The sequence below is a fragment of the Cynocephalus volans genome, chromosome 12 (genome assembly GCF_027409185.1).
Source record: "Cynocephalus volans isolate mCynVol1 chromosome 12, mCynVol1.pri, whole genome shotgun sequence".
Lineage (NCBI taxonomy): Eukaryota > Metazoa > Chordata > Mammalia > Dermoptera > Cynocephalidae > Cynocephalus > Cynocephalus volans.
The window spans coordinates 5978683-6254521 of NC_084471.1; the positions used below are offsets into that span (position 1 = coordinate 5978683).

A 275839-nucleotide genomic window follows, 5' to 3' on the forward strand; every position below is an offset into this window, starting at 1 on the left:
CCAGGGCCACCAGGTGTCATTCCAACAGCATCTGCTGTCACCCCAGGCCCCTCAGGCCCCCTGCTGGTCTCACTTGCCTTGATGTGATAGGGGTTTACAGCTCCTCCAACAGGGGAACCCATGGTAGATTCAGTCTCTGCTGCTGGGCTTTCCAGATCTCTGTGTTCTGCAGCTAAATCACCCTTCAGCTGTGTGCACACCCTAGGAACTGCTCAGAAGTACAATTTCTGCTGGGTTTTTTTTTTTTTTTTCCTGCTGTTTTTTTAAAACAAGTTTTGCATGTGTGAGCTCATGCACATTTACATGTGTGTCTTGGTGGCTAACATTTGCTTTGTTTTTTTGTTCATTTGTTTTATTTTTTGGCAGCTGGCCAGTATGGGGATCTGAACCCTTGACCTTGGTGTTATCAGCACCATGTTCCAACTAAGTGAGCTGACTGGCCAGCCTGTGTGTGTCTTTACTTTGGTAGATCTGGACTAGAAGGAAGGGTCATCTCACCCCCTGCTATGGCTTCACTCTCACCTGTCTACTCTGGAGGCTCCAAATCTGTGCCACCTGCCTCCTGGGCTTCCCAAGGGCATCCCAGATGGCACAGCCACAGCTAGACCCCTCAGCCTCTCGATGAAGCCCTCCCTCACCTTGTTCCACTGTCTTCCCGAAGAGCAGCCACCACACGACCTCCGTCACCCTGAAGCCTGAAGTCCTTCTTATCTCCCTCCTCTCGCTCAACCCCACACCCAGCCACACACGAGTATTGCCTAAATCTCTCTCTTCTCTGTCCCTGCACTGTGGCGGCCCAACTGTCCTCCTCACCCCGAGTCTCAGCTCCTGGAGCTGCAGTGAGCTTGCTAAAGTGTGCATCTCAGAAACAAGCAGAAGTCAGGAGTAGATGACCGACCGCTTGGCCTGCCCGGCTTCCACGCCACTTCTCCTGTGACCGTACAACCTGCGCCTCCCCCGCTCTTGCCCAGCTGTTGCACCGTGGGCCTCTGTCCTACAGAAGGACGAGTGCAGATGAGCAGGGGGAGAGGCCACAGGGAGCTGGTGACAGCTTCTGGGAAACGTGCAGAATACCAAATGCATGGACAGACTCGGTTCCTGGACTGGATCCAGTGGGAAAACTGGTGAAATGCAAATAAAAGAGTTAGTTAAGAAGAGTGTACCAATGTTAATCTTTAGTTCTGACAAATGTACCATGGTTATGGCAACGTTAGGGGAATATGGGAATTCTGTACCACGTTTATGACATTTCTGTAAATCTAAAATTATTCCAAAATAAAATGTTTATTTTAAAAGACAATCCTTTATGATGTGTTCATGCAGTGCAATACTATGAAGCTTAAAAAGGAAGGGGAAAGTGTCTGTTCACAGACATGGAAAATGATGTGCTTACAGACAAAAGCAAGTTGCAAGATAGTATATATGTAATATTATGTATGCGTATATTCTTTCTAAAAACGCTTCTGTGTGTGTGTGTGTGTGTGTGTGTGTGTGTGTGTATACTTATTATTACCATGGTTGTTACTTTAATTCTGAAAGGATCCATCCCCAATGGAAAACAGCAGCTGCCCGTGAGGAGTGCAATTTGGAGAAGTAACCTGCACATTCTACTCTTCGGTATTGCTTTCACAGTTGTCACAAACACGTGTTACTTTTGTAAGTGTCTGTATGTCTTCTCCTGAGTGATTTAGGTATGATTTCTTTCCACGCTGACTGCATACCTGCCTCCCACACACTGCCCTTTGCAGGGGAGACAGGTGAGAGGCTGCAGGTGGGACAAGAAGAAGGATTCCATTCACATGAGGGAGGCTGTCCTGCAGCAGCATGGCCTATGACTTACCCGGAGAACACACCAACGCAGTGGTCAGAGGCAAGACAGGACTTTGATGGGAAGTGGCTATTGGCATGTGGAGCAATGGTCTGGAAAACCTTTGGAGGAGATGGGGTGGCCTTTTGAAAGACCCTCTGACATGCGGTGCAGAGCCTGAAAAGGGGTGGGTGACCATTTTTGCAGGGGGATCCACAGGGTAAAGGATGCTGCCACCACCCGCACCACCTTTGGCTGCTGTACACCAGAGATGGCACTGGCTGGAACGTGTTCTGGCAAGAGCTGAGGCATGACCCCCAACATGGCTCAAAGCTAGGGGCTGGCAGTGGATTATCAGTAGTCCAGAGTCCCCAACTCATCTTCTGTCCAAAGTAAGTGAGAGTCACCCCAAATCAGCCCATCTACCTTCTGTCAGCCTATAAAAGAAATATTCTGCTGACCATGGAGACCCAAAATGACCCAAGGACCCCAGAACAATCCTATTTACACAGGCATGGAACTCCTCGGGACATCTGATCAACCTCACATGCCTAGTAGAAGGCTGGACTGCACCCAGAAGGGGCAAAAGAGGGACCAGGCCCCACATGGTACCATGCCCAGGACTGGGGTGCCCCGGGCAGATGGCTTTGCTGGCATAGTCAGTCCCAGGCACGGGAGGCATCTTAAATGTGGAGGGGGCACTAGGAAGAGCAGGCCCCCTGAGGCAGGGGCTCCATTTGCCAGGTCAACAGATCTAAGGGTGTATGAATTCTGGAGCTCAGTTTCCTCATCTGCCGACTAGGAATAATAATACCCACCACGCTGTGTCATTGTGAGGGTCAGCTAAGATAACAAATGTTGAGAAGCTCACCAATGCTCAGGCCTCATATCAGTGGGAGATATTATTGCTCTGATGATGTTTTGGCTTATACACTAAAGGAGTGTGAATACCAATTTTGGAAAATCACCAGGACAGTGTTGAGTAAAACTCAGCTCTCCCGATGAACATAAACAAGTAGCGGGGGGGGAAAAATCTCTGGGATCCTAAAATGTATCAACTTGGTTTTACTGGAGACTGAACCTGATTTTTCTCGAGGCTCTTTCCTGCAGTTTTAGTTGCAGGATGGGAGTGGATTTGTTCCCTGACGGAGGAAAGTGGTAGAGGATAGAGAGGCCAGCTCTCAGATGCCCGGGGAAGAGCAACCAGGGAGGCCAGGAGGGAGGGCGTGTGCGGGCGGGAGGGATGGAAGCCCTGAGCCTTTATGTGGGAATTTGGGGGAATTATGGGGGGATGTGGGTTGTTGAGGTTCAAGAGGGTAGGTGCAGAGTCTTCTTGAATTTTGCAGAGAAAGGAGCAGGCAGGGAGGAGAGAGAAGCCTGATGGGGTGCAGGCCTCCAGAGGGGTGCGTGGTAGGGCTGGTTGGGGGCTTTTTAGGACCAGGGGCCAGCAAAGCAGCTCCAGTACATTTTCTGCAAGAGGCAGCTGCTCAGCACCTATGTGGACGGTCTGCAGCCACCTAACTGCTTTTGACCGTGATGGAAAGACATCAGAGGAGAGCAGGAACTGCTGAAACTGTGAGGTCGCAGGGACAGCCCAGCCAACATGGACAAGGGCGGCACCTTGTTGTCGAGTCTGCCCCTCACCCACCCAAGATGGGCCCTCTCCCAGGCATGGCCCCTCTCGCAGGACTCTAGTTAGGCCCTCTGGAGCAGGTCACTGGGGTACAGCCAGCGGTTGGGTGCTGGAACTTGCTGGCTTTCTCTGGCCTGGGCTGGCTCACTACCCACCCACTAGTTGAAATGTCATGTGCAGGCTGCATGGGGACCTGGCAGGGTCCCCCTTGGGGGGACAGCCTCTGCCACCCAAGCCCTGCTGAGGACTGTGTCTGGCCAACGGCTATGTTTGCAGAGCAAGGCCCTTTGGGAGGATGCAGGGCAGAGTGGCCCAGGGCCCCATTTCCTCTTTGGGCCCCAGCCCCCAAGTCACTTCTGGCGCTGGGAGGGGCTGGCCAGGCCATTCTTTCTCCTAGGTGGATGTGGGATGGGAAAGGTCACGGAAGTCCCCAAAGCTGTCTGTTCTGTCCCCAGCTGACCTCCTTGTCCTATCTGGGAAAGCGTGGGGCGGGGGACAAGGTGGGCCCGTGGAACTCAAGAGGGAATACCACTCCACCCTCAAGACTGATTCGGGGCGGCCTGGGAAGCTCAGAGCAGGCCCCCTGCAGGCCTCCTGCCTCCACACACCATTGCACCAAGGCCACCCCACGCTGCTTGTCATCGGGGGCAGTCAGGCAGATTCCACACTGGAGTTCCCTGTCCTTGCTGAGAAAGTCGAATCTGCCCTCAGAGGAAGCTTGCAGCACTGGGAACCCTCTCCCCCAGGACCTTCGAGAGCCTCAGGGGCTCGCCCCGCTCACTTGTCCTTCTTGAGCAATGCAGGGAAGGCCGGCCTGCAGGCACTGGTCTGATGGCCTCCATGACTTACTGTCTCACCAGTAACCACCCTTACTTTCGTGCTGTGCCATTTACTAACAGGTGCCCAGATGCCATTGCCTCGTCGACCCTCTACCATGCAGGGTCAGGGGAGCTGGAGGGAAAGGGAGTCGGGAGTTGCCTGAGATCGGATCCACTGCAAACAACATGGACTGTGTCTGGCTGAGAAGAGCAACTGGGCTTGCGTGGAAAGATTCTGAACCTGGCTCAGAAATGGGGGGGAGGGAAGGCCAGGGGTGGGGTGGGGTGCGAGGAAATGGATCTCTCCCAACCCGCCCCTTCCCCGTCCCCTCTCCTGTCTGCCTCCATGGAGCCCCTCCTCCACTGGGTGTTCTCCTCCCGCCCCTCGTCTGAACCAGACCTGTGTCGTGCCCCTGCCTGGAGCACCGCACTCACTCTTTGCTTGGCTCAAAGCCCACCTCCAGTGCCCACGTTCCCACACCCTTGCCCTCTGTTCATGCCCTCATCTGTTATTCATCCATCCACCCAAGGAACACTTCCTGAGCGCTTGCTGCAAGGACCCGTAAGAATCAGCCTGCTCTGTCCTCTACATCCTGTAGGTGGCAGGTGAGACAGGTGTGCCAACAGCAGGTACGGGTGAGGGGGTGAGCGTGGTAAGACAGGTGTGCATGGTTCCGCCGGTGGGTTGTGGAAGGGTGGCCATCACTACTCCAGCCGAGGTGACTTTGAAGCTGGGTTTCAGAGGAGCAACTGGGGTTCATCACAAAATCTTCCCCAGGTATGCAGGTCCACTCGGACCACTCTCTCACCTCAGTGCCAATGACTCGTATCATCTGTTCCACAGTCTAGTGTTGAGAGGAATCGTGAACTGAAAGGACTTCTGTGGGGCCCTGGAAAGTCTTTGTTAAAGTCTCTTCCCTCTCCCAGCCTAGGACTGCCTTTGTGGCCGTGGGACCTGTTGGTTGCACAGGGCCCTTGTGGAGAAGGGCTTGGTTTCATGCTCTGCTGTCACGCCTTGAAATTCCTAATTGCTTTTGCACAAAGGGCTGCATTTTGCATCAAGCACTGCAGAGTATGCAGCCCGTCCTGGCATAGCCTTAACCCCTCACCTCCAGCGAGCACACCAGAAATGCACTTCATAGCTTCTCAGACACTTGACATAATTTTAGATAATATTTCATTGTATTTTCTGGCCTAACCATTTATCCAACGTTATTACTGCCCTTGGGAACAAAGTTTCAAACAACAAAGAATGTCTTTGTAAGCCATTCTCTTTATTAAGAGAGGCAATATTGTCAATGAAGATTTAAACATACGTACCATATGAATTAAGAAGTGATTACTTCCATTAAGCAGAGATTCTCATTTTTAGAAAACAATTCCCTACGGAATTTCTATAAATAGCCAGTTCTCCTAATGCATTTTTAATGAGCTTCAACATATTAAAAATTATTTATCGCAGTCTTCTATGGTCTGTTCATTGAACCAGCATGGCCGAGCTCTCTTTCCGCACCAGCCCTGTGAAAGTTCTGGAAGGATCCATGGCTGGCTGGCACCAGGTCCCTCTTTTGAGGACCCCCCACTAGAGGGGTCGCCTCACTGGGCAGTGAGCAAGAGGGGCAGCGGGATTTCTAGCCCAGGGAAGAATCCAACTGCCCAGGGAGCCTGAGGCCTTTTCCCAAAGCAGGGGAGATGCAGATGGGATCTGAAGGATGCCCCGAGCTGGCCAGGCAGGAAGCAGGAATGGGAATTCCAGGGAGAGGGGAGCTTGTCAAGGAAACAGAGATGCTAAAGTGAATGAGACTTTAGGAAGAGCCCGGCGTCCATGGGGGATGAGGGTTGTGTTGGGAGTGGATGGGGAGCCTGGGGGGCACTGGTCTGAGGAGCGAGGCCATCCCAGGCAGAGGGCAGCAGGGGAAGGTCACTGTCGGAGCTGTGCTCTGGGCAGATAACCTTGGCCACATCAGGAAGGCAGGTCAGAGGCTCACAAGCCTGGAGCTGGCGGACGGCTACAAGGTGGTTGCAGGGACCCCAGAGAGCAGTGTTGGCCCGAGCATGGCAGAGGCGCTGGCATGGGAGAAGGGGACAGGCTCAAGAATCATCCCTGAGGTGGCAGCAGACAGGAGGCAAGGAACTAGGAGGAGAAGGTGGGGAAGTTGAGAATAACTGGCCCGTTTCCAACCTGGGCAAGGAGAAGAGGTGCTTGCTGTGATCCGGGTGTTATATCCCCCCAAATTCACATGTCAGAACCTGAGCCCCAGCCCGATGGTGTTAGGAGATGGGGCCTTTGAGAGGTGATGAGGTCATGGTGGGGGTGCCCTCATGAATGGGATTAGTGTCCTTATAGAAGAGACCCCAGGGAACTGGTTTGCCCTTCCACCATGTGAGGATGCAGTAAGCAGATGGCCGTGAAGGAACAGAAAGGAGCCCTCAGCAGACACTGAATCCATCACTGCCTTGATTGTGGACCTTCAGCCTCCAGAACCTGAGAAGTTGTTTGTAAGCCACCCAGCCTGTGGTGTTTTGTGACAGTAGCTGGATCAGACTGAGACCGCCATCCTTGAGGATAGCAGATGGGCCTGGGTGGGGACGAGAGGGCCCCAGGAGAGGAGGCCCCGTCCCAGAACAGGTTGGGCTTGGCTGGACGATTCTAATGTGGTGGGGGAGAAGCTGTTCAGGAGGCAGACAGAGAGAAGCGTTCACATGGGCCCGGGAGAGCCTGGCCGCAGGAGGGAGGAGGTAGAGGAAGCAGGTGGGATGGGAGGTGGGGCACTGGTTGGAACCCCAAGGACGGTCGAGAGCTAGATGTGAGTGAGGGGTGGGACAAGGATCTCATGTCAGACCCAGGGGAGACCACGAGCAGGGAAGAGTAAGGAGAGAGGTCAAAGGGGGAAACTGAGGTCTGAGTGGACAGCAAGCCAACCACAACTGTGACGATGGGGACAGCTGATGTTTCTTGAGCACTGATGGTGTCCTCAGTGCCACACGGGCACTACACATGCATTAAGTCATTTCACCCCATGGCACCACTCGTATTTAACAGAGTTGCTTGTCCCAGGATGAACACTGCTGTAAGGGGCGCACCAGGGCTTGTGCCAGATCTGGCTGGCCCCGAGCCCAGGGTCTAACCGCTGTGCCCTCTGCCAGCAGAGAAGCCCAGGCTTCCCTGAGCAGGAAGCAATGTGATAAAGACAGCAGAAGAGAAGCCCTCAGCGCGGGCCTGCCCCAGCACTCCCTTGGACAGGTGCACCTTTGACAAGCTCCCGTTGTGACTCTTCTGTGACTGGGGGTTCGAGCTATCAGTCCAAGTGTTGTCTAGGCACCCAGTGGAACCTCTGAGGATGTGTGGCTGGGTGCATCACAGCACATGGCCCCATTGGCCAGGCCCTGGTCAGGTCACACACGTGGGTACCTATTGTTCCATAGCGAGGCCCTGGCTGTGGCTGCAGGAATTTGTCTGAAAATGGGGATGACATAATCTTTGCCTAGTCTACCTCCCAGACGGTTATGAAGACTTGAAGTCAAAATGGAGCATGGGTGGGAAGCGTTCTGTACAGGGCACAGGGCTTTTGCTGTGTGTGGGCATCTCATTACACCGCCTTCTGGGTCTCATGCCTCCTGTCCTCACTTGGCTTCTCTCCCCTAAAGGGGGTGTATTTGTTTCCCAGGGCTGCCGTAACAGATGACCACGATGTGGGTGTCTAAAAACAACAGAAATGTATCCTCTCACAGTCTGGAGTCTAAAGTCTGAAGCCAAGGGGTCAGCAGGTTCGTGCTTCCTCCAAAGGCTCCAGGGGAAGGTGCTTCTTGCATCTTCCAGCTCCTGGCGATGGCTGGCAATCCCTGGCATTCCTTGGCTTGTGGATGCATCACTCCAATCTCTGCCTCTGTCATCACACAGCTGCCTTTCCTCTGTGTGTGTCTGTGTCCAAATTTCTCTCTTCTGATAAGGACACCTGTCATTGGATTAGGGTCCCCCTGAATCCACTATGACCTCAGCTCACCATGATTGCATCTGCAAAGACCCTATTTCCAAATAAGGTTACATTCACACGTTCTGGGTGGATGCAAATTTTGGGGGACACTCACTGCCCTAGTAGAGGGGTTCAGGTGGCCCAGGCAGGGAGCTAGACCTCTCCTGCTGGAGGGCTGCATGCAGAAGGCAGATGACAAAGATCTGGGGCTGACTGCACCCTCGGGGGCCTGAGGGTAGACAGGGTGGGCTGAAGGAAGTGAGGTGCTCCACTCACATCTCAGGAACTGGGCAGGGGGAGATGTGTCAAGGGAGAAAGATCCATGTGGGTCTGGGTCAAAGACGGGTCTCAGGGGAGCAAGTGCATCTTCCTGTCACAAAGAACCTCATCTTAGGGCCCTCAGCCATGAGTTGCTGTGCCCCGGGTCAGGACGGTGCATATTTTATTTCTGGCAGGTGTTGCTGACTCCTCAGGCAAAGTTCTGCGGCCAGAGCCGCTGCAGATGCACAGGCCAGGAGCCTCCAGGTGCCCTGGCTCAGCAGATGCACCCTGGGCCACCAACAGCCTATGGCAGAGTCAGAAGGGCTGGGGCATTGTTACCCTCCTTGGTCCTGGGGGACAGTGTGGGTGGGTGGTATCTTTTTCTTTTCTCTTTTCCACCACGTGTCATGCCAGACTGGCACAGGATGTGCCTCATCTGCCCCCAAGCCCCATTTCTCCAGACAGTGAGTGGGCTGGCGGGGGGCAGCCAGTGGGCTGGGGGAGCCCAGAGGCTTGGTCTGCGGAAGTGGACAGAGGGCCAAAGGGAGAGGTGCTGTAGCTTCCATGGTGGTGGCCAAGACACCTTTCATTTTACAGATGAGGAAACGGAGTCTTGAGAAGGAAAGGGGCATGTCTGAAGTCACCCAGCAAGGTGGGTGCAGGCGCAGGAGTGCACCCATCTTGGGGTCAGTCCTATCTGCCTCGGGCATGTCCAGTGGCAAGAGGTACGTGGGACCTTTAGCCGGCAGAAGTTGGGCGTGGTTCCAAGCTGCACCTCTTACCTGCGAGGACCCTTCGCATAATCCTTTTCACCTCCTTGAGCCTCAGTGTCCTTACAGAGAGCAAAGGTCATTCAGAGGACCCTTCAGTTCTGTCTCTTTTATCAGGTTGACAAGAGGATCAAACCCAGTGGGCAGTCCTTCGTGAATGTTCCAGATTAAAAGCCACGCAGTCCATTCCCCTGGGGCCGGCTCTGTGCACTGGCCCACTGGAGGAACGGCCCGGGGACTGGCTGTTTCCTCTGCTAGAAGCGACTGCACACAAGGGAAGAGGAAGGGCCAGATGCAACAGACTGTTCCCAAGGGAAACGGGCTTCCTAGCAGATTGGAGTGTTCTCTTCTGCTTTCAAACCGTACCAGGTTAAGCAGACCCAGGAGGAGCCACCAACAGACTTTCCGGTGTGACAGGCATCTGTGGCCGACTAGGAAAAAACACCTAAATATTGCCTGAGATCAAGGCTATTGACAGAGGGCCTGGGATGGGGTCAGCGTGTGCCAGATCAGAAACGTTCTTCTAAGCAGCCTCGATCCCTCGATGTGACTGGAGAGGGACTGAACGTGATCAAAAGGTTCTGACTTCCACTTTCTAGAACAAATGCCCCTTTTCCTATGGGCAAGCAGAGAAGCGCTGGGCTTGGAGCCTGGCAAAGGGGGTTCCTGTCCCTGTTGTTGTATATTACTGGGCGGGTTGAGACTCGACTGCCCAGGTGCCAGGTGAGGATCACAGCATCTGCTCAGGTGAGATCCCGTAGGGGGTGGTAGGATGAGGTCCTTACAAATGCCCGTGACACAGAGCCATCTCAGGGCACTGTGGCCTTAAGCTGCCTGGACTCCAGCCCGGGCCCCGATCCCTTCCCCTTCCAGGACACCAGAAGTGAATTCAGTGTCTGCCTGAAATCTTTGGCTGCCACGGGGGCTCGGCAGACCCTTCCTCCCCAGGAGGGAGACTGAGCTAACATTTCAATGAGTGGCTGTTATGTACCAGGCCCATTGCCCATTTAATTTAGTTTTGCAGAAGTGGCCTTTGGGGCTGGCAAGGTTAAGTAACTTGTCCAGGATCACCTGCCTCATCAGGGAGGAGCAGTGTGCGGGCCCAGCTCTATGTGAGTCCAAGGGCAAGGACATGGCTGTAGGACCAAGTAAGACCAGACTAAGGCCCAGCTCCACCATCGGCTCACTTGGAGGAAGTCCCAGTCCCAGGGCCTCTGTGCTCTTGGCTAGAAGAATGGAAATGGCCATTCCAGATGCTCTACCTCACAGCAATATTGAGGGCTTCCAGAAAAAGTGTGGTCACCACTGTCTTAGGGCTTTTTGGCTTCCGAAGCACCGTTTCATTTCAGGCCTCGCTGTGGTCTGCAGGTGGGAAGGGCAGAGATTGCCATCCCCTTCCAGAGGTGAGGGCAGTCAGGGGACAGCCAGCCAGGCAGCTGACCATGTCCAGAGACCTATCCAGCTCATCCCATCCTGAGCATGGGGCCACGAGTGGGGTCCACATTGCCCACAGCACGTCACCCCCCTCGCCTTGCACACAGCTAAGCCCCTAAAGGCGACGCTTCCTCCACGGCCCCGTACTGCCCTTCACACGTTCAGGTCTGACCCCACCACGTATCCCTGCAAGACCTTGGCCGATGACTTCTTTGGGCTTCAGTTTCATCATCTGTAAAGTGGGGATGAGAACTCCGACCTGGCAGAGTGGTCGTAAGAGGAGATGATGAGTACAAAGCCCCCAGCCCAGGGCCTGGCAGACAGTTGCTGCTCAATTAACAGCCTTTTTGAAAGGCAATACTTGACATGGACGCTGAGAGCATCCTGGGCTGCTCCGAGCATGTCTGCTGATTTACCACACCCGGCCTCCCTCCCTGCTTTCACGCATGCATTTGGAATTATATCTCGCCAACTTATAAAAAGGAGCCAAGGCGGCCTTTCACAACACAGATGTAATGTAACTACTAAATCAAGGGGGAGAAAAGTCAGATGTCACTGGCAGAGGGTCGGTGAGTGAGCGACACTGTCTTCCTTTACAAAAGACCACGTGAGGCATCAAAGTGTCCAGAACTTTTCATGCACGGTCTTTGAATGAGGTCCTTGTTGCCCATGTCCCCCCCCATGTAGACACAAGGTTCCCAGGTTCATCTGCTGGAGGGGATGCTCAGGGTGCAGTTCTAGAGCTGTGGACACTTTGCACGATCCTTCACATCATCCCGTCCACCCTCCTATTTCCAAACGGGGAAACTGAGTCCCACAGTTGGGGCACAGCAGGAGTTAATGTAAGAGCTGTGAATAGTCCGAGCCACCAGCTGCTCTGGCTGTATCTGCCTCCGAGGGGCTCACAAAGACACGATGACAGATGAAGCAAGCATTCTTTCCCATGTGACGTTTCGTGGGCAGGGAATCTGCTTCAGTGGGAATTAGTTTCAGTGTCTGGAGAACACGACGTCCAGCAGCGTGTAGTGGTGCTGAGCTGACCGCTCTCAGGGCTGGAATGAATGTCTACTCCACACCCACTTCCTACCATCACCCATTTGGAATAAGACATTGGGCGACTCGCTCCTAACCCAAATCTCAGTCCTGGGCGAGAATCTGTGAAGACTTGGTTCCGCTCTGCGGCTCCCTGATCCTGGAATTCGCTTCTCCCACTCCAGGTTCCTCTGGGAGCTCTTCAGCACTTGCCTCTGCTGGGTAGCTTGTCCACACCTCACCTCGTTTATAAACTCTTCCGCACCAGCTGCTGTGCTTGGATAAGTGTAATGTGGATTGATTTCCACGTTATGGTTCTTCTCTGAATATGTGTTATCACAAATCCTATCATACGCAGAATACTGCTCTGTAGACAGGGCCTTAAATAACTGAAGAGCTACCAAACATCTCTGCTCTCATTTCTTTTAATAAACAAAACTTCCTCCCTCTTTACTAAATATAGCACAGAGAATAAATCCACTCCCGTTCATCTTGAGGAGGGGAAAAAAAAATACCCCAACAACTCTATAATATGATCCTCCTTTTAAAATGTTGTATCTTGTACTTTTGGGCTATTCCTCAAATTTCGGGCACAAATCCCAGAGTTTGGCTCTAATGTCAGGTTTAGCAATAGTTGCCCATATGGTAGGAACCAAGGATCTTAAGACCCCCCTTCTCCTGAAAAAAGCCTGTCCCATCCCCAGTCTGTCATAGAAACCCAGAGAGGAGGTGGGCAGGGTGTGTGCCCTCCAGGTCCTGGCCATACACACGCTAGCTTTTGGTCTTCTGCGGGTTGTTTAACCTGTGTGTCATCATCAGAGATGTCATGCGTGAATCGTTAGTGCAGCACCTGGCACATGACAGGAGTCCAATAAATGGGGTTCCCTTTAGGATACCTGAATTCCACTATAGTACCTGAATTCCATTTTAATATCTGAATTCATCCTTTGGGTATGTACTAGCAGTTTCCTGGGGCTGCTGTTAGTAAAACCACAAACCTGGTAGCTTAAAAGAACAGAAATGTATTCTCTCATTGATCTGGAGGCCAGCAGTCCAAAATCAAGGTACCTGCAGAGTGGCGCTCCCTCCGAAGGGTCTAGGGGAGGATCCTTCCTCCCTCCCTCTTCCAGCTCCTGGTGGTCCAGGCGCTCCTTGGCTTGTGGCTGATTGCTCCAGTCTCTCTACCTCTGTCTTCATGCAGCCTCCTTCCTTCATCTCCTCTCGGTATCTCTTACGGCAACACTTGTTACTGGATTTAGGGCCCACCAGTATAATCCAGGATGCTGTCATCCTGAGATCTTTAACTTAATTACATTTGCAGAGACCCTTTCTCCAAATAAGGCACATCCACAGATTCCAGGAGTTGGGATGTGGTCATACCTTTTGGGGGGCCACCATTCAACCTACTACAGGTACCATGTCCAAATCTCCTTCTACCGACTGTATGTATCAGCCAGTCACCTCCCCCTCCTTGAGCCTCAGTCTCCCAGCTGTAAAATGAGAGGGACGGTCTCCAAGAGCTTTGAGTTTCTGACACGGTGATTTTGAGCAGTCCCAGCTTCATCTCTGGATGACTGGGATCATTGGCCAATGGCTGCTCTTCTGTGCCTCAGTTTCCTCATTTTTGAAATTAAGAAGCTGGATGAGATCCGTGGTTTTCAATTAGAAATTGAGGGTAAGAATCACTTGAGACATCTTCACAGTCTATATGGCCAGGCCCCGGCCTGGGCCTAGTGAATCCATGTCTTACGGGGAGAGGTTGAGACTTCCTGGACCGCAGGTGCTGACGGTCTCTCCAGGATTCACGTTAACCGGGTTTTCCTCACTTTATTGGGGCAGAGGCAACACAACAATCGGCTATTTGCTGGGTAAATTGGTTATTTCTGTACCACCCTTGTCAATCAGTGAAGGTGGAGCTTGGAGGAAATGAGGAGGTTTGAGGGAAAAAGAAATCTTAGGAATGTAGAGGCGTGAGAGATCACTTAGCGCGGTGGCTTTTCACACCACTGGTTCATGTGTGGGTCATGAAATCAATTTAGTGGTGGAGACCAACATATGAAAAATAGAACAGAAACGATTGAAATGCATAGCTATTTTTCCATGAAACTCTGATTTGGTTGCATATATGTATATATACATACGTGGTTCCTGGGTTTCTATGTATAATTGGTTTCTTACTGTGGGTCAAGGTCAACACTAAGAAAGCCGCTTCTCTGGGGGAGAGCCTCGAAGAGAGGTGGTGGGACCCCAGAGCTGGGCTTCTTGCCCATTGGTGGAGGGCCCTCCTGGCAGGTTCTCTCCTGATGTGTGGAGCTGTGCTGAGCCCCGCAGGCTCCCTGGCTGAGGCTGGCATTGCCAACACTCCAGCTCCTGAGGGGCAGCACGTGCTGGTGGGAACAGCAAGACCAGGTCTAGGGAAGGGAGCTCTGATTGATTACTCATGTCTGCCTTGGGAGCATGAGGGTGGGTGGCATGTATGCCTCTTAGTTACTCTCTGGGGAAAAGAGAGAGGGATCGAGGTTAAAATCCTCCTCCCGCCACTAACTCGAGGTGTAATCAGAGCTCTCTGAACCATCCTTTCTTCATCTATGAAATGAGAGAATGGGCAACATGACCTTGACAATCTTTTCCAACTCTGAGAGTTTAATTAAATTGACTGGAGTCAGGGTACGTGTGTGTGTGTGTGTGTGTGTGCGTGTGTGTGTGTGTGTGTGTGTGTGTGTGTGTGTGTGTGTGTGTGTGTGAGCAGGGGGCAGAGGACTGAGAGAGAAGTCCTTGCTGCTCCTGACACACTGGACGGTTTTCTTTGGTTTGATAGTGGGAAGCTTCATCGGGGCAGGGGACACGGAGAACTGGGCATAGGTGACACGCACCTGAAGGCAGCTTCCAGTCTCCCTCCTCCCTGCTTCTCCTCATAAGGCTCTGCACAGTCAACCATGGACCAGCACTTATTGAATGCCTACTGAATACCGATTACATCTCTTAGTATACCCCCAGAAAACTAATTTATGAGATCCATGGAGTGGAGAAAGCCCAGAGTGGGTGTGGGGTGTGGCTGGGGGCCTGAGACCTGGGGCAGATTGTTCCAGTTAAATTTGGCTCATGTTTCTGGGTGGCCAAGTGACATAGTTCAGTTCGGTCACCCTTGGTTACCCCAACGAGGGAAAGCAAACTCTTTATATTCTATTTGCCTCATGTTCTTCTCGGATATATTTTTATCCCTCAGACTCTATTTATAAGAGCCAGGTGCCAGTTCCACGCTCAGCACTGCAAACGTGTCCACACCTAGAAGGCCTCCGCACACCCCTTCTTGACTCAGGTAAGTCCACCAAGATTTGGAAGGTGACCTGCATGCAGAGACTGAGGCAGAGCTCTGTGGGGACACAGATGTAGATAGGAAGCTGTTCTTGACTTCTGTAGTGGGACAGACAGACAGACAGACAGACAGACAGACATGCTGTCAGATGACAGTCCTTTATTTCATCCCATCTCTGTCCCCTTTGGTCCAAGTGGGCTGTGTCTCTGGAAGCATAATCTCATCTCTGTTCCTGACTTGTGCTGAGGTGGCTGATTAACTCAAGGGGTGATCTCTTTATGGAGTAATTGTCCAACCACACCCTCGGTGTTTTCTCCAGAACATGCCTTCTCATTTTTTGCAATATGGATAGACTGAAAATTTTTCAAATCTTCAACTTCTGGTTACTTTTTGCTTAATAATTCCCTCAGTTTTTCTTTCTCCTCTTGCATTTTATTATAAGCAGTAAGGAGATACCAGACCGCACCTTCAACACTTTGCTTAGAAATCTCCTCAGCTAAATATCCAATTTCATCACTCATCCATGTTATACCATCCACAAAACAATAGAACACAATTCAGCCAAGTTCTTTGCCACTTTACAACAAGGATTACCTTTTGTCCAGTTTCCAAATAGCATGTTCCTTGTGTCCATCTAAGACCTCACCAGAATCATCTTTAACATTTATATTTCTACCCACAGTCCCTTCAAGGAAATCTAGGCCTTTTCTACCATGCACCTCAAAACTCTTCCAACTTCAACCCATCATCCAGTTCCAAAGTCACTTCCACATTTTTAGGTATTTGTTACAGCAGGATCCCACTTCTCAGTACCGAGATCTGTATTAGCCAGCTTTGGGCTGCAATAGCTTCAACAACAAACACTTATTTTCTCACAGTTCAGGAGGCTAGAAGTTTAAGATCAAGGTACCAGGAAATTTGGTCTCCAGTGAGGCCTCTCTTCTTGGCTTATAGATAGCCACCTTCTTGCCATGTGCTTGACATGATCTTTTCTCTGTGCATGTGCAGAAATAAAGAGAAAGTGAGCTCTGGTGTCTCTTCCCTTCTTACAAGCACACACTTCACCTGCCTGCCTTTCTCCCTGCAGCCAGGACTGTGCTCAGATGTTATCTCCTAAAGAGGCCTCCCAACCCTGACCTCGACCTCTGCAGCAGAAATGGCCCCTCCTGCTGCTCTCTGCTCTGTTGCCTTCCCCTGCTTTGCCCTTCTCCTGCACAGTGCCATCACACACTTGTTCTGTGTATCTGTTTCATGTTGATTCCTTCTTACCCCAGAAGTAAGCCCTGTGGAGCTGGGGACTAGCTTTCCCTGTACCCCCAGGCCCCACGACAGTGCCTGGCTCATGGTAGACACTGAACATATGTATTCATGGGTCAAAAAAATCAATCATGTGGGTAACATACCTGTCTGTCAGTGTTAGGTGAAATATAGGGGTAGCGACAACTGGCAGCTCCATGGAAGAGGGGGGCTTGAGCCAGGCCATGACCCTGAAAACAGGGACAGAGGGTGTGGAATGGAGAGCAGGGCTGAGCATTCCAGAAGTGGGCAGGGGCGATGGGATTGCAGAGGGCATAGCCCGGGGATGGTGAGGAGGCCCTGCAGCTGGAGTGGAGGGTCTGTGCCAGTGCTCAGTGGCTGGGGGGGTCAACCAGGAAGGGACTCAAAGGAGCATCCTGTGGGAGGCTGGAGGGAGATGATGGCTCTGAACAGGGCCGACGGCCTGGAGGTCAGGGAGGGCCTGGTATTCTGTACAAGCGGAGGTTACGGACGCTAGAGAGACAAGTTGCTTTTTGTGGGATCAGCATTCTTCACTTGTCCATTTTAAAGTTCTGGCCTTAAGACAATCCCCTCCGCAGCCCCAGATCTGAACCTAGGGTACGTATTGCAGAGCTCCCTTTGTTCTCCTGTTTCCTTTTTAAACTCTTCTTTTGAGAGATATGGGGGGAGGCACCGTGTGTTCTCTGAGCACAGGCAACTCATAGGCCCGAGGGCACCAACCCACCTGATGCCCCTGCCCTGCCCTCATGGGACTGGAGGTGACCAGACACATGGGGACAGCAGGGAAAACAAGATCCAGGCCAAGTCCTGACATCATCGACTGGGTGACCTTGGGCAGTTCATGTCCCCGTCTGGAGAATGGGGACAACAGCCCCATCTGGCCCACGAGCTCAGACACCGACCGTGGAAGAGCACACAGGGGCAGCTACGAGCCCCACGGTCAGGGTGCTCAGGTTTGCAAGTGTCCAACCAGCCCCAGGTCACCGAGGCTGACACAAGTCCCCACTGAGATGGCAGTCTCCCTGGGAGGGGAAGACGGATGAGGGATGGTTGCAGATCTGGTTCTTCCTGGCAATGGGAGCAAGTGAGTGCTGAGGTGCAGACATGGCAAGAGGGAGGCGGGTGCTGGCAGGGGTGGCCATGGGATTTCCACTGGCAGGTGGACAGGACTCAGGAGTCTGGCAGACCAGAAGGCCTTTCCACAGCCCCCAGACTGGGGCCCAGGACCCCGGGTGGTGGCAGCAGAGGGTGAGGACCAGAGCAAAGCAGGATGTGGGGAATCTGAGCAGAAGCCCGGCAGGGACGTGGCTCTGGCTCCTCTAGGACCTCCGTTTCCTCATTGGGCTGGCAAGCAGATTGTGGAAGTGGCCACTTTATATCAGTGTCCTGTGGCTGCCCTGACAAATGTCCACAGGCTGGGTGGCTTAAAACAAGACACTTGTGCTCTCACAGTGCTGGAGGCCAGAAGTCCAAAATCAAGGTGTCATCAGGGCTGTGCTCCCTCCCAAGGCCCTAGGCGGTCTGCTCCGTGCTTTCTGGGTTCCAGTGGCTTCCAGCTGTCCTTGGCATCCTTTGGCTCGCAGGTGCAGCACCCCAATCTCTGCCTCTGTCTTCATGTGGCCGTCTTCTTCCTGTGTGTCTCTGTGTCTTCTCCTCTTCTTGTAAAGACACGGCCATTGGATGCAGGGCTAGCCCTACTCCGGTGCAACCTTGTCTTACCTTGATTACATCTGTAAAGACCCTATTTCCAAATACAGTCCATTCTGAGGTTCTGGGCGGGCATGAATTTGGTGGGGAGGAGACACCCACAACACCACCAGCCCCACAGGTGGGGGCTCTGAAGTCCACGCACCGACCACTCACTCTTCCGTGGCTCCAGGTGAGCCCCAGGTCACGTATTACGTATGTAAAGCACACGCTTTCCAGCCGCCTTTCTGCCTGCCAGGTTTTTCCAGGACCCATCAGTTGGAAGCCTCAGCTGGCCAGTGACTTAATTTGGGTGCATTCACTCCTTTTTAAAAATATACTAGTATTTTGTTCACTTGAATTAGATTCTGATTATGAAAGCCTGGGATGACTAAGCTTTCAAACATTATATTAAAAATTCAGCCTTTGTTTTCATCCAGAGATACCCTGATGGAGGCTTAGGACCTTGCTTCATCTCTTAGGTAAGTCGTCTTGACAAAAGGAGGAGGAAGGGGGCCCTGACTCAGTAGCTGCTGGTGTTTCTTCCCGGCTGCGCTATAACCCTGGGCAGGTGGGAGGCAGATCCGCAGGGGACAGTGGCAGCTCCGGGCTCAGGCAGAGGTGTGAGTGGACACTCTCACTGTTCAGGGTCAGGACGGGTGATGCTTCCTACACATGCCTGGGTTTGCTGCTTCATCCTGGGGTCCAGGTGTCTTTTTTTTTTTTTTTTGCATTTTTAGGAGTTCTGATACATCAGGTTGGTCCTGCAGCCCTGAGGACTCGGTGGACCCAGCGGAGGCTGATGAGACGTGAGATCAGGAGCTGCTCAGCCCGGCACATGTTCCACATTGCTTCCTGTCTCTTGTTCTGGTTCCATCCTCAAATCTGTGTGGGGGTGGGGTGGGCAGAGGCCATGACCTTCACAAATAAGAAAGCACCTGTCAGATTTTACAACTTGGATCTTCTGTAGTGCACGATTTCAAACTGGAATTTTATAACAAACCACCAGGTTCCAAGCCATCCTGATTTTTAACAGGTTTACTTGGCACAAGTGGAATCCCTATTTGAGCACAGAGGCAGGCAGATAAACACACACGTGCACGCGCACACACACTACCTGAAGCCTCTGCTGGCCGTACCTTAAGCAGGGTGGGGGCCAAGCCAGCGCTCGGCTGGATGGAAGGCCTCAGCGATGTCACTTAGGATGACACTGCTACCAAAACGAACAATGGGTTGTAAGCACCTGCTCTGCGAGGTGCCATGCAGGGTCCCGGGGGTAAGGCGGCTGAGGGGGTGGACGACGTCCCCGTCAGTTCCTGGGTTTAGCTGTGTTGCAGGTGTGGCATCTAATAGCTGCCGTCTTAGCGTGGACAGAACGATCCTGGGGTCCAGGGTGTCTTGGGTTTTGGGGTTTTCTTTTTTTTGCCGTGTTTAGGAGTTCTGCTACATCAGCAGCTGCCCCAGCAGGACTACCCTTGGGGAACCAGTTGTTTTGAAACTCGTCTCTGACGCTCGCAGGCAGATATTCTGAACTTCCAAATTCACACGCTTTCTCATTCCTTCCTGGTTTACAAACCTTGAAGCGTTTTCTAACCCCCAATAAATCAGTGATTGTTGCAATTAGTACCCCTTCATGGCACCTCTCGTTATTATCATAATGATCTTCATTTTATTATGATAAACGTTATTAATAACTCATAACTCCTTAACTACTGTCCTCTCTAGTGACTGCCATGTGGCAGTTGAAAAATGTTTTACCAACGTGCTCCCCAGAGGATGATAAAACTGGAACTACCAGCCCAGCCTCCAGCCTCCCAGCCCGTAACGTTGTCCACGGGCCCCGGCGGGCGGCCCTCTGAGCCCGGCACTGCTGTGGCTGGCGTAGTGCCCCAGGCTCGGACCTGGGTTACACCCTCGCCAGCTGCGCTTTCTTAGCTAAGTCACACAGGGTACACGGGCCTTGGTTTCCTCACCTGTACCGCTGGGTTAACAACGCCCACCTGAAGGGATTTTTGTGAACGATTAGATGAGACAACATAGAAAGTCCTTAGCTCAGTGGCTGGCATTTAATACGGCCTCATTCAATAAACATTAGCCAGATGATGATGATGATGGTAACTTAAGATGCCTACTATGGTACCTGTCACGTGATGGGTCCCTGATAAACGCCCTTTCATTTGGAATCTGCGTGCCCAGTCGGGAAGCCGGATGCTGGTCTGTTCTGCGGCTTTGGCATTCGACTGACTTAAATGGGCAGAAGATGAAAGGGGTTTTGTCAAAAGTCCTTGCAAGTTTTCAGTGAACTACGGGAAAAAGAGTTGCTGAATGGGTGTGTGAATAATTGAGCGCGACTTTCTGTGCCTGCACACACAGGGCACCGAAGGAACAACTAACAGGAGTTGAGAACCATCGAGAATCAAGGTAGAAGATGGTACCTCCATCGCTGTAACCAGAGGGAGATGGTTAAACCCAACCCGCTGGCGAGTGAGGGAAGGTGTAGTCTAATGAAGCCCGGATCTGTGGCCTGGTTGGGGGTAATACTCATTAGAAGAATCAAGGACAGCCCTAATTGTCCCTCAAGGAAGGAGACTCAGGACTTTGATCACCGAGGCTCGGACGAGGAGCAGGAGGAATTCCACGCGTGAGGCTCAGCTCGGCTGAAGAAGAGCAGAAAGGGAGCGTGTTAGTTTCCTGTGGCTGCCGTCGCAAAGTACCACAAATTGGGTGGCTTTGAATGACAGAAATGTATTGCCTCTCAGTTCTGGAGGCTGGAAGTCAGAAATCGAGGTGTCAGCAGGGCAGCGCTCCCTCTGAAGGCTCTGGGGGCATCTGCTCCTTGCCTGCCGCTCAGCCTCTGGTGTTGCGGGCGGTCCCTGGCGTTCAGCGTCGGTCGCCACGGGACACTCTCCCTGTGTCTCTGTCTCTGTCTCTTCTCTTCCTGTGAGGACACCAACCATTGGATTAGGGCCCACTCTAATCCAGGATAACCCATCTTAACTTGATTACATTTGCAAAGAACCTATCTCCAAATAGGTCACATTCTGAGGTTCCAGAAGGAATATGAATTATAGGGGACACTATCCAACCCAGCACAGAGCAGAAAGTGAAGGGAGAGAGTAGGACAAGAGGGGGGACTGATCACAAAACTTGCTTCTCCCTCTCTGCCTGCCCCTGCACAGGCACAGGGACCTGGCCCTTCATGGTTCACAAAGCATCCCCCAAAACCACCCCAGGGGAGGACAGGGCCTGTAACCACCATTTGGTCACTCGGGCTGGAAACCTGAAGCTGCCCTGGGCCCCCTCCTCTTCATCACCCCCCTATCTAACCTGCCCATTTGTCCATTTCACCCCAGGGGTCCCAACGCTCTGCTCCATTGTGGATCACTGTCCCGGCCTCCAGGTTCGGGCTACCAAACTTTCTGTCCTGTGGCAGCTGAGTGACCCCCAATGGCTGGCAGGTCCCTGTCCCAAACCCTCCAGGGCCTGTCCTCATGGCCTCTGATACCAGCCCTCTGCATGGTGGCTGCTTCCTGGGTTTGCTGTCTGCATGTTGGGATCAGCTGAACCCACCAAAGCAGTTCCAGGGAGGTCAGGGGTAGGGGGCCCAGGGTCTGTCCTGCCCACAGCTCCTCAGGCAATGGTCTATTCCAGCACCCACCGCATGGTCACCAAGAGGGAGGGGCTCCGTTCCGTCAGCCTGTGTTCCCACTGCCAGTGGGCACACTGGGGACTCCACAACTCTGTCCTGGATGGATAACCCTGTGTCATAGGTGGAGAGGTGGAGGAGGCTCAGACAAATAGCTTGCTCTGTGCCATTCTGCCAGTGGGTGACAGAGCCAGGCTTTGAGTCCGCCAATCCCAGCCAGCTGGGCTGCCCAAGCATAGGGCTCTAGAAGGACATCGTGGGAGCCTCATCACAGCCCTGAGAGGCCAAAGTTCAGGGCAGACTCGGGCAGCACAGCAGGATGACTGAGAGTCACTGAGCTCTTCACCTTGAGCTTCAGACCAAACGTGCAGCTCCTGCCGCAGGTCCCACCCAGGGCCAGCCTGGTGCAGCGTCTCCTCCCCCAGCCTCGCCCAGGCCTGCCTCTCAGCCCATCCGCCCTGTTTGTGTTGGGCAATATCACTGTCACTTGGGCTCATGGGGCAGACATGCAGAGGCATTCTGGAGCCCTCTCCTGTCCCAGCGCTCACGTCTGTTGGCCTCAGCTCCAACTCCCAGCCAGCTCCTCGCCTCCGCTGCCTCTCCCACCCATGCCCGCCTTAGGCCTGGGCCGTCCTCCCGGGGCAGTGTCCTAACCCATTGCCCTGCACCCATGTCCCCCCCACCTGGATTCTGCAGACAGAATTCCTGATGTCAAACACGAACACAGTCACAACACCGTAAATGTCGAGGCCTCCCATCGCCAGCCGGCCCGACTCCTGTAGGAAACGTTTGGTTCCTGGAGAATCCAATCCTCTCTTGCCTCCATCCGTGGATACTGTGGTGCCCTGCCCCTCCCCCCACCCGCACCCCCACTTCTGTGCATCCCGAAGCTTCTTCCTGTGAGCACCTGCAACTCCAGCCACGGGAACCGGTGTAGCCTGTGGGTTCTGAATCGCCAGAGAGATAATGTCCCCAGGAGAAGCCCTGGACCAATGATGCATGGGGAGTTTGGGGATAAATTCCCCAGCTCCCTCCCCTTGAGTAGGACGTGGCTGTGAGGTCCACATTGTCTCCCTGAATTCCCTGTGCGATGGCGGCTTGCCCCTTAATTTCCCTTGTTTGGAGCTTCCTTCCCTTTCTTTTTTTTTTTTTTTTTTTTTTTTCAGCTTTGTAACCAACCCAAAGTGTTTATTTATTTATTTATTTTTATTTATTTATTTTTTAAAAAATTTTATTTTGTCGATATACATTGTAGCTGATTATTGCTCCCCATCACCAAAACCTCCCTCCCTTCTCCCTCCCCCCCTCCCCCCCAACAATGTCCTTTCTGTTTGCTTGTTGTATCAACTTCAAATAATTGTGGTTGTTATATCTTCTCCCCCCCCCCCTGGTTTGTGTGTGTGTGTGTGTGTGTGTGTGTGTGTGTGTGTGTGAATTTATGTATTAATTTTTAGCTCCCACCAATCAGTGAGAACATGTGGTATTTCTCTTTCTGTGCCTGACTTGTTTCACTTAATATAATTCTCTCAAGGACCATCCATGTTGTTGCAAATGGCAGTATTTCATTCGTTTTTATAGCTGAGTAGTATTCCATTGTGTAGATGTACCACATTTTCCATATCCACTCATCTGATGATGGGCATTTGGGCTGGTTCCAACTCTTGGCTATTGTAAAGAGTGCTGCGATGAACATTGGGGAACAGGTATACCTTCGACTTGATGATTTCCATTCCTCTGGGTATATTCCCAACAGTGGGATGGCTGGGTCGTATGGTAGATCTATTTGCAATTGTTTAAGGAACCTCCATACCATTTTCCATAGAGGCTGCACCATTTTGCAGTCCCACCAACAATGTATGAGAGTTCCTTTTTCTCCGCAGCCTCGCCAGCATTTATCGTTCATAGTCTTTTGGATTTTAGCCATCCTAACTGGGGATAGATGGTATCTCAATGTGGTTTTGATTTGCATTTCCCGGATGCTGAGTGATGTTGAGCATTTTTTCATATGTCTGTTGGCCATTTGTATATCTTCCTTAGAGAAATGCCTACTTAGCTCTTTTGCCCATTTTTTAATTGGGTTGCTTGTTTTCTTCTTGTATGGTTGTTTGAGTTCCTTATATATTCTGGATATTAATCCTTTGTCAGATGTATATTTTGCAAATATTTTCTCCCACTCTGTTGGTTGTCTTTTAACTCTTTTAATTGTTTCTTTTGCTGTGCAGAAGCTTTTTAGTTTGATATAATCCCATTTGTTTATTTTTCCTTTGGTTGCCCGTGCTTTTGGGGTCGTATTCATGAAGTCTGTGCCCAGTCCTATTTCCTGAAGTGTTTCTCCTATGTTTTCTTTAAGAAGTTTTATTGTCTCAGGGTGTATATTTAAATCCTTAATCCATTTTGAGTTGATTTTAGTATACGGTGAGAGGTATGGATCTAGTTTCATTCTCCTGCATATCGATATCCAGTTATCCCAACACCACTTGCTGAAGAGGCAGTCCCTTCCCCAGTGAATAGGCTTGGTGCCTTTGTCAAAGATCAGATGGCAGTAAGTGTGTGGGTTGATTTCTGGATTCTCTATTCTATTCCATTGGTCAGTGTGTCTGTTTTTATGCCAGTACCATACTGTTTTGGTTATTATAGCTTTGTAGTATAGCTTAAAGTCAGGTAGTGTTATGCCTCCAGCTTTTTTTTTTTTGCTGAGCATTGCTTTGGCTATTCGTGGTCTTTTATTGTTCCATATAAATGTCTGAATAGTTTTTTCCATTTCTGAGAAAAATGTCTTTGGAATTTTGATGGGGATTGCGTTGAATTTGTATATCACTTTGGGTAGTATGGACATTTTCACTATGTTGATTCTTCCAATCCAAGAGCATGGAATATCTTTCCATCTTCTTGTATCCTCTCTAATTTCTCTCAGCAGTGGTTTGTAGTTCTCATTATAGAGATTTTTCACATCCTTGGTTAACTCAATTCCTAAGTATTTTATTTTTTTGGTGGCTATTGTAAATGGGCAGGCTTTCTTGATTTCTCCTTCTGCATGTTCACTATTGGAGAAAAGAAATGCTACTGATTTTTGTGTGTTGATTTTGTATCCTGCTACTGTGCTGAAATCATTTATCAATTCCAAGAGTTTTTTTGTAGAGGTTTTAGGCTGTTCGATATATAGGATCATGTCATCTGCAAACAGGGACAGTTTGACTTCATCTTTTCCAATCTGGATGCCCTTTATTTCCTTCTCTTCTCTGATTGCTCTGGCTAGTACTTCCAACACTATGTTGAATAGGAGTGGTGAGAGTGGGCATCCTTGTCTAGTGCCTGTTCTTAAAGGAAAAGCTTTCAGCTTTTCCCCATTCAGGATGATATTGGCAGTGGGTTTGGCATATATGGCTTTAATTATGTTGAGATACTTTCCCTCTATACCTAACTTATAGAGGGTCTTTGTCATGAATGAGTGCTGAACTTTATCAAATGCTTTTTCAGCATCTATAGAGATGACCATATGGTCCTTGTGTTTGAGTTTATTAATATGGTGTATCACATTTATTGATTTGCGTATGTTGAACCAACCTTGCATCCCTGGGATGAATCCCACTTGATCGTGATGAATAATTTTTCGTATGTGTTGCTGTATTCTGTTTGCTAGTATTTTAGTGAGGATTTTTGCATCTATATTCATCAAGGATATCGGCCTGTAGTTTTCTTTTTTGGTTATATCTTTACCTGGTTTTGGTATCAGGATGATGTTTGCTTCATAGAATGAGTTTGGGAGATTTGCGTCCGTTTCAATCTTTTGGAATAGTTTGTAAAGAATCGGTGTCAATTCCTCTTTGAATGTTTGGTAAAATTCTGCTGTGAATCCATCTGGTCCTGGACTTTTCTTTGTTGGGAGCCTTCTGATAACAGCTTCAATCTCCTTTATTGTTATTGGTCTGTTCAAATTTTCTACGTCTTCACGGTTCAGTTTTGGGAGCTTGTGTGTGTCCAGAAATTTATCCATTTCCTCCAGATTTTCAAATTTGTTGGCGTATAGATGTTTATAGTAGTCTCGAATGATTCCTTGTATTTCAGATGAATCAGTTGTAATATCGCCTTTTTCATTTCTAATTTTTGTTATTTGAGTCTTCTCTCTTCTTTTTTTTGTTAGCCATGCTAATGGTTTGTCAATTTTATTTATCTTTTCAAAAAACCAACTTTTTGATTCGTTGATCTTTTGAATTGTTTTTTGGTTTTCAATTTCATTCAGTTCTGCTCTGATCTTAATGATTTCTTTCCGTCTGCTAACTTTAGGTTTGGATTGTTCTTGTTTTTCTAGTTCTTTAAGGTGAAGTGTTAGGTTGTTCACTTGCCATCTTTCTATTCTTCTGAAGTGAGCATTTAATGCAATAAATTTTCCCCTCAATACTGCTTTTGCAGTATCCCACAGGTTTTGGTATGATGTATCATTGTTTTCATTAGTTTCAATAAACTTTTTGATTTCCTGCTTGATTTCTTCTTGGACCCATATGTCATTAAGTAGAATGCTGTTTAATTTCCATGTGTTTGTATAGTTTCCAGAGTTTTGTTTGTTATTAATTTCTAGTTTTAATCCATTGTGGTCTGAGAAGATACATGGGATAATTCCAATTTTTTTGAATTTATTGAGACTTGATTTGTGACCTAATATGTGATCTATCCTGGAGAATGATCCATGTGCTGATGAGAAGAATGAATATTCTGAGGTTGTTGGGTGGAATGTTCTGTAGATATCTGCCAATTCCAATTGGTCTAGAGTCTTATTTAGATCTTGTGTTTCTCTACTGATTCTTTGCCTAGATGATCTGTCTAATATTGACAGTGGAGTGTTCAGGTCCCCTGCTATTATGGTATTAGTGTCTATTTCCTTCTTTAGGTCTAATAGAGTTTGTTTGATAAATCTGGCTGCTCCAACATTGGGTGCGTACATATTTATGATTGTTATGTCTTCTTGATGGATCAGTCCTTTTATCATTAAGTAGTGTCCCTCATTGTCTCTTTTTATGGTTTTTAGTTTAAAGTCTATTTTGTCAGATATAAGAATAGCTACTCCAGCTCGTTTTTCTTTTCTGTTTGCATGGTAAATCTTTTTCCATCCTTTCACTCTTAGTCTGTGTGAATCTTTATGGGTGAGGTGGGTCTCTTGTAGGCAGCATATAGTTGGGTCCTGCTTTTTGATCCAGTCAGCCAGTCTGTGTCTTTTAATTGGGGAATTTAAGCCTTTAACATTAAGAGTTGTTATTGAAAGGTGTTGATTTATTCCTAGCATTTTATTGGTTGTTTGGTTGTCTTAGGTGTCTTTTGTTCCTTGCTTTCTGATTTACTGTTTGGTTTCTTTGTTTGTTGGTTCCTTAGGTTGTAGATAGTGTTTTTGTTAGCTTGTTTTCTCTTCATGAATGCCATTTTTATTGTACTAGCGGGTTTAGATTTTTCTTGGGTTTTTATGGCAGTGGTAGTTATTTTTCAGGAACCAAACCCAGTACTCCCTTGAGGATTTCTTGTAAGGGTGGTCGTGTGGTAGTGAACTCCCGCAGTTTTTGTTTGTCTGAGAAATATACTATTTGCCCCTCATTTCGGAAGGATAGCCTTGCAGGGTAGAGTATTCTTGGCTGGCAATCTTTGTCTTTTAGTATTTTGAAAATATCATCCCATTCCTTTCTAGCTTTTAGGGTTTGTGATGAAAAGTCTGATGTTAACCTGATTGGGGCTCCCTTATAGGTGATTTGACGCTTCTCTCTTGCAGCTTTTAAGATTCTCTCTTTGTCTCTGAGTTTTGCCAATTTGACTATGACATGTCTTGGAGAAGGCCTTTTTGGGTTGAATACGTTTGGAGATCGTTGAGCTTCCTGGATCTGAAGATCTGTGATTTTTCCTATACCTGGGAAGTTTTCTGCCACTATTTTGTTGAATATCTTTTCAATGGAATCTCCATTTTCCTCCCCTTCTGGAATACCCATGACTCGGATATTTGAGCGCTTGAGGTTGTCTGATATCTCTCTCAGATTTTCTTCCATGTCCTTGATTCTTTTTTCTTTCTTTTTGTCTGCTTGTGTTATTTCAAACAGCCCATCTTCAAGTTCAGAGGTTCTCTCTTCAACTTCGACAAGCCTGCTGGTTAAACTCTCTGTTGTGTTTTTTATTTCGCTGAATAACTTCTTCAGTTCAGCAAGTTCTGCTACATTTTTTTTCAGGACATTGATTTCCTTGTATATTTCCTCTTTCAGATCCTGTATACTTTTCCTCATTTCATCATGATGTCTAGCTGAGTTTTCTTGTATCTCATTCAGTTTCCTTAGAATTATCACTCGAAATTCCTTGTCAGTTATTTCAAGGGCTTCTTGTTCTATAGGATCTAGAGTATGAGATTTATTAACTTTTGGTGGTGTACTTTCTTGATTTTTTGTATTTCTGGTGTCTTTTTTTTGGTGTTTATTCATTGTGGCAGGGGGTTTCACAGTCCACCGGTTTGAGACTAATGACTAACTAGGATGTTGCTGTGGTTGCCAATTTGGTATGGCTCCCGCCGTGACTGCTCAGTTGGCCTCTAGTGTCTTGTGTGTGTGGTTGCCTCGGGTCTTGGGCTTCTCCGGGGATCCACCTTTCTGGTCAGCTTGGACTCTGCTGGGCTGGTGGATCACGTACCACAGGGTGTGTGATCTCTGTTGAGCTTTCACTTCCTGTACAGGACTTCTCCCCGTTCCGTGTGCTCTGGCCCAGGCTGTTAGATCATGGAGTGGCGACCCCACCGGGTGTGTGGTTTCTGTCGAGTCTCCACCTCCCTGGCCGCACGTCTCCCCCCTCTGTGCGCACTGTGCTGGGCTGGGGCGTGTCTTCTGCACCCCTCGTCTATCAGCTGGGCCTTCAAGACCCTGCTCAGCACCGCCTCGCCCAGGAAGTCTACCAGGTTTCTGCTAGGCACAGACGACCCGTCTCTCTGGGTGCCTTTGTAGCACTGTGTAGATCTTTCTCGGGTCTTGTTCACCTTTGTATCCCCCGGGTATAAACCGAGTCTAGTGCCCGCCTGCAGCCTGCTCTCCAGCAGGTTCAAGCGGACCTGGGAACTCTCCTACCACACTATTCCCAACCAGAAATTCGTTAGGCTTTTTTCCAAACTGGTGGTCGCAGAGATGGTATCTGCCTCCCAGTAACAGGAAGTTTACCGGGGCCGGAGTCCAGGGTGTGGTGGAGTGACAGTCGGCCCGCCCGTACTTCCTAGCCCTCCCAACACTGGTCGGGACGCCCCATGCCCCCAGCCCCGCCAGAGAACCGCGGAGGGAGTGGGAGAGGAGGCCGGCCCGCAGGCTCCGGAAAGCCCCGCGCCAGGCCAAGCAAATGGGCTCAGTGATGGCCGAGCAGGGCGGAGCTGCCCGCACCTGGGAAAATGGAGGCAGCACCGGGGCGGTGAGTGGCCTGGTGGTGCAGGCGGGAGCCGCGTGGGCATCCACCCCCCGAACAGAGCTGTGCCAGGGATCACTCACAGTGCTGTGCCAGGTCGGGCGCTCGCTCTGTCTCTGGTTTGTTGCCTTCCGTGTTCTCGGTGCTGCCGCCTCGGGCTGTTCTGTCGCGGCGCGGCTCGGGCGCTCCCAGGAGTCTTCTTTAATGCTGGCCTGAAACCTCGAATCTTGAATAGGGCAGCTGGCCGCCTTCAGCGCGGCCCCAGCCTCAGGGATCCTGGCTGCATCCACAGCAGCCCTGGTGCCGTGTTCCCTGTTTCAAGACTCGCTTTTGCAGCTAAGAAACAGTTCTTTTCCTGCTCCACACTTCAAAGCTGTTGCCTGTAAATGAGGCAGCCTCTCCTGGCGGGGGCAAAGTGGCGTTGAGCCCCCATGACCGGCCAGCAGCTGTAGTCCTCCCTTAAGAGATGGTGAGAGGAAGGTCCACAAGTTTCCCGGCTGCCTGAGGCCCAGTGGCCGCCTTTTACACCTCAGCTACTCCGCGCCAGCCGCTGCAGCCGCCGCCATCTTGAAACTCTTCCTTCCCTTTCTGTCTACTTCCCACACCCCACGGGCACTGCCTGGGTTCACCTCCTAGCTAAACCTCTTCACTCAAATGGAGCTCAGGATCGGGGTCTGGCTTGGATCCAAGCTAAGCCACCACCCGCCTCCTCCCCAGGTGTACCTGTGCCCAACCCACCTGCACACTCATGCCTCCACACCAGGGCTCGTGACGCCCCTTGTCCCACGAGGCCCCAGCCCCCGCATTTGCAACTTGAAAGTGATGGAGCCCGACTCAAGCTCACATCTCCAGGACCCAAGTCCTTGCTGACACCCACCATGTAAGTGACTTGCAAGTAACCTCCAGCCTGCTTCCCAATATGCAGAATGCAGATGACAGCAATATCCCCCACCTCCCACAGGTAGCTGCAGGGCTCAGAGAGATGCTGGTCTCCCCCCTCGGTGCTCCCCAGCCCCTATTCATATCTCTTAACGGCATCCATTCTGGGCTGATTTGTGAGGTGGTGGCTGAAGCCTGTCTGTCCCCATCAGACCAGGAGCTCTTTGAAGGTACCGGCGTCCCCTTGGCCTCCAGCACTGCCTGACAGGCAGCGGCTCCTGTGGATGCGGGTGAAGCAGACGCTGGCACCTCCTCTCTATCCCCAGCAATCCCCTCCCCGGAAGCATTTGGCTGTGTCCATGAAGGGAAGAGCCAGGCATCAGGGCTGGATGGGTGAAAAATAACTTTTACTATGACTCTGCAGCAAGGTCCCAGGGTCACAATCACTGTTTGGCCAGAAGCCTGGAAATAAAAACATCACCAAGTGTGGGAAGAAAAATCAGAGAAACGATTCCACTCTTGCAGCTCCAAGGGGCGTTAAGGCGTAAAGGTGAAAGAGAAATGAGGGCTTATCTCACAGCGTGTTCTGCAGAAAATTGATTTCTCCTTTTAAAGGGCATTCTACATATACAAGAGTACTTCAAAAAGTTCATGGAAAGATTCACATTATCTCTCAATTCTGTTTTTCCACGAACTTTTTGAAGTACCCTCATATTTTCAACACACTGACTCACTCACAAGAATGCACAGCAGATTTGGAATCTATGGTGATGTGGGTGCAGAAGTACTAATCAGGATGGGTCTGCTAGTAACAGAAGCCTTGGGACAGAAATGTCCCCAGGTGGCTCCGAGGACAAGGCTCCTGGTGGGGCGTCGTCTTTGCCGCCTCCACAGAGGGATTCCAGGGCAGCAGGGGCTGCACCTCACACTGGCGGCCCTGTCCTTCCTGGGCCATTTTCTCACTTGATTTCATCAACCCACTTTACCCAGGCGGAGACCAAAACTCCCAGAGGTGAAGCAAGGAGCCGGGGGCACCTGCCAGGCCTGGAGCCCACAGCTTCTGACTCCAAGGGTGGTCAGCTACCTCGGAGAGATGGAGGCTCTCCCAGCCCAGGCTCCTTCTTCCCCCAGGAGAAGATGGAAGGTGGTGCAGGGATGCCTGTCTGAAACTCGACTGGTCCTCCCACCCCCCAGAAGAAAGACCCCAGCTGTATAGACAGCACCAGGCTCTCTCCAGTTCCCTGGGTCTGGCCCTGCCACTCCTCATGCTGAGTTCTGGAGAACCTTCTTTGAGCTCTTCCTCCTTTGTTCATGGACCACTTGGATGATCAGAGCTGGTGTTTTGGGATCCAGCAGAGCTGGGTTCAATGAGAGGGCCCCCAATGTCCAGGCCGGGTGACTTAGGGCTGCATCTCAGTTTTCTCATCTGTTAATGGGGCGTAATGTTAATGTCTCCCAGAGCTGCTATGAGCAGACAGTCAAGTAACATCTGTGATATACCTGGTCAGTGCTGGGCTGTTCACTGAAAGTCCTCTCTGTAAATGCTCGCTCCCTGCCCAGCCACCACCTCTCCAGGTCTGCTCCTCTGTCTCAGCCCATCAACACCTCTGTTTCCTCGTGCTGCCAGCCTTTTAAGAAGAGGAATTTCAGAGTGGGAGGCTCCCTGGCTGGTTGCTCAAAATCGTCTCTTAGACATCCTATCTGTGCTCCTACATCCTATCTGTGCTCCTACAGCAACGTGGAATAGTGGAAGTTAGAATCTCCGTTCTGTCACTGAGCAGCTGAGTGATCTAGGGAAAGGACCTCACTCCCTCTGTGCCTTGGTTCCCTCGTGGGTACAGGGGGGATCTTAACAGCACATTGACATGGGTTATGAGGGGCAAATGAGATGATGCAGGTGGAGCTCCTGGAACAGCCCTGATACAGGGAAGCATGTGATGGCCGGAGTCCTGTCTGCTGTTACAGGACACCTTGTCTACACCTCTCTGCTTGGGTGCTACAAAGAGGAAGAGGCTGGGCCCCAGTTCTGCTACATACAAGGGTGTGCCTGGGACACCACTGAACCCTTCTACACCTCAGTTTGCTCATCTACAGAATGGGGTGATTATAAAGATTAGGTACATTGAGATGCAGACAGCACCCGGAAGAACACCTGGCTCCTAGTACGCAGTATATAAATGTCAGCTGTTATAATTTTTATCTTCACATACATAACTCCATCTGTGACCTCTTCAACTGCAGCTGCAGGTTTAGGAGGCAGGACTTGTGTACCAAAGGAGGACACTGGGTATTTCATGGAGGCACAGAAGGTTCTCTCTAGCCGGCCTAGCTAGATCACCTTCAGTCACAGGGAGCACCTCACCCCACATGGCAGGTGGATCCCAGTTAGCACAGGGCAAACCTCTAGAACATCCTTTCTGATGGAGCCACAGGGTTTTCTTGACTGGTGTGAGTGTGTGTCTGCAAATAGCCACTGGCGCTGATACAGAAAAACCTTTCCCAAACATCCCTGGGATTTGGGGGTAGTTTCCTTAGGTTTTGAGTTCTGCCTTTTAAAATTGTACTGTTGTTTGCAGGGGAGGTGAGAAAATGTATTTGGGAATAGAAAAACAACCCCCCAAGGGCTTTTTGACCCTGAACGTGTAATGACACAAGGATGGATACCCAACAAGAAGTGGGGGTAGCCGAGGGTGGTGAAAAAGTCATGAGCTTTGGAATCAGACTCGAGTTTGAATCCTGACTCTAGCCCACACTGTCTAAGACCTGGGATACATTATCAGCTTCCCTGTGCTTTGTAAAGGTCTCATAGAAGAAGTGAGTAATGACATCTGCCCCTTGAGTGGGCATGGAGGCTCCCTAAGTGCAAGGTGGTGAAGCAGCCCAGCCACTGGGCACATGTGGTGATGGGCACTCCGTTGGCACCAGTGCCTACCGATCCTCTCCCTCTCAAGTGTGCAGGAGCGCCAGCACCTCAGAGCCCCTGCTGTGCCTGCCCCACTGTGCTAAGGGGCACCCCTGCCTGTGGAAATTCACTCGGCCCCAGAGCTTCTAGGAGGACACCAGAGGTCTGGCTGGACAGCAGTTCTTCCCTGACTGGTGACTGACCCCATCCTGAGGCTATCTAGATCCCCCCCCCACCAGGTCACCTCATCAGCGTAATCTCAGGTGTGAGCTAAAGAGGTTCCTTATGAATGACAAGAGATTCTTCTAACACTTGGGAAATGTCAAAGGTTTTAGGAGCTGTGTGTCAGGAACCCGGGACAAAGACCAAATAGACCAAACTTCCTATTACAGCACAGTAACACCAGTGTGTGTGATATGGGGGCATAGAGAGGCAAGGAAGACTCTGGAACAGACGGATGGACGGACGGTGCAGCTGCCTGGGAGACAGGGAGCGCCGGGTGGGGCGTCAAGCTCAGGTGGTGGCATGCTGAGTGGAGATGCTGAGGGACATGCAAGGAGGTATGCAGGAGGCAGCTGGGCTATAGGCCTGAGCCTGTCAGCGTCCGGCAGATGTCTCCCAAGCATACCGTGCAGCCTCTGAGCTGGTAGGTGGGTAGCTGGATGGGCCTGGCCACCCATTTTGCAGGAAGGACAGTGACAGTCTGTGATGCTGTGTTTGGCCCTGTGGCTTGACCTCAGTGGGACCCGAGCCCCTTGCACCGGCATCCCAGGCTCCAGACAGTGCTACTTCTGACCTCGGCACTGACCTGGTAAGACAAAGTGCAGTATGGGAAGACTGGAGTCAGGAAACTGGAGGGCGGATTCTGCCTCCATCCGCTACCGCTGGTGGACCACATAATTCATCCAAGCTGGGACCCCTTTGAGAGTGAAAGGAGGCACTATTAAATATTACCCAGGACAAGAGGCACAAATGGGACTGTCCTAGGCTGCTGACATGTGTGGATACTCCATCTATAGCTGTGCAGCTTGGGAAAGTTACCGAACCACTTTGAGCCTGAGTTTTCTTATCTGTTAAGTGGGAATAATTGCACCCACCTCCATAGGATCAAATGACATTAAGGATGGCTTCTACAGAGAGGGAGGGCACCTACAGCCGTAACACTGAAGTCATGTGTCCCTCAACCGAGCACTTGCTTCTCTGGGTGTGCCACTCACCGTGAGCTCAAGCCCCCTCCGGCTCCCTTCCCCCACTTCCCTGTGCTGGGGCTGTGGTGGTCCCAGGAACCTGCACCTACCTCCTTCTCTCCTCCCCCAGGCCAGGCTCCTCTTTCATGGACCATGGCCCCCACCTCCTGACCAACCCCACCTTCAGTTTCTCCTGTGTCCTTCGCATCACCAGTGGTTATCTCTGAGCAGAGACAGGATCACATCTCAGACACCTATGCAGAAAGCTGGATCAGGTCCCCCTGCCCACATAACACATTGAAACCTCCAGCATGGCACTGTAGGCCCAGGCGATCGGTCCCACCATCTTTTCTATCCTGTTTCTTCCCACCAGTGATCCATTGCAGGTCCCCTGAGGTCCCTGACACAACCCACCTCAGGACCTTGGTTTATGCCATTTCCTCAAGCAGAATGTCCTTCCCTGTGTTTGGAAACCAATCTGTCCTTCAGCCACCTGCTCATCATCACCTGGCCCCAACGCGGACATCTGTCCAGGTCTCCTCTGCCCCAGTCTGTGCGTCCACCCCTGTCAGCAGGGTTTGTAAGCAACCTAGTGCCCTGAACATCAGACCTCCAGCCTGTAAAACAGGGGTACCAGACCCACCTCCTGGAACTCAGTGGGGGTCAGTGGGACAACAGAAATGGACACTTTGTGAATGGCAAAACTCAGAACAAATGGTGTCACTACCTTTTCAAGGCTCTGCTCAAATTTCTCCTCACAGCCTCTCTCAGACCACCCCCGAAGGAAGCCTCCCTCCTCCGCTATTCCCTCCTCTCATGCTGTGCTGTGCTTAAGATGGGCTCCTTGAATCGTAATTCCTTGTGTCTGTCGTGTCTGTCAGGTCCCTCACGACACCGTGGTCTCCAAGGCCTGGGACCCATCTGATCGAACGTGTGTCAAATGCCCCCTGGGGTAGGGCCTTGTACACCATAGGTGCATATTAGATGTGTTGCTTTTGAAGTCCTTTTCTACGTTTGACTTGGCCTTTTACAGGAACCTTTCATGCAGGGGAGACACTGAGGACACATTCTTCACTCTGAGAATATTCACTAGTTATTTATGGTCCTCTCCAGCATGCTGAGGACTTCCGTAGGCGTCATCTCATGAATCTTCACTACAGCCCTATGGTAGGATAGTTCAGCCAGTCCCCATCTCAACCAGGGGATCCTTACAAATCACGAGCCTGAAGTGGGTTTTGAGGTGCAGCCCAGGGCAGCAGGAGTGAGGGAGCAGGAAGGGGGTGGCCATGTCAGGCGGAGGGTGGCCATTCTGTCCTCCCGTCACAGCGGAGAGGGCCACTTGTTCAGTCAAGTGGGATGTTTCACAGGCTGCCCGGTGGAACCACTGGACCTAGAGCACCCCAGCCAGCCAAGGAAGGGAGAGAGACTAATTGGCTGGCTCCTTCCTGAGTTCTGTTCCTGGTTGGCCCAAGTTCACCCCATGAAGTACTAACTCCCCTGGATTTCTGAGCTGTGTTACCCAAGCCCTTGGTCAGCTGCTGGAGGCCAGATCTGAACCCCAGGGTGCAAGACTTCACTCAGAAGCCAGGAGATGGGGAGCAGCTGGTCCCTCCACGGGTCTTTGGGAATGGACCTGGGTGCTGGAGCTGATGTGGCCCCGCACAGCTGAAGGCTGGCCCTCACCTCCAAGCAGGCCAAGCTATCGAAGGACTGCAACTGAGGCTCTCCACTGAGCAAGCAAGTGGCCCAGGTCCATGGGCGGGGTGGAGCTGACTGGGCCTGGGGGTAACAGTAATTGGTTTGACACATTCCCATCTTACATTCAAAGAAACAGGCTAGGAGCTGTTGAGTAACTTGCCCAAGGTCACCAGGCTATTAGGGGTGGACTCAAGCTTCAAAGCCAGACCTTCCAGCTCCGATCCAGTACCCCCCTCCACCAACTCCATCCACTTGACCGCAATGCAGGTGAGGAGAAATGTGGATGCTGGGATTAACTGAAGACATTGCTCTTCTCTATGGCCATTACCAACAGACCCCCTTTCTCAAAATGGAATACCGTACATGTCTTGGCATTCATTCACTCATTCATTCACCCCTTCATTCACTTATTCAATCTTTAAGCACCTACCCTGCTCCAGGCACTCTGTGCCTTCCTTATACATACTGTCTCTGCCCATGGGCCAGACTCAGAGTTGGCTCAGGCAACAGTGGGGAAGAAAACAATGACCTTTATTACGGGACAGAATGCCCCCCACCCCCTGCCAAGCTGTGTGTTGGGCCTCCAGAGGGAGGGATAAAGAATTTACGTGCAGGAATTAGTGGAGGTTTCCAAGAAAAGGCATCTGAAGTGAATCCTGGAGGATGAAGAGGATTTTTGGAAGGTGGGTTCTGAGGGAAAGGGCATCACACATGGAGGGCACGGTGTGGGATGGGAGGGGCCTGGCATGCAGGAGACATTCAGGGAAGTGTGCATGTGCACCCAGAGCACAGAACTCCTGCCTAGTTTGCTTACAAGAACTCCTGCTTCGGTTTTCCTCCACATAATCCTATTGCCCCATCGTCAGAGAGCACCCCAGCCTGTGGCCTTTGTTACTCCCTCGGGAAGTAGGCAACTGTGACAAAAACACGGGGACACATAGATGATCATACTGTAACCCAAATTAATTAACAGGAACTTGCAGACAGGGTTTTAAAGTCTCCATGGTGGGAGCCACTACCCTCCAGCCAGCATCTGCCCGAGTCTGCGCGGGTCACGGACAACCTGAATATCCTCTCTGTTGATTTAATTATCATGCATGGCTGATGAAATTATCTGAATTTTTACCAAAAAGACAGTGACATTTACAGAGATTACAGTAGGAATCCTCTTCACCCACACTCTCTCTGTCTCTCTGAACACTGGTCCCCAGGGCAGTCCTCTTTAGCAGGCTGGTGTCCAGCCCAGCAAAAGCACTAAGTATGGGGGGGACACCATCCGGAGTTGGGCTGCAGCCCGAAGTGGGAGGAGCCAGAGCCTCCTGGGGCGCCCCCAATCGGCCTTTTTATTTTGCATTTGATGAACACTGCTTCTCTCTGCTTGGTTCTTGACGAATGGTCGACCACCGCTTAGAACATGTGCTAGTCCTGCATCCAATAACAAAGTTAACCAGTGAAGGCCTCCTGAGCACTTCCTGACGCCCAGGTGCTGAGTTAAGGGGTGACAGGCCCAGGAGACAAGCACAGAAGTCATTTGTGGCAAATGCCCTAACAGAGACCAGAACAACATTGGGGTCCTCACCTGGAAAAAAAAAAAAAAAAAGAAATTGGCATACGTTCCAAGGTGCTTTGCTAACTGTGGTGTGCCTGGGTATTTTTCGTGCTGGGGAGGAAACATGAAGTGATACCGAATGCTCAGCTTAAACATTGACTTAGAAAGACGATCGCACCTCTTCTCCCCGGCATCTTCCCCAGCGTGCTGCCACCGTGTGCCCACCGACAGGGCACAAGGGGACCCGGCGTTAATGGAGAAGGACAACCCCGCCAGGGTACTACCGACTCGGACACGTGAACCTCCTGCCTGCGGGGCTGGGGGTTTGAAACGTGATCTCCGCCGCTGTAGTTAGGACTGTGATATGTCACATTGACCGGGCATGTTTACGGTTTTTAACAGTCTCAAAAAGTCCAGGAACATCTGTTGCGAGTTTAATTGTGAGTGTAAAAATAAATCATTAAGGGAACAGTCAAGAGATCGATTGTCGTACTCTTTAAACAACACGGTGACTGCCAGGCAGTGGGGGAATTGGGATCGCAGAGAGTCGGGAGGGGATGGGACACAATTTAAATAAAAGGGGAGGGGGAGGTGGAGGGGGGAGGGGAGTGGGGACCGAGGCCGCGGCGGGATCCAGACGAGAGCAAAGGGGCATTTTTCTTCCCCTCAGAAGGCGTCATGAGCCGCCGCATTAGGCTGGGCACCCCCTCCGAGCGCCGGGTCCGAGCGGCTCCGGGAACGCGCCGCCCGGAGCCGCGGGCCGGCGAGTTCGTGCCCCCTCGGCCGCCACTTTTGTTCTCCGCGCGGGGCGCCGGGCCGCGGCGGGGCGGCAGTGCGCAGGCGCGGCGGGGTTGGTGGCCCCGCCCCCGCCGCCCCGGCCCGCTCCATCCGGGCACTGCCGAATTAGCATCGTGCCGAGGCACAACTTTGCCGAGGCCCAGCGAGATCCAGGCGCGCGCTCCGGAGGAAATATAGTCCCTGCCGGCGGGCGGCTCGCGCGGGCGGCGGCGGCGGGGCGGGCGCGCGCGGGGCTGCGCCGGGCTCCCGGCGCCGGCGTGGGGGGAGCCATGCGCCGGGCAGCGCCGGCAGCCCGGGGACCCGGCGCAACTTGCCGGGCAGCCTGAGGAGTTGGGGCGGCTGCGGGTTCGGCCGCCTTTCTTCCCCCTCGCCAGCCCCCCTCTCCCTTTCGGCCGTGGGGAAGGGGCTCGTGTCCCCCTCCCTGGAGGCCCGGCCCGCCCCTGCCCCGGCCCGGTCCCCGCCGAGCCGCACAACTTCCCGGGAACCGGGGCCAAAGTGAGCGCAAAGTGCTGCCCAAGTTGCCGGAATGGAGCTGCAGAGCCGGCCCGAGGCGCTCGCCGTGGAACTCGCGCGCCACCAGGTAGGTGGCCGGGGACCCCGCGTCGGGGGTGGAGGTGGGGTGTGTCGGGGGGGGGGATTCTAGGGACTCCCTAGTCGCAGGGTCTATCCTGGGGGGTTGGGAGGGGACCCCCTCCTGGAGCCAGCCCCGGGCGGGGTGGGGCTGGAGAGTACGCACATGCACGGACCCCCGTCTGGGCTGCCCCACCGCACCGCTGTCGCGCAGTCCTGCACGGTGTGGGGTCGAGGGCGCGTGGGACCCGAGCCCGGCGACTTCTCTCAATGGACGCAGGGTCTGCACCCCTGGGGGTGTCGGGAGGGGGCCCCCCCGTGAGCTTGTCCCGGGGTGGGGGGAGTACGGACAGCCCCCCTCCGACCTCCCGCGTCCCCACGCCCCGTGCGACCCCGAGCTGTTCGCAGAAGGAGTTTGGCGACGGTCACCGGGGCGCGCGGCGGCCGGAGCCCGAGCTGGACCGCGGCGTGCGCGCGTGTGTGCCGGGGAGATTAGGACGCGACTTGCATATTTATGAGCTTTGCCCGACACGGACTCGCCGTGTTTACTGGGCTCTTTGTTCCTCCCCCTCCCCCGGCGCACACTCACACTCACACTCACTCACACTCACACTCACTCGCACACGCTGCCCGGCCTGCGCACTTGCACGGCTCGGGCCGCGCCGCCGGGTGGCCTCGGCCCCCGCCCCGCCCGCGAGCGGCCCCGATGAGGCGGCAGCCACAGGTAAGCGGCCGCCGCGCGTGCGGGACGCGGCCCGGGAAACTTGGGGCGAGCGGCGGCCGGCCTGGCCCGCGGGGTACCGGGCGCACCTGCCACCCCCGGCCGGCCGGCCTGAGCCCGCTGCTCCGTGTTTCCGCAGAACGGCGACCTCAAGAAGCAGCTCCACGACAGGCAGCCGCGGATCGCCGCGCTCGGCGACAAACAAGTAAGCGAGGGGGGGCCCGTCCTCCACCCGGGGAGGGCGCGGGGAGGGGTCTCCGGGCACTTCGGCGGCACCCGGAAAAGTGTCAGCCTGGGCGCCGCGCGCGCAGACTCCCGAGGGGTCCGTCCCCTGTGCTCGAAGTTACCCGCGCCCCCTCTCTGCAGAGAAAGAGCCGGGTCCTCGGAGGTGGGGGGCGAGGAGCGGAGCTGCTGTCACCGGCGGCCGCGGCCCGGCGTCCATTTTGAGTTGGTGGACATGTTTTTGGAACGTGGGACTTGCTCCCGGCTCGGGGTCCCCCGCCTGGCGCGGGCGCGGGGGCGGTCATTGGGGCGTGGACACCAAACTCCTGGGCAGCGATTTCTGGGTCCCCTTGCAGACCTTGTCTGCAGAACCGTTCCTCCGGGCTCCTCCTCCCCCCACTTCTCCAGCTTCACTTTTTATTCTTGGAACCTGACGCCAGCTCCCGGGGAACAAAAGAAAGGCGCCCCCAGGACCCCCAGATTCTGCCCCAACTTCGGTCTCCGGGCGTCGGGTGTAGCTGGGGGCCCCCAAGGAGCTCCCCGCCGTGGGGGGCGCGGCCGCCGACCCCCTCCCGGCTCCCACGGGGAAGGAAAAGTTGTCCATTGTGACTTAGTTGCGCTGAGCGCGGCGCTCGGCGTTTCAGCACCACGAACAGATGCCGCCGCCGGAGCTCGGCCGGCCGCGCGCCCCGCCCCTCCCCCTCCGCTGTCCCCTCCCCCTCCGCCGTCCCCTCCCCGCACAGCCTCTCCCGCCCCTTCCCCGCGCCGCCCGCCCGGAGCCGAGAACTTTGAGCGGCGCAGCCAATGGCGCGCCCGGGGCTCCGAGGCCGGCGGGGGCGGGGGCGCCCCTCCCCCCGCCCTTTCCCCCTCCCCCCGCCCTCTCCCCGTCCCCTCCCCCTCCCCGTCCCCGCCCCGCCGCGCCCCCGGCCATCGATCGCGCTTCCTTCGGAATGCCGCCGCCGGCGGCACCAAACTTGGACAGCTCCCGGCCCTCCACCTCCCCCTCGGCCCCCGCCTGGGTCGCCCGGTCCGTCGCCCCCTCCTCGGAAGAATTTTCGGTGTAGGGGGAGACACAGGGACGAGACGGGCGGGGGTGCCGGCGACCCCGGACGGGGAGAGCTCGGAGGCCGGGTGTTCATTTCGAGTCTTTAAAGTTGAAAAGTGGGGGTCGGGGGCTGCTGAAAGAAAGAAGGCCGCGCCGGCGGGTCCGCGCCTGGCCGGGGGCGCCCCGCGGGACCGGAGGGTTGGCACGAGCGCAGGAGCCCCCCTCGGTCGGTGCCGGCCCCCCAGCCCCCGCTGCGCGCCCCCGGCCGGGGGTGGAAGCTTCCATTCCCGCCGGAGGGGGGCGCGGCGCGCGGCCCCGCCGAGTCGGGGAGTTCGCGGGGGGAGGGGACCCGGGCCCCGCATTACCATTTTGATTGCTTTGATGCCATTTTTGGAGGGGGAGGGGTTGGAAGACCCTTCTCCGCAGAGCACAAAGATGTTTAATCACTGTGCAGAATCAAATAGATACTTTCTTAAAAAAGAATACACCCCCAAATCTGGTACAGTGTGATAGGCGAGGGTCACTAAGCCCTTTTTTCACCAGATTAAATGGCAAGTTGTGGACTGTGATGCTCGGAGTAGAAGATTTAAAAAGAGAAAATCCAATAACCCGGCAGCTTTGATTGCAACAATGTCTCTTTATGTATTGCTCTACGTGGCAATAGTTGTACGGTGTGGAGCGGTTCTTCGGAGCTTAGGTTTGATCATCTCTTCTGCATTGTAGCAACTATTTCAAGGCTGTTTAAATTTTTATGATGATCATAAATGAGTAGCTATTTATTATGTCATGCCGGAATTTAGATAAGACTGAAAGAAACATTTGAAGATCCTGTTTGCGGGTTGTACTGCGGCTTGGGGAAAGAGCTTTGCTATTCCAGGCTGCCTTTGCCTTTAAATTTGGGCTCGGGGAAGGATGGAAGGAACGTTACCTCCATCTTTGCGTGTGTGTGAGTGTGCGTTTAAAAAGAAAGAAAGAAAACAACAAAAACTTTTGTTCTATGGGCTTTTAAAAATGTTTCTCTTTTAAATGACTAAAAATAACATCTGGTGAGCAGCCAGGGCTGGCCTGGGCGTCGGAGCTTGTGTTTGTAGCTGCAAGTGTGTTGTTTCTCCGTCTCCCTTTGTGGCATTTTATATAACAAGGGCTCATAAAAGAGGGAGGGGAGGGGGCTGAGGCCGTGGTTCAGCATGCTAATAAAGCCGCCTTGTCTCTCCCGAGCTCAGCGTTGAAATCTTGCAGAGGTCACCTCAGAAATGAGTTGGGTAGACTTAACATTTGCTCCTCTCTCTCTCCTTGGGAGAGTTCGGTGGTGATTGGCAGCTTGGCTGGGGAAAGGTCAATGAACAAGTGCCTGGAGGTGACTCTGGGCTGAACCAGAGTTTTGAAGAGGCTCTGCTTGGTCACCCCAGGACCTGCCCAGGAGGAGCTGAAATGTGGGAGTGGGGATGAAAATGGGAGTATGACAGAGTTTGTTTGTTTGTTTTATAACTCAACGTAAAAGTAAAGGTGGAATTCCTTCATAGTGTTGTTTGGGGAAAAACTCATACCATGTCCACCTCCGGAGATGGTTTTTGTGCTGCCCTTGCTTGGGATATCGGATATAACAGTCGAGTTTTAATTAGAAGTGCACACATGGATGATGAACTAGATAGTAAAATGAACGGATGATCCCGTTACAGACATCTGTTAGAAATACAACAGCACTGGAGTAATGTCTTCCAGGGCCCAGCCATCAATTTTCCATTCATGCCCTTGGCACTGGAATTGTTTCATTTATTTTAAGAAACATGGACAAGTGTTCAAAGATGTTTAAAGGACTCATAGAAGTAGATAGCTCTTTGGTCAGAAGTAGGTGGGTATAAATTCTGTGTAAATCCCGTTTTTCTCCCACCATTGGGGGACTAGAGGATTAAGGACAAAACTAGCTTCCATAGGATCTTGTTATTTGAAAACAAACTTTGTTTTTTTCCTTTTAAAAAAAAAAAGGCGTGGGGGAGTTGGTCAGAGCTGACATGTGACCCAGCCAAGACAGGCCAAGCTGCACTTGCACGCATGGCTTTACCTCTCTGCTGGGTTATGATCATGATGGAGGACTGACCCCTCTTCTTTAACGAGGTATGATGTGTAAAGACTCCATTAGCTGCTCCAGTGGTTTTGCACCATGAATTTGCCACACATGCAGAGAGGCAGTAACATTTTAATCTAAATTGTCAAGCAACAAGCATTTCCATGTAAATAACAGACCCATCATAAATACTGGAGGTTTATTTCTCCCTTTGTTGGAGTTCTCAGCGCATGTAGATGCCGTGTGTGAGCTTGCGTCTGCAGACCTGAACTTCATGCAAGTTCACCTTTACCTTCTGTTTGAACTGCAGTTCACACTGGTATGGCCTTGCCGGAGAGACCCTGGAGGTGAACTTGGGGCCTGTGCACTGCCCAATCCGTCGATTTGATGGACTCTGGATTCCCAGGGGCTGTCCTCACGCGCAGCAATAAAAATATGTCTTCTTGAAAGGTGTTATGCACGTGGTGCTCACTCAGGCGCTGAATCATTCCTTCACCATGATTCGCTGGCCACAGTGAACGCCAGAGGGACTCCTTCTTAGAAGTCGTCACCAAACGAAGCTGTGGGGTGGATTTATTCCAAAATCCCCCTCTTGTCCCCCTTGGATTGTTTACAGCCCTTTAGTAAAAGGGCACTCTGTTTTCCAAGCTCTCCTCCAGGAAGGTTAATTTTAATCTTCTGACTTAGAGTGCCGGTTCTTTTTCTTGAAACTGCGTTGTTACACGTTAAAGAGAAGATTAATGCTGACTCCAAAAGCTCCGCATTTCCTACTATGTGGGAAGGAGATGGGGTGGGGCATCGGGGCCCCAGTCCTGGCTCACCCACGGTTACCTGGGTGGCCTCACCCCCCTCACACAGCTGATGTCTCCCAGACCCACACTTGCCTAAGCCTGGAATCCTCCTCCCGCCTTCCTCCCCCCTGGGCCCATCAACCATTGTCTTTGACCCAAAAGATTTCAGTAGCCTTGTCATGCATCCACTTTTTACAAAAAACAGCTTTATTGAGATATAATTGTCATGTACTATTCACCCATTTATAGTATGCCATTTAGTGGGGTCTTTTTGTATATTCATAGATTCATGCAATCAGCACCGCCATCCGTTGTGGAACATTTTCACCACCTCAAAAAGAAACCCTTTGGCTATCACTGCCTTCTCCCCGCCAGCCCTAAGCAGCCGCTAATCTGCTTTCTGTCTCTATCTGGACTTTCATGTGAGTGGAGTCATACAATATACGTATTTGTCCCTTGGTGTCTGCAGGGGACTGGTTCCAGGCCCTCCCAAAGATACCGAAATCTTCTGATGCTAAAGATATAAAATGGTATAGAATGGGGTAGTATTTGCACATAATCTATGTACGTCCTCCTGTGTACTTTAAGTCATCTCTGAATTACTTGAACTAATACTGTGTAAGTAGTTATTATATCATATTGTTTAGGGAATAATGACAAGGAAAAAAAGTCTGTACGTGTTCAGTACAGACTCAGTTTTTTTTCCCCAATATTTTTGAGCTGCATTTGGTTGAATCCGTGGATGTGGAACCCACAGCCATGGAGAGCTGACTGTGTATCCTTTTGTTACTGGCGTCGTTCACTTGACGTAATGTTTCAAGGTTCATCCAAGTTACAGCGTGAAGCAGAACTTCACTTCCTCTTACGTATAGCTGATGTCCCCTCGTGAGGATAGACCATGTTTTGTTTAACCGTCCATCCGGTGATGGACACTTGGGTTGTTTCCGCCTTTTGGCTGTTATGAATAATGTGCTGCTGCTACTCCTGCCCCTCCAGTACGCTTGTCACCAGAGTGTCTTAAAACTTGATGGAGATCACAGTGCTCCCTCGCTCATAACCTTCCAGTGGTTTCCCACTGCCCACCTGCCCGGCCTCTGCTCTGGGGACCTCACCTCTCCCCTGCACCTGGCAGCACAGCCTCCTGGGTTGCTCTCCAGAAGCTCCTCCGACACCTGGAGCATTCCCCTGCCTCGGGGGGTGGGGGAGCTCCTGGCATTGTCTGCCTTGATCTTTCTATGCCAGTGGTTAGTTCGTGTTTCTGCCGCCTGGGCCGGATGATAAGCTCCGCAAAGCGTGTCTGCTTTCCTCCCCCTTGCCCAGATTCTCAGAGCAGTGATGGTGTGAGACTCAGCAGTGGCTGTGGTCTTGGGTGAGCCCCCGATCTGTAGGAGGCACACGATACACGGGAGTGTTTTAGAATCATGTGTTTGAGGTGAGTGGCCTCAGAAATGAATGAGACTGGCTCTCTGCCCTTGCAAACTTAACCGTCATGTGAGGTGTGGGTAACAGTGTTCCAGGGACTTCTGGAACAGGGCTGTGAAATCGTGCTGTGGGAACACCTGCATCCTTTCTAGCCTGGAGCCTGAGGACGGCTTCCTGGAGGAGGATGCCTGGAGCTGTGTCCTCAGGGACTCCTGGGATGTGGACAGGCAGAGCTGATGGCCAAGTTCACTGAGGATAATGGCCTGGATAAGACCAGCAAGAGGGAGGTAGGGGTGCAGGTGAGTTTTCTGGCAGTAAAACAATGAGATTAAGGAGGAGAGAGTCAGCGGAGAAGGCGAGCTGGGCCAGAGCTGGACGGTGTCAAATGCGGAAGAAGGGCCTGGGGGTTGTGTGCTGTGTTCTGTGGGCTGTTGCAGTGACCAAGGGCTTTCAGGGCTCTGGTCAGGAAGGGTGTGTGTTGGTTCAGAGGGCAGGTTAGAGGGCAGGAGAGTGGAGGAGGCCTGATCTCCCCTAGTGGGTGAGCTGCCTAGATCTTTGTTCACTCGCTTTGTCACCTGTGCAGGGAGGCTCTTGCAGGGACGATGCCTGTGTATGACACAGGGAGCAGGAGGCCAGGAGGCCACTGGACCAAGAGCCCTGGGTGACCAGTACAAAACCAGGTTGTAAGGTAGGACTCTAGGGTGACCCTCATCCTGCCTGCACTCTGAGAGCAGCTTAGAGCTGGGAAATCAGTGGGGACATGTCTGGAACCCTCCAGAAGCTGATGCAGTGGGTAATTCTGCTCAGTTCATTTAAGAAAAAAGTGTGCATGTATGTGTGAATACATATCAACACATTAATATTTATACATACATTACATTTTTATTTGTATTGATTTTATTTTGTTGACTGTGTAATATGTATAATGATAACTCATGAATACATTTTTATTGATATATACTGATAAACATAATGTATATGAAGTCTGTGGAATATATATAAAATCAGTCAATAATTTGTTCAGCATTATGTTACCAAAATGAGAGGAAGAATTTGTTTTTCAAGTCAGGAAAATAATTACCCTTCTTCTGCTAAAGTAAAGTATTCCTAAGGAAAGCGATGATCAACATTCTGTTATTTCTGTTACATTCAGGAGATAAAGAAAAATTCTACTTTTAAAAGTAAAAATTCTACTTTTATTGTTTTTATTGTAGAGATAACACATGCTTGTTGGGAAAAATCTCAATACAGGTTTGAATATCGTGAGACTCAGTGCCCTTCTCTGTGCCCCAGCTGCCCTGCGGGCGAGAGCGGGCTCATTCTGAAGCATTGTGTGTCATGTGTTCTATAGACACAAACCTCCAGAATAGGGATAAACATACGGTCCCTAAACCCGCTTTTTACACTTGACATGGTGTTATGGACACATCTCTTGGGAACACCTCAGGCTAATTCCACACACGTTTAAGGAACTCGCGCCAGATATTGGGGATATGGAGGTGGATGTGGGTGACGTGATATTAGTAACAGTGGCGGCTCTTTACACTTTCAAAGTGCTTTCACTTGGTCTCTGCTCAGGGAATAGTTTCCTATATAGTTGGGGAGGCAGGTGTATCCACAGTTACCTATCCCTCAAGGACCATGTGGTATTTGCGTGAGACGTCTAGCCACCAAGCTCACCTGGCAGCAGGTGGGATGATGTGCTCTGATGGGGGACATGAGGATAGCTCCAAGGGGATGACATTTGCGCTGGCAGAGAAGCATGGAGGCAGACTGCACGCACACTGCCCAGGCTGTCTGCAGCACTCTGTCTTCCACGAGTCCATTCCATCTTCTCCTGGATGGACATCTTTTTATTTGGTTGTCAGGATAATCCCGTGACTTGGATCCAGCTTGGCAGGCGAGTCTTCTCTGCTGGACAGATCAGAGAAGGGCAGCTTCCCAAGGTCAGACAGCTTGCGACTGCCAAGAATGGAATTGCCGATTCTGCCCCTAGCCTGGGGTGCCCTCTGTTGTAGCTCCTGCTTCATTTCCAGCTGGCCTCCTGCATGGGAGGGTACAACATGATGTAGCTAGAAGAGCAAAGGCCCCAAAGTCAGGACACTGGGGATCATGTTCCAGCCCTCTGCGTCTGGCTGACTAACCACAGGCAAGTCCTCCTGCCTCTTTGAGCTGTTTCCTACCTGTGAAGTGGGAATAGTAACACAACCTTACCTCACGGGTTATTGAGATGAAATCAGATCATGGATGTGAAAGTGCATCTAAACTACAGAGTGAAGGTGCATGTGAGCATTGCTACTACCAGATGAGGGTTGATGTGACTACTGGATATGTCCCCATTTGGGGCGATCTTTTCACATGTGGGTGTCACATTTGTTGCCCCCTGGGAAAGGTTGATGGTGACTGTGCTGCTGGTGTCTTCAGCCAGTCTGATAGTTCACTTTGATATTGTAGCCTCTTAAAACACCTGCCATTGGAACTGTACAATTGATTTCAATTAACAGAATTTTTTTCAGTGAAATGACTCTGACAATAACTCTGTTAATCCCTTGATGCCTTGTTAGAGCTGCTGGTGTGGTGATCAGCCCAGTGATATAGCAAGTTTTTCCTCCAATGCCTTTGTCTCTTCAGGAACCGAATCATGGGCCCACTGCCTTTCTCCTTTAGCTTGTGTGAGCTCAGAGAAACCGCGGCCGCCACCTGTTCCATCCACAGAAGCACTGTTGGTCCTGGGGGAGCGATGTTCCTTCTTTAACAGAGGAGGCTCTTGACCCAGGTCCGCTCTGGTCACACGTGGTAGTGGTGAGATGGGGTTAAGGAGGCCCCCTTGGGGTGTCTGCTGGCCCAGCCTCTGAGGCCCTTGCCCAGATTTCCCTTCCACGGTGCTGTTCGGAAGGCTTTTGACTTTTGTCTTTTAGAGGCATGGCATGAAGAGGTTTACAGCTCTGGCTTTAAACCTAGGCACACTGGCGTTCTCAACTGGGCTCCATCCTTTAATGGCTCTCCCATCTGGGGCAGGTTTCACCACTCTGGAGGCTCGGGTTGCATAATTGTAAAATGGGAATGATAGTGTGTTGCAAATCAGGTAGCAGAGAGCCTGGCGCGTGGACAGTGCTCAAGAAGTAACACCAAAGAGGCAGGAGGAGGATTAAATGAGACGGTGCGGTAAGCTCTGGGCCCACGGTGAGTCCTTGGTGCGCGGGACTTTGCTGTCTGCTGGTAGGACACTGAGTCGCAGCTTCCTGTTTGACACTGACAAGCGCAGGATCTCGAGTGCCTCTGGAGTGACGCCGGCACCCCCGTACCCCCACAGACCCTCCGAGGAGGTGCTGCCGATTTCTGTTTGTTCAGTGCAAGGCTGGAGCCCAGAGAGGTTGAGTGGCTTGTTGTGGCCGCCCCACTGGTGAGTGAAGAAGCTGGGTCCACTTCTGTGCCACTGGGCTCCCGGCTTCGTGTCTGAGCCCCTCTGCTGGTGCTGTGTGGGGAGAAATGACAGCACTTTAACTTCATAAAGTATAAATTTTGTACTTTCACACTTCATATATGTGAAAAGTTAGGTGAAGAATGTTACTCCAAGGCATACGGTGAGATAAAAATAAATGCAGTTTGTGGATTGGAGATGATTGCCAGCAAATTAGTAACTGGTCTGGCAATAATGAATGGGAATTTCACTTTGAAGGAGAAAGCCACAGAACTTTGTGGGTGGTCAGGGTCTGTGTCCCCTGTTGGCATCATCGTGGGAGCCGGCTGTTGGCTTAGCACTGGGTTGGGGAATGTGTGGCAGGCCAGGTGCAGGAAGGAGAGCTCTGGTGGGCGCTGAGCCAACAGGAGTTGGGGAGGTGGACTGACCCCCAGCACATTCTCCTCCCTGGGCTTGTGCAAAGAGCCCCTGGGGCTGCCACCTCCGCCCCCTGCTTCACGTCACTGCTCCCTTGGCCTGGGCCCCTCTCTGGCTTGGCTGCCGCTATTCTTTTTATTATTATTACAGATGTTATTATTTTATACTTTAAGTTGGAGGCATCTTCTCATTTTGAAATGGCCTCTGTTTTTGAAGGAACAAATGTGCTTCCTTAAGATTTTTTTGGCAGTTACTTATTGTTTGGTGGCAGCAGTTTCCAGCGTGTGGGAGAAATTGCTGATGCGGTTTCATTCTGGTTACAGCCTCTGACTGCCAATAGGGGGTGTCCCTTGTGGTCTCAGATGGGCTGGCTTTACGTATTTTTTTGGCTTGGCACATGTATCAGTCTTATTAAAATGCGACAAAAAGGAATCTGTCTGGGGGGATTCTTATTTTTTTTTGCCCAGGGTTGATTTGAACCCTTAGCCTGAAGATGGATGGGAGGGGCAGGCCTGCCTGGTCCTGGGGATAACGCTGCTGCTGAGGCGGGGACGTCCCAGGGACGAACGAGGATGGGTATCCCTTGTGCAGGGCTTGATTTCCAGTGTAGCAGGGCTGGTGAGTAGAGGGAGCTGTTGCCAATATTACTTTATTAACAATAGTACATGGAACGGAAGCTGGTGGGGCAGAGATGTTATTGCTGTGGAAGAGTAGTGGCTTTTTGTCAGGACAGAAACCTCTGAGTTGCTCTTTGTCTCCATCGACCAGTGTGTGCAGAACTGGGGTTGAGCCCTAGACTTGGGATTTGGTGGAAATTGAAGGCACACGGTCTCCAGACTTGGCTGATGTTTTATGGCTGAAAGCATAAGATGTGAGAACCAAGGGGGGCTTTGGAGGGCACCTTGGCTAAGCCACTCATCTCACACGTGGGAAACTAAGGCCCCAGCTGGGGGGTGGGGATAGGGATCGTGCCCAGGAACTAGAACTAGCCCCTGTGACTCCCGTCTTCCAGCTGCCAAACTGCCCATGCGAGAAGCCTGTCCTGTTTGTTTCAACTTGAGTTTTCTTGTGGAAGCTCGTGGCCACGGAGGGCAGCCAGTGTGAGAGGCCCACCAAGGAGGGACCCTAGCAGCATGGCACCCTAGTGGTCTTCAGAATGGTTGCTAGACAACCACAATTATTTGAAGTTGATACGACAAGCAAACAGAAAGGACATTGTTGGGGGGGAGGGGGGGGAGGGAGAAGGGAGGGAGGTTTTGGTGATGGGGAGCAATAATCAGCTACAATGTATATCGACAAAATAAAATTAAAAAAAAAAAAAAAAAAGAATGGTTGCTAGACTCTCCGAGTAGGTAACTTCCGATTTGCAGAAGCAAGAAACGGGCAACTTTGGCACAGCACAGTGTGTTCCAAATTGTCCATTTTATGAAACTTGTTCAGTCAGAATTGATGGGCAATCTCCAGGTGTAGGAATTTTCATGTCCCCGATGAATCACAAAGAGGACCTGCTGTTTGTCATCCGGCCCACATGCATGCCTTCTGCTTTCAGAGTCCACACTTAGGGGTAGAGGCCAGCTGGAGCTTGTGAGGGGAGAGTCCCCCCCAAATAGGAAAAGAGCTGAAAGATGGTAGGGGGGGGATTGTCTTTGGGGGAATAATGACCACTTTTTGATCCCTTGAGTGGAGGCAGCAGAGTTACATGGGGTGGCAGCAGAGGGGTCTGTTGGGGCCTCCAGGGGGACGCCAGCAGCTGTTTGGGAGAAGTTGTGATCTACTTGGGGAGAGGTGTTTTGCCCCAGGGAAGAGAAAAGGGCAGGAATGGGGCAAGGGAGGTGGGGGCAGGGGAGGAGAAAGGGAGAGGGAGGGTTGTTTGTGTTTGATGTCATTCAGACTCGGGAAGCCAGTCTGCACATGTAAATGAACTTGAAAATGTAATTAAGAGTATATACATATTGGAGACTATAATCCCTAGTTTAATGTGAGATGCAGCTTACAAAGTGACAGGTAGCATTTCCTGCAATCAGTGCTATGACTCTTATCTGTGATTAATGCATCTTGGTGGTAATAAATGCACCACAGATAAATGCCAGAATTATTTCTTAAGTACAGTTTGCAGCCCCACCAAACGCACGGTTTTCTTTGCCCACATTGCTGACATTCTTCTCCCAGCTGCCATGTAGGTAGGTCCATCCCTCTAAGAGCCTGTCCTGGTTCGGGAGGAGAGGTTGACCAGAGTTGCGGTGCCATTGTGGACTGGGGCCAGAGGAACCTAGAGGTGGTCAGAACTGCAGGCGCTGGGGGGTGGCAGAAGTGGGCACATCACAGGGCAGTTGCAAGGACCCACCTGTGGCTGTCATCTCAAAGCAGGAGCTGGGACTTGGGTGGCCCAGCATGTTCAATGTAGGGGCCTGGAAGGGAGCTGAGTGTACTCTCTGGAGTGTGCCCAGACGAGGGTGCTCAGACGGTGAGGGCACCAGCAGCCGTGGCTTGTGTGCAAGCTGTGACATCCAGCACACATCTGCTGTGTGCCCACTCTGTGCTAGTGTGTGTTGGGGACACTGTAGTGAACAGAATGGGCCACTGTGTTGCTCCCAGTCTCAGCAGGGAAGACAGGTAAGACGACAGATAAGGGGAAGAATCGATAAGAGCATAATAAATGAAATATAGAGCAGGGTAGGAGGGGGCATGTGCTGTGGCAGAGAGCAGAGCAGGGTGAGGGGTGTGTGTGGCAATTTTAAACAGAGTGGCCTGGAGGAGATCAGAGAATTGAAGGGACAGGGTAGGGGCCTGTCCTCTCCAATGTGACAAACCTCTGCCTTTAAATCACTGACTGGCCACAATGTCTGAGAGGGAGCAGCCCTTTTGTGGAGCAGAGAGTTGACTGTGAGCTGGAAGTTACATGAAGTCTGACTTCAATTCCAAATCTGGAGGTTTTCCCTGATCGTGAGAGCTGAGTGGGGATAGAGCTGGTTGCTTGTGACCTGGTGCCACGCCACCACTTGGTCAGTGCCGGAGGAGCAGCCCCACCCCAGTGGGCCCATCTCCCCCATGCTGAGATTCTGTGGTTCAGAAATCCTGAGACTCAGCAAGGATTCTAATTTTAGTATATGTGCTGCCGAAGCGAGCACCTCAGCAAGGATTCTGTGACTGCCCAGTTATAGTCTGAAGTTCCCTGACTATGGTGGGGACTGCAAACTCCCGTGCTGCGGGGCTGGTGAGCAGTCCTGGCTGGGGGCTGCAGGGCCCAGTACCACCCTTGTCGTGTGACACGGGTCTCGGGCAGCCTCCTCTGGTTTTCCAAGAGAAGCCAGAAATGTGTGTTTATGTAAAGTCTCCTGATGGTTCCATGTGGACAGTGAATTACAGCCTTTCCCAAACACCTCTCGTCAGAAGGGACACTCCTGCAGGCCAGATGTGACTGTCGCCATGGCCGTGCTCTGGGCTCCCTGCCACTTTCTCTTTGTCATGGCCTGGACACCTGGCTCCTTCCTCTCATCGTCCAGGGCCCAGCTGAAGTGGACGATCACCCTGACCTTGAGGACAGGGCCTGGTGTCCTTCCTCTCCATCACCCTGGGTTGTAATCTAGTGATGACCTCCCTCCCTTGCCTCTGTGTTCCCCCTTCAGCATCTGGGGAGGTGTCCACCTACAAAGCGCTAAATGCAGTTACTGAATGAGTCAGACCCTGATGCGCTGAGATTCTACAACCTTAAGATTCCAAGATGCTAAAGTCTGTGACAGTGAGCCCAAGATTCACAGGCTGTAAGACTCTAGGTTCTACAATAGTTTGTTCCAAGATTTAGCGATTCTACTGTCCTCGCGTGAGACCCAAACTCCTATGAGGGGAAGCTGATCAATTGCACGACCAGAGCACCATGAGGTTCAAGGGTGTTTATCTCTCATTTAGATAAGTAAATGGGAATCAAATGTATTTCTGTGCATGAAATGACCCCACAGCCCCTCCCCACCATGCCCCAGCCTCACTCAGTGTCTCGTCGAAGTTATTTTATTAGCGTGTTCTGCTGAGTGGACTGGAATGGGGGACCGAGCCTCTCGTGTTGTGGATCTAATTAGAAACACAAGGGACGGACCAAGTAAGCAGCCTTTGGAGGGAGAAGAGTCTGGCAGCTCTTTTTAAAGTGTCCTTTAATGAACTTCTTTGGTACTTGTATCTTAGCAACACATTTTATTACATCCCGGTGCAGCTGGACTTGCTGTGCGGTAATTTATCCCCCGCACCCGTCCCCCCCAACTTTGGTGACTGGAGGGAGGAATGTCCCCACCCATTTCCCAAGGCTGTGTGTGCATCTCTTCTGCTTTGTTTAGTTGACGAGAAAGGCAAACACTGCACTGGGAGCCGGGGACCTCGCTGGCTGGTAGGAGCTGGCGCGGAAGGGAACATGGCCCAGGCCTGAGAGGTGGGTGCCTGGCTGCTGCAAGTTCAAATGCTGCCCCTGCAGGCTGCAGGCTGCCTGTGGGTGTGCTGAATCCTGCCCCAGTGCTCCCTGCATTTGGGTATTTTTATCTGGACTTCTTTCCCATAATGAGACTAATGTGGATATGGTGGAAGTGGAGACATTTGAGACATTTGCAAATCTTTCTTCGTAGTCAAGAGCCCGTAAGTGAGGATGGGGAAGTGTTGAAGAGAGGCCACTACTAGACCAAGTGGACATGGTGGGAGGGCAGCACAAGGAGAGAAAGATGGCCTGGGGCTCGGGGCCAGATGCCCTCCCAGCCAGCCTGGCTGCTTGTGAGCCCTGGGGTCTCAGCTGGTCATGTTCCTTCTCTGAGCCGGAGCTGTCTCCTCTGCTGTATGAGTCTCCTGAGGCTGCTGTAACAGATTACCAACATCTAGGTGGCTTAAAACAACAGAAATGTGTTCTCTCACAGTTCCGGAGGCCAGAAGTCAGAATCAAGGTGTCTGCAGGGCTGTGCTCCCTCCAGAGGCTCCAGAGAAGGATCCTCTCCTGCCCCCTCCAGCTCCTGGTGGCTCCTGGCAGTCATTGGCTTGTGGCCACATCACTCCAGTCTCTGCCTCTGTCTTCGTAGGATTGCTTTTCTTCTGTGTCTTTTTTCCTCTTATAAGGACACCAGTCATTGGATTTAGGGGCCACCCTAATCCAGAATGACCTCAGCCTAACTAATTGCATCTGCAGTACCCTATTTCCAAATAAGGTTACTTCTGAGGTTTCAGATGGATATGACTTTTGAGGGACACTATTCAACCCAGTTCATCTGCCAGTTGAAGCTGGTCATGCCTTCCTCGAATTAGAGTTGGTAAGATCAAAATTGACAGAGGATGCCTGTGCTACCCCAGCACCGGGGTGCTCCTTAGGCTCAGTACGTGCGTTCCCAGCCCTTGCCCTTTCCTTACGGCCAAGAGCCGAGATGGACAAATTGGAGAACCCTGCTCCGCTGTGAGCAGTGGGATGGCCATATTTTCTGAATCTGTCACCTGGCAGTTGGCTCAAATATTTGAAATCAGGACCATCCCAGCAATTCTGGGGTGCACCATTTATTATAGTCTGTGGCTCTCCAGAGGTGGGAGTTTGACATTAATTTGCGTGTGCCCTAGCGTATGGTTTAGGCCAACTGCTGTCCTGGACAGGGAGCCTCATCCCTGCCCCAGCTCATGCCACCTGAAGACCTCTGCTTAGGACTGTCCTTCGGATTGAGCAGTCCTGCAGGGCTGGAGTGTGTCAGCGGCAGAAGCACAGTCTTCTCTGCTCAGGAGGTGGATCGGGAGAGGCTCTGTCCTTTACGCTGTCATGGGAAGACCTGCAGTGAGGAGGGGGCTTTGTGGATGTGTGGAGTTGCACTGGTCAGCTTTGTAGTGGCAACACAGCCCCAGGCCTCGGGCTGACCACGGTGGTGAGTGAGAAGTGGCTGAGCCAAGGATCCCAGGCTGGAGGAGGCACCCTTGGCTGTGCTGGAGGTGGGTGGAGTACTCGAGGACAGAACTGCAGTGGCTCTTGAAGTTTCTGCTTGGATGTGGCACGTGTCACTCTTGCTTTCATTCCATCAGCCGAAGCAAGTGACAGCAGAGAGCCCCCGAGAGTCACATGACTAGGGTGGTACGTGTCATCTGCCAAGTTGTGTAGCTGCTCAGGTGGCCCCTTTGCACACGTGCATCCCATGATACTGTGAGTCCCTGAGCCCAGGGGAGGGGGCATTGGGAGAAGCACGGCCTCTGGAGGGGACAGACCTGGGTCCGGATCCTGCCTGTGCCTCTACAAGGTCCTGCCTGTTCCCTGTGCCTGGGTCAAAGCAGGTTTTCCCTAGGTCCCCGGATGCCCCGTCCTTTTCCACCTCGGGGGATGTGTGTTCTGCCTGGGGTGCTCTCTCAGCAACCAATCCAGTCAGGGAGGTGCAGTGCCTCTCTGGTGCCCCTGCCCTGGGCCCTCCTGTTCTGTGTCCTCTCTGTGACACCCATTGCTCTTGTGATTCCTGGTTGAGCAGGGGTCATGTGCAGTAGTGCCAGGCCCCCGCTGATGCCTCTCCTGTCCTGCTCTGGGCACGCAGCGAGAACTCGGTGGGCGTGTGTGCAGTGGCTGGCAGGAGACACCAGGCTGCATGTCATTTGTAAAGGGATCGTTTGTTCCTCTGGGGCTGTGAGCATGTGAGCTGCTGTAACTCAAGCACTTCTGTTTGGACCTATGCTAAACATTTGCTGGAAGGCCAGCTGGTCATTCACATGTACTCCTTGAGATCATTAGGCAGTGGCTCCTGTAGACACCCTATAAACAGGCAGCACAGACCTGGCAGGCAAGAGTGCTGTGACAATGGCCGAGACTCGATAGAGTCCCCAGGTGTGGAGGCAGCAGCGGTGGCCGGGATTTACCACTGGTACCATTATCCTCCTCCTCGTCACCCATGAAAGTCTTCCTCACCCCACTACAGGCGCTTGTATGCCCTCCCTCCATCCACTGTCCCAAGTCACGAGCTCCCTGCTGTGTCACAGACATCAGGGAAGTGGCCGTAAATGAGACGCTGAGTGAGGACAAGTGTACAGGACTGGGCAGCCACGCAGCTGTGTCCCAAATTCTCCAGTAGAACCTCTGGCTGCCCCGTGGCAGCTCTGGGGAGCGGGGGAGTGCTCAGTTCTCTCTGAGAAGTGTTAGGGCAGATTCTCCTCATTTTACAGATGAGGAAACCAAGGGGTACAGAGAGGCCTGCTCAAGGCCCACAGCAGGTGAGGGGTAGCAGCAGATTCCAGAAGCATCTACCTGACTCCAGGAGGCATGATTATCCCCACGGTGCAGATAAGGAAATGGAGGCCCCAGAATGAGTTCCCCACATCACCAGCTCCTGGGTGGCAGCACCCAGATCCTCACCCAAAAGCTTACCCTTGCCCTGGGGTGGCGTCAGCTCCCGGGGGTCTGCGTGAGTCCTTGCAGCTCTGTGGGTGGAAGGGACTCAGCCCCTTGGTCTTCAAATCCAGGTTGCTTGCTGTGTTCTTGGGCTGTTGCTGTCCCCTCCGTACTTCTGCCCCACCCCAAATTCACAATGTCCCCCCTTGGTCTGCCCTCTCATGTGACAGCCACTGTTCCAATACCTGCCAGGTGTGTGCTACTTAGGGAAGAAACGAGGAGTTTGACGGTGGGGATTTGGTGTTTGGTATGATCTGGGCAGCTTTGGACATGAAGGGGAGATGAGATCACGTGGAAGCTCCAGACTGTCCCCTGCTGCTCCCGCCCCCAGGAGGAGGCTGGCCGGCCAGCCCGGGATGCATTGACACATCTGTACAGGGCTGTCGATGTGCTGCCTTTGCCCGAGATTGGACACGTCGAGGCTGGAGGCTTTATTAGCTGCAGATTGTGGAGTCTCACGGCCTGTGGGCTGAGCTGGCTGTGGGGTTTTCTCACCCCACATGGCACATGGCAGTCATTAGAATCTCTTCAGTAGGCATGGAGCAGAAATGGCAGCACAGTTTTACTCCACTGTCTCAATTCCTTCCCTCCTTCCTTTTTAGTGTAGTAAAGTTACACAGCATGAACTTTATCATCTGCACTTTCTTGGGGCGCTGGGTTGTGCCATGGTCACTGGCTGCCATCCCTGTCAGCTCCTTCCTGAGTGCTTTGTCTGGCATTCCCAGGCAGCAGGTTCCTGCACTGTGGCTTCAGAGGGGCTTTGTCCAAACCCTTGGAGAACTCTCCCCTGCAAGGGGCATCAGTGGTACTTCCTACGACCTGGGAGGCCGTGGAGGGAAAGGGGGTTAACACAGAACCGAATTTTGGCTTATACTAAAGAACTTCCCAAGCATCCAGGTTTGCACTGAGAACGGTCAGCTGCTGGAGGGGACTAGCTGCCAGTCACTGGAGTTGGTCAGGAGTGAGGGTTGCTGGAGAAGGGCTGTTTGCATGTGGGGTTAGACCTGGCCAAGTGGGCTCCCCTCTGACCTGGGGTCTGGGTTTCTTTAATGCTCCCAAACAGCCCATCTCATGTACTGGCCAATGGCTTCATTAAAAACATTGTTTCTTAGGTTACTTAGTTGGTTCCTTTATTAAGTGTGTTTGGGAGGATACCAAAGAATGAATTCTCTTAGCCCCTCCCCCCTCTAAACCCAGATGACTCCCTAAGCCAGCCTGGAAAAGCCATCCCCGTGTCCGCAGGCGAATTCTGCTACTTGTGTGCCCGATGGAGGCCAGTATAGCTGTCAGGCCTGGTCAGCAGGCCAAGGAGGGAGGCCCAATGGGACACAGAGCGGAACTAGAGACAGTGTGCCATGGCCACAGAGAGCCGCTGGCTGGGGTGCAGGTGGCGCCTGGCCTCCATTTCAGGGTTCCCTGAGCTCCACAAGGAACTGCCCCTCCGTTGGGGTCCTGGCCCCTTGTGTCCCACAGAGAGGACAGCAGCTATGTCCCACCATCTGAGGGAGCCAGGCTTGCCCCATTCTCAGCCTCTTCTTGAGTCTCTCCCGAGGCGGTGGCTGTGGGAGCCCCTTCCACATTGCGGAGGAATGAGTCTTCACACACAGAGGGTTTTCCAGACTGTGGAGACCCTTCCCATTCTGTGCACACAGAGTGCCTGTGACGTGGGACTCATGCCATGCCACGGAGTGGCCTCACTGCCTCCTCCCGCCCGTCTTAGGGAGTGCTCACTAACGTGCGCGTTGGCCTTTTCGTCTCCCCAAGGAGGGTTTCCTCATTCAAACTCGACCCTCTCGGTGCACGAAGACTAAAATTATGAGCGTTAATGACTGAATGATACCCTCACTTGGAATAAAGCCCCAGTTGCATTTCTCTGGATGGTTTATGGAGGCTGTCCCCACCCGTGACAGCCCTGGAAGGGGGCAGGTGGAGCTCTGGGGCCAGACACAGATGCGGGAGGAGTGACGTGGCCGCAGCCCCACCATGGTGGCCGCTGCTTTCCTGCCGAGGTGGTCAGAACTCGCCTGGGACACGCAGCTAGCAGACTTCTGCCTTTTTACGCTTTGGTAACATGTCCTAGCTGTGTTAAATGACATTCATCAGAATTTGTTACTGTGGTAAGATAGGCATAATGTAAGATTTCCCATTCTAACCATTCTTAGGTGTACAGTTCAGTGACATTAAGCACATTCATGTTTTTTGTTGTGCGACTGCTAGCACCCTGCACGTCCAGAACTTTTTCATCTTCCCAAAGTGAAACTATCCATGTTTAACACTAGCCCCTCTTTCCCTTTTCCTGACCCCGGCACCACTGTTCGACTTTCTGTCTCTATGAATTTGCTCCTCTAGATGCCTCATGCGAGTGGAATAACACAGCATTTGTCTTTTTGTGTCTGGCTTATTTCAGTTAGCATAATGTCTTCAGGGTTAATCCATATTTCAGCAGGTGTCAGAATTTCCTTCCTTTTGAAGGCTGAATAATATTCCATTGAATGTGTATACCACATTGTGTTTATCCCTTCATCTGTCAGTGGACACTTGGATTTCTTTTTGCTACTGTGAATAGTGCTGTGGACATGAGGGTGCAAATACCTGTTCAAGTCCCTGCTTTCAGTTCTTTTGGGTGTATATCCAGAAGGGGGATTGCTGGATTGGACTTTTGCTTTTTATCTTGGACAAACCCACATGGAGAAGAGAAACCTGAAGGGTTGCTCGGGTCATCTGCTGGGGATGAAGTACAGGGGTGGCCACCTTCCCTCAGACTGTGTGTGTCCTGTGGTTGAGGGAGCCACAGTTTCGACATCACTGTCTGCTGAGGAATTTGGGTGCCTCTCAGCTGGCTTCCCTGGCCCCTAGCAGGTATCTTCCCTGGAGACACAGGCATGGGTGGAAGCAGACACCAGTGGAAGCGTCCAGGGAGCCTGTAGGCCACTTCAGTGTGCACTTTACAAGGGTTATGCCAGTGCCGTAAAGGATTTCCCCGACTGGAGATTTGCATTGATGTTAAAAAAATGGACATTAATAAATGTAGCTCAGTCGTGGTGGTTTGTCCAGACTTTATATCATGTCATTTATTTTCCTTTTTTCACCCCTTTTTTCATGATGATCAGTCAGTGCAGATGTAGGACCAGTTTCCCCGAGTCTCCTCATTCACTAACAACTAATGTATGTACAGCAGCGTTTAGGTGTATCAGGCACTGCCACATACATTAACCCATTGGAATGTCACGTGTCACAGTAAAAAAGCCAAGGTTTGAGGGCTGGTGGGCCTTTCCCGAGGCTTCCACAAATACAAATCTAGAGATAGCAGGAGACCAAACTGGGACTGGAAGTCACCTCCTAGGGCCATTCTTGCCGCTTCCCATGCCATTGCTGCTTCCAACGTGCTCCTTGAGCCGGAGTTGAGGAATGTCAATATTGTGAGGCTTTCCAGAGGCTCCTCAGTGAGTGGTTCTTTACCTGTGGCTCTTCAGACCATGTTCCTGTGATTATGCTGACATGCCCAGGCCAGGCTGAGGCACACTGCTGTGGACTAAATGTTTGTGTTCCCCCAGAATTCATATGTTGAAACCTAACCTGCAGGGTGTTAGGAGTGGGGCCTTTGGGAGGTGATTAGGTCATGAGGGTGGAGCCTCAGGAATGGCTTAGAGCCCTTATAAAAGAGGCCTGGAGGAGCCTGCCCGCCCCTTCTGCCACGTGATGGCACAGCAACAAGGTGCCATCTCTGAAGCAGAGAGCAACTGTCCCCAGACACTGAATCTGCTGGCACCTGGATCTTGGACTTCCCAGCCACCAGAACCGTAAGGAATAAATTTCTGTCACTTATAAATTACCCAGTCTAAGGGATTTTGTTATAGCAGACCAAAACAACCAAGACTTAAGCCATTGCTAAACTTCAACAATAGTGTTTTCCAGTTTACAGGGAAAAAAGTAGCAATCCACAGACCTTTCTCCATTCAGTTTTCTTTTCTGGCATTAATATTTCTTAAACCTTTGTTTCTTGGGCTATAGCAGAGGATAAAATGACACAATAAGTAGCAGACAAAAATTTACAATTGGTTGTGATTATTTTGAAGACTTTGATGAATGTCTGCTAGTGACCTTTCACAGGCAGTTACATGCAGTTCTATTTTCAACAGTGAAGTTTTTCCTTAGTTGTGTCATGGAATTAACTATGTCAGTAGTTCATGGTGTTTTGCAGGAATGTTGTCCTAGACTCTGCTTCCTAAATAAGTTTAACAAATGCTGGCTGAACTCCAGGATTCCCTCTTTTTTAAAAAAATTTTCTTTTAATTAATTAATTATTTATTTATTTCAGGATTCCCTCTTAGTAGCTCTGACTGGCTTGAGGTCTTTCTGTGGCAGGGAGTTCACTGTCTCCAAAGCAAGTCCACTCCAGGCCTGGACACCTCTGATCTTTAGAGTGGTCCACGTTGTTTGGAGGTCTGTCAGTTTCCACCTTTCCATTCATCCACCCACTGGGGCAGACATTTATGACCTATGGCCTGATAGCCGGAGATGGAGGGTGTGTGCGTGTGTGTGTGTGCGCGCGCGCGTGTGTGTGTGTGATGGAGGGTGTGTGTGAGTGTGTGTGTGTGTGTGTGTGTGTGTGTGTGTGTGTGTTGGGGGCTCCATAGAATTAAGAACAATAAACCTCAATGCCTGCCCTCAAGGAGCTTCTTATCACCATGAAGAGCAGGTATGTGGCAACCTGGGGACGTGGTGGGATGCCCAGAGGTGGTGGCCACCAGTGCTCTGGGCGGTCAGAGGACTGTAAGATTTCTTGCCCTGGACACCTCTTCGTGGCTTCACCTCAGATCCCATCTCTGCCTCTTGTTAGTGTCACGACCTCGAGCACATTCCTGGCATCTGTAAGCCTCCACATGCTCATCTGCAAGGTTGAGGTAGTCACGAGCCTGCACAGAGCCTGGCACACGGCGAGGCTCGAGGTGTGACTTCTGGTCATGGCTCTCAGCACGTGTTACCTTCTACTGCTGGCTTCAGAGACACCTCTCCTTGGGTGTCCTACTGGCCTTCATTCTCTCCTCTCTGTCCCAGCTCCCACCCTTATCTTGACGATTTCACCTGCTAAATATTTCTTATTTTCTCCTCGCATCTGCCACTCCTCCGCACCGCTCAGCAGCTCTCACTTGGACTATTCCAGCAGCCTCCTAACTGGTCTCTTACTTTCAGCATCTTCTTCTACACTGTTACCAGGTTGTTTTTCTAAGGTTTAGCTCTTATGTTACTTGTCGTGATTAGACACTACCTCTGACTCGCCACTGCCTACAGCAGTAGTTTCAGATGTTTTCTCAGCCTCTTGCCCAGGGATGAATCCAATAGAGAAGGAGCTTCTCTGCTTGAAGCTGGGGCTGAGACCTGGAGGCCACCACACACCTGCCTTCCTCTCCCAACTCAGGACACCAGTGAGTGGGAGACACCTGGGGCTGCAGGGAACACAGCTTGGAGGCCAGTGGCTCGAAGAGTTCATTGCAGTGGACAGACGGGGTCTTTCATCATCTGACCTCCTGTCCCTGCTTCAGCCTTTTCTCCCAACACAAAACTGCTGATCATTTCCTGGCCGTACTAAACACCTGGGGTCACTGAGCCTTTGCCCAGGGCAGCTCTCCTGCTTGGGTTACACTCTTCTCTTTTGTTTTAACAAGGTTTGGCCCATCCATCAAGACCTAAGACCTAGACTCCTTACCCTCAAGAAAGGCACCTCTGGATTCATCTGAACTGGATCATAATGGTGGTTATGGTGAAGGTGATGGTGATGTGATTAGATACATCAACAGGAGGCTCTGAGTGAAGCTGAAAACACGGTAGCTGAGAGTACACCTGAGAGTTTAAAAATATATGTTAAGCATGATAACGAGTACGCCTATTTATATTTAAATCTTGCTCCATAATTTATCAATTTGTAGTGTGGTAGGATTGTTTACCCTGTTATTTTTTTCATTGAAAGTGTCATCTGCATTGGTTTTTCTTAGGTAGATTTTAAAACATTTCTTTTAAAAAACTAGAAAAAAATACAATAAGCACAAAAGAGGATCTGACAAGCCTCCATTACGTGCCTTTGGCGTAGTGTTGGGTGGGAGTCCAGGCTCTTGCAGGCGTGTCTGCTCAGGCTGACAGGGCTCCTCCTCCTGGACTTGGCTCTGGTCTCCACTCTGGGCCTTTGCAGCTGGTGGGTGCCACACTGCAGCCTCTGCCCGAGTCATCGAGCTCCTCTGAGACAAGTGGCTGGGGACAGCTGGACCTCCCTGAGAGCCACCAGCGAGGCTAACTTTGCCTCCAGTTAACTCCTGAGAAGTGAAAGGAGCTCCACCCCCTTTTCTCATGTGAGGTTATTAAATAGATTGTCCTCCTGATTTTGCCTCTGCATACATGTTGATCCAAATCAGGTTTCGCTTTGTCTCCTAGAGCTTCATCTCACGATTCTGCTGGCTTTGATCTGGTCGTCATGGTTGAGGTGTCTTCCCTGCTCTGGCTTCTCCTCCTAGCCCCAGATGCCTCCTTCCTGATGGAGCCTGCTGCTCCTGTAACACTCACCCCTAATGAGCTGCTTAAAAAATAAGCATTGATTTTCAGGTAAAAATCACAATTAATTTTAAATGCCCTCTGTAAACCTTGTTACAAATAATTGTCAGAAACATCCATTCTGAAATTAATTAAAATCAGCAGCCTCGTCTGATGCAGATGTCCTTCTGATTCCTGAGCTATGTGGGTGAACTGTGTCGCTATCGCTTGGGCAGGGGAGTGGCCACAAATGCTGGGCGGGGCAGCTTGGTGGAGGACCAGCAGAGCCCCTGGCCCTGTAGAGGAGTGGGAAGGACATGGGCCTGGGGTTGTCCAGACCTGGCTGGCAGCCCTGCACAGTCTTATGGTGGTTGGATGTCCTTCCGAGCCTCAGGTTCCTCATCTGTGAAATGGGTTTAGTAAGCTGCCTCTCAGGGTTGCACGAAGGCAGTGGGAGGCTGCGCCCACTCACAGTTGATGCACAAAGCCTATTCTTGTCTTTTTTCCTCTCTGCTCTCCTAGCCTGGGAAGGCAGTTGTGCTGTGTCACTCACTCACCCACTTCTGCAGCGGGATAAATGGAAGGTGGCAGGAAACAAAGATGGCAGGGATGCTGGAGCTTCTCTCGTCTGGGCAAGAACACTGAGGCTCAGAGTGAGGATGCAGCTTGGTCTAGGACAGTCCTGGCAGAACCGGGAGAGAATCTGAGTTCCCCACCCCTGCCCAGTGCTGGGTGCACCCCACCACACACCTGTTCTCTTGGGGCTTGTAGGGGGAGCAGGAATGGGTGTTTGCCAAGGCAAAGGGAGCCAGCTGAGGGCCTTGGCTGGGAAGTCCTGTGGTCCCCTGGACCCCTAGGGTAACATAAGCCCCATTTTCAGCAGTGGGGTGGAAGTGTAGGGGCAAGTCAGTGCTCCAGCAGGATTGCTATAGTAACTAGATGCATTTATATTAAGTTGCATTCGTGGTCAACCTTTTGTCAGTTTCCATTCCAGAATTCTCAGAATCACTCCAGCACAGCCTTTAGCAGAGCGCCCTGGGTATTGCTGTAGCCCAGCACATTTCTTTGTTGGTTTTTGTGTAGCTATTGTTTGGGGCCACAGAGGAGCCAGTGTTCCCTCCTTCCCATCCTTTCTGAAAGAGCACAGGTTCAGGGCCAGACCTGCCAGGGACTAATTGTTAGGTTCCTTCCTTTACTGATCACAAATGCTAGGCAGTCACTTAGCATTTCTTATCTTGGTTTCCTCGTCTGCAGAATGAGGAGAGTAATGTTTACCTCATCGTTAAGCTGGGTTGTTCCTTGAGCTGGGGGTCCTGAGCACCTGCTATGTGCCCGGGCTTGGCCTGGGTTCTGGGAAACACAGACCAGTGGCCCAGGGTCCCTGCCCTCTACAAGCTCACAGCCGGGTCTGCAGGCAGATCAGCAAACCCCAACTTGGTGAGTATAAGGGGTTGCTCAGAGGTCTGAGGGGGTCCTAAGAAGAAGCCCCCAGCCCAACCAGGGGTTGCTGGAGGCCATGTCCCAAGGATGCTGGAGATGACACAGGTAAGTTGCTCAGTGCACAGTGCTGCTTGGCTCTGACCATTTCTCACCTCCCTCCCAGTCTCCAGCACTCTCTTCCCCTCCCCTGCCTCTTTCTCCAACCTGATGGAAAGCTTTGGACAGTCAAGGCCGGTTCCTCATCAGATTTTTTCTATGCCTTTGGTTCCAGAGACAAGTGGCACCCCCACCCCACCTTGTGTCTCCGTAGACAGCAGCTACAGAGAAGAGAACAAAGCTGGAGAGTTATTTATTTCTTGTTTTGCAGAGATTTTTATTTGGAAGCATGGCAAGGTGGAGTGGTTTGATTTGATTAGCAAGTCTAAATGTATTAGCAGCAAGACAGAAATGATATTACAATTAGTTGTAATTAGCTGTGCTGATGACTGGGCAGCAGTGTGGGGTGACAGATGCTGCTTCCTGGTCCCAGCTTCGACAGAGAGGGCATGGTACCCTTGTGAAGGGGCTCCGTTCCCAGGGGGCCTAGGACCCTGGCCCAGTTGTTGTCAAGTCTGAGTAACAGCTAATTAGTCACTTCGAAGAAACACATGTGCCGCACCCGCTTGTGCTGTGTGTAAAGTGAGTTCGAGTGTCTGGGGAGGCAGTGGGCCTGACGTGTGTGGAGCTACAGCCTTCTAAGCCATCCTGACGTAGCCCTTCGATGACAGTGGCAGTGGCTTTCTTTGCACCTTGCTTATCTCTTTACGGTTCTTTATCCTAGCAAACCCCCTGAGCCCCGTTCACTCACGTTTACTTGTGGGCTCTCTCCCTAAGACAAGGGCCTGCCTAGATCCCAGACCCAGCCCAGGCCCGTACCAAGGACGCCCTTGATTTCATTTGTTGGATGTGTGGTGGAAGCTGGTAACCCTGCATGGACTGCAAACAAGGGTGGAGGTGGATGGAGATGCCCAGGTTGCTGTACGTGTGCCCTAGGAGTTCCAGTCTTTCCATGGGGGCCATCCACACAAGCGTCCTGCAGAAAGAGGCCGAGTGCTCCTTTGGGATGATGGAGATGTTTTGGAACTAGATAGAGGTGACGGTTGCACAACATTGTGTATGGGCTACGTGCCACTGAATTATTCACTTAAAATTTTTTTATGTGAATTTCACCTCAATTAAAAAAAAAAGGCGGCAGCAGCAGCAAAGTGCTTGGAGATGTACTTGAAGCCCAAGCACTGCAAACGGGGTGCCTCTCAGAGGAGTTATTAAGATAACGTTTCTGAACACATGTAGCTGGTAAATGGAGATGTTCTCTGGAAAGAGAGAGCCAGAAGCACAGGAAACTCATGTCTACCAAGGCCCTAGCCACATCCCAGACAAGGGTGAGGAGGAGGTCAAAGGAAAGTGGGTAGAGACGAGAGCACGTTCCCTTTGTGCCTCTGGCTGCCCTCCCACCATGGCACAAGAAGGGGACAGCGTGTGCCATCGATATGGCTGGGAGGGGGCCCACGGCTCCCCCTGTCCTGACTGCCTCTTGCATGACTCCCGGTGCATGTCAGAGACCACGACAGCCTCTGCAGTGTTGGCCGCCCTTTCCTTGGTGTCACCAGTGGACTTGGCCTTGGTGCTGCGCCCGTCAGGCCGTCAACACCAAAGGAGCCTGCTGCTCAGAGAGGCAGCCCCCAAGCAGCAGCTCCTCCCCAACCCCAAACTGCCAGGAGGATCCTCTGGGCTCCAGATCTGTGCCAGGCTTGTACCAGGCTGTGTGGGTGCAGCAGAGAGTGAGCTAGATGTGGTCTGCACATGAGGGGTGGTGGGTCTGGAGCTACCAGAGGCTGCATGGCTGGGGTTCTGGGGTGTGAGAAGGGGACGAAGCTTGAGGAAGTGCTTTCTGAACGCCCAGTATGGTTTCAGTTCAGGAGGTGATGGTTATTGGGAGTGGGGCTGGGAAGATGCATACCTGCATTTTTCCCCTGGGGTGGGTGGGTCTGCCTTGCCCAGGGTCTCCAGACACACAGGCTCCATGCAGGGTCCACAAAGAACACTGGTCTGTCTGGTCCCCCGATAGGCACAGCCTTCGTTCCTCAGAATGGAGCCATGGTATCTGTCCAGAGCCTTCTGATGGGAGCCAGGAGATTGGACGGGGGCTTCCTGGAAGAGGAGAAAAGAATGGCTGGTCAACATGCGAAAAGATCTCCAGACTTACTGTGTCAGGGAAATGCCAGTGAAAACCACAGTGAGATTCTATTTTGCCTCCTCTAGGTTAACACTGATGACTGTGCCTGGGGCTGGTGGAGTAGCGGGGGCTCTCGCACAGTGCTGGTGCGTGGGAAATTGGAGAATTTGGCAAACAATTTGGAGTCACCTGAGAATCAGACATGCCACTTCTAGGTATCTACCTTGGAGAAATTATTACAGATGTACCAAGAGACCTGAATGTTTCTAGCAGCCGGAACAAAGCAAAGCAAACGAACAGTGAGAGCCTTGCTGTCTGCTGCTGGTGTGAGGGATTCAGTGCATGTGAGTGTCCGTGCTGTCCGTGGCAGTGGAAAGGAATGAGCTAGGCTATGACGGCAGCAACAGCACAGCTTGGGAACACATAGTTGAGTCCAAAAAGGGAGCTGCAGAAGAATACTTCATGTGATTCCATTTATATAAAGTTCAAAAACAAGCAAAGCAAAACAATATGTTTTTGGATGAACACATGTGGTAAACTATAAAGAAAAGTCAGGGAATGATAAATACAAAATGGTAGTAGTTACTGTAGTGGGAGGGAGATTTCAAAGCTAATGTTCAGTTTCTTAAGATGGTACTGTGTACACAGGTGTTCGTGGTATTATTCTTTAAATATTATAGGTTTAAAATTTTTTAATCTTCCTTTAGTACTTAATAAAATACATACAGCAGTTCCCCCCAGCTCTGTCTGTGATTTCAGTTACATGCAGTCAACCACAGTCAGAAAATAGGTGAGTACAGTATGATAAGATATTTTGAGAGAGACCTTAGTCACATAAGTTTTATTACAGTATATTGTTGTAATTGTTCTATTCTATTATTATTGTTAATTTCTTACTGTACCTAGTTTATGAATTAAACTTTACATAGGTACGTACACACAGGAAAGAGCACAGTGTGTGTATACACCTATACATATACCTACACCTATACATATATGTATATAGGGTTTGGTACTATCCATGGTTTCAGCATCCACTGAGGGGTCTTCGAACATACCCCCGAAGATAAGGGGGACCACTGTATACATTTTTTAAGTGGGCCTGTGGGTGTGGGGCATCCTGCCTCCAACGTGAGGTTCTGTGCTTTAGGGCAGGCAGACAGGTCAGGACTGTCCTTGGCCATACAACCTCCAGAGACGGGCACCTCCAGCTTTCCAGAGGAAGAAAGTTGTGTAACTTTCAGAAACAAGACAGAACAGTCAAAAGTTCATGAAACTAACTGTGTAAATTGTGAAACATGGGTCATAATTTTGCTTTTTTCCCCCTAAAGTGGCATAAAGGCCACATTTAGGAAGTTGACTTTATCCAAGGTAAATCCTGGAAACGAAACGAAACCGATTAGCGCCCTCTCCTGGCTGAGGCGGGAGTGGAGCCTGGCGTCCCCGGCTGGCAGGACCCGCGGGCGCGCGCCCTGTCGGTTCAGCACCGCGGACAGCGCCCGGCGCAGCTTCTTTCCCTGGCACTGGTGTGGGCGGCTCTGGGTTCACCTCCTGTCATCCTTGTAGGGTGAGATGAGGTAGGGGAAGCTCGTACCACAGTGTCCAGCACGTGCTGAGTGCTCTGTAAGTGGTTATAAAACCCTTTCTACTGTCAGAGGGGAAGGGGCCAGAGAATGAATCAGGTCTATGAGCCAGATCAGTCCTGCCTTTTGGAGTCCTGTGATTCGCGGGGGACGCCCATGAGTAGTGACCAGTGTTGCCAGGCTAGGGGGCACGCCCGGGGTCACATGCTTTCTAGACTGGCTGGAGGCAGGGGAGGGGCAGTCACCCCCTCCTGGGGCTTTGCAAGGCACCCACCCACCTACCACCAGCACTTCCTGCTCAGGACCACGTCAAGGTGGCCATAGGAGGAGGCTGAGGCCTGGCAGGTGCTGGCATCCCTTCGGGTCCATCCCAGCGGTGGGGCAGGTAGAGGGAGCTGAAGTGTCTCAGCCAAGAGCGTTGACCCTCAATCCCTGGTGAAAAGGTGGGCTCAGTGCACAAGGTGTGGGGGGTCTTCTGGAAGGGTCTCTGATCCCCTCTCTTTTCTCAGTGAAATGAGAAGCAAGACCCACAGTGGATGGCGGAGCATGTGGAGGAGGTGTGAGGAGAAAGGAGAGGCGGGGATCGGCCATCCAGGAGAGCCCTCAAGCATGGCCCCGTGCTGGAGGAAAGGCAAAGGCCCACAGGAACACGCTGAGGATTCTCTGGGCTTTAAATTCTAGGGTGTTTGCTTCTCATCACAGCGCTCATTTGTTAATTCCCATTTCATGTTGATTTACTTGTTTAATGATTGGATACTAAGCAGTATTATATGATCAAAACTTTCAGTAACAGAGAACATTATACCATTCATTGAAACAAATTGGTTGGCATCTATATCTCCATATACCACCCTGGTGTTATTAAATCTAAATCATATTCACCCTTGGCAGCTCTGATTTGAATTGTAAACCAAGCAGGGGAGGAAGGATACCTGCTGTTTGAAGGGCTATTTTTTTTTTTTCCCAATTTGTGGTCTGATTAGACTCACACTATAGCATCAGGACACATCTGTGCATTGGTCAGGTGGTGACAAGGGCACAAAAGTGACCAGCCGTGGGCACATTGTATTTGTCTAGTCTGAAAACTCAATGTAAGTTAGATGGATGTAAGACTTTGCATGGCATGGCACCAACACAAGTGGCCATATATAAGTTGTATATGTGAAAATGTAAGCATGTGTACCATTGGGCATGTTTGCACAGACCTTTGTGTCCTTAAGCAAATACATGTACATGTGTACAGCATTGCACCCAAGTGCACCAGGCAAAGAATAGAATTGATATTCCATGACTGTTTGTTGTCATGACTGCTGTGGCCCAGCCCGAAGCTTAGAGTGCTTCTGAGCAAGGAGGGGTGTCAGCCTGGGTCAGGGGTCCAGGGACACAGTCTCCCCTAAGCTCCAGGCTTGGGCGTTTCATCAGTGTCCAGAACATATCACCTAGTCTTGTTTCTGCTGATTCTGCCTGTGTTCTTACCTGCCTCTTTCATGGATTATTCCTGTTAGTCCTTTAATAACTGACTTGGCACCACCTCCTCCAAGAAGTCTTCTCTAACTTCGCAGTGCTGGGCTGTCTTCCTCCACTGGTGGCACAGCTTCTGGGGGCAGAGGCCACACAGTCCCCTCCATGATGTCCCCACCCCACTCTTCATAGTGTTCTGCTGAAGCTCAGAACACAGTAGGTGCTTCATATATGTTAGTTGAATTTCAACATGTCTGCTTTCCCCCATCCCCTGGCCAAGCACGAGGGGATTTTTCTCCAGTCTTCGCTGTGAGAACCTGGGGGGCGGTTCCTGGAGGTAAAACCCACAAAAGCGTGGAACCCCTCCCTTAGATGGGCCCTTAGGAGTTTTAACTCTCAGGCTAGTCCACACTGAGCTCCCAGCAATTCCTTGAAGTTACTGCTTCCATGTTTCTATGAGTTCTTGGCTCCAGTAGCTTCTGGTCGCAGTAAGTTGTGGTTCTCTGTCCCCACCTGTCTGTCTTTCTGGCTTTGGGGCTGGTGATTAGTCCTGTGGCCTCAATTCTCTAAGAAAAGTCTTTGATTTTCAGTTTGCTCAGCTTTTATCTTGTTTTGAGAGTGGGAGGGATGACTGCCGATCTGGAAGTCAGTATGTATAGACTGAACAGTCTTGAATCATCCCTTTGCCTCTTTGGAGGGCCCGGGGAGGGGAGGTGGGGAGGGAGGGGAGAGGCGGGAGACCAGCAGGCCCTGGTCCTCTGGGTGGAGGACCTCAAGGGGGTGTAGTCTAAAGGAGAACTGTTGTGCTAAATGCAGATACACAGATTCCCTAGGGCTGTGATTACTAGAGATGGGGAGTTAGTCATAATATTTGCACTTAGCCCTGAAGACAAGCTGAGGGCCGTCAGAGCCTGCAGTGGGAGTTTGTTAAAGTGATAAGTGACGGTCACCTGGTGTCCTTCTCTCAGCTGGGGACCGCAAGCATGGGGAGGAAAGTGTGCCCCCCTTGCCTCTGAGTGCCCCACCTGCCAACCTTGCTCCTCTCTCCTGCTTCTCTACCCTCCCCCTGCCTCCACCCCCCTTGGCCTCCCAGGTACCAAGCCCGTGCTAGCCAACTGGGTCCCTGTGTGTAGGGGACAGACACTCAGCTCCTGTGCACACAGCTTTAGGGGAGGGAGAAGGTCAGCTCCCCCAGGACGGGCATGCAGGATGTGCTGCATGAGTGTTTGCTGACTAGCTCATTGAGGGCTTTGGAGTGCCCGGTGCTGTGCCTGGTCTATCCAGAGCACCCCTGGGCTGACCCACGCTGAGGAGTTTGGCCACTACCAGCTCCCTCAGTCCACTCAGGAAGTCATCTTAGCCAAGACTACATTTCAGACATCTTTGGCTTTTCAAACTCCTCCCCCTCCACCTCCCCCAAACAAAATGATGGAAATGCACAACAGGCCAAAATGCCCAAATTCATGACTCATTATACATTTTCCTCAAGTAAAAAAGAAAAAAGAGTTCTCCCTAATCACCTTTCATATTTTCATTAACAACATCAAAGTGATGGGGTCTGGGAACCAGTCTGAGTCACCGTCTTCTAGTGAGCAGTTGATGGAGAGTGCAAAGGAATTTGAATTTCAAAGCTGAGCCTTTATCTCTCATTAATGTTTTCTGCCTGTGCGGGCTCCCCCAAGACCCAGCCGAGTCATACTAAGGAAGAGCCAGTGAATCTGAACAGACATTGTCTTGCTCACTTTAAACCATTCGTGGGGGGCAGTGTGGGTAACCCCATCGTGAGCCCATGTGACTGCCCCCCCCCCAGCCTAACACAAGGATCTAAGTTTCTTATCTGTGAGCTTGTTTTTTAAAATTCATTCTTCAGTAGCTGTGCGGCAGCTGCTTTGTGCCTGACTGCACTGGACCTGGTGGGGCGCAAGGTGTGTAAGACAGAACATGTCCCTGAGGAGCTTGGGGCTGAGCTGGGGAGATAGACCCGACACAGTATGGGGAGGGTCAGCACACACTACCATCAGGACACGCAGTGACCCAGTCAAGAGAGTGTCCATTCTACAGGGCACATCCAGGAGGACTGCCTTGAGGTGGGGGCACGGTGGGCCTCGATGGGCTGTGCGAGGGCTAAGTTCTCCAGGAAGCACAGTGTGGAGGGCAGAGCCACCCAAGGCCCAGGCCCAATCTCTTTGTGCAGAGACACTGGAGGTCCTGGAGTCAGTTGGAGTTGGGTGCTGGGGAAATCCAGCTTCTGCAGGTACCTGGGGACACAACGGTGGGCACAATGTAAATTGGCCCCACTTCAACCAAAGTCCACCATGCCCAAGGACAGAAGGTTAAACTCCCTTCTCAGCATCTGCCCCACCTCTGCTGCCAGCCCTGACGGGCCCCTGAAAAAGGCCAAGATCCTGAAACCCGCTACAGTGAGTGGGTAGAGTGGGTCTATTTCCCAGGCACTGGTGCTTTCTTGTGTCATCTGAAAAATGGCAGAAAGAATTCAAGGGAGGACAAGCAGATAAACGCAAGGGTGTCTTTCCAGGTGAGAGGAGGATCTCAGAGTCACCCACGCTCAACAGGCCTCGTGGCTATGTTGGGGTGGATGATCGGGATTTGCAGGGCCCAGCTGCAAGTGAGGAAATGCTGTGAATGGAAGACTTCTAGCAGGTGGGTTAGAAATCCTTCTCTGTCCTGGTCTGGCTCTGGGGGCAGGACCCAGTGCAGAGGCCTCACGGGCCTGAGAATCAGACTGGGAATTGCTGCTGTTGAAGACGAGCAGGTGTGAGTATGGTCACTGGCCTGGTGCCACTACTGAGGTGGTCCAAGGGGGTGTTGGGGAGCCACCGGTGGCCATACAGCAGCACATCTGGAGAGATGGATGTGTGGCTGCCGCCCTGCACACCTGGTTCTGCTGTTCCTGCCCTCACCTAGCACAGTGCTGCTCTTAGTGTTGCAGCTCTGGCTCGCAGCATGTGCACAGTGGCTTTCCTGAAAAAATAGTGTGCAGAAAATGATCTCTCTGCCCTTCTCTGCAGAGCAGGTCACAGGGCCAACCCAACTTCAGGGGTTCAGGATATACCTCTCACCTCAGCACATGGGAGAGTTGACATTTGTATCCATTTGCCATCTCAGGACACTTGATCTTTCTTCCTGGTGGAAGGCATAGTGGGCTGAGAATCAAGGCAGGAATGTCATCAGCTCTCTGACAACCTAGCTGTGGCCTCTGTCTGGTTGCACAGCTTGTCTGGGCTCTGGTGTCCCTGAGTATCAATTGCTAGAGTGGAGCCGTGATCTGGGGACCTTTCTGGAGCTCACCCTTGAGGATGATAGAGCCGTGACCTTGAAGGCTGTTCAGAGCATGTGGAAAAATGAGGCACGGCTCACATTTCAGCCCTTAGTATCTTAGTAGCTGGATGTCTTTGGGCCAGTTACTTAAGCTCTATGTTCCTCTGTTTTCTCATCTGCAGTATGGGGACACTGCAGGCCCTTATAGAGTTGTGGCAAGGGTCCTATGAGAGTGGATATTCAGTACTTACAGCCATACCTGGCACATACCATGCCAGCTGGGTTCTCGGCCTTTCGCACAGCTGATCTGCAATCCTCAGCCAGCTCCATTTTCCAGTGGGTAAAATGAGGCACAGGGATTGAACCACAGGCCCTCCTGACCCCACAGCTCAAGCACCTTCCCTGGCCTCTGACTAGCAGCAGGTGCTGTGGGGGTGCTGGGGGGCCACGAGGGTGTAAGAGGGTGGTGGTTCATGCAGCTAGCTTTGGGGTGTCCTTGGCAATGGAAATGCCCTTTGTTTGGGGATCTCCTGCTAACTGGTGCCAGCGGGGCTGGCCAAGCACCGACCCTGTGGGGATGGGGTCCCTTTTTCCTGCCACATAGGTCTGACGCTGTGTCAGGTAGCTCCACAAAGCCAGGGAACCAGCGGAGACTGTGGCCACAGAAAGTGTCAAGTGTCCTTCAGTGCATCAGGAGCCCAGGGACTGAGCACCTTATAGTGCCAGAAAGTGATAAATAGCACAAAGATGGGGCCATGTCGGAGGACACAGGAGTGCCCCCTTGCGTGCTGTGGGGGAGACTGCAGATTTAATGGAGAGGCTGGGGGTGGGGAGGGGAAGACCACCTAAGCCATGGGGAGACTGGAAGGGGAGGAGTGGGACTGCCCGGCCAGCCAGCATGGCTCTGCAACAGAGGGGAGCCCTAAGGTGGGGGGATGGACTCCACACTGGGTGCCAGAGAAGGAGTCAGGGAGGAGACTCTGCATCTTGGAGGCTAGATGGGAACTCTTCAGGTCAGAAGGTGGAGAAATGATGAGAGCCTGGACCCAGCCGGAGGACAGGGCCATGGAGGAAAAGGCTGGCAGTGGCAGAACCTGTGGGTTGGGAAGAGGGTGGATGGAGCAGGATGGCTGAGGTTCCGGCAGGACAGGTGATGAGCCCTCATTGGTGCAAGTGACAGGGATGGGGGTGGGGGAGATGTGGGAGGGGATGTCCTGTCCAGGGGTGTAGTGCAAGGCCACAGACCAGACCCCAAGTGACCTGCATCTGGGGGTTGGGTGGACAGGGAAGAGGCTGAGGGAGATGTGGGAGGGGATGTCCTGTCCAGGGGTGTAGTGCAAGGCCACAGACCCCAAGTGACCTGCATCTGGGGGTTGGGTGGACAGGGAAGAGGCTGGGGGAGGGGATCTCCAGGGAGGAGGACTGTGGCCATCTGTGTGCAGACAGGTGTGTAGACACGCATGCAGCCCAAGACTGGATTCAGAGGTTGGGAAGCCCTGCCTGGCAGCTGCCCCAGGCGGGTGACCCAGGTACGGATATCCAGCAAAGCCCATCTCCTGACTGGTTAAAGCTGGATGGAATCCAATGCTGAGACTCAGAGTAGCCTCAGTGTCCTCACCACGGGCAGGCAGCCATGCTGGGAGACCCACCACACCACAGGGGAGGGAAAGAACATTAGCGAGCCCCTGTGAGGTCCCTGCCCTGGGCACTTTACGTCACTTTCCCAGCCACCTCGTTTCTGGTGTATGGACAGGAAGCTGAGGTTCAGAGAGGATAAGGCACTTGCCCAGGCTCACACAGCAGAAGGCAGCGAGAGCAGGTTTGGTCCACATCCTCTGCGCTGAGAACCAACCCGAGAGACAGCTTCAAGCAGGGTTTGATGTGAGCCTCTGGGAGGTGGCGGGAGACTCAGGCCCGAACCCAGGGGCGGGAGAAGAGGCTTGAATGAATGAATACGTGAATGAATGAATGGTAAGACCTCCCACTTCTTGTCTTAAGCCACATTCGAACATTTGCTGCAGGCAAAAACTTTCCCCCAAAGATCTCACCCTGGGAGGTATCTCCCTTTAAAATGTAGTTATTAATCACTGTAGCTGAAATTAGCATAATCGGTTCATTTAAATGCTGGGACGCAGTGAGCGAAGCATCTTCTCCCTCCGCGTCGGGGCTATTGTCTCACAGCTGGAATCAGAAGTGCGAAGTGGTCTTCTGCTTCTCCAGTATTGCCAAGTGGTCAGGCTTGAGCGGTCGTGGGAGGAGGCCGAATCCAGGGGTATGGGAGTCGGGAGCGGGTGGACAGGGAGTGGGGGACCTGGAGGTGGGCTCCTGGAGGTCCCTGCCCTCCTGACACACACAGCTGGACAGGGCCAAAGTCGGCATTTGAATGTGGCCATCTGGCTCTGGAGTTGGGGCCCTTTAGAAGAATAACCTTTGAGGGCCTTCTGTGTGCCAGGCTTTTATCCTTTTTTGAGGGAGTCAATGATTTGAGTCAAAAGCAGCTTACGTATGTGTTCAGAAAGTTAAAATTTTAAGAATGCCTCATGCGGCTGGCCTGTTGGGTCCCCCACATGCAGAGAGGAGTGTTGAACAGAGGCTCAGGCGGCCTCTTCCCTGAGCCTGCTGGTGTTTGTCCTTATAAACGTTTCCTAACTCTGCTCTGTGCTGGGCTCGGAGTGCTGGGCTCCTGGGGAGCACAGTCGGGGAAGGGCCTCGGGTTCTCAGAGTTGACACAAGTGTGCAGTGAGCGCCTGAGCGCTGCCCTGCTCTTACAAAGCACCTTCGAATCTGCTCTCTGCTTTCATCCTCAGGCAGCACTTCTTGCTGGGACGATGACGATGACAGTGATGGCTAGGAAAGTCCTGCAGAAGCTGTGGTTTGCCTCGAGGTTTCAGCTGCAGCTCTCTGGCCAGGGCTTTGTAGCAATCACTTTCTTTCCGAGTAAAAGCAAAACAATAATCCATTGACATCGAAACGCTGAGTTGGTATGTTATCAATATCCCGTGTGTCCCAGAACGCTATCCGGTGTAACGTTTCACGCTTGCCTCTGGGCTGCTGCCAGATGGCGTGAGGGCAGTTGCCGAGCCCGGCCTCACCCGCAGTCTCCCTTCTCGTTCACAGAGGAAGGGAGGGCTGAGACCCCACCTCGCTGCTGGCAGGGTGTCCTTGCGGAGGAACCTTGATTCTGTCATGAGGTGGGCCCTGGGTGGAGCACCTGAGCCCCTAGAACTCAGTTTCCTTGTCTGTAGAGTGGAGACAGCAGCATCTGCTTCCGGAGCTGCTGAGGGAACCAGATAGGAACTCGTGAGCCCAAGTATGAGGTTTCACACGGCTGTGCGGGGACATTGTCACCGGATTTGGGAGAAAAACCCTACAGTGTGTAGTTGGCTCATGAGGCCTTTGATGTGTCAGCTGAGTCTCATGGCAATGCATCCCATAGAAAAAAGTATCCTGGAAGTGGGTCTTAGCTCGTGGAGGCCTCCTCATCCAGGGGTTTTGTGGGATGATTGTTTTTTTCAGGTGGGTGTTTATTTAGCATCTACTATGTGCCCCCCACCCCCACTATCCCAGCACCAAGTGTCCCCTGAACAAGATGTTGGGTCGTGTGTGACCTAGCTTGTATTTGCCAGGGTCCTCTGGGGAAACAGAACCAATTGGGTGTGTGTGCACATTTATTTATTATAAGGAATTAGCTCATGTGTTTATGGAGGCTAATAAGTCCCAAGATCTCAGGCAGCAAGGCTGGAGAGCTGATGGTGTCAATAGTCTGGAAGCCAGGAGGCTCCAGATCAAGAAGGGGCCGTATTTCACTCTGAGTCCCGGTGCAGGAAAAGACCGATGACCAGCCCAGTGCAGTTGGGTGGCAGGAGCTCCCTCTCACTCAGCCTTTCTGTTGTATTCAGGCTGCCAGCTCTTTACTCAGTCTACCTGTATATAAATGGTGGTCTCATCCAGAAGAATATTGCGGACACACCCAGAGTAATGCTTCACCAAACGTCTGGGCACCCCGTCGTCCAGTCAGGTTGAGACAAAATTAACCATCACACAACTCTTGGAGAGACCAGACCTTCGAAAGATCCAACAGCTAAAGGCAGCACAGGGCACATTCTGTAATGCAGGGCCCAGAGAAGCAAGGAGTGACTTCCAGCCAGCAGAGGAGAGGTGGGGAAAGATTTGGGAAGGGGCTGGCCTTGCGCCTGGAGGGACAGAATAGAGGCTGTGTCTGCACAGTACTTCAGGACGGAGAGAGAGGGCTGCACGTGTGGAGAAGCTTGTGGTGCCAAAGCACGCAGCACACGTTAGAGGGCGCTCAGCAGAATGCAGGTCAGCCCCTGTGCAGACCCTCCCAGGGGGCTCCCCATGCCTGTTCACCCCGTCCCTTGCACTTGCTCAAGCTCCAGTTAGACCACATGCTCGCATCTCCCTGAACACAGTGGCCTCTTTCACATCTCTGTCGTTACTTTCCTCTCCTGGAACATCTTTCATTCCTGCTCACCTGTTGGTAACCTGCACACCTTTCAATTCTCAGCTTTTCCCTGAAGACTTTCTGGGTCTCCCTTCCCCTTGGGTAGTGCCAGCTTCTTCCCACTGATGTCTCCTCTGTGCCTGGCACAGGCATCTTCAGAACCCATGGGCCACTTTCCTGTGTGTTTTCCCATCTCTGGCTTCCTCTCTGCGGCAGCAGCAGGAACAGACGGGTCTCTGGGTCAGAGCCAGGTGCAGCCAGGTGTTGGTAAAACCTGTGGGAAGAGTGAACACTTTCCTGGGGGCTTGGGAATGCTTGCTGGGGTGGTATCCATCATTCTTCTGGACCACAGCTAGGAGAGAAGAGGGACGGCCCAGGCAAGGGACTATGGCAGGAGCAGAGGCTGGGGTCCAGAGAGGCCCAGAAATTATGCTGATTCCTTGTGAATGCATTAAGCACATGCAGGGGTGCGGGAAGATGGGTCAGGGTGAGATGTCACCACTTTTTAGAGGACGTGGATCACCCAGTGCTGCCACATGCCCACACCTGTGTGTGTGAAGGCTGGGTGTCTTGTCCTGACATGGGAACAGATAGCCGGCGACTGCAGGGCGCTCGAGGGGAGCTTCTCGCAAAGAAGACACCGGAACAGATGAAAACCAGATGCAAGAGGAAGAGGAGACCATTGCAGAAAGCAGAAGAATGCTTCCAAAAATCTTTACTCCTCTGAGAAATTGGACAATATACTGTACCTGTGAAATCAGAACAGGCCCTGAAGAGGGGAGCAGCAACAGAACCAGCAGGAGCTTTGGAAATAAAATACATGATCCTGGAATTAAATAATCAGCAGGAGGGTTGGAAGATAAAGCTGAGAAAATCTCTTTAAAAGTAGAATAAGGTGCTAATTGGATGGGGCTGGATGAGAGAAGTTGAGGGGAAAAAAGCAGGGAAACTGTTATCAAAGAGATGTGAATGCTCTTCACACCTGCGGGCCACAGCGCCCAGGCTAGGAGGCCCTTGGAGCGTTTAGCACAACCCACGGGAGAAGGTCCCCGATGAAGTGCCTCATCATGCAGTTCCAGAACACAGGGTGCGAGGAGATCCTCAACACTTAGGCAGAGGGGAAAATAGTCATAATGAAATCAGAAAGGTGGGAGCCATCTCAGCAGCAGCCCTGGAAGCTAGAAGCCAGGTCACAGTGCCAAGGAGTGATGATTTCCAACCTAGAATCCTGCTTTTGAACATGCAAGGCCAAAACAAGTTTAGAGAATTTGGTCCACATGTTACCTTCCTCAGACAGCTACTGGGCGAGGTGCTCTCCTGCAGCAGAGGAATTGAACCCAGAAAAACTGGGGATCTAAATGCACGAGAGGAGGGGGCCCCGGTAGCCTCAAGAGAAACCCATTTAGGTTGGAGCAGGAGATGGAGGCTTCATGGAAAAATGGAACTAACGCCTGGAGTGTGTAGGGAAGGAGTCTTAGAATTGTATCAGGGGGGCCGACCCCGTGGTGCACTCGGGAGAGTGTGGCGCTGGGAGCGCAGCAGTGCTCCCGCCGCGGGTTCGGATCCTATATAAGGATGGCCGGTGCGCTCACTGGCAGAGTGCAGTACAGCCGGTCACAAAAAGACAAAAAAGAAAAGAATTGTATCAGGGAATTTAGTAAAAATTGGCACGAGGAACATGAAAACTGAGCAAATAGAAACTTGAAGCAGGAAAAACAGTAGTTGTGTAAGAAAGGGGGGTTGACTATTGTTTCTGTGCATGCATTATTTAAATGTAAATAAAAATTAATTTTAAAACTCCCTCTGGAGGCAGCAGGAAGAGTGTGTAGTGGAGAGGCCACGATGCAGACCTGAGGAGCTGGAGCCAGCTCTTCCAGGCGATGCGTCTCTCCTTCGTCACTTAGCCGTGGGAGCTTGCTGTCGAACCTTCGTGAGGTTTCTCTTGCAAAGAATTGGGGGAAGAAAACCAAAGAGCTGATCCTAGTAAAGCACATCGCTGGTGATGGATGGACGCTGTGCAGCCATGTTCTCAGCCTAGCGTTTGGGAACAGTGGTTCCTCCGCAGAGGCTGAGGGGCTGGGCCAGGCGGTGGCTGAGGGCCCCCAGCAGCGTCCCTGGGGGGTGGATGTGTGGGAGACGGGAGTGAGGACGCCAGGGCAGCAGCAGGTGTAGAAGAACATGCAGGGTGGGGCAGCTGTGAGCGCGGGGGTGGAGGGAGGAGGTGTGCTCAGCTACCGCTGGCCGTGGGACCACCGTGCAGGCAGCAGTCACTGGGTACAGCCTCCACCACCAGAAGGCAGGCTGGGACAAGACTGAGTGCAGGACCCCAGCAGAGACGGCAGCCCCTTCTCCTTTCCCCATGGTTGGGAGAGAACCTCCTGTCCCCATTCCCTGCAGCATGGGGTGAGGGAGGTCAGAGTGGGGAGAGGGAACACACCAGTTGGAGGGACCATCCATCCCTTAGTTCTCTCTAAGTTTCCTGTTTCCAAAGTGGATTCCAGAAATGGAAACCACTGCCTTGGGTGGGCCCTGGCAAGAGGTGGCCTCAGCTTCAAGTGCATGTTGTGCCTCAGTCGTCCCTGGGCAGTGTGGGAGGCTCCAGCGAAGTCTTCACCCTCCCCAGCACCTGGGCAGCGGCTGCCTCAAGAAGGAAGCCTGATGGTTCTGCAGTCCCATAATGTGCGATAAATCCCAATAGTTCTGCCATTAAACAATATCGTCACGAGGGCTAAATTGCCACCTGCAATGAGTAAATTAAATATTGACGATTTCATTGACTGTTAGATTTAATTTGGAGCCATCTTGCTGGGGCCGTAATGGGGCTAGAGATGACTTACTGTTCATTCCCGGCTGTCATCCTGTTAAATGGTGAGTAATGAGGAAAAGATGTACTCATCGGGGGAAGAAAGTCCTGACTCCCAGGCCCTGGGTCAGGCCTCCGCCTCATAAATCTGGTGTCCCAGTGGTTGGGGCCTCTCTCCAAACAGCACTCCTGGTTGTCATTCCTGCTCAGCACCCCCCCTGGGGAAAATGCTCCTCTTGGGGCACCTTGCCTTTGTTTCCCAGGAGGAGCCTGGATCACCAACCCATCGAGGCCAGCCTGGAGGGACTCTGCTGGTCAGGACACACATGGGACATCTCGTTCATGCTTCCACTGCTGTGACATCGAACTGGGATGCTCAGTGCCCTTTGTTGCAGGCTGATGGTGTGATGCTGTGGGGGAGGGGGACAGAGCTCTGTTGTCATCCCTGTGCCCAGAACATAACGTGGTGCCTGCCTGGCTTGGGCAGGGGATCTTGTATATTTGTTAAATAAGGGCATGAACTTAGCCTTCCTGAGCATCACTCTCCTCATCTGCAATGTTAACGAATAGTCAGTGAGTGTGGACTGTGGGCCAGGCTCAATTCCAAGCACCCGTGTTAGGGTTCTTTGGAGATTGGCTCTTGTGATTGTGGAGAAGTCCCACAATATTGCTGCCTGCAAGCTGGAGGCCCAGGAGAGCCAATGGTGTAATTCAGACAAAGCCCAAAGACCTGAGAAGCTGGGGTCCGCTGGTGTAAGTCCCAGAGTCTGAAGGGCCGAGAACCAGGAGCTCTGATGTCAGCATGCAGAGAAGGTGGACATCCCAGCCCAAGAAGAGAGACAGAGAATTCACCCTTCCTCTGCCTTCTTTTTCTGTCTGTACCCTCAACAGATTGCATGATGCCCACCCACACTGGTGACGGCAGGTCTTTACTCTGTCCATCAATTCAAATGCTAATCTTGTCCAAAAACACCCTCATAGACGTGCCCACAAATAATGGTTTACCAGCTCTCTGGGCATCCCTTATCTCAGTCAAATTGACACATAAAATTAACCCTCACAGCACCTTTTGTATCAAATCACTTAATGGTCACACAACCCTGTGAGTACAGGTTGTGTTTATCCAGATAAACTGAAGCCCAGAGAGATTAAGGGACCTTCCTGAGGTCACACAGCTGAAGGGTGGTGACCGAGATTCAGAGCCAGGCTGTCTCACTGCAGAGCTGGTGCTCTTAGCAAGGCACTGTGCCAGCTCCTGTCTGCAGGTGGGCTGAGGGTGTCACTCTGGCAGCCCCCCGCAAGGTGGGAGAGCTGTGTGGTGCTGGGCACCTGCTTATTATGAATCAGCCATTCCTACCCTCTGCCCACCCAGGCTTGGCCCAGCTGGACTGTTGGACAGTGGTCCACATTGTGGTCACCCTGGGCTTAGCTGGATCACGGCTACTGGGCTGGAAACTCCATCCTGCTTGCCTGCCACCCATGGTGCTGTTGTCCCCCCTCGTCCCCAACTTCATGCCTTCCTGCTTTCTCTTTCCCTTTCCTTCCCCCTGGAGGGCAGTGCTCTATCCCGTCTGCCCAACTCCAGTGCCCTGCCCACAGCTCGTACTCTAGGAAGCCACTGCTCCCACTACCAGGGGCAGAGTCACTCCCTCCTTAATGTCCTGGACATGCAGTGTGGGAGCAACTTTAACACATCAAACCTGATTTGGGCAAACTCTTTGGTGCTTGGATGGATGTTGATGACTTTGGTTAAACGATGGTTTTGTGACGTGAGTCATTACTTTTCAGTGTATAGACCTGAATTGCTCCAGACAGACCAAATGATGTTGTGCGGAGAAGCAGGTACAATGGGATGAAAGATGGTGAGACTGTGGCAGGACTTTATACAGAAATACGTTCCACGTTGCTCACACTGGCTTGGTTGGTGCCAGCTGGCTCCGAGCCCCAGACGCCCTGCTAGGGAGGAGAGCCACGGGACAGCTGGCACCTGGCGTGTCTTCCTTCGCTGTGGCTGTGCAGCAGGTGCCTTCCTTGGACATGGTGTTGGGCACCAGGACAGGGGACAGGAATTGCAAGATCCCTGCGTGTGCAAGGCTCAGTGTCTGAAGAAGACAAGCCCCACGCATGCAGGACTCAGGCGAAGGGCACCGAGCGTTTCGTGCTCGGGCCCCTGAGAAGGGAGGGAGCGATGCAGCCCGTGACCAGCGATTCTTTCAGGAGGCCGGAAAGTACTGAGCAAGCACCAGACACTTGCAGAAGTGTTTTCCAAGGGGATTTAAAACAAAAACGAAGAAACAGATGGTAACCATTCAATGCGTTAAGAAGAAAAGGACCTTGACAGCACTGTTTTAATTTGTTTTTCTTTTCTTTTCGACCACACTATATTAATTAGCTGCTGCACCAGGTGGGTGGCTTTGGTGCCCTCTAACATGGACCCTTCAGGGGCCGAGGAAACACCGTAGAGGCTCCTCAGGAAGAGCAGGGCGGGGTGGTGGTTAAGAACAGGGACATAAGAAACTTCCAAACTATTTTCCAGAGTGGCTGAACTATTTCACGTTCTTAACAGCAGCGTACGAGGGGTCCAGTTTCTCTATGTCCTTGCCATCATTTAGTTGTCACTGTTTTTTATGTTAGCCATTCTAATAGCTGTGTATCTTCTTGTAGTTTTAATTTGCATTTCCCTAATGGCTAGTAATGTTGAAAATCTTTTCACGTACTCTTGACAATCTGATCTCTCTTTCGGAAATGTCTGTTCATGTCTTTTGCACATGTTCCAGCAGGGTTATTTATTTATTTATTTTGGTTTTTACAGTTGTCTCAGGTGTCCTCAGTATGTTCCAGACACCAGTCCTATGCTGGATATACGGCTTTCAAATGTCACTTTCCGGGCTGTGGCTTGCCTTCTCATCTTCATAACAGGATCTTTCACAAAGTGAAAGTTTCTAAGTTTGATTAAGTCCAATTTATCGATATACTTTTTTGTGGATCAAGCTTTATTGTCGAATCTAAAATCTCTTCATTTAGCCCCAGGTCTTCTAAGAGTTTTGTGGTTTTACATTTAAATCCCTGACACATTTTAAAGTTATTTTTGTGTAAGGTGTGAAGTTTAGGTCACGGTTCACTGTTTTACCTACGGATGTCGAATTGATGCCTTCTGGGGCCCGAGCCTGGCTCCACCTCTCCTGGCAGGGTGGTCTTGGCAAGTTGGTTCACTGCTCTGTGCCTCAGTTTACTCATGTGTAGCCTGGGGATGAGAACAGTATCTTCTTCACAGTTGTTTTGAGGATTAATTAATGCTTAAAATAGTTTTTAGTGCTTAATAAACTCATGGAATGTTAAGTGTTTTCTTACTGGCTACACTCGAATGTAATATCTATTCTCATATGTACATCTGGGGCCTGATAAAGTCCCGCACATCCTTCCAACTTCTCTGCCATCTGCTCTGGGGATGCGTTTCTCTCCCTCCCCCAGTCCCTGCCAGTGGAGTGGGGCTCTAGCACAGTCCCGTGACCCTTTATTGCACTTGATTACTTATGGGCCTGTCTTGAACTTTCGGGTCCTTCATTCCACATCAAGTAAGACAAGAGTCGGAGCTTGGAGGCGGTGCAACCCCAGAGTCAGATCCACACGCCTGGAAGCTGCAGGCCCCAGGGAGGAGGGCTGGAGCCTCCCCTGGGGAGTCCATCTGAGCAGGATGCCCGAGCTCCACTCCCCCACCACGTCGCCCTAGGAGAGAAAACATTCAGAGATGTTCGCTGTGTATAAAGACCCATCTGGGGCTGGGATGATGTTGTAAGCAGACAGACTAATTAATAAATTAGAGCAGGAAAAATAAAATAAAAGGGAATACAGGGAAATGAGAAGTGATCACACCACAAAAGCCCAGCGGAGCCCGTGTCTGGTCGGTTTGCATACTAACTTGGAGAGTGTAGGGAGCCGTACCCACCGGCTCTTCAAAGACAGGAGTTGCTGCAAGTTATAATTTCCAGGTTGATGCTGCAAATTGCTTGCGCTTCTGCTTAAAAGAAAACAGAGTGGGAAATCATACCCCACTAGCTAATGCCTCCTGTCCAGGGCATGGCAGTCACACCCACTAGAGCCTTCTCTGCCCAGCCTGCTTCCTGCACTCCCTGGGCTGCTGTAGAAGAAACCCCAGGGTCTCTGGAATGGGGTGGCGTGAGGTTGGTAGGGTTGAGCACACTTGGCTCAGCTTCCCTGGGGCTGGATAAGGCAGGAGGGCTCTGCCACAGGGGAGTTGCCCTGAGAGGGCTCTTGCCCTGAGAGTTCTCAGTATCAGCGAGAATCCGAGACCCCCACCCCATTCGGGTCACTGAGGGCTGCCAAAGTCTCTGAACCTCGGGTTATGTAGCGGAGGTTCATAATCACAGGCTCGTAAGAAAAGTGATAGAATCTTGGAATCACAGACTCTTATACTCCTCTTTTTTTCTAATTATAAAACTACATATTCATCATAGAATAAAGAAATAGAAACAGAAATGTATAGTTTCATCCATCAGAAGCAATCACCATTAGTACTTTTTTTTTTTACTGTGGTAAAAATATATGTAACATAAGGTTTGCCATTTTAAGCATTTTGAAACATACAACTGTATGGAATTAATTACACTCACAGTGCTGTGTGACCACCACCTCTATTTCCAGAAATTTCTCATCGCCCTAAACGTGAACTCCTTATCCATTAAGCAGTAACTTCTCATTATTTCTTCTTCCTGCTTCTGGTAACCTCTAACCTAATTCTGTCTGAACTTTTTTTCTTTATAATTATTTTTTTCTCCGTTGACCTATGACAATCGTATATATTTATGGATTACAGTGTGATATCTGGGTACCCTTATACACTGTGCGCTGACCACATCGGGGTGTTTAGCATATCCATCACCTCAAACATTTATCATGTCTGTGCTGGGAACATTCAAAATCCTCTCTCCCAGCTGCTCGAAGTTGTACAGTGATTCGTTGTTGGCCGTAGTCTCCCAGTATTGCTATAAAACACTAGTTCTTATTCTTCCTGTCTCTCTACAGTTCTGTATCCATTGACCACCCCGTCTCTCCTCCTCCTCTCCTTACCAGTTCTTAGTAACCACTGTTCTACTCTTTAATTCTGCAAGTTCCATTTTTTTTTAGCTTCCACATATGAGTGAGAACATGCAGTATTTCTCCTTCTGTGCCTGGCTTATTTTACTTCACATAGTTTTCTCCGAGCTCATCCATGTTGTTGTGAATGACAGAACTTCATTCTTTTTTATGGCTGAGTAGTATTCCTTTGTGTGTGTATACCACACTTTCTTTTATCTACTCATCTATTGATGGACTTTTAGGTTGGTGCCAAATCTTGACTACTGTCAGCAGAGCTGCAGTAAACATGGAGTGCAGTGTCCCTTCAACATGATGATTTCCTCTCCTTTGGGTGTAGACCCAGTAGTGGGATTGCTGGGTCGTATGGCAGTTCTATCTATAGTTGTTTGAAAAACTTGCATACTGTTTCCCATAATGGCTGTCCTAATTTACAGTCCCACTGACAATTTATAAGAGTTCCCCTTTCTCTGCATCCTCACCAGCGTTTATTATTATTATTATAATTATTATTATTTTTTTACAATAGCCAATCTAACTGGGGTGAGATGATATCTCACTGCGTTTGTGATTTGCATTTCTCTGGTGATCAGTAATGTTGAGCATTCTTTAATGTACCTATTGACTATTTGTATGTTTTCTTTTGAGAAATGTCTGTTCAGCTCCTTTGCCCATTTTTAAATCAGATTACTTGTTTTTTTAGTATTGTTTGAGTTCTTTGCATATTCTAGATATTAATCCCTTGTTTGATGAATAGTTTGCAAATGTTTTCTTCCATTCTGCAGTTTGTCTCTTTGCTCTGTTGATTGTTTCCTTTGCTGTGGAGAAACCTTTTAGTTAGATATAATCCTGTTTATTTTTGCTTTAGTTGCCTGTGCTTTTGAGGTCTTATTTATAAAATCTTTGCCCAGTCCTATGTCCTTAAGCATTTCCCCTGTGTTTTCTTCTAGAAATTTATAGTTTAAGGTCTTACATTTAAGTCTTTAATCCATTTTGAGTTGATTTTTGTATGTGGTGAGAGGTACAGGTCTAGTTGCACTCTTCTGCATATGGATATCCAGTTTTCCCAGCACCATTTATTGAAGAGACTGTCCTTTCCCCAGTGTATGTTCTAGGCTCCATTGTCTGACCACTAGTACTTTGATATAATTCCCATCAGTCAAAAAGCCTAAAAATTCTATGCGTTGTCAGCCCACCTGGAACCGTACCTTTTGTAATTATCTACCCTGCCTTCCTTTTCCTCTAGAATGGTTGAAAGCATTTCCCCATGCCAAAACTCTTCAGTGACCTTATGCTGTTTTGCTGTGGAAATATGCCACAGTGCCGTTCCTATAACACTGGACACATACTTTGGTTCTGTTTTTTTTTTTAAATTGTATAAATAACACGCAGTGAGCACCATCCCAGAAAAGTTTAACCATAGATCTCAGAGAATCTTTTAACCATAACCACTTATTACTCAGAATCTTTATTTCTCTGTTATTCACTTCCTTTTTCCAGAGGAATTTAAAATACAGGACGAAAGGTGAGGGAAAGTGAGATGGAAGACATGCAAGGCTGCCAGGATGCCCTGAATCTAAACCTGCGCCCGTCCTGTGACCAAGGAGTCCGCTCCTGGGCACAGACCGACAGAAGTGAGTGCTCTGCCCGGTAGTAGATGTTCAAAGCAGCATATTCATAATAGCCCAGAGTGGAAACGTTGTAAATGCCTGTCAGCAGTGCACTGCACAGGTGAAGTGTGGTCTTCTCTTCACTTCTATATAGCAGTGAAAAGGACAAAATCTTGCCTGAATCTCACAGGTGTTAGTGTTGAGCAAATGAATCACGACCTGAAGAGCACAGATGGCATGGTCCCCTTTATGTATGAAAACAGGCAGAATAGCATCATCTCTACAGGGGACAGCAGTGGGGAAGAGGGACCCAGATCCTTGTGTCCTGTCTTGATGTGGTGGCAATTATCTGAGCATGGACATACGAAGAATTCTCCAGCTGTGCTCTTAGTACCTGGGCACTTTGCTGTCTGTGAGTTGACCCTGGATAAGAACGTGAGAAAGAAAAGCAAATACACCCAGCAGAGCTGGAGCATCAACATGGAAACAGATCTGAGCTTTCGAGAACCAGGTCCATGTGCAGGTCATGAGCCCTGTGGTTGGAGACCCTTATTCCGCTTGACCCTTGTCCTCAGGCCTTTTGCGGATAGTGATGGCAACAGCAGATGCAACCGCAGAATCCGTGCAGCTGGCGTGCAGCCCTCGAGGGAAGTGGCAGGTGGAAATGACATGGAAGCACAACTGGTGCCTGAGCTGCTCAGAGGGGCCACGGTGAATGCCCGGTGGCCCAGCCTCTCCAGGGGGAGGACCTAGCCCTGTGTCCAGCTGTTCGTGGGAACCACGTGGCTGAGAGGCGTGGTAGGGTAGGGAGACTGGGCCCTGGAGCTGGCCGAGGTTTGGGGCCCAGACGTGCACTTTCTAGCTTAGCATCCATGGGTGAGTCCCTAACCTGCCTGTGCCTCAATCTCCCTATGTACAAAGTGGGCCAAGCCTTGCCTTACAAGATCATTTTAAATGAGGTGGTGACTATAAACAGAGTGCTTGGTACACAGAAGATGCTCAGGATGGTGGCCATAACAGACAATTGGAGGCAGCCCCTCTGGAAGGGCTCAGGATGGTGGGGTCTCACGGTAGGGCTGGGACAGCTCCAGCCTGCAAGGCCAGGCCTCCCATGGGGAAGGGCAATGGCTCTGCAGCCCCACAGCCTGGGTCCCAGCTATGCCACTTGCCACTGTGTGATCTAGGGCCAGTTGCTTGACCCCTGTGTACCTTGGTTTTCTCGAATCTAAAGGGGGATTAATAAGAGGACCTGCCTCATTAGGCTCAAATGATGTCCTGCAGGTCACCTGCTTAGAGTAACGGGGGAGCACTTGGCCACCACTCACTGAAGCTGAGAGGCCACAGCCCCTTTCCTCAGGGTTCTGCCTTCCCACCCCTCCCCCGTGCATGCCACCGCTCTCAGCCCACCTCACCCATGTCTCCCTCCTGCTGTGGGGGTGGCTGAGCTGCTGGACCCTCTCAGTATCCCCAAAGGTTCTCCCAGCCAGAGGCTCCAGTTGCCATGCTGATGGCCTTGGGGTGGGGGTGGAGAGTCATCTAGTGCACCCCTGTGGCCTGATTCAACCACTGGAATCCTGAGCATCCCTGTGAGCTGGAGCTCGAGGCAGGGAAGAGTTTTCTGCAGAGTGCTTCAAAAAGGAGTTATTTCTAGCCTTGTACCTACTCAACCACCATCCCCGCATCTGTCCATCCATCCATAATAACAGGACCTCCCACGTTTTCTCTTTCCCTCTCTCCCTCCCATTCAGCACAATTTACCGAGCACCCAGGTTGGGCCAGGCCCTCTGAGTTCAGCGGAAAGGAGAGAGAGATTGAGATTGTAGATAGCATAGCAGGTGCTGGCAGAGGGTGGAATTGGGGGATCTTCCTAGCTTGAGGGGTGGGTGGGCGGGGGGGGCTTCCCAGAGAGGAGAAGCCCCTCTAGTCTCTAGCAGCTCCCTAGCCCAGTAGTACTTGGTGCCTGCTGTGCCCTTGGCCTGCAAAGGCAGCCTCCTGTAGCATTCAGGTCTCTGCCAAAGTGCACCTCCTCCAAGAGGCCAGTACGGCATGGTGCCCTCCCAGTGAGGCCATTTGGCCCCTGGGAGGCTGCTCCTGACGTCTCGAGGTCCCAGGAATGAGATGCACATGGAAAGGAAGCTTATTCCCTCCCCAATTCCCCTGGTGGGGCTGCATCTTCAGCTTCTGCACAGGGCTTCTTCCTGTGAGAGTTCTCACAGCCTGATGGTGGAGGGCAGGTGCCGGGCCCAGGTGCACTGCCCTTCACAGTGTCCAAAGCCTCCTCACAGCCTGTAGCCTGCTCATTCTTACCAGTTGGTGGCAGTGTAATTCTCATTTTACAGAGGGGGAAACTGAGTCTGTTGGGCTCAGCATCTTACCGAAGGAGAAACAGCAAGTGAGGGGCCACAGGGGAGCTGGCTGGAAGTGGGTTTTTCATCCCCAGAGCCGGTTTTTCATTCCTCCTCTCAGGGTCAGAGCATACTGTGTTTAGGTGCTGTTGAGTCCAAAGGGCTGAAAACACTTCACTGAGTGCCTACTGTGTGCTACGCACTGGGTTTCATCGCATGGGACCTATTTGGGCCTAGGAGGAGCTGAGATGCTGGCACCGGAATGCTGCAGGTGGCTTTCCTGGGTGCCTGCGACCTGCATGGTCCAGGTGTGCTGCTGGCTGGGAGCTCGCTGCCTCTGCCACCTCTTGTACCAAATCCGGTAGGGACCGAGGCGAGAGCTGAGAGTGAGCCTCGCACTGCCAGGGAGGGCCGTTTGAGGGTCACAGAGGCCAGGGCGGGAGCCAGCTGCCACCATTCCAGGCGGGACTGTGGCACCTCAAGGATCTCAGACCCGACCGCGTCTGGAAGGAGATGGAGATGCAGCCGAGCCTCTGGAGAGCCCTGCGTCCCAGCTCCAGTGGGGTCATTCCCAGAGTTCCACAGGCTTCCCTTTCCTCAGCTTCCCCAACACATCTCTGGGGTCAAGTTCAGACTGGGTCCTGCTCAAAACAAAAACGGGGGCTTGCACTTGTCTGTCTCCCAGAGCCCAGGGCTTGCTCTGTCGTAGAGATTGTCACACTGCTGTAATCAACCCACTGCCCCGTGTCCCTGAGCCCCCAGCTGTGCACTGCTGAGGACAAGCATGGGGACCCTGTCTTGTGCAGCTCTCATCGCCAAGGTTCCAGGCTTCCTCAGGCCCCACCCCTGTCATAGAGATGGGGAAACTGAGGTCCAGCCAGGGCACAGGGTTTGCTGGGCTTGAAGCAGGCCCCTGAGTGTTCTCCTGAGACTTACTGAAGTCCTGGGAAGTGCGGGCGGTCCTGCCCTGGTGCCCTATGTGGGACGGCTGCTCTTAGGATGATCTGGAGCATGCGCTGGCTCTGCGGTCAGACTGCCTGGCTCAGACCCAGCTTCCTCCACCTCCCAGTGTGGGCAGGTCACTAACCTCAGTTTCCCTACACGTTCAGTGAGGATGGTAATAGTGCCTTCTCATAGGGTCCTGGGGATGAAATCAGCTGCTCCTGTCGTGCGCCCGGGTCAGGGTGGCTGGGGTTGCCAGCATCACTGGGATCCCGTGGCTGCTGTCTTGCGCATGGGTTGTGTGTTTTGGGGTGCTGGGCCGAGGGTGTCTCCCAGGCCCCTGCTATGGCTCAGGAAGCCAGCAGAGTGCATCTGCTGCCCTTCACGTGGTGACTGGCACCTGCTGTCCCATAGCCTGGCTCTGTGTTCCAGGCCTCACACTGGGTTTGAAGTGCTCCAGGCCCTGGATTTCTGCCCCTTTCCTGAGTCTGGCTGGGAAAAGGAAGGAGGTCCAGTGCACATCTGAACCTGGCATCTGAGGCTCCCACACCACGCTCCCTAGCCAGGCCTTCACCCAGGCCGTCCCCTTTTCTTTCAGGGTCCTGCTCACTGTCACCTCCTCTGGGAAGCAGCGTCTTCCCTCTGCCCTCCCATAGACAGGGGTGGGACAGGTCTGTGCCCACTGTACTGTGAGCTCCTGACTCAGCCCCACATCCCCTGTGCCTGGGATGGTGAACCGGTGATGGGGTGAGTGCAGCTCCCGCAGTCTGGGTGGGGTCCCTCCTCCTGTCCCCTGCCCCTTGGTGCAGTGCGTCACTGCTCTGGCCTTGGTCTGTCACCATCAGCAGGTCTGTCTCCCTACCGCAACAGAGGCCTACCCTGTAGCCCTGCACCTGGCACATAGTAGGTGCACAGTGACTTGCAAAGGGGGCTGTGAGTCCCGTGTCCAGGTGGAGGCTTGGAGTGGTGGTCGCTCTCGTCCCCTCCCCCTGCGGACGCGGGCAGTAGCGTTGGCTGTGTTCCACATTTACATTCTGTGTCCACCACAGGTCAGAGATTGGGCGTTGTTGCCTCCAGCCGGGAGTCCATAATTCTCAGGTCTTTCTGCCGTACCTCCCTCCGCCCGCTCTTATTACAAGCAGTAGAGAGGTTAAAACTGGAGCAGAAGGGGCCGTAGGATCGGAGGAGACTGAGCTTCCTCTCAAGGTGTGGGAACAAGACGCTGAGTCACAGGGACAGGCTGGTCTGACCCACTCCTGGGCAAATGGCACCAGAAAGGCACAGCTGGCTAAAGTCGCTGCCGAGAGCCCAGGGCTGCACAGCTCACAGGGACATGGGAGGAACCAGGGAGCAGGCAATGCAAGCTGGGACCTCGGGGGTCTGTGGAGTTTCCCGTGGTAACACCAGCTTGTAACTGGGTGGTCTTGAGCAGGTCACTGAACCTCGGACCCTCCGTTTCCCCAGTGTCAAAGGGAACTGTAGTGGAGTGCATGCAGGATTGCCAACAGACTGAATGAAGTCAGCATGTGTGACTGACAGTGGGGATGTGGCAGGCTGGCTGTCATCCACTAATGCCTCTACCCGTTCAACCTTTAAGAATTGGAACAAGTTGGAATGTTTAGAAGTTGGTACATTAACACAAATTAAAATTAAATTCCACAAAATGACAGTAAGTGACCCTCTCGCCTCCCCAGCCCGAGCCTTCTGTGCCTTTGCAGGCCTGTGGTCCCTGCCCTGTGCTTGTCTCGTCCACTCCTGCCCACAGTGGACCAAGAGGCTTCCCTGGCCCCGAGTCTTGTCCCTGTTATCCTGAGGCTGTTCGACTGACTGGGCTGTAGAACATCCCAGCCTTTCATCCAGCCCTTTGCTTTCCAGATGGGGAGACTGAGGCGCTTCAGAGCAGCCCCTCGCAGTGCTTTCTTCCCATCCACCAAACTCTGGGGGTAGCTTTTTTCTATCCTTTCCCACTCCCCCTCCTCACGCACCACCCCCCACCACATTTTCTCAGCAGGCCATTTGGGCAGCATCTCCGCCTCCTCCCTGCAGCCCCCCGGGATTGGGCCTGCCTCCTTCCAGGTGTGTGTCAAACTTGAGACCCACAGATCTGAAATTAAGACACCCCTCCATCCCGTTGGACCCTGCTGCTCTGGCAGCCTCATTATTCTGGCTCATTAACACAGGGACACGGAGCTGGACAAGAGGTGCCTGAGTTGCGGCACACAGCGGGTGCAAGATTAGAAACGCTAATGCTGGTAATTAGAAATGCGGCGGTGATGCACTTGGTGCAGGCTCATCAGCCGAGTTTAAGGGCCAGATTCACGTTTGGAGTGTGGACATAATTAATTTGGCTGGAGGGTTCGGAGCAGGCCTGCCCCGGGGTGGCTGCAGGATCAGGCCCTCTTGCCAAGAAGAGGCGTGAGTCATTTCCTTGTTATCTAAATGCAAGTTACTGTGGCAGAAGTTGACGGTGTTTTAAGCATTTCATTTTACAATGATTGCTCCCTTTTACAGATGGGGAAACTGAGGCTTAGAGCGTAGTGGCTTGCCCAAGATCCCCACCCCCCAACCCCCTGGTTGTGAGTGCTTTGAGGGGTGGGGACCTTACGTTGTTGGTATCCTTGTCCCCACATCTAACTCTGGGCTCTTGCTGGGTTTTTCCTGACTCACGTTGTTGTCCTGCTTAAAGCCTCCCAGAGCCCTGCCGAGTCGTCTGTCCCCCTCCCATGCCTCGCTGTCTCCCTGCAGCCTCCTTCAGCCTCCCTGCCTCCACCGCACAGCCTTTAGTCCGTTGCGTGTCACTGAGCTGTTCCTGCACCTGTGGCCTCAGATCCCCGTCCCTGGGGTGGCATTCGCTGTCCTCTGACCCCCTCTCCAGCCACACCTCCCACCTCACCTCAACCTGTCCTCTGTGGCTGTATCTTCCTCTGGTCTCCTTGCTGATGCCAGGATGGGCTGGGTGTCCCTCAGCATTCCCTTGTCTCTGTAAATCCCACTTACCCTCCGAGACTCTGCTCCAGGATCTCCTTCTTCCCTGGGCCCCACCGTCTCGGCTAAGCCCATTCCCAGTGTCAATATTTTCCACAAATGTGTCAAGCCCCCTGCTGCCCACCCCACATGGAACGCTCCAGGAGGTGGAGGACAGAGAACATGGGTGTGTGCTGGGTGCACGTGCACCCTCCGTCTCATTTAATCTGCACAGCAACCTTGCCAGGGGGCAGCTGAGGACTCGGGTGAGGATGCCAGGTTCTGTGAGGTCACTCATCCCTACGCAGTGGTCCTGGGATGGAGTCCAGGAGTGACTGACCCCACCTGCTCCTCTTCCTCTTGCCTCACCACTCCCCAGGTCCTGGGGTCTCCCCAGCCATGGGTGAAGGGGCTTCGGCTGATTCTGTGGAATGTGCTGCTTCCCTGATACCTGCTGGGCCCTGGCCCATTGCTGCAGCTGCGTGTAGCTCAGCAGGAGCCCCCCGGCCCCAGCCTGTCTGAGCCACAGTTGGGTTTTTCACGGTCAGCTCCCCAGCAGTACACGTGTAGGAGGCCACCTTGCTCGGTGCCTGCTCTGTCAGTTCCCTCACTGCGGGGGCCACGTGCACCAGCCCGGGAGCCTGGCTGAGGTTTTGTGAAGTCCTTGGTCTTAGTCCTCAACGGTGCCTTCTTCTCTGGGGTTTCAGGTGCTTTTGACGGTTATCAGATAAGTGGGAACATTAGTCTCTAAAGCCCTGTTGGTAATCCATGAGGCTGGTGTGCATTTTATTTACACAATGGCCCATGGCGATTCCAGGACTTTACTCAAAAATCCTTATCTAGGGCCGAGCCCGTGGCGCACTCGGGAGAGTGCAGCGCTGGGAGCGCGGCGACACTCCCGCCGCGGGTTCGGATCCTATATAGGAATGGCCGGTGCACTCACTGGCTGAGTGCCGGTCACGAAAAAGACAAGACAAAAAAAAAAAAAAATCCTTATCTAGTCCTGATCTCGGATCCCGGGTGCCCTCCTGGAGACAGCATCTTATTTTTCAGGCCCTAATTGACGTAACGAGGAATGCCAATTCCATTGCAAATGAAACGAGTTAGCTGTGAAGCTGCCAAAAGCAGAGTCTGCTGGCGCTGCCTCCCAGGAGGGTGTGGGTCTGCTCCCAGCGGGACTGTCCCACTGCCCCTTGGTGCTGCCATTCCATGTGGGTTGGAGCAGCAACCCTGGCCTTTTTTAATATATGATTTTTTTCTTTGAGATGTAATTTACATACATTAAAATTCACAGATCCTAACTGTATGGTTTGATGAGATTTGACAGTTGCATACACCCAGGTAACTTATACCCCAGTCAAGATACAGAACATTTCCATCACCTTGGAACAGTCTCCCGTGTGCCTGCTGGATGGATTCGCCTCCCCCAGAGCAGCCACTGCTCTGATTGCCGTCACCTTAGATTAGAGTTGCCAGTTCTCGAGCCTCAGGTCAAGGGAATCATGGTATGTGGCCTTTCGTCTAGCTCCATTCACTCCACGCGGTGCTGCCGAGGTGCCGCCTCGTCGCCGGGTGTGTTCATCCCTGTTAATTGCTGAGTGGAATCCATGGTATGTAGGCACCACATATGTTTGTACATTCACCGCTTGATGGATATTTGGGTTTTTTCCGCTTTGGCAATTATCAGTAAATTTGCTTTTAATTTCCATGCACATGTTATTTTAATGACACATATTTCCATTTCTCTTGTGTAAATACCTAGGAGTGAGATTGCTGGGTCATAGGGCACAGTGTGTGTTTAATTTTCTTACAAACTACCAAACTGTTTTCTAAAGTGGTTACACCATCTCCCGCTCTCCCAGAAGTTTGTGAGAGCCCTGGCTGCCCGTTTACATTTCACAGATTTCTCCTCGGCCCATCAGTGTCTCCATCCTCAGCACCTCTGCACCCGTGCTCAGAGTGTACCTGTACTCAGTGCACACCTGTGCTCAAAGTGAGCCTGTGCTCATTGCATGCCTGTGCTCAGTGTACACCTGTATACCTGTGCTCAGAGCGTGCCTGTGCTCAGAGTGCACTTGTACTCAGTGTACACCTGTGCTCAGAGTGAGCCTGTGCTCATTGCATGCTTGTGCTCAGTGTACACCTGTATACCTGTGCTCAGAGCGTGCCTGTGCTCAGAGTGCACCAGTACTCAGTGTACACCTGTGCTCAGAGTGAGTCTGTGCTCAGAGCGCACCTGTACTCAGAGCACACCTGTGCTCAGTGTACACCTATGCTCAGAGTGAGCCTGTACTCAGTGTACACCTGTACACCTGTGCTCAGAGTGCACCTATACTCAGTGCACACCTGTGCTCAGTGGGCACCTGTGCTCAGAGCATGCCTGTGCTCAGGGAGCACCTGTATTCAGAGTGCACATGTACTCAGAGCACGCCTGTGCTCAGCGAGCACCTGTGCTCAGAGCGCACCTATACTCAGAGCATGCCTGTGCTCCATGAGCACCTGTGCTCGGTGTACACCTATGCTCAGAGTGCACCTGTGCTCGGTGGACACCTGTGACACTCCAAAGAGGTGTTTTCACTCTAGCTGACAAGGATTTTTTTTCCTCTCCTAGTACATTTAATTCAGAATCTAAAGCTTATTTTCAGCACATAATTTGTTTCCAATCAGAGAGGACAGGATGTTGTGTGTCTCACGAGGGCAGCAGCGTTGGTGGTGGGCACGCCATCACCACATGCAGCACAGCCTGGCACTGGGCTCACCCCGGGTCCAGTTCAGAGCGGGCTCCATGTGAGCCTGGGCTTCCTGAGGAGGGTGGAGACCCCTTCTTGAGCTGAACGCTTTACTTTCCTCCTCTCACTATTTCTTCTCCACCCTGTGAAGCTGACATCAGTATCCCCACTTTATAGATGAGGAAGCTGAGGCTCAGGGAGGTTAAATGGGTTAATCAGAGTCACGGCTGCCTAATGCCACGTTGCCCTACCTCTTGTGGTAACTGCCATTTTTCAGGACCTCCAAAGTGCCAGGTGTAGGCCACATGCTTCACCTTTAACTTTCAGAGCAAACCTGTGTGGACATTAATTGTCCCCATTTTATGGATGAGGAAAACCAAGACTCAGGGAGTTTGAGTAACTCGTGTGGGTCTTGCAGCCTGTCGGTGGCAGGGCTGTGATTTGACTCCACATCTCTGGGCCATGTTCCCGCAGCTCTTGGTGAAGCTCAGAGGTAGAGTGTCAGGGACAGGGGTGATAGCTGGACCAATTGCCACAACGCTTCTTTCCTTGACACAGAGTGGATATTTATACCGTGTGCAGGTGTGAGTTTAACCAGGCATGGAGATTTCAAAGACTCCAGGAACCTCCTCTTGAACTGAGAAGGGGCTGTCCTCACCTCCAAATCCTGGAGCCGCGTGTCCTCTTGCCCTGAGCTCCTGGCGGTTGCAGCAAGGGCTGGGACACTTCCCAGGGGTGGCCTAGAGGAGCCTGCTCAGCCTCAGGAGGGTCCAGCCTCCAGCAACCTGACGAGAAAGAGTAAGGATCAGACGGGCGGGGGATGTGGTGATCCCAGGAGATTCCTCAGAAAGGTACTTTGGGGGAATCAGAAGCTTCCTGCTGAAGGGCCCTTAGTTCATCTAGCCCCAGACTCTGGGGGCTCTGGGCTCCCTGCACCTCCTGTTATGGAGCCAGCACTCTCCTCCTGGACTGGGAAACTCCTGGGGCTCTGGTGCCCATGCCTGGAGTCTAACCACGTTAGCCTGAGGGACATGGCCCATTGAGGAGCTGACTCCTGGCCACTCTTAGTCATTCCCGATGCTCTGGCAGTCAAGAATTCTGTTCCTGAACACACCATCCTAGCGCACCTCTGGGCTGCCCCTCTCTGCCTAAGACAGCCCTGTCCCTTCTCGGCCTGAAAAACTTCTGCTCATGGAAGTCCTTTCTACTGAATGTAGGTGTCTTAAGGAGCACTCCCATATAGCTTAATTCACTTTTATTATCACATTGTTCCAACTGTGGTCTGTCTGCATTGTCATGGTGATGAGCGCCTCCTGTCCTGCACGGAGCTTGCTGGGTGCCAGGTGTTCTGCACACTTACGTCTGCAGTGCGTGCAGCCACCCCCTTGCCCTGCGGGACATTCCTGCTGTTCGCCCCTTTGCACGGAGGGGAGGCAGGTGGGCAAGGGTGCAGGTGAGGCTGGAGCACCCTGGAGTGGGAGGAGGTGGCAGATGGGACTCAGAGCCCCACACATAGGCCACCTGCTGGATGGAGGCCACCAGGACCACCCTCAGGGTGGGGAGGACCCAAAAGGGAGGGTGCTGCCACCCCCAAGTCAGAGGGAGGAAACGGAGGCCCAGAAGGCCCTCTGGCTGGTGGTAACACCGTGCCACCTTTCTGTTGTTTTTCACCAGGAAATTCCTCAAACCTTTGGGAAAAGTGTCGACACTGCTTAACATTGCAGGATCTTCTCGGTAAACAGACGGGGGCACTCAAGCAGCCCATCAGCATGTCTCATGGGGACTGCTAAAGCCTTCAACTGTAATTGTATGCATCAACCCTTGCCATCACACTGTAGAGGTCATATTTAGTCCAGTCGTTGTCCAAATTACTGTGGATTCTGAATTTAGGCTGTTGGAATGCATGGAGTCATGTAGTGATCCTTTTTTACTCGAACTTCAGAACATGCATGAGTTCTCAGCAGAAGTCAGGGTGGACCTCTAGTGCCTTCCACCCTGGTCCTCACACCTTGAGAAGGTTTGGGAAGAGACCGCTCCTTAAATGCAAGTGTGACGAGTCTTCAGAGACCGTGGTTGGTGCAGCCTGAACACTGAGGTGTTTGGGGAGTTGCTGGCGGAGGCCAGAGTCCAGGGGCAACTTGGAAGGAGACAGGAAGGGTGATTCAGACAGTGGGGGCAGCGGGGACCTGGCACGGTGGGCAGCGGGGGTAGCAGGACACAAGTCCTAAAGGGGCTGGCCAGGCCAGGTGGCTGAGTACCGGAAGCCAGCACCAGGTCCCCCTCCTGGGTGTTTCTCTGTCCCGGGGATACAGTGCCATCCAGGTGGGATACAGAGCAGGGCAGGGTGCCTACAGAGGGTGAGTGTACTGCCCAGCTACAAACTGAATTCCTGAACTGTCCAGGCTGTGCTCCCCCTGCTTATCATCCAGGTGGTGAATGCCCTGAGGGTGGAGCAGGGAACAGGGTCTGTGCTGCCCCCGTGGTGTCCCAGTCCCGTCACTGAGAAGTGGCTGTGGGAGCCATGGCTGGAGGGGCAGGTGGGAACCAGCACTGATTGGCTGCAACCAGGACAGAGCTGCCACCAGGGCAGGGAGCAGTGGAGCTACTGCCTAGGATGGAGGAGAGATGGGTTCACCAGGGCAGGGAGCAGTGGAGCTACTGCGCAGGATGGAGGGGAGATGGGTTCATGCCCACAGGCCATGGGGACCCTGGGAGGCCCAGCTGTAGAGGGCTTGACAGGTCAGGCTGCAATTTCTAGTTTCCCTTCCAAGGACTGATGGGACAGGAATCCCTCAAGGCATTACCTGCCTGTGTCCTGGGGTCTGGGAGCCACATCAGTCCTCTCGAGGGTTCTCCAGAAGCTGGGGGCAGGGCAGAGGGAACAGGGAAGGTTGGCCAGAGGGTGCTCTCCCCTCTCTTAGGCAAGGCATGTCTGGCTCTCCAGCCCCCAGGCCCCTCCTCAGGGCTTCCACACCCTCCTGCTAGGGCATGGACTGTCGCTGACCACCCAGTGGGCCATCTTGTCCCGCACCCCTCTTCTGACCTGTCCTCAACCCAGGAGGGGAGAGCATCCGAGCACACACACATCCTACCTGTTGCCCACCTGCTCAGAGCTCCCCCTGGTGTCTACAGCCAAAGTTAAGGTTGAGGTCAGGGCTGGTGGATATCCTGCTCCCTCCTGGCCCCAGCCTGGCACCTTGTAGGGCTCAGCAACAGTTTACCACCTGCAGAGAATGGTCCTGAGTCAGCAGCATCGCAGCCCTGTGGGTGGATCTGGTGTTCTTGGGCTCCTGGGTTTTCTCCCCCGCACCATGAATGGACGGTGTGCACTGCAACCAGGCTGTTGGCACACCTGCAGCCCTGTCCTGCTCGTGGGTCATTGTAACAGTTCTCAGTGTCACCTTCAGAAGATACCTTCTAGTGACCTGCTTTACCATCTCCCCTGGACACTGTGGTCCCCCATTGCAGAGGTAGGGAAACTGAGTCAGGAAATGAGGGTGCTAGTGCCAGACTGTTTCCATTTGCCCTAAGGGGCTGCCTTGGCCCTGCGGCCCCCTCCCCTGCCACAGGTTCCACGTGGAGAAGAAAGTGGATCTGTCACCCTCAACAGTCACCTTCCAGTTTCAGTGTGTGGCCACTATGCAGTCACGGTCCCCCTGCCTGGCTCCCAGCAGCACCATGGGCGATTGTGGGGTGAGAAGCAGTGCTCTGGACAAGCCAGTTCACAGATGTGCCTCTGAGAGGGGCTTGCACAGTTATTAAGTGCCTCCTGTGTGCAGGGCTGTGTTGGCAGGGACACGATGTTACGCTGCCCTGCCCTAGCCCCACCCACATCTGAACCGCCCGTGCTGAGCTGCCCTCTGTGTGTCCTTCTCCCTTCCACCCCCTGGCCTGGTCTGGTGCAGCAGGGACAGGGTCAAGGGGAAGGAGAGGGACGGGCGACCCCCCAGGGTGGTGGGAGTGACTGCTTGATGCCCAAGAGCCCTAGGTCCCTCCTGGAGTTCCCCCGTTCTTCTCTCTCCAGCTGCTCGCTTGGGGCAGGTCACTTCTCCCTCTGCTTTCCTTGTCTGCGCATTGGGATCCTGTATCTGCCGGAATTGTGGAGATCAGCTAGACACAAGGGTGCTTTGTGAACATCAGGTGACACCTCCGTGCCACGTGCTGGTCATCCCTTCTGTGTTGGTGAGAGCTGCCTGCCCACTCCATCCCCACTGTGGGCAGAACCTCACATCTGCACACAGGCTGGCACAGGGGAGGTGTGCGATAAACACTTGCTGAAGTTTATTAGTGCCCATCGGTTAAGAAATAGAAGTGACCTAAGCCTGTTTTCCCAATGCAGCAGCTTTGTGAATCAGAGTAGACATCAGAGTAGGCACGAATGCCAAGGGCAGGACCTTGTCCTCCCCACGAGAGCCTTTGAGGGGCTGTAGGAGAATCTGGGTTGCTGGAACGTTCTGTATCTTAGTCTGGGTGGTGGTTACTTGGGTGTAGACGTTTGTCAGAATCTAACAAGCTGTACACTGAGCTCTGTGCCATTCACTGCAAGTAGCTTGCGTCTTAATTTTTTAACCGCAGGCCCTGCCTTTGGAGAGCCAGGAGGCCTGGGGTGGGGAGCATCGGGCTGTGTCCTGCCATCACTGCCCACGCCGAGGTGCTCTCCAGGAGGCCTCTCTGCGGAGAGGAGCACACAGTGGTCTGTCATCAGGCTTCCTGGGACGCCGGTGTAGATGTGTGTCCCCTAAATTAGATTCCGGGGCCTGGAAGTGGCGGGATGATGAGGCTGAGGCCATGGGAGTGTACGTCTGCCGCTCACATGTGCAGATTAGATTTTCTAAATCACTGTTTATTTTACAGAGGTCTGGAGGTCGGTGTGGGGAGAGGCAGTTAGAAGCTCTGCTATCGATTGGATTGCGCTGTTAGAGTGATTTGTTTGGAAGGCGCGTGCTTGGTGGTGGCGGCCTCTCCAGATCCATGGCCCAGGTGGTGGCTCCAGGGCCTGCTGCCAGGAACAGACATAAACTCTCCCCAGCCTCCGAGGGTCTCTGGGGACACAGAGGGATGAGGAAGAGCAGGCACCAACCATTTGAATGGTTTTCCCCCTCACCCCAGGCCTGGGGAGGCAGCCCCCTCCCTTCTGGGATAGGGGAGTCACCCCATCTCCCCTCTCCTGGCAGCCCTGGAGACGAGCCCGCAGATTTTGCTGCTTTGTTGCAGGGAGCACAGAAGAGGGAGAACCAACCCCAGGGTCTTCCCAGAAGAAGTTCAAGGCCTCCAGCCCCTGCCCCAAGCCCTCTGTGTGGTGACTGCACCTCACCCATCCCTCTCCAGGGCTTCGAGGCTGCACCTGCACCTGAGCCCTGCCTTCCTCCCTTAGCGATGCGAGTTACCCCTCCTATGGGATGGGGCTGCCTGCTTCCCTCAGAAGCTGCTGTTCCAGGCAGTCCTCCCTGGAATTTGCACATTCCAGCAGGCTGCTGGGTGTGCCAGTCGAGGTCCGTGGGCAGAGCTTGAGTGCCTCCCCTATGAGGAACAGGGGCACCATGAGGGCTGGTGGGAGGGATGGCACGGGAGGTTCCAGTTCTCTTTCAGAGACAGCTCCGATTTTCCAGTTGAGTGGATGTGGATACGGCAGTTTCAGCTTGTCTTGGGGACACCCTCTGCTGCAGAACTGGTGTGACTTCAGAGGCTGCCGCTTCTGTGTGGAACTTTCCAGAAGGCCTCCCTCACCCACCACTGCTGGGGCCTAGTGGCTGTTTTCTTGCCCATCTTGAAGATCACAGCCCCTAGTCCTTAGTCTGTGATGCCATTTAGAGTGTGTATTTCCTACTAAATAGCATAAAATTACCTCCTTTCAAGTTAATTAAACCACTTTGCAACACTGAGGGCTGCTGAAAGAGTATTTTAAATGTCATTGCACGGTAGCCTCTTGTGTTTTCTGGGGCTTCCTGATTAAGAGCGGCTCCCCCTGTACAGGCCTCTGTGATTGGTTAAGTGGCCCTGAGCAGCTGCCTTGCTGGCCCCAGCTTGGTCAGGGTCACCAGGACCGAGTGGGGGAGCTGTGTGCACCAGCCAGCCGCAGTGGCTGCATACATTACACCTGCGGTGCTCTCAGTAGACGGGTTTGCTTTGAAGAGAGGCGTCAGCAGCGTCCTGGGTTAGGGTTTTAGACAGTGACTCCCCTTGTGGGGCTTGAAGCCAGTTTCAGGAAAGCGTTCTTGTTTTAAAGACCTGGAGTTACAGTCGTCTAAGAATCCCTGGAGGTAGCTCACCTCTCGGGAGCCTCCGTGTGTGGGGAGCTGGCCCTCAGCACCCTGGGAGAGAGCAGGATGCAGGATGGGAAAGGGCCCAACAGAAGAAGACAGGGAGGTCTAGACAGGCCTCTGCACTGCGGTGGCTGCTTCTATGCCCTGCCCCTTCAGGAGCCCGCCAGCAGTCCATCAGGTGGGAAGGGGTGAGGACCCACCCCTTGCCCTCCCCAGAGGGCTCCTCTCTGGCTCCCACTCAGCACTTTACTGCACAGCAGCCACACACCTGCCCCTGCTAAGAGCCTGCATTGGCTCCCCATTGCCCACAGGGGAGTGGCCAAGCTCCTGGGCATGGCGTTCAAGGCCCCTGGTGCCCTGGTCTCTGCCTGCCCCTCTGCTCCTTCACCACTGCCTTTGGCTTAGAGCTTCTTGTCCACCTGCTGCTGGTGCCCCTGCCTCCTCCACCACTGCCTGGCCTGCCTTCTAACCCTGTGCACTTCCTCCGCCGCCCGCCTGGAACATTCTGGTACAATTTTCAAGGTCCAGCTCAGATACCACCTCCTCCAGGGAGCTTTTCCGCGCCCCAGCTCTGTACACAGCTTACTCTCTGCCTCCTTTTGTGCTCATTTTTTAATTATAAAATGTGCAAAGGGTACTGCAATAAACCCCCACGTGCTTTTCACCTAAATGGATAAAGGTGGACATTTTGTCAATTTGCTTCTGATCCTTTTTTTGAAAGGCTCAAATGTCACAGAGGAAACGTGTCATCCATGTTCCCTCCCTCCCTCTCCCCTCTCCAGGGCAACCACAATCATAAACTGGGTGGATGTCCAGGCCAGTGCTTTTACTAAAACATATAGATTCCTGTGGTGCTGACTTTACCTAAATGGTGTCAGGCCACTTGTGTGTTTCACTGGGTGGTGTGTGTCCAAGCTGTCAAGCTGTCCCCAGCTTTTCAGGCGCAGGTCAGTCTCTGGGCTTGTGGCATGAGTTGCTGGGTGTGTGCTGGACAGGGGAGCTGTGGGCCTGGGCTTGCTTGTCTTCACTGCTGCCTACTGCCAGCACGGGAGACTCCTCGCATCTGCCGGCACCCAAGCCTCCATCCCTCCCGCACGCTGGCAGCCACTGTGCTGTTGGTCCTTGGGGCATGTTCGTCCCTCGCCATTGCTGGCGGCTGCTGTTGAAGCCCCTGTGCCAGGCGCCTCCCACCTCCTGCCTCTGCTCTGGTCCCTGTAACAGGGAAGGCGGTTTGGCACCCTGGTTTTGAGATGAGGAGAGTGATGCTTGGCATGACCTTGGCCAGTAGGGGAGTGAAATTCAAACGCAGGTCGGTTGACCTCCCTACCACTGACCTTTGCTCTAGTGTCCTGAGCAGTTGTGGACACGTGGGCTGAGGTGGGGGGGCACAGGGCAGTCTGCTGTCGGACAGGGCAGGCAAGCATTTCCCCGGTTTTCATGTGAACTCTCAATGGCACCTGATGGCTTGTAGACGAGCTTGGGGTCAGTGGAGGCGGAATGCTGAGAGAGTGAGAATAGGGAACTGGGTGTAAAGGCCAGGCCCAGCAGGGTGTGGAGCTGCAGTCGTCCCTCCATGTCCATGGTTCCAGAACCTATGCGGATACCAAAATCCGCGGATGCTCAAGCCCCTGATATAAAATGGTGTAGTATTTGCATGTAGCTTACCCACATCCTCTAGGTTACTTATAGTACCTAATACAGGGTAAACACTATGTAAATAGTTGTTACACTGTATTGTTTAGGGGATAATGACAAGAAAAGAGTCTGTCCATGTTCAGCACAGACACAACCATCCATTTCTTTCCCCCAATATTTTTGATCCGCGTTAGCTGAATCTGCAGACATGGAACGCGGGGACACGGAGGGCCGCCTGTGTCTCCCTCATTCCCAACAGCCATGAGGGCAGCAGGCAGCTGGATTTCATCTGCGAGTAATAAGCTGGCCTCACACGGCCGTGAAGCAGGGCCTGTGTCGTATTAACATCTGTGGGCAGCTATCGATGCTGGAGCTTACCTGTCATCTCTGGTGCATGTCGCCACAGTTCTGAAAGATGCAGGAAATCTGTACCTCGTGTGACAGTTAAGTCACCGAGCTCTGGCAGTGCGCATAGTGGCTCGGCCACATGGAGGGGCGGGGAGCAAGGCCGTCTTCCACCCGCCCCCCGCCCCTGGCTGCCTGGCGGTTGTGGGCAGCCTGGGGCTGCGTCCCCACTTTCCTCACCCAGGCAGGTGGAGGCGGCGCCTCGGGGGGTGCGAGAAGCCCGAGCCCCGCTCTGGGCAGCTCAGTGAACTCCTGCCCGGCTGGTGAGGGGCTGGAGAAGCAGAAACTACGAAGTCCCGTCCCTGCCGTCCTGGAGCCCCACTCTGCAGGTGGACCTGACAGTGAGCGTCCCAGGACCCCAATGCCCTCTGTCCGGCACCACCCTCCCAGCAGAGGTTAGTCACTGTCACCTGGAACGTGGCAGCACACCAGGTGCTTGGGATGGGTTTCCTTTCCTCTTCCTGCAGGGCAGTGGCACTCTAGGGCACGTTCTGCTCTTGTGCTCGTAGAGTGGGCTCAGGCTCGGCCCAAGGGGCCGGCAGGCAGCGGAAGGGCACAGGTCTCAGCGCCAGGCTCTGCCATGCACTCCCCTCCAGGCGGGCACACCGCCACCGCCACCGCCACCGGCCTTCTTTCTCCTTTGGAGTGCAGCGGTAATAACCACGTGTCTAGCCCCAAGAGGCTCAGCAATGTGAGGGACAGGAATGTTCGTCTCTGTGCCTGGCATGGCACCATTCATTGGGACCCACTGCTCGTCTGACGATGTCTGAGCTCCTGGGGGTCAGCCCCCATAACCCAGCCTCATCTTGGTCCTTCAGCCTCTTCACCCCCAGTGCCACCCAGACAACCTCAGCTCCTGCCACTGACCACACCCCAGGCACCCGCCTCCTAGCCGGTGCTCACGCTGGTCCTGCCTCCCCTCCCTGTCCACCCCGCAGAACCCAGCCCTGCGACCAGAGTCCTCTCCTCTGGCTCAGTCTCAGCCCACAACTCACCTCGCACCTCATGGATGTTTGTGGGCATCTGGGCTGGGGGTGATGCTGGGCTGGGACCCATCTGGGATGGAATGTGGAGCAGATCTGCAGGGACATTTGGAGACTGAGGATGTGAGAGCACCAAGGGACCCCCCCTGAGATATCTCGGGTCACCAGGTGGCAGTCAAGGGCTCAGATCCTGGTGGGAGCCAGGCTCTGCCATTGACTGGCTGAGAGGCACTGGGCGAGCCCCTAGCACGCAGCACTCCGTGCGGATGGAGGCATGGCAGAGAGTTCCAGTAAACGTGAGGGGAAGGGACACCACCTGGGCGGCTTCCTTTTCTTTCATGGTTGGCTGTGCAGTGACCGCAAACCCTGGTGAGTTCCTGCCCCGGGCCAGGCATGGCATAACCCTGCTGTCTTAAAAACACAATAAACTGTTCAAAGTCTGGATGATTTGTGTCCCCCAAACAGCTCAGGGTGAAGTCTGTTCCACCTGCTGATTTTAAGCTGTGCTTCCAGGAGCATTTGGGCGGGGGGGTTGAAGGTGGCCAGGTGGGGTGGGCTGTTCTCTGCTCCCCGAGTGAGGGACAGAAACCTCTGTTTTTCTGCTTAGAGTAGCACCATTCCTTGAAGCCCCAGAAGGAACCAGAAGCTGTCTTCTGGGATGGAACCCAGGTGTGAAACAGGAGATTTTCCCATTTCTTCCTCTTGTGTCGAGAGCCCTGTGGGAAAGTCTTTGACAAATGGTGTCCTCAGCTCCTGCAGAGGGCCAAGCAGGCAAAGACTGTGTTCCACCGGCCCCCAGGGTGGTGGGTGAGCGCTCTCAGTTGCCTTGTCCAGTCTTGTTCGGTGAGAGTCTCTGCAGGAAACATGGCCCACCATGACGGAGCAGCCACAGAAACCCAGAACCTTCTGTAGACAGTTGTCCTGGACTCTTCAGAAAGTCCATTTCATGGGAAAAGCGGTGGTGTGGGGCTGTTGTAAATGAGAAGAGGCTTAAGAGATCCATAAGCAATAGCCCTTGTCCTGGGCTGGGTCCTGGCTTCAAAACAACAGGACAATTGGGGCGTTAGACTGTGTGGCCTGGGCGTTTGGGCGGTGGGAGGTTGGTGCTGCCGTGTGAGGCAGGTGGGGCGCAGCTCTGCGGAGAATGTCCTGTGTCACAGGCACATGTTGAAGTGGGGAGCAGCAGGGCTGTATCACAGTGGACGTAATCTACTTTAAAAGGGCTTTACTGTATGTTTTTCTAGGTTTTTATCTGCTTATCTGTATTGGTGTTGACATTGTATTAATACAGGTAAGGAAAAAACGAAGCCCTACGAATGTCCCTTCACAGCCCCAATGGGAGGCTGAGGACCAAGAAGCCCCGGGGTTTGGCCACTGTGAGGATGCTGTGCCCAGGAGGCCATGCTGCTGCCTGGATGGTTTCTGGTGGTGCCACTTACTGGGCAGCAGGTATCACTGGCTGGGTGCAAGGGCTTTCTCACGACCCCCACAGCTGGTGCTGCCCCCGTTCCATGGGGCACTCAGATCCACCTGGAGCTCCATGTGCATCACTAGGGAGTGCTCGGAATCTCTAGGAGAGGGAACTGTATGCTCCTATTTCTCAGATGAGGAAACTGAGCCCCATGTCATGTGCACAGCACTGGGCATGGGGGAAGGGAAGTGGTGAGCTAGCACCCCCTCCCCAGGAGGCCTTCAGGGACCTGGCTAGACAGAGGCTGGTGTCCAGGGCAGTTGGGGACATCCTGCGGGAGTCAGCCTGGCACTACCATCCATGGCCACCTCCCTGCATCTTGTTGGATTGATGATGAGCTTGTGACTTTTAAGTCATTTAAGACTCGGGCAGTCATTTTAACTTCCTGGTGCCTTTCTTCTTGTCGAGAATGTTTCTGCTGACAGCTGGGTAGAGCTCCTGGGAGGGGCCAGTGTGGGCTGTGGCTTCCCGGATGCCCCCATGCCCTGCATCCACAGAGCATCTCCCATTCTCTGGGTCAGGGCAGGGTCCAGAGCATATTCCGTCTTGCCACAGGGTGGTCTTCTCTTAGCCAGCAGAGCTGAGAAGAGACCTGAGCTTTTGGCTTACGCGTGTGGCTTTAGGAAAATGTCTTCCACTTGCTGGAAGTTTTTCCATCTGTGAACCTAGGGCGAGGACTGGACAGTCCCCAAGTTCAGATGGTCTGCAATTCAGTGCTGCCTGTGTCCACTTCGCATCCTCCAGTTTCTCTAAAGGGAACATGGAGCTCCTTTTGCAAGTCAGCTAAGCTGCTATGTCAGAGTTGCTAGCCCCTGGGTTCCGAGATTTTAAAATAGGAAACTTCTCTCTGGACTCCAGTCCCACAGCATCTAAGCTGTGACCTGTGGCTGTGGTCCTTTTCACCCAGTGCCTGGGTCATGATTTATGGATGGGCACTTAGAGGACATATGTGTGTCCCTAGTGACTGCCTGGGCAGGACAGACATTGCTGTTGGATGCTCTTGGAACCGTCAACAAGAGGAGGCAGCTACTAGAGGAAGAGCCACGGGCATGGGTGAGGCCGCTAAGCAAGAGGGCAAGAGGGTGGGAAGGAGCCCTGAGGAGGGTCAGCACCTGAGGGCCAGCAGGGATAGGGCGCCCAGAGCAGGGCCTGCACAGGAGCAGTCGGAGGTGGGAGCGTGCAGGGTGGGCAGTGAGGTCTGGGGCTGCCCAGAGGTCTGGGGAGGCCAGGGCTGAGCAGGCCACTGAAGTTTGGGACAGGAGGACATTTGCCTCTGTAGTGGGACCAGAGGCAGGTCAGGGTGAAAGCGCCTTTGCCCTGCGGGTTCACACTTGCCTCAGCTCAGGGCAAGCACAGGCTGCAGACTGGCTAAAATATCGTTCTGAAGGAGATACAGGTGGGAAGCCCGAGGACATGCCCATGATGTTGCCGCAGGGGCGCTGGCTTTCTTCTCTACTTCCCCACGCTTCTCTGCACTGGTGTCTTTCACTCTGATTATTGAGGGAGAGGCAAGTGCAAATGTCCCCTCTTAGAGATGAAGAAATGGATGTGGGAGGGTGGAGGTGGCTTCCCCAGCTTCCCCAACAAGAAAGGGGCCATGCCAGGTTTTGCACCTGGACAGGCTGACCCGACACTGGGCCGACCGTCCTGCCTCAAGTGCTCCCTGCTCTGGCTCTTGGGTGCACCTTCCTCCCAGGCACGTCTTACCACCCGCCTGTCCCCTTGCCGCATGCCACCCCCCGCCCCCATTTCCAGGCACAGGGAGTCTGACCTTGTCCCTCTGCCCAGGGCTCAGGGAGCCTCTTACCTGCACTAGGTGCTGCGCTGGGGCCTTGGTGCCCACTCCCTTTAGTCCTTGCGTACCCCGTGCCACAGGAGCCCTTCATGTTGCAGATGATGAGCCTGGTATGCCCCGCTATGGCCCGAGTCAAGCCCCACAGCGCTCAGAAACGTTTATTTGGGTCAAATTTTTCCAAAGCCACCTGTGGCATCTGCCCTGGGAAATCATAGGGTCTGCACTGACACCTGTCTCCTGCCACCTGTCTTGACCATGTCTGAGCTTCTCCCAGGTTTCCTGGGCTGCCGGGGGACTCAGCTGATATGGGGAAAATTTGAAGTTATCTTTGGCTTTTATGGTCCTTTTTTTCCCTATTAAAATGCTTAGTGCTGTGAGTGTAGTCATAAGGAGCTCATTTATCTTGACAGAAGTGCGGCTATAAACTGTCTGGTGCTCATGAAATAGCCTCTGAGACAATTGTTTCTGCTGGTATCAATAAATTCTAATGCAGAGCGGGAAGGTCAGCCCTTGCCAGATAAAATGTTGTTTCGGCTTGCTAATTAAAGGTTTATAAGGACAGGGAAGAATGCACCCTGGGGGTGGGCCTCGGAGTGAAAACAGACAGACAGAGACAGGAGAGCGCTCAGAAGCCAGTTTAGCGTCGGCAGAGAATGGACCATCGGAGGAAGGTGACATGAGTGTTCTGGGAGGAAACCCACCCTTCTCAGAAGGGGCGAGGTGGAGGGGCCCTGCCTAGCTGTTTGTAACAAACTCCTCCCCAAAGCATGGGACTTTGGGCTTTGACTCAGAGAATCATCATGTCTTTGGAGCTCGGGGCTGTGGACTGTGGGCTCGGCTTGTGCAGAGCCTGTTCCTCCAAGGACCTGGCTTGGAGGATCCTGTGCTCAGGCACCCCACAGTTGGGCTGGAGTTGGGCAGTATTTGAGTTGATGGAGCCAGCAGGCGAATCAGGAGGTGCGTGGCTGGGTGCTTTGTTCAGGGACCTCCTGCAGTTGCTCGACGTTTCCCCGTGGCTGTGGCTGGTTGTTTCTTGGTAACTGCGTGCTGAGTACAAGGTCAAAGCAGCGCTCTCCCTGCCTTTTTGTCCCTTGGGGGCTTTGTCCTCTCCTCCCTCTCCTGGAAGGCCATTCCTTTCCCTCCCTGAGTATGAATTCCTAAGGTGGGTGGACAGGAGTCGCCAGTGTCCCAAGTCAGGAGGAAGGCTGAGCCCTGACCAGAAATGAAGGCTTAGAACCACGGACACAGAGCCAGAGAAGTTCCCAGGGGAGAAGAATCCATATGGAAACACAGAGACATGTGCACCAAAGTGGATACCCAGAGAAACAAACAGCTGGGACCCAGTAACACCTGGCAGTGGATGCACACCCAGGACAGCAGCCACAGCCACAGAGCAGCCTGACAGAGAAACACGCAAGGACTCCCAGAGACACACACAGACTCAAAAACACATAGACCACACGTGCCCGTCTCGTCTGGAGCTTTGTCTTAGGCATGTTAGCCAGAAGGACAGCCCCAGCAAAAGCACGTTCATGCCTGTTCTCTGGATCCTATGGGACCTTCTGGCCCCATGGCCCCACCCTTGTTCACCCACTGACAGGGAGCCCACTCCAAGAAACCACTGGAGTGAAGTGCCCATGTGGGACTTTACACTGCAGAACAAGTTCCCAGGTTGGTAGAATCACCTGTCGGACCCACCTCCACCGTCTGGGCAGGGGCCCAGGGATCTGATTGTTAACAAGCTGCATGAGTGGCATCAGCTGGCATGCTGGGGAGAAGAGGTCAGAGCTGTCCATATGCATCGCTTTGTGGAATTGAGGGGGACACAGTGGGGTGGAGCCCGAGGTAAGGGGAAAGACATTCCCATGCCCTCCTACATCTTTTAAAACATGTGCATTTGGGAAGGCAGGCATTGGGCAGTGCTTAGGATATTATTTTAGTGCTGCCCACCAATTCATGCCACCAAGGGACATAAAAGAGCACTATGGATTGAGACACTTCCTCATAAACTGACCGAATCTGTTTTTAATGCTCTGTGTTGCATATAAAGCTGTATTCCAACAAATGTCCAAGTGGATTTCCAGTTAAATGTGGTTAATTTGGCTCCATGCAGAGAGGCAGGCAGCTGGCTCGATTGGCGTGAATATCTCGGGCTTTGACCACATGGGGTAAAGAGGAAGCAGGAACCATCCTATCATAATCAGAAGAAGCTGGTCTGTGGGGCCTGAGACTCTCTGCTGTGTCATTTGGGGTTGGATGTTATACACTCTGAGGGTGGGGAGATAGTGGATAAGGGGAGAAATAGGAGGGGGCATTTCTTTTTAGCAGCTTTGTTGGTGAGTAATTGATATACAAGAAACTGCACATATTTAGGGTGTTAAATGTGATAAGTTTGTCATACGTAGACACCTGTGAAACCATCACCACCATCAAAGTAGTGAACACATCCGTCACCCCCAAAAGTGTCCTCCTCTTTTGTAATCTCTTCCTCACACCCCCACCCCATCTCCACAAAACCTCTTATGTGTTTTCCATCACTTTAGATTAGTTTGCATTTTTCAGAACTTTATATAAATGGCATCATACAATATGAACTATTTTGGAGTCTGGCTTCTTTCATTCAGCAACATGATTTTGTGATTCATCCATGTTGTGAATATCAACATGGATGGACTATTACTCCTTCTGTGGCTGAGTAATAGTCCATCCTATGGATATACCACAGTTTGTTCACCTGTGTACCTGTTGGTGAGCATTTGGGATGCTTCCAGTTTAGACTATGACAAATAGAGATAGAGCTGCGAAGAACATTCATTTACAAGCCTCTGTGTGAACATGTGCTTTCATTTCTCTGGAGAATGCCTGGGAATAGAATGGCTGGGTCATATGGTGAATGTCTTAATTCAGGCTGTTATAACAAAAATACCATGGACTGTGTGGCTTAAACAACAGGCATTTATTTCTCACAGTTCTGGAGGCTAGGAAGTCCAAGATCAAGATGTTGGCTGATTCTGTCCCTGGTGAGGGCTCTCTTCCTGGTTTGCAGTTGGCTGCCCTCTTGCTGTGTCCTCACATGGCAGCAAGAGGGTGGAAGCAAGCCTCTCATGTCTCTTCTTATGACAGCACTAAGTGAGGGTTCCACTCTCATGACATAATCGCTTCCCAAAGGTCCCATTTCCAAATACCATCACGTTGGGGACTAGGGTTTTAACATATGAATTTAGAGGGGACATAAACGTTCAGTCCATAGCAGTAAATGTATGTTTAACTTTTTAAGAAGCTGCCAAACTGTCTTCCAAAATGATTGTATCATTTTATGTTCCTAGCAGCAGTGGATGAGAGTTCCAGTTGCTCTGCATCCTCGTCAACAGTTGATTTGGTCAGTTTTTAAAATTTTAGCCTTCTCAATAGGTACGTAATAGTATCTTACTGTGGTTTTAATTTGCCTTTCCCTAATAACTCAAGTTTAGTATCTTTTCATTTGCTTATTTGCCATCAGTATATCTTCTTTAATGAAATATCTGTTCAGATATTTTGTTCATTTTTAAAATTGGGTTGTTTGTTTTCAGATTATTGAGTTTTGAGAGTTCTTTTATATATTCTGGATACAAGTCTTTAGCCAGATAGGGGATTTGCATGTGTTTTTTCCCCAGTGTGTGGCTTGTTTTTATATTCTTCCAACACTATCTTTCTAACTTCAGGAGTTTTTAATTTTGTTGAAATCCAGTTTGTTGGTTTGTTCTTATGTGGATTATGCTTTTAGTGTTATATTTAGTGCTCTTTGCCTAACCCAAAGTCCCAAAGATTTTTCTTACATTTTCTTCTACACGTTTTATAGTTTTAGTCTTTACATTTAGGTCTCTGATACATATTGGGTTGTTTGAGTTTTTGGTATGGATTGAAGTGCTTTTTTTGGTTCTTTTTTAGGTATCTTCTTGTTCAGATACCATGTGTGAAAAGACTATCCTTTCTCCGCTAGATTAATTGCCTTTTCAGCCTTTGCTGAAAATCAGTTGACCATATATGTGTGAATCTATTCTGATCCATTGATGTATTTGTGCATCTTATCATTAATGCCACACTGTTCTGATTACTGTAGCTTTGTAATAGGTCCTGGAGTCAGGTGATGTGACTCCTTCCCCTTGTTTGGTTGTTGCTCCTATTTGTTTCAGAGTTGTTTTGGCTATTCTAGGTCTCTTATACTTCCATATGCATTTTTAAATCATTTTGTCAATTTCTACCAAAGAAAATCCTGCTGAGATTTTTGATTAAGATCATATTGAATCTATAGATCAATTTGGGGAGAACTGATGTCTTAACAATATTGAGACTGATTCATGGTTATGGTAGATTTCTTTCTTTGCTTAGGTCTTCTAAAATTTCTTCTAAAATTTTTGTTTGGAAGTTTTCAATGTACAGTTCTTATACAGCTATTGTCAGATTTATCCCTAGATATTTCTTATTTTTATTTTTTTTATTCTATTGCAAATGCAATTTTTAAAATTTTCTAAATTTCTGAGTGTTGGTGGGTAATGTACAGAAATACAATTCCTTTTTGTATATTTTTCTTGTATCCTGCAACCTTGCTTTAACCCATTTATTAGTTCTAACACTTTTTTTGCATCTTTTGAGATAGGCATATGATTTTTCTTCTTCTGTATATTATTACAGAGAATTACACTGACTGATTTTCAAATGGTGAAGCAGCTTTGCATTCCTGGGATAAATCCAACTTGTTCATGGTGTATTATTCTTTTCATTGTTGTTGGAATTAATTTGCTCACATTCTATTAAGAAATTTTGCATCTGAGTTCAAGAGAGAACCTCGCTGGTCACTGATGGTTTGGCTGGCTATGAGTGAGGGCTGCCTCTCCCTGCATCAGGCAGGCTTGTGAGGTACAATGTGGCTGTGTAGAACTGCACCTTCCTAGGGGCTGTGGTTCCCACAAAAGGAGATTTTAGGCAAGCCAGCACCCCAAAACACATCTCTTATGCTTGTGCAGACCTGGAGTCCCTGGGAGGTTGTCATTCCCCATCTCCCCACCCCAAATGTCCACCTACTGCTGGTGTGGCCATCCCATCACGCATTGGAGAGAGTTCCATGTCAGCATGTCAGGGTGCACCCAGGTCACTCGAGGGGCCCAGTAGGGATATGTATCAAGGGTCTGCAAACTATTGCTATTTTCTGACTTGTTTATCGTTGTTTTCAGACTCTGTGCTACAGAAATATTCTGTAATGGAGAAATGGCTTTATCCACAAAGATGTTTACTGCAGCATTGTTTATTAACTGGAAAAAGATGGGGCTGAAACCCAAATTTATAAGCAGAGGGGGTTGGCTGAGGAAATACTGTTACCTCTGCCAAATGGGAAAATTGGTAGGCATTAAAACAGTGATTTCTGAAGATTGTAGCAACATTGGGAAATCTTGCATGAGTCGTCAAGTAAAAGTAAAAAAACAGCTTACACAACATATAGAGAGCTATATAAAAAACTGACTGAAAAAAGGAAGCTGACGTGCCGCAGAGGATGATTGTTTTCTGGGCAGTGCTTTTCTTTTTCTTATTGTAGTTTCCAGAATTTCTTGAACGAATGTAGATTATGTTTGTGATCAAAAATATTGTAATTAAGAGAGAGCAGGAGTAGAGTTTGCTGACTGCCGGGCGCCTTCCCCCACGTGGCCAGGCCGGGTGGGCTGCGCTGGGCCTCAGCACCCTGTCTCTGTGTCTTCCAGGCTTTGGGAACCATCACTGCAGTGCCTGTCACAGGTCCTCAGGTGAGCTCCTTGCAGAGGTTGGCCGGGCAAGGAGCGGCAGTGCTACCTCAGGTAAGCAGCCCTTGGCGGCCCTGGGTGGTCTGTATGTCTGTCCCCACTAGCTCCGTCCCCAGCCCCTCAGACCAACCCTCTCAGTCCCTCCCTCGGGCAGCACCTTCCCTCTGCTACCTCCTCTGCCCATTCTTCAAAGGACACATTTGAACCAGGTTTTTCACAGTGAGGAATCCGGTTTTTCAAACAGTGAGGAATTATGAAATCGATTTAGTGGGTCATGACCAGAATTTTTTCCAGATGGAATAAACTAGGCTAGACTAAAATAGAATCGAAATATCAAGATGCATCATAAGCATTGTCTCCTGAACAGTTTGCTTCTGTACTGGGTCACAATGTAACATGTATTTTTGACTATGGGTCATGGTCAAAATAGTTTGAGAGACTGTGGATGAGGGGATTCATTTCAGGAGGCATCACAGACGCAGGGCCAGGTGCCCTGAGTTCTAGTCCAGGCTCCCTGAGTAGGTCCCATGCCTTGGACAAGTCACCAGACCTCTAAGCTTCCGGGCCTGAGGCCACTCACCTGCAGAGGGGCTGATGCAGGTGCCCGCTTCACCCAGCAGCCACTGTGAGGGTTGAATCGGAGCACACAAAGCATTCGTGGCCCTGCCTGGTACAGAGCAAGCACCTGGGAATTGCTAACCAGTACCCTTCTTATCACTAGCTCAGCGCTGTTGAGCACCTGCTGTGTACACCATTCAGGCAAGGGGCTGCCGGCTGTGGAGATGAAGATGGCCCCTGCCTGTCCTGGTGCTGTGGGGCTGGACAGATGCCCCCAGCTTGAGGATGGTGACAGGCAACTGTCCTGGGCCTTCTCATCCATGTGGCAATTTTCCCCAAGTGCCCACCTGTGCTGAATCCAATAGGGCCCTGTCCCCAAGAGGCTCAGAGTCTGGAGGGAGGACAGACAAGGAAACAGACACTGACCCCAGGTGATTGGGCCAGCTCAGAAGTATACATGAGGTGGCGGGATCCCTGAGGAGGCCCATCACATGCCTGGGAGTCAAGGAAGGCTTCCTGGAGGAGGTGGTGCTTGAACCAGGCCTCAGGGTGGGAAGATGTTGCAGGCCGAGGTGGAGGCAGCTCAGGGGGAGGGCACAGGATGAGAAATAGGGGCAGGAGAGGGCGGGGGGCCAGAGTCCCAGCACTGGGGAGGAGGGCGATCAGAGAGGGCAGCAGGGACCATGAGGGCCTTGGAGTCAGGTGTCCCCTGGCAGTGACCTGTTGGCATTGGGGAGCTATGAAAAGCCTATGAGTAAGGAAGGGTTGGGGTTAGGGCTCCAGGAAGAGGCAGCTGATCAGGCCTATGCTGTTCTCCTCGGCGCACTCCCAGCCTTCCTCCTCTTGCCTCATGACCTCCTGGGCTTCTGTCTTCTGTTTGCCCTGCTGTCTCCCTCCCAACAATTTCCTGGATGTTCCTTTTGAACCGCTGGCGTCCAGTCGGTCAGCTCAGGCCGAAGGTGCCCAGTGCACTCCTGGGCCAGCCGCTGGCTGTTGCTACCCCAGGAATCTCGAGGAGCAGAATAAGCCACCTGCGATGGGGGCTGAGCACAGACCCCGAGAAGGGAGAGGGACTGTGGGACAGGGAAGACCCCCGAGGCTCCGTGCGGCTGCATACACCTCCAGGTGGCAGTGGCAAAAGGCCATTCTGTAGGCTGGAGGCCTACGCGTTTGGGCCAAACCCTGAGCCCCTGGCTGGGCTTATTTGCAGTGTCCAGCACCTGCAATTGGGGCCTGCTCACCTCCCCCAGAGTCCAGGTTGCGTAGTGGTAGCCAGCCTGTGTCAACCAGAACATGTGGGCAAACCCCAAATGACAGGGAGGAGCTGACAGCACCTGGAACAGCTGTTGGCACAGTGGGGTCAACACAGCTGACCCCCACTCACATGTTCCACCTGCCCCACACCCAGCCTCTGCACAGGCATGGACAGCAGTTCCCCAGCGGGTGACTACCTGCGGCGAAGGGCTGGCAAGGGCCGAAGGATTCTTTCCAGAGTTTTCCCCATTCAGTATCGGTGTTTTTGTTAACTGTGAACTGGGTGTGTGGGGACCAAAGGCCCTGACCACTGGTGCCAAGGACGGAGTGACAGGCTCACCTGAAGCCAGGCTGGCCCCATCACCTGGCTGTTGTGAGGCCCCTGCTGCAGGGGGGGCAGGCCTAGTTTGCTGAGGGCCCACTGTGGCAGGGAACAGGAAGGCCACCAGAATCCAGGGGCAGCTCCATGCCAGTCACCGGGAGGAGCTCGTGCCGTGATGCCTGCCTGACCAAGGGGCACCTGTGCCTCAGTGACCTGCCCAACGTTGCAGAACCCTGAAGGAGCTGCCTCGGACCCCTCCTTCCCCGTGTGTCACTGGAGACAGTAGGGAGTGGGGGATGGGCAGGGACAGCACAGTTCTCCGTGGCCTTCAGTAGTGCCAGACAGGCTTACAGGGGTCCTGGCTCCAGTTCCACTGCCCTGACGGTCATAATGACTGTGGCATCACTTTGCTCCTCAGCTGTGTCTCTTCCTCTCTGGTCCCCAGCTTGCTGGTCTGTAGAACAGGCCAGTGCACCCGTGACAGCAGTGCAGGTGAGGCGGGGCTCAGGTCAGATGAGAAAGCAAGTCGTGTCCCATCTCCAGCTGCCATCTCCTCTTTGAGGAGACGATGTTAGCATGCTTCCCCAAGGGTTGGTGTGACCTCGTGTGGGAGACAAGGTGTCCTCTGGGGTTCCTGCTGCCACGATGGTTGTAACGGCGGTTTCACAGGAAGTCAGGATGAGGGTGCTGGTGACAGCTGGTATCCAGGGCACAACCAACACTTCCTGTGCATTTTCTCACTTACTCCCAGTCCCAGGTGGGTCCCATCACCCCTGGTGCATGGATAAGGGACCTGGGCCTGAGAAGGATCAGGTGTGTCCCCAAGACCACACAGGTCCTGCAGGAGACCCCAAGATTAGCACTGACAACCTGCCCAGAGCCGTGGTCTGAACCACTTCGCAGCTGCCTGTGGCACACCTTCACTCTCTTGTGCGGGGACTCCTTAGGGCATAACCTACCAGCGACACGTGCACAGCTGATGGTTTCCACGGGAACACAGTGGCAGCCCTTGCCCAGATCAAGGAGCAGAACCAGGCAGGTGCAGGAGCCCCTGCGTCTCCTCCCAGCCCCTGCCCAGGGGGTGCCCTCCAGACTTCGGACGCCAGAGGGAGCTCTGCTGCTTTGAGACTTGGTGTGGCTAGAGTCTCACTGCACAGCCTCTCCCCTGACTCCCAAGTGCCGCCTGCCCGTCGCCTTCCCCTCTGTTCTTTACACTTTGTCTGAGGAGCTGGGAGGGACTCGGGCCCAGAGTGGCTCCTCCTGAGCCTCGTGGCCAGTCAGTGCAAGCCCAGGGCAGGGGAGGCAGTGTGGAGAGCATCAGTAGCTTCAGAGTCAAGGTCTCGTCCACTGTGAAACCCAGGGTGGGTCCCATGACCTTTCTGCTGCCGTCCCCTCACCTCTGACATGGGAAGCCTCTGAGCCAGGCCTTGTCAGTCCTGTGCCTGTCGTCACCTGCCTGTGTCTGTCTGTCTGACCATGCACCTGTCCCTTCCTCCCAGGTTAGGCCAAAGACTCTGATTCCAGACAGCCTCCCCATCACCCCAGGCCGGGACCGGCCACCCAAGCAGCCCCCAACATTCCAGAAGGCCACCGTGGTCAGCATAAAGAACCCCAGCCCTGCCCTCCCCACTGCCAACAACACCGTCAGCCATGTGCCAACGCCCGGTAGCCAGCCCCAGGCCCTCGCCGAGCCCGCTGCCCTCACCTCTCCCCTGAGCAGCGCCGGGGTGGCCTATGCCATCATCTCCACGTCCCCCAGCAATGCCGCCGCCATCGCCCCCAGCACCGCCGTGTCCGTGGTCAGTGACAGCATCAAAGTCCAGCCCCTCCTCATCAGTGCCGACAACAAGGTGAGTGCCCGTGGCAGGCTCCGGAGGGGACACACCCCCACCGTGGGAGGACTTGGAGGCCGCTATCCAAGAAGTGCAGAAGGAGGCTCTGGCAGGGTGAATGAATGGGGTGTGAAGGAGTGATGGAGGGGACAAACCGTGCATGAATGAACGGGGTACGAATGAATGAACATGTGATCAAGGAACATGTGGCTGAAGAAATTAATACCAATGGAAAAAGAGTGATCGGTCAGTGAATGAATTACTTAATTCATTGGAATAATTAACTAATAAAATGTGTACCTGAGTGAGTGGCTGGAAGAGAGTCCAGTATTGATTATCTGTCTCTTCTGGGGAAGTCAAGGACTATTTTTACACTACAGGTTCCTGAACGGAAAATCTGTAATTTCTTGCCAAGATTTAAAACTAAAACTAAGGACCTCTCCCTGGTCTCCTCTGAGCACCTCGGTTGGTTGTGCAGTTTGAGGCCTTTGGGGCTACAGAGGAGCTGTCATTTCCTCTCTCTGGACTCTTTTCCTCTGTTCCCAATTCGGGGTCTGCCAGGCGGCCCTTCTTGAGCTTATGGTTGGTGTGTCTTCCATGTCCCCAGCCTGAATGCTGATGCTCGACTCTCTGTGACCTTATGATATTGCCCTGATGGTATCTTGAAGGATTCTCACAGTCTGAAGAGCTCCATGGGCCATGGTCACATGGTAGGTGCCCCCAGGACAGCACCTGGGGGGTGCCGCTTAGCAGGTGTGTGTTGAGTGAGCACCCATTTCACTGCAACCCCACCAGGGTTCGGTGTCAGCCTTTTAAATCCTCTGCTCATCTAATAGGTGAAAACAGATGCCCTGTTGTTGAAGGTTGAATTCCTTTCATTATTATCAAGCTTGAATGTTTTCCCTGTACTTTTTAAGAATTCTGTCTTCTTTTTTATTTTCTTTTTTAAAGATGACCGGTAAGGGGATCTCAACCCTTGACTTGGTGTTGTCAGCACCACACTCTCCCAAGTGAGCCATGGGCCGGCCCTAAGAATTCTATCTTCTTATGTGTGTCTCATTTGAGGATATATTTTGCCCTGTTTTCTGTTGGAGATCTTCTTCCCATGAACATAAAAAGGAGCACATTTTTCCATATGGAGAATTTGGGGGTTTAAAAATGTAATACAAAGATGAACAAAGAGCTTCCCTTAAGCCAACAGAAAGGTGGAACACATTTTCTCTTTGTGCTTAGGAACCTCAAATTCACGAGGCAGTCACCACATTTTCTAGGAAGAAAAAAAAGTTCAAGTAATCCCTGGCTTGGGCCAGACCCTGGCTGACTGCTCCTGGTGAATTCCTGTTTCCTGTGTCCATGAAAAATAACAATTCTTTTCCAATTCCCTGTCCAAAAAAAATAGAGTCGCAGATGGAGAGGAGTCCATCTGGGGAGAGGCTAGGCTGGATGCATGGATTTCAAACCTACTTTTTAGTGTCAGACTCTTTGATCAAACCAGATTATACCCTCAGCCCCAAGGGAGGCTGCCTAAAACGGGGCTGCTCCGGGCAATGCCAGGCTGGGTAGGGTCTCGTGCTCACCTTTCCCTTCCTCACCCACCCCCCATGGCTTGGCAGGGCCCCTCAAGGCATTATTTCCACCTGCTAATCCAAGGTTGTTTGAGTGGCCAAGACACAGTGTGTCGGGGGGCACCTGGTGGGTAGCACTGCAGTCAGACCAACCCAGGAAGAGTCCCAGCCCCTCTGCCTCAGGCAAGGAGCAGTCTGAGCCCTCTTAGCCTCAGTTTGCCTGCATTTGGGCTGGGGATTAAGAGACCAACCTCTCTGGAGTCCTTGCTGCCTGAATCTTCATAGCCTCCCTGGAAGGAGGTATTGCCAAGGTTTTATTGGCTCAGAGAAGCAAAGTGGCCTCCCCAAGTCTGTGCATCTGGAAGACGGTAGGGCAGGATTTGAACCCTTGCTGGTTCCTAAATCAGGCCACTTTCCGGGCAGATCATCCTCACGGAGGCGCAGGCTCTGGGCACAGGGGGGCGCGAGCCGCCTTATTCCTCTGTGATCAGCCCTTCCAGGATGCAGCTGGCGCCAGGCTCCGTGGGCCCTGCCCCCTGCCTTCTCCCCCCTCGCCCCTCACCACTCACGGCCTCTTCCAGGTCATCATCATTCAGCCTCAAGTGCAGACGCAGCCCGAGAGTCCGGCGGAGTCACGGCCGCCCACGGAGGAGCCATCTCAGGGAGCTCAGGCCACCAAAAAGAAGAAGGAAGACCGGCCCCCAACCCAGGAGAACCCCGAGGTAGGTGGGCCTCGCTGGAGGGCCCAGGCCCTGCCCAGGCTGTGTGGACGGTCTGGGGCAGCTGTAGGCACAGCACAGTGCAGGTGAGGACTGCCTCCCTATGGGATGGTCCCACAGGCTGTGGTCACAGCCACCCGTGCAGTGGGCACTCCTGGGGCGGTGGTCAGCCAGCTCCTAGGACTGTTCCGCCTGATTGCAATCCCAGCACTGCCAGTTTGCAGCAGTGTGCCTGTGGGCCAGTCCCTTCTGTTTTCTTATCTGTGACATGGGAATGGCAAGGCCTCCATCCTTACAAGCTGCTGTGAGGATTTCACGAGTTAATGCCTGCCGGGCCCTTGGAACAGGAGCCGTCCCGGGAGCTCCGGCTGTGGGCCCCTCCGTCCAGGAGGGGATGGTGCTCCTCTGGGCAGCACATGACCCTACAGCGGGCCCTGCCTCTTCTCTGTGTCCGCGGCCAATCCAAATGCATGAAGGTGGGCAGAGCAGGACCGGAGTGCTTTAGAAGCCAGCTGCCGCCTCGGACTGGTGTGGGAGCTGTACACGTCCCCCTCCCCATCTGGAGCAGGAGGGATAGACATGCTCCCGTGGACCCATCCTAATGCATGGCTTATGTGCAGCCACCTGCATTACAGAGGTGTATGCGGCAGCAGCTGACTCAAGGCCCTCCTTGGTTGAACATTCGGTGACAGCAAGTGATGGTCCTCGCATCGCAGCTTGCATCCTCGGCCGTCCTAGGCCAAAATCAACACTGCTTCTTGCCCTGGGCCTTTTTCCACGTGACTCTCCTACCCAGCTCCCTTTTCTCTACCTCCTGGACCCTTGTTCATCCTACAAGATTTGGTTCAGAACGGTCCTCCCCACATGCCCTTCCCTGACCGCCCACCCCGTCCCACAGGCCGAAAGGCCCCTCAGGGCTCTAGCAGCTCCTGAGATTCTCTGTCAATGTGCCGTCATCAAAGGGAGGCCGTCATCTATCCACTCCTTTCTCTGTATACGCATCTTCGAGTTTGCTCCCTGCCAGGCTCTGTGCCAAGGGCTGGGGACGCTGAGATGGGGGCAGATGTGGTCCTCACCCTAAGGAAGCTCACATCTACAGACAGAGACAGGCATGGCTGCAGAGACTCCAACGTGGGTTAAAAATGCCCAGTGTCATCAGAAAGTTATAAATTGAGAACTATAGGAGGTGAGGGGAGAAGGAGAGAGACTGTTTCCTCTTGGAGGGACCGAGGAAGGCTTGGCAGAAGAGGCCGTGATCAGCAGAGCAGAGGGACAGGCAGGATCTCAAGGAGAGGGCAAGAGGCGGGAGGGATGGCAGGTCAGGAGGAGGGTACTGTGCGGGCAATAGCATGGAAGCAGGAGAGGCTCAGCACACCCAGAAAAGGCACCTGGTGTGTTGGACTGCACGTAACACAGGTGCCTGTGAATGTCTTGAAATGAGGTTAAGACAGATGTTCGGGCTGGCTGGTTCTAAGCTGGTTACAGTGCAGCGTTATAACACCAAGGTCAGGGGTTGTTATAACACCAAGGTCAGGGATTCAGGTTCCCCTGTTGGCTAGCTGCCAAAAAAACACAAACAGACGAAAGACAGATGTTGGAACCTGATCCTGGGAGACCTGAGCGCTGGCTGCCGAGTTGGATCTTTGCTCTTTAGTAGTCGGGAGCCATGGAATGTCTTTGAGCACGAAAGTAGCTTGATTGTTGTCCTTTGGCTTATCCCAAAAGCCAATAAAATTGACTGCTAAATGAGGCTACGATGTGAAACAAGTCTCCTCTGTAGTCCCAAGCCCAGTCGTGTCAAGAAAGACAGCCAGTTCCATTCTGTAGCAATGTCTAAGCACCGACTGTGTGTGTGGTGGGGCCCTGGGCTGGCTTTCACCCCAGGGCTCCCTCGGGCACCCTCTGTCTTCACGCCCTTGGGGTTTTGCTGCACACTTGACATTTGGGAAGGTTTTCTGGGTAGATTCTCTTTGTTCTCTCAAAGTATATCTTAGTCAATTATTGTGCATTTATACAATTAGTATAATTACATCTAACCACATAATTAGCGTAAATATGTGTAATGATTTAAGTAGAACTTGCAGTAACAACGTGTCTTGGTGTAAAAATCCTGATGAAAGTTTCATTTGAGAGACGGCCGAGGAGAGCTGAGCGGCGTGGCCCTGCACGGAGCACCTGACACCGGAGCAGCGGTTGTCCCAGAGACTTCATCAGACCAGCCACCCGGAAGCCCAGCGTTGCTGGGTGGGGGCGTGGATTTTTCTAAAAGAACACGAATTGGTGTTTGTAAGGCTCAGCCCCACATGCAGGGCGGGCCAGCCCAGGGGTTGCCAGAGTGGCGCTAACACGGCACAGGAAATGCAGCATTAAGGGGACATCAGTTTGACCCGCACCCCAGACGACTCCTGGACATCTAAGAAGGAATAGTACAGTTGCCCTTGAACCCCAAGAGGCATGTGTAAGGAACAGCAGAACATGCTGTTGACCACCTAGATGAGTATTTGCTGCTGGTAGGGTGCTCAGCACGGGTCAGATTCAGTCCTCACAGTGGGCAGCCTCTGCACCAAGGATTGTTAACCCGTTGTACAGATGGGGACACTGAGTCCCAGAAGTAGTGACTGTTATAGCACCAGCAATCTGGCCCCAGAACCTGTGGTCTGAGCTGTGCTGCGTCGGAACTTGAGAGGTCACCTCCTCCTTTGTTCAGGCTGAGTGGGGTCAAGTTTAGGGCCAGAGATGAACTTCTTGGCACAGTCACAGAAAGGCTGACCACTATCCCAGGACCTCCTCCTTACCTGATTTTCCTACCCACAGCTCCCAGCCTTTCCTCCAAGTAAAGATTATGGGTGTTAAAGATCCCGTTACTGGCCTTCTCAGGGGACCACAAGGCTGGCCTCACCTACACCAGGACCCCTGCCCTTCCAAGAGATTCCAGAGGGTCAGTGGACTGTGGGACTGTTATTGGCCCTGCGTCCTTCTTTGCTCTGGCTGCTAGGGAGCTCACAGCCCAGTCTATGACTCCCCTCAAACAATTGCACAGGGCCTATGAATGGCTTCATTTTATTTTCCTAAATTTACCCTCCGTTTTTCTTACTTCCTCATTTATTTTGTGTTCCAGTGTGTTTTTTATATATATGTACACACTATGAATCCTTTTCCTGGAATCAGAATGGATATCAGTAATTAGTACTCTTGTGTACCAAGGTGAAAACCTCCTTAAAGGACCTGTCCCGTCTTACCTTTGCGTGTGGCTGAGACAGCTCCTCTCGTTTCTGAAGGGACATATCCTCGTTGGCTCCCTGCCAGGCTCTGTGCTGGGGTCTGGGGATGCCGAGACGGGGACAGCTGTGATCTTTGCCAGGAAAGCCAAAGTCTCTCATGACCCTAAGCTCAGGGGTCCCAGGGCCCCAGCACACCCTTACACACCCATTCTATCATCTTAAACCCACGGAGCCACCCGTGGAGATGGGATCATGTCCCGTCTTTTAGGATGTGCAAACCCCAAGCTCAGAGCAGCCAGATGACTCGCTCAGGGTCATGGTAAGAACTTGACCACTTGAGCCCAGCAGGGCCTCTGACTTCAACATCTTTGGCCTTTCTGCTGTCCCAAAGGTGCTTCCTGATTTCAGTGGTGGCAGGGGATGACAACTATAGAAACAAATGGAAAATAAGGACCAAAGAAGACAACTTCAAGTAGGAAGTTGGGGCTGGGGGCAGATTTGGCTGCAGTCAGGCCGAGATTCTTGGGTCGCCTCCTTTGCTGCTATGATTTCGTGCAGTGAGAATCGAATGGCAGATGGACCGTGTTTCACAGTGAGGCTCTTGCTGTCTGTGGGACTCTACAGTGTGTGGCGTGTGCTCACCCGCATGGTGACATCCGGGCTCAGGGACATGAAGTGACAGTGCCCACTGCAGGTGTTGCAGGGCCACGTGACAACATCCCCAAATCTTTGCCAGCTTTGCAGCTGCTTCTCTTCCTTCCCTCCCGCGTCCTCTCAGGGGTTCTGTGAAGTAGGAGGGGCAGGAGTTACAAAGTTCCTTTTACACATGAGGAAACTGAGGCTCAAAGAGATGAACTGTGTGCATGGTCACAGGGCTACATGGTAAGCCCAGACCACACCTGGTCTCCTGGCTCCTGACCCAGGGCACTCTCGCTTCATCCTGTCCCATGGCCCGTGGCTCCTCTAGTACAGTGCTGCAGCCTTTTCTGTGGCCACCCGCTATCCTGGCCTCGGGCAGCATCCAACTGACTGGCTGTTCTCAGGTCAGCAGATGCCCTGCAGAGGGCCAGCTGGACACGGTTCCAGCCCCATATGAGCCCTGACCACAGCCCCAGCTGCCTCACTGGGCAAGACCCATCCACACACCCTCCGTCTGTCCACACCCTCCTTGTTACCACAGCCCTCGTCCCCTCCTCCTCTCTCCCCTGGGCCTTGCAGTGGAATCTGGCCAGTCTCCCTGCCCTTCGATGGGCTTCTCCCTGTCCAGTCACTCTGCATCCAGAATGATCTTTCCAAAACTCATAAACAGCCAAGGCGCTGCCCTCCTGGAAAGCCATCAAAGCACACACCATCGGGGTGGTTCTGAGTTCTCACTTGCTCTAAACCCATAGCAATGACAGGGAAAACGCAGACGGAGTTGGCAGAGACGTAGCTGTGCACCACTGTGTCCCCAAACAGCAGTGAGCGTGACCAACGCCCCAGAGTGTTAGACTCCGGTCAGGATCAGATGAAGGCTACCTGGAGGGAGGGCAGCCCACACGGGGTTGCGGGTCCCAGGAGTTCTCTGGAACCAAGCCCACCCTGGGCCACAGCTGTCCCTGGAGAGCTGGCCAACACTGAGGCAATTGCTAACTTGCTAAAAGGCAAGGGTAAGCAGGATGGAGAGAAAAGGAAGGAAGAAGGATGCCCTGAATGAGTCTAGACAGAATTGTAAAATATGTGGGGCTGGGCGGTTAGTTAGCTGGTTAGAGCATGGTGTTATAACACCAAAGTCCATTTTGTGGAATACTGTAGAACAGCATTCAAATAAGCATGTTTAGGATGTTTTAAGAAATTTTTTAAAAAGAATATCTAAAAATAAATGAGGAATAATGAAGCAAAAAATCAGAGAAGTAAAACAAGATCAGGTGTATATGAAAATTTGAAAATGTGGTAAAGAAAAACATGATTAGAAGCAGTACAGACGTGCACTCGACAGTGTGCACAGAGGTGGTGCGATTAGTGCTTTGGAAGATGGCTCCACTGGTGTGCTACAGAGACGCAAACGTGTAAAAGCAAACATACATAGTGTGTAAGGACAGAAGGAAGGTGGAGCAACGTGCCTTTCATCTCGTGGGAGTCCAGCAGAATAGGATGGAGGGCGGGGACGGAGCTGCACTGGGAGGGTGGGAGCCAACATGGTCCAGCATTGAGGAGGACCGGCCTGAGCTCCTAGGACAGAAGTATACTCCATCTGTCAGGCAGAACTAAAACAAGTAAGTCGAGAAGGCCAGAAATCTATGTCAGTGATAAAGAGAAAAACCATAAGAAACTACCAGGACAGAAACGCAGATTACCCATGAAGGAGTGACAGGCGTACTGTGAGTTTCCAGTGAAAGACAGCATGCTGATGCCCATCCCCAGGCTGCTGATGCCAACTCAGGATTTTGTACCCAGTCAAATAGCTTTTCAAGAGCATGGGCAAAATAAAGACATTTGCAGACATAGAAAGACTAAGAGTTTTATCACCGTCACGGAAAGAACTGCTTCAGTAGAAGGCAAGCGAAGCCAGGGACGGGCATCAGGGTATGAGACAGCTGTGAGGGCAGAAATTAAGCCACAGGTAAATTCATTCAAGTGTAGACTGCCCAAAATACCCAGTTTTGTTTTTTAAAACAGGTAAGAGTAGGTTGGCCTGTTAGCTCCTTTGGTTAGAGTGTGGTGTTATCACACCAAGGTTGAGGGTTCAGATCCCCACACCGGACAGCCACCAAAAATAAACTAATTAATTAATTAAAACAGACAAAAGGAAAATTCCAGGCAGCAGTAACAAGTTGGTGGGAGGTGATGTTTTAGAGGGAGTTAGAACATGCTAAGGCCAGTATAATGTTGGGGAGAAAGACAAATATTAAATAACTTTAGACTTCATTAGGGAAATGTATAGTTAAAATATGCTTAAAACATTTAGGATAATCAGTAAAAAGAATAAAATGCCACCTATAATTTCTAAATCATCAGAGGGGAAAAATGCAAATGTGAAACTTTTTTTTTTTTTTTTGTCGTTTTGTGACCGGTAAGGGGATTGCAACCCTTGGCTTGGTGTCACCCACACCGCGCTCAGCCAGTGAGCACACCGGCCATTCCTATATAGGATCCGAACCCGCGGCGGGAGCGCCACTGCGCTCCCAAGTGCCGCACTCTCCCGAGTGCACCACAGGGCCGGCCCCAAATGTGAAACATTTTTTGAAGAAGAAAGGAAAAAAAGAAAAGGGATGAGAAACTGAAAATACAAAATAAAATGGAGGAAATAAGTTCAAATATGGCAGTAGCCACAATCCATGAAATGACGCAAATTCCTACTCTTAAATAGAGAAATGAAACAGACTTTAACAATATCCCATTATCTATTGCTTGTAAGAGGCACACCTGGATAAAAAGCACACAGAAAGGTCGAAAATAAAGGAATGAAAAAGATATTACATAAATACTGAAGGGACATTTATCAAGACAATTTAACAGAAACAACATATGTTCCCCAGAACAACATAGTTTTAAGATACGTAGACATATAGCAGAATTATAAGGCAAACTTGACAAAACCACAAAACAGTTTTGAACGCACATCTATCAGAAACTAACAGATAAAACCTGGCAAAAAGACTTGGCTGAGCTTCCAGTATGAACAGGGAAACTACTTAGAAATGAAACTCCCCCTGCATCCCCTGCGAACTCATACTGAGCAATGAGAATTTGTTTTTTCATCTTATGCATTTCAAACTAGACCAAAGAAACTACAAACTGGTTGTCAGAGGCAGCGGAGATCAGAGCCATGCAAGAAGCTGGCAGTGCCGGAAGCAGCAGCAAGGAATGGTGTGGGGGACAACCAAGAGGGCTGAAGAGCTGCAGGTGCAGAAATGTTCAGCAGTATGCAACCCTAGAGGACCAGGAGTCCATCTGCAAGGGCAAAAGGGAAGGGAGTATCTGTGAGCTGGACTTAGGTTAGACAGGGCTGGATCAGGCAAAGCTGGGACTGTGCAGGAGAATATGGAGAAAGAATGTGCAGAAAGAGGAAGAGTTTAGTGTTGGCAAGTCTCAGAAAGCACCAGCCAAAAGTTATCTCCCGAAGGCGTTACAGCTGCAATCTGTAAAGTATCTAGGAACAGGAGAGGTGCAGGAACCCTCCTTGACCTTGTTGGAGAGGCAAAGGAGGCATGGTTAAACAGAATCCCTCTGAGGCACTATGTTTGAAGAATGAAGTCAACCTGCTTGGCAAAAGAAGAGGGAGCCTCTGAGTGGCTCCTGGAAGACTGATGTGCTCCCTTCCCCCAACCCCTGCGAATAGCTGGTCCAGGAAAGTTCAACTCATTTAATTATGTTTAGCCAAAAAAAAAAAAAAAAAAAAAAAAAAAAAAAAAAAAAAGATCTGGCATAACATCAATACAAAGATCTTTAAGGAAAAATACAGGGAAGAGAAACAATTTTTATGATGAGATAAAGAATACACACTGGAAAAAAATCTGATATCCTACTATGAATTTTTTAAAAAATACAGTCACCACTAAGAGGGAAACTGCAGAACTGAAATACAAGGTTTTAGGAAAAAGATGGCTCAGTGGCCAAAGTACTGGAGAGAGTGAACCATGAGTGGGAGTTATTCAGGAAAAAAAATAAAACCATCACAGAAATATATACATAACTGGATGAGCACCGGGGGCCATAGACACAGCAGAAGACACAGTAAGGGACAGAAGAGGCAGAAGTGAGAAACATGTACAGAATTTTAAAAATACAGTTTTTAAATATTAGAGAGAAAGTGATATCCACAGATGACAAGCAAAGAAGAGATAGCAGATGTATAATGGGAGGCTTCGAAGAAGGAAACCAGGCAATGGGACACAAGACATAGAGTAATACTTTTACCTAATTTCCTGCAATTGTGTGAGGTTGGCTGTAAGTTGGCTCCTGTTACCTGTTCATTATCTGTCCTCACATGACTGTGCACTAAAGTTATCTCCTGTGAGTAAAGGGGGATGGAGGGAAGGGTGGCCTGGGGAAGCAGGAGGCCAGAGTAGTCTCCAAGTTCCTAGTATTCTTCCAGCCCAGCCTTCCCAAGTCAGGCTGCCAACTGCTGAGGACATCCCAGAATCTCTGCCACTGTCCAGATAGCCACAAGGCCCAGAAGTGATATCTAAACCAGGGAGCACCAAACTGCAGCCTGGACTAGTATGGATTGGCTGAGCCATGGGACCCCAGAACTCCAGTTCAGGCAGCTCTGCAGCCACCTCAGTCATTCCATTACTCTTGCACTAATGTGAGAACACATCTTACAGGGTTCAGTTTTGTGGACCTCACTTTTTGTAGTGTGGTGATACTTCACTTTTTAAAATATAATTCAAGAAAAATTTACTGAAATAAAAAAAGACTTTGCATATTGAAAGGACACATAGTGTACCAAGGAAAATTGATGTGTATTCCGGGGGAAATGTTTAACACTGAGACACACCCAGTAAAGTTATTGACTTTTAATAGGAACAAAAGAATCCTGTAGGCATCCAGGCCAAAAAAAAAAAAAAAAAAAAAATCACTTTAGAGGGAAAGCAATTAGACTGGCTTCTGACTTTTCCACAGCAGCATTCAACTCCAGAATACAGTAGAGGAACATCTGCAAGATGCTAAAGGAAAGAAAGAGCCAAGGATTTTATACCCAGCCAAGCTGTCCTTCAAGTTTAAGGGATACAGATAAAAAGTATTCAAGTCTGCTGAGAACTCAGGAAATGTTGCTCCCATGAGCCATTCACAAGAAACTACTGCAGACTCAACCCCAGTCAACCAAGAGACAACTGGGAAAACTTTGCTACCAGCACTGGGGCAAGCATCGAGTATATTTAACTACAGGGTAAAAGTGAAATAGGATAAGGATGTTGGAATAGAATTTAAATATTATACACTCCAATAATGTATAAAAGATTCATCTAAGTAAACTTGAGGGAGTGAGGGAAGGTGGAATAAGCTCTCAGATTAACTCCTCTATATCATCTGGCACTTCCAGTGAATCCAAGAATATCATTTAAAGCTGACAAATTAAGGAGAACTATTTCTAACAGCATAGAAGTAAAAATTGGAAAGGAGTAAACAGTATTTGGGATGATGTAGAAAACCCAAGAAAATTGAAGGGGAAAAAAAAAAAAACTATGGACAATAAGAATTCAGCATGGCGACGGGGTGTAAAATCAATGTGCAGAAATCACCGATCTTCATAGAAACACACAGCAGCCTGTTAAAAGCTTTATAGACAACCCCATTTATGATAGCAACAAAGTGATTAGGAATAAACATGATAAATATTTAACACCTATTTGAGGAAAAGTTTAAAACCCCCAAAGACAAAAAAGTAGTAAACAGATGCACACCATAATTTTGGATAGGAAAATCTAATTAAAAAGTTGTCATTATGCCCTAAGCTAATTTATAACATCCCAGTGAGTACACCAACTGATTTCCTCATTCTTAGAACAACCTAAGATGGTTTCTAAATTTCACACATGAAAAAAATAAGCAGGAAGAGCCAAAGACTCTCTGAACAGGAAAAGCAGTGAAGGGATTCTAGCCCTACTAGGTATTAAAATATACTAGAGTGTGGCAGTACTCATAGATAGGCAGATTTAAGGAACAAAATAGAAGGCCCAGAAATAGATCCAAATATACATATGATAACTTAGCATATGATTAAAGTGGCTCCTTAAATCAGTGAAAAGTGGAAAGATGAAATCTTCAATAAATGGTTTGGAACAAGTAGGTAGCCGTATGGAAAAAATGAATCCATACTTCACACTATATTTACCAAGATAAATTCCAAATGGATCAAAATTTAAATGCAGAAAGTGAAACTATAAGTACTAAAGTAAAACAAATAAATTGCTTTGTAACTTCAGAGTCTCTACCCAAGATTCAGAAATCCAAACACTGCAAAAGAAAATATCGATAAATTCTACTACCTATGAATATTTTTTAAATCTTCATGGAAAAAAACAAAACAAAAACCCAGCTTCAGTGGAGCATATTCCCAATCCTTAAGTGTGAGCTGTGCTTAGTGACTTTCTCCCAAAGAGTACAGGACGGAGTGGGGTGAAAGAGTAACTTCAGGGTGGGAAGTGGAGAACACACCTCAGCCAGGTGAGCAGGGTCTGCACCAACAGCGGCGAGGGACGCACCCTGATGCCATGTGGTGAGGAGGACATTGCACCTCTGGGGTCTCTTCCCCCAAACCCATGACCCCAGTCCAGACATGAGAAAAGCATCAGAAGAATCCCACTAGAGGAACAGTCTAGAAAACATCTGACCCGTACTCTTCAAAACTGTCCAGATCATCAAAAATGAGGAAAGTTTGAGGCACTGTCACAGCTCAGAAGAGCCTAAGGAGACGTGACTCCTAAATGTCCTCTAGGATCCTGGATGGGAACTTGGGATAGAAAAAAGACATTAGATAAAAATTAAGGAAATTCAAATAAGGTGTGGGCTTTAATTAATAATACGTATCACTGTTGGTTCTTAGGTGGTGATGAACGTACCACAGTTAACTGTAGAACTGGGTGTGGGGTACCCGGCAGCACTCTGTGATCAGTCTGGGAACATCCCTGTACTCTAAACCTGTTCTAAAATGAATAAGTGGCCCCGTAAGTAAAGTCAAAAGATAAAAATATAAACTGGGGAAATATATTTGCAAGTCATATCACAGACAAGAGATGTGAACTCATTAATTCAGCAAATACGTACTGAGCCCCCGCTCTGTGCCAGGCGCTGTACTAGGCGTGGAGCAGTGGCGCCGCACAGCTCATGGCGGTTCTCTCTCAAGGCCAGCAAGAGACTGTCACTCCAGTCAGCTGCAAGCGCCTTAAATAACATAATGGGTCACAGGAGTGGTCACCTCTGCCATGTAATGAAACCTAATGCCATTGTCCTGCCCACACCCAATGGAAGGAGATTATACAGGGTGGTCACCCCAAGAGGTGGGGTCTCGGGGGGCATCTTAGAATTCTGCCTACCAGCAAAGAAGAGTGTAGAATAAAAAAAAAAAAAAAAAAAAAACACATAGTGAGCTCTGTATACAGTATGATGTGCTTTGTAAAGGTCAAAACCAGGTGAAACTAAGTACAATCTTGCTTAGACATATGTATGTAAGTGACCAAACTATATGTGTGGATATAAAAAATCAAGCAAAGCGTATTTGCCCAGCGTTTTCAGAGAGCCCTGAGCTGCTCCGAGGAGCCCCTTTAGGTTGAGCTGTGGATGAGTCCTTTGACTGGGAATCCGATTTCCCAGGGTTTCTTATACACCAATTTGGCATCTGGAGTTGTGGGGCGCCCCAAGACCCACCCCTGCCCTGCCACAGCGAGTGTCTGTCGAGCGCGAGTGAACACTGAAGGACACGCTCACGCTTCTCTGTTTCCTTCCCTCAGAAAATTGCCTTCATGGTGGCGCTCGGCCTGGTGACGACAGAACACTTGGAAGGTAAGGTCCGGCCTGTGGCAGGCTGGGCTGGGATGGCTGAAAGATGGGTGGGGCCGGGCGTGGTAGCAGAAGATGCAGGTGTTGGCAGCTCGCCGCGACCTGCCGGGTGGGCTGTGCCATCAGACGGTAGCAGTGGGCCTCAGATGTCCCAGGCCAGGTCAGATGGTGGCGTCCACCTCTGGGAGGTCTGCCCCAAGGAAAAACAAGACACAGAAACCCTCTGCGCTCTCCTCGGCTCCAAGACTATGCACAGAGCCCCTTGTGGCACTTTCTTGTTTGGGTGGAGGGACCATGTGTGTTCCCTGCCCCTGAACTGAAGGTGACATGGTGAAGTGATAAGAAGTGGACTGCCCAGTTCCACCACTTACTGTTCCAGCGTGGGCAAGTTAGTCAACTGCTGCGTGGCTCCATTTCTTCATTTGTAAAATGGCAAATAACCAGACCTTCCATGTAGGATTGTTGTGGCACTGGGGGCAGTGCCCAGCACCCGGAACTGGGACTTTAGTTTATTGGAGTGGACAGGTCAGTGTGACTCTGTGAAGGTGCTGTTTGACTTTACAGACGAGAGCAGGACCTGTGGCCTGGAAAGCATCGAAACCAACCCTCTCACTGCACACGTAGGGCCAGAGAAGTTGATTCACTTGCCCAAGGTCACACAGCCATTCTACCTGTCAGGCCCAGGCTGGAACCCAGGACTCCTGACTCCAGCCCACAGCATTTTCCACCACACCCCTCACCTGCTAAAGGCGTTTTATAAAGTGGAAACATCCACCCACATAGATCTGGATGCAGGAAGGAAGGCTAATTTTTATTTCCTTCTTAAAAGCAAGGAAAGGGAGGGAGTGAACTGAATGCTGCAGTGCCCGAGGCACTAGCAGTCTTTAATCTAAGTGGAGGTTCTCTCCACTGCAGCAGGTGAGTAACTGAAGCCCAGGGAAGGGACAGGACCTGGTCAAGGTCACACAGCTTGTCAGGGCCACGCAGGGATCAGAGTGAGCGTTCCCGAGCTCAGCTGAGCCCAGCGTGCTGGGAGGGGGTGCAGGCCTTTCCACACAGCCTCCAGGGGCAGACCCTTTTGCGTTCCCTGTGTCTTGCTTGCTCCCTGGCAGCAGCTGGGGCATAGACGTGGGTGACAAGGGACAGGGAAGAGGCCCAGCCTTCCAGACCCCGAGCTCCTACTGACTCCACTGCCTGTGGAGAAGCCCCATCTGAGCAGCCATGCTCGTGGCCTTCCACACCTCTGCATGTGGGGCTGGAAGGCGTCCTCTGCGCTTTCCACCTAACCCTTTGAACTTGAGCTTAAGGAACCAGCTGTCCTTGGCTTGCGCTTGAGAACTGTTTAAGCTCCAACTCGGGAGCCATGGAGGCAGCGTGGGGTGGTGCGGACAGAAGTCCTGTGTTCAAGTCCCGGTTGTGCTACTTACCAGCTGGGTGACCTTGGGCAAGCTCCCTCTCTGCACTGAATCTCTTTCCCCCTCTACAACATAAGGAAATTGCATCTTAAACTTCGCAGGGTTGTTGTGGGGACTGAAAGAAAAGTGCTTTCCTAATGGATGCGATTGATGTTGTTCTTATAAATCATGCTCATTTTGAAAACCTCTGCCTACCCCCATGATACCCTGAATACTTATTTATTCATTTGGACCCTATCTTCTTCCATAGAGGGTCTGAGGTCCTTATGGGAAACACACCAAGTAATATTGAAAAGGTGTTAAATGAAACATGAGGTTTAAGAGACAGAGGTTAGAAAGTACACCCAAACAGCTACACACAGAGAGGCAGTGGCAGGCCTCACCTGGCAGTCACAGCAAGAGAGAGAGGAGGAGGAGAAGATGCGGTGGCACGCGTGGCGCATGTGCTTGCTTGCACGAGGCAGAGCATGCCAGGCTTCCTCGGAAAGGGTTCTTGGAGGCTGCTCATAGGGCAGTGGCTCCTCAGCAACAGGCTGGTACCTGGTGTCCCCAGGAGCCTTGCTCCACAGCTCAGCCTGGCAGTGTCTGACCGCTGGGCATCCATTGTCCCAAGGGTCCCAAGAGACGGCCCTGAGCCCAGTAAGGACACACAGGGAGACCCTGTGCTGAGAGTAGATGCCCGGATCTTGGGTACCTGCCACCTTCCCACCAGTCTGTTCTTCATCCTGAGGCCACCAGGGCTGCCACAGAGTGAGTGATTCTTGAGGCCCCCACTCACCCTGAGCCCTCTGGGGCTTGGATGCTGGACAGGCAGTGAGGCCATGGAGCGGGAGGGATGGTGGTGCCCAGGGCTTGGTGAGGAGGCATGCAGGGTTGCTGGGGCAGGAAGGACCCCATAACTGCTGTGTCTGCCTTTCCAGAAATCCAGAGCAAGCGACAGGAGCGCAAGAGAAGAAGCACGGCCAACCCTGCCTACAGTGGCCTCCTGGAGACTGAGGTGGGTGTCCGCCACCCCACGGCACAGGGGTGGGGTGGGGTGGTTCCTGAGTGCACAGGGCCTCCCCAGCTCTCCACCCTGATCACCTCACTCGCCTGTGCCCCTGGGAGTGGGTTTCAGGGGATGACTGTAGATACCATCTCTTTCCTCACCTGCTGAGCTCAGAATCGCTGATAGGAAGATGCAGAAGAGGAAAGTGTCGGTTGTGGTCCTCACGGAAGCTGCTCAGGGGAGCGCAGCTTAGACGTGCTGCGTGGGCTTCCTGACTCCTGCCAGGTCGTCAGGCACATCGCCCGGTCCCAGGTGGGGCTGGACACCGGGCCTGTCGGGACCACCCCGAGCCTTGTCTAGGGAGCCCGTCCAGTCAGCTCATGACTGGCAGAGGCTGGGAATGTGGCTGGCCCCAAAGAGAAAGGCCCAGAAGGGGCTGGCCAGCCGTGGCCAGTTCCTTCTCCCACACTCCCGTTTGAAGTGTCCATCTTCCTGCCTGGGAGGAGTGGAGCGTGGGGAGGAGGGAGAGCCGACCATGACTAGCTGAAGTCCCTCTGGGTGGAAATGTGAGGCCAGGGAAGCCGAGACTGCTGACACGCCCAGCTTTCTGTCCTCCTGACCCGCTGCGGGTGGCCCTGAGCCTGTGTGCAGCTGCGTGGTCCTCCCCACCAGGGGTGAAATGCGGCCATGAGTCAGGAAGGACAACGTGCCGTCTCCTTCAGGGTGACACTCGGCTCCAGACAGTGCTTTTTCATGTGTCCCCCTGGGGCTTCTGGTGGTCAGCATGCAGTCCCACTCGCCCACCCCTGCCATGGCTCTGAAGCAGGTAGTATAGGACATTCAAAGTGAACTTCCAAGGCAAGAAACTCCCTCCTGGTCCAGTGTGCCCCTGACGTGCGTGGAGGCCGGCCAAGGTGGTGCCCAGAGACTAAGCCGTAGCCAGAGACGGTCCAGCAATGTGGTGTTGGGACTTAAAGCTGCTGGGCGGGGGCACCTTGCCCCCTCCCATTAGCACATTCCTGGGGAGAAATGGAATCTGGAATGAAATCCTCCTGCCCTTGTAAATTAAAGTCCAAAATTCTTGCCCCTCACCATCCCTGTGTCCTTCTGCCCTGTATTTGTCCCTGTTTCTGCCTCTGGCAGGGGGTGTCCAGCCAGAGTCTGGAGCCCTGAGCAGGGAGCCCGTCCCTGGGTGGGTCCTGGGCCGGGGCGGCACAGCCAAGGAGAGACTCCAGATGATGGGGTTGTTTTGTTTTGATTTCTGTCCCCTGCAGAGGAAACGGCTGGCCTCCAACTATCTCAGCAACCCCCTGTTCCTCACAGCGAGAGGTAAGCACCAGCCGGGGCTCCGGGCTTCTGCCAGAGTTGCTCCTGGGCCTGGGCAGGGACCGGGCTCACCTACAGTGTCCCTCCTGCTGGTGGCAGCAGGCCTGAGCACCCGGGCCTGCCTGTCCACAGCAGTGATCACAGTTGCTTCCTGGTGGGCTGCGCATTACAGCTCACAAGGCCCCTCCGCAGCCCGGCCTCTGTCCTCACGGCTCCTTTGAGGACGAATAGGGCCAGTGGTGTGTGCTTCCGCCTGACAAGTGCAGAAACTGAGGCTCAGAGCAGGAGGGCTGGCCAGGGTCACACAGAGGGCCCAGCACCCAGGGCTCCAGGCTGTCCTCTGCCCTATTCCTGGGGCAGTCCTGAGCACAGAACCAGGCCATGTGATGCCAAAGGCCACTGCGGCTGGACCCGCCCAGCACAGGGCTGCCCTGGTAGGGGTGAGGATGCTGTGCTGGGGAGGAGCCTCCCACCTCCTGCTCCTCCTTGAACCTCCCTCTGCAGCAGCCTGTGCTACCACAGGTCCTGGATGTGGCCTGGGTGACCTCTGCCCATGGCACCCAGCCTGGGTGCTACTTGCTTCCAGACAGCACTGGAGAGAGCCTCTCTTCTTCCCTACACATGGGTGGTCTCAGACATCTCCTGGGCTGAGCTGGTGGCTCTCAGCCCACACCTTACCCACCCTCCTGTGCCTTCCCTGGGCATGGAGAGAGCACAGGTTAGATGTGAGGGTCCTGGGTTCTTGGCCAGCTCTGCCTCTGACTTGCTGCACAGCCGGGGTTAGACCTTCCCCTCTGGGCCTCGGGCTCCTTCTGCACAAGATGTTGGGCCAAGTCTCTGGCAAAGGCTCCCGGCTCCAGCGGGCTGGGATCTGGCCAGGCCTCCATCTGAGTTTACATGGGCCCCACCCTCCTCTGCCAGCCTTGCTCCTTTGCGAGACCTCAGGGGAGCCTCACCCATGAATACAGCCAGCAACAGGGGGTCACTTGTTATCTTCAGTTAGACAAATGTAAATAGTCCGAAGGGCAGAGAATGACTGTCGTCTTCTTGGGATTCTGTGTAGCTTTCAACACATCACAACCCTCCCTGGGCCTTGGTTGACTGATCTATAAAGTGGGCCTGTAGTTGCCTGCTTCTCAGAGCTGACATAGTGATGCAGGGTGAGCGGGATGCCACCCCGACAGCTGTTGAGTCGGTGCAGACACAGGACCTGCTCTTCCGCTGGACGGCATTGTTTGCTAGAATGCGAGTGGGTTGCAGCCGAAAAGCGTTGAAGATAAGCCACTTTGAGGGGTCCCAGGATCAATGGTTCCCTCCACTGGGCAGCTCACTACCACCATGGTCCCCAGGGAGCCCAGGGGCTGCAACGAGTCTGTTCCCATGGTGGTTCCTGCTGTGCCACGGCAGAGACCTTTCCTCCTGTCATGCCCTGAGGCGAGAATTCAGGTGCCACTGGGGCCTTGTGATACTTCCATCACGCCCTGGAGCGAGAACCCCTGCCACAGTAGGCCTCATGGACTCCAGTCCTGATCTGTGCTCCTCCGATGCCCACTAACATGTTCTCCCCGCTTCTTCCCTGTGCTAGCCACTGAGGACCCCTGCTGGAAGGTACGTGTCCCCTCCTCTTCACACCTGGGGGGTGGGGCATGTTTTCAATCCAGGCCAGGTAGGGTGCCTTCTGGGAAGAGGGCGGGGCACCTGAGTAGAGCAGAGGGCCTTCGGGCTCCACCCTCGGTGCCCAGAGCTCTGCACAACACCCAGTCCACTTCCAGCCTGCCAGGCAGCATCAGGCACCCCACAGGGCTCAGCGCAGTGCCGAGGATGCAGGGACCCTGGGAGCCACGAAGGCCCCGCTGGAAGCAGCCAATACTACGTGCTCCCTGGTCTCTACTGTGCCTCTGCCAGCCCTGCTGTGTGACCCGGGGCAGAGCTGGCCCTCTCTGGTCCTCTGCTGCCCACACTGAGAGGGGCTGGACTTGGTCATCCCCAGGGTCTTGCCCCACACGCCCACATTTCTGTGATCCTGTGAGAACACCGCCCCCATACACATACCACATCCCTGTTTCCCAGGACGTTGGCTGCTCAGTCATGGGCATGGCCTCAGAATTTACTCAGCATTTTTCTTTACTAAATTTCTGACCTAATTCTAAAAGAATGTTCTGGTCCCTACATACTTGTAATGGTCAAGCCTCTAAGAAGCAATTGGTGATTGGTTTCAGTCAACTCCAGTTAGGCCGTGTTGTTCTCCACAGTGACCCTGCCATGGCACAGATTGGTGCTGGTGGGCCTGGCAGTTTTTGTCTACAGACACTCCATGCCCAGCCAGGGTGGGCAAGGAGACAGGAGACCCCTGGAGCCTGAGTCCTGACCCCCAGAGCCCACAGTGGAGGGGACTTGGCTTCCAGGCAGGAGACCAGATGCTGCTCCAGCTTGCTGTGTGACCTGGGCCAGCTACCTCACCCTCCCTGGACTCTGAACTGAAATGAGGGATGTGGACAGGGGTCTCTGTGGCCTTGTCTGAGGGTGCCTCCCCCTCCTGCAGGGACATCTCTAGTATTCAGTGTCCTTGTGGCATGAGCCATCCCATGAGCGTCCTCTGGTCTCTTCCAGCTCTGAGGTTGGAAGAAGCTGTTGGCACACGGATTGAAAATAGCTGTGACTTGCAAGAAGGGCTTCTGGTGGGTGATGGGAAATTGCTCAGGTTTTGCAGGAGCTGGGAAGTGTGGAGTTGTGAAAACCCCTTCCTCACTCATAGTGCTGTCCACAGTGCAGTGCTGGCAGTAAAGGTAGTGAGCTCCCTGTCCCTGGAGGTGTGTAAGTAGAGGCTGAACAATCAAGTGATGATGACTCTGTAGAAGGGACATTTGAAGTTCCTACATCCCAAGGAAAGTGGGAAGCCCTTTACTGTGCTCCCGCACAGACCTGGCACGAACAAGCACTTTCTGTCCTCTATCTTGTTGAGTCCTCCCAACAACCCATAGAGCAGGTGTCCCATGTTACCGATAAGGAAACAGGAGTGCGGTCACTCACCCAGGATCTGGGGAATCCCAGGTTAGATTCACATGCTGTTAAGAGGATTTGAGGTGCTGCTGCCAGAGAACCGAGGAACACAGGCGTCTTGTCCCAGGCCACAGCCTCCTTCCCCACGGCGTGTAGACATGAGGAACGTGGTGAAGGGTAGTGCGTGAACATTGGTTGGGCCTCTCTCCCAAAATATGGGCCTCGGGGACAATGCAGACCCCGAGGGGGACTGTTTCTTAGGCCACTGCAGGACACCCTTCCCTGTCACCCACACCTGGAGGCCAGGTCTTAGCAGGGAACAATCAGCATACCAGAGCCATGCCATGCCCAACTCCAATGTGCAGTGATCCCAGCCCCTAGTAAATGTGGCCCGGTCCGTGCCCTGGAATCCTGTGCATCAGAGGCAGCTCCTCCTCCTCTTGGGGTCCAGGCTTGTCCCCACACTGTCGCCCTCTGGGGGTTTATCCCTCTCTCTCCTTAGAGCTGCTGAGAAGCGTTGGCAGAAGAGCTGGGTCGTAAGCAGGTTGAAACGGCAGCTGCCTGGGCCCGGGCCCCAGCTGAGCCGCCTCCCGCCTCCTTCTCTTTCAGAATGAGGTCACCCACGACGAGCACTGTGCCGCCTGCAAGAGAGGGGCCGGCCTACAGCCCTGCGGCACCTGCCCGGGGGCCTACCACCTTGGCTGCCTGGACCCGCCCCTCAAGACGGCGCCCAAGGGCATGTGGCTGTGCCCCAAGTGCCAGCAGAAGGTATGCACCTGGCACAGCATTTGAGGCAGCTTCCTGGGGTCCCCACCATTGGCAGAGATGGGGGGCAGAAGGGGCTGAAAAGAGGCTTGGGTATAAAACAGGCTTTCTCAGCCTTGGCACAATTGACATTTTGGGCTGGGTGATCCTTCCTGTGGGTCGCTGTCCCGCGTGTTGTGGGCTCTGTAGCAGCATCTCTGCCTTCTACCATGAGAAGCTAATAGTGGCTTCTTCTGATAATGGTCTTTTTAAAACCTGAATCTTGCTTTGAGAAATCTAGTCTAAGGAATTAATCCAGATATGGATAAAGATTTATGCACAAAGAAGCCCCATACCTTTTATTTACAAAAGGGAAGAGACGGACGTTGTCTAACGTCCCAACAACAAGATGGCAAAATAACTCCAGCACCGCACTCAGTGGGGTATTATGGATTCATTGAAAATGACTTCTTACACACTTTGCATTTCTTTGGAACTTGTTCACTCTATGGAATTAAGTTATAAAAATAAAAAACAGGCTTTACAGCTGCTGTATAGTTTAGTAATCCTCCATCTGAGCAAAACTGTGTGCACAATTAAAAACCTGGGAGAAAATGCTGTGGTGTTGCTACCGCGTGTGGCTGGCAGCAGCAAGGCTTCGTTCAAGAGTGTGCTTCCCACGGCAGTATTAGTCCTGAAATCAGGGGTTACCTTTATTTCAAACAGCATTAACTGTCATGAGTTCCTATCATCTTGGGTTTTGTGGGGACCAGGGGAGGTGGATATGGTGGGCTGGGTGCCACTGTAGGGGCCAGCGGCTCCGCATTGTCACAGCTATTTGAGGAGATGCAGAAAGGAAACAAGATTGTATCCCCACTTCAGCACGATGATTGGGCTTTTTTGTCCCTGGCTTGCCTGGGGCTGGCTGCTCTCAGGTCCCCTGGACATGGGAAGAAAAGTGATCATCCATTCATTTGAAAACTGTTTGAGGCTGCTCCATTCCTGGCTCTGTCCAAGGCCCTGGTGATGAGCAGGGAGAGAGACCCAGAAGGTTCCTGCCCTTGTGGAGCTGATCTTACTGAGCAGCTTCTGTGAACCAGGCCATGGGCAGGTGTGACCACCATCCCTTGGTCACAATGGAGGAACTTGTGGCCCCAAAAGGGCCTGCCTCCCCCAGGATTACAGAGCCAGGCGCAGCCAGTCCCGCAGGTGGCAGGGCCTGTCCACTTTCTCATTTCTCCATCTGCCCCCTCCTGCCAGGCCTTAAAGAAAGACGAAGGTGTGCCCTGGACCGGAATGCTGGCCATTGTGCACTCCTACGTCACCCACAAGACAGGTAAGGCATCCTTGGGGGTGGTGGTGGCAAAGGGCACCTCCTCCCCCCTCCATCCTCCCCGTGCAGGCCTCTGGCTTCACTTTGGACCTGTGGGAGGCTGGGTGGGTCTAGGCTCTTCCAAGCCCGAACTCGGAAAAGAGGGGCCCTGGGACTGCTCCTGTGTATAGGGCAGTTGCTGCTGGGGGGAAGCATCTCCAGGCCCCGTGCATCTAGCCAGGTCCACTGGCTCCTACAGGAGGATGGCATGGGCCTCAGTTCCAGCTCTCCCTATGGCCCAGCCACTACTTAGTGGCCCTTCCCAGTGGGACCTGTCCTTCCTTTCCTAGTCAAAGAAGAAGAGAAGCAGAAGCTGCTGCAACGAGGCAGTGAGCTGCAGAACGAGCATCAGCAGCTGGAGGAGCAGGACCGGCGGCTGGCCTTGGCAGTGAAGGTGCGCACCGGGGGTAGGCAGGATTCTGCCCTTAGAACCACCAGATGTAGGTCCAGACCTTTATCGTCTGGTTACTGAGGCCCAGGAAGAAAACAGGCTGACCAGGCATCACTCAGCCAGTCAGTAAGTGGAGAACATAGCTCTGTGACTCACTCAACAAATATTTCTCAAGCAATTTAGAACATCCTGGCTCTGCCTCTTCTCAGCTCTGTAACCTTGGCAAGCCACTGACCTCTGAATCTCAGTTTTCTCTTGTGTAAAGTGAACATAATTCCTCCTCTGTAGGGTAATGATAGACAAGATGATGAAGATGGTGATGGTGATGATGATTGTGGTGATGGTGATGATGGTGGTGGTGATGGTGATGATGGCGATGGTGGTGGTGGGATGGTGATGTTGATGGTGGTGATGATGGTGATGTTGATGATGGTGATGTTGATGGTGATGATGGTGAGGATGGTGATGGTGGTGGTGGTGGTGGTGGTGATGGTGTTGATGGTGATGGTGATGGTGATGTTGATGGTGATGATGGTGATGGTGGTGGTGGGATGGTGGTGATGATGATGGTGATGTTGATGGTGGTGATGGTGGTGGTGGTGGTGGTGATGGTGTTGATGGTGATGGTGATGGTGATGGTGATAATGGTGATGGTGGTGGTGGGATGGTGGTGATGATGATGATGGTGATGTTGATGGTGGTGATGGTGGTGATGGTGATGGTATGATGATGATGATGGTGGTGATGGTGATGCTGATGGTGGTGGTGATGTTGATAGTGGTGATGCTGATGGTGGTGATGTTGATGGTGGTGATGGTGGTGGTAGTGATGGTGGTGATGGTGGTGGTGGTGGTGGTGATGGTGGTGGTGGTGATGGTGATGGTGGTGATGTTGATGGTGGTGATGATGGTGGTGATGATGGTGATGGTGATGATAGTGATGGTGGTGATGATGATGGTGATGGTGGTGATGGTGATGGTGATGGTTATGGTGGTGGTGATGGTGATGATGGTGATGGTGATGGTGATGATGGTGATGATGTTGGTGATGATGATGATCATGGTGATGGTGATGATGATGATTGTGGTGATTGTTGTGATGATGATGGCGATGATGATGGTGATGGTTATGGTGGTGGTGATGGTGATGATAACAGCAGTGCTGGGCTCTGGGAAAGCTCTGTAAATGCAGTATCTCATTTAGTCCCCTTGAGAACTCTATGAAGGGGCTCTGTGATTATTCCTATTTTAGTTTTGGAAACAGTCTCAGGGAGGTTGTTATTTGCCTGAGCAGCATTTGAAGTAGAGCAGACTGACATGATGTGTATGGGCATCAGTCTTTACTTCTTTTCCATATTGCTGGAAAAGGACAGGAAAGGCTGGAAAAGGACAGGCCACACAGAAGGCAGGAGAAAGGGCAGTTGACTGGCCGGTGGCCAGAGGTCTTCCATAGCTGCTGCATTCCACCATCAGGAGGAGGGAGTCATGGTCAGACAGAAAGCCTCACAGCCAAAAGGGGAACATCCCCACGCTGCTGCACAAGCACACATTTTGTAGCCCTGGGTCTGGCTGCTATTTAATTCCATGTTTTGCTGCTGTCTCATCTCTTTAAGGTCGCTGCAGTGGAGGGGAGGAGAGGCTTTGGGAGAGAGGGCCAAGGGGATTGCTGCCTCAGGATGCCTGCAGAGCTGAATTCTGAGACCCTTTTCTCTGACCCCTTCTGCCCCCAACAGAAATGCCTGGAGCTTAAGACGAGCCTGCTGGCCCGCCAGAAGGGCACCCAGTCATCCCTGGACCGCCTCCGGAGCCTTCTGAGACTGATACAGGGCGAGCAGATGCTCCAGGTCACCATGAGGACCAGCAGCCCTGCCCCACTGCTGGCTGGGCCCTGGACCAAGCCCCCAGCAGCAGCCATGCACTCCGCCTTCCAGCACCCCCCGGGCCACAACTGACCCCACGGGACCTGCCTTCACACCCATGGACAGTTACAGGGACCCTGCTTATGCGACCTGGGGGTTCTGTCGGCCTTAATTCACAAACATTGAATTTTAGACAAAAATAAAACCAGACAGAGACAGAGGAGAGAAGGAAGAAGGATCTGGGCAGGAGTCCCAGGGCTGGGACCAGGTGAAGTTAGAGACCTGCACCCTTCACATTCAGAGGGGATGCCCAGAAGCCAGGTGGGGGTGTGATGGGCCCAGGGAACGTAGGCAGCCCCCACTCATGGCTGCCCGGACCTCCAGCTTCCAGACCCAGCCCTCTCCATGGCCTCGTGCTGCCCCCGTGGGAGAAGGAGGCTGAGGCGTGGAGGGGAAGCCAGTACCCTGCACAGTGTCCGTGGAAGGGAAGGGAGCAGCAGGGCACGGAAACAGAGCTGAGTAGCAGGGGTAGCGGGCTGAGTGCCAGGCCGGGAGTGGGTAGAAGCCTAGGTAGTTCGCCACCTGCTCTTGGGGCACAGGGGCGCTCCAGGCCTGGGGCATCCCCACCGTCCAGAGCCGTGGGCCCCTTTCCCTCAGTGTTACCAGGGCTGAAAGGAGCTCTGCACGGCGCGTCCCCAGGTGCCTGCGCTGGGGCCTTCCACGGTCACCTCCTTCCTGTTGCTAGCCTTTGGGACTCATTTTGCTCTCGAAGTATTCTTCTGATGGAAATTCTGGGCAAGATGGAGCCACAGCCATGCAGGGGAGGCTTTGGCAGTTTTTCTGTTTGGAGCTGAATCCTTCAACTTACGACTGAAGCCTTTTATTTTCTCCTTTCGAAGAGCCCATAAGTATTCCACTCCTCCTCTCTTGCCAGTACAGACACTATGCCAAAAAATAACTTTACATTTTTGTACGGCGTTTTTATTGTATGTATTTAATGTGAAGGGGACACCCGCTCACTTCTTTTTCTGCTTTTAGTCGTCTCTGCTTCAAGGTACGAATGGGAAAATCTCCCCTTGGGGAGGCTGGCCAAACTGGGGAGATCCAGGGGTTCTTTAAAGAACTGGGGTGGAGGGTGGGGGAGGGAGAGTGGACGGTGGCCTCAGGAGGGTTTGGCCTTCAGAGACTTGAGTGTCCCCTTTTCTTGCTGTCTCCTTGCGTTAGCAGAGAGCCATGGGTTTCATGCCTCTAGCCAGGGCTGCTGCATCCCCGGGGGCCGTGCTGGCTCCTCATGCCCACCAGCTTCTCCAGTCCCGAGGGACTTAGCACAACAGGATAAGCGCCCAGGAGCCCAGGGCTCCCGCCCTGAGCATATCACACGGTGCCGAATTGCATTGAACACGTGTGTGCGTGTGTGCACATGGCCGTGCCCACAGCTAGCACGCACGCACACGCAGGTGCAGAGCAAGGAGGCGGGCCGAACCCGCCACGGACTGCCACGGCCCTCCTGTCATTTTCACGACTCCGGGAGAAACTGTGCTGTACGATACAGATCTATTTTAATACACTTAACACTGGGTTAAACAAGATTTTTATATTCTTTTATTGAGCAAAGTGAACTGTGCAAGGCACACGTGCTATATATTGGTTACTCTCTATGCCAGTTATGCATTACCGCGTGGCTTGCGATGTACGTCTTCAGGTTCCTTTTATGTTGGTTTGTTTTTCTTCTCGGATGGATCGAGTTAAATTTTTAAAAACTGTAATGGGAGGATATGAAAGGTTGGACCCGGGAGGGGTAGCTGCCGATGTGTCTTGAGACTGTTAGTTTTTTTGGACCAAGGAGGACCGTCCAGTGGATAGTGAGGATAGAGAAAAAGTGTTTGTCTTAAATATGCCAATGTAGTTTTCCTTCTGTATGATGCATTAAACTCGATTGATGATTTCAAAGCCCCGTGGTTTTGGAGTCCTTTCCTTCAGCGGAGAGGCCCCTGGAAGTGCCCGGGGCAGCCAGGTGATCATTGGAGAGGTGAGAAATCAGGGTCCTGTTCCTGCCCGGGGAGGGAGGGAGGCAGGTGAGAGCTCACGGTGCCCTCCACACGTGGGTCCCCCCTGCAGCCCCCAGAGGTAGCAGGTGTGCCTGTTAGGGCCAGGATTGATGGCAGAAAGACAGAAACCCACCAGGCCAGTCACTGTGCAGAACCCAGAGGCACGCCCGCCTGCTCCCTTGTTCGGTCCTGCTTCTCTGTGTGTCGACGTCACTGCTCTTTCTCCTTCCCAGGCAGGGAGGCACACGAGCTCCCACAGCCACCCTGGGCTTAATCCTCAGCCTTTCAAGAGAGCAGCCAAACGGGGGAGTCAGACCCTGAGTCCTAGCTCCTGACACTGTGCAGAGGGCCTCTGATTGGCCCAGAGGGTCAGGGCACACCCCCAGACAAGCAGCTGTGGCCAGAGGGTGGTGTCAAATGCTGAAGTGACTGCACACTGGAGTCCAGGGGACAGAGAGGCGGGAGAGTGGGCAGGCCTGGACAGCCTACCCAGCAAGGTCTGCCACAGTGCCATCCACATTCACAGCTTACCCAGCGGCATGCATCTGGGAGGCCCGGATCTCAAGTGGGCTCTGCCTGCCCCGCTGCACACACTCCCTCCCTCTGCCCACCTGAGCAGTCTTCACGGCCTCATCCCAGGTGCCCAGAGCGGTGCTGGTTCCCCTGAGTGTCACTCAGAAGATCTGCTCGTACTCAGCACCCCCCAGTTTACTCCTGTTCTCTTGGATCCTTTTCAATCACCTCCACACACTCCATTACTCCTCCAGAACTGCCCAGCTCAGGGTCAGTAGTGACCACCCGTGACCAAATCCAGTGGGTGCTCTTGGTCATCCCCTGGACCTCTCAGGGCCACGTGACACATCGACCACACCTCCTATTGCAGGAGGTTCCCAGGACCCCCACCCCTGTCTTGTGGCTCCCTTCTCTCTGTCCCAGGTTTTCCTCTCTCCTGCCTGATCACTTTGTGCTTGCAGGAGGCCCCAGGTCTATGCTCCCAGCTCTGCTCTCTCTTTCTGAATTCCTTGGCTGACCTTATCTCTCCTCCTGGCTTTTTGTCTCTGTGCTGGTGGTTGTCTACAGCTGTCTCCGCTGGCTGGCAGCAGGTGTCTCAAACTCCACATGGTCTCCACCAGGCCAGCCCCTCCAGCACCTTCCCCAGCTCAGACTTCCTGATATGAGGGTCAGCACCCCAGAGTCACCCTTGGCACCTCCCTGTCACTCTCCACACCAGGGTGTTGGCAAATCCAGCAGCTACAGCATCACTTTGGTCTCAGCTCCAGCGTCTCACCTGGATTACTGCAGCCTCTTCTCAACCCAGCAGCTGGTGTGGTGGTGACTGTTAATCCTGCTGCCGCTCCCCCTCTGTTTGGCAAAAGCTAAAGTCCTTACTTTGCTTACCTTCCTGGTGGTCTCCAGGGCCACATAGCCCTGCGTGCTCTGGCCTCTTTGGTTCATTTCCTGTTCCTCTCCACTGTTCTGGCCTCCTTGCTCCCCCTTGAACCCACTAGGCCTGCTCCTACCGCAGGGCCTTTGCACGTGCTGTGCCCTACCCAGCCTGCTTCTCTCCAGCTGTCTCCCTGACTGGCCCCCCACCTTGCTGCAGGACTGGACCTTGACCACAGTCTGCACTCAGTGCAGCGTTCCCAGTCACCTCGCCAGGACTTCAGCATTGCCATCCCTCTTCCCTGAGACTGTTTACAACCTATTATAATGCGCCATTTATGCTTTCTTCCGTGTGTCTCGGGAAGGCAGGCGGTTGCTCAGTTCTGCTCACCAAATCCCAGTGTCTGGAACACACCTGCACACGGTGCTCAGTATAAATATTTGTGGAGTAAATGCAGGAGCCTTTTGAGGGTCAGAGCTGCGGGCCCCCCGGCTGCCTTGTCCTAGTTCAGGGCCCTCCCCGGGGGATCCCTTCCCCCACCCCAGCTTCCGGGTCCAGCTGCCAGGTGAGGCTGGCCGGGTGGCTGAGCAAGCTGAGGCCTGAAAGCGACGGAGCTTGCTGAGATCCCACAGTGTCTGACTGGGTGCACCTGGACCCCACCTGGTCCTTGTCCTCAAATCTACCACCAAGAGACAGGGCCTGGGGGCAGTGCATGTGGATTAGCCCCTTGACTGTGTCAGGCATTCCCTCCAAAGCACCCCTCATGGCTCTGCTACTCCACCCCAGTGTCAGGAGCTCTCTCCCTCCTTCCCAGGGAAGCCCCCTCCAGGGGACATCTTGAAAGGGGTCATTAGAAAGGGGGTCCCAAAGCGTGCAGATGCCTGCCACTTGAAGCTTCTTGCACCCTACCCCTCAGCACCCAGGTGACCCTGCACCAGGACAGCCCTCAGGTTGGGACAGTGGTCACTCCAGCTCCATCTGACCCAGCCCCTGGGGAGCAGGGGCCCCAGGGTCAGGAGACCCCAGGGCAGGCCATTGGGATGGCTACCCAGAGGCTTCCTGCTCATGCAGCTGCAGTGAAGGGGACTCACTCCTTGTCAGAGGGCTCTGACCACTGAGACACTGGCTTAATTTCCTGGGACTGCTGTAACGAAGAACCAAAGACTGGGTGGCTTAAACAACAGAAATGTATCATCTCAGTTCTGGAGGTGGAAGTCCAGGGTCAAGGTGTCAGCAGGGTTGGTTCCTTCTGAGGCTGTGAAGAAAAATCTGTTCCGCGGCTCTCTCCCAGCTGCTGGTGATTTGCTGGCGACATTTACTGTTCCTTGACATGAAGCATCCCCCAATCTCTGCCTCTGTCTTCACATGGCCTTCTCCCTGTGTGCGTGTCTGTGTCCAAATGTCCCCTTTTTATAAGGACACTGTCATATTAGATTAGGGCCCACCCTAATGATCTCATCTCAACTTGATTATCTTGGGGTTAGTACTTCATCCTTTGTGGGGACACAATTCAGTCCTGCTATGGTTTGAGTGTGTCTTCTCCAAAATGCCAGTGTTGCCCACGTGACAGTGTTAAGAGGCAAGGCCTTTAAGAGGTGATTAGGCTGTGAGGGCTTCTCCTTCGTGAATGGGATTAGGTGTCTTGTAAAGGGGATTGACGGAGAGACGCAGCAATCCCCACATCCAGAAGAACCATCTTGGAGGCAGAGAACAGCCCTCACCAGACACCAAACCTGCTGGTGCCTTGATCTTGGACTTCCCAGCCTCCAGAACTGTGAAAAAAGTAATTTCTGCTCTTTTACCAGGCTGTGGTGTTTTGTTAGAGGAGCACAAATGGACTTGGGCAAACCCATAACAAACACATTTCCTTGGGCTGCCTGAAATCTGCTTCTCTGTGGCTTGTGCTCTCTGGAACCCTCAGAGCTGCCCCATCTGCCCCTCTGCCCCGCATGGCCTGCAGGGTGGGTTGGCTATAATGAAATACCTTAAACTAGGTATTTTATAAACAACAAATTTATTTCGCACCGTTGAGCCTGGGAAGTACAAGGTCAACGCGTGGGCAGATTCTGAGTCTGGTGAGGGCTTGCTCCTCATAGATGGCACCATGTTGCTGCATCCTCGCATGGCAGAAAGGCAAAAGGGACAAACAGGCTCCCATTGATAAGGGCACTAATCCCATTCATGAAGGTGGGGCCCTTATGACCTAATCACCTCCTAAAGGCCCACCTCTTAATACTGTTGCACTGGGGATTAAGTTTCGATGTAAATTTTGGAGGGGCACGTTCAGACCACTGCACTGGCACAGGCATTTCTGCACTCCTGGTGGTCAGAGCTGCCCTGGGAAGCAGTGCTCTGCTCCCATTTCACAGAGGAGTCAATGAGGCTCGGCAAGGTAGACCAGCTGGGATTCAAGTCCATACTCACCTGATCCCGATCTCCCTTCCTCCACCACACCAGATTGGATTATGCCCTCCCACGATCATGAGGGCAGGTCTTCTTCATTCGGTCTACAAATTTAAATTCTAATCTCTCTACAAACACCCTCACAGACACACCCAGAAATAATGCTTTACCTGCATCCCCTAACTGAGCAAGTTGACACATAGAATTAACCATCACAGTAAGTATCTACCCATAAACTGTAGGGTCTGGCATGTGACCTATGACAAAACAATACAAGCACCCCGATCCCCGAGCCAAGTTGATTTGATAAAGAATGGGCCACTTGACTCAAGCCAGGCCAGCAAGACGCCTCTCCAAGAATTGCACCGGGACCCTTAGGAGAGAGGCATCCAGCACTAAAGAAAGGCCCATAAGAGCCTGGAGCATCTGGGGACCATCTCTGTTATTTTTTAAAAAAGCCTTATCAATTATTTAAAGCCCCCGTTCCCTCTGCATACCCACTCCCCAGCCTCAGCCTATCTGCAGCCCCAGGGGTGTTTCCTGCTTGCCAGTGACTGTGGACCAGCTCTGCCCAGGCAACTCTGCAAACCCAGCCATTCAGAGGGCGGCAGCCACGCTTTCTCCAAAGAGGTCTGAGTCCCAGACTCGAGAGGGGGTTCCTCTTCCAAATTCTTCCTTCCTTGGGTATTCTCATGCAGCCCTAGGTATTCCTTAGAGATTACTTTCTACCCTCATAGTTATTACCCTGTTAGCTACTAATTGTTTATACTAGACTTTTTCTTTTCAAATTATTGCGTGGTTCCTGTTTCCTGATTGAAACCTAGCTGACATACCTTATATCCTGAAAACTTACTAAATCTTCTTATTTGTTCTGGTAGCTGTTTTTTTAGATCCTTTAGGGTTTACCACATAAACAATTATATCATCTGCAAGTAGAGTCAGTTTTACTTCTCTCTCCCTAATTTTTATGCCTATTATTTTTCTTGCCTTATTGCAATAGCCAGGACCTCTACTACAATTTTGAATGAAAGTGGTGAGACTGAGCATCCTTGTCTTGATTCTGATTTTAGGGGGAAAGTTTCAATAATTTGACCATTAAATATGTTATTTAGTAGATTGAAGTTCCCTTCCATTCTTAGTTTGCTTAGATCTTTAAAAAATCAAAAATCATTTTTAAATGTGTTCTTTTTTCTTTTCTTTTGGTAGATGGCTGGTACAGGGATCAGTTCCTGGACCTTGTTTTTTATCAGCACCATGTTCTAACCAACTGAGCTAACCGGCCAGCCCCTTGTTTTTAAATTTTGTCAAATGCTTATACTACATCTATTTTTTAAACAATAGGGGCATCTCTTTTATTCTGTAAATATGGTGTTTTATATTTATCTTCAAATGTTAAACCAACCTTGACATTCCTGGAATAAATTCTACTTGGTCAAGGTATAGTAAAAATTGCCTTATTTGATTTGCTAATATAAGTATTTTTATATTTTTATTTATGAGGAATATTGACCTATAGACTGCTTTTCTTTGCAATGTCTTTGTCAGATTATGGTATTAAACAAATTAGAAATGTCCTATTTTCTGAAAGAGGATCTTTATATGTGTTAGAATTTACCAGTGAAGCTGTCTGGGTCAGGAGTTTTACTTACGGGAAAGTTTTTTTTTTTTAATTTTGAAAATTTCAAAATTTTCAATGTGTTTAACATACAGGGCTATTCAAATATTCTATTTCATTCCTTTGGGTATATACCCAGAAGTGGGATAGCTGGGTTGTATGGTAGATCTATCTGTAGTTGTTTGAGACACTTCATACTGTTTTCCATAGTCACTGTACTAATTTACAGTCCTACCAACTGTAAATTAGAAGAGTTCCCCTTTCTCTGCATCCTCGCCAGCATTTGTTGTTCTGTCTTTTTGATTATGGCCAGTCTAACTGGGGTGAGATGGTATCTTAATGTGGTTTGATTTGCATTTCCCTGATGACTAGTGATGTTGAGCGTTTTTCAAGTACATGTTGGCCATTTGTGTGTCTTCCTTCAAAAAACGTTTGTTCAGCTCTTCTGCCCATTTTTTAATTGGGTTATTTGGGGGTTTTTTTGCTCTGTAGTTGTATGAGTTCCTTGTATATTCTGGATATTAGTCCCTTGCAGATGTATGGTTTGGAAATCATCATGTTGAAAGGATACATACACTCCCCAGGTTCCTCACAGCTCTATTTATAATAGGCAAGATATGGAACCAACCTAAACGTTCATCAGTGGATAACTGGATAAGGAAGATGTGGTATATATGCACAATGGAATACTACTCAGCCATCAAAAAGAATGAAACTCTGCCATTTGCAGCAGCATGGATGAGCTTGAAGAATATCGTGTCAAATGAAATAAGCCAGGCACAGAAAGAGAAATACCACATATCCTCACTCATAAGTGAGAGCTAAGAGAGAAAGAAGGAAGGAAAGATCACAGTGGTGTGTTGAACTTGCAGAGGGAGAGAACAGATCTAGGGTTGCCAGGGCAGGGGTGGATGGTGGGGAGAGGGGCACTGGGAAGAGGTTGGGTGGGGAACACACGGAATAAATGCATTTGAGGTGGTGATAGCATTGATTTGCTCACCACATTGTGGGCATGGCTCCTGATGGTCAGCTCTCGACCCATGAATATGTATAATCAATAAAAATTTTTATAAATATATATTCTATTTCATTTTGTTTCAGTTTTAGTAAGTTGAATTAGTCAAGGAATTTGTCATCTCATCTACATTGAATTTTGGTGTAAACTTGTTCATAATACTTTTTATTATTATTTTACTATCTGTAGACTCTAAAGTGATAATTGCTTTTTCATTCTTAATTTGTGTTTTTTTTTCCTGAGGCACTAAATTTTAATTTTATTAATTATAATTTAACATTAAAGAGTCACAATAATGGTAATATCATGTTAAAGAAATAAAATTACATAGCAGCATGTGGGTAATAGCTACCATAATGGTACAGAGTCTATATTAAGCACATCCTACCTGAATCTTTCCCTAGGCAGGGTCTGCCTCCCTTCCACGAACCCTCAGGTTGACTCAAGATGTGGGCCACTCTCCACAGCACATTTCTGACCCTGAACTGCACACATGGCCCTGAGCTATTTCAAATCTTGCTTGTGCCCATGTTTTCTGTTACTCTGAAAGAGCAGGTCTTCTTGGGTCCCCATAGGACTTGGTAGAGCTAGGTGATCATAGGAGCCAAGACCACCCTTGTCCATGGACCTCTGGAGGACCCTCTCCCTAGTGCAGGACACTGACACTTTATCTTGATCTGTCTATCTAGAGGTTCATAAATTTTATTTATCTTTTTGGATAACTAACTTTTGGCTTTGTTCTTTTTCTCTATTGGGTTTTATTTGTTGTCATTGTTGATCCATGTTCTTTATTTTCCTCCCTTTTTCTTTTTTGAGTTTACTTATATATTTCATTTTCTTAAGGTACAACACTAGTCATTGATTTAAAACTTTTCTTTCTTTCTTTTCTAATAGAAGCATTTAGATTTCCTTCCAGATACTGCATTAACTCTATTTCACAAATGTTGATATGTTGCATTAGCATATATTCAGATTATTTTGAATTTGAATTCAAATTATTTTTTCACTTCCATTATGATTTTGTCTTTGACATGTGGATTATTTAGAAGTATGGTTCCTTTGTCTTTTTCTTTTGAAATTTTCATGTATTTTGGTTTTTCCTAGATATCACTTTTATTCCCAATTTTATTTCATTGTGATATTCACATGATTTTAATTCCTTTAAATTTACTGGGATTTCTTATATGTCCCAGAATTTTGTCTACATTAGTAATTGTGTCATGTGCACTTGAAAATAATGCATATTCTTCTGTTGTTGGGTGTAACATTCCATAAATAGGGATTAGCAGGTCAAAGTGGTTGATAGTTTCATTCAGATTATATGACTTTACTTTTTGTCTAGTTGATCCTTGAATTGCTGAGAGAAGGGTACAAAAATAAAATCTCCAACTATGATTTAGAAATGTCTGTTTATACTTTTAATTCAGTTGTATTTTCTTTATTTCCTTCCTGTATTTGAAGTTCTATTATTAGGTTCATTCACATTTACCATAGTTGTGTCTTCTAAATAAATTGCCCATTTGATCATTGTCAAAAGATCCTCTATATCTGGTAATACTTTTTTGTCTTAAAGCCTATTTTATCTAATGCTTATACAGGCACCCTGGGCTTTTCATGCTTACTGTGTGCTTGATATTTCTTTTTGTGCACATTTACCTTAAGCCTATCTTTATATTTAAAGTGCATGTGGTTAAGTCTTGCCTTTATATTCATTTTGACAAAATCTTGCCTCTTGATTGTACAGTATAGCTCATTAACATTAGAGATAATTATTGATGTGGTTGGTAACTTTATTATGTTTTCTATTTGTCTCCTCTGGTTTTTCATTTCCCTGTTTATCCATTCTTGCCTTCTCTTGGACTAAAAAAAATTTTTTTTATAATTCAGTTTCAATTTTTTCAGCTATACCTTTTACTTATTATTTTATTTACTGATTGATTGATTGGTAGCTGGCCAGTATGGGGATCTGAATCCTTGACCTTGGTGTTATGACACCCTGCTCTAACCAACTGAGCTAACCAGCCAGCCCTAGCTATACCTTTTGGCATTTTGTTTTTTTAGTAGTTGTTTTAGGGATTATAATATACATCCTTACCTTTTCAATTTACTTAGGGTTTATATCATACCACTTCATGCAAAAGATAAAAACCTTGAAAGTAGATAAGTTCCTTCTGCTATTACTAAATGCTATAATTATCATGTGTATTATATCTATGTATTTTATCAGTCCCACAGGACTAATTATAGTTTTTGTTTTAAACAGCACTGTTTACTATTCTAAAATTAAGAGGGAAAAGTAATCCTTTATGTAACTCAGGTATTTACCATTTCCAGTATTCTTCATTACTTCCTAAATATCTAGGTTTTAATCTTTTGTCACTTCCCATTAGCTTGAGAAATTCCTTTGGCATTTTTTTGTAGTCCAGATCTGCTGGTAAAGAAATCTCTTAGTTTTCTTTTACCCCCCAAAATGTTTTTATTTAACCATCATTACTAAAAAATATTTTTGTTAAATATTGAATTTTTTTGACACTTTCCCCCTCTTTTGGGCACTTTATTGTTCCTTTACTGTATTGGAACAAGATATTGTCCCACTGTCTTTTGCCTTCATAGTTTCTGCTGGTAAGTTAGCTGATTTGGATTGTTGGTCTTCTGTAGGTAATGTTTCGTTTTTCTGGGTTCTTTTAAAATTATATCTTTATCTTTCATTTTCAGCAGTTTCATTATGATGTGCTAGGTGTAATTTTCTTTGTATTTTAGCCAGCTGGAGCTTTGCCGGTTATCAAATCTGAAAATTTCTCTTTCACCAAATTGAAGATATTTGGATCCACTAATTTTCAGATATTTTATGTGCCCTTTTCTCTCCTTTCTCTTCCTCTGGAGATCCAATGACATGTGTGTCAGTGTTGGGCTGCATCACAGACCCTCTGCCCCATCCTGTGCAGGTCCTGAGTCAGGTAAGTGAAAGAAAAACCAAGCAGCTGCCAGCAAAGTGGGCATGCTTTATTCTTCAGATGTGAGCTCTGCTGACCAGCGGTTCAGAGCTGCTGCCTTCCATACTGAAGTACACAATAGCGGCAACAGGCCAAGGGGTACACGGGGTCACATGCACACTAATTCTACTCTTACATCGTTTGTTTACAACAGATGTGCTGAATCATGCCCAGCCGGATATGAGGTGAGAGGGCCTGACCAAACCAACTCCATTTTCCTCACACTCCACCCGTTCAGGGTCTCTTGCTGTACAGTCTATGCATTTGGAATCTTCTGTGATGTTCCCTTAGTGAGGATAAATGACCCTTGCATTCACATAACCTCTGTACCTATTGTACATTCTACACACCTTGAAGATTGTCCCCATAGCTCTATCCTTTCAACTGCTAGCCACGAAAACCCCACTCATACACATGTCTGGTTAGTAGTTGTCATTGGGGTGATTTTCCACAGGAATCCTGCAGCCACACTGGTAGGAAACTTGGTACATATTCAGCAAGCTGACACATTGGCCACATGAATGTATCTATGTGTCCAGTCAGCTCTGGTGCCTGCAGCCACAGTACATGGGCAAAAAGATTAAAAAGTTATTGGTACCAATAGAGGGAGTTCTCATCCCTCTGGCAGAATACATGCCAACTTACCATCCTGGAAAGAACGGTTGCAGGAACAGGTGCTGTGGCCCTATGCAACAGAGCCTCCACTGGAGAGGGCCTGCCCTCCTGTCGGCCATAACCACCCTGCCCACCCCTTCAGGGATGGGGGTTGGGAGGATAGCCTTAGTCCCTTTTTCAGAAGACCATTGTACTGTTCAGTCATTCCCACTGCCAGGGGATGATACAGCACATGTAACTTCCACTGAATGGACAACTGAGAAGCCCACTTCTATACTTCATGTCCAGTAAAGTGGGTTCCATTATCAATTTCTATGACTAGGGGCTGACCGTACATGGCCGTAAGGCTGTTTGATGCTTTAATAGTGCTTGCCTGGTCTGGGGCCTTACTAGACCATACAAACAGAAGACTAGTAGTCACATCAATGGCTGTGAAGATATACCTGTAGTTAGTTCTCCGACTTTGGCAGTGATCCCACAAGACCCACCTGCCACCATGTCAGGAGTATCCTCCTCTCAGGTTTTCTGCCTATCTGCATGTGGCACCTGGTGAGCTATCAAGGGTGTATCTGCCCATCAGGGGCATTCTTTCTTAGGTTTATGCAGCACCTGGTGGGCCATCAACCACATGGTCTTGCAGCCAACATGCTGCATTCTCCAAAGTAGCCACCCAGCTACAGCAGTGCCTGGAGCTCTCTCCAGCCATTGTACCTTAGCCAGTGTATCAACATCATCATTGCCTGGACTGGCTAAGAGGAAATGTCCTGTGACATGGAAAAGACTTATTTCCTTCTCATGTCCTAATTCCCATAACTCCTGCTACATGGCTTGTCCCCACAGAGGTTAGTGACCTGCCAGCCACTGCTGATATTTCCGAGTACATATCCAAAGGGTAAGACCCTTATATACGGCCCACTCATATTGTTCCAAATGACCTAGCAGCATTGGAGCCGCCTTGGTTAAATCTGCAAGAGAATCAGAGGTTAGTAAGACATTGTGTATGTATTGAAACGTAACCATGCTGGGCCTAGTCTACCTGGTTAGGTCTCCAGCAACTAAACCATGACAGATGGTTGGGCTATTCAGATAGCCTTGGAGCAACATTTGAAAAGTCCAGTGCCTTCCTTCCCAAGATGAAGGCAAACTGACCTTGGCTATCAGCCGAGATTGGAATAGAGTAAAAGGATTTGCAAGGTCCAGTACATAATGATAAGTTCCTGGCTGAGTCATCAGCTGATCCATCAAGTTGTGAATGGAAGGCACAGCCACATGCAAAGGAGGCACTGCTTTGTTCAGATCTTGATAGTCCACAGTCATCCTCCAGGTCCCATCAGGTTTTTTCACTGGCCATACCAGGGCATTAAAGGGACTGTGTGCAGGATGAATAATGCCAACCTTTTCTAACTCCAATATAGTGGCACCTATCTCTGCACATCCTCCCAGCAAGTGATACTATGTGACATTCACCACATGCCTTGGCTTGGGTAATACCTGTGGGTCATGTTTAGCAAGTCCCGACAACACAGGCTTTACTGTCCGTATCTGCAGCTGGAATTCTCCAACCAGCTGTTTGCAGAAGCAAACCATAGAGTACATCTATACCCAAAATGTATTCAGCTACTGGGAATACATACACAGTACGTACACAAGGGAGAAATCACCGTATGCTCAGCAGCAAAGACATGGCTTTGACTATAATAGTCTGTCCTCTATCATCGTCAACATTCACTATGGCCCCTGGAAACTTATCTAGGTTGCCATGTATCAGGTGTCCACCAACACCAGTACACACTGCACATTTATCCCTGACCAATGTATTGCCAGTTCAACGTGAGGCCTCTGGTCCTTGTCTGCTCCCAATATATGAGCACCTCAGCCTGGTTCCTAGCCAAAAGAGTACAGTCCATCCACCTCCACACAAGTAATCAAAAAATCCTTCAAATACACTGGGTGTACCTTGTCACCTGTTTCTGGATGTTTAGCAAAACGCTTTTCTGGGTGCAATTGTTGGACTGCATTTGGTTGCCGGTCGATTTTTTTCCCCATCAACTTCTGCTGTAAGCAAGTCAAACCATGTCTGCATATGGCTGGTCTTGCTTGGTCCCTTCAGGGTAAAATCCTGAGTATTTCTTGGGTGTTCAGTCTTCACCACCTTTTGGACCCCCTTTGCTTGTCTCTCACCTCTGCTTCACCCAGACTGGCCACCATGGTTGTCACTTCATGCATAGGATGACCAACGTATGGGGCCAGTATGGCCATTAGTGACCCAAAGGATGTCGATGGAGCATTTTGCAGCACTACGTCTCTCATGCTGCCTGTACAATGTTCATCATCTGGGCCACGGGTGTTCACATTAAACATGGACTGTCACATCCCCAGCTCCCAAATCACTTGGACCAGCTTGGCATACGTTTACCATTTACTCATGGTTTTGGGAAGCTCTCCGATGATTGTCCACACGGTCTGGATGGCTGCATTCACCCAGTCCATCAAGGAGTGCTTATCCTGTCCCGGTGCATATCTGCGGCTGTTCTGTAGCCGCTGCCGCAGGGATGGGTGTGTGGTGATGGAAGCCAGCGCTTCCATCTCCTCACCAGAACACATCATGCCATCCACCTGTCGGTCCCACAGCTGCAAACGCCAAGCAGCTAGGGGTTCATCCTGTTCCTGGCAAAACCGTTTCCTAAGTCCACCAACTCAGCTCGAGTGTAGGGGACATTAGTATATTGGGTCACTTGTGGATTGCCTACTGGTTGCCCGCCTTGTCCTATGGGCTATTCATGCTTCAATTTCTAATGCACAACAGGTCGTGCCAGGGGGAGCACAGTCTCCCCCAACTCACCATCAGTTTCGTCATTGTCCCCAGCATCGAAACAGGAGTGACCTTTTGCTGTAGTTCAGCCTCCAGAACAAGTACCCATGCTTCCAGCAAGTCTGCTTTTTGCTGCAAATCTTGAAGCCGCGCCACTTCATGGAGTGCCTGGTCCATGTTGACACGTAGTACAGTGAGCAACGGCCAGACCCTGGCCAACAGGAAAGCGGCTGCCGGGTACCACAGACTCGAGGGCAGCCACCTTTCCTCCCCCTCCCGAGGAGCTAGTGGCTCCCTTACCTGCTCGGAATCCTGATGACTGTGCCAATTGTTGGGCTGGATCACAGACCCCTCTGCCCCATCCTGTGCAGGTCCTGAGCCAGGTGGTCGAAAGAAAAACCGAGCAGCCGCTGGCAAAGTGCACATGCTTTATTCTTCAGACACGAGCTCCGCCGACCAGAGGTTCAGAGCCGCTGCCTTCCATATGGAAAGTACACGATGGCGGCAACGAGCCAGGGGTACACGGCACGCATGCGCACTAACTCCGCTCCGATGGAACTTGTTTACAAAAGATGTGCTGAGTCATACCCAGCCGGATATGAGGCGACAGGGCCCGACCAAAGCAATCCACTTGCCTGCAGTGAGGCATTTGGATAATGTCTTATAGGTCTCGGAGGCTCTTCATATTTTCTTAATCCTCTTTCCCTTTGTTTTTCAGATTGGGTAATTTCCATTGATCCGGCTTCAAGATCATTGACTTTTTCTTCTGTCATCTCCATTCTCCTATTAAACCCAGCCAGTGTCTTTTTAAAAAAATTTCAGATATAGTATTTTGCTTTCCTAAAATTTCCCTTGTTTTTTATGATTTGTAGTTTTAGTTTTAACTGAGATTGTCCATGTTTTCATTTATTGTAAGCATATTTTTCTTTATATACTTGAGGGCATTGCTAAATCTTTGACTTATTTCCAACATCTGCATCATTTTAAGGTTGGTTTCTGTTGATCGTTTTAGAGTAGGTGATGTTTTCCTGATTCCTTGTATGATGAATAATTCTTAATTGTATCCCGAACATTGTGAATATTTTGGGGGGTGGGTGGGGAAGCTAGCTGGAACGGGGATCCGAACCCTTGACCTTGGCTTTATAACACCACGCTCTAACCAGCTGAGCTACGGACGTTGCAAACATTATGTTGTAGAGACCTTCAGTTCTATTATATTCCTCCAAAGAGTATTGGCTTTTGTTTGCTTTTGTGAGCGTTTAACTTGGTTGGGTTCAACTTGCAAACTCTGTCTATTGGGAGCTCAAACCTCAGTTCAGTTCTTCTATCTTTAGCCGGTGTCTGTCCCACACGTGTGGCACAGAGATCAGGCAGAACACTGAACAGACTTTATACACAGAATTTGTGCTCTCCCCGTCTGGCTTTCTCCTGTCTTGGATTCCCTACTCACTTTCCAGTGTCTGTGGTTGTCCCAAACTCTGCCCTCTGTTTTTCAAGCCTAAAAGACTGTGCTTTTCTAGTGGAGATAGAGCCACTCTCCTAGAGGTGCTAACTTTGGCCTGGCTCAGGTTAAAAGCCACGTAATGGAAGCTCAGCCTGTGCCATTCACGTTTTCCAAGTGCGGACTTTCCTCCATAACCTGTATGTTCTCATTTGTTCTCCAAGGCCCTCAAGTCATTGTTGATTTTTTGATTTTGATGTTTGGTATTTGTCCAGAGTTCATAAATGTTACCTGTGGAAAGGTCAAGTCTTGCAGGAGCTATGCAGCCATAGTGCAAGTGAAATACTTAGATATATTTATTACATATATAAAAATTACAGAAGTAGTTAAAGACTTGTTTGTTCTTTTCCTCTATGAAGAATTTGATGTGTCTCCTTCCTATGCATTTTTAAAAATTCTCTTTGTATATATATTGTTCAACATGTACAATATTGTCCAATCTGTGAGCAATATTTAGGATAGTTTGGGGAGTTAAAAATTTTACACATGTGGTGCCAGCTGTATTAATTGTTCTGCAACTTTTCTCTCTCTCAGTGTATTATTTTGGAATCTATACATGTTGATCCATTACACATCTATTTTATTCATCTTAACTGCAGGACTCCCTTTTTATGGGCACACCCCCAATTTATCTGCCATTTCTTCTACTCGTGGACATTTAGGCCGCCTCTAACTCTTTTCTCTGGCGACAATGCTGTGGTGATGTCCTTATACCCACTTCTTTGGCTACTTACCTAGACATGCAGTGCTTTAACTTCACCAGCTTGCTAAATTGCTCTCCAAAGTGATCGTACCGATTCCTACCAGCAGTATATGAAAGTGCCCATTCCTCAAAATATTAACAATGTTATTTGTGGGTGGTGACATTTCAAGTGATTTTTATTGTCTTTTTTATACTTTCTGTTGTTGAATTTTTTCCCTTGAGCAGTTATTATTCTTATAACAAAAAAGAGAAGCTTTTTGCTAAAAGCAACAGCAGAGGTGCTCTTCCTCTCATGCCCTCTTCATCCCGGGGAAGAATTCCACCCTCTGCTACCCGTGTCTCCAGCCTAGGGGTGTCCGTGACTCTCTCCTTTCTCTTCCACCTTGCACCTCCCTATGCTCTGCATGTACTGCTTTAGTTTCTTTCTTTCTTTCTTTTTTTGGCAGCTGGCCACTATGGGATCCGAAGCCTTGACCTGGCATTACAAGGCCATGTTCTAACTAACTGAGCTAACCATCCAGCCTGACTGCTTTTGTTCCTAAGTATGCTCATTTATGCATTTATTTTCTTGTATTCTCTCCAACTATTCAGCCAGCCCCTTGAGGGCAGGACACGTAACTTACTCCTCTCTATAACTGTGAGATTCTCATTGAAGCACACAGGAATTGCAGAGTGGATACTGCCTTTCCCTCCCCACAAATGAGAAAGACCTCAAAGAACTTAGCCAGGTCACATACCCACGGTGTGGGACAGAAACCCAAACAGATCCTTCTGACTTTGAGCTTCCCCTGCTGGGCTAAACAACTTGCCGAGGGTCACACAGCTGCAAATCTGAGCTGGTACCAGAAGTGGGGTGCCTACTTTTGCTCCTCCAGTGATAGCAACCTGGCTGTCTTCAGGAGACACCGATTCCTTGGTGTGCTACAGACATTTATGTCTGGACAGGATTCAATAATTCATTGTGGATGTCAACTCCAAGTTCTGGGAAGCCTGCCGAATCTCTGGAGTCACTTAAAATCTCTGTTGTTTCTGCAGAAGTGAATGTTTGGACAATTTATTCTCTGCGTCCTGTCAATAGAGACACCCTGGGGTCCTCATTTCAGCATTGTGTCTTGTTGTTTTAAGCTGAAATGCAACAACATGCTTCCAACACATTATCACTGTAATCGTTTTCTTTTGCTGTAGAAATGATTGGGAAATTGTGCTTTGATACAAGGGAAGGGTGACAGGGCCACACAGTGCTAAGCTAGGATTCCACAGTTATTGTCTGTAAAAGGGAAACTGTTATCAAAGAAGCTGCAGGAGAACACCTTGGGGCCACCTCTAGGAGTCAGAAAATTTGAAACATATATTTCACGGATGTGCATTTCACGGTAAACCTCTCTGCATAATGCATGAGATTTGATTTAATGTCATTGTTAATTCTAGTGCTCATAATGGTGTGCTCTTAAGGGAGCCATCATTTTTATTTAGTTTTCTTTTTTTCTTCCCCTGGCAACAGAACTCTGAGGCCGTCTTAGGGTTGTTCTGAATTGTGTGAGCACAAGGCACCTTCCTGGGGAGGCGGTGCAGGTGCTTGGCGCGGCTTCTCTAGAGGCTGTGGCCCGTGTGCTAGGCGACGTTTGTCTCATGCTCTTGGGGAGCCCACTCAGGCCTGGTCTACACTCCCCGTGCCTGGCTGTGGTTGGTCAGAGATGGAGGGTTGTGTTTAAAAAAGAAATAAGAAAGAAAGAAAAGAAAAGAAAAAGCCTGTGTAGCAGAATAGAAAAGAAATGAAACAATAATTGGTTTTCAAGATGAGCAAGAGAATCTTTCCGGCCCAGGTAGGCTGGGCGTGACAGAGAACTAGAAAGAACAGAAAAGACAGGTAATGTAGGAGGAAGGGGCGGGAAGTAAAAACACGAAGCGAAGGGAGAGGGGAGATGGAGACAGATGCTGGACGAGAGACCAGGAGGAGGAAGGAACTGGTGGAGAAAGGGGAAGAGAAGCATCCAGAAGACATGGCCAAGGTTGACAGGCCCTGCTGACTCCCCCGAATGCCCAGGGCTCAGGCCCAGGTCCCCCAAAGCCCGGCCCCCTGGAGCCCTGGGACAGTGAGGGCACTGGCCATGGCCCCCTAGCTCAGTGAGGGCTGGTGCAGGGTGAGCAGAGGGCTGGGGCCTCTCAAAGGACATCCCATGCAAAAGGCTGCCCAGGGCCCCAGCCATCCGTGCACTCCCAGGGGCATCTGCAAACTGACGCCCTCTGGTCAGGGCAACCTGCAGCTGCAGAAGAGGTGTGCTGGGGAGCCTCACAGTGTCGAAGAGCGTGGATGGCCAGCTGGGAGCACCAAAACCTACTTTAAATGCCAAGATCTAGATGGTTCCAGCACAACCGGCACGTCCAGGATCTTGTATGGCAACAGATAAATTTTCCATGTCCACCCTGGGTTGTTCAGGTCTCACTGTCAGCCCCCTGTACAGACACATGGAGGTACGTGGAGGCTGAACCTGCTCAGGGTCACCGTGTCTGACTGTAGTTGGGGCCTCTGTTCTCTGGGCTGGCGTTCTCAGAGCTGGAAGAAGCGTGCAGTGTAAATCCCCATCCTACAGATGGCAAGACCGAGGCCCAGTTGCGTCCCTCTGGCTCCCACAGCTCCATGAAGGTGGAAGAGCACAGGGTTGCACGAGTTTGCTTCCCAGCTCTGCCACTCACTAGCTGTGAGAATTCGGGCACATTCTCTTACTTCTCTGGGCCTCTGGGTCCTCATTTGCAGACTAGGAATGAGACTATCAGAGGACACACAGGCCCGCTCCATGTCCCCATGGGCAGAAACTTCAGGTAGGATTAATTAAGAGGAGGAAATACTCTGCCTGGTGCGTCTGCGAGAGGGAGCCAAGCAGGGCCAGCTGAGCCTGTCCCCAGGAGCCAGCCGCCAGCGAGGTCAGCGACTGGCAGTGAGTCTCTCTGAATCAGGGCGACCAGTTAGCCAGATGAAGGCAGGTCTCCAGTTGGCTTTAGGGAGACATTTGACTTCCATCTGTGGGACTCTTGAGCTATATCTCTCTCAGTTGGTTCTGAGCTTGGACAGGGAAGAGGAGCAGGAATGTTATTTATCGCAGCTCTTTAAGCCCCAACAAAGAAGACCTCCGAGCTGGGGTGCCCTGCACCTTACGAGGTGGTGCGAAGACGGCCTTCTGCACTATTCCTGGCACACAGCAGGGACTCCACGGACGGTGGTGGCGGTTGTCTACTCACCAGCCTGTGGCCCAGCTCAGTCCCGACAGCATCTGTCCACCCTGACAAGGCCGAGCCATCGTCTCTCCCAGAGGAAGATGGATCCAGTGAGCAGCTCCCATCAGAGCTGGGCAAACACTCACGGTGTCCTCGTGACTCAGCCCCAGCCCCTCGGCTCCAGAAACAGCTTCACGAACTTTTAATAGGATCAGTGTCTGCGTTAGTCCGTTTCTGTTGCTTATAACAAAGCACATGGAACTGGGCAATTTATAAGAAAATGAAATTTACTGCTTACAGTTTGAGAGGCTGGGAAGTCCAAGTCCAGGGAACACAGCTGGTGAGGGCTTTCTTTGCTGGTGGCTTCAGTGACACAGGGTCTCACATTGCAAAACGGTAGAGCAGAGAGAGCAAGAGACAAACTCGACTCTCTTCTTTTAAAGCCCTCAGAACCACGCCCCTGACCACCATTTTTAATCCATTCACTACTGCACGGTCCTACCATCCAGTCACCTCTTCAAGGCTCCACCTTTTACCATAATAGGATTTCCCACCTTGTTAACAGTCACAGCGGGGGCCACGTTTCTAATACATAAAACTTGGGGAAAACAATTCAAGCTTCAGTGAGTTTTGGGGGGACATAATTCAATCCACTACAGTGTCCTTAATGACCAAATGGCCAGGCCTCAGAGCTACTGTGCCACGATGTGGACATGGGATGGAATCAGTATTGGAGGATGGCTCAGGAGAAAGGAGAAAACAGTCTCCTGCTCGCAGATCTGATGTGTCCTCAAGTGTGAGGTGCCACACGGTCCCCCCTTAAAAACAGCGGACACAAGCAGAGTAGAAAACACAACCAGTAGATCGGGAGGGGGATTAATAATGTGAATATGTGAGGGGGGGAGGTGAGGAGGGGCCCCCACCCTCCAAGGTCCAGAGCAGAGCCCTGGGCTTAGCAGTGGGTGACCACAAGTGTCCAAATGGCCACCTGGGGTCACTGCACAGGTGGGGTCAACACCTCATCCTAGGCATGGAGAGGCTGACCAACGGGTGTCCACAGTGGATGTTTGTCCTCAGCTCCCCAGCACCCTTTGCCTTCTCCTGCAGTGTGTGACTTGTGCTGACCCTGTGCAGGGGGCAGCCTGATGCTTGTACCCCCCCCCCCCCCCACTGCCAGGCCTGGGTGAGGCTTCATTCCAGCCCAGGGACGGGGCACGTCTCAGGCCTAGCCAATCAGTGCATTCCCTGACCGCAGTGGTTGGTCCTGTGGGCATGTAACCTAAACGTATCCAATCAGGATGAATCTGGGGACTTCTGGCTGGAAATGTGGAAGCAAGACTTCTCAACCTTCGCCACTGCACCTGATGGAAACACACAGCCCAACTTGCAGACCCGAAGGGTCAGAGCCTGGCTGAGACCCTAACCCGTCCTAGAGCCCTCTGGCAGGCTGACTGCATTATGACCAGTTCTCCCCTGTCCCCATGTCCACCCTTTTACTGGATACCTTTGCAGGGCCCTCCCACTGTGACGCTGGGCTTGGCCAAAGCCAGAGGATGTCCTGTGCCAGCCCTTGTGCATGGACGTCTGCCGTGTCGTGAGAATGTGCCCCATTTAGCCTGCTAGGAGGATATGAGTCTCCCCAGCTGATGGCCAGCCCAGCCTGGACATGTGAGTGGGCCCCCAAGAAGACCCAAAGACCCGCCCAGCTGACGCACTGACTCGTGGGCAATAACAAACAGCTGCCGTGTTCAGGGCTAGGTTTGGGTGGTTTGTCACATGGCGCTGCAGCAGCAGGAGGTGACGGGTCCAAGGCCCTAGCCAATACATTCCCATTTTCAGCTAAGCCTCAATGGGTCATGACTCAAAAGAATCACCCTAACAGATATGTCATTTTATCCCAGTCCACAGCTAAGGAACAACGGTGAGGGGCCCAAGAATCAAAACAATAGAATTTTCACTACAAAGTTCTGAGTTCATTTAATGCCTGGTTATTTTCACAGATGGCAAGTTTATAAAACATACAAGTGCACAGACGCACAGACTTTAGTGGGACGTTTCCAGCACGAGGGTGGTCTCCTGGTCGCTGTCACGTTTCCAGCACGTCTCCGGCACATCTTCTGCCCACAGGGCCACCTGGCTTGTGCTACCCTGGTGCCCCCTGGGGGCCGAAGACCTTCTCATAGTACTCGATCAGCAGTTCGGTGAACAGGTTCAGGGGCACAAGGGCACTCAGGGAGGACGCCCCCTGGGACGGCCAGATCAAATTCAGCCCAAAGACACAGGCCAGGTTGGAGCTGTTCATTTTGTTATAAATGCTCTCCCGGGACACCTGGAAGAGACCACACATGAGACAGGAGAGTGGGCCCGAGGGCAGCAGTGGCTGGAATCCCCTCCAAAACCTGGGGAGGGGTCTGTGCTGTGAGAAGAGCACTGAACTGGGAGACGCCAGCAAGTAACTGTGACCGCCTGCATTCATCTCCCTGCTCGGGGCCTCAGTTTCCCCATCTGTATAGGAGGGAATTGGTGTGGATGCCCTGGGGACCCTCTGGCTCTGACCTTCTCCTCAGCACTGCTGCCATCTCTTCCACTCCAGTGGACGAGGGAGGCCCACTCTGGGAGGGGACCTCTAGCACAGCAGACACAGCCAGACGACCTCTCTGACCTCCATGCTAGTTGAACTGGGCACAATCAAGACCAGCGGCATGTGGGGCTCACAGGGACAGAGTGTAATGGCTTGCCACCCCAAAGGGGCTCCCTGCTTGTCTTGGCCAATGCTTACAGCAACCCCAAGAAGTGGAATTCATTATTCGTCATTTTCCAGAAGAGGAAACTGAGGTACAGGAGACCTGCCCAAGGTCACATGGCCAGTCAGTGGCAGGGGCCATGCAGCCCCATCCGAGGGCTGGGCCTGTCCTCTTCCTCTTGCCTTCCTACAAGATCCATGCCGGGGAGACCTGAGAGAATCAGATACGAGAGAACAGAGAGCTGGAGCGGGGCACAGCACGCAAGGACAACAGACACCCTCAAGCCCTGCTTCAGTGAGACAGTGGGGTGCCCTGCCAGCAGCCCCCCGCCTGCTGGCCCCCCAGTCCCCTCTGGGTGAGTGCAAGCCAAGTGAGCCGTGGACCACCCTCCCTGAGCTGCACAGAGGCCCCGGGCGCTGCTGGGCCAACACAGGCAACCCCAAGTCCCACCAGATGTAATAACGTTTGGGCCCTGGGAGGAGGCCAGAGGAGTCAGTGTGTCCTGCGAATGAAAAAGTAGGAGGAAAGAAGAGGGTTAGGAGAGTAGGTGTTAGTTTGGGGCCTCTGAGAAATTATATCAAGTGATGGAAAGGGAGAATGAACTAGATCGTTTTAAAATCAAGAGGTGACGTTTTATCTGATGGACTCTCGTGCGTGACACCTGCTCTACCTGCACCCTCTCCCCTCCCACTTCTGTCTGGTCATCACACCCTCAGGCCACTTGCCACAGAGCAGGGTTCCCGCAGGAGGCCCTGAAGACCCCAGCCAAGCCTCCAACATGGTGTCACTCCCGCTGCAGGACGGTCAGACAGATGCTCTGGGCTCTGCAAGGCTGGGAGCCCACCCCAGGCACAGCTTTTCATGCCTGTGCCCCGAAGCCCCGGGCAAAGGGCCCGGAGAGATGAGATTGGAAGCGGCTGTACAGCAGAGGATCGTGGGCCTGGGGGTGAGGGGAGGACACGTCTGGGTGTGCTGAGGGCCCCCCGTTGACCTCACAGGCTGCTGCTCCGCATGCACCTCTGCCCCGGGGCCAGGCAGCTGAGGCCAGACCCAGAGCAGCGAAAGGTATTTCCTGGCTGTCCATCTCATGCTGCTGTAGTGGGTTGAATGGCGGCCCTGCGAGAGACAGGTCCACCCAGAATCTACGAATGTGACCTCACTTGGAAGAAGAGACTTTGCTGATGTCACTATATTGAGGATCTCAAGATGAGATCGTCCTAGATTACCGGGTGGGCCCTAAATCCAATGACTCGTGTCCTCATGAGAGAAAAGACAAGGAAGATTTGAGACACAGAGTCACACAGGGGAGGAGGCCATGTGTAGATGCAGCCACCAGGAGCCACCAGGAGCTGGAGAGGCAGAAAGGATCCTCCCCAGAGCCTCTGGAGGGAGTGTGGCCCTGTGACACCTTGATTTCGGACTTCTGGCCTCCAGAACAGTGAGATGATAGATTTCTGTCATTTTAAGACACCCAGTCTGTGGCTGTTTGTTACAGTAGTCACAGGAACCTCATCTACTTGGTGACAGGAATCCTCTGCTCAGTCCACAGTGAGGGTTGACTGTGCATCAGGCTCCATGCCCCGGGCGTGGGACACAGCCCCCACCTCCCATAGAGGACCCCAGTAATGGAGGTCGCTGGCAACAACCAAGGGGTGGCCAGGCACAGTGGTGGGCAGGGGCTCGGCTGACCCTGCCCGGCAGGCAGGGAGGGTTTCTTAGCAAAGCTGTTGCCTGGCTGGGCCTTGGATGAAGTCCTTTTTCAGACAGAGAGTGGTGTTCCAGACCGAGGCAAGCAGGGGGCTGGTCTGGGCGGCATCGGTGTGGGGGGACAGGACGCCAGGGCCAGGCACAGAGCCGGCCTCCCCCTGAGCATGCTCTGCCCGCTCACCATGTGCAGGAAGCCCATGAGGTAGCTGAGGACGGCGTAGTTGAGCTCCGGGAGGCTCTGCAGGATCTGGCGGCAGCGGGTCACCCGCAGGCTGCTCTCCACACCTGCAACAGCACGAGGCTCCTTCCTGAGCTGGCTCCAGAGGAGCCGATAGCAGCACCAAGTCCTTCCCCAGGAGAAGGGACTGTCCCAGGGTTGGGCCTGGAGTCTCCACCTACTTCCCGGCCCCATGGCTGTGCTCAGCAAACCCTCTACCTCTGCGAGCTCCATTTTTTTCTTTACACTGGGCACAGAAACTATCTCCCAGGAAGCCGGTAAACCCGAATCACTTTAGAAATTGGAATGGTCTAGACCAGGGGTCGGCAAACTACCACCCATAGGCCAAATCTGGCCCATGGCCTGTTTTTGTCAATAAAGTTTTATTGGAATACAGCCACAGCCATTCATTCACACACCGTCTATGGCTGCTTTTGTGTTATAACGTAGAGGTGAGTAGCTTTATGGCTCACAAGACTAAAATATTTACTGTCTGGCCCTGTACAGAAAATGCTTGCCAACCCCTGCCCTAGACTAACGTTACCTGTTTATGATTCTCAGCACCACAGATGCCACCCTGGGGAAAGTGGTGTCCCACCCCCCAGCTGTACCTGAGAGACCAGCCGGGGTAACTCCCGACCCCACAGCCCCACTGGTGGATAGTGTGGCCTGGCTGTGGCCAGCAGGGGTCCCCAGCCACCTCCGAGCCTGACCCTGGACTAACAGACGGGGGTGACAGCTGAGGCCCTGGGGCCCCCTGGGGTGGCTACATACTAGTGATCCCGAGAATCTGCTCATAGGCCTCGAAGGTCAGCAGCGGTTGGGGCAGCTCTCGCAGGAAGGTCTTCAGGATCACGGCAGGGACGTGAATGTCCCCATAGCTGTCGAAGTTCACAGGTTTCCCTGCACACAGAGCATGGCACGCTGAGTTCTGGACTCGGCCCGGGGACCGCTGCTGTAAAAGGGGCTCTGACGCAGAACAGCTCGAGAACTCCTGCTGCCTCACGCTGGAGCCACTGGTCCTGGGGACAGCTCTGTCCCCACCTGGAAATGGGGGTGCTCTTGCCCCACCAGCCCCCACCCTCACTGCCTCCTCCAGGGCACCGTGGAGGCTGCAGTGGGCTATTGATTTCTCTGCAGTGTGGCTTTGCCCCCAACTAGGATGCGAGCTCTCTGAGGGCAGGTGCTCTCGTCATCTGTCAGTGCCCAGCATGCGGGACGCTGCCACACATAGGCTGGGACAGGCCAGCTGCTGGGTGTCCGAGCTCAGCACTGTACAGGCAGTGACATCTGATGAATGACCATGGTCCTGGGAATGACGAGTGGACAGAGGGCAAGTCTCGTAAGCAAGACAGCCACTGTATTAGTGTAACTGCGACATGTCCTCGGCTCACAGGCCATTTCTTCCTACCTGCGGGTATACACAGGGCAGTTAAGGAAGTTGTGCTGAGCCGGCTGGCAGGGAGTCGCTTAATGAAGACCCCACCAAACAATTTCCCGACCTTCCAGAGTGTTACCCTGGTGTAAGGAGAGGAACCCTAAAGGCAAAATGGCATCGTGTGGCCACCTTGCCCCAGCAACGCTGGGGGTCTGGGCCAAGGGCCCCGCTCTAGACTACAGGGGACTCCTGGCTGGCTGCCTCCGCCCTGAGCTGCTTCTAGGGGCTGGGGTTGGGAGAGTTGTGCTGCCTCCAATAATGGGGCTCTGAGACCCTGAGGGCTGTGTTCACTGGCCGGGTGGGAGGCTCAGGGTGAGGGTCTCTGGGAAGCAGGCTCACCTTGGTTGTAGAGCCTCCGGATCTCGCGGACGGTCTGGATGCTGGCTGATCTCCGGAACAGACCCTCGGTGCGGAGTCCTGCAGGGAGAAGAGCTCCAGGCATCTCACAAGTCCCTGCACGTGGAGCTTCCAGAACATCCTGTGACCCCTCCTCCTGCCTGTGGCATCACCCTCCTGTGGCTGGTAGGGAAAGTTCTCCAGCCCGGCTCCAGTATTTCCCCTAGCCATCCCTCAGCCCCACCGTTATTTATTCCTCTTAAATCTCTTCCATATTCTCCAACCCCACCTGATCCCCCACCTCCATGGCCCCTGGAAAGGGAGAGCAGAAAGTGACAGACCCTGAAGTCAGACAGACCTGGGCTCTGGTCCAGCTCTGCCTCCTACCAGCTGTGTGACCTTGGAGAAAGCACTCAACCTCTCTGAGCCTCAGTGCCTTGTTCATCTACAGAGTAAGGCCACGGGCCTGGAAGAACCTGGTCCCTTGTAAAACTCGCCTGGTTAAGTCAGGCCCACCAAGGTCATCTCCTATCTTAAGGTCAACTGGCTTGGACCTGACTCGCATCTGTGAATCCTCCTCACTGAAGTTCCTAGGTTAGTGTTAGACTGAACATCTGGTAGAATTCCAGGTGTGAGTCTATGCCAGGAGCCAGGAATCAGGGCTACAAGAGAGTTGAAGCTCAGGGCAGGGATTCCACGTGACAAGTGCAGGGGCCACATGGCAAGGAGAGGGGCAGCCTCTTGTGGCTGAGCCAGACCCCTGGCTGACAGCCAGAAGGGAAGCAGGCACCTCACAGCTACGGCTGCAAAGAACTGCATTTGGCAACCATCTGAACAAGCTTGGAAGGGGATTCCTTTCCAGAGCCTCCAGAAAGGAACTCAGCCAGGCCAACACCTTGAGTTCAGCCTGCAAGACCCTGAGCAGAGGACCCAGGCCCAGTGTGCCCAGAGTTCCAACCTAGAGGAATTATGATGAGATCATCAATTTTGTGTTCCAAGCTGCTAAGTTTGTGGTAATTTGTTATGTGGCCAAGGAAGCCAGTACAGCAGCCTCCCAGTCACATGTCACTCAAGCCTCCCTGGTGTCTGCGACTGGCTTCTCCTGTCCAGGTGAGATGTGTGTGGTCACAGCAGCTTTACAGAGAAAAATGTAGTGAAGAAAAATCTCTCGGTACCGGACTGCGAGCTCCCAGAAGCAGACTGTGTGTGTGTGGTGACGTGGCAACCCCACGCCTGGACCAGGGCTGGATCCACGGGGATCCCAATGAGTAGATGTTTAATTAACATATTTGTTCAACACATATACGAGTTCCACTGTGGGCTATTTTGTTTTGTTTTAATAATAAAGGAATTGACAAGATAAAAGAGAGACTCCCTCTCACGATTTCTGATTTGCAGTCTTTACAAACTATCTGAAATATACAACAGAAGGAGAAACACTACAAATGACATCTGGTCAAAGCAGGGCCAGCTCAAAATGACAATCAGATCCCCAGTTACAGAGGTGTCATCCCGTAGACCTCTTTACAATCAGAACACACCATCCCTCAGGCATGCCGGGTACCAGACTGCCAGGGCCCCCAGCAGCAGTGGTTCTTGCTGCTCCTCCAACGCACACACATCCACTCTGCAGCGTCCTGCCTGGACCCCCCAGCCTTGCCAGCACACCTGCACCTGTCGCCTGCCCCTCCAAGGGAACAATTTTCTTCCCATTAAGGAAGCCTCCACTCACCTGCCCTGGGGATCTGAGTTCTGGCCTCAGGAGTCTTGGAGGGGCCACAAGGCTAACCCCTCTCCAAGTCCCTGACCACACCAACCCCACTGGCAATGACATCTGCGAACCAAAGTTTATTATGTCAAAGGAACTGCCATTGATGGAGGGCTTCCTACAGACCAGCACTGTTTGAAGTGCTTTACACACATCATCTCATTTAGGCCTTCCAACAACCCTGTGAGGCAGGCACATCAACCCCACTGGACAGACAAGGTAACAAAGAACCAGAGAAAGTAAGTAACTGGTCCGAGGTCACACAGCTAGTACACAGGGGAGCCAGGATTCAAACCCAGACCATCTGAGGCCAGAGCCTAAGACTGGAGCCACTGTGCTTAAGCCCCTCCCATCCTGGTCACTTCCCCTGGACAGGTCCAACTCCTCTAATTCCCTGGCCTATGGGGTGCTCAGGATCCGAGACGGACCCCCAAGGGAGGTACACCCAGCAGCCCTCACGTCTGCTGGCTGGAGCTGTCTCTCTCTCACCTTTCTCTTGCAGGTACGTCACTGTGAACCTCAGCACAGGCGGGATGAGTTCGCCTTGATTTTTGTCTTTGAGGCTGAGTGGAGAGACAAGAAAGCAATGGTTTTTACCTGGGCTTGATGGATGATCACGAAAAGTACAAGGCTCTGGTCCTCTACACGCCCCTGTGAAAACACAGGACCGAGGAGCCATCCATGTAGAGAGAGATGCAGCCTCAGCCCCCAGGAATTAGGAAGTCTGGTGGCCAAAGGACAGGCCAAAATAATAAAAATGATAGTACAGCATCTGAGAACACCATCAGAGGGATGTATATAACATGGGAAGACCAGGGGGTTGTGGAGGGCTTCCCTGGGGGGCAACTTCAGAGCTGGGCTTTGAGGGATGAGTAGGAGCCTGCCAGAAGACAAAAGAGAGAAGGGCATTTGAGACAGAGGAATACACAGGAAAAGGCCCAGAGGCATGAGAAGGTTTGGCTATGGGGGCAGAACCAGGAGACCTAGACTGGATGCTGATTCAATTAAAAAACATACTTGATAAAAACCCAGTATGTAATCTCAGACAGGTTAACACCCTCAGTCTCTTTTTGGGCTATTTTGAGAGAGAAATTTTCATAAAACAAAACAAAACAAAAAACCTATAAAAGATAATATAAGAGAATGCCCCCCATCCGCATGCATATCCAGCCACACACATGTGTGCACACACACCCACTGAGGTGGCAGAACCAGGTTGTGAAGCCAGGGCTGTCTGTGTGACTCATTTGACTGCCCCTGCTGGCTCCCACCTAACATGTTTGTTTTTCTCTTTCCACATCTGCTGAGCTTTCCTCTCCCTATGGCAGCATATCTGAGAGACTGCGCCGGATTGAAGGAAAATGGTTATAAAGTTAGACACATCTGGCTTGAATCCTACTCTGCCACTTTCTAGCTGAAATGAATATGTATTTTGCTGTTCTTGGGTAATACATTCTTTAAATGCCTATTAGGTTAATTTGGTTGATTGTGTCATTCAAGTTTTCTATAGACTACTGATTTTCTACTTGGCCTGTCAATTATCTAGAGAAGGGTATTGAAGTCTCCTATTAGAACTGTGTAGTCACCTATATAGTTCTACCAGCTTTTTCTCCATGTATTTTAAGTCTCTGTTACTAGTGCATACATTTTTAGGATAATTATGTCTTCTTTAATATTATTAATGTCCCTCTTTATTCCTGGTCTTATTCCTTGTTCTGAAGTCTACTTCATCTGATATTAACAAACCCACTCCAGCTTTCTTTTAGTTGGTGGCTGCATAATGTATCTTTTCCTATCATTTTTCTTTTATCATACAGTGTCTTTTATATTTTTATATATTAAACAGAAGTAAGAGCTTCTATTTTTATTTTTTTTATTTTTATTTATTTATTTTTTTTTTTGTCTTATTTATGACTGGCACTCAGCCAGGGAGTGCACTGGTCATTCCTATATAGGATCCGAACCCGCGGCGGGAGCGTCGCCGCGCTCCCAGCGCAGCACCCTACCGAGTGCGCCACGGGCTCGGCCCAGAGCTTCTATTTTTAAATCTAATCTGGAAATCTCTGTCTTTTCATGGAATGCTTAAGCCACTTACATTTAATGTAATTATTAATATGACTAGGTTTAAATCTACCATCTTGCTCTTTCTTCTTTGTTTCTTTTCCCTCTTTTTTGACTTTGTTTTGCTGGTTAATTGAGTATATTTTACGATTCCGTTTTATCCCTCTATTGATTAATATATTAGATGTATCTTTTCATTTGCAGCGGCCCTAGTTTTACATAACACTAATTTAATGTAATATAGTCTACTTTTGAATGATATTATATCCTGTACTTACAACATAAAAGACTCATAACTATACTTTCATTCCCCTACCCTCTCCTTTGTGTTCTGAAAATCATATATTATACCCTACTCCAACATATTCTAAGTCTCATGCTATTATTTTTGTTTAGTCAGTTTACTTTCAAGGCATTCTTAAAATGAAAAATAAATTTATTTTCTATTTACTTGTATATTTATCATTCCCAGCACTCTTCATTCCTTTGGGAAGATCCAAATTTCCATTTGGCATCATTTCTCTTCATTCTGCAGAACTTCCCTCAACATTTCTTTTAGTGCAAAATCTTCCAAAAATAAGTTGTCTCAGCTTTTGTGTTATCTGAAAAAGCTTTTACTTTAATTTTTGCTAAGTATATAATATTAGATTGACAATTTTAGATTGAGAAATTTAGATTTTTCTTCTTTTAGTACTTTAAGTTGCTCCACTGTCATCTGGTTTTTACCTTTCCAATGAAAAATCTGCTGTAATTCTTATCTTTGCTCCTCTACATGTGGTGTCTTTTTTTCCTCCTTCTACCTTAAGATTTTCACTGTCACTTGTTTTAAGTCTTTCTACTTGTAACATTTTTCACTTTCTCACTGGTTTTAATTTGATTATGATGTGCCTTGGTGTAGTTTTATTCATATTCCTGATGCTTGTATTTCATTGAGTTTCTTGGATCTGTAAGCTTATAGTTTTTGTCAAACTTAGAAAAAGATTGGCTATTATTTCTCCAAATATTTGTCCTCTTCTTTCTGGGACTCCAATTATACACATGTAACACTGTTTAATATTGGGCCACAGATCAGTCTTTCTTTCTTTCTTTTTCTCTTTGTGTTTCATTTTTGATAATTTCTATAGCTATGTCTTCAAGTTCACTAATCTTTTCTTCTGCAATGCTGAATCTGCTATTAATCCCAAACAATGTATTTTTCATTTTAGAAATCGTATTTCCCATCTCTAGAAGTTCTACTTGGTTTCTTTTTAAAATATCTCTTCATTATGTTTATGTTTTCTTCTAGTTTCTTGAACATACAGACCACATTTGTAATTGCTGTTTTTATGCTCCATCATCTCTGTCATTTCTAGGTCTGTTTCTATTGATTGATTTTTCTCCTGGTTGTGGATCATGTTCTTCTGCTTCTGTGCGTGTTTGTAATTTTCCTCTGAGAATTCTACATTGTTGGTTGCTGGATTTTATTGTATTTCTTTGAAGGGAGATTAACTTTGTTCTGTCTTGCACTAAGTCTTTTGGAAACAGGTAGATCCTTTCAAGGATTGCTTTTAATTTTGTTAGGAGGGGTCTAGAACAGTGTTTAGCACGGGGCTAATTTAGCTCCACTAGTAAAGTGACACTCTTCTGAGGCCTCCACCCAGTGCTTTGAGTATTATGAAGTCTTTCCACCCTAGCTAGGGAGAACACTTATCATTCCCAGCCCTGTGTGAGCGCTGAGTACTTTCTGGTCTACTACTTTCCAGTGATTCTTTTCATTTCCTCTCACTTATAAACACTATACACAGATAAGCGCTTGGCCAAAGACTTGAGGGGTGCCTTCTGCAGATCTCAGAGCTCTCTTTTTGTGCAGTTTCCTCCTCTCTGGGACTCTGCCCCACAAATGTTAGCCACCTTGACCTTCCCATAGTCTGAACTTTATCACCTCAATTCTGCAAGAGTGCGAGTCTGACTTCCCCTGCCCTGCTGTGCAACCTGGAAACTCTGGGCAGTAAGCTAGGACAATTGTAGGGCTCACTCTACTTCCCTGTCTCTCAGGAATCACAGCCCTGCACTAACTGCTGTCCAATGCCTGAATAATCCTTGTTTCATTTTCATAAATTTTGTCTATTTCTCTAGTTTAAGGCAGGATGTGTAAATCTGTTCCCTGTTACTTTATCAGGGCAGGAAGCAGAAGTCACCAATTTACTGCTAAAGAGTTTTTGGAGGCAGAGAGGTGGTCGCATGGCCTGGCCAGGGTCCCTATGCCTTCCAGGCTTCCCTGGGTCTCATTCTGCCATGTCACCCAGTGGGACCCTTAGACATAAGGGGAAGGGTAGGGGCACAACTTCCCCTTCAATTCTCCAACCCACGTGTGAACCTCAGCCTCTTCCCTCGGTTCCCTGAGAACAGTTCAAAGTTCAGCAGTTCCCATCTTTATTGGAAAAGTCAGTCGCCTAACATAAACACACAGCGTTACCCCTCGCTAAACACGTTGTTTTGTTTGATGCCACTGGGCCGGGCGGGCAGACAGATTGTTATTACCTCTTTCATAGATAAGGAAGAGGGGCACAGGGAGAGCGAGGGTTCTGTCCATGCCCTCCACTGGCCTTGGGAGAGGCCGGTTATAAATTCAGGCCTCCTGCCCCCCCATCCAGGGTTCCCTCCATGACTCTTAGAGACCACGTGTCACCATTAACAATGCCAACCATCACCAAAATGAAAATTAAAACGTAGCCTATGACATCCATTCTCTTTATAATAGAACACAAGGCTGGAGGTAAACAGGCAAACACAAACCTTTTCTAGGTTCTAAGGTATTGTATTTATCTTCTGGGCCTTGTTGGAGCTAAACTTGACATGAAAATTTTGACTGAAATAACCCTCTGGTGCTTAATTTCTCCTTTGCCACGAGAGAACCCCTGATTTCTCCTGGGCCTCACTAACCCAGCCCTGAGATTCTATGTAACCCCCACGGTCTGGCTCCTGCCTGCAGGTTACTGGCTCTCCCTTGTCTCTGGCTGACGTGTCATCTGTGTTTACATGTCACACACCACCCAGATCTGGGTCCCAGAAGTGTTAGTGAGTTAGGGTTAGGGACACTTCCCTCGCCACCAGTCCTACCTGCCTTAGAAGGCGAGCCTGGGGGTCCTGAGGGGAAGGCACTGGGCACTGGAGGGGCTTCTTCTGGGAGGTAAGGCAGGGGCTGAAGGGAGCAGCAGTGTCCCCTTCCCACCTGGAGCCTCTGTGTTCCAGGGCAAGAAGGGGTGGCATGGAGGTGTGGCTGGACCCTTGGCTTTAGGCTCCAAGAAGCATGAGCTTTGTGGAGGCTGATTCCACAGTATATATCCAAAATCTTAACAATGGTCTCATTCTTTCACCCTGTAAACCCACGCCTAGGAAAATCATCCCAAGGAAATGATTCAGGATGTGTGTGCACGACACGTGTCTGGTTTCATCTCTTCGAATACAGTGTCCAGCGCAGGGCCTGGGCCACTCTCAACAGTAGATGTTTGGGGGAAGTTGAGAAGCAGATGTGTGCTGTACCCTCGACCAGCACTGATTAGGGCACGCACGGAGTGACCGCAGCATCTGCTGACGCGTGTGCCCTCCCCCTGTCTCACCTCCATTCCCGGATGACGGTCACCCCCTCCCCCACTGACTTTGGGCTGGGCCACGTGACCTGCTTTGGTATGTGGGCAGATGTGACATGCACATGTCCAAGGAGACTGTGCAGCTGGCATGGCCACTCTTGCTCTAATCCCTCACCATGAGAACAGGTGTCCCTGAGAGAGGTTACTCCTTCAGCCTCAGTGCCAAAATGAAAAGGCACAGGAAGCTGGGCTGAGCCACAGCTGGCCGATGTGCCCCCAGTAACCTGCACAAGAAAGAAATACCTGTGGCTGCAGCCCACTGAGATCGAGACTGTTACTCAGAATAACCAGAGAAAGCCGACGATACACCCAGGAAAGAAGAAGCCCTGCTCTCAGGGAGCTCGGGCCCAGGACTGTAGAGGAGGCATTTACCCTGAGCAGGAAGTTGGATTTGGACACATGGAGACAGGAGTTCATGTGGAATGCAGGGAACATGCAGGAAGGCAGGAAAGCAGGGCCTGTCTTGTGAAACTGAGGCAACTTTTCCAAACTGGCTGGTACTCAGATGGGGAAACTAAGGCACGGAGAGGTTAAGTTACGTGCTCATGGAGTGCAGCATGAGGATTTGAACCCAGACAGGCAGGCTCCAGACCCAGGCTCTGCGCCACAGTGCTGCACCGCCTCTCAGTACAGTGTCAACAGTCCTATACGAACGGAAGTCACAGATAACAAAAACAAAACAACACAGTGATCATCTAGCGAGAGCATAAATTTAACCCTGTGGACGAGGGAACTGAGAGATCAGCAGGCAGCAGAACCAAGAGATTACACATGTGAATTCCAGCACCTGACCTCCCGAGGGGGAGTCTCCCTTGGCTGAAGCTGGGGAGACCCTAGACACAAAACACCCTGTACCTCCATTTCCTCTTCTGTCGAATGGGGGTGATGCCAGCACCTGCCTCCTAGCGGGGTCTGAGGATTAATGAGTCAATACGAGTCAAGCCCTTAGAACAGACTGTGGCACTCAGAAAACATTCAGTAAACGTGACTTGTTGTAGAGCAAATGGTAAGTCACGCTCGCCTAAACAATTCTAAAAAGAAAAAATAAATTAAAAATCAACCTGAATTCTTGACCACAGATGCTTAACTCAATTTTACAGTGAATGCACATTAATCCTTGTCATCTGCTGACTCCTTGACCCTGCAGCGGCCTCAGAAGACTCTACCGCACCTGGCAGGCAGGCTTCCCCCTTGCTCTGTAATGAGAGCAACAGATGCAGCTGGGACGCCCCTGAAAGGCAGCCCCCCTCCCCCCATTTACGAAACCTGCAGAGCCAAGCTCCAGGGTGTGGAGCTGGACGGGGATGCATGGCACATCCTCCATCCCCGGTCCCCACCAGCTCGCAGCGATGTCCCTTCATCTGGTGCAAACCCCCTTCCAGCCAACCTGCCCCCAGGCCAGGCTCACCTTGGACACTCCAAGCAAATGGAAACTCGCGTTATCTCCTATTATGGACTGAATTGTGTCCCTCAAAATTGATAGGTTGAAGCCCTCACCCCCCTGTGTGGCTGTGTTTGGAGACAGGGCCTGTAAGGAGGTCACTAAGGTTAAATGAGGCCATAGGGTGCAGCCCTGGTCCCATAGGACTAGTGTCCTGGTAAGAGGAGAGAGGGGAGCAGGCACAGAGGAAGGCAGCTGTCTGCAAGCCAAGGAGCCTCAGGAGAGCCCGCCCCTGCCCACACCTCGCCTGCAGACTTGCAGCCTCCAGGACTGTGGGAGCCGCCCAGCCTGTGGTATTTTGCTATGGCTGCCCTGGTGAACTACGGCAGCTCCTCCCGTCCTGCTCGCGGCACGCCCGGGGCCCATGAGCCCTGCCACCTTCTCAGCACGCCCCTTCCTATCTTTTTGCAGGCCCAGGTCCAAACCCCTCTTCCAGGGCCTTCCTGGTCCGCACAGTGGGAGTGGCTCCCCATCCATCCCACCCCAGCACTGGCTGTGGATCCCTATGACTCCTGTGACATTCTGCTTTAAGTTATTGTTTTTTGTGACCCTTGTCACAGAGTGCCTTGTCCCCAGTACTAACAATGCTCATAATGGCCGACAGCCGAAGGCCAGGTACTGTGTAGCCGGCATTGCTCATGTGGCCAAAAAATAACTCACTTAAACCTCAGAACAGCCCTAAGAGATTCCATGAAAAACCCAACTTACAGATGAGAAAACTAAGGCTCAGAGCATTGGTGGAACCTGCCCAAGGTCACACCGTGTGGAGAATCATCTCTGGCTACTGTGTGGGCTAAATGGTGTCCCCCCACAAAGGTGTCCATGTCCTAATCTCCAGCATCTGTGAATATGTGACCCAACGTGGCAAAGAGGACTTTGCAATGAATGAATCTGGGTGGGACAAATGCTATGGTCTGAATCTTTCCGGACCCCTCAAAATTCATATGTTGAGATACTAACCCTCAAGGTGATGGTATTAGGAGGTAGGGCCAATAGAAGGTGATTAGGTCACTGACAGCAGGACTAATGTCCTTCTAAAAGGGACCCCAGAGAGCCTTCCTCCATGAGGACACGGAAAGAAGGTGCCACCTGTGCACCAGGAAGAGGGCCCTCACCCAACACCAGATCTCCCAGCGCCTGGGTCTTAGACTTCCCAGCCTGCGACAAACAGGCTTCTGTTGTCATCAAGCAACTCCGTTTAGGGTATTTTGTCATAGCAGCCCAGACAGACTAAGACACCCAATATAATCACAAAGATCTCTGCAAAAGGAAGAAGACAGCAGGAGGGTCAGGGTCACAGAGGAGATGTGACAAGGGAAGCCAGGGTCAGCAGGGTCGAGGCGACGTGCCCTGAAGATGGAGCAGGGGTCAGGAGCCCAGAGACACGGGGGCCTCTGGAAGCTGGAAAGGAAGGGATTCTCCCCTGAGCCTACAGAGGGACATGGCCCTGCTGCCACCATGATCTTAGGACTTCTGACCTCCAGCACTGCAAGAGAATAAAGTTGTGCTGCTTTAAGGCACTAAGTTCATGGTGATTTGTTACAGCAGTCACGAGAAACTAACGGAGCTACCAATTCCCCTGGAGACTGTGCTGACCAATAGAATTCGGCAGAAGTGACTGTCCAGTTTCCCAGCCCAGGCTTTCAGGGTCTCGCCCTTTCCACCTAAGGTCTTAGAAGCCTTTGTGCCAGAAACCCCAAGCTGCCCTGTGAGAGGCACAGCCAGTCTGAGAATGCTGGGCTGGAGAGGCCATGTTTCAGACCCTCCCGACCAGCCCACCTGCCACCTGGGTACCATGCGACTGGGTAGTGACCTCTGCTACTACCACACAGAACAAATTCACCTGGCTGAGTTTCGCCCAAATTCCAGATCCACAAAATACGTGGAGACATAAGACGTGCTGTTGTCGGAGCTGCTCAATGCTGGGGGGCTCCGCGATGTACTCGTAGATGACGGAGGACACTGTCCTGAATGGAGAGGGCCAGGGCTTCAACCCATGGTCTGAGTGAAAACCTTTGCTCTGCTTGCATAGAGTCCACTTCATTCTGCCATAATTGTATTAGCACAAATTAGAGATCAGAGATGGACACGGGGGAAGCCAGGTGACCAGCTCGAGGTCGCGTGGCTGAGAGGTGGCACATCTAGGAGGCAGCTCCAGCCTGGACATAAATCTGTGCTCTTTTGCAATGGTCCACACCTCTTGTGAACATCTCCATGTTGCACGGTTTAACAGGTGGACGTGATATCAATTCTGTTTTTACTTTTATTCCAAGATTTACAGAGGAATCTTAAACGTCTGGTCCACTTTAATGTCAGTTAAACTTCAGCAGCAGCAATGAGAAGGCCTCCGCACATACTGATCTCAGTGCAAGGTCTGGTACCATGGTGATTTCTCCTTCACGGAAGCTTCACGTTCAGGACACTGAGCAACCACCCAGTTTCCCAAGGTGGCATGAGGACCAGCACAGCCTTCAGGAGTTCCTGCTGCCATCAGACCCTCCCCAGTCCTTCCCACCTTGGCTTCCTACTTGTCACCCTGTGAGGGAGGAGGTGGCCTGGGGCCCAAGCAGCGCCCAGGCATTCTCCTCTCTGGTGTCCCTGAGGTGGCAGGAATGTGGCAGATGGGTTCTTTTCTCCCAGGACGCTCCAAGGCTGCAGGCTCTTCTCTGCCTCTCTGCTGCTTTAGGGAGCCAGACAGATCCTCAGAAGTCCTGGCTCTGGAGCTGGATCACTGCTGGCTTGTCCCATATCCACCCTAGCCTCAGTTTCCCCATTTGGAAAGTGGAGATGCTGGCAATCTCTCTCCAGGGTCTGCAAATATTAAACAATAATGGATGTAAAAGGCTTTGTTAAGCTATAAGCCAAAGGCACTGACAATTAAAATCATTCTAATACCAGGGGATAATCAAGTTCCCCACGCCAGACATGGGTGGCCCATTTCACACATGGACACACAGATCCAGCAAGCTGCAGTGACTTGCGCAGGGTCACACATCTGGAGGGCCTGGGTGTTTGGTTCCAAAGCCTGGACTGGTTACTGTTCCTGGGAGGGGCCTGAGGTAGTCCTATCGCACAGGCCGGATGACGACTCACAGTGAGGCTGAGCTCCTACAAGACCACTTTGCACAGGCCGGATGACGACTCACAGTGAGGCTGAGCTCCTACAAGACCACTTTGCCCAACGCTTAGCATATATTTTGTTTTTTAAGAGCAAGACTCCAGAGCAGGAAGAGGCCTTTAAATCATCCAGCCCAACCTCCTCCAGCAGGTGAGAAAACTGAGGTCCCCAGTGGGGAGGGACTTGCCCAGGTTCACAGGGCTCCCAGCCAAGCACGCTTTCCTCTGCTCGTGCATTTCAGGAGCACCGACATCCAGCCTGCACCTTTCAGAGCTAACCACGGACCAGGGGCCCTGGCATGAAATTACTACTCTCGATAGAGCTGAAACCTACAATTTGGATTTCTCCCCCACCGCCCATCCCTTACTTGCTGGCTCGGAAAGAGGCTTGCTCAGTGGACTGGCAGAGTCAGTGCAGAGAATACCAATTACCCTAGGGGACTCTGGAGAGCAGATGTGGTGTTTCCCGGCTGGGGGAGATGCCCAGCACAGTGACAAATCCTATCACACCACATCCCGCCCTGTGCATCTAAATGTGGGCCAGGGCCAGGTCTTCGCAAGGAGGCACAAACTGTGTTAAACCCACCCCTGAGCTAAAGATCCGAGGTGGCGCTGGCAGGAGGACTCCCAGGGGCAGAGAACCATTCGTCGGGCAGCACAGTGTGCTCCACGGCCGATGGTGCCTGCCTGGCTCTCGGACAGCCGTCCACCCACTGGAGAGCACCCGGGATTCTCAGCACATAATTTCTGATTGTACCCCTCCCCCCGCCTTGGGAGACGTGCTTAGAGTAATTCAGAGCATGTTCTCCCCTGGTTTTGCATGCAAGGTATGCAGAAACAGGAAGAGATTGTGACTTTTTAAAAAACAATAGGGGCGGGGGAGGGGGAGGCAGGAATGGCCCATGCAATCGTAGTAGTGATAACGGGGAGTGCTGAGCAGCCTACCTGGGCTGGGCACCCTGGCTTTTCCTGACCCACTGAGATGGTCATTTGTCTTCAAAAAGCAACACATCCCATCCCAATTCCTGAAACGGGACGGTGGGCTGCAGCTCCTATCACTGACTGACAAAATTCTCAGCTCCAGAGTCAGACAGGGAAGTCCTGGACGCTGACAGAACTGGGCAGTGTGTGCAAACAATCACAGTGACCACTGTGTCCTGGGGACCTACTGTGTGCTTGATGCACTACCCTGCCCATTAGCTGCATCATCGTACCCCCATTTCTATAGAGGACAAACTGAGGCTCAGAGAGGCAAATTATTTTATCTGTAGTTACACAGCCTCGGGTTGGCTGGAGCCAGGGTTCAAATCAAAACCTGCCTCTGAAGTCGTCGTTGTACTCGGGGTCAAAAGGCACAGACCACAGCCTTGTATTTTGAGTTGGGGGTGCTAGGAGGTGGCAGGTGGCAACAAGGCTGGGGAATGCTGTGGTCCCACATCTGCAGAGCTGGCCCTCTTTGGAGGCAGATGGGGAATAAGAAACTGCTTGATATCATTAGGGAGGCCAGTCCCTAAAACTCTAATGGAGTGCGGTTTTGGCAAGTCAGGCTGGCACACATGGCTGAGATCTCCAAGGGCAACTGCAAAGATACTCTCTGGACAGCCACATGATATAGGAGATCAAAGACATGCATATTCTGAGCACATAAGGAAAAGAAGAACAGAGAGCCAGACATTCATCAGCTCTTTCCTGGCAAAAATAGGTACTGGTTCAGCTAAGCTCTTGACTCTGGGAGATGAGCAGAAGCCAAAAGAGCCACATGGTCCTGCTCACTAATAAGCAGCCCAAAGGGTATCCCTGGATCTGTCACCATCAGATCATGTTTCCTCCAAATGGGGAAGGAGTGGAAGATTAGGGAGGAGCCAACATCTGAGAGTCTGCAAGTTCCACAGTACTGTTTCTTCCTTCTCCCAGCTATACGCCTTCTTGCCTCTACATGAAGAAATACAGAACACAGGTAAAGGTAGCTACGTAGGCAAATATAAGAGTGTGAATGTATTACTTTGTAACTCTTTTTTCTCCACTCTTTTCTGATTTAAAAGGCCACTGTATAGAGCAAGAATTATAAATCTGTGCTAGTAAGCATAAAATAAAGATGTAATTTGCATGACAATAACAGCTCAAGAAGGGAAGAAAGGATGAAACAAAGTTTTTGTATAGTATTGAAATTAAATTGTTATTCATCAGAACTAGATTGTTATTAATTAAGACGTTAATTCTAATCCCTAGGGCAACTACTAGGAAAATGTTTTATATAGTAAAAGAAACAATAAAATTAAAGTGGCACACTGGAAAATATCTATTTAATACAAAATAAGGTAGTGATAGAGGAATAAAAGGAATAAAAAAGACATAAAACAGACAACAGATAGCAAAATGGCAGACGTAAATCATACTTTATCAGTAATCACACTAAATGTAAATGGATTAAACACTCCAATCAAAAAGGGGAGGGTGGGGGAAAAAACATGATCTAATTATATGATGTCTACAAGAGACACACTTTAGATTAAAAGACATAAATAGGTTGAAAGTAAAAGGATGAAAAAAGATATACTATGCAAACAGGAACTAAAAAGAGCCAGGGCAGCAATACCAATACCAGACAAAATAGATGTTAGCACAAAAATTGTTACTAGTGACAAAGATGAACATTTTATAATGGTAAAAATTGTCAATCAGTCACAAAAACATAAGAATTATAAACATTTATGTACCTAACAATAGAGCCCCAAAACATATGAAGCAAAAATGAAGAGAATTGAAAGAAGAAATAAATAATTTAAAAATAATAGTTGGAGGGCTGGCTAGTTAGCTCAGTTGGTTAGATAGAGCATGGTGCTGATACCACCAAGGTCCAGGGTTCCATCCCTGTGCTGGCCAGCTGCCAAAAAAAGTTGGTTCACTTTCAAAAATGAATGGAACAACTAGGCAGATCAATAAAAAAAAAAAAAAAAAAAAAACCACTTCAAGAACACTTGAACAACACTAAAAACCAACTTAGATCTCACAGAAACTTACAGAATACTCCACCCAACAGCAGAATATACACTCTTCTCAAGTGTCCATGAAATATTCTCCAGGATAGGCCATATTTAGACCATACATATAGACATAAGCCTCTATAAATTTAAAAGGAATTAAATCGTACAAAGGAAGTTCTCTAACCACAGTGGAATAAAATTAGAAACCAGTAACAAATATGTGGAAATTTAACAACAGACTGCTAAAAACCAATGGATCAAAGAAAAAAATCACAAGAAAAATTTTAAAATACTTTAAGATTACAGTCATGCACCACATAATGACATTTTGATCAATGATGAACCACATATACAATGGTGGTCCCATAAGATTATAATGGCTATACCATATAGCCTAGGAGAGTAGTATGCTCTGCCATCTAGGTTTGTGTAAGTACAGTCTACGATGTTCACACAATGACAAAATTGCCTAACAACGCTTTTCTCAGGACATATTCCTGTTATTAACTGATGCATGACTGAAATTAAAATGGAAACAACACATTAGCACTTAAGGGATGCATCTAAAGCATGGCTTAGAGAAAAATTTATAGCTGTAAATGCTTACAGTGAAAAAAAAAATATTTCAAATCAATAACCAAACATTCCAACTTAATTAAATAGAAAAACAGCAAATTAAACCCAACATAAGCAGGAGAAAGGAAATAATAAAGATTAGAGATGAAATAAGTAGAGAGTAGAAAAACAATAGAGAAAATCAACAAAACCAAAAGCTGGTTCCTTAAAAAGATCAACAAATTGATAAGCATGTAGCCAGACTAACCCAAGAGATAAAGAAAGAAGACTCAAATTACTAAAACCAGGAATGAAAGAGGGGACATTACTAGTGATGTCACAGCAATAAATGGAGTACTGTGGACAATCACATGCCAACCAATTAGATAACCTAGATGAAATGAAAAAAGTGACTCTGGGAGAAATATAAAATCTGCATAGATATAATGAAGAGATTAAATTAGTAATAAAAAAAAAACTTCCCACAAAGTAAAGCCCAAGATCAGATGGCTTCATTGGTGAATTCTACCAAATGTTTAAAGAAGAATTCACTCTAATCCTGTACAAACTCTTCCAAAAAATAGAAGAGGAGGAAACATTTCCCAATTCATTCTATGAGGCTAGTATTACCAAAACCAAAGACATTACAAGAAAACTACATACCAATATCTGTGGTGAATACAGACATAAAATCCTCAATAAAACACTAGCAAAGTGAATCTAGCAACATATAAAAAAATTATACATCATGAACATATGTGATTTATCCCAGGAATACAAGATTCATTCAACATATGAAAATCAATGTAATACACAATAACATAAAGGACAAAAGCCATGTGATCATCTCAATTGAGACAGAAAAAGCATTAGACAAAATCTAACACCTTTTCATGAAAAAACAGCCAAGCAAACAACTCAATAAACTAGGAATACAAAAGATGTTCCTTAACCTGATAAAGTGCATGTACAGAAAACTCACAGCGAACACCATGCAAGCTGAGTATCCTTTATCTGAAACGCCTGGACCAGAACTGTTTTGGATTTCAAATTTTTTTCTGATTTTGGAATATTTGCATTTTTTCTGATTTGGAATATTTGCATAATGAGATACCTTGGGGACGGGATCCAAGTCTAAACATGAAATTCATTTATGTTTCATATACACCTACACACATAGCCTGAAGATAATTTTATACAACAATTTAAATGATTTTGTGCATGAAACAAAGTTTTTGTACATTGAACTGTCTGAAAGCAAAGGTGTCACTATCTCAGCCTCCCATGTGGACAGTCTGTGGCTGTTTGGCATGATCGTCATTCCTGACTCTGAATTTATATGCTACTGATAAGCAATCATTTTCTTACACTTATTCACACATACGTGCTTAACAGTAAGAAATATGACATACCATAATACAGTGAAAGAATAATGGGCCAAGTGTGAAATTTTCCAATTGTGGCATCATGTTGGCACTCAAAAAGCTTAGGATTTCGGAGCATTTCAGATCTCCAATTTTCAGATTAGGGCTGCTCAACCTGCACTTAATAGTGAAAGACTAACTGCCGATTCTTAAGATCAAGATGTCTGCTCTCACCAATTCTATTCAACATTGTACTGGAGATTATGGTTAGGTATAAATAGGCAATAAAAGGCATCCAGGTTGGAAAGGAAGAAGTAAAACTATCTCTCTTTGCAGACAACATGATCTTGGATATAGAAAATCTTTAAAAATACACACAAAAAATCAGTTAGAATTAATAAGTCCATCAAGTTTGCAGGATACAGGATTAATATACAAAAATCAACTGTAATTCTATACACTACCAATGAACAATCAACAATTGAAATTAAGAGAATTCCATTTACAACAGCATCACAAAGAATAAAATATTTAAAAACATTTAACAAAAAAGTACAAAATGTACACTGAAAACTACAAAACATCATTGAAATGATAAAGGCCCCAATAAATAGAAAGACATCCCATATTCATGGATTGGAAGACTTAATATTGTTAAGATGATCTCAAATTGATCTACAGATACAGCAAAATCCCTATTGAAATCCCAGCTACCTTTTTACAGAAATTAACAAGCTGATTCTAAAATTAATACAGAAATTCAAAAGATGCATAAGAGCCAAGACAATCTTGAAAGAACAAAGTTAAAGAACTCACACTTCCCAACTTTAAAACTTATGAAAAAGGTAAGGTAATCAAGATTGTGAGGTATTGTTGATACAGGAAGGGCTCGGTGTCCCTGGGCTTGGGTTTCAGGACACGTCTCTGGGTTTCCAGCCACTCCCTGGGGTCTCAGGCCCCCTTCTCCTGGCTTTCTCAAGGAAAGTTACTGCTGCCAGTTAGACCTATTTTCAGCACCAACATGGGGAAAATGAGACCACAAGGGGCTGGCTTAGGCAAATCCAGTGGCTGGGCATGCTCAGTAGAGAGCACAGAACATTCTTGAATATTCCTGATGCATGTGATAGGGTCTGACCAATGAACACGCTCCAGGAAGAGACCAACTGAGCATGTGCAAGACTAAACGTTATATAACTGGGAGCCACCCCCTTAATTGAATATTCATTAGATAGAGAAACTATAAAAGCTGAATCCCAGCTGAAGGCGAGACTGCTGCTCACTTTCCTGGAGGCAGCCCTACCTCCTTAGCTGGCTGAGGTGTGTGCATTTTACTTTGCATCTAACTTACTTTCAGCAAGCAGCTGCTCACTCTCAAGCCAGCCTGCACTCTGCACTGAACTTGCTTTTGTGTTAGGCTTGGTGTGGGCCCTGCTCAGTCTCTGGAGCATGCTGCACTCTCTCTGTGGAACCTGTGTTTCTTTTCTGTTATAGTAAACTTGTTCTAACTGTCTACTGTGACTCTGTGGCAGAGTCAGGAATCTGGAAAGAGGACCGGGTGGGTTGTGGCTGACTATGAGGCCCCCCCAGACCTTAACTCTGACATCATTGGCCTAAGGATAGATGTATATAGATCAATGGGATAGAATTAGAGAGACCAGAAATAAAAGTTACGATCAATTGGTTTTTGACAAGGGTGTCAAGGGAACTTGACACAGGGGAAAGAATACTCTTTTAAACAAAGGGTGCTGAAACAACATGGAAAAGAATCAAGTTGGACCCCTACCGCATGACATATACAAAAATCTACTCAAAAGGGATTAAAGACCTAAATAAAACTCTTGGAAGAAAACATAGGTATAAATCTTTGTGACCTCGGGTTCAGCAATGGTTTCTTAGATAAAACACCAAAAGCACAAGCAAGAAAAGAAAAAAATAGATAAATTTGACTTCACCAAACTAAAAACTTTTATGCTTCAAAAGATACCATCGAGAAGGTGTAAATTGAGCTGGCTGGTTAGCTCAGTTGGTTAGAGCATGGAATTGTGACAGCAAGGTCAAGGGTTCAGATCACCACCCAGGTCAGCCACCAAAAAAAAAAAAAATTGAAAAAAGAAAGTGTAATGATAACCCACAGAATGGGAGAAAACATTTACAAATCATATATCTAATAAGGGTCTAGTATCCAGAATATATAAAAAATCTTTTTCAACTAACGACAAAATAATAACCCAAATAAAAGATGGGCAAAGGATCTAATGGATAGACATTTCTCCAAAGAAGACGCACAAATGCCCAATAAGCACACGAAAGGATCCTCACATCATTAGCCATCAGGGAAATGCAAATCAAAACTACAATGAGCTATATTTCACACCCACTACGATGGCCATAATCAAAAAGACTAATAATAGGGCCAGCCCCGTGGCGCACTTGGGAGAGTGCAGCACTTGGGAGCGCAGCAACGCTCCTGCCGCGGGTTCAGATCCTATCTAGGAATGGCCGGTGCGCTCACTGGTCACAAAAAGACAAAAAAAAAAAAAAAAAAAAGACTAATAATAATGAGTGTTGGTGATTAGGTGGAGAAATTATAAATCCCATACATTGCTGGTGGGAATATAAAATAGTGCGCCACTTTGGAAAACAGTTTGGCAGTTCCTCAAAAAATTATACATAGAGAGACCCAGCAATTCCACTCCTAGGTAGATACCCAAGAGAATAGAAAACATATGTACACACGCATGAATTTTCAGAGCAGCATTATTCATAATAGCTAAAAAGTGAGACAACCCAAATGTTCATTAATTGATGGACGGATAAAAAAATCTGATATATCCATATAATGGAATATATTCAGCTACATCATGGATGCACCTTGAAAACATTATGCTAAGTGAAAGAACCCAGCCACAAAAGGCCACATACTATGTAATTCCATCTATGTGAAATGTTCAGAATAGGCAAATCTAGACAGACAAAGTAGATTAGTATTTGTCAGGGGCTGGGGGAGGAAGGAATGCAAAGTGACTGCTAATGGGTACAAGGTTTCTTTTGGGGTGATGAAAATGTTCTGGGATTAGATAATGTTGATGGTGGCACAACTTTGTGAATATACTAAAAACCATTGAATTGCATACTTTAAAATAAAGGTCATCCCAGGGCTAGACAGTGTCCTGAACCCACCTGTAGGACAGTCCTGCATCCATTCACTGACTCTTGCTCTGTGCTAGGCCTCGAGAATGCAGGCTGTGTGTGCAGATTGTGTGAATGTGTCACACACAAGTACCACGGGAGCAGCCCACACCCCGGGCAGTGTGGACTCATCAGTGGGGGCTTTCTGGAGGATGAATGTGAGCAGGCAGCAGGCAGCGGGCAGCGGCTCCTACTGTCGGCACACCCTGTTCCACCCGTGGCCCTGGAGGGTGAGGACAGGGCTTCACCTCCAGCTACAGGGAAAGACATGGGACAAGAAGTCAAGTCAGTAGCTTGACTTCTCAAAGCTGGAAAGTGCCGGTGCATGCATGTGGCCTCGCCCTCTTTCCACCACCTCATGGTGCCCAGAAAGGACTCACGTGCTTGTCTTTTCCGTGCTTGTCTTTTCCCTCTTGAGGGATGGCGAATAAGCAGTGACCTCTGGATTTGTTGGCCCTTCACATATTAACTTAATTAGCTCATTCCACGGTGACAACTTTCTGTCTATGCTTTTGAACGTACTCAGCAAATCAGCATTTGTGAGCAGGATTTGGTTATGAATTTTAATGACTTTCATTCATTCACAGTCCAAACAAATTACATATCTGGTGCTTTACTGAATATGTTTATTGCATTTTATCATCGTCACTGGCAACGAAACGGCACAAAATATTAATGTAAAGAGGCAAACGCGTGGGTTGTCTCTGAGTGGCACGCATGGAATGTTTTTCAAAGGCTGCCCGGTGTTACTCATCACTCCCTGAAGAGGTAATAAGCTGGTTCTTACAGTTCCATCAGATCCTGGAATTAGGGACGGGCCACGGCCAGGTGACGGTTAAAGAGTCTTTACATCTGCTGCCGAGCCTGTGCCCACATGCTCTGAGGGGCACCTGCTCGGAATGCAAGATCAAAACAGGAGTCCTTGGTGGCCTTCGTGGAGCCGAGAGCCCCTCACAGGTGACCCACACTTCCCCCATACATCACTCAGGCTTTAGAAGTCTGTGAGTTATGCTTGTTTGTGGGGGTTTTTTGTTTTACATTTTAAAAGCTTTGTTAGATAATAAGATGACAGACTGGCTCTGAAAGGCATGGCTGGAATCTCCGGGTGAAGGCCCCTAAGGATGGAAATGCCTCTTGCCGAGGCCCCTGGGACCCCTGTCTATCAGCACACAGAGCGGGGTAGCATCTGCCAAGCAGAGCCAGTGACAGGCTGGAGGCACAGAGGCCTCAGAAACGTGGGGAAAACACATGGGGCAGCATGAAAACCCTGGGGACGCTGGCTGGGCCTCCCTGGGCCTGGTCTCCAGGGCCGACGCTCACCAGCGTCCCCCCAGAGGGGCCTCGGTCTCTGCCTTCCTGGGCTGACTTGAGGGGTGGTGAGGGCAGGTGAGGAGGTTGTGGCAGCACTTTTACAATGTTTAAAGAAAGCAAAAGAAGTACTGTTTGCTGGTAAAACTTGTGTTCCAGATGTATCTGGGGGGACATCACATTTCAACATATACCATATTCTCTTGCTGGTGTGCTCGCAAAGTGCGTACAGAATGCCTCGGTAAGCGAATCTCGCTCGTGGGCCCCCGGGTCGGGGAGGCGGAGGTGAAACCCCATAGGCTGGAGCTGTGCTGTCCAACACGGCAGCCAGCAGTCACAGACAGCTGCTCACGTTTAAGTCAGTTAACATCAAAGCTGGAAATTGCGTGTCTCAGCTGCATCTGTATTGCACAGTGCAGACCATGTCCGTCCCGGCAGGAGGTTCTACGGGATAGTCCTGGTCTAGGACATGCATGTGGGGAACACCAGTCCTCCAGCTGTGACACACCCAAGACCCCCACACTCCCTCCCCGCCTGCATGCCAGGCCCGCTCCTGACCCAACTATCAAGTTCACCGCAAGTGGGAAGCACTTGCCTCGCCCCAGAACAAGGTTTGGACACATCTCCCTCCCACACACACCCACACACTGTCCCCAGCATTACTTTCCTGTGGCTGCTGTAACTAATTACCATAAAGTTAGTAGCTGAAAACAGCACAGATTTATTGTCTCATGGTTCTGGTTGTGTCAGAAGTCCAAGACGGGCCACGGGACTGCGCTCCTCCTGGAGGCTCTGGGGAGAATCCATGCCAAGCCTTTTCTAGTTTCCAGAGGCAGCTGCTTTCCCTGGCACCTGGCCCCACATCACTCCAACCTCTGCCTCCATCACATCGGCTTCTGTGACTCTGACCCTCCTGCCTCCCTCTTATAAGGACCCTGGTGACTGCTTGGGGCCCAACAGATAATCCAGAACAATTCCCCATCCCAAGACCCTTAACTTAATCACCTCTGCAAAGCTCCCTTTGCCATGTGTGGTCACATGTGCCATGTGTGGTCACCCATTCACAGGTTCTGGGTATTAGGACGTGGACATTTTTAGGGGCCACTATTCTGTCTCCTACATGCCTTCCCTTCCCTCCTTCACCCTAGGACAAGAAAGGAGGGCAGGTCCCCAGGGCCATATCTGCTTCCCTTCTAACCCCAGAGCCCGCGGGAGCGGCCTAGTGAGGGACCCTGAGTCCAGGTGTCTTAGGAAGGGCTGGTGACAGGCACACCTCCTCCCTGGTCTGGAAGCCGCTCAGAGCCTCTTTGGTGTTCAAAACCTCCCCAAGTATTTCAAAGTCCAGCACGGGCCTTATCGATCATCAGATTTTTAAGTAAAAATCCAAATTACATATGAGTTTCTAACAAGAAACAACTAACTTAAATGGGAATGGGCAGACTGCTCTCCGGGACTCTCTACCATCTCCAGGAAACGCTGTGTAGACGGGACCTGACTGCCCCACGGGGGCTGTAGGATAAAACACCTCCCTTGTCTTCAGCAGTCCAGGTGCCACCCTGCCTGGCCTATTCACAGAACAGGGGATCCAGGAGAGACAAGGAGCTCACCATCAACTGGGGAACAGTCAGAGAAACTCTCCACGGAAGGCTGCTCGGATCAGGGCTGCAGCGAGGGCCCTGCACATAGTCTAGAGTATCGGAGGGCTTCCTGGAGGAGGAGCTGCTGAGGTGAATGGAAGGTGGACGAAGTGGCTGGTGCAGCAGGGAGGAAGGACGGGTGGCACAGAAGCATTTGCAAGGAGTCGCTAAAGATGAAAGATCGCATAACCCAAATCGTTCATTCAGAAGATAAGAGGCTGAGAGGAGGAAGGGTTCCGGGTCACATGGCTGATAACAGGAATGAGTCAGGAAGGGTAGGTCACACTGCAGCAATGGCAGTCCCCAAGTCTCAGCGGCTGAGCCCAACAAAAGCTTATTTCTCACTATGCCCCGTGTCAGGTGGGAGTCAGCAGGGTGCAGGCTGTGGTCGCTCAGGGACACGGTGGGGAGAGGCACCCTCTCGACCTGGCTTGCGCACCACCCACACCACCGTGAGGTGGACTGCCATGGGCTCGGGAAGCCTCCCCCTGAGTGGGCACGCCCACACCTGCTCCTTCACTGTCCCCCAAAGCAAGTCACGTGACCAGCCTCACTTTGAAGGTTGTGAGAACTGTCCCTGCCGTGAATCTGGAGGGCAGGGAGTCAGAGCTGCTTGGTGAGCAGCAGGAGGAAACCGCAGGTCCCCAGCCTCTGCCCATGGCTCAGTCCCCTACACATGGCGCTCCGACCAGAGCAGCGAGTGCTCAGCCCCAGTGATGAGCTCATGGTTCCTTTTTCCTGCCGGGGGACACTCAGCTGCTGGAGGCAAAGGTCTGGGAAAATTGCCCCGGACACAGAAGCTTCCACAGCTCAAGCCACAGCTTAGCAGGCCATGTTCTGGGCTCACTTACTATTGCAGACTGACACCAAATTGCTGGGTGGGCAGAGGGGGCCGTGGTGGCGGCGTCTTAGAGGCAGAAAGCGGCTGGCCCTGGTGCAGGTTCTGGAGTTTCTCATCGTACCTGCGGACACAACAGAAGCACAGCTCTCACCGGTGGGGCACACCTTCAGGCCACAGAGGCCACTTGCAAGTGCCCACAAATGTCTGTGGGGTACGTGAGTGTCTCATCCTTCTGGGCCCACATGTCCCCACTGTCTCTCTCTCTCTCTCTCTCTCTCACACACACACACACACACACACACACACACACACACACACACACACACACACACACACACACACACACTCCCTCTCTCTGGGCCCACATGTCCCCACTGTCTCTCTCTCTCTCTCTCTCTCTCTCACACACACACACACACACACACACACACACACACACACACACTCTCTCTCTCTCTCTCTCTCTCTCTCTCTCTCTCTCTCTCTCTCTCTCTCACAATGCCCCAGTGCTGGGGGGTGTTCATACAAAAGGTAGGAAGCGTAGTCCAATTCCCGTCAAATGTTCAGTCTCTCCTGCCAACCCCCGGCCAAGGCGGCCCCACCCTGCCCAGCACAGGGCTCCCTGCCTGCTTGCCGTGCAGTCAGCCCAGAGGTGGGCGCTGCCACTGTCTGGTCTCCGAAGTATCTGATTTTGAGACGAGTTAGCTCATGATGCTAAATGGGCCCATCAGTTTTATCCACCAGCTTATCCCAAGCACCTAGAACAGCACATGCCATGCAGTAGGTGCCCAATTAAAATTTGTTGAATGGTTGAATAAAACCACAAATGAACAGATGAGCTAGGAAGAGAAGGAATCAACTATGAAGTGGAGGTTAAAACTTCAAGTAAAACTTCAGAGCCATCCCCTGACTTTCTTATCTCACTCACTAAGTAAGAAAACGGGCCCAGAAGTTAATCAATACTTTGCAAAGCTAACAGCTCTTTCTTTGAGAATTTGTAGAGTTTTGAGAAATGATCAAGGCCAAATGACTGAAGCTGACCTTGGGCACCAGGCAAGTGCACCGGCGCAAATCAAAATCCTGCAGGGTCCTGAGATAACAGCGAAGATGAGAACAGAAGCCAGATGAGGCCTTGGTGAGACCTTGAACCTGACCAGTAGATACAGACCCTCATAACTAATATCTTCTGATTTTCACTTCCCACATTCCATTCCCTCAACCTCTCCTTTAAAAACCCCTCAGTAAATGTAAATATTTGAGATGTGATAGGCTACCATATCTCTCAGCTGAGTACAGCTGCTTTTCTAACAACAGCCATTCGACTTCTGAGTCCTTTTTTCTTTCCTTCTCGAGGGGGTGGGCAGCCAGACCTGAGTTCAGTTAACACCCCCCGTCAGGGCACTGACCTCACCTGCGAGTGTCTTGACAAGGGCCTTGCTCCAGAGGAGCTCCTCAGGGAGGGAGAGGTAAAGGGCAGAGGGAGCCCAGGAGGGGGTCAGGAGACCTGGGCTGGATTCAAGCCCGCTGCACTGGCCATGTGGCCACCCTGACCACACAGATCTTGTGAGCTGCCCTCTGCTCATCTGATCCTACATTTAGTCCTCATAGCAGACACACTAAGCTTTCAACAAAGAGTCAGTGGATGTACTGTCTTCCAGAGCACCTGTGATATTTCATTCCATACACGGTATTGATGGATCCTGGACGTGACCGGAGCCATTGTGCACACAATAAGCACAAAATAGCTGCCGGCCTTGTCTTCCACTCCAGCACCAACCCCCTCCCCACTTCCCTTTACAAGAAGCCTTGTGACTTCTGCAAAACAGAAACCCTTTTGCTTCCGCAAGGGTGCAGTTCCCCACCCTGGTCACATAGCTTCTGCATTAAGCATCAAGCCCCTCCTTGATGGTATCAGCCAGCCCTTGGCACCCTATATAAGCTCTCCTACCCCCACACCTGGGGCTGCCTTCCATCTTGAGGACATCCCTGGGCTGCCCTCCACTTTGAGCGCAGCCCGGCAGATTCTTTTCATTTAATAAAGCTTGATTGGTTCCCGGTGTCTCAGCTCACTTTCCTTCATTTATGGTGCCAAAACTTGGGAAGGGACCTGGCCAGACCATCGGACTATCCCCTCTCTTGTGCTGATTGGCCTGTGGCCACCCTTCCTAAACCTGCCAAACCAGGTACCTCTAGGACTCTCTTCTTTTGCTGTTTCAGACCAATGCATCCAACATCGGCCTCAATTCAGGGTGAGTCAGTGGGTCTGTCCTGCTTCTATGAGTCCCCCAACTACTCTCTACAACTATGGTCTCTATGAAGCCCAGGTGCCGGGGGAACTCCTCTCGTGCCCCCCAGCTATTGGAGGATGCTTCATTAGCTGGTCATGGCTTTTCTCTTGAAAAGAAGGTGGACAGCAAAGAGGATGCTCTTTGCTGGCACGCTTCTTCTACGAGGACTGACTACCCTTTCTCACTCTCTACACAGGATCCTCACAATCCAAACTTCCATGCTCTATGCCCTTGGGCTGTCTCCTGACCAATTTGCTCCTTGGCCTCCAGGGAGACATTAAACCTAGACATCTCATTTTCTACTGTACTCCATGCTCTACACCTCCAGGCTGTCTCCTGGCCAATCTCTTGGCCTCCAGGGAGACATTAAAACTTGAACACCTCATTACAATGGATCCCAGTAGCCACAAGATGGCACTCTTGATTTAGATACTCACCGAAATGGCAAAAGCTGGAGAGATTTCTTATGTTCAAGCCTCTTTTCTATCTCCAACTACAACCCTTCTCTCTGTCAAAACTGTCCTACGTCTCAAATTCTTCTAGCTCATGCCTGACCTCCCCTTTCTGCACTCAGATTAATCTTTTAATCCATCAGACTACTCTGCTCCCCATATGGGCCACCTTGACTACCTCCCTATGCTCCAAATCCTTCACCAGCCCCTCCACCTTTTCCCTCTCCTCACCCTCAGCCACTCAGCCCCCCTCTCTTTCTTCCCCTTCATCAGGAAACAACCCTGCCTCAGCTCTGGCTCCTTTATATCCCCTCTGTGAAGTGGCTGGGATGGAGGGAACTATCCGGGTACATATCCTCTTTTCTCTTTCTGACCTCTCTCAAATAGAAAATGACTGGGATCCTTCCAGTCCAACCCAGACATATATCAGTCCCCTGAAGGCAGGGAGCAGGTCTGGATGGCAGCCCAACAGCAAGGAGATGCAGTACATGCTCAAAATAATAGGTGGCCTGTGGGAGCTGTTGCAGTCCCTTGCACAGACCCAAATTGAGACTACCAGGCTGGCCACAGGGATCAGGATCTCTGGGATAACATCACACACTTGATTTACAGCTTCCAAAAGGCTACTAATTCCTAACCCACCTCTCTGAGGCTTTGCGTAAATACACACGAATAGACCCAAACTCCGCTACAGGCATGGCTCTCTTACACTCTAACAATAGAGAGGAAAAAAAAAAAAAAAAAAAAAAAGGATCATTACAAAAGAGCTCAGGCCAAATACCAGCTCCTGGCTAATGCCATCTGTGGCTCGCATACTCCAAAGCTGGATGCCCCTAGGGGCAAGCCACCTGGGAACTGCTGCATATGCAGCCAATTGGGCCACTGGGCATGGGCCTGTTCTAACCCCAGGTGCCCTCCCAGGCCCTGTCCTCACTGCAAACAGCCAGGTCACTGGGGAATTGATTGTTCCACTTGCCAGACAGGGAGTGGCCCAGTCCCCAACCCACAGCCTTTGGCTTCATGGCCATCCCTCCCAGAGCTTCTTGGCTTTGCCCAGGAGGAGGACTGATGATGCCCAAGGCCCAAGACCCCCACAGAGATCACCATGCATGAGCCCAGGGTAACTCACCTTGTAGCAGGTAAGCCGATTTCTTGTCAATGATATAGGGGTCACTTATTCTACCCTTCCTGAATGTGCAGGACCAACAGCCCTGTCCTCTATCACAACAGTAGGGATCACAGTATCAGAATACTGCCCACAGATCACTCAACCCCTTTCCTGCACCCTACATCACACCCAATTCACACACAAATTTTTAATAATGTCTCAATGCCCAACCCCCTTACTGGGACGGGACACTCTTTTCAAATTCAAAGCTACCTTTACCTTAAACACTTTAACTCCAGCTATAATACTGCTGTTACAGACCGCCCCAGACCTGAGCCTTGAAACCTCTACCCTCCCCTTTCCCCCTGACAAAGTTAATCCTATAGTATGGGATGCCTCCACACCCTCCATTGCTACTCATCACCTTCCCATCTTCATGAGGCTGTGGGATCCCTCTTCCTTCCCTAATGTCCCACTATACCCCATCACTCAAAAACACCTAATAGGGTTAAAGCCCCTTATAAACAAACTCCTTTCTTCTCATCTTCTATGACCCACCCATTCACCTTGTAATACACCCATCCTTGTGGTTATAAAGCCTAATGGCTCATATCATTTAGTTCAAGACCTCAGGGCCATTAATGTGGCTGTTTTACCCAGAACCTCAATCGTTTCTAACCCCTACACTCTTCTACCCACAATCCCAACAACAACCCATTTTTTCTCTGTACTTGATCTCGAATATGCCTTTTTTTCTATCCCCTTACACCCTTCCTGTCAAAACCTGTTCACCTTCACCTGGACTGATCCCGATACATGTCATTTCCAACAACTCACCTGGACAGTACTACCTCCGGGGTTTCGGGGTAGCCCCCACTTTTTTGGCCAGGTGTTGGCTCAAAACTTACCTGAATTTCCTCCAACCTCTAACACTTTAATACAATATGTGGATGGCCTCCTCCTTTGTAGTCCCTCCTGTGAGGATTCACAGGTCCACACTGTTCCTCTCCTTAATCTCCTGGCCTCCAGGGGATATTCAGTGTCCCCAGCAAGGCCCAAATTTCTTCTCCTTCAGTTACCTATTTTGGAGTCCACCTCACCCCCAACACCAGAGAAATAATGGTGGATTGCAAGAGTCTAGTTTCTGAACTCCCTACTCCTACCACAAAGGGTGAAATCCTTTCTCTCTTGGGGCTTGCAGGGTATCTTTGCTATAGATTCCTAACTTTGGTGTGCCAGCAAAACCACTTTATCAGGCAACGAAAGGGGGTCCTGCCATTCCCTTAGATCCCACAAAGCCCATTCATTCTCCCTTCCAGCTATTAAAAGCCACTCTCCTCACAGCCCCAGCTCTATCCCTCCCAAACTTATCTCACCCTTTTATCCTACACGTCACTGAAACCCAAGGATTGGCAGACGAGGTTTTGGGACAAGAGGCAGGAGATATTTTCTCCCCTGTTGCATACCTCTAAACAAGTAGACATCACAGCCTGGGGATGGGCCCCCTGCTTATGGGCTGTGGCAGCAGCTGCCCTTCTAGCACAAGAAAGCTCTAAACTGACTTCTGGACAACAGTCAAGACCTTCTCAGCCATAAGGCCAAGTCAATTCTCTCCCCTTCCTGCCTACAACTTATTCACATTACTTTCATTGAAAACTCCCAGTTCTCCTTTAAACCTTGCCCTCCCTTAAATCCAGCCACTCTCATCCTAAAACACTCATGAACCTTAGCACACAATTGCATGGAGGCTTTAGACCTCTTTCTCAATCCCTTTCCACACATCTCCCTGCATCCCATTACACGGTTCATCGATGGGAGCGCAACCTCCATGCCTGCCCCCCTGGGTGGGTTATGCCATAGTAAATCTAACACACCTCACCAAGCTGTCCATGGAGTTTAACCTCCCCTGGACCCAACTTCTCCCTTTAGCACTCACTTGCTTGCGAGCTGCCCCCCGCAAGCCCACAGGCCTCAGCCCCCTTGAACTTATGTACCGTAGGCCCTTCACTCTCGCACCTCTCCCTTCCAGCTCATCGCCTTTAGGCCAGTGTCTCCCTGCTCTTTCGCTCATTAGGGATCTTCTTAGGGAACAGGCCAACCTTCTATTACCTCATCCTTTCCCCACCACCCCCTCAGACTTTAAACTGAGCCTGGGACAGCAAGTGTATATAAAAACCCGAATCCCAAAGCCTCTCGCCACGTTGGGCAGGGCCTTATACAGAACTTCTCGCCACCCCCACGGCAGTAAAAGTACCAGGAAAGGCCCCTTGGTAGCACTTATCCTTGGTAAAACTAGCACCTGAGACTTTACCCAAAGAATCTGTTAACACCAAGCCAGAGGGGTCCCTCTGCTCAACCCCCAACCTGACATCTCCTCACACTTTGTCCATTTTAGGACCCACAAAACTGAAAATCTCCAGGACCTCCGCTCTTCCCCCAATCCCAGAAGAAGTGTGGTCTTTCCCCCGGCGATCATCCTCTCACTCCTGCAGGCCCACTCCACGTCCTTCACGCAGGAGCTGCTCCAAGACTGGTCCCGACCTGCTATCGCAGGTTTGCCATCGTGGGACACGATAAGTATATGCCACTCCATGTCCCTAACCTTTACTTGCTACAGGATTGGCAGCAGCTGCCTCAAAAGATTGTAACATTATGGGAAGATTTCTCCTGCACTCCTTTACCTCCTATCAGTAGGATGCTTCTTAGCAATGTCATTGTGGCAATGTCCCCTTTAAATTCTTCTGGCTCCCTAGCCCTTGGCATCCTTCCCGTGTTTTTCCTCCTATCTCAATGCTCCCCCTTACCTGGAACATGGAGGTTCCAGGTCCGCAGAGACGATGCAGTCCTCAGTGAATCAGACTGGTCCACGAGAGACTCATCTGTCTCCCACTTCGTGAGAAACTTTTAGTGGCCACCCCCCTCCCTGTTGATGCAGCCTGTAAAGTTTCCACAAACGTCTCTTCACTTTCCTCTAATGTCACCTCAGTGGGGACTGTCAGCTTTGTGCAGGGCCTGTCCACACTCTGCCTTACTGACACCACCAAACCCCCTCCACATCCATGCCCTGAAACTGAAATATATTTCCTTTGTAAAACTACATTATCCCGTTGCCTGCCTCCAATGTAATTTCTTACATCCCCAACATCACCATCCAGACAGATGGAGAGATGGAGACAGGACTGGGACTAACATCGGCCCCTCTCTTAGGAAGTGCCACCTGCTCCCGTACTGCAACTGGGACTGGCATAGTGGGCCCTGCTACTGCCTCTCAATTCTATCAGAAACTCTCAGAAGAACTAAACATAGATAATATCTCCTCCCTCCAGTGACAGGTGATCTTACTCACGACAGTCACTTTACAGGTCAGTCAAGCTCTTGACTTCCTTACAGCAGAGAAGGGAGGCACCTGCCTCTTCTTGGGGGAGGAATGCTGTTATTACATAAATGAGTCCAGGGTGATCCAAAACAACTTAAGCCATTTAGAGGCAAGCATTGATCACCGACGCAAAGGGTTGCAAAACACAAACACACCGTGGGAGTGGCCCCAATCACCGAACCCTTGGATACCCTGGCTTATGGCCCTACTAGGATCCCTAACTGTGCTGGGACTCATCCTACCCTTTGGTCCCTGTCTCTTTCAGTGATTTTCTCATTTCTTGCAGGAACGTATGCAGGCTTTCACCAACCAAAAGGTCGCTGAATTGTTCACGCGAGGAGGATGTCAGCCCCTCAGAACCAGCGACCCTTCCCCGGAAGAATACAGCCCCCCCACACGAAACCAGTACCCCGCCACCTAATAGTTTTATCTGCCAACATAAATCTTTTATTTTTTCCATGTCTTCGCCCATCTCCAGCAGCAAGTAGCTTCAGAAGAATGAGACCTTCACCCCTTTTCCCTTCTCCCTATATGTAAAAGGCAGGAATGATGGATCTTGGACATGACTGGCGCCATTGTGCACACAATAAGCACAAAATAGCTGCCGGCCTTGTCTTCCACTCCAGCACCAACCCCCTCCCCACTTCCCTTTACAAGAAGCCTCGTGACTTCTGCAAAACAGAAACCCTTTTGCTTCTGCAAGGGTGCAGTTCTCCACCCTGGTTGCATAGCTTCCGCATTAGCATAATGCCCCTCCTTGATGGTACCAGCCAGCCCTTGGCACCCTATATAAGCTCTACCACCCCCACACCTGGGGCTGTCCTCCACTTTGAGTGCAGCCTGGCAGATTCTTTTCCTTTAATAATGCTTGACTGGTACCTGGCGTCTCAGCTCACTTTCCTTCAGGTATTATCCACACACCTGAGAAATTCTTCTAATTCTCTGCTCAAAAGCAAAAATGGTAAACACTGGGGCAGCACGCAGCAGTTGCCATATTATGGCTTACTTTTGAAATCAGTTTTGCAATGGTCGGTAAGAAAAAACCCTACCCCTGTGCACAACTTTCGTAGTTTGATTTCTCGAGTCAGCAGTTAGCATCTTTTACTGCATATCTTAGTCGATGCTGCAGATTTCTGAGCCAAGCCTGGCCGGGCACACATTTGGAAATTAAGCCCTCAACATTTATGGGATTAGACCAAATGTTCAGAAGCACGAAGACATATTTATTCTATGCTTCTCAGAAGGGGGTCCAACCGGCACTCACCGCAGAACTTCTGGGGGGATGATCAGCTGCTCGTATTTGAGGTGTTCACGGAGCTCACTCAAGTAGTTGAAATAGGTCACTTTTTTCCCAAACTTGTGACTAAGAAAGCAGAAGCAAGAGAATGAAAATGATTAGGTGGCAGCAGAGAGGCTAGGGGTCTCAGGAGGGAGGGGCGCGGGCAGCAGGAGACCCAGACAAAGGAGGCGGCATTTTTGTATTGAGGAAACGTAAGAGCTGACACATCTTAGAGCCAGCAGATAACAGGAGCAGTGTGTGTGGGGATGTTCCGCTTTCACGAGATCTCCCATGCACCAAACACTGCAGAGAGTTACATCTGCATAAAAATAAGTACCTGCCTCCAATTTGGATCTGCCCCAAATTTGCATAGATACAGGAGACAGCGTGGGCATGCTGGGAGCCTCTGCTGGGGGCAGCCAGGGGCTGAGAGAGGCTGAGGAGCCCACCCTAGGGCCGAGCAGTTGCCAGCAGTTTCCGGGTGGGTGGTGGCCTCACATCTGGCTACCTCCTCTCTCTGAGAGCATCCCTAAGGGCAGGGACAAACAAGACTCTGCTGGTCTGTCTCCACAACAGGGTATCTCTGGAGACCCCAGGGGTGCAAGCAGAGTTACAAAGCTGGACAAGCCCTCATAAATCCAGCAGCTCCATTGTCTCTCCTCCTACCTGGGACAGTTCACTCCACCTGTCAGGGCTCAGTCCCCTCCCATAGCAGGGCCTAGGTGAGGTGGGAAGACAAAGTGAGACTATTTGCCTAAATTAATCCACTGCACGACACTTGCTGGACACACTCCCTGTGACCTATTACAGTTACCAGTGAGGTTCAGCATCAACTGCAAAACAGGGATCACTTGCGTTCTTTACAATAGTCTAGGGTTTTTGTCGCAATATATCGTTCTAGTTTAATTTTATTTTTTTAGAGCAGTGTCATTTCATTATTGAATGTATTTGTGTACTACTACTAATGTAGGTAATGAATTGTAGAGTTACCAGAAAAGGAAAGATGTATTCAGCAACACCAAAGATATTTTATGCTACTTTTATGACAATTTGCAAGTCTTGAAATAAGTATTCATGTATTTTCTATGCTGTTTATATTGTGAAATTAAAATAATCCAAATAACCATTAAAAGAAACAGCAAAAAAAAAAGGCGGGGGGGAATCATAACAGGAGGATCACGTGGGTCAGCAGAAGTAAAATGCCTGGCCCAGCAAGCGGTCATGCCCTGAGCTGGCTTCATGCTGAGCCCCAGCCTAGGCCTGAGCCCAGACCCCAGGGAGGCCGAGCCGCGTGCACTGGCTCCCCCTAGTGGATGAGGGATCATGAGACCTGGGTGTCTGGACCCCCAGCCACCTGCATGGTGGCTTTTGCAGGTGACTTTCGCTAGGCCTCAGCACTTGAGAATGCTGCCGGGCAGGAGGCCAGGGGAGGTGGAAGAAGGCTGAGGCAGCTGAAGAGGCACCAAAGTGCAAGGATAAGAGGAAGGAGAAAAGCAGGCCCCATGTGGGTGCCAGCACCCCAGGGCCCCAGGGGAAGGTGCTAGTGAGGGTCTTAGAGGAGTGTGCATGCTGCCTGCCCACTCAGATTCCACAGGACTCGGGAACAGTCTGGCCTCTGCTGGAAGGACACGACAGGTTCTCCCTGGAGCTGTGAAGTGCTGTGGACACACTGTATGACGGTGGGAAGAACCCACTAAAGGCACAGGGAGCCCCCGTCCTGTGGGAACTACCCTCAGGACAGAGGAGTCAGCGCCGGAGCTGCGGGAGGCCTCCCATGCCAACACGCTGCCCACGCAGGAGCCCCTCAACCTGTCTGCCATCTGCCCCAGCCCCTCCCGTGTGCCAGGCTCTGCTGGACGCCAGGCTCTGGGAGGCAGATGTGGGAAGAGCCCTGCGGTCTGCCTCTCCCTCCCTGGAAAGGGTCTGGAGCCAGCTCGCCCAGGGGATCCCAGAGCAGTGTGTGAGTCACTGGGACTGTTACAGCTGCAGCCACCAGGCCCTGCCTCCAGGGGTCTGAGTCAGGTGGTCTGGGCTGGACCCAGGGTCTCTCCTCAGTGGGTATTTGAGAGTTGCTGTGCTCATTCACTTCCTCCACTTTCAAATGAGGAATCCGAGGTTCAGAGAGATCGTGTGGCTGCCTAAGGCCACACAGCCAACAGGCAGCAGAGCCTGTTCCTGGATTCAGGGCCCCTGACCCTGACTTCTATGCTTCTCTCCTGGCACCTGCTTGTGTCCAGGCCTGAGGCAGGAAGAGGGGTAGAAATACACAGGCTTGAGTTGAAATCCCAACCCGAGCCCTTACTCGCTGTGTGACCTTGGGCAAGCTGCTTAACCTCTCTGAGAGTCAACCTGCTCTTCTCTGAAATAGGGAAAATATGGCTGACTTCATAGGATTGTTTCCAGGTGCCTGGCACATAAGGTGAGTATGATATTGTAATTAAATTAATCCCAAAAGGATAATAAAAAGAAATTCTTAAAAAACATTTCTAACAGCTAACACTGAGCATTTGCTAGTGCCTGGCAGGCCCCATGGTGAATGCTCTACATGTGCAGAGTCATTGCATTGTTATAACAACAGAATATGGTAGCAGCAGAGCAGAGTCAACCCAGGCAGCCTGGCTCCGGCTGCCATGTGGCAAACACAGCAGGAGCAGGTGAACTTCTTTTCCAAGAGAACTTTAGAGGTTCCTAGAACAGCACCAAAAGACAGAGGAACATTTGAAGCTGTTCATGAACATGAGGGGAACCAAGACTGGCCTCCTAGTGTCAAATATGACAATGATGACACCAGGGTGCTGGTCATGGTTAAACACAAAACAAGCAAAATCCCCCCGTCCAATAGGTGTGTGTCTGCCGTGGAGGCACCCAGGCGAGAAGAGCTGCCAGAGAATTCTACAGAACAAGATGAGCTCTCTGGCCATAAACATCCCTCCCTATGTTAAATGGGAGCTGGCTCAAGTCCACTGTTCCAGGAACTGTCCAAGTGGAGCCTCTCGGGGCCACCTGGTTCAGTCTCTGGAATGAAGGTGTTGGCAGCAGGTCGGGGAGGAAAGGCTCCAACCCACCGGGCAAAACAGCTCTTGAACCCTCGGCCATTAATCGCATTGTAAAAAGATTTCAGTTCCAGGAGATGAGACGTAAGCCTTCTGCAACTTCTCCTCCCGGGCTGAGGATTTATGAACAGGGAGGGTGTATTGGAGCACGCAGAAGTTTTCCATCCTCAAAGTTGTCATACTGTCTGGCCCAGCACACTGGCCTCTTGCCTGGCTCCATGTCCCCGGCCCTTGCACAGAGCCCGGCAGACTCAAGTGAGGCCAAGTTCTGCAGAACCCAAGGCCCATGGGAAAGGCAGGCAGGGAGGCAGGGCAGCCAGGGCGGGGAATGTCAGACCAGGTTCAGCAGGCGGGGTGGGGCCACTGACCCACCCAGGAGTCACCAATGGGGCATGTGGGCACACACACACAGTGCATACGTGGCAAGTGAAAAGAGAAGGGGCTGATGGGACGTTAGGTGCCAGAGTATGAGCAATGGGGGACAGTGATCAGCAGAGGCCCACACGTGTTTCCTGTGGATCACAAACCTAACGCCTTTAAAAACACACACATGTATTATCCCACATGGCTGCTGCAGGTCAGAAGTCCAACACAGGTCTTTTTCCCATGGAAGGTGACACGTTCACAGGCTCTGGGGGACTAGGGCAGGGACATCACTGGGGCCATTATTCAGGTGACCACACCCATGAAGGGTCTCCAGGCCTCAAGGACAAATGCTTGCCAATGTCTGCCAAGTGCTGGGTGCAGTGACAGACACAGGGATGCAAGGACACAGAGACAAGGGCAACACACAGCAGGTCTGTCCTCAGGAGGCAGCCAGTGGTTGGAGAGACAGGCAGGCACCTGAGAACTGCAGTGTTCCATGCTCTCTGGGGGAACTGGGATGCTTCCCAGGAATCAGATGGGGAAATGGGAGGAAGACGGACTGGAGACCCCACAGCCCCGGCTCATATCCCGGCTCTGTCTGGCTTCCTCACCTGTAGGCAGAGCATCACACCCACCTCTCATGACAGCTGTGGGGATTGAGGAAGTGTGTGTCCCCAGTAGGCCTCAGAGCCACCATGGTGGGTTTCAACAGGTAGAAAGAGATGAAGGGTCACCAGAGGAGGAGACAGCAAAGGCCTGCGAGATTTGCTCATGGAGTGTCTGGAGAAGGCCGTCCATCCCTCAGGGGGTGTGTGCTCCCCGCGCTCAAACCTTCCTCCCCAGGAAAGGCCTCCCAGAGTCCTCCTGGCCTGCCCAGGTCACAGCCTCCCACCCCCCTCGCGGATGCAGCCACCTTATCTGAGCATTCTAACCTCCTGGTGCACACCTGGGCCCTCCTGGACTCAGCCCTCACGGACCCCGTGAGAAACCTGTCTGTGGGTCCCTTCACCACCCCACCCCATCACACAGCTCTGTGCACACAGTTTGTGCCTGATGCATACTGCCAAAATGAAGGGAGAGAGAAGATGCCCACGAGACCCTGGGGGACCCCTGCAGCCTCACGGTCCCCTTGAGCTCTCGCCTTCCAAAACTGAGGCTGAAATCGTCCGGTGGGAAAGAGTCTAAAAGGAGGAAGCCGACTGAGGTCACCACTTTCATGGGCTGTGGCTTTGTCTCTTCAGGTGGTTTATTTGTGTTGCTGTGCAGGAAAGGGTTAACTCAGCAGGCTGGGGATGTCCAAATCCCGCACATTCCAAAGAAAGGTCTGTCTCTGACCTGCTTCTGGGAGGAAACCTCTCAGCCCTTGGAATATCCTGCCTGATAACAGTGAATTTGTACAGCTGGGGCCTTGGGCCACACCACAGTGTTTATGTCAACAGCGTGATCCAGGGTGGGGGCCTTGGGCTGTATCAGTCTGAATATAGGAGGGGCTGGAGACCGAGTAACTGAGGTCCTCCACGTGGGTGCTCCGTGCCCATGTGACCAAACCCCAATAAAAACTCTGGACACCATGGCTCAGGTGAGCCTCCCTGCTCAGCAATACTCCCTGCTTGCGTCATGCATTGTTGCTGGGAGAATGAAGTCCTGTCTGCGTGAATCCACCAGGAGAGGACAGTGGGAAGCTTGTGCCTTGTCTCCTGGGACTCTGTCCTATGTGGCTTTTAGGATGGCTGACTTTATCTGTATCCTTCCTCTATAATAGACCAGAACAGGGAGGAATACAGCTTTTCTGAGTTCTGTGAGTCCTTCTAGCCAATCACTGAGCTTGAGGGTACTTTTGGGGACCTTGACACGTTGCACAATGTGGGTACTCAGGCCAAGGGGGGATTTAAAATACCAGGTGCAAACCTCCCTGGTGTCACAGGACAGTGCTCCTGCAATGACTGTCAGCAGGTCATGGCCATGACCTGGGCCAGGCTTGTGACCTACTGCAGACCCCTGTGGTGGGTGAGGACCCCAGACACATGGGCACCCCAGAGATGGGACCTCCACGGTGCCTGGAATGAAACCTCCAGCCCCAGAAAGGGGCTCACCGAGAATGACACAACACATACCTGATGAGGGGTTTAAAGATGTTCCACAGGACTTTGATGAAGTTTGTGGGGTGCACGACATAGAGAGCCTTCAAATTCTTCTTGTACCTGAGGGGAAAACCTGTGATTACTTCAGGATGCTAGATTCAGAGACACACTTTAAGGCAAATAACTGCAGAGTGCAACTGTGAGTCTCGGAATATTCTGTTTCTCAACAGGGTCAATGCAAGGAAATCAAACAAAAAATAGAAGGGGTTCACACCTGGGGAAAATCGGGACCCTTGCCTGCCACCACCACCAGGCATGCATACAGCACTTTACAGTTTGCAGAGCGCACTTTACAGATGGAGCCATACTTACAGGTGTCTCTCTCACTCCAGGCAGGGGGTGGGGGGCGCAGAGCACAGCCTGGAGGGCAATTTGGCAATAGCTCTCAAAATGAAAACCACCCAGATGCTTTCACTCACCAACTTCTCTGCTAGGAACTGACCCTGGGCTAGAAGGAAGCTCTCTGTGTTGTTATAACAGCAAAACCCACAATAATCTAAACGTCAGTCAGCAGGAGACCAGTGAAATGAACCACAGCACATCTTATGATGGGACAGCAGGGACGTAAGAGGGCTTCTTAGCTCACCAACCCCTCCCCTCCTTCTTGAATACTTCAGTCCAAAGCCATCAGGTTGAGCAAGGTAGGTGGCATCTGACTGGGGCAGGGACAGAGGCAGCCTCCTGAGAGGGTGAGCAGGGACCCGGTGGCCTGCTGGGGACTCACAGCCCAGGAGGGGGGAAGGGGCATCCACCCACACAACCCAAGTGGGGTCAGTCTGTGGTTCACTAGGGCCAGCTCTTACCACTCACCAGAGCCACTGTCAAAACTTTAGGAATTTTGGGAGCCAGTTGTAAAAAACAGTCATTATTAAAAAATGGAATATGGGGCCGAGCCCGTGGCGCACTCGGGAGAGTGCGGTGCTGGGAGCGCAGCGACGCTCCTGCTGCGGGTTCGGATCCTATATAGGAATGGCCAGTGCACTCACTGGCTGAGCGCCAGTCACAAAAAAGAAAAAAAAAAAAAAAAAAAAAAAATGGAATATGGTAAACTTATAGTAAAGTATATTATACTAAACACAAAGGTAATAAATATTCAAACTCACCACTCCCTAGTTACTTTACATTTAAGATGCCCTATGCTCTTGAGGATATTTTCGCTGATTGCATTTGGAGGTTGTCATCTATGTAAAGGTGGCTACTACCCATCTCTTCCCGACTCTGTCCAGCGGCATCACGTTGGTAGCTTGAAGCTGGCCATGGTAGTAGGATTCACACCAGAGGAAACTGCAAATGCTACTAGCCAGCCCCAGCCCACCTCAAGAACTGGTTGTTAAGCATGCACCTGCACACCACCTGGCCAGGCCCAGGGAACGGCGAGAAGGGCAGCCGAGTGACAAAGGCCCAGGAGGAGGTCTCTGAGCCCACACAGGGTGAGGAGGGCATCTGAGCAGAGGGCAGCGGAGGCCTGGCATGGGGTACCACAGCCACAGGAGGTAAGAAGGGTGTTCCCGAGGCGAGGGGGCCGCAGCCTGCGTGGGGCACTGGAGCCTAGGCCAGGTGAGGATGGGGTCACACTGTGGAGAAGAGAGCTACAGAAAGGAGAAGGCTGGAGTGAGCCCTGCAGTGTAGGAGCTGGTGTAGGTATCGGTGTGAACTCACAGTTCCTGATGTGGATGGATTGAAGCAAACATAGATACTGGTGTTGATGTGTACATACAGTTTGTGCGTACACATGTGTATGCATGTGTGTGTGTGCATAGGTACACATGTGTGTGTGTGTGTGTGTACATGTACACACACACACACACACATATCCTAGCTCTGTCACTGAAAGGCCTGGGGGCCCAAACACCCCAACATTAACAAACATACCTGTTGTCCAGCTCTAGATCTCTAAACAGCATTCTCCACTAAAGGAACCAGGGTGCCCTGGAAAAATGGCAGATGCCTGAGCTGGGCCGAGAAAAATGTAAGATGAGCCGGGAGCATCGTGTGCCAGAAAGTAAAGGAAACGCTCAGGGAGTGATGGGGTCGTGTAAGAAGGACCCAGGAGCCAGCGTGAAGGGCATCCACATGGGTGCTCTGGAACAGTCTGAGCATTGCAGTAAACAATGGCATAGATTCTAAGCCACTGAGTAACGTAGGAGACCGCACGTCCAGCTGATATGAACAAGTGAGGAGACGAGAAAGCTCCTCCTTACGGTAAAACGCCAACCAGTCGTTCAAATCGCCGTTTGGCAGTCATGGTAGTAATAATTAAGCCAAGAAACAGCAATGGAGGTTAAAACTAGTGTGTAAGATCTTGATGAAGAGCAGCACATTTATATAATCTCGAAGTATCTTCTCTTTTAAAAAAGACACATTTATTCAGCGTCCTGATCAGGCTGTTACATTTAGCAATCAACAGCATGGGTGCAGAAAATATTCCACATTAAAACCTTTTGTTGGAATGCTTTATGCTTTCCACAGAGCAGAAACTAAAATAACCTGTTATACCATTAGTCACAAATACAGTCCTTGAGTTTTTTGCCCATACACACGGGTATTGTCTAAAGTGCATCTTCTTCGTAGCGGCGGCCACCACTGTGCCTGGCTGAGTCCACACTCCTGCTGTAACCTGTAGCTCCCTGTCATGTCTCTGGCTCTCCTCTCCTGCTAAGCTTTGCTTCCTGGAAATTAATTAAAACCTCCTGCCACTGCCATAGCTACTGCTGCTGCTGGAACCGCCACAGCCACCTTGGTTTGGTGGCTTGGCAAAGTATCGGCCTCTACCACCACGGGGGCCAGAGCTTCTGCCTCCAAAGTTTCCTCCCTTCACTTAAGAGAAAATTATATTAAGTGAAACAAGTCAGACACAGAAAGACAAATAACACGTTCTCGCTTCTTTGTGCGACCTAATAAAAATAAACAAATATACAAACAAATAAACGGGAAGGGGAGAAAAAAGAAGACACAACAATCACAGCAATTCCTTGGACTTGTTAAGACAAGTGAACAGATATGATGTTGATGGCGGGGAGGGGGGAAGGGAGGAACTGGTAAAGGGACACGAAAATCAACGACATTGTATATTGATAAATTAAAACAGAAAAACAAACAAAAAAGAAAACAAAAATCATAAGCCATAAAACACAACAAAACAAAAAACAAAGTTTCCTCCTTTCATGGGTCCAGCATTTGAAGACTGATTGTTGTAACCGGCAAAATCATTGCAGCTTCCACCACCTCCAAAACTGCTCCCAAACAGTCCTTACCAAACCCAGTATAGCCACCCGCACGGACACCACATCCACCCGCCACCAATGCTGCCACCTACGCCTCCATGACCACTGAAGTTTCCTCCACCACCAGAGCTGTCATTCCCACCAAACCACCCTACGGCCACCACCAAAGTTTCCAGAACCACCTTGACCTCTTGTCTGGATGAAGCCACCTCTTTACTTCACAGTCGTGGCCACTCACAGTGTGGTATTTCTGAATGACAGTCTTACCCACAGAGTCATGATCGTCAGATGTCACAAGAGCAAAGCCCCCCTTCTTGCCACTGCCTCGGTCAGTCATGATTTCAATCACTTCAATTTTCCCATACTGTTCTTTAATGCCATCTTTCTCACAGTTAAGTGGGCACCTGGTCTTGGAGAACCCTCTCTTGAGACAGCTCTCTGGCTGCACAACCCTTCCGTACACCTTGTCTGGCCTTGCGTTCATGGCTGCATCCCCTCCACCACGGTGACATATGTGACAAATCCAAAGGCCCCAGAGTACTTGGTGTTTCCCTCTCTCAGAGAGAACGGAAGAGAACGCAAGAAACCCGACGGAGTCAGCAATGGCAACTGCAGACCTCGCTGCATAAACCTCCCTGGTTGACTTCGGAGCTCTGCTTGCACACCTCCACTGACGGGGAGCTCACTGCCCCCGCAGCCACTCCACTGTTGGTTTTGATGCCTAGAGCGCCCTTCCTTTTTGCTTCTTTTGGGCCAAGATCTGTAACCGCCCCCCCCCACCTTTATGGAAATGGGAGAGTCACAACAGAACAAATTTACCTCCTTCCATTTGACAATTTGAAGACCACAGCCATGAACTTCCTCCCACTCCTGCCTAGTCCTCTCCTAGCCCAGGTTAAATGACTGCTGACCGGAAAAAGTCACCACTTCCAGTCTCCCCTCCCTGGACAGCTCTGCTCCTCAGTGCTCCTCGATGTGAGCGCACCGACGGCCTCCCCATGCTGGACAGGGCTGGCCATGCTGCTCCAGCCGGTGACGTTACCTTTTGCTTTGTCACTGTTCACAAGTCACTGCCAGCAACACAGATTCCAATCCCCAGCTAGATGCTAAACATCTACCACTGGCACACCTTACCTAAATCTTAAGGAACTCTGTTGCCTTCTCCCAAATGGAGGTTTCCCATTTCTAAAGTGAGACACTGGCTGCAGCCCCCTCACACCCCTGAGAGAGGGAAGGGAAACCTCCCTGGGCTGATTTCGAGTTTGCTTCTCTCGGCTAATCCCTGACAGGTAAGAAGTGGGGAGGTGCCTCAAAGAATCCTGGGGTGTATCTCTGCTGGTCATCTGGGGAAGTGCCAGGGGCAGATGTGTACCTGCTTCAGCTCAAGGCAGGGCTGCACGTGCACACGCTTCTGCATGAGTCTGAGCTCCCTGCTATGGCCACTGTGAAAAGGCATTGCTACTCCTTAAGTACTTTCCATGGCTCCCCGTTGTCTCCTAAACAAAGCCTGGCATCCTTAGCATGTCCCTCGCTCCTTTGCAACCTCCCTTCGCGGTTCCCCATGCGATCTCTCCAGTCCAGCCCTTGCACCCACTGTGTGCAGCCCACCTTGCTATTTCTTGCATCTGGACACACCTTGCACTAGAAACAACTTTCTCTGATGCATCTCACAACACCCTGCCCATCGCTCCACAGGCAGCTCAAAGGCTGCCTCCTCCATGCAGCCTCTCTGATTACCCTTCCCTACCTGCCACAGATACAGGAACAGGTCAGGGGGTCACAGCCTCATGCAGAAGGCAGACCCCTCCATAAACATGTGGGTGGCAGGACTGGCCTCTGCTCAGGGTCAGTGAGGCTGCAGAGAAGGGGCTGTTGATTCTCCTGGGACAACCCAGGAAGGCTTCCTGGAGGAGGGCTGCAGCTTGGTCATCTCTGGCTCATGCAGTTGCTCCATAAATGCCTACTCAGTGCAGTGACAAACCTTTCCCTAAGACTCAGGGCAGGGAACCAAGAAATTCCTCCCACCAAAAATGACAGCAGGACCCAAAAGGCAGTCGGCAGGGAAGACTTTTGGGACATTCAGGCACTCTTCCCACTGTCCCACCTACTTAAACGTCTGTGAGGAAGATTTCTGTTATAGATTTGAAGGAACTTTGAAGAAGGAAAACCTGGAGGAATCTAGGATTTCAACTTTAATGCCCAATGGTGCAGTCTATTTAGCCAAATATACTGCAAAGTTGATGGTTAAGCAAGACATCTCTCAGGAAAAAGTTTGCTAGCTCCTAGATCCAGGCCACAGCTGAGCGGTAAGAAGTGTGGGTGGGCTGGGGTCATGCCCTATCACATGCTAGCTGGGTGACTGTGGGTAAGTCGCTTGCTCTCGGGGTCCTGGGTCCTCATCTCTCAAGTGGGGCTTCCAACCTCACCAACACAAAGCACCAGAAAGGCCCCTGCAGGCTGTAAAGTGCTGCGCAAGCAGGAAGGGCATTTGGTGAAGGAAGGGCTGTGTGGTTGTGTTTCTTTGCCAACGGTGCCCTAGACTGGGGCTTGCCAAATCTGGCCAGCCGCTTTTATACAGCCTGTGAGCTAAAAATGGCTTTGTATTCTTAAGTGGTTAAAGAAAAAAATCAAAAGAAGAAGAGTATTTCATGACATGTGAAAATGACATGGAAGGGACGGCCCGTGGCTCACTCGGGAGAGTATGGTGCTGATAACACCAAGGCCATGGGTTTGGATCCCTATATAGGGATGGCCGATTAGCTCACTTGGGAGAGCGTGGTGCTGACAACACCAAGCCAAGTGTTGGGATCCCCTTACCGGTCATCTTTAAAAAAAAAAAAAAGAAAGAAAACGACATGAAGTTCTCATTTCTGCGTCCACAAATGAAGCTTTACTGGACCACAGTCCCGCCTGTCTGTTTATGTATCATCTGTGGCTGTCGTGCTACAACGGCAGGGTCGAGTCACCAGGGAGCCCAGCAGCCTGCATGCAAAACTGAAATGTTGACTGTCTGCCCTGTAAGAACGAGAGAGCTGACCCCTGCCCTAGATGCCAAAGCAGACATAGTCCCTGGCCCTGAGGGAGGTGACACCACCTACCCAAGCTCGCTCTCCACCCCACCTGGCCTGCAGTCTCTCACCCCTCCCGACTGCAGAGCCCACGGCCCCTCAAGTCACCGATGACTCCTCCTGCCACTCTCGCCTGCACCCGTGGATCACGGGCACCCACCTCCTGTCAAACTCCTTGTACGCGCTCTGCAGCCAGGCCAGGGATGGCTTGTTCTGGCTGTTCAGCCCGTAGTGGAAGTAGACGATGGTGTAATCGTTCTCCACGTATTGGTCCAGCGTGTACTTCAGATACCTGGGCAGGAAACACAAGATGCGGTTATGACAGTCACTTGCTCATTACTGAGACCAAATGTGCTTTCCTTAACAGAAGCTATGGTCAGCAAGTGGGTGCCAGCACCGGGTCATGTGGGGTCACATGCAGGGCCACCTGGAGACTCTACATGCCAGGGGGCCTGGTCCTTGTGTGAGAATTGACCTCTGAGGCTCAGGGGTGTTAAATAACTTACCGAAGGTCACACAGTTGGTAAGCGGATGTGGTAGGCCAGAACACGGCCCCCAGAAAAGACATGCACGTCAAATCCCTGGAACCTGAGAACGTGACCTTATTTGGAAAAAAGGTCTTTGCTGATGTGATTTAATTAAGAATTTTAAAGAGAAAGAGCTTATCCTGGATTATTCAGGTGGACCTTAAATGCAATCACATAGATCCACGTGTGTGTGTGTGTGTGTGTGTGTGTGTGTGTGTATTTTTTTTGGCGGCTGACCAGTATGCGGATCCAAACCCTTGACTACAGTGTTATTGGCACCATTCTCTCTGAGTGAGCTAACCAGCCAGCCCTCATATCTTATAAGATAGACCGAAAGAAGAGAAGTCACAGAAGGGAGATGCCATGTGAAGACGGAGGCAGAGCAGAAAGGGATGTGGCCACCAGCCCGGGAGGGCCGAGGATGCGGACAGCCATCAGAAGCTAGAAGAGGCCAGAGCGGATCCTCCCCTGGAGGGGACATGGCCCTGTCGACACCTGGGCTTTGCACTTCTGGCCTCCAGAACTGTGAGAGGATAAACTTCTGTTGTCTCACCCCACCCAGTCTGTGGGCATTTGTTATAGCAGCCCCCGGAAGCTAAAGCAGAGGAGGAGCTGGGATTAGAACCCAGGATTATCTGACTCCTTAGCCCCCGCTCTGGCCCCAGCACCTCAGGCCCTTCTACCTCTGATTCCCTGCTGCTCTGCTGCCCTTCCGGAAGCAAGCGATTCCTTCTTTCCACATTAGCTTCCTAACGATTTTTTTTCCTGTGAAGGCAGAATCCTGATCCCGTGCTCTCCTTGTCTCCTGACCCCTCCCACAGTGCAAGCTCCCTAAATTCCCCACTGATGACTTTCAAGGGCTGCACAGCCCTCGAACCTTCCCTGTGACACCTGGAGAAGCTCATCTTCACGTCACCCATGGGAAAGGCCTCATCCAGCCAGCTGCAGGAGGAAGGGCTGCAGAAGACTATTCTAAACCTGCTCCGTCATTTTGGCAGGTGGCCCTGACACTGAACTGGTTGGGCCAAGACCCCTCACATCGGCTGCCATGTCATTACCTAGGAGCACCTCTTGTCATTAATCCACCCAGGTGCAGTCCCAGGAAGGCAGGCCCGGCCGGCTTCTCTGAGGCTTTGGGCAGGGTGCTCGGTGAACAGGCGCTCCCAGATCTGCCTCGGGAGGAAACCCCAGCAGCCTCAAGGAAACCCCAAGTGCTTGGCTGCCCTTCACAGCCAGACACCTCAAAGACCTCAGTGAGACCTTCACCTCGCACAAAAAGATGTCAGCCTCTCCTCTGCTTGCTTGAGTACTAAATATCAGAGTGCCCTCTGACAAAAGCCCAAACCACCTGAGCTGCAGGCCTTACACAATTTACTCACTGAACTCTCCCAATGGCCCTAGGATGCAGGTACCATCATCCCCATTTTACAGACAGGTCAACTGAGGCTCACAGAGGTGAACCAGTAAGGGGCAGTGCTGGGACGTGGGCCAAGCAGCCCGGCTCCAGAGTCCACTCTGTCCTTCCCTGAGAGCTAAGAGCTGTCCCCATTCTGTCATCTTCTTTGATGTGTAAAAATGATGCAAATCTGACCTCCCGAGATACATGGTCTCAGCTCACCAGTTGTGGAAGCAACTTCAGGGCTCAGATATTCAGCATGTTGTCTCAAATGCCACTTAGGCTAAGATATTTTTTTAAGAAGAGAGAAATTAGGAAAATGTCTGTGTAGCCCGTTTATCCACTCCGGACGCTTCCTACTGCAACCAGACATCTTTCCTCTGACCCCGACGCTGTGGTCCCCTGGATCTTTCCATTCAACGTGCCGAGCTCCTCTGGGTGTCTGAACACATCTGCCAGCGTGCTCAGCACAGGAAGTCACTAACTGAATTATGGGCTGGGCTGCAAAGACATGGGCTTGCTTCCTCACCCACTTCAAAAATAGGAGCACCCATCTGGCCACAAGAAAGCCGTCTGATCGGAGACGGAGGGTGAGGATGATGACGGGGTGTTAATATTTTCGTAAAGGCCATGAGGAAGGGGGCGGTCTCCCTATCAAGGTCAGAGAGCTCACAGAGCACCTTTGTGTGGATTAGAAAAAGACCCCTCCTCCTCTGAGCAGACGCTGTCCAGCACTGGGTGAGAACAGCACCAGGGGGACGGCAGCCCCTTGTGCAGCAACCAACGTGTACAACTGTGCGTGGGGGCCCTGCTCACCACCCCCACGTGGTAGTGAAGGTGTCTTGGACAGGCACAGAAAAGAGCATTGCTTACCAACTGGCTGTTGCCAGACATACTTTTCTTTTTATAATTGAGATGAAATTCATGTAACATAAAATTAACCACTTTAAAGTGAACGATTCGGTGGCATTTAGTCAATTCACAGTGCTGTGCAACCACCACCTCTGTATAGATCCAGAACATTCTCATCACCCCAAAAGGAAACCCACACCAACAGCACTGGCTGAGGGCTCTCCTGGGCACCTGCTCCCCACCAGCTTCTTGCCATCGCTGTTGTGTTTTCAGCTGATGTGGGAAGATCCTCTTACGGCCCAGACTGGATGCTTGTATCGAGGATTCTCACGAAACAACCAGTGCAGAGTCTTCCAGGTGCTTCTGTGATTGGATGGGGCCTTTGTTCATTTTCAGTTGCGGGCTCCAGGTCACAGCCTGCTCCCCGCTGTGCTGTGGTGGGAACGTTGGTTGGTTCTAACAGTCGGGTCCTGGGATCTGGAGGTGACGCAGGCACAGCCTCTCCTCTGCTGTTGTGTCCTGAGCCGTCCCCAGCAATGACAAGTCCACATCGGGCCAGCCACCGCTCCCTCCGTCCCCACAGGGGCACACAAATGTTTCCAGGGACACCCAGCAAGGGCCAGGTTTGGCCACGGGTGAAGCAGACCAGGATGTTGTCAGAGCTCCACGGCCCTCAGAACCCAACTTCTTTTTGCTGAGACTGAGCTTCTCACCCAACCTGGAGGTCTCTCGCTTACCCAGGCAGCGATTCCGGGCAGAGGCACTGCCCCCTTTCCTTTGCCAATTCTCTCTCGTCACCAGTTCTCCTGAGGCCCACTGGTCCCACCAGGAAGGAAGCTCGGTGGCTGTCTCATGACAGCAGTGTGTCCAGCACCGTGCAGTGGACATCAGCAGCGAGAGACAGATGGAAGAGGGTGACAGGGTGCCCAGAGCCGCGCACAGGTGAGCAGCGGGGAGGGGGGGAGGGAGGCCTAAGAGGGCCCCGAGGCCTGGGGCCAGAGCCCAGGACTGTGGACCTGAAGCCACCTGGGGCTGGAGAAGGCTCAGTCCTGCATGTGGGTTTGGTGGCCTGGTACCTGGTAGTGGCATGACATCTGCCTGGTGACCCATTAGTCAATCTGTGTATGGTAGCCTTGGACCCCAAACATCCACTCTGTGCTGAGCATGGGACTCGGTGATGGAGAGGCAGGTGCAGGGGAGGGGGCAAATGCTCAGGAAGGGGCATATGCTCAGGATGGGGGATGTGCACAGGAGGGGGCGTGTGCTCAGGAGGGGGAATGTGCACAGGAGGGGGTGTGTACACAGGAGGGGACATGTGCACAGGAGGGGGTGTGTACACAGGAGGGGGCGTGTGCTCAGGAGGGGGCGTGTGCTCAGGAGGGGGCGTGTGCTCAGGAGGGGTACAGGCACGGGAGGGGGCGTGTGCTCAGGAGGGGGAATGTGCACAGGAGGGGGCGTGTGCACAGGAGGGGGCATGTGCTCAGGAGGGGTACAGGCACGGGAGGGGGCGTGTGCTTAGGAGGGGGAATGTGCACAGGAGGGGGTGTGTACACAGGAGAGGACCTGTGAACAGGAGAGGGCGTGTGCTCAGGAGGGGACATGTGCACAGGAGGGGGCTTGTGCTCAGGAGGGGGCGTGTGCTCAGGAGGAGAATGTGCACAGGAGGGGGCATGTGCTCAGGAGGGGGCGTGTGCACAGGAGGGGGCGTGTGCTCAGGAGGGGACATGTGAACAGGAGGGGGCATGTGCTCAGGAGGGGGCATGTGCACAGGAGGGGTACAGGCACGGGAGGAGGTGTGTGCTCAGGAGGGGGCGTGTGCACAGGAGGGGGCGTGTGCTCAGGAGGGGGCGTGTGCTCAGGAGGGGGCGTGTGCTCAGGAGGGGGCGTGTGCTCAGGAGGGGGAATGTGCACAGGAGGGGGTGTGTGCTCAGGAGGGGTACAGGCATGGGAGGGGGCGTGTGCTCAGGAGGGGGCGTGTGCTCAGGAGGGTGTGTGTGCACAGGAGGGGGCGTGTGCTCAGGAGGGGCGTGTGCTCAGGAGGGGGCGTGTACACAGGAGGGGGCGTGTGCACAGGAGGGGGCGTGTGCACAGGAGGGGACGTGTGAACAGGAGAGGGCGTGTGAACAGGAGAGGGCGTGTGCTCAGGAGGGGGCGTGTGCTCAGGAGGGGGCGTGTGAACAGGAGGGGGCATGTGCTTAGGAGGGGTACAGGCACAGGAGGGGTACAGGCACAGGAGGGGGCGTGTGCTCAGGAGGGGGAATGTGCACAGGAGGGGGCATGTGCTCAGGAGGGGGCGTGTGCACAGGAGAGGATGTGTGAACAGGAGAGGGCGTGTGAACAGGAGAGGGTGTGTGCACAGGAGGGAGACTGTGCTCAGGAGGGAGTACAGGCACGGGAGAGGGATGGGAGTGGGGCATGGGCAGGGGAGGATGGGTATGTTCAGGGTGCTGCACACAAGGGGCATGGGTGGAGGGGGTGCAGGCACGGGAATGGGTCATGTGCAGACAGGAGACACACGCAGAGACCAGGAGGTCCCAGGCAGTCATCTTAGGGGCTTTGAGGGCTGCTGGGCTCGACCCTCCAAGGGCTCTGCTCGGCACCATTTCTGCCAGGGGAGGCGCAGTGAGAGGGTTCTGTGGCCGAGTTAGTTTGGGAAACTGCCAAGATCTCCCTTTCCTGAACACTCGTAATGCTTGTTGGTGTGCTTAAGTTTCTGAGAAATACTCTAGCCAAGACCCCTGCATTACTTTGTGGAGTGCAATGTTCCATTACCTCATTACACAAATGTTTACTGAGTGCAACCCAAAGGCCAAGCACTCAGTATTAAACAAGACAGACAAAGTCCCTGCCCTTGGCACCAAGTGTCAAGCAGGGAAGCGTTCTAAAGGAAGAGAAGCTGGGGGGCAGGAGCATGACTGTGCCGGGTGGGGTGCTCGGCAGCAATCAAGCAGAGACCTGAAGGAAGTGAGGCCAAGCCCCGCTGAGGTCTGTAGGAAGAGGCCAGGCCACAGGAGGAGCAGGTGCACAGGCCCTGTGGCAGCGCTGTGGCTGGTTGGAAGGTGTGCAAGGAGCTGGGGGGGTCACAGGGGATGGCAGTGGAGAGGGGAGGGACCAGGCCCTAAGGAGCTGAGTCAGGACCCTGGATTTTATCCTGTGTGCTAGGAAGCTTATAAGCTGGGGGTGACAATTAAATATGTGCTTTGTAAGAAGTCTCCTAGCTGCCGAGGGGGATGGACTGAAGGGGCCTGGGCCAGGTTATTATGGGAGGAGGGGGCAGGCTGGAAAGCAGGGGCCTGGGATTTCCTAAGGGCCATGAGCTGTGGGAAGTGAGATATGCGGGATGAGTCAGGGGTGGAGGGCAGGGTTTCCATCACCCAGACAGGGAGCGGATCTGGGTGGGGGTGGCCAGGTCAGCTTTCTTAAGTCGGGGCATTAAGCCAGCTGGTGACCACAGAACCTCTTCCCCTTGGTTTTGTACAGTGCCCCTCACTGGACCAGCTGTGGAGCCTGTGCCTGTCTCGGGGATGCTGTGCACATAGAAGGTGCACAGGCTTCAGGCACCTGCTCATATGGCCACTGTCACACCCCCACCTTCTGTCTCAGGTCATTCCTGGCCAGAGCTCCCCAACTCCAAACCACAGGGGTGGTCCCCTCAGTTCATAGATGGACCCTGATGCAGTGACTATCCCTCCTGTGCCTCACACACAGTAGGTGCCCAATAAATGCCTGGGGAGCCCATGTCAGCAGCAGCAGCAGGCCCTTAGCTCCTGTCCTGTCTCCCCAAAATTCCTCCCAGAACCTCAGAATGAGACCTTATTAGGAAATAGGGTATTTGCTGATGTAATTAGTTAAGATGAGGTCATATGGGATTAGGGTGGCCCTAAGTCCAATGGCTGGTGTCCTCATTGGAAGAGGAGGACACATACACAGACACACAGGAAGAAGGCTGTGTAGAGACAGAGGCGGAGACCAGAGTGATGTGGCCACAAGCCAAGGAACACCCCAGGCCACCAGGAGCTGGAAGAGGCTGGAAGGACCCTCCCCTGGAGTCTCCAAAAGGAGCACAGCCTGCTGACACCTTGATTTGGGGCTGCTGACCTGCAGAACTGCGAGAGAATGCATTTCCAGTGTTTTACACTGCCGAGGTTGTTGTGGCGGCCACAGGAGACTCACGCAGCTCCTGGAGGAGCTCTGGTGGGAGGTCCTGTGACTCTCGGAGGAACAGTGTGGTGTGCAGCCTGGTGGTGTGTGGCCATCTCGTCTCGGGGGCCAGCTCCATGCCCAGGATCAGGGACTGTCCCCAACTCCAGAGGGAGGGCACCCACAGAGAGGGTGGTTGAAAGGCAACAGACCCAGCTCTCCCCTGTGACAAGAGTGCTAGCAACAGCCATCGTCCTCAGGTGGGCTCACGAGAGCAAGAGCACAAGGGGTGGCCCCAGAAGAGAAGAGGCAGAGGGTCAGAGAGGGACACGAGCCCCACGGAGGAGAGAGGAGCAGGGAACTTACCCTAGCAGCCGCTGGTGATCGAGCTCGTGGGAGGGGGGCAGCCGGCAGCAGCTGAATGTGATCACGCGCCTTCCGGAGTGGTCGTCCCCTGCAGGGGCAGACATGGGTGAGGCTCTGGGCCGCCTTCTCTTGCAGAACCCTCAGGAACTTAACAAAAAGTCTCTTCCTCGACCCTCGGCCCGGCCTGAGCTCGGAGGCCAGGAGGCCAGTGTTCTGCAAAGGCGACGCCTGTTGCGTGAGCATCTACCAATGTGCGTGAGCATCTACCAATGTGCGTGATCCTCGCTGACCTCCGCCACCAGCCTACACACTGAGAATAACCTCTCTGTTTTACCAATTGAAGATGGAGGCCCGGCAGGGTTAAGTCACCAGTGCAAAGTCACACAGCAGGCTGATGGCACCTAGGGTTTGAATCTGGGCATATCTGACTTCAAAGCTCGTGCCTGGCCACTCTGCCCAATGTCTCCTTCCCACAAAATTAAAGTCCACACCTGAGGGTTCCCCTCAGACTCTGGGCCCTGGAGGAGGCCAGGTGGCCTGGGGGACAGTCACTCCTGGGTGTGACATCACGTCCAGGGTACAGGAGCCCTCTCAAAAGTCCTGAAGCTCAGTCGATCTCTCTCTCTCAGCCTGGGTCAATCTGAGCTGCGATGGTCCCTTGATACATTTGTGCCACCCCACATGGGACAGCCAAGGGGAGGGGTACTCCTTGAGGGCTTGGGACTGGATCCAATCATCCATGTCCCTAGAATCCAGGGTCAGGGACCCGAGAACAGAAGGGCTGGCCTGCCTCCCAGCATGCACGACCAAGCACACAAGGCCACAGGTGAGTACAGTTGTCACACGGAAAGCAAGGTGAAAACAAGGTGCAAGGGGATAGCCGGTTTCCTGGGAGGTGTTTTAACACCAAGGTCAAGGGTTCAGATCCCCATCCCGGCCACCTGACAAAAAAAAAAACCCAACAGCCAAAAAAATGAGGCAGAGAAACCAGTCATGGGCAGCAGGGGAGGGAGGCCAGCTCCACCCGGGCCTCTGGTCAGGAGGAGTGGGAATGCCGGGGTCCCCTCCACGATGGCCCACGAGGCCTGCAGGGACCCAGCCCCCGTCGGTCTCCCCTTGGCCCCAGTGGTCTTCCTTCATTTTCATCTCCACGCCCCAAGCTATTCCTCCGCCTGGAATGTTCTCCCTCCTTCCAGACTCCACACCTCTTCCTGCCAAAGCCCCTCTCCTTGCTAGGCCCCAACACCACCTCTGCAGGGAAGCTGCTGCCCACCCCCCACCCATGCTCTGGGCCCACAGCACCCACCCGGTGTCAGGGCAGGGGCCAAGGCACAACGCTGGGCACAGCGTGGCCCCAGCTTCAGTGGGCAACTTCGGTCTCCCAGGAGGCCCTAAGTGGGGCGCCCAGGGTGGGGCTGGGGCCGGGAAGCCTGCAGCAGGGCCTGGCCCTCCGCCAGCCCTCAGCACGTACTTCCCTGTCCCCTTCCTCACACAGTGGGGAGAAGCCCACCCCTGCACCCTCCAAGCAGGTGCTACTTACCACAGGGGCGTTTAGACTTAACTAAGATTAGAAACTCAGCTCCGCAGTGGCACTAGCCACATTTCAGGTGTTCAGCAGTCACCCATGGCGAGAGGCGGCTGCAGTGGACAATGCAGATATGGAACATTTCCATCCCTCAGAAAGTCCTACTGGGCAGTGCTGACCTCCAGGGTGGAGATTAAGGTGGGGACCTCCAGGAACCAGGCTGTGCGGGCGGCTTGGCCTGCCTCTGCCTGGTGTGGTGGGTTGAATAGTGCACCCTCCCCCCAAAAAGGGGATCTGAGGTCCACCTGGAACCTCACAATGTGACGTTATTTAGAAATAGGGTCATTAATAGCTCTGGTTAGTCAGGGATCAAGATGAGACCATCCTGGATTTAGAGTGGGTTCTAAATCCAACATCTACTGTCTTTATGAGACAAGAGAAGGAGATTCAAGATCCAGCCACATGAGAAAAGAGACCATGTGATGACAGAGGCAGAGACTGGCACGATGCAGCCACAGCTGAGGAACATCTAGGGCTGCTGGAGCTGCCAGTCGCTGGGGGACAGGCATGGGACGGATCCTCCCTCGGAGCCTCCAGAAGGAACCTGCCCTACGGACACCTTGATGTCAGACTTCTGGCCTCCAGACCGTGAGAGAGTAAATGTCTGTGGTTTTAAGCCCCTTGGTTTGTGGTGCTTTGTTACAGCAGCTGCAGGGGCAGCCACACCCGGACAAGGCTCTAGCTGCCCACTGGGTGTCCAGTGGCTCCACACACAGGCGGGGGCCAAGACTCCTAGGAACCACACATGAGCGTCAGCCTGCCAGTCTCCCCCAGACCCGGGGTCCTGGGTCCCAGCTAAATGCCACGGTCAGCAGCTCCTGCAGCCTTAGGAGAAAGTCCCAGTTGCTCCTCTTGCACACTGGAGCCCTCCTCCCCTCCTCACCCCTGGAATTTCCCAGCCCTCTCGGTGCCACCTCTCTCTGCCTCCAGTCTCCACACACACTGCCCCCCAGGCCCCTCCCCGTCCCCCCACTCCCCTTGCCTAACTCCACCATCCGTCCTGTCTCAGTTTCAATACCGCTCAGCCAGAGAGGCTGCTAGGCCCCTCCAGGCGAGGGCCCCCGGTCTCGTCTGGCTCTGCTGCAGGTCTGCTCTGTGGTCCATTCGCTTCCCTGCACAGAAAGCCCCCTGGGGGCAGGGCCTTTGTCCTGCTTGTGCCCACACCTGTGGCTCAAATTATGTCCATTAATCATTGATGGGCTGACTGAAAGACGGGTCATAGAAAGATTATCAGGAACCTGAAGAAAAGAAGGGTATCCTTCTAGAAGTGGATAGAACTTTAAATTCACTTTCACTGTAAAGTACAATTAGCCCTCTGTATCCGTGGGTTCTGCATCCATAGATTCTGCATCCGTAGATTCAACCAACTGCAGATAGAAAACATTAACAAAAATTGCATTGGTGATTAACACGTACAGGCTTCTCCCCCTTGTCATTATCCCTAAACGACACAGCATAACAACTGCTTACATAGCATTTATGTCGTATTAGGCATTATAAGTAATCTGGAGATGATTTAAAGTACATAGGAAGATGTGCATAGGTTGTACGCAAAAGCTATGCACACACATACATGCACACATGCATGGTGATTTAAAGTACACGGGAGAGTGTGCATAGGTTATATGCAGATACTATGCACACACGTACACGCACACTGACATGAGCACATGCCCACACGCACACATGTGTGAGCCCTTTGGTGTCTCGCCCCGGCTCCCCATTTAGGACACATATCTGACTCTTCCCAGGAGCCCAGGAGCCACGCTGATGTTTAGAACTCGAGTCATTTCACAGTTTCCAAATTCAGCACCCTTTTCGTTCCACGGGTTCCTGAGGCTCTCCGTCTGTTTGGAAAGCTCCTGCTGGAAAGGGTTGCACTTAAACTGTGCTTTTATTTGCTTCCTTGCCGAGTGGGAGTTTTTGGGCACAAATTCTTCGACGCTGTGCCTGAAGGTACAGAGCATTTCCTAAACGGTTTCTGCCATCCTGGGGACCAGGGTTCCAGGGCCAACCCTGGGCTGTACTCTCCTCCTGCACGACAAAAGGAAAAAGAGCAACTTCGCAGCTAGTGAAGAAGCAGAGAACTAAGTGCCTCCAGGGTTGAAAGAGCAAGTTAACATCAGCAATGAAAGGTCCAAAAACTGAGCAGTGTTATCACCTCCAGAATCAGATCCTGGGGAATGTGCTAAATAACTCCACCGATGAAAGATCAGCTCAGTGAGCATTCTCTAAGAGGGCCCACTGTGCACGCAGCTCTGGAGAGAGAAGGAGGCATAGCTGTTGCCAGGCCCCGGGGTCCAGGGGAAGGCCAGTGATGGGGGGTAGGGGGTCTCAGCCCAGCCCCACAGCCCCTCTCTGAGAACCAGCAGGAGCCATATCGACACCTGCAATGGATTTTTCCTGGGGTTGAGCCACAGTTTACAGGTTAAGGGGACAGTCCTCCACAAGACTGCCATTACTTCAGACACAAGTGACAAGTTTGGAGGTTCCCAGGCCAATCCCACTTCTGACCAGTTGGCTACAAATTCAGGGGTTCCCACTACCCCCTCAGGTTTGATCCTTTGTTAGAATGGTTCGTGGAACTCAGGAAAGCACCATACACAAAATTATAGTTTTATTATAAAAGATACACTCAGAACCAGTCACATGAAGAGACACACGGGGTGAGGTCTGGGAGGATCCCGGACATGGAGCTTCCATGGTGTCTCCCATCACGTGGATAAATCGTCCCCAGCTGGGGCACACCTGAGCCCCTATCGTGCATTTTCACATGACGTAGGCATGACCAGTGGAACCACCATGGACTCAACTCAGTCTCAGGCCCCCTCCCCTCCCAGGAGTCTCAAAGCCCCAGCCCCCTACCCACATGGCCCCAATCTCAAATCACTTCATTAGCATAAGCTATGTAGAGGCCCCCCACAAATAACAGAGCTACTCCTATCCCTCAGGAAATTCCAAGGATTTAGAGGCTACTTCCCAGGAACTGGGGACACAGGCCAGCCAAATTTGTTATTATACAGCACTGCAGGACCCTGCACCCCAGCCCACAGTTACTGCTCCAGGGCAGCACGCTGTGGGGGCAATGGGGGCTTCCACCCCACCCCAGGCCGACTTCCAGCAAGTGCAGCAGCCGTGGAAGCTGGCAGCAGGGTGGGTGGAGGCTCTGCCACGACAGTTCTGGACCCTTCCCGGGGGCAGAGCAAACATCTGCTCAGGACAGCTGGTCAGCTGGCAGCAGCCGGGGTGGTAGGGATTCGAGCAAGCAAGAATGTGTCTAACACAGACACGCTGCCCCGGGCTGCTGGGCCCTGAATGGGAGACACAGTGGGAAGAAGGGGTCATGGGGCTGGACGAGGAGGGCTAAGGCCTGACTTTATCCTGTTGACGAATCTGACGGTCATTTGGAAGACTGCTGGAGACAGCAAGGTGGGAGAGGATGAGGAGACAGGAAGGGAGGAGGATAGAGGGATCCCTAGGACTGGGGAGTGGCTGATGAGGCCCCCACTGCTAACCCAGATGCCCGGGACAGCAGCCAGCTGTGCACGGGGGAGGGGATGCAGGAGGAGGCAGCTGTGCAGTGTGGGGCGGGGTGAGGGGCTGAGAGGAGGGGCACCAGGTGCAGCCATGGAGAAGAACTGGGGCTCCATGTGACAGTCCCCAGCACAGAGCTGAGGGCCTCAGGGTGCATGAGGAGCTGGGAGGCCTGTGGTTGTGGGGAGCAGCTGCCCAGGCCAGGTGGGTCCCAGGGACATGCCCTGCAAGGCCTGGTGGGGGGCGTGGATCAGACTTGGTGCCCAAGGAGAAGGCTCTGGGCAGCACTGGGCTCCAGCAGGTCTTCAGCAGACCTCAGTGATGTTCCCCAGGTCTCAGCACCCTCCTCCTCACACCTACAGGCCCAGCCCAAGCCAGGAGGCTGCCTCTGCCCCCTCCCCCGCCCCCTGTTTGCAGATGGGGGTGGGGAGGGGCTCATGGCCTGTTGGTGCACCTCTTACCTATCGCTGGTAAAAGGGCTTTGTGCTGGCGGGAAGAGGGAACGTGCCACTTCAGCTCTGGTCAGCTGGCCCAGAGGATGGAGAGGGTTGTAGGGATGAAGTCATGATTGGCAGTTAAGGACGGATTCCCACCTGGGAGCCTGGACTCAATCCAGCCAGCAGGAAGGTACAAGGTGTGCTGACCATGCTGTGAACCCCTTCCACCCCGCCATCTGCCAATGAGGGTGAGAGGGTCCCTGGGCAGAACATAGCACGTGCAGTGGCACTGGGGCAGGGACATGGAACTGGGATGGGAGCCCAGAGCCCACATGGAGCTGAGTTCTCTTTCCCCAGGAGCATCCTGTTTGCATAAAGTGCAGATCCAGTCACTCATTCATTCGACAGACACCGACTGGTTGTAGGGCCCGTGGCCTCGCATGATGTGGAGCCATGAAGGTGAGCTACTACTGAAGGCTCTTCAGTCTCCCAAAACCAAAAGGCAAGTAATTTGGCATTTTCTTTTCACATCAACACATTTCTAAATGTCCTTCCAAACTGACAGCACAGCATTATTCAGACGTGACAAACTATTATGAAACTTAGAGCAAGCACAAGGGTGGAAAAACTGGGTTCTTTGTAATCTTCTCTCTACGCTTGATATATTTAAAAGTGAAAAAGTAGGGAGGGGGAGAAAGAGCAGACAAAGGACACCCAGCCCACCACGGTACAAGCCCGTCCCCACTCACTAGACCTCGGGCAGCCTCTCCGGTCATCTGCAACATGGAGGTGATAATAAAACGGACTCAGGGGGACTACAGGGACGATTAAATCAAGAGCTTGAGTAAGTCTTGGCACAGCACTGGCACACAGTAAGCACTCAATAAACGTGAGCTGTTACCTCCTGCCAGGTAGGATGCTGGTGCTTCCGGGGGTGCTGTGTCCCCGTTTACAGGTGACATTTACAGGTGAGGAAACTGAGGTGCAGGGCCCAAGTGAGAGTCAGGTGGGTTTGCACCTGCAGCTGGCTGACTGCAAGGGCAGCGTCCCCTGCCCCTCACAGTCCCCGCATGGGGGCCTTCCATCTTCCCGTGGCTGCCCAGACACAGGCCTCCTCGGCAGCCCTGGGACACTCGGCCCTCCCTCTTGTTAAGCTGTCAATGCTGCGCTTGCCTTAATGGCATCAGTCAGTATGAGTCAATGTCCCTTTGTAGTTCTCTGGGAACACAGGCCAATGCATCAAAAACAGGCTTCAAAATGATATAATATGCAAGGAAATGGAAACTATCAATAAAATGCAAATTCTGCGAGGCAGCAGCTTAATTCACGACCCGTATTTGTCCCTCGCTGTTCACAGCCCAACATCATTCACTGTCTCGGCGATGGGAGGAGCCCAGTTTATGAATAAGGAAATGATTCCCGGAGCTGCGGCCCATCGTGCACGCCAGAAGGCTCACCATCTTCTCCAAGAAGGACGATTAAAACGCGTAACAAAGGCAGCGGAGATCTGTCGGGAGGGACTTGGGAGTCTGCCTGCTTGGGTTTGTGCTGGAAGGCTGCTAACCTTTGCTGCAGAAGTGGAAGGAGATTTGAAGGCTCCTTTGGATCTGGGTCCTGCAGGAAAGCCCAGCTCGCGTCTGAATGGTGCTGCAGAAAAGTCTGGATGTGAGGGTGGGGGACGTTTCTCGTCCAGCAGGGCCAGATCCAGCATGTCCTCCGTTTTCTCTTCCTGGCCCCTCGCCCCCCTCCGCATCTCTAAGATTCCGCCTCCACCTCCTCTGGTTCTCAGGTCTGGAACCTTCTGTCTCCTCCCCTCACTGCTCCCCACCACCTGAACTCCACTCTGAGCTTGAGGGGCCAGACCCAGATCCAGACCAGAGCTTCGGAACCTGAAACACACACTTAGCCCCACGATGACCGTGTCTTAAAATACCGAAGTCAACTTTATTTACAATATTCCCCTAAGAGTCAAAATTCTACAAAGCTTCCATTTGCCTAAATATATAATCCCTTCAGTGGGAAATCATTCACGATGACAGGAGTCTTCAGTTTCTGGCTGTGCTTCTGGATATGCGTCACTGGGGGAAGCTGTACGTGGAGAAAAAAATGAGGAAACCCCTTGGTGGGGAGCGATGTCTGATTACGCCTGAAGGATGGGGGGAGACTCTGTGGGTGCAGGGGCCCCGAGAGTGGTCCACGCCACTCCCTGGAGGAGGAAGGAGGGTTCCTGGTCCTGAACTGTCCCCCTGGGCCCACTGGAAACTCAGGAGTGTAAACCAGAGTTAGGGGCGAGGGAACAAAGCCGGACGCCAAGGTGAGGTCCTGGGAGGAGAGGGGAGAGGCCTCTTTCCTGCCAAGGATGACCCTTGGTGAGGCACCACCTGGGCGTGCTCCCTGCTGGGTGCTCCAACTGGAAAAGCCACTGGCGACTTCAGGGATGCTGATTTTCACTCTGGTAGTTTTCTCTATTCTTAGCCATTGATTCATCCAGGTTGGAATGTTTAGATTTCTCTCGCTTTGTTTCTTGGATTATAAAATCTGTTTTACCTAAGTGTAGAGCTGGTTGCTTTCAGCTTTTCTCCAGATGCCTTCCCCCTTGCAGCTCCTGACGACTTCTGGCATCTTTTCAGGATGGCCGAGGCCATCAGATGTTCTTTAAGATGGTTGAACTGCACAGGAAACTGGTTTTTAAATGAGTGAAAACTGCTCCAAAACAAGAGAGCTATCTGGAATCCAAAGACTGCCGCCCATGCCATCATCGCCCAAGGAAATCTGCAGTGGCAAGGACACAGCTCAGGTGTTCAACTGTGACAATTCATACAGTGTCTCTGAGAAGTGACTGGAGCACAACCGCAAGGCAGCCCACAGCCCCTGCATGGCACTGAGGAACCCACAACAAACATGGGGACATACAACAGCATCCTGCTGGGAACAAACCCTACCCCGGCCCGAGGTACCCACCAGCAGAGCAGGTGGAGGGGCGGTGTGTCAAATAAGAAGGCCGATCTACTTCCCAGGGCCCCCCTTCTCTTAAACTTTTCTTTCTGCACCCTGGAAATCTCATCCCATGCTACAAGGAACCACCCTTCCCAGTTTTTGGTTTCAGTTAGGCTCCAGCTTAGCATTTTAAAAAAGATCTCTCCAAAGCATCCCCTCCTCTCGATCCCACTGCCCCATCACTAACTCAGACCACCGTTCTTGCTCTAATCAGCCTCCCTGACTCCACTGGCTGCCATCAGCCTTCTCCACCGGGCAGCAAGAGTAACTCTAAATCACAAACCCAATCACCCCATCCTCTGTTTAACGTGCCCCTGTGCCATCATGACCAAGTGCAAACTCCTCAGCATGCCCCAAAAGGCTTTGAGAATGTGGTTCCTGCTACTTGGCCATCTCCAATAAAAGATTTAAAAAGATCCAACAATAAGCTGTTTATAAGAGATGCACTTTAAGTGCAGACTCAGACAGGTTGAAAAGAAGAGGATAGGAGAGGCATACTCTACCAGCGCCAATGACAGAAAGCTGGAACTGTCGTGGCTCTATAGTGTTGTGTTTCTTAATGACAGGGATATGTGTTCCTTTGCCTCCTGTGGATTTGTCACCCCTTTCCCCCTGGGTGATGGAGCCACCAAAGATTACTCAAAGCCCATCTCTTCTGAGCAGTGAGAAGCCCCGAAAGGGGTTAATCTCCCGGAACCCTCAAGAGAGAGGCATTCCTTCCATTTGGGAAATTAACCACGAATTGGGGTTCTCTTCCCACATTTATTCTCCAGACCAGGAAGTTACAGGAAGAGTACATAGGTGGGGTTTTTTCCTAAGTATAGTTTAACAAGCTTAACAATAGAAGCTGGTAACATTCAATAAGACAAGCAAGGTGACCTTCCATAATGCAATTTTCAAGAAGTTAAGTTGATCCATCAACAAATGCTTGATCTTACCAAGCATTCTCTTCTTACAGCAATTTCCCAGTATCTTTACATATCAATCAGTAATCTGTCTGTCTTTGAGCCAGCAACGTTGCTGTGTTACAATTCTTTATCTTACAACAGAGACTAGCCTGGAAGGTTAACATTTTATATGTACTTTTAAGAAGCTAGGCCAACCGGAAACTGCAAGGCTTTGGAAAACAAGGTCCTGTGAAATACATTTGTTTTATGTATACTCCACAGATATGTTCTGAGAAATGTATCATTAGGTGATTTCATCATTGTGAGAAACTGTGTTACGAAAGGGAACAGCAATGAATTTTCCTAATATCCACATTGGCCACTAGTTGCATGAGCATGGCACGTGGGTCCTCTAAGTATGTTTCTAAGTCTCTCTGTGCCTCACTTTCCTCATCTGTTAAATGAAGATACGAATAATTCCACCCTACAAAGTCATGAAATTTAAACCACAGGTAGGAATTGAGCCTGGCATTAAGCAAGCACTCAGTAAGTGTTAGCTAACTGTTACTAACTATTATTTTGCTATGGGGATGGTGGGAATCATTTAAAAATGCAAGAATTCTAAAGTAGACAACAACCCTTCCACATGGGGTCAGACCAATGTGTCAGATGCTTGGCTTTCCATCTTACAAGTCTGAGCTGCCTTTTAGAGGGTCACCCTATGGGAAAGCTGGGCACTGCTCCTCAACATATTTTGCAGTAGGTTTGTCCACACCAGCATCACTATAAAACCACAATGTGCTTCACTACAATGTATGACAGCTATGACATCATGAGGTGACGAGACTTTTCAGCTCCATTATAATTCTATCAAGGGCTTGCTTGGATCCCCATACCAGCCAGCTGCCAAAATTCATCATCATCATCATCATCCTATGGCAGCATTGTCAAATATGTGGTCCATTGTTGACCAAAACATTGTTACGCAGCACATGACTATATTAATATCAGAAAAATCTGACTTTAAGACAAGGAGCATTACCAGCCATAATGAAGGACATTTAATATTGATAAAAAGGTCAGTAAATCAAGAAGACATAACACTATTATGTATATATGCTCCTAGTAACAAAGCATCAAAACACATGGAGCAAAGATGGACAGAACTAAAGAGAGAAATTTACAAAGTCCAATTTTGGGAGCTTTGAACACTCAGTAATTAATAGAAGTAGGCAAAAATATTAGTAAGAATGTAGAAGATTTGAATAACTTAATTAGTAATCAACTTAAACTAACCAAAATACATAGAACACTCTACCCAACAATGCAGAACATACATTCTTTTCAAGTGCACAAGGCTATTGGATCTCAAACTTTTAAGTCTCAGAACCCATCAATACTCAAGATTATTATTAAAAGGATGTCAAAGAGCTCTTTTTTTAAAAAAAAAAAGTGGGTTACATCTATAGATCCTTACCATATTAGAAACCTAAAGATAAAATTTAAAAATATTTATTCATTTAAAAAAAATAATAAACCCATTGCATGTAAACATAAATAACATTTGTTATATGTTTTGAAAAATAACTATATTCTCTGACTGCATTTTGTTGGCACCTGATCTGTAGGACTATGTCCCCCATGCTCAGCCCAGCATCCCTTCAACCTAAACCCTAAAGGTTTTCTAAAAGGACATTTGGGGCTTCAGATGACTGGGTACCTGTCAAATACCCTGTCCTCTTGTTGTTCCTCCTGTACACAATGTGCACTAAAATATTTACTATTCGTGTTTCTGGGGTCTCCATTTGCTTGATAAAGGTGCTTCTTTTTTTCCATGACCTCAACAAAATTCCAGGCTCCTCAGAGGTGAGAGGTAATGGTTACTGAGTTCAGTGCAAGGCATGCATAGATGAGTGGATTAGGGTCACTGCCCACATGAGAAGCACATGCTGGGGGCTCTGATCCTCAGGTCTAAATTAAAGCAATGCGATATGTTCTCCTCTGACCAACTGCTGGGCATGGGGTTGCTTATCTTCCAAGATTTTGCAGATTTTTATTGCTTTGGATGAGATATCGCATGACAGTGCCCTTAATTAATGGAACAATTTACTTAACTCCTGCCTCTGCTCTTTAAGGAGGGGCAGAACGCTGCCCCACGACTTCTCAGAGCACCAGGCAATGCTTTCACAAGCATGTCACTGCTTTCTCAAAACACGGCAGCTACTCTTGTTCCAATCACGGTTCTCATTCAGTGGGCACAGCCCAGTGGTAGCGAGGCAACCCCCGATGAGCCCACCCCATCCCACAGGGCTCTGAGAAAGGCTGGCACTACCTGTGGTCCTGGGGACCACCCAGCTGGGGACCTACCTGCCACCTGCAGAATGCCGTGTCTGGCCACATCATAGAACGGGTTGCTTGTGCCCAGTGTGGTGTCCTGGCTGGCCATGGGCGCCACCAAGGGCCTTCTCACTGCACCCAGCACAGCTGCTTCCTCCTCGTCTCTCTGCAGCTCTCTGCAGACCATGAGCGTTAGAGGAAGTCAGTTGTATTCCTGAAAAGGGGAATGAGAAAGCTTCCTGAGGTCCTTTCATAAGACAGTCACCTGCCTCTGCTGCACACCCACTGTGGACCCACTTCTGCTGAGCACTCACTATGAGCCCCACTGCAGCTGTGCACCTGCTGTGCTTCCTCCTCAGCTGTGCACCCACTGTGCACCAACCTCAGGTGTACACCCACCATGCTCCCTACGTCAGCAGAGCACACACTATGAGCCCCACTTCAGCTGTGCACCCACTGTGCTTCCTCCTCAGCTGTACACCCACTGTGCACCAACTTCAGGTGTACACCCACCATGCCCCCTACCTCAGCGAAGCACCCACTGTGTGCCCACCCAGTATGCAACACCATGGAGGGAGAAAAAAGAGACCCAAGGGCTGGATACTGTCCACGCTGACAGGAGTGGAAACTATGGCTCAGAGAGGGAAAGAGATTTGTCCACGGTCACACTGCTAATGGCAGCAGGGTGTGAACTTAACTGTGGGCCCTCCTTGAAGGATGCTGACACTGGCAGCTGGCAGGAAGCTGGAGCTGCCAAAAGCAGCAGGGTGGGCTGGGATCGAGGGCAGAAACGTGTCGCTGTGGTATGAGGGAGGAAGAAAGGCTGCCTACAAATTTTCATTTTAGTAGGGGAGGTTTGCTCATTCAAAACAAATCAAGTTTCTCATAGAAATGTTTCCAGCTGGAAAAAGAACAAGAACTTTGAATTTCAAGGTTAGAGTAGATTTCGGTCTCCAGATATAGTGGGTTGAATAGTGTCCCTCCAAAATTTACGTGCACCCAGAAACTCAGAATGTGACGTTACTTGGCAAAAGGGTGTTTGCAGGTATAATTAGGTAAAACGAGGTCACACCGGCCCTAAGTCCAATAACAAGGCCAAGCGAAGACAGAGGCGGAGACTGGAGTGATGCTGCCCAAGCCAAGGAGCGCCCAGGTCCATCAGGAGCTGGGAGAGTCAGGGAGGACCTGCCCCGCGACCTTCAGATGGAACACGGCTCTGCAGACACCTTGGTTTTTTGGACTGTGCCCTCCAGAACTGTGAGAGAGTAACCTTCTGTTGTCTTAAGCCACCTCGTTTGTGGTAATTTGTTACAGCAGCCCTGGGAGACTGATACAGCAGTCTCTCCAGAATCATAACTAGCTGTTAAAATTCCCGGGCATAGGATGGGGTGGAGCGTGGGTTTCCAGAGAGGAAGCACTGGCTTTTCCTAACAGATTCTGGAGGTGATTCTGATGCAAGGCAGGGCTTGAGATCCACTCATCCAGCCCATACCTCATCACAAGGAGGACTCAGGGGACCGTCTACCATCCGTGGCAGGGAAGCTGCCTCCTGTGCCTCCTGGCCCTTGTGGTCCTGGCCCACCTGCTCCTCAGTGTGCACCAACCAGAATTTGCTCAGCACCACCCGGAAGGCCTGGGGCAGGGGGTGCACGGCGTGGTGGGTGGGAGGCAAGGCCCCTGGCTATCAACAGGCATGACGGCTCCCGCGGGGGGTCAGTGTGGGATGCTGCAGGGCACCCCTCACCCATCCAATCAGCAAATATGTGTTGAGCACCTACTACGTGCCGAGGACACTTTTAGACAGTGGGGACGCAGCACCAAAGTCCCTGTGGTGGGCAGAATAAAGGCCTCGCTACAGTGAGCGTGTCTTGATCCCTAGAATCTGTGAATGTGAACTTCCGTGGCAGAACGAATTTTGCAGATTAAGTTCGGGATCTTGAGAGGAGGACATGATCCCGGACTATCCCAATGGGCCTATAGCAGTTGCTAGGTCCTTACAAGAACGAGGCGGGCGGGTCCCAGCCAAAGAAGGAGATGTGATGATGGAGGCGGAGAGGAAGACCGGGAGGTGCCACGCTGCCGGCCGCAGAGGGGCCCCGGCAAATGGCGGCGGCCACGGCCAGTGAACACTCTTCCCACAGCCTCCAGAGGGAGCGCGGGCTGCCGACACCCTGACCTCAGCCCCAGGAGGCACGTTCCAGACAGAAATGTAAGATTAAAACTGGGTTATTTTCAGTCACTTTGTGGTCATTCGTTACAGCAGCCACAGGTAGCTCACAGAGTCCCTGAACTCAAGGATTCACGTTCTGGTGGGGTGTGGAGATCAGGGTTGGGAAACAGACAACACAGAAATGTACCAAACATCGGGGACAGGAAGTCAAGCGGGGTGAGGGGGTACAGAGTGGGGGTGTCTCTGCATATCGAGGGCAATGGGCCCCTGAGCAGAGATATGAGGACGGGAAGGAGCGGGCTGTGCTGCAATCTTCCAGCAGGGAATTCCAGGTGGAGGCGACAGTGAGTGGTGGCCGTCCGCTGGCAGAAGGGAGATCAGGGAGGCCGACCCCAGGGGACCTCCACCCTGAGCACGCCAGAGCCGCGGGGCGTTGTGCGTCAGCCAGCAGCACGCTCCGTCCCACTGGTGTTACCAGGGTCCCACTGGCTGCTGAGTACAGCATGGCCGTAGGGGCCAGGGCAAGCAGGAGACCCCTGGGTATGGGGATGGGCCTGTCGCGGAGCTGGGCAGCCGTGGAGATGACAGCGCTGTCCTGCCTCAGATCAGATGGGCTCCGTACCTAGGGGGGGTGGGGCCAGGAAGCCCAAGCATCCGTGGTTGGGAAGTGAGTGTTCCAGAGAGGAAAAGCCCACAGCAGGAGCGCGCAGGCCTCCAAGGCAGGGTGGCTGGAGGGGGAGCAGGGTTGGGAGCCAGGTGGAGCCTGGAGGCTGCCAGGCCAGCCCAGACTGTGGCCCCAAAGCCATGGTGAGGAGTCGGGCTTTATCTAAGGGGCCTGGGAGGCTCCGGGAGGTGCAGCAGAAAGGAGGTGGGGACAGCCTACGCAGTCATAAGGACCAAGAAACGCAGCCCCAATGTGGACCTCACTACGCAATCCCCCCAAATCTGTATGTCCATCACACCGCCATCAACCCGCATGACGAATGGTGCACTGTTGCACACGCCTTGAGCAGTAACGAGCAAACTGAAAGGCAACATCATGAATGGGTGGAAGCAAATCAAGCGGCGCATGTAAAAGTCTGCCAGGGCTCCCTGCATCTGGTGTGCAACGTGGCCGCTGGTGCAGAACTGAGAATCACTTAGTGCGGGGCTCGGGGCCTCCACCAGGTTCTGAAGATCTCCTCTGGTTATTTCAAACCCCGAAGAGAAATCTGCTCTTGAGGGAAATGAGTAAAAGAATTTAGCCCCTATCCCTTGCACATACAGTGACAGTAAGGCCCCTCACTTAAACACACACAGGACGACCTCAGCCACGATGCCAAAAGTGATTCCAAGCAAAGGCGTCTCCCTGCACGCCGGGGAGGGAGGGCTCTCTTCCAGCTTGGCCTATCTCCCTGCACCCTTGGGCGTGTCCTGCAGTCCCTCTGAGCCTCAGTTTCTTTGTCTGTAAAATGGGGACACAGACGTAGCACCTCAAAGGGTGGCCGTAAGTATTGAATGAGGCCCTTACATCAAAGCCTCCTAATCCAGGGGCAGGCTTCCCCTCATCCGCAGTGGGTATCTGAATCTGCCCAGAGCTCTAGAAGGATAAAAAGTCAACCAACGCTGCGGATCTGTGGTGCAGGGAGGGGAGGGCCTGGGGAGGGTGGAAGGAAGACTGTCGCTGAGTACTTTTTTATAGGCTTAGATATTTTGAATCATATGAATATACTCTCTACTCAAAAAAGGGAACGTACACCAGTGAGCTCCGCCCTGGGAGAAGCTGGAAGGAGGCAGCTCCTCCAAGTCCAGCCTGGACATGCTCTCCAGGGGGCAGGGAGGCCTGGGCAGCCCTCCTGAGGGTGCCTCTGACATCCTGAGGAAGAGGCACACAGAACCAGGGGGGCAGGTCACACACAAGCCCACAGAGTTTGAGAAATGAAGGAAATGCCCTTCAAGGGACCCCTTGCTGTTTTCTCTCCTTAAAGTGAGGAAAAGCACCCACTTCTGATGCCTGGAGACCTCAAGTCACGTGGAGGAGCTCCCGCCCCGTCCACCCTGCCCGGCCCACCCCCTGCCACATGCTGGAGAATTCTCCTCAAAGAACAAGTTCCAGAAAGCTGAGCCCTGGAAGGTGGCACCTGCCCCACGCTTGCGCCCTTCCACGCCTGGGTGGACCTCGCCTCTCCCTCTGCCCTTCTCCTCCTCAGGCCCTGCCACCGACTGGGGCCCCCGGACAGGTCTCCCTGTCACACCAGCCCCCACGTCCCTTGAGAGCAGGCGGTGCAGTGGGGGACACCTACAGAGGGAACAGCACTTCCAGGGCCGAAGTCCTTCAGGAACACCACTGTCCCCACGTCAACACCCCCCTCAGAGACACAAGAGTCCCTCCCATACCCATTTCACAGAGGAGGGAATCGAGGCCGGCAAAGATCCTTTAGAATTGTTCACGGACACACAGCTAGTAGTCACAATTATAGATAAGAGGAACCAAATGGTTATTCTGTGCCCGGCACACTGCTTCAGTACTGTGTAAACCTTCACAGAAACCCCTGTTAGTATCCAAACAATAGAATATTACTCAGCCACGAAAAAGAATGAAGCACTGAACATGCCACAACACGGATGAACCTTGAAAACATGTCAGGTGGCAGAAGCCAGTTGCGAAGATATGGTCCCAATTGTACGAAATGTCCAGAACAGGCAAATTATAGACAGAAAGTGGGTTAGTGGTTGCTAGGGACAGGGTGGTTAGGGGCGTGTAAAGGGTACGGGTTTCTTTTATAGGGGATGAAAATGTTCTAAAATCAACCATGGTGATGATGGCACATATCTTTGACTTTCCAAAAACCAGTAAGTTGTGTACTTTAAATGGGTGAATTGCATGGTATGTGAATTGCATCTCAACAAAGCTGTTTTAAAAAATTAGCAAAAGCAGGGTGAAAATAGCACACAGAATTTGGCCCAGTTTTTTAACAGAGAAAGGAAATGTACAACACTGTAAAAAATGCTATTTTCTACGAGTTCTAAGATTTGGGTTCATACATCCATTTATTTTTCCATGTTCTGTTTTTTAAAATTGTTTTTGAAAAAGCCTACGTTGCTTTTAATACAAGATACTGTAGTTATCTGAACCAAAAAAAAAAAAAATACATGACTGATATATAAATAAATGTTTCATGAATATAAAAATTAAAAAAACTTACCTTCTTAGAAAAAATCCCTGTTAGTTAAGTGCTGTTTTTTCACCTTTAATTTATAGATGAGAAAACAGACAAGAGAGGAGATACACCTGCGTGGATACACAGGTGGTCAGGGGCAAAGCTCTTACCCATGACACTGGCCAAAGATGTCCAAGAGGAAGGAGAGTCAGGGAGGGCCCCTGGGGAAGAAGAGCGTGTCCCTTCCCCGCAGTGCCGCTCAGAGCCAGCCCAGTGTGGGGGACCTGCCCCATCTTAGAAGAAGCCAATGTTTAAACACTGGATTCTAATTTGAAATTTAAAAAAAAATCTGTACACCAAGACTCAGCAATTCCACTCTTGTATATACACCCAGCACAGTGTGTACATCTGTGCACCCAAAGACACGTGCTAGAATGTTCTAAGGAGGACTGTTGGAATAGCCCCAAACTGGAAACTACCCAAATAAATACCCACAAACAGGGGAAAGGAGATACAGATTGCAGACAGTCCTGCAGCGGAATGCTGCACACTGTGCGAATCAGCGATCTACAGCTATGCGTCCCAGCGTGGGTGGTCTCACAATCTGTTGGACAGAAAGACACAAAGACTATATACTGTATGATTCTAAGTCTTAAAAGTTCAAAGCCAGACAAGGGACTCTATGGTGACAGAGGTTGGAGAGATGTGTGCCTTGACGGGGAGGGGCACAAGGGCTTCAGAGGCTGGTTATGCTGTTTCTGGGTCTGGGGGATGTTACCTGTGTGTGTGTGCACTTTGTGAAAATTCAGTGAATTTTGGAGGGTTTTGATTTTGTTTGGTGGTCAGGGAGGGCTGCCCAGGAAATGATGGTAGCATTTTAATGGAAAAGCTATGTGGAGTTCCTTGGGGGAGTTGGGGTGTGTGTGTCATGTTGTCCAGCCCAGGCAGGAGCCCTGGTGTAGACGGGTTCCACAGCAGCCTCCCTCATTCATTCGACACGATATCCTTGCACAGTGGGGGGGCCCCGGACAGAGGGGAGCTGACAGTGTCTGTGCCCTTTGAGAAGTGCTCAGGCTGAGAGGAGCCCAAATGCAACAGGATCTCCAGGGGGAAGGGAGTTAACCTCTTCCGAAAACATGCAGAGACGGGCAGAGCACGAGGAGCGTGCTGAGGCCTCACAGGGCAGGGAGGCCAGCTCCCGCCACCAGCGGGGGTCAGAGGCACAACCTCCCCCCACCCGCCCGCCCGTGCTGTACCCCACAGGACGACGCCCATAGACACAGCTATGACTGCAGTCCAGGCCTGCGGCCCCACAGTAAGACACCTGCAGATGGACATCCTGGCCAGCAGACCAAGAGGACAGCTGCCATCTTGGCTGCCAGCGTCCCACCCCCACACCTGCCAGTAGTAACACACCCACCCTCTCTCCCCCCCACACACCACATACGCATGCATGTGCACACACACACATACACACACAGCCCATGCAATGGCATCAAACATGGAACACGTGACCTAAGCCTGGCCAATCACAGCACTGAATTCCCTGAGACACAGAAAGGAGCTCCAGGACGACCCCATGACCCAAGCTGCTCCAATCGCAGCGAACTCCAAGACATGTACAAATGCCACTTTTGTTCTTTATTAATCATTTTTGCCAGTATTGTTTTTAATAAGATACTGTAGTTATTTGAACTAAAAAAGATGCTTGACTGATATATAAGTAAGAAGAGTATTTTATGACTATAGAAAAGAAGAGACACTTTTAAAAAAATTCTTCTTCTGGACTTAAACCTGGGCCTGGAACTACCAAAGGTCACCATGTGGAACTTGAGAAAAACAAAGCCACTGGCAGAAGACAGAGCTGAGACCTGGAGAAAAACCAAGTCCCTACAACACCGTGCACCTGGATCCAGCTGCACCTGAATGTGAAGATCCAATAAATCCCCTTTTCTGCTTAAGCCAGTCAGGTTGTAGATGACTCGTCACTTCTAACAAAAGAAATGACATTTTTTTCTTTGAAAAACCAGTGTATACTAGAAAACTTGGTGAAATCTGCGTCAACATTCTCTTCCTTAGGAGACTAAAACAATCAATGCATTTTTAAAAATTTCGGTACAAGTAAATGAACTTCATTTCTGAAAAACTCTTTGGGGGGAAACCTGGCTTAGTATCAGAGATAAAACATGCACCACCTGACTTCACCCCAACCACCGCACTCTAAAGGACAGCAATTAGAAATGGCAGCACCATCAACGCTAATTCAGCAAGCCTCTGGGGACACTGCCGTCCCCTTGATCCAAGTCTCTCTGTTCCTGAAAGATAACACAATCTTTTAACAAACCTGGTTTGCTTCATTTTGCCTTGATTAATCCGCCAGACCCCCCTCTGCTCCACAGTTCATTTCTAAATGACAAAATGACACAACAACATTAAAGGAATTATTTTAAGAGGAAAATACCTGCCACAACTCTGTGCTATGTTTTTTATTTCTGCATAACCCCCCCCCAGTCTTTGTCCACAGGCACCCTTATTTCACAACGTTATCATCAGATTACACGTACATTCTGTAGTCGACTCTGTCGACTCATACCCCACATCAACCCAGAGCATCCCCAGACCCCCAAATATTCAGCCCAATGCCCAGGCCACCAGAAGCCCAGCCCAGCACCATCTGGGGTGGGAGTTAAGTGTCCCTTGCTGCAATGAGGAGCACAGATTTGGGGGCAGATAAGGCATGTGGACTACCCACCTGTGTCTAGACAATACGTGGCGAGCTCCCTCTGAGACCCAGGGTCTCACCCAGCTGCCCTGCCCTCTCTCCAGCTTCTGGTTGTCTGGACCGATGGGTTGCTCCAGCGGGAGGGAGGGGGTAGGAGGCTGGGGGCTTCTCCCAGTGGATGCCCAGCTGCCTCCCTCTCCCAGCACGCGGCCACCTCTCTACACCCGGGCCCTGGCTGCAATGATACTCCCTCCTGCTCTTCAGGACCAAAGGATGGTGCTGATAACAGGTCACAGGTTACTCCTCTGGGTCCTCACCACCCCTCTGCATTCCCTAACCCCTGCCCACACCTCTGAACACAACCCTGTGCTCAACTGTCCTTCGACTGATGGCAAAGAAAGGGGCAAGAGCCCATCTGTCAACTCCCCCCACGTCCTCTCTTTTAAAGCCATGAACTGACATCACAGGACACAAGGCAAAACTCTTAAAGACACGGGATTAACATTCATGTGTTGGGTGTCTCACAGTTTGCAAAGTCCTTTTTCAAGCATGTTGCCTTGTTTAGTCTTCCCAAAACCCAGATCCATTATTATCCCCATTTTAAAGATGGTAAACTGAGGCCCAGCAAGCTGAAGGAAGTTAGCTGCCCAAGGCCACACAGCAGGTCAGGGGTAGGGACCCCTCAGCCCACACTCCAGCTCTCCTTGGCTGCCGGGCAGCCCTGCACAAGATGCAGAATCTCCCTGGGCCTCAGTTTGCCCATTGGCATTTTGAGTTAGACACCCCCTCCCCTGCGGAGCTGCAGTGGTGGGTTAGATGACAGGATGTGTGTGAAGCACTTAAGAACAGACACGCATTTTATCTATACATGTTTGTTAAATGACTATTTGAGGCTCCATGGACAAGGATCCCAGCTATAAAACCAGGAATATCATAAAATGTCGAGTCAAGACCAGAGCCATCAGAGTTAAAAGCGGTTTCTCAACACCCCAGATCAGCAAGAAAATGGAAAATGACCTCAATCAGTAGAACAGCAGCCCCGCCCCGCCTCTAGGGGGCACCAGCGACAACCAGGAACTTGAGTTCACTGGTGTGGGGCTGCAGCCACACTGGGAAGAGGGTTGTTAAAATAGCAGAAGCTGTTTGTGTTATATAATAATAGATCATCTACATAATATAATGATCACGTGATATTATTACATCAATTATTAATATGTATTGCTAGTATATTAATGCATTGGATTAAATGTTTATTATTATATTGTCATATATTGCTATATATTAATGTAATTAATACAATAGTCATATATTATAAATTATATAATTTAATCATAAAATTAGACAATAAAGAAAAAGAATTTTAAAAGCACATTCCCCCCACGACCAGACCTCACGCTAAAGGCTTTGCCAAAGATCCTTTCAGATAATTTTTTTAACCAAAATGAGATCGTTCTATACCTGTTGTTTTAATACCTATTTTTCACTCAGCAACTCTATCTTTGAATATTTTTAATTTCGAATTCTTCAAATATCCAGTCTATATTCAGATTGCCCCAAGTGATCCAAAAATACGTGTTACAACCATTCTCTGATCTGGTCTCTGATCTAGTTGCTGTGTCTTAACATCTCTCTTGTCCTAGAACATTTTTTCCTCTCTTTTTTAATGACCCTGGCTTATTGAAGGAAGCACACAGTTTCCCCACAGTCTCAGATCTGTCCAGGCCCCCCCCCGTGGCTTTGACCCTTTCCTGCCCCCTTGAGCCCAGGCACAGAAGGAGTGTCCATGGGGTCACTGGGCTCAATAGACATCTGGGGCCACACACCACCTGGGTGAGGTCAGGCGTTTGCACAGCACACAACAGAAGACACGGAGCGCCTGCTGCCCCCTTCAGTGGTCTGAGGCCGACCTCGGGCAGTGTAACCACACTGGGGCACCATGACTCTTCTTGGGACCAGAAAGCATCTAATCGCTTCTATTGGAGCATCTAGCTTGCTACCACCGACTCACTAATGTGGGGAAAGTGGGATTTAAACCAGCCTCTTGCACAAGACCACTGCACAGCTAAAAGCAGATACCATCTAAATCGAACCCCTGAAGGGACTGCAGAACACCCACCACGTGGGCTGGCTCTGCCCACCCTAGGACCAGAAAGGATGGGGCACCCACCAGGGGTCCACATTCTAGGTGGGTGGATAGATTAAGAAACTGACCAACATGACAGGGGCCCTGTGTGGTCGAGGGACATCCAGGAGTAGTGGGAGCCCTGACCATCAAGTGCCCAGTGGGGTGGGAAGTCAAGGAGGGCTTCCTGGAGGAAGGGCCATGCGCCTGAGGTGCAAGGACGCACAGGACGAGAGGAATTCATATGGGGCAGCGACACCAAGTCTCTGGGTGTAGAAGTTTGAGCTTCAAGGAAAACCACGCATTTCTGTAGGGCTCTGCCCTCTGCTTCATTAGGTTCTGAGTCTACAGGGCCACTTTACAATTGAGGTCGTGGGTCACGGAAACACCGCTCGATGTGCCAATTCTGTCCTGTCTGGTAGCCACACGCCCCCTCCCCCATGAAAACCTCTTTTACCTCTCTTTACCTATTCATTCCCATATTCCTCATCTATTCATGTGTCTGTTTTGCAGACTCTCTCTTGAACTGATGATAATAGCTGCCTGGTTCGCTCAATATGAGTTAAATCAAATCTCAGCACGTTTGTTTTTGTATTTGTATGAGACTTGTCACTGTGCTTTTCTGAAAAATTACCTTTTAACATGGGGTTAAAAAAAGAGGAGGGGACTGATTAGGGGGATAAAACTGGGGGCAGAAATGGAATTGAGGTGAGTTTGTTAGTTCTGTCGTTTTGCATCTTTCCCAGGAAACAGAAAACTGAGCCTGGATACCTGACTCTAGCCTGACCGCCTGAAGAACTTCCAGAAGGAGAGGGACACCGGGTGTCTGCCGCAGCTGTTCAATGAGTATCAGAACCCAACAGCAAAAGGCAGTACTGAGAATTCGGGCCCAACAGGAACGGCCCTCTTCAGGGACAAGTCTTTGAATTCTGTCAAGGAAAATGTTTAAGGCAGCCTTTTAATTAAAGTAACCTACCTGGCTAGTGGGCAAAGGGCTACAGAATTCTGATCACAGGATTTTAATTGCTGAAGTTTATTTGCCAGGACATTCTCCAGGCAAAATAGCCCAGAGCTTTTATTTAATAACTGATGGGAGAAAATGTTTAAAAACAAAGATGAACATTAAGCACTAGATGGGGAGTCAGCAACCAGGGTCTGGAGCAGCCCTGGTCCCTGGCCTCAGGCAGGCACTGACTCCAGAGCTCTCCCAGCACAAAGCCCCCCAAGTGAGGCTCCCCCAACTCTGCAAAAGGTAAGGCCTGCTACTCTGTTGAAAAATTGCAGACTACTATGGGGGCAGAATAATTCAGACTTGGGGAACACGTGGTAGATAGGGAGCTATCTACCCTAGAGGGTCCTTGAGCAGAGGAGTGACGTGCGCTGAAAAGATAAGCAGGGGGTTCAGAAGCCTGAGGAGGCCATTGCAAAAACAGCAGGCACGAGGGGCAGCTCCATGTGACTTGGGTGAGAGACAGCACCTAAGGGTGGGACACAGGAGGGCATCCATGCCACCCAGGGCATATACCACAAGGTTAATAAGACCACCTCAAACTTGGTGCCTGGTCAGTGTGTCCGCCTTGACAAGCTGGGCCTCGCTTCCTCACCTGCTCCTTTATTTGTCCTAATAGGATCCCCCTGCAAGCTTCAGACATGCCCCCCACCTCCTGCACCTCCCTGAGAGAATTTCTTCCACCTCATCTGACCTGAGCATCCGCTGCAGCCCTGGGCCCTGGTCATTCCAGGCTCTGGCGCTGGTCATTTCCCGTATCTTCCTCTTGCTTTCTCAGACTTCCAGGAGTCTCCTTCTATTCCATCTCCCTGTTGCTTACTCTGCCCGACTTTTCAGCTGAGATGGCCTGGGTGGTGGAGCAGCCCAGGGAGCCCCTGGATAACTTGAGGCTGGATGGTGTGGCTTTGGGTTGTTCGTCCCCCTGAGCTTTGCTTCCCACCTGCAAAATGGGAACTGTAGTGGTGCCCAGCACAAAGGGTGGTCGTGAGGCTGGAGGAGAGAATGGAAAGCATCCACTGGGAGCGGATGACAGTGTCCTTCCTGGCCTGCAGCCTCGCAGGACCCCCTCTGCGGAACTCACCATCGTGTGGTGTGGTCCCGGTGCCTGGCACAGAATGAGGACCAAACAGCCTTGGATGCATGGATGTGGGGGTGTGTCAATGGAAGGGGAGGGGATGCATGGAGGGGGTTGGAGGGCGGTGGGTGATGTGATGTGGCTGTTGGGGGAACGTGGGGGCACAGAAGTAGGGGGAGCCTGATAGGGTGGGTGCCAGCAGCCATGCCTACATGGATGGAAGAGTAATAGAGAGGGATCTGGGGGGACACAGAGGGCTATGGGGGGACTGGGGGGACTGTGCAGAATGGAGGGGGAAGCCTGCAGAACTTCACAGAAGAGGGGGGTGTTGGACAGAGGGGGCAGGGCAGAGTGGGCCATGGGGTGGGGGGCACAGGGACAGGCTTGCAGCAGGAGGAGGGGCAAGAGTTAGCAAACGATAAGCAAACCCGCTTCTCACCCCCACCGCCCCCGCCCCCTCCCACCCCAGTGTGTGCGTCGTTAATTCCGCCCTCACAGCTGCTGCTGAAGCAAGACACGCCGGTGATCAGCAAGTGTCCCTGAGTGCCCAGTCTGGGAACCAGCTAGCAAAGCCTCAGTAATTCAGAATAAAATCGTGGCCCAGGGTGAAGGCCCAGGGTGAAGGTCATCGAAAAGCCTGAGATACACAGGCTGTTACAGAGACACCGCTTTGTGACTTTCAGACGGAGCAAGTGGCTCTTCAGGAAATGCCGCCTACCAGAGGCCCCACAGTACTAGAGAAACCATTATCAATTAGCCCAATGATGCCTTCATGTTAATGAGGACTATGGAAGCTTCTGGAAACAGCCTGTTCTTGGGACATCTTCAGGTGACAGGAAATTCCTTGAAGTTTCAGACTAAAACTTGGCAGTTGGGACTTGAAGTCTGGGGGTGACGCACTCATTTCTGATTTACCCACCCAGGAGCAGAGGACTTGCTCTAAGAGCAGCCAGAACCAGGAAGGCTACTCGTTTCTGGACACGACAAATCTTGGGTTGAAACATAAAGCAAATTCGAAAATGTGGTCCAATCTGGGGTGAATGAATGAGTCCTTGTATTACCAAGGAAGCTTATTTTCCAAACTCCAAATTAGCTACATAATACAGATAAACTGGTTAAAAATGAAATACCGTTTGTGATGAGAAAAGAATTCAGGTACTAAATATTCCCCTCAAAGAAAGAATCTAGTGTCCCTTCAGGGTTCTGACAGCCCTTCAGGGTTGTCCAAAGGTCAGGGAAAGGCTGTTTGCAGATGGTCAAGCTGTGGGGCAGTGGCCCAGCTACCACCCAAGCAGGCTCTGAGGGCAGAAGTAGCCAAGCCCACCAAGGCCGAGCTCCAGGCGGTGGGACCACACCATCCCTGCTGACCTGTGCCCTCAGGCCAGCTCGTGAGGTATGTAAAATGCTGTTTCCAAGAAGCAGAAGTGTTCAAGTTGCTCGTTTCCCCTTCAGTTTATGCGTGTTGCCCCAAGAGACCTCAGCCTCTTGGAAGTTCTATTAAAAAATACCATGTCCCCCCCATACCATCCAGCAGACAAAACCCCCCCCAAAAAAACCCACTTCCCAAATTATTAAGAAATAGCAATAAAGAAGAAAACAGTCAAATGTCATACAGTCTCTGCTATCATAAGACACTACGTTATAAAGCCATTTTTCTGCTGATGGGGTAAATGCTATTCAAACTACAACTGTCAGCCTCAGCCCACACCCCTCCATGATGGGACGCTCACTACCTCCCCAGGACGCTCACTGCATCTTGGCTCATGTCTGACTGCTAAAACACTCTTCCTCTCACCAAGGCTGAAATTCATCTCTGTCAACATATCCTTAACCCTAACCCATGACTGGTGAAAAACAGCCTGGTGTGGAAGGAAAAGCATAGGACTTGGAGGTAGAATGGCATAAATTTATGTTCTTAGAGCAGAATGAGTGTAGGCCCTGCAGCCAGACTACCTGGATAAACTTTGGCAATGATCACAACCACTCGGTGTCTTCTTCATTACATAGTTTATAAAATGGGGAAAATAAAGCACCTTCCTCGTAGGAAGATTATGAGGATTTAGTGAGATCATGCAGTAAATTGCCTAGCATGGCACCTGGCAGGAGACATCTCTACAGATACTACAGACAATGAGGTAATATTACAAATGCCCTTAAGCCAATACATTCAACAACCGAGATAAATGGACACATTTCTTGATTTTTGTTTGTGTGTGGTTTTTTTTTTTTGGCAGCTGACCAGCATGGGGATCTGAATCCCTGACCTTGGTGTTACAAGGCTATGCTCCAACCAACTGAGCCAACTGTCCAGCCCTTGGACACATTTCTTGAAAGAGACAAGCTACCAAAGCTCACTCAAGACAAAATTGATAACCTAAATAGCCCACTATCCAGTACAGAAGTCAAATTTGTTAAGAAAACCTTCCTGCAAAGAAAACTCTGGGCCTAAATGGCTTCACAGGTGAATTCCACAACATTTACATTAGAAATAATTCCAAATTTACACTAACTCTTCCCAGAAATAGAAGAAAATACTTCCAAACTTAATTAATGGAGCCAGCATTATCCTGATGCCAAAAACAAAGACAATATAAGAAAAGAAAACTATGTACCAGTATCCCTCATGAACATCAACATAAAAATCCTTAACAAAAATATTAACAAATCAAAACTAGCAATATATAAAAAGTATAACCTATTATAATATATTTCAGCTATGCAAAGTTGTTTTAATGTTCAAAAATCAATCAATACTGTTCACCAGAGTAACTGACAGAAAAGAAGAGGAAGATGAGCATCTCAATAGATGTAGAGAAAAGACTTGACAAATTCAAGACTCATTCAAAATAAAAAACTAGCAAAATAAGAATAGAAGGGAACGTTCTGAAACTGATAAAGAGCAACTACAAAAACCCTACAATTAACATCACACTCAACAGTGAAAGACTGAAGGCTTTCACAACAGTGATGGCCCCTCTCACCAGTTCCATTCCACATTATACTGGACGTCCCGCCACTGCAATAAGACAAGAAAAAGAAATAAAAGGCATACAGACTGGAAAGGAAGAGAAGTAAAATTTTCTGTACTCACAGACTACATGATCACCTATGTAGAAAATCCTAAAGAAGCTACAAAAAAACTACTAGAACCAATAAACAAGGTTAGCAAGGTTGCAGGGGAAAAAGTCAATATGCAAAAATCAATTGTATTTCTAAATGCAAGCAATGAACAAGTTGGACATTAAATTTAAAAATCCATTAACAATAGCATCACAAATTACAAAATACTTAGGGATAAAATAAAAGACATACCTGATCTGCACAAAGAAAACTACAAAACACTGTTGGAAAAAAATTAAAGAGACCTAAATAAAGGGAGAAATATACCAAGCTCATGGATTTAAAGACACACTATTGCTAAGATATCAATTCTCCTCAAATCAATCTACAGATTCAAACACAATCCCAACCAAAATCTTAGCAGGCTTTTTCATAGAAATTAGTAAACTGATTCCAAAATTTATTTAGAGCTAAAAAGGACCTAAAACAGCAAAAACACAATTTTGAAAGAGAAGGCTGGAAGTCTTTCTGATTTCAACACCTATGAAAAGATACAATCATCAGGACAGTGTGGTGTTGGTATAATGAGAGAGACATAGATCAGTGAAATGGAACGGAAAGTCCAGAAATTATCCCACACATATATGTTCAACAGGTTTTCAAGAAGTGTTTCAGGCAAAGATCACCAGCAGCTGCTAGAACCACCAGGTGAAAGAAGATCAGGAACGGGATGCTCACAAAGTGCAGGACTGGTCACTCCATTACCCTGATAAAGTCCAACTTCTGTATTTGTCAGAGAACACGACTGAGGCAGCCAGTGAGGTGCCAGCCCCAGGAAGCCTCCTTGTTGGGAAAATAGAATAGTTTGGTCAGGGCCCTCGCCTTGGGTCCAGTTGGGTGTGGTTCAGCATCCTTTGTAAGCAAATTGCGTGTGTGCGTGCATGTGTGCATGCGTGCGTGCGTGCGTGCGTGCGTGTGTGTGTGTGTGTGTAGTTAGTGCGCATGCACGCCAATGTATCTTTTTAGTTTTGCTATTCTTGTGAGAGGGAGAGAGAGAGAGAAGTTTGGTGAAGCAGGGGGGTGGGCATTGGCCTCGGCCTTCCGCCCGCACAGCCATGCTTTCCAACCTATGGCTCCAAGGAACTTTTGGCCTGTTACCTATCTCATAGACCTGAATGAAGGGGTCTGGTGACCCAGCCTGGCATGTGTGGGGTCTGGTGATCCAGCCTGGCGTATAAAGGGTTTGTGAATGGGCTTGAGGGATCTGGGAGCTCCAGACCCAGCCCTAGCTCAACAATCCGCCCGGTCGGTGCAGGATTACTGGCAGGTAAAAGAGCCCAACAACTGGCATAGTCATGGTCGAGTAGCTTTACAGTTGGCATCACGAACAGGATTAAGAGCCAGACAATTGGCGATGTCAGCAGGATTTCCAGACATTAGCTATGGCTCCACACTCCTATAACTCTCATCTCTTTACATTTTCTCTTACCTTTACACAGGTGAGCCTAGATTTTTCACTTTTCAGGACCAAACAATGAGCTTTTCCCAGACTCCATGTCCACCTTCAACCAGCCTCTTCCCTCCAGCTCCTGCTGTGCCTCCCAGGCACTCCCTGCAGCACCCACCATCTGCTCCCTCAGGTTGGACTCTGCTGACAGGCTGCTGTGTGGCCTTGGCCAAGAGTTTTCCTTCTCTGGGCTGTAAGCCGGAGCAAGAACCCTACTCTGACTTGCTGCCAGTCTCTGGAAAGCTGCCAGTGCATTGCTGGCAGGAGATCCCTGAGCAGAGTGCAAGGAGGGGGCCCAGGACAGGCAAGAGGGAGGAAGAAAGATGGGCAGAGACTCCAGGAGAGCCCCAGGGGGACAGGAAGGCAAGTTCTCATGCGTCCCATGCACACCCTTCTCCACACGTCACACACACACAGACACATGCACGCACACACAAACACCCACAAGAGGGGCACACTTGGGACTCTGGAAGCTGGGGGGAGGTGTGGGGAGGGAGGAGGTAGGATGGAGCCTGAGGATGCACTGAGGCCCAGAGGGGCAGGGGATGGGCACAGGGTTGGTGCATACACGCGTCCGGGCTCCTCCATGCCTGCAGTTCTGGGCCACCGGCCTCCAGCAAGCCCTTCCCTGCCACACTCCTTCCCATTCCTTCCTGATTCCACATCAGTCCCCACAACACTTCATACCAATAACGGACCTGCTGCTGCCCCCACCCCACAGCCTCCCCTGGGCCTCAGTCCCCTGTTTTTCCACAATCACCTGATCCTGGGGGCCACAGCTTCTGAGGGCAAGTAGCGGATGGGTGGAAGAGATAAAGCCAGCTGGCCGGGGCCCTGGTGCAGACTCAGGATCAGGTTTGCTTCCCCGGCGGGGTGCAGGGCACGGAGCGCCAAGCAGGGAGGCCCAGCATGTCCACAGGCCCACCTTCTCCAGGACAGGCACCAGCACCGCTTCCAAGGCTGGCTCTTCCCAAGCCAGGGAGCAGCTCACTGGGGACTTGGAGAGGCATGGGTGTGACACCCAGGCCTGGGACACTGTGCCCACACTCTGCCTGCGGTGAAAGTGAGAACAGGAACTCAGTCATCTACACTCACAGCTCTGGACACAGCCCAGGGCACAGGTCAGGAAGGAGAACTGGACGGGCAGCCCTGCGGGCTGAGAATGGGATCCCCCGGGCATGCAACAAGCCCTGGCTGCTGCAAAGGTGTGATGAGGGTCAATCCTGCCCTAGGGGGCACCCAGGCCTGTGCAGACTCACTGCCACCCTGTCATTCCACTTAAACCTCATGACAGGCATAGGAGGATGGGAAGAAGGGCAAGTTGCAGCTGAGGACCCCAGACCCACCCTGCGCCCATCCCCTGCCCCTCTGGGTCTCAGTGCGTCCTCAGGCTCCACCCTACCTCCTCCATCCCTGCACCTCCCCCCAGCTTCCAGAGTCCGAAGTGTGCCCCTCTTGTGGGCTAGCCTGGAAACCTAGCCTTTGCCAATGACACCGCTTCAGTGATCAACCTGTTACAAGCCAAACAAACAGCTTGAAGGAAACTCCTGGGGGTACCAGGTCCACCTGGACATATCCTCCTTGCCAAAAATGCAGAGGCACCTCCTGAAGGACCCGCCTGTCCCGAGGGTGGGGAGCTTGTCTGGAACATTCTTGCTTCAAAGCCTTGCAGGAGACACCCACCAGATGAACAACCAAAATGAACCGGGGCCTCTTCCTCTTCCCCCACCCCAGGGAAAGGCCTCCTGCTGCAGGCAAACAGCACCGAGCAGCACAGTCTGCAGTCCCAGGCCAGGCCCTGGTGGTCCCTGAGCCAGCTGAGCCCCCAGGGTCAGTCACAGTCCCGCTCAGAGCCCAGCACCTCTGAAGCCAGGAAGGCTTTGATCTCCTCCAGCCTCTGCTTTAACCAAACAGAACGGCATTCACTCCTTTTTTTCCTTCCTAAGCTCAAAACATTTTACCCTGATCACCTATCTCAAAAAGCACAGACTGGATTATTTGTTTTGAAGTTTGCACTCTTGCTGTGAGCATGCCACACATAATCTGTGCCTTGTAGTGGCAACGGGTGGACAGGGGATCTGTGGCGGCGAGCCCCGGGAACTGCTCTTCTCTCCTGCAGTCCCATAGTTGAGAGCAAAGTAAAGCTCTCCCTGAGGTCCCAGGATGCTCTGTGGGCTTCAAGCAGAGTCTGGCAGCCTGCCCCACCCTGAAGTGTGCAGTCAGTGGGACCTCGCCCCAGAGGATGGGAGCATGACCAGGGCCGGAGAAGGAAGCCCAGCCCCTGGGCTGCTGTTGAGGAGCCTAGGAGGTCCTGGGGGGGCCAGTGACCGATCCCTACCAGGTGCCACATGGTTGGCCTATTGTAGGGGACGTAGAAAATTGTAGTAGAATTGTAGAAAAATATAACCTTAATATACGCAGTCTTGTAACAAATGCTTAAGCAAAGCAGCTTCTAAGGGGCCATACAAAGGTCAGGCCCGAACACACTAAACATTCCAAGGAAGGGAATGGCCCCCACCCGGTTCCAGGAACTGACTAGTCCCTTATCTAAAGGCCACCTGGCCAGACCCCGGGGAAGATAAACAATTGGGAAATGCGCTGTTCCTTATCGGGGTACCAGCCTGCTAAAACCCACCTGTAAATCTAAAGGTGCCACAAATCTATCAGGGTACCAGCCTGCTAAAGTCTACCCCTAAATCTAAAGGCACCACAGATAACCAACAAATCATCCTGTCACAAAGATCTGTTCAGAAAAACTGTATAAAAGCTGCTTGTATTGTAACTTCGGGGTCACTTCTGTCCAAGAGACAAGGTGACCCCAGCATGCTGGAATAAAGTCCCTCTTGCTTAATTGCATTGGTCTCAGTCTCATGGTCTTTGTGAAGTGAGCTGTCCCAGTCTGTAGGATTTGTGCATGGTGCACGGATCTTACACTATCTTCTCCAGGCCCAGAGCCCAAGTGGCATGGACTGGCTGGGAGGCCCCTGAGTGCGTAGTGGGCTCCTGCGCAGGGGGGAGGCTGTGCATGTCAGCCCGGCAGGGCTGCAGTGCCAGCGGTTTGGTCAAACACTAGAGAAGATGGTGCTGGGAAGGTATTTACGGATGGGACTAACACTTAAATCAGGTGACTTTTAGTAAAGCAGACGACCTTCCATAGTACGGGTGGGCCTCATACAATCCAGCTGGAGGCCTTAAGAAAAAACTCCATGGCTTCCCTGAGAAGGAATTCTGGGTCCACGCTAACACAGAAACCCTGTCCGGGTCTCCACATGCTGGCCTGCCCTCCAGATGTCCACTTGCCAGTCTCCACCATTGTGCGAGCCAATTCCTTAGACATGAGTCTCTCTCTCAGTCTCTGTAAGAACCCAAATGCCCCAAGGGATCACACCGAGGAATGTAAGAACCCAAATGCCCCAAGGGATCACACCCTGATCACGTAAGTCCTTCTCGGCCACACCCCATCATGGCACTGGTTGCCCTCTAAGTAGGGATTGTATTTTAAGCCAATCAGCCTTCCCTAGAAGCCCTATATATATGTGTGTGTGCCGCCTAATAAACGAGCCCTCTCCGGTGGATCGTCAACTGGTGTCGACTCGTCCTTTCATTTGGTGCTGAAACCCGGGACCGAGCTTCTCTCGAGCGGCAACGCTTTTCGGATCGCAGCGGCAACACCTTCCAAGTAGCCCCTCAGGGCTCCCTCGAGCTGTAACACTTTTTGAATCGCAGCGGCAGCACTTTCCAAGTCGCCCCTCGGGAACTCCGTCCCGCCAGGACCGGCCTCCCTTCCACCGCTCACCATTGATGGTCCACCCTCATCCATTCTTTTCGGCGCTGGCTCCTTCCACTCACCACCGGCTCATCATTTGGTAAGCCCCCTTTCCTAAAGGGCACCAGCCCTTTTTCAGGCTACCACAGGGAGTCTAGCTGTGATCGTCTGGTAGCCCCTAACGCCCATACCCCACCCCACCACGGTCTTCAGGACCACCATAAATTCCCAAACTATAACAGGTTCCAAAGCCCCGGTAAACTTTTACTTTCATTTCTGGATGTTAAAAGCCCCATTCTGTTCTCTCTTTCACCCTCCTGTCCACCACTCTCTTCTCTCCACTTCCCGGGTCCGGGACCCGACCTGAAAATCCTGGCGCTAGGTTCCTTCAGGCACCGGGCTTTTGCCCTAGAGAAATGGAGGTCTGAGTGACGACCCACACCTCCCTTCTCTCCTCCTGGTTCGTACCTGAACCTGCCGGGACTGACGTGACCTACTGGGGACGCCCTCTAGGATCCCGCCTTTCCCAACCAGCTGAAGGATCTGTCTTATCACTAATCTCTGTCTGATTTCTGTCTAAATTCCCATTAAGAGACCAGAATGGGCACTTCCTCCTCCTCCCTAGGGGACTCTCCACTTCAGTGCCTTCTGAAAAACCTCACCAACCTTTCCCTCAGGCCAGATATCAAGCCCAAACTACTTCTTTAACTACTGCCAGTGCCTAAAAAAATGGAAGGAGATCCCCTACATCGAGGCTTTTCGCCTCTTGGCTCAGAACCCCGCCCTCTGCTCCTCCTGTGCTCCCTCTCAAGTCCTTTTAGCCTGTAAAACCCCTCGATTCTTCCACCTTCGACCCTGCTGATGAACCCCCACCCTACCGACCTCCTCCTCCCCCGTCACCTTCTGCACCTCCTGCACCATCCACTCCTCCGTCTTTACCCTCCCCTACTCCTGACCCACTAAGCCCCCCTTTCACCCATTCCCGAGGACCTCCCCCCGCCCCTTTAACAATCGCCCCACTACATGAGGTAGCTGGGGCTGAAGGAGTAGTTAGGGTCCATGTTCCCTTTTCCCTAGCTGACCTTACAGAATTAGAAAAAAGACTAGGCTCTTTCTCTACCGACCCTACCACCTACATTAAAGAATTCCAATGGATCCTGCAGGCCTACAGCCTCACACATCATGACATCTTCATGCTCCTAGCCAATACCCTCCTCCCCGAGGAACGCCGCAGGGTCTGGGATACAGCCCAAACCCATGCCACTGACACCCATCGTACCAATCCGAATCATCCGCCAGGCCCCCAAGCAGTCCCAGAACAGGAACCTAATTGGGATTATAACACAGCCCAGGGAATCCAGGCTCGAGACCATTTTGCCTCTTGCTTAATAATTGGCCTCAAAAAATCGGCTCGCAAGGTCGTCAATTTCAAAAAAAAATTCAAGAAATTGTCCAAAAAAAGGAGGAAACTCCCTCTGAGTTCCTCAATAGATTAACTCAGGCCTTTCAACAATACACTAACTTAGACCCCAACTCAGAAGACGGCCAGCATGTCCTTATGACCTATTCCCTGGCCCAATCCTACCCCGACATTAAAACTAAACTTAAAAAATTAGAGCAGGGTCCTGCAACCCCTCAGACCGAAATCCTGTCAGTGGCCTTCAAGGTTTTTCATAATCAGGAGGAGGAAAAAGAACGTCGAAAACAAAAGGCCGACCACGCCAACTTCCAGATGTTGGCCTGGCTTATCAAACCCCCTGGGCGCCCTCCCACAGCCTCCACCTCTAAGCCTCCACCTGGAGCCTGCTTTAAATGTGGAAAGGAAGGGCATTGGGCAAAGGCTTGCCCCACCCCCAGGCCACCCACCACTCCTTGTCCAAAATGCAAAAAGAAGGGACACTGGGGATCTGATTGCCCCCTTGCCTGAAGGGGTGAGGGACCAACTGCCCCACAGTCCCCCGAACCGTGGTCACCACCTATGGTGGGCCTCGCTGAGGAGGACTGATGGAGCCTTGGGCCCTTCCCAACCATCTCTATAACAAACCAGGAGCCCAGGGTATCCATGGTTGTGGACGGCCACCCAATATCTTTCCTCCTGGACACTGGAGCCACCTTTTCGGTCTTTAGGGAATATAAAGGCCCCACCACCTCCAGCAGCTCTCCTATAGTCGGGGTAGGAGGTAAACAAATCTTTCCCCAAAAAACCCCTCTTTTAACCTGCTGCCTTCAAGGCACTCAATCCGTTTTCTCCCATTCCTTTCTAGTCATGCCACAATGCCCCGTCCCCTTGTTGGGTCGGGACATTCTATCACGGCTTCAAGTTCTCCATTACCTTGCCCCTGTCCTCTTCCTCTTCCCCCGTTTCCTTCCTCCTAGCGCTAGTTCAAGCCCAAGATCCTACTAATTCCACCCCTCCAAAGAAGTCCTTACCCATGCTAACGCACCCTGTTAACCCCACAGTTTGGGACACTGCCAGCCCCGCTCTGGCCTAGTGTTCCCCTGTACGCATAAAACTAAAAGACCCCTCCAAATATATTTGTCAGGCTCAGTATCCATTAACCACAACAGCCCTCCTCGGGTTAAGCCCCATCATTCAGGCAAATCCATACACTCTTCTCTCCAAGGTCCCAGCGACCTCTACTCATTTCTCGGTTCTTCGACAGGCCCTTCTAACAGCCCCTGCACGTCATCTCCCTGATCTAACTAAACCCTTTTTCCTCTATGTTCATGCACCACATCACCTAAAAGACCTCCTTACCTATAAGGCTCTCCAATCCCTCCCACCTTCCAGAATCCTAACCCTCCTATCCTCGTTTCTGGAAAATCCTGCCCTATCCTTCACTACCTGCCCACCCCTAAATCCGGCTACCCTACTGCCTATACCAGATTCCCCCAACACCCCTTTGCACAGCTGCATAGAAAGCCTTCAAAATTTTATACCTTACCGTTCTTCCATCACTGAGGGACCCCTGTCTCACGCTGATCTCACATGGTTCATGGATGGGTCCTCATTCAGGGAAGGAAACACTCATTACGCAGGTTATGCCATAGTCTCCCTTGATTTGGTTATAGAAGCCCAACCTTTACCCAAGGGTACTACCAACCAGCAGGCTGAACTTATCGCTGCCACGTGAGCCTGCGTTCTAGCTGAAGGAAGAACTCTTAACTTATACACTGAAAGAACAAGGTCTGCTTAACACCAAGGGTAACACAATCACCAACTCAGCTTTAATCTCCACATTAATTGAGGCATCCCATTTACCTTGTAAATTAGGAGTCATTCATTGCAGAGCCCACCAGAGGGATGATTCCCCAATCACTCGTGGGAATTGTAAGGCTGACCTCACTGCACGCACTGCGGCACGGCACCCACAGACACAAAACCAACTTCCCATTCTTCCATATGGCTCCCAGGGTTCACAGACACCCTCTCAGCCTCAACAGCCTAATGATGATAAGTCCTCTCTCTTTCGCTTGCTCCATGACCTGTTTCACTCTAGCCCCCAAGCTTTATCCCAGTTTTTACAAGCCTTCTTCTCAGTCACCGCATCTGACAAAGCCCTCTTGCAAAAAATTTCCTTCTCATGCACAATCTGCCAGCGTACCAATCCTAACACCCCTCTCAAGCCTGGGCCATAGCCTCCCACCAGGCCAGAGGTCTCACACCCGTGGCCGACTGGCAAGTCGATTTTACACACATGCCTTCAAATACCCCTTGGTGTTTGTTGATACCTTTTCAGGATGGGTAGAGGCATTCCCAACATCCAATAAAAAGGCCTCCACCGTAGCCCAGACTCTCCTTTCCCAAATCATCCCACGATTTGGGATGCCCACTTCCATTCAATCTGACAATGGACCTGAATTTACCGCCCAGATAGTACAAAAACTCTCCCAGTCACTCTCTCTCCCCTGGCACCTACATTGCCCTTACCGACCTCAGGCATCTGGAAAGGTAGAGAGAACCAACAGAACCTTAAAGGACATACTTACTAAATTGTCTCTGGAATTACACCTTGATTGGGTCCGTCTTCTACCTCTCGCTCTACTCAAGACCAGAGCTCTCCCAAAAAAGCCCTCCAATCTTTCCCCTTTTGAAGTCATGTATGGTAGGCCCCTCCTACCCCCGGGGATCACAGCGACTGAAGGACCCATACCACCCACCATGGTCTTACCCTTGCTCTCCCACCTTCGCACCGAGCTATGGAAGTACCAGGACTGGCTACTTCCAGATCCATCACTTTCCAAAAATAACCTTTCACTCAGCCCAGGCCAATTAGTATTCTACACTTCCCCGGAACCCCAAACCCCCCTAACCCCTCTGTGGGAAGGCCCATGTCCTGTCATCCTTTGTACTCCAACTGCTGCTAAACTTGCCCTGCCAGGTAATCATGTTACTCCATGCATTCATATTTCCAGGCTGAAGCCTTACACTCAGGATCCGCCCTCGGCCACCAAGAACTCCAATAACAAGCTGCAAAAGAACTTAACACACCATTCTTTTAAGTGTATCCCTCATCCTACCTACCCTTTCAAACTCCGCCTATCCCGGACCTCAGCCTTACCCCCAATTCCGGAGACATGAACCTTCTCCTTGGCCTTCTCCTGTTCTTTTCATTTCACCCAGGGAGCTTTCAGTCCCCTCTGCTAGCTCCCCAACGTCACCCATTTACACCTGGCAACAGACCATTTCTGAAACACTCATCTTTCTCTCTCTCTCCCGGAAATTGTTTTCTCTCATGCGACCGCTCCTGGTGGCCGTCCTCTTAAACGCTTCCCTTCCTCAACCATTTATAACCACACCTTCACCCCACCTCTTTCTTCTGGTGCAATGGAACCCTCTCTACCTCTATCCTGTCCAATCTTACTGCCCTACGCCTTCTCGTCACCATCGTCCCTCAACTCACTCTGTACACCAGTTCAGAACTGTTCCATCTTCTTCATCCCCCCTCAAGGCAAAAAAAGGGCCGCCTTCCTCCCGATCATGATTGGTATTTCCCTAACAACATCAGCTGTCGGAGCCAGCCTGTCGGGAGGAGCCTTAGGACACAGTTTATGGGCGGTCGAAGACATAAATGCCAAACTTGAAGGGGCTCTAACTTCCACTGCCGAATCTCTTTCCTCTCTACAGAGACAGATCACCTCTTTAGCTCAGGTCACCCTCCAAAACCGCAGAGCACTAGACCTCCTCACTGAAACAAACATCATCAAACTCACCGACTTAGCTTCCAGCCTACGAACCACATCCAGTTCTAACCCCTTTTCTTCTTTTATCTTAAACCCTATCTCCTCATAACCTGCCTTGTCTTGCCCTGCATCATTAGGTTTCTTCAAACCCAAGTGGGAAAAATCTCTAATCAGGCCTTTAACCAGCTTTTGCTTAGAAACTACCTGCTTCTAGGTACCGATGAACCCCCCGCCTCATCTCGTGAGCGCCTCAGCCGATGCTGAAGAGACGCCACCTTACAGAGGGAACGCATCCTACACGCCCTCGCCACCTACGCCTGGCTGCTCCCTCCAGTCTCCAACTATGAACAATGGAACCGGTGCATATTCGACTTGTGGCTTCAAGGAACGTTTATGGACTTCTCCCCTTTTGTTCCACCCTCCTTTGGGGTTTCATAATGGGTATTTATGTACCTTCCTCCCTTTGCCCCCCCCCCACAACGCCCCAGTTTAGCAGGAAGTAGCTCGATGACTTCAACATCCCCTTTCCTAAAACAAGAAAAAGGGAGGAATGTAAGAACCCAAATGCCCCAAGGGATCACACGCTGATCACATAAGTCCTTCTCGGCCACACCCCATCATGGCGCTGGTTGCCCTCTAAGTAGGGATTGTATTTTAAGCCAATCAGCCTTCCCTAGAAGCCCTATATATATATGTGTGTGCCGCCTAATAAACGAGCCCTCTCCGGTGGATCGTCAACTGGTGTCGACTCGTCCTTTCAGTCTCTCTGTCTCTGTCTCTCTCTGTCTGTCTCTCTCTGTCTCTGTCTCTCTCTCTCTCGTGAGAGTGTGTGTGTGTGTGTGTGTGTGTGTGTGTGTGTGTGTGTGTGTGTGTGTGTGTGTGTGTAAACCACACTTCTGTCCGACTTGGCTACAAATCCAGGGATTCCCACGACCACCCCTCCTGTGTTCGATAATTTGCTATATAACTCACAGAACTCAGGGAAGCACTTTCTTCACGAGGATTGGTTTATTATAGAGGATAGGATCAGGAACAGCCAAAGAGAAGAGATGCGTAGGCAAGGGGAGTGCTAGCACCTCCACGTAGTCACCAATTCTGACCTAAGTTTTGCTACCTAGACATGATCGATTAAATCACTGGCCACTGGTGATTGAACTCAATCTCCAGCCCCTCTCCCCTCCCCAGAGGTGCGGTGGGGGGCTGATAGTTCCAATCCTCTAGTCACGTGGTTGGTTCCTTTGGGACCAGCAGCACCCTGAGGCTATCCAGGGGCCCCACCTCAAGTCAGCTCATTAGCATAACCCCAGGTGTGGTCAAAATGGGCTGAATGTGGATAACTCCTATCACTCAGGAACTTCCAAGGGATTTAGGAGCTCTGCCAGGAACCAGGGACAAAGACCAAATATAGAATTTTTATTATACCACAGCCCCCACCTGCAGGTCAACTCCAGTCCATCCTAATGACCTCCCTTTCCAACCAGGATGCCAAACATCCTCTAGCACCCATATCCGTTGCTCATAGCTCTTAATCAGGTACCAGCCTATGCCTATTGCTGTGATCCTCTGGCTAATGTTGCCACGGGTGTCCCTCAGCAGATTAAAGTCCCATGAGGACCAAACTCATGCCTGGACTTGCTCAAATAGGAGCCCTAGTACCTAGTACAGGGCCTAGCATGGGCAGGCTCTCCTTAAACACTGATAAGGTGAAAATAAACCAGATGTTACAAATGGACCTTTTTTCCTGGCACTGGGCTTCAGAGCATAAGCTCCAGCACCCCCCAGGCTCACCCTCAGCTATTCCACGCACACCTCAGCTCCCTCCTGACTCTATCACTGCCAAGCCCTTTCCCTTGGAGCCAGGTTCAGTGGCCCAAAGAGCCCCTGCCGGGATGGCGATGGGCACCAAGGAGCCGTTAGCACCAGTGAGACTGAGCTGCAGCCCCTCATCGGAGGCTGGACCAGAATGGGCCCGCCTGCAGCGAGGATGTTATGCAAAAGAGATTTCAAATCACCCAACTGTTCTATTTATAATTCATAGCAAAATGGTTTGTTGCTGTAAAAATATATTTGCACATTACACAAACAGACCTTCACAGCAATTATCTTAATGCTGTAGCTACAAATTAGCACCTACTTACCTCGGGCAAATTAGCACCAAATGGAATTTGAGTGGCGCGAGCATCGTGCGGGCATGCAGAAGGGCTCGCCGCGGCATATGTGCACAACTCGGCTTTCTGAACACAGTGCGTTCCCATAAAGGGGGGTGTTGTGGGGGGGGGTGTCCGATGCCATCCAGGCCTAACCCTCCAAGACCCAGGGAGACAGGAACTCACACATGGTCACACTGCCTCAAGTGCTGGCAACTGATTCCTGGGAGGCAAAGTCGAGGTATGATGAGGGCTGGGAATTCCATGCCAGATCCCCTAGGGGCACCCCATAAAGTTATTTTCACCATACCTCTCAGCTATGCATGAATTTGTTAATACAGACCCTCATTACACACTCATCAAACACCACTGGGTCCCTCACACTGGCGAGAAGGCATGTGCAGACCATTTGTCCAGATAGGACCAGAAGCCACCCGAACCTGGGCATAACACCTGGGTGAGACCACCAAAGGTGGCAGCAGCAAAGTCCAAATGAGCTGACTGTGACCTGATTCACAACCTTGTCAGGGGCCTGCCCACAAGCCCCAGGAAGTCTCACTCTCCAAGCAAGGCGGTCTCTACAGAGCTGCTGGGACCACCCAGCCAGTCGCCTCCTGTGGCTCCTGTTGACACCAAGACTCAGGGCTCCTCCCACAGCTTTCTGGGGACATGAAGCTGCTGCCTCCCCAGCATCCTTGTTGCCCTGCTCAAGGGTCCCCATGTGTTCATTCAGGTGTGCCTCTCACCTGCACAGCCCTCCAGCTGCAAGGAGCTGAGCCACCCTGCCTCCCAGGGCCTGCCTGGTCAGCCTAAGAGTAATCCTCTCTCTCTTTCCAAAGGTTTGTTCAGGAACCCAACCACACAGCAATTTCCCTAGCCACAGGGATGGGTTCATTCAGGCCCAAGACGCACCAGGGAAAGCTTTCCAGGTGCCTCTGGGAAAGAAGATGCTTGTTCTCAAGAGAGGGCCACTGGAGGAGTCTCTCCACGCAGCTGTGTACGAAGACGAAGCTGGATGGTTACAGCCGACTCGCTGCCCCTCCCCCAGTCCCCAAGACCCAGCAGCCCACAGAGAAGGCAGGAAATATCCAAATCCCAATCAAGCCAAACCTGATCTCCACACCTTCCCCCAGACCTCTTCAGCTCCATGGGCCAACACATCTCCCTTGACGTTCGGGCCAACTCAGAGTTGGGTTTTCTGTTAATTACACCCAAAAGTGGCCTGATGCCCCAGGTGCCCTCTGGGCTACGACAGCCTTTTTTAGTCTACTGTGTGTGTGTGTGTGTGTGTCCCTGTCCTTCTTGACCCATCACCATGTGTGCCCTGAAAGCGGGGCCATGTCTGACTCACGTCTGAGTCCTAGCACTGAGCCAGTCCAGGGTCAGGGACACAAGCAGGGATTGGGGTTGTCTGTTGCGTAAGAGAACAGGAAGAGGGCACAAGATAGGGGATCCAAGGCCCCACCTGACCTACTCCCACTCATACTCTGGGGCCACTCCCACCATCTGCTCACTCCCTTCTCTGCCATCCTGGGCTGCTCTGTCCCCAAAGTGAATGAAGTTGGGGCCCCTGCCATCCAAACTCAGATCTTTTGGGGTGGGAGGACCCTGGGACCTCTCATCTCCCTCCCAGTTAAGAGCTCTCCACTCCCCTGCCTGGATCTCAGACCCAGACCTTTCTCCCAGCTCCAGGCATGAATATCCCACCTGCCTACTCAAAACCCCCCATGACAACCATCTGTGTGTTCAGGGCTTCCTGCAGTGTTTGGAATAAAACTTAACCCCCTACAAGAGCCTGACCGACTTTGCAGCCTGGCCCTGCTGCCCTCCTCTGAGTTGCTCCTCAGACACACCACGCTGTGCTTGAGTGAGCCGCCCCAGGGCCTTTGCACATGCTGTCCCCACTACCTGGAACACACGGCCCCCCACAAAGTGATCCATAAATGGTTTCTATGACCGTCACTTTTCAGTCTGCCTTCTCACTGGCCCCCTTGGAAACTGAAGTGGGATCCACAGTCAATAAACCCACCTCTACCTTCAGGTGCCTCTTTACAGAAAGATCCAGTTATACTTTAGCCAGGTCAAATACAGACTTTCCCTCAGTGTAGCCAGAGAGAAAAGCACTATAGGTCCCCAGGGCAAATTCAGGCCACCTTGTGCTTCTCAGAACCAGGACCTGTTCTGGCTCTATCTATGACCCCATCCAGAGACCCCACCCCCCGTAGCTCTGAGGTGGTGGGCCAGCTCCTGCACTGGCTGCTGTGAGCAGGCAGCACAGACAAGGTGTCAGAGGAGGGGGTGCAGGCCCAGGGCACCCCTAACTCATGGTGCCACTTCAGTGAGGCTGGTCTGCTCCTCTCAGACCCTAGTTCCTCATCTGTGAAATGGGCACGAGCCCCGTCCCACCAACCCCGTGAGGTCGTGATGAGGACTGAGTACAGTGACCAGTGTGACATCACACTGAGAGGTGGGCATGCACCACAGGTACCACATGCTTGGCATCTTAATTGTCACGGTAGATGTGGAAGTCAAGTGAAAAACACTCCTAAGCGGGGGTGGGGGTGGGGGGCTGCAACTTAGAAGGGATTTAGAAGATTAACCAATCACAGTGTGTGAACCTGATTAAAAAAGCTAAAAGAAATTATGGTATTTGAGGCAATTCAAATACTGATTGGAGGGCTGGCTGGTTACTCGGTTGGTTAGAGTGCAGCCTTGTAACACCAAGGTCACGGGTTCAGATCCCCGTACTGGCCAGCCACAAGAAACAAACACTGATTGGGGACTGGATGAAATTAAGAAATCGTTGCTGTTTTCAGCATGTTAATGATATTGGAGTCATGTTAAAAACATGTTACAGCAGCAAGGTCAAGGGTTCGATCCCTGTTATTGGCCAGCTGCCAAAAAAAAAAAAAGGAATTCAAGCTTGATTTTACCATTTCACACACCGTAAATGTATACAACTTTTATGTGTCAATTTTACCTTAATAAAGCAGGGAGAAAATAATTTTTTTAGAAAAGATTCACACTACCATATTTACAGAGTATGAGGTCTGGGAACTGCTCTAAAATGATATGGGAGAGGGGAGGTGTGAGTGGGGGTGAGCAAGGGCAGGGGTGAGTGAGGGGGTGGGGGGTGAGCAGAGGCCCGGGAGGCGTGGTGGCCAGGCTGATGCTGGGAGATAGGGAGGGCTTCTGTATAGATCCTGCTTACCTTTGAGTATCTGAAATTCTCCATAAATAAGAGGGCTTAAATAAATTAAACTCTCCTTTATAAAATGCCAGGTATTACAATAATGTGGTGACCAGGAGCTTTAGAGACACAGTGGCAGTCACAGTGGCAGGGGCCCCAGGGGCACATGAATGTGACTGAGAACAAGGCCCCTCCCAGTGTCCTGTAGGTTCAATCCTGGGGTAACAAACCCACTGCCCCCAGGCCAGGTGAGGGAAGGGAGTTTCTGGAATGCTGACCTGTCCAACCAGTTCCTTCTGATGGGCAGCTCCGTTTGCAGCTGAAGAAAGGAGTCACTTGGCCCTCAGCATGGAAGGAACAGACTCCAAACACAGCTCATTCCTCACTGTCTCGATGTGTGAGATCATCTCCCAAGGTCAGGAGGACGAACGCACACCCATACAGGTGAACACTCACAAAGGCACCAGGCCCTGTTGTAGTCACTTTGCATAAACTAATTCAGTTAATTCTCCCAATAACCGCATGAGTAGGTAATAACATTGTCCCTATTTTACAGATGAGGAAACCAAGGCGCAGAGTGGCTAGCAACATAACGGGGGGGTCAGGGAGTCTGGGAGTCAGGCTCCAGTCCCTGTTGTTAACCCCTGCACGGCTGTGCCTCCATGGAGCACGACATGATGACATAGTGTGTAACAGGAGCGACATGCTCACCTGCAGCTAAGCCCCAACATGCATCTCAAGGGCGTCCCCACCCACAGGGCTGGGCCCAGGAGGGCTCCCCACAAACGTACCCCAGGAAGGCCTGGGAAGCCTCTGAATGCACACGGTGCATCTTCCTTGAGCATCAATTTTAATCAAAGGATTGAGGGAGAAAGTGAAATCACTTATCTGGAAAGACACTGAAAACATCTTCCTATCTCCATGCCAACTTCACACAGATTTGAAGCGCGGTCACTGGCGGGCTTCAGATGCCTTCCTCTCACACCAGACCTCCACGGGGTGGCGAGGAGGGAAACGCCTCAGTGCCCTGGGAGGTGGCACAGGATGGTGGGGGTGGGGGCAGGACGTCCGGCAGTACAGCTGGCCTTAAAGCCTCGCTCTCCAGTCACTGGCAGTGTGACCTGACTCTCCCTGCCTCAGTTTCCTCATCTGTGTAAGGGGACAGTAATAATCCCTGCCTCATGAGACTGGTGTGAGCAAGGACTGAGGCAAGCAACCATGCAGCTAGGGCTTGACAGCCATTAGGGATGGGGACCACGACCATCACCATCGTGGGGATGTATGGCCAAAAGGGTCATTTTACAGGTGAAGAGGCTGAGTCCCCGAGAGGGAAAGTGACCTGCTCAAAACCTACATCTCCTGACTCCTCCTCCTGTGGCTCTTTCTCACCATCCTGCTGCCTATATGCCTCAGTTTCCCCATCAGTGAACTGATGGTAAAATCAGGAGATGGGATGGGTTGTTAATGTAGTGAAAGACACCAACGTCAGGCACCTTCAGGATGACCTGAGCTCTTTGCTGTCCTCTCCTTAACGGAAGCGACCTCTAAACCTGCCCTCTAGGGGTGTGCCCATGACTGGTTCAGCCTAGAACTAGCCTGTTAGGTAGATGCCATGATGTACGAGGGAAGTTTCCAGAACTTAAACATCTCACTGAGGTTGCATTTCAGTGACTCAAAGACATTCTTCACATAAATTGCCACCTACCCCACCTGTCAAGTACTCCACGGACATTTCCACCCCCACCTCACATGTGAACTATCCCTAGCCACCTAAGGGCCACACCCTTTCCTGCCTACCTCCTCTCACCCATCTTCCAGGTCAATGTCTGCCTCCTTCAGGAAGCCCTCCCTGACCTCCCACAGGCCCCTGGCTCTTGTCTATCACACGGAGACCAAGACTCTGGGCCCCTGAGGGCAGGAACTGGGCAGGTGGCTGTCCACAAGGACAAGCCGTGCTCTGGCCCAAGTCCCACGTCCCCTACCCTGACATTGGTTTGGGGAATGATCAGTCACCGCATTAAACACGCAAACAAGATCCTAAAACCACGAACAGAGATGCCAGCCAAAAGACAGTTACTTCCCAAACTGTCCAGTCTTTAAAGTTTTGAGTTCTTATCTGGCCAGATGTCAACACTCCGTTTCACAAACAAGCAGGAGCATAGTCTGACACTCTGGCACGGGCACAGCCTCTGCCACAAAACCAAGGTCCTGTCCCCACCCCAGCCAAACAAGGCTTCGGGAATTGCCCCGTCCTGCCAGGGTGGACTCTGCCCTCCCTTCTCCAGGGGCCTGAACACCCCTCTCCAGGCAGTGGGGATCCCCCAACCCAGGGAGGTGGGCGCGTCTCCCAGGATTTCTCAGGAGGGCCTGCCAGGGCCTCTCCCCCTAACTGGCCACTTTGGAGGCTGATCAGAGGCTTGATTTAAGTGTTCGGCCTGTTAACTTTTGGGGGTTCCATCCCCTGCGCAGCGAACTGGCCAGACTCCCAGCGCCAGCACTCGAGATTGAATGGGCGCAGCGCGGGCTCTGCCCTCAGTTTCCCCATCTGCGTAATGGGAACGATGACCCCACCTCTCAGGTTTGGAGGGAGGGAGGGAGCTGAGGGGCCTGGACAGTGCGCGACCCCGCCCAATCTGAGACCTCGTTACCGGAGGAAAAAGGGGAGCCGCCCAAGTCTGCGGTGACACAGTCCAGCCGGACCAGACCGAAGCCCGGGGGGGAGAATGACGGACGGGGAGCGGGGCCCAGGGGTCGCCCCGCCGCCCCACGTGGCGCCGCGCTCGGGGTCCCCGCCTGGGCAGCGCCCCGGCGCACGGCCCCGGGGCCCGGTCCCCAGCCGGCCTTACCTGGCCACGGCCCCCGCCGGCGCCGCACCTGCCCGGGGCTCTGCGGGCGGCTCACCTGGCCCCGCCCCGGACGTGGCTCCCGGGCAGGCCCCGCCCCGGCCCGGAACTGTGTCCCTGCGGCGCCCGTGCTCCTGCGCTCCCCCTGGGCCTCGGGGGACAGGGCGGGGCGGCGACAGGTGGCAGCGCCTTGAGGCCGCGCGAGCTCAGAAGCCCCTCGCGCTGTGCACCCCGATTCCCGCCGTGGCGGCGCCCCCACTTCCGCAAGGCACCCAGGCCTGGGGCGGGCACGCTCCTGGCTGATCCGATTCCCCATTTTAGGGACGTGCCAAGTGAGGCGGGAGGGGGTGAGGTTTGCGGGGAGGGAGAGGAAGCTTCAGCATTCAGCAAACGCTCTCAAGCTGACCCCCCGGGGGCGTGGTGGGGTCCCTGTGGTGGGCTCAGAACCCTACAGTAACAGGCTGACATCTCAGGTGTGTCCCTGGCCCAGGCTGAGCAGCAGGGAGGGCTTCCTGGAGGAGGGGACGTGACCAAGCCTTGTACCGCCAAAGGGTCATTCAGGGCCGAATGTGGCCTTTCTGACCACAGGAACGCCTCCTGGTCCCGCTCGTGACTGGGGTCACGTAATTAGGAGGCCCAGGCAGGGGACCTAGAAACCCCGGAGGTGCCACTGTCGGCCAGGGCCCTGCACAAGGGATCGTCATGATGTCCTTGGGTACCACCACATTCCAATTCAGGGAGCAGCTCAGTGGGGTGCAGTCCTGAGAAAATTTATGTCAGGGAGGTGTCCATTGCCCACCTGTCTGGCTGCACCTTCACCGCCTCCTTGTGGCTGCTCCCCATTTCCCTGCCTTCTGAAGATCGATGCCCGGGGGCTCTGCACCTCATTTCCCCTACCCCCCATCTCTGCCAGTCTCCTGTTTTCCACACGGCATATACCTGATGACCCCAACTAAGCTCTCCTGAGCCCCAGGCTCCTGCCGGTCACTGCCCACTGACCTTTCCGCGTAGAGGCTCAGGCTCGGCAGTCCACGGGCTCCTCTCCCGGGCCTCCTATCTCATTCTTCCCCCAGCCCTGTCCAACCCCCTGGGGTCATCCTCGGCTCCTCTTTGTCTCTAACCCCACTGTGGCCCATCATCAAGCCCTGATGGCTCTTCCTTCAACACGTGTCACAGGGCCACCACTTCTCCCCACTCTACTGGCCCATGTGGCCCAGGCTGCCAGCTGCTCTCACATGGCTTAGGGAGGTGGTCACCCGCAGCTACCTGGCCCCCTTCCATCTGTTTCAACACAGTGGCCAGGAGATCCTTTCCTGAGGACTCTGCCTCCCCCTGCTCAAGTGATCCCCCCACCACACACAGGAAAGGTGGCATGGCTACTGGCAGCTCTGGGGTCACATGTCGTGTCCACAGTCACCCATGCAGAGAAACCAAGACAATCGGGTATTGACCTCACCCCCCTCTAGAGGGGCATCTGATGGCAGAGGCCAGTTGGCAGTGATTGTTTCAGGTTCCACAAGGAACCAGGCCTAAGCCAGTCAACACAGGTCCCTCTGGCCCAGTGAGCAGCTCAGGCTAGTACAGTCAGAGCGACATGCTGGACTTTGCTGGAAATCCTCCCTGCCTCTCTCTCTCTCAACCTAGTAATAGATCTGCAACATGACCAGTGCCATTTTAGACAAGGCCAAGTACAAAATGGCATCACCCGCCCCCCCCGCCCCCCCCCCCCCCCCCCCGTTCTCTTTTACAAGAACCTCATGGTTTTGGAGAAAATGAAACTTCCGGCGTTTCCGCATGCACAGAACTCTGCATTCCCATGACCTAACTCAATCCCCACCCCAGAATGACATCACTCAGCTCTTGGTGCCAACATACCAATATAAGCTCCCACTGCCCTAGGTTGGCTGCTGTTGCCCATTTTCAGGGCAGCCCTGGGCTGTTCCCCACTTTGAGCACAGCCCAGCAGATTCTTTTCCTTTAATAAAGCTTGGACGGTACCTGGCATCTCTGCTCACTTTCTTTCACCTAGATGAGGAAGCGTGGCATACCAGGAATGCTAGGCAGCCATCCTGTGAACACAGAGAGATTGAGGCTCAGGATGAAGTGGAGATGGCAAGCAACTAGGTCTTAGTGACATTGCACAGCCCCTGGATCAAACCTGCCCTAGGCCCACACTACCTCTGGACTCTAGCTAAACGCACCAATAGATTTTCTTACTGTTTAAGCTACTTCGAGTTTTCTGTTTCTTGAGATCCAAAGCATTCTCTGACAGAATAGCCTTATACCTTTTAACCACATGGCAAAGAATTTCTTTCCTGACAGCGCTAGCAGAAAAAATTCCCAGGGAAGGCTTCTAACTGGCGGAGCCTGAGACACACAACCACTTCAGGAGTGAGAAAGGAGTCAGACAGACCGAGAGTTTGTCCTCCCCAAGGTCAGGACAGTCGGCTTCTTGCCAGTTTGGCTAACAGTAGTCATGAAGTGAGTGAACACGTGTCGGTTTTAACAGGGAACAGTGCTGGGCCCTGAACTTGACTTGCTACCAGAAGGCTGGTGCCGGGAAGCTGTTGGCTACTCTGTGTGGTGTCCCTGGTGCCTAGCCCTGCGCCTGGCACATAGTAGACGCTACCCCTGTCAACATGAGTGAACATACCACCTCAGTCTCATTCTCTCAACACCCAAGTGGCCACGCTTTCCGTGCGAGAAGCTGTAATCATCTTACCTGTGGGTCTGTCCAACTGACACGACACAGCTGGTGTATTATTATTATTTTATACCCGCCTTGCTCCCAGAGGATTTAAGGGGGGAGAAAGCAGAGAGGACTGTGCTGTCTAACTTCTCGTGCACATATATAGCTCAGCCTCTGATTAGAGGAGGACTGGGACCTATTTCTAGGGCAAACGCTTGGTCCCTCAAAACGTATGACGAGGAAATCACGAAGATGTCTTGACTCCAGCAACATGCACACTCGATCGTTTTGACCAGTGCTTTGTGCCAGGTTCTCTTTTCCTTTTGTGGAATGAAAATGTCTTTTTTTTCATTACCAACGTGAGATCAGTCCCTCATGCAAGAAGGACAATTTGCAGGTTTTCTGTTTTAAGAAGCGACTTCGGACAGAAGAGAAAACACCCCTGGCTGGTCTCAAGCTGCAGTGAGATTTCACGGTATTAAGAGATGTCGGGGGTATATACCACCCCTCTTGCATTTGTGTTTTGTGAAAATATCATACAAATTCCACAACCATAGCTTAGTGGTATTAAAATACACACAATAAAGCAGCAATGCAGAGTGACTGGGTGGCAATGACGGCAGGTGTGTTCTCCCATTCATAACAAAAGGAAAAAGAAACATAAAGGAACTGTGAAACCCAGGCTGGCTCCCTTTCTGGTTCTTTCTTCTGTTTTTCCCCAAGCACTGCCTAATCAGTAATCAACCAGTTAGTCATTTGCTTTTGTTGCTATAACAATAACTCCTTGCATTTCAAATGCTTTGCAATAGAAAAGAAAGAATAATGATGCAGAATGAAGGAATTACATCTGAATGGTATTATTCCCGCTTTATTAAATTTGCTCTTACAAATGTTTATGAAGTCTGAGAGTTGGTTCCCCCCAAGCAGCAAATCTCACATTAGTAAGTGCTGGGCATGGAGATCTCGCAGGAGGAGGTGAAATCCCGGTCCCAGGTCTTGGGCTTCCCACGTCTTGGGCTTCCCACTTGTTTACTCTCAGATCAGCTCCCCTGCCAGCTGCTGGAGCTGGAACTTGGCCCGCTTTTAACCTTATAAACCATGAAACCAACCTTTCTCCGTGATGTGTGGTTATGACAGCTGGGTTGAGCCAAAAGGAATCTAGAAGGTCACCTTCCAGCCTCCCGCTTTGTGGGCCAGGACCCTGGGACCCAGAGGGTTAAGGGGCTGGCCTTACTGCTCTGTAGTCTTTCTTTCTTTTTAAATTACAGGCTAAGTATTACTTTCATGGTCAAGTGGAAAATCACAAAGGAGTCAAAACTTTTAGAGGGCACCCCCTCTTGGCACACCCCACTTCCTAGCCTTTCTCTCTTCTTCTGGGGTCTTCCTTTCTCTGGGAGGGGCTTCCTCTGAGGCGGGCATCTGCACCTGTGGGACTCCCCCTCTCTATCTCAGGAGCCGGCTCATCCAGAGAGCATGTTCTCCCCCCACCTTGTGATTCCTGGGCCTCAGCCTGCCCCAGCGGTAACTTCCCCCAAACCGGAAGTAGTCCTTCCAGAGGTGAATGCCACGGGAGCAAAGTGGGTGCTTCAGAGGACACCCCAGGGTGGGCATTGGCATTCCAAGGGCATCAGTTTTTGAGATCTCCTGCCAGCGGGTAACTGTTAAGGAGTGTGCCCCCCCACACGTGCACACACATACACACACGTGCGTGCACGCACACACCCCTAAACCAATGTTAACTCTCATAAGGGGTGTAGACAGCATCACCGGGCAGCCAACAGTGACTGGGTTTTCCTAAATGCCACCTCACCTGCCACAGTGGGGAGGAGGCTCACGTGACTGGGCTGGGCTCCTGGCCCCCATGAAGACCCCCTTCTGGCTTCCGGGATGGGCCTAGCGGTCTTGCTGCCTGAGGAACGGGTCTGTCACTCACAAGGTGCTATAGCCTGAGTTGTGTACCCCCAAATTCACATGTTGAATTCACCTAATCCCCAGTGTGGCTGTATTTGGAGATGGGGCCTTTATGGAAGTAATTAAGGTTAAGTAAGGTCAGAAGTGTGGGGCCCCGAATTGATAGGATTAGTGTCCCTATAAGAAGAGAACCAGGTCTCTCCCCATCCCTCCCCACCATGTGAGAACACAGCAAGAGGACAGCTCTCTGCAAGCCAGGAGAGGCCCTCACCAAGAAATCCATCCTGCCGAAACCCTGACCTTGGTCTTCCAGCCTCCAGCACTGTGACAAATAAATGTCTGTTGTTTAAGTCACCCATTCTGTGGTACTTTGTAATGGCAGCCTGACCAGGCTGAGACATGGGGCTACAGAAAATGCAGGCAGAAGCCTCCAATAACCGCTGTTCCGTGTCTTTGGTCAGATGGCATTCAGAGGTGGCTGTCTGGAGAGACGGGAGGTGGCGTGAGGACTCGCAACCCGCCCGTCCAGGAAACCCGCCAGGGGTGGGACGGGGAGGCTGCTCTTCCAGGGCTGTGTGTGTGTGAGTGTGAAGGGGCATGTATGTGTGTGTGTGCAAGCATGTATGATTGTGTGATCGTGTATTTGTGTGAGTGTGCATGTATGTATGCATGTGAGTGTGGGTAGTTGTGTGATTGTGAGATTGCGTATTGTGGGTGCACGTGTGTGTATGCTCTTCCAGGGCTGTGTATGTGTGAGTTTATAGGAGCACGTGTATGTGTATGAGTGTATAGGATTGTGTGATTGTGTATTTGTGTGCGAGTGTGTATGCATGTGAAATGTATGTACGAGTGTGTGTATGTGTACATACGCGTGTGTATGAGAGTGTATGTGTGAGGGATATGACTGAATAGCCCAGACCTTGGCGAATGTGCTAATGTCGCTGTGGGGGTAAGACAGTGAGCCTTCCAGTAACAAGGTGGGAGAAGTTTCAGGAGTAGGTAGGGTTGCCTCTGGCTTCCTGGGGGTAAACCGGGGTCAGTGGCCTCCCATGCCTTTCCTTCTCGCTGTTGCTGTGGCAGAGGGAGAACCAAGTGGCCTAAACCAAATGAAACACAAATCAGAGACACAGATGAACACCCTTCAGGTGACACCAGACACATTTACAGACATTCACTGTTCTTGTTGCAAACTTAAGAATCAATGAATCGGCCCCTTTATAGGAAACAACTTCTGAGACCTACCAGTCCATGTTCCTGTCCGGGCTGCTCCCCTGCCTGGAACATGGGACTCCCCTTATGGTTCCTGCTCATCCCTCCATGCGCCCGTAAAAGGAACCCTCTGCCATGAACGCCCCAAGTCTTCAGAGGGATCAGCACGAGCCTGCCCTCCAGGGCTCACGGGCCCTACAGAGGGGGTTCAGGGAGGGGTGGCCAAGGCTCCCCACAGAGGGACCAAGGTGCATTTTGTGGTCAGGGTACCCTGAGAGCTCAGAAGAAAGGAGTCTGCCAGGCAGACATTCCAGGTGCAGGGAAAGTGAACAGAGAATGAAAAAATGGAGCCGACATGGTGAGGGGCCTGAAGGTGAGCTTGTGCACGTGTGTGTGCGTGCACGCACAGGTGTGTGCACGTGCATGGGGGAGGGGCCAGGTGCGGGGAGGCCAGCAGACCCGTCCCCACGAATGGTCTTCAACAGCAGGCTGCAATGTGCAGCCTCTACCCCAGAGGCACTGGTGCAGTGAGGGGCTCCGCGTGGGGCAAGAGGCAGCTGGCGCTCGCCCGCCCAGTGCTGACCCGACTGGAGGAGTGGGGCGTGGAGCGGGAGCTCTGAAGCTGCTGTGGTCTCTGGGAGACGAGGCAGCCTAGGCAGGCCAGGGCAGGGGGCCAGGGAGGAAGGTTCAGCAGGAATGAAGTGGAGTGACCTGACCTAGGGACCGTTTGCTTAGCAGGACTTTTCATTCTGGACTTTTGGAACATCTGCCTCCAACACTAGAGGGCAGCTGGTGTTTGGTGCAGATGACAGCACCCTATTGTTCCTGAAGGGAATCAGCCAAGATCTGGCTGAAATGCAGATTCAGGGTCCACAGGGCCTGAGATGGTGCACCTGAGAGGTCAGGGGTGGAGCATTCAGGAGACTCCCCTCAGAACTTAAAGCAGACCCACAAAAGACAAAAGCAATAAAAGTTTCTCTATCCCCAGCTCTGGAGGTGCAGAGGAAACAGCCCCACTGGAGAAGTCCCCTGAGGGTGCTGATGATAGAGCAACCGATAATCAACTAATTAACCAATTATTTCACTCGTTCAACGATGTCAGTGTTATAACACCAAGGTCAGGGGTTCAGATCCCCAAACTGGCCTGTGCTAAACAAAACAACAAACGATCCAGTGGGAGAGGAAGGGACACCCCTGGGGCTGGCCTTCCCATGAGGGAGACAACTTCATGCTTGAATACTCCCTCTTGCTGGGGTGGACTTCCCAAGAGCTCGTGAAGCTAAAACCTCCAGCCCCTCTCCAAGGGCTTGGGTCCCTTCTTCCACAGCCTGGCCCAGGAGGACCGTGGCCATGTGCTCGAATGTTTCCTATTTGCAAATGCTTGAGTTTCTCCACAACTGGTTGAAACCAGTTTCTCTCCACTCTTTTAAAGAAAACCTCCCACAAGGTACAAGCCTCTGGCTAGGCATCTTTTTGTACCTGCAAATTTCAGACAGCGGGAGAGTAGGCGGGGGACACTGGATGTAGTTTGGGGCTGGGACAGAGGACACTCAGGAGGGGACAGGGGAGGGCAGATGCAGGAATAGAGGGCCACAATGTGGGCCACAAGAAGCTTGGGACTCGGCCCGAGCATGCTGGTGGCCAAAATGAGTCATGTTCAGTGACATGACCTCCATTGTAAGGTCTGGTTGCTGCAAGGGACACCTGTGTTTCGCCTGAGACCGAAGCATTCAAGTCTTGGTGAAAGGTTCTGTCGGACCTGGGGCCTGTGACAGCTGGTCTTCTATTCTAACTTATGTTTTCCACAGTCTGGGTTTTTCATTTACAATTTACCAATTTATACCCAGATGTGTTGATACAGATCAGCTCAGAAGTCTTTTCAGAACGAGGCGGGTCTAACTCACAGATGTACTCACAGCCCCTTGCCAGGCTGCTCCTTTACGGGGCCGGGGTGCAGCCCTGGCCTGAGCAGGCTCCTCGCTTCCTCAGGGCCCTGCTGTGGGACCAGGCTCCGTGCCCACCTCCCTGGGCTTCACCCCTCATCTGTAGGTGTGGACACTGCTGCCTGGTGTCTAGAGGATTAGTCAGGGAGCTCAGAGACCACCAAGGAAAGGGACTGCCTTGCTATGGGCCAGAGTGCCAGCAGGTGCCACCAGAGTCCCCTGGCATCAGACCAGGCCCAGCAGCCCCCAGGGACCCAGAAGCTTAACAGGCGGTACCCAAATCTATGATGCAGCCCCCAGCACTTGGGGCTGGTAGGAGAACAGAGGGCCCAGCACCCTGGTGTGGGCAGTGCCCGGACAGTCAGCTCTCTGCCATGGCTTCTGTCCCTTTGGTCCTTCTGCCTGAAAGTGACCTCTGGGGACCTTGATAACGGCCACCTGAAATCCCCCAACCTGGGATTAGTTGGGTCCCAGCCCATCCTGAGTTCCATGAGGGAACTGGGAGACAAGGAGGTTCAGGGATCTGGGCCCCATCAGCCGAGCTGAGCGGTTGTCAGACCCTGAGCCCAGTTCCTCTAGGGTTGGGGGTCACTCTTGCTTCCGTAGGTGCCTGTCTGACCCCTGCCTAGGTCAGCAGGTGGAATAGGTGCAGAAAAGCCCTCTTGCCCCGACCAGAAGAGACTCCACCCACTCTCTCCCCCTAGAGGCCACACCAATCCCTGGCCCTTTAAAAGGGGGCCCAGAGAAGCCTGCCCTAGGCACGGCTTCTGCCCTGTCAGGGGTCAGGGTGCCCTTGGTGCCTGGCTGGCCTGTGGCAACCCTGCCAGCTCTCAGAAACATTTGATCTCCACTCACCCAGGGGGCAGGGAGCAGCCCCTGTCCAGATGCTGCCAGAATGGGACATCCTGACCACTGAGGCCTCAGGGGAAACCTGTCTGGGGGCAGTGTGGTTGCAGGTTCTGTCAGAGCAGGAGTTAGTGTGTCCCTGCCAGGCCAAGAAGCATTCAGCAGGTTATCCCCCATCCCCCCCTCTCTCCTCAGCTTCAGAGGTTCTATCCCAGTTAATGCTGGGGCAAAGTCAGAGGCCAAACCCCCTGCAGCAGAGCCTGTGACCTGTACCCAGACCCCTCCCTAGTGTTCCAGCCCTTCCATCGGGATGGGACTG

General features: G+C 51.4%; 2 protein-coding genes across 3 annotated transcripts; one reads left to right on the forward strand and one right to left on the reverse strand.

Annotated features, from left to right (window-relative positions):
- The first annotated feature begins 38598 nt into the window (after positions 1 to 38598).
- PHF21B (PHD finger protein 21B) lies at positions 38599 to 143029 on the forward strand. 2 transcript variants are annotated; one of them, XM_063076063.1, is made up of 13 exons: positions 38599 to 38652; positions 39503 to 39568; positions 113849 to 113941; positions 117521 to 117871; positions 120000 to 120140; positions 131794 to 131845; positions 134178 to 134254; positions 135520 to 135574; positions 137157 to 137179; positions 139181 to 139339; positions 140576 to 140651; positions 140978 to 141081; positions 142811 to 143029. In XM_063076063.1, exons 1-13 carry the CDS (start codon positions 38599 to 38601, stop codon positions 143027 to 143029), a joined length of 1470 nt encoding a protein of 489 aa, XP_062932133.1. The 2 variants fall into 2 exon arrangements, with proteins under 2 accessions (XP_062932133.1, XP_062932134.1); XM_063076064.1 differs by lacking the exon at positions 38599 to 38652 and adding an exon at positions 39349 to 39366.
- Positions 143030 to 165544: 22515 nt separating this feature from the next.
- ARHGAP8 (Rho GTPase activating protein 8) lies at positions 165545 to 233096 on the reverse strand. The gene is made up of 10 exons (XM_063074955.1): positions 233018 to 233096; positions 221211 to 221298; positions 214090 to 214221; positions 207611 to 207697; positions 202063 to 202161; positions 193585 to 193695; positions 171938 to 172011; positions 169684 to 169761; positions 168681 to 168809; positions 165545 to 165567 (listed from the first exon to the last, which is right to left on the reverse strand). The coding sequence occupies exons 1-10, from the start codon at positions 233094 to 233096 to the stop codon at positions 165545 to 165547; spliced, it is 900 nt and encodes a 299-aa protein (XP_062931025.1).
- Positions 233097 to 275839: the final 42743 nt, after the last annotated feature.

What these genes read in the sequence shown, in the direction of transcription:
- PHF21B (XM_063076063.1), top strand. Translation starts at nt 38,599, where the DNA reads ATGGAGCTGCAGAGCCGGCCCGAGGCGCTCGCCGTGGAACTCGCGCGC. An exon ending in TGGAACTCGCGCGCCACCAG is followed by an intron (nt 38,653 to 39,502) that starts GTAGGTGGCCGG and finishes GTGTTTCCGCAG; the next exon opens with AACGGCGACCTCAAGAAGCA. An exon ending in TCATCAGTGCCGACAACAAG is followed by an intron (nt 117,872 to 119,999) that starts GTGAGTGCCCGT and finishes GGCCTCTTCCAG; the next exon opens with GTCATCATCATTCAGCCTCA.
- ARHGAP8 (XM_063074955.1), bottom strand. Translation starts at nt 233,096, where the DNA reads ATGGCCAGCCAGGACACCACACTGGGCACAAGCAACCCGTTCTATGAT. An exon ending in ATCTTTAAACCCCTCATCAG is followed by an intron (nt 202,162 to 207,610) that starts GTATGTGTTGTG and finishes CTGCTTTCTTAG; the next exon opens with TCACAAGTTTGGGAAAAAAG. An exon ending in CCGGAGGCTCTACAACCAAG is followed by an intron (nt 168,810 to 169,683) that starts GTGAGCCTGCTT and finishes CTCTGTGTGCAG; the next exon opens with GGAAACCTGTGAACTTCGAC.